The sequence below is a fragment of the Aquarana catesbeiana genome, linkage group LG02 (genome assembly GCF_042186555.1).
Source record: "Aquarana catesbeiana isolate 2022-GZ linkage group LG02, ASM4218655v1, whole genome shotgun sequence".
In the NCBI taxonomy this organism is placed as follows: domain Eukaryota; kingdom Metazoa; phylum Chordata; class Amphibia; order Anura; family Ranidae; genus Aquarana; species Aquarana catesbeiana.
Window position 1 is genome coordinate 616,862,069 of NC_133325.1, and position 288,358 is coordinate 617,150,426.

The 288,358-nt window shown below is 42.3% G+C and overlaps 1 protein-coding gene across 1 annotated transcript; it reads left to right on the top strand.

Moving 5' to 3' along the window:
- Positions 1–180,674: 180,674 nt before the first annotated feature.
- LOC141127616 (small ribosomal subunit protein uS7-like) lies at positions 180,675–181,028 on the top strand. The gene has a single exon (XM_073614241.1). The coding sequence runs from the start codon at positions 180,675–180,677 to the stop codon at positions 181,026–181,028; it is 354 nt and encodes a 117-aa protein (XP_073470342.1).
- Positions 181,029–288,358: the final 107,330 nt, after the last annotated feature.

The following is a 288,358-nucleotide window of genomic DNA, read 5'->3' on the forward strand; positions in this document are numbered from 1 at the left end:
ATTAATCAAAGGAAGTAGAACACTTTAACTAAGAAACTGAACAGATAATGACAAAAGTTCAAAAACACACAACATCAATGCGATAAAATCCTGTGTGAGCACAGCTATGCTGAACCGATCAATATAATTATCTAAAAACTTCCTCAGAAATAAAAGCGTCCATGCCTCAAGATAACATGACAATAATACTTTATCGCAAAAGATGGTTAAAATCCGATGTGAAAATTGATAAACATACCCATTATTCAAAATAAACAATAAGATATATAGCATGTATATTATAATAAAATACACAATTAAAATATAAATATATATATAAAATTCTAAATTAAATACAATTGGGTAATACCATTATTACTAAAGGAACTATATACATTTCTGAACCAGTGGATTTATGCCATAAATGACCCAACTAAGTGTCTTCCATAAGTAGCAATGTTCGCTAACAAGGTAATGTTATATCACATAACACTAAGATTAATTAATTATCATCAACTAATATTGTCCTAATTAATATAGGCAATAATAAATAGACCTAATTATATAATACCACACAAATCTATAGTTATTATAAATGTTCAATTATGATGACTAATCATGAAAATATTTTATTTTTATTTATTTATTTTTATTTTATAATATTTATGAGTTGCTGTCTGGTGGTCAGATTCAGATTCACATGGCAGTGGTTGGTAAATGAAAGGAAGATTCTGTACGGAACACAGAAAAACAGAAAAACCTATCCTGCAGATGTAGCAGTTAGAGGGATGAGACAAACCATTTAACACTGATAAAGGTGCTTACATCCCTATGTGATTGCACCCATTGATTGTGGATGAAGAGGAGGGAACACAGGGCAAAGAGTTGACTCCATTGTGAGGCTTTTCACCCCTGCAGGGGTACATCTTTTTGTTGAGTGTGGACCTGACTTATTACAGTATTTACTCAAGCACCAGCCACTTTTTTGAAGATGATCTTTTATGTGAATTTATGAACTGTGTTTTTTTTTTTTTTTTGCTGAATTTTTTATTTATTTGAATATTTTTTTCAAGAAACAGACATTACCTTTGTTTTACACTAGTAGCACTTTTAGCACTTTATATGTTTATATCCTATGTCACTAATTGATGTTATTAGACAGCAGGGTTGTGCCTGCACATTTCATACACTTATTCATCAGTGTGTCTTCGCTATTTAAAGTAACAGTACACTATTTATTCTGTTCAATTCAATTTATTTATTCCATCTTTATATCACCCAACAAGTACAAAGCAGCGCCACTTCACACCCTTATTTTCTTATTACTCTCCACTGATCCCACATCTGTGGGCTTAGCTGGGATGGGCAGAAGCTATGACATCACCTTAGTGCAGAACAGCTTACTTATTTTTAAAAATGGATGAAATGTCCAAGGAAACCCAACAATAATTGGTTTTCCAAGAGTATCCTTCTAAGATATTCAATATATTACTGGTGTCCAAATGTAAGCCATTGGTTGCAAGGAAGAGTCCACATAGTTAGACAACAGATTTTTTATGACAATATCCTTATGGACTAATTAATCACTCATGATTAGGGATGAGCTCAGTGTTCGGGTCGAACATCGGGTGTTCGCCCGTTAGCTGAACATCGAACATTATGGGGCATTCGTGGGAAATTTGAGTGCCGTGGAACGCCCCATAATGCACTGTGAGATCGCAGTGCATTGCTGTATGATGATTGGCAAAAGCATGCACCTGACCTGCATGCTTTGGCCAATCACAGTGCGCACTGCTGAGAGAGCCATAATCAGCTGAAAGCAGGGTGCCTTTGGCCAATCATGACTCAGGGGTACTAAGCCCATGCCCCACACTATATAAGGCTATTTACACGGTGGCCATGTGTAGTGTTGTTGGTGTGGACAGAGAGATAGTTTGAGTTAGATTAAGCAGGCAGGTTATTCAGTTAGTGGCAGTGTATATATATATATATATATATATATATATATATATATATATATATATATATATATATATATATATTCTGCATTTAGCATAGACTATATATTCAGTGTTTGCTCGATATTCAGTCAGTGTAGGCAGTGTATTAACCACTGCAATACAGGGCATTTATACACCTTCCTGTCCAGACCAATTTTCAGCTTTCAGTGCTGTCGCAGTTTGAATGACAATTGCGCGGTCATCCATCACTGTACCCAAAATACATTTTTATCATTTTGTTCCCAAAAATAGAGCTTTCTTTTGGTGGTATTTGATCACCTTTGCGTTTTTTATTTTTTGCTAAACCGAAAATTTTGAAAAAAATAAAAGTTTTGCTTTTGTTTCTGTTATAAAATTTTGTAAATATGTAACTTTTCTCTTTCACTGATGGGCACTGATAAGGCGGCACTGACAGGCACTGATAAGGCAGCACTGATGAGGTGGAACCAATGAGCGGGCACTGACGGGCACTGACGATGGGCACTGTTATGCTGCACTGATGGGCACTGGTAGGCGGCACTGATGGGTGGCACTGATATGCAGCACTGATGGGCATTGATATATGGGCACTCATGAGTGGCACAGGTGGGCACTGATGGGCACTGATAGGCGACACTGATGGGCACTGAAAGGCTGCAAAGATGGGTTTTTATGGGTGGCACTGATAGGAGGCACTGCTGGGTAATGATGGGCACTGATAGGCAGTATTGCTGGGCACTGATGGGCACTGATAGGTGGCACTGCTGGGTACTGATAGGCACTGATCGGCACTGATACGCAGCACTGATATGAGGCACTGATAGGCATCCCTGGTGGCACTGGCAGTGGTAGGCTGGTATGGATTTTGAGGGGGACCCCCAAGCCATTTTTCTTTTTAATTTTGGCACAGCTTTCCCCTTAATATCCATACCAGACCTGAAGACTTATGTTCGATTCGAACATTGGACTCGTCCCTAATGCCAACATGATAACGGCCCAAAACACACCTCCAAGATGACCACTGCCTTGTTAAAGAAGCTGAGAGTAAAGGTGATGGATTGGCCAGGCATGTCTCCATACCTAAACCCTATTGAGCATCTGTGGGGCATCCTCAAATGGAAGGTGGAGGAGTGCAAGGTCTCTAACATTCACCAGCTCTGTGATGTCATCATGGAGGAGTAGAAGAGGACTCCAGTGGCAAACTGTGAAGCTCTGGTGAACTCCATGCTCAAGAGGGTTAAGGCAGTTCTGGAAAATAATGGTGGCCACACAAAATATTGACACTTTGGGCCAAATTTGGACATTTTCACTTAGGGGTATACTCACTTTTGTTGCCAGCGATTTAGACATCAATGGCTGTGTGTTGAGTTATTTTGAGGGAACAGCAAATTTACACTGTTATACAAGCTGTACACTCACTACTTTACATTGTACCAAAGTGTCATTTCTTCAGTGTTGTAATATGAAAAGATATAATAAAATATTTACAAAAATGTGAGGGGTGTACTCACTTTTGTAAGATATTGTATATATATATATATATATATACACTCTGCATCCAGTGTAGCCTATATCTACAGTTCATTTGGTGGTGTACTGTTTCTAATACACTTCAGGTGGTAAACACAGTATCTAATACAGTGTGTACACTTTCTACTACACTTCTGGTGGTGTATACAGTATACAATACAGTGCAGCCATAGTAAAGTTTCTAATACAGTGCAGGAGGTGTACACAGTATCTAATACAGTGTGTACAGTTAGTTTCTACTACACTTCTGGTGGTGTACACAGTATTCAATACAGTGCAACAGTACAGTTTCTAATACAGTGCAGGCAGTGTACACAGTATTTAATACAACGTGTACCATTTCTACTACTTTTTCTGGTGGTGTACACAGTATCTAATAGAGTGTGTATAGTTTCTACTACTTTTCTGGTGGTGTACACATTATCTAATACAGTGTGTACAGTTTCTAATACACTTCAGGTGGTGTACACAGTATCTAATACAGAGTAGTGTGGTGTTGCAAAACAAAAAATACATCATGTCTGAAAGGCCACTAAAGAGAGGCAGACACTCACAGGCCACTAAAAGAGGGCAAGCAGCCTCTGTGTCTGCAGTCTACTGTGCTGGTCATGGATATGGTGCATTCTCTGCAGGTGGCCATGGGGCATGCTTGTCCTTTTTTTCTGCTGCTGGCCGTGTTATTGAGCCACAACATGCAGAAGAGTTGATGGAGTGTATAACAAAGCAGTCCTCATCCTCCTCATCCTCTGTCACCCAGGCTCAGAATAGTTTGCTTTACAATGCAGCTGCCAAATCGGCCTATTCCACCAGCTCCTTGTCCACAGCCACTCCTTCCATAGCCCTGCCATCATGCACGGAGGAGTCCTCAGAATTATTCAACCACAGTGTCGGGTACATGCTGCTGGAGGATGCGCAGCGATTTGAAGGCTCCGATGTTGGTTCCCAGGTTGAGGAAGGGAGTAACGTGAGTCTAGAGAGAGGAGGCGCCCAAAAAGGACAAGAAACTGGCAGTCATGTTCCCCCAGCTGTAGCATACAGCAAAGTTTGCTTCGGTGATGAGGAGGGAGGGGATGATGAGGTCACTGACTGTACTTGGGTGCCTGAGAGAAGAGAGGAGGAGGAGGCACAACTCCAATGAGGAAGGATGTCCTCTAAAGGGCAGCCACTCTATTGCATCACACCGCAGAGCTCCGCAGGTGCAGGGCGCTGCTCGCTCCCCACTGACTTTTAAAAGTTCCTTGGTGTGGGCCTTTTTAGACACATGTGCAGCAGATTGCACCGTTGCTGTTTGCAACCTATGTCAGAAGCGGATCAAGTGTGGCCAGAACAGCAGCCACTTGGGCGCCACATGTAGACAGACCAGACATATGATGACCTGCCATGCAGTCCGTTGGCAACTGCACTTGAAAGACCCACATCAAAGAAAAAGGTGAACTTTTTCTTGCTTCTCATCTGGGATCTCCAACCCTACTATACCTCCCGTCCTCTCAAAAACCTGCACTGAGAGGAATGAAGGTATAGCAATAGGTGTCCCAAGTACTTGCAGCCAGTCTGCTAGCAGTACACCACCAATTGATTTTAGCAGGCAAATTTCCCTAGCCCAGTTTCTGAACCATAAAAAGAAATTTGGTCCAGGCCATCCACATGCTCAGCATCTTAATGCTAGCTTGGCCAAATTGCTAGCAATACAACTGCTGCCTTTTCAGCTTACTCTGTCCCCTTTTGTGAATTTGTGGAATGAGCTGTACCTCAGTGGCAGGTTCCAAAACACCATTTCTTTTCACGGAACGCCATTCAAGCTCTGTATTGGCATGTGGAAGGCAATGTTTTGGCCTTGTTGGACAGGGCGGTCAACAGTAAGCTTCATATTACCGCTGACTCATGGTCCAGCAGGCATGGGCATGGATGTTACCTTTCCTTCACGGCACACTGGGTAACTCTGCTGGCAGCTGGGAAGGATCCCAGACAGGATTCAGTGTTGTTGTAGCTTGTTCCGCCACCACACCCCCAAAATGCTAGTAGTGATTCTGCCACAGCTCTCTCCTCTATCCCCTCCTCTTCTTCTTCCTCTATGGCCTCTTCTGTAGATTTGTCCTCTGAACCAGTGGTGCTCCGTAGGCGTTCAAAGGGGCTACACAAGCAGTCAGGCTAAAATATGCCATGCTGTGCTTGAGTTGGTCTGCCTAGGGGACAGGAGCCACACTGGGGCAGAGATTCTGTCAGCTCTGCAGGGGCAGGCTTAGAGGTGATTGACGCCATGCCAGCTTCAGCCAGGAATGATTGTATGCGACAATGGGACAAACCTTCTCTCTGCCCTCCGACAGGGACACTTGACCCATGTTCCATGTTTGAATTTGGTGGTGCAGCGGTTCTTGAGCAGGTACCCAAGCTTACAGGATCTCCTGAGGCAGGCCAGAAAAGTCTGTGGTCATTTCAGCTGGTCATACAAAGCCAGTGCTCGGCTGGCAGACCTCCAAAAGGAATTTAACCTGCCCAAGAACCACCTAATCTGTGACATGCCCACCAGGTAGAACTCAACCTTGGCCATGCTGCAGCAGCTGCACACGCAGCAGAGGACCATCAATAAGTACCTGTGCGGGTATGGCACCAGGACAGGGTCAGGGGAGCTTGGCTTCTTTTTGCCATGCCACTGGATGCATGCACTGTTGTGTCTCCATTTAAGGGGGCCACAAGGATGGTAAGCAGCAACAATGCATGCATCAATGACACTGTCCCTCATGCTGGGGCATGGACAGGGCACTTGAGGCAGAACAGCGGGAGGAAGAGGAGGACTTCCTTTCAAGGTCCCCTTTATCCAGATAGCATGCCTGAGGGTCCGCAAAAAACACACAGGAAGAAGAGGAGGAGGAGAAGGATTGTGTCAGCATGGATCTAGAGGATAACACTCAGCAGCAGTCTTCAAGTAACAGTTTTCAGTCCACCAAGAAACCCAAGGAGTTGTACGTGGCTGGGAGGAGGTAGTTGCGGATCATGTAATCCTTAGTGACCCAGAAGACTCAGAATCAAATGCCTCAGCAAACTTATGCTGCATGGCCTCACTGATTCTGCAAAGCCTGCGAAAAGACGCTAGGATACGTGGTATCAAGGAGAAGGATCATTACTGGCTGGCAACTCTTCTTGATTCTCGGTTACAAGGGTAAGGTTGCAGAACTCATCCTGCCTTTGCAGAGGGAGCAGAGAATGAAACATCTTCAGGAGGCCTTGAAGAAAGGTTTGTGCAACGCATTTCCCTATCCTGGGAGGTTACCATTTCCTGGTGCTGGACAGCGTGTTGCTGAGGCTTCGTTCATTCAGAGGAAGAGCGGTGGAGAAGGTGGCCGTCTGACCAATGCCTTTTTTTTTTCAGTTTTCAAATATTTTTTATTGAATGTTAAGTAATATTGTAACAAAAGTTCTCCCAGGCAGGGGAGTCATAGAATATAGATTAACATACAGAGAAACAGCTGTTATCAAAGAGGGTTCCTAGAGACATACACCATCTGGGCAGTTCTGCCACGAGTGTGGAGGATGGTGCTGAGGGAGTTATACTTGTAACAGTAACGTGAGGAACAGTGACAACTGATTTAAATAGCTGCCAGTTGCCCCGAGACCTTGGCACCCCATATGGGATCAGATTGTGCCAGGGTAGCGAGACTTTACAGCCTCCGGTTGTTGATTAATTCAAAGTGCACTCACAGGAGGTATTACGAAAACCATTGATAACTTGCTAGGAGTATTTCACTCAGGTACATTTATGAAGTATGCCCTAAGGACAACTGAATCTGGGTGATGTATCGGAAACTATTACCTTGTACCAAAAACAAACTAGTGCAATTGTGAGAGGAAGAGGGATTTTTGTTACAGACATATCCCAACATCCCGCCAGCAGGTGGTGATAGGAATAGTGGGAATAGGGATAGAAAAGAGGAGGAAGAGATAGAGCAATTGAAGTAGAGAAAGGAGGAAGGAGCCGGAAGTGGGGTGTGGGGGTCCAGTGCTGGATTCAAGGAGAGCTAGGAGATGTAAAAAGGCTTACTTCTGGAGGGCCGTCAGTGTGAAGGAACAGACCTGGGGTTAAAGATAAACACCATTATATCGGGCCCAAGGTTCCCAAACACGTTTAAAGTTCTCCAGTTTGTCAAAGATGGTATTAGAGGCTTTTTCCTGATACATAATCCAGGAAATTTTTTGTTTGGTTAAATGGAAGGATACCTTTGGGGACTTCCAGACCCGAGCTATTGTTAGTTTAGCTCCAATGAAAATGTAGTGGATCAGAATTTGGGTGTATTTTGGGAGTTTAGGAATTCTATGGTTAAGGAGGGCTATTGTCGAGTCTTGGGATACCGCTGTATCAGTGACTTTGTGGATTAGATTCAAAAGTTTGTTCCAATAGCCTCTGATTCTGGGACACTCCTATAAGGTATGGAGGAGAGATCCCAGGTGACCGTATCCCCTGAAGCATAGGGGTGAAGACTGTGGATAAAATTTAGCTAGGCGTGTTGGTACCAGGAATGCGCTTGTGAAGTGAGAGTGCCAAGTGTCCAAGTCCCAATCGATCTCAAGGTCTTGTTCCCAGCTCTGCATGTATGTCGCTTTCTCCGACGGTTCAGCTAAGGCTGTAAATCAGAGAGATTCACCCTCTCATATCCATGGCTGTGGAACACCACTGTTCATACGGGATAACAGTTAAGGAAAGCGAATCCTGGGAGGAGATTGAGTGTAGAAAGTGGGCTATTTGGTGGAAGTAAACATTTTCTGAGGAGGGCATTTCAAGTTTTGTGGTGCAGTGACTTAGTTTAAGGGGCCCGTTCAAGTTAAAGAAGTGCCCTATTCAATAGAGACATTTATCAAGCCACCACTGAAATGCCTTGATATCTATCCCTGGAGGGAATAGGGGGTTATGAAAAATGTGGGCTAAGGGGTGCCACCTGGACGTTATGGTGTTTAATTTATGTAGGGAGTCGCATAATGCTATTGCGTGAGAAAGGGTAGGGGATAGGATCGGGGGCCTAGATTTAGGGGGGGCACCATATAAGGAAATCAATAGTAAAATTGGGGATAGCTTGTTTTTCCATTCCTATCCAGTCAGGTTTTGGGCCTCTGGGGTATATGGCTGAGATTTGGCTCAGTTGTGCTGCCTGGTAGTACCACCAGAGATTGGGCAGTCGTAAACCCCCTTTCCGTCTGGGTCTGAAGAGGGTCTTTTTAAGGAGTCTGTAATTTGATTTGCCCCATGTAAATCAGATTATCGATGACTGTAGGTTATTGATATGGAGTTTGGGGACCGGTATGGGAAGAGAGCGGAAGAGGTATAGCAACCTTGGCAGGAGGGTCATTTTATTGGCATTGACCCTTCCTAGTCAGGACAGTTTGTGTAGTGACCATTGATCAAGATCATTCTTAAGCTTCTTGAACATGGGCAGGTAGTTGTATTTATACAGTTGGTCTATAATGGTCGTCAGGTGGATGCCCAGGATTGGGATGGGGGTGGTACTCCAAGAGAAGTGGAAATGAATCAGTAATCTATCCACTAGGGACAAGGGTGTGGAGAGGTTGCGGGCGACAGACTTAGACATATTGACTTGTGATCCAGAGACCTGTCCAAATTTGTGTAGGAGTTGCAAGACATTAGGGGTTGAGATGAGAGGGGAGGTGATGAAGAGGAGGATATCATCCACGAAGAGCACGCATTTGTGTATTGTAGAGCCACATTTGACTCCGTGGATGTCTGCTAATAGAAATAGCCAAAGTTTCAATTGCAATGGAAAAAAGGAGGGAGAAGAGTGGCCAACCCTGTCTAGTTCCTTTAGTGATGGGGAAAGGGTCCGAGAGGTGTCCTTGGAGTCTGACCTGTGCTTTGGGCAGGGAATAGAGGGCTTCAAGAAGGTTGAGAAAATTTAAGCAAAAACCCCACCTTTCTAAAGTGCCGAATAGGTAAGGCCAGGTGACTGTGTCAAAGGCCTTTTGGAGGTCAATGGACAAGAGAAAGCCTTCTTGTGGTGAATTGCCATCCCAGCCTGACTTCAGAACGGATATGATATCTACTGCCCTCCTTAACCGATCCGGGCTCTGTCTCTCTGGGATGAAACCAACCTGGTCTTTATGTACATAGGACCCTATGAAGGTTCCTAATCTGTTGGATAAAATTTTCGTCATTATTTTTAGGTCGTTGTTAATTAATGATATGGGTCTATAATTGCTCACTTGGCTCTGGTCCTTGCTAGGTTTGGGAATGACAGAGATGTATGCTAAATTAGCTGCTGAGTCTAAAGGCGAATCTTTGCTAAGGGAATTGAAAAACGGGACCAGATAAGGAGATAAGACATCAATAAAGGTCTTATAATACTGTGTTGAGAAGCCATCTGGGCCCGGGGCTGAACCTATTTACAGCTCTTTTATGACCTCTCTGACTTCCTTTTTAGAAATGGGGGCTTCCATTATAAAGCGATGTGGGTCAGAGATTTTGGGGAGTGGGATGTTGTCTAAGAAAGTGTTGAGCATATGTGTGCGTATATGAGCGTATGTGAGCGTATAGATTTGAATAGAACGAGTGGAATGCTTCAAGGATCTGTTTGGGGTTTTGGGTCAGGGTGCCGGATAGTGATTTAATTTTGGGCAGGGCATGAACCCTATGCTTAGGTGAGAGCTTCGCTGCAAGTTGGGGGCCGAATTTGTCTGAGTGGAGATAGAATCTGCCGCTCACCCATCTTAGGTGTTTTTCAGAGCTTGAGGTAAGGGCCACATTCAGGGCAATTCTAGCTGCATAAAGTTGAGCTAGCAATGCGGGTGTAGGGTTGTTTTTGTGTGTTTTACTCATGGACTGAAAGTTTTTCTATAGATTGATTATTATGTCTATTCATTTTTCTCGCTTAAGGCCTGTTGTTAGCTGGATAAAATTACCCCTCATGACCGCCTTATGGGCTCCCAATAAAGAGCTTGGAGTCATGCCTGGGGTATCGTTAATGCGGAAGTATTCCTGTAGCTCTTTTTCGAGCATAGTACAGTGTACTGGGTTGGTTAGGAGAGTCTCATTAAGGTGCCACTGAGGGGGACTTACCTGGTGCACGAAACCAGTAATTTTAAGGAGACTAAGGAGTGATCCGACCAGGGGACCTCACTTATAGAGGCCTGAGACGCTAAGTGAATATCTGAGGTGCGTAGGAAAATATGATATATGCGTGCGTATGTTCTCTGAGGTGCAGATAAATGTGTATAATCCTTTGCAGTAGGATGTAATTCTATTCAAGTGTCTATCATGCCTAGGGAATGGAAGAGCCGGACTATACGGAGGCTCTTTTTGGGGACCCGTTTCAGGTGGGTTCTGCCTTGTGTTGACTTATCTAGAAGGTGATCGAAGGCAACGTTTGAGTCACCTCCCATTATTACCTTGCCTTCAAGGTGGGGGGATAGGAGGGTTAGCATGGAAGAGAAAAAGGATAATTGGCCTTTGTTTGGGGCATAATAAGAAATGAGGGTGAATAGGGTGCCATTAATATGGCCTTTGACCAGTATGTACCGACCTTCACTGTCCCTGACGGTTTGAGAGAGAGTGAATAGGGTGTGTTTGGAGATGAGGACGGCAACCTCTCTTTTTTTATCATCTGCATTGGCTAGGAAAAAGGTTGGATAGTTTCGGTCCAGAAAGTTGGGGTTAAAGCTTTTAGGGAAGTGGGTTTCCTGGATTAGGATGATGTCTAATCCCCTAGAGTGGTAGTAATTTGAAGGCCTTATGTCTTGTAATTGGGGAATTTAAGCCTTGTGTGTTATAGGATGCTATCTTAAGGAACGCCTGTTTGGGGGTAGTGTTAGCCATGGATATGGGGGGGTGAGTGCAAGTGTATGCAAATAGTTCTTACCCAGTCCATTTGAGTAGGTGCACCCGTCCGGGGAGGTTGGAGCGAGCCTAGAATGCAAGTAGATTTGAATCGGGGAGCTCTCCTTGAAGGCACCTGGTGGGGGGAGAGAGAAGGGCAGAGGAAGTAAGGAAAGACCAGAAAGGAAGAAGAGAGAGGAAGAGAATGGGAGAAGACAGGCCCAGTGTATTAAACATCCTGGACTCTCTATAAGCAGGGTAAGCCAGCCAAGACCTACTCCGACGCCCTATAGATTGTAGGGATCGGTTTACGGGCAACCCTGATTGGGGTTGCATCCCTGGTGTCACCAGGGGAGGATTAGTCTTCAAGGTCACAACAGGTAGAGAGGCAAGTGGCCCCACTCCGGTTGCAGGGCCCCTTGGATAACAAAGTTAAAGGAGGACCCAGGGTAGGGATATACAATTAACATGTATAAGTTGCATATGTAAGAAACAAATAAACATGTATCTCCTAATCCGAGTATACATAACAAACAGTTAGTTCAGTCTTAAGGCAACAGTGACGGGGAAGGTAAGGAGGGGAAAGGGAAGGGGGAGGAGGGGGAGGGCTGGGGGGTTAATGGAATGGGGGAATGCATAAGGGTTAGGGGGAGAGGAGAAACATATTTGTGGGATGAAAACTTTACCAGTCCTTTTGGTCCCAGTCCATGGCTTAAATGAATAACTGCAGCCTTTGTGGGAAGGAGAGTAGTAGTGGATAGTGGACCTTGGGATATAATGGTAAAAAAAAGGGGGGGGGGGAGTGGAGAAAAGGGTATAGCTGAAATGGGAGGACAAGTCCAACAGATCCAAGGAAGGACTAAGTGGGTGTAGGAGTAGCCACTACACCATCGGGGTTCCAGGTAATTTGGAAGGATTGGAGTCAGACCCTTAGGGGTCAGTCAGCCTGGGCGCTCATCTTGGAGGGATAGAGTCACGGTGTCTCTTTGGTTGCTGTTTCACCCACAGCGGAGTAAGGGGGCTGTTCGGTGGAGGCCTTTTGGAGGAGCTCGGGCGGTTCTCTGTCTGGTGGGAAGGTAGTTCCTGAGAGATGAACCCGAGTTGAAGGAGTAGATGTTCACTGTTTCTGAAGTTTGTGAAGCTGTAGGATTTTTCTTTGTACTGGAAATGCAGGCAGAAGGGAAAGGCCCATCTGTACTTTATCATTTTCTGGGAGAGAATGTCAAGGAGAGGTTTGAGAGATCTCCTCTTCTGGATTGTGGCGGGGTATATATCAGCAAAAATTGTAATTTTATTGTCATGTATGTTGAGTTCCCGATTGCAAGAATTCTTCATGATTTCCTCCTTCACCCCGTAGAAATGGGGTTTTACCACAATGTCTCGTGAGGAACCATGTTGGCGGTGGGGTTGCAATACTCTGTGGGCCCTATCCACTTCGAGCCTGTGATCCTAGATATCTAGGATGATATCCTTTATAAATGATTTGACGGTGCCTTGTATGTCACTGATAGATTCGGATACTCTGATGCGGAATTGTAATGCCTGCTCCTATTCTCTAAATCATCTATCTAGGAGAGAGCAGTTTCAAGTTGTTCTTGTAGAGTCTGGATGCATGTAGTGTTCTGATTTGTGCATGCTGCAGAGTCAACTACAGACTTTTCAATTGCATCCATTCGGGCCCCCAGGCTCTGTAGGTCTGCTTCAATGGAGGATGTAATTTGCAATGCATTTTGTGAGAGACCAGCAGCCAGCATGTCAGAGAAGCTGCTTAATAGCTGGGCCATTTCAGGGGGGTGATTGTGTAGGATGGGAGAGGCCTGTAGTGAATCTGCCAGGCTGTTAGGAGTGTTAATCAGGGAAGAGTGGGAGATGCCTGCCATTAATCTGCCCAGGAGTGATTCAGTGGAGGCTGGGGAAACAAGAAAGTCCTGTTTGTTACTCACAGGGTTGGAAGCAGGCAAGGGAGGAGGCGAAGGGCCCACTATGCTGTCCTGGGTTTCTGTGTCTCCGCATGGAGGAGCTGCAGCCGCCATCTTAGGAGGCTCAGGGGTATCCAGGCCGAATTTGAGCTGACGGTTAGCGTCCTTCTTTGGATGGACCCCGACATACGGGCGGGTGCCCCACGCTGTCCGGAGATTGGAGAGGGTCATACCAAGGAATCCCACTGAATATAGCTGGTGTGGGGGCCACTGGAGGACCGGAGTGGTGCGGAGCTTCTGGCTAGCGTGGTGATCTGGAAGTCCCGCGCATGCGCACCTGACCGATGCCTTTAAACAATTTTTCAGTCCTCAGCGCCAAGGTCTTATTGGTTCTAGCAACCATCGCCAGTGTCTGCATTATATGGTGCAGGAATATCTAGAGGCAAGAGCGACCTTGAGACCTTTCCAATAGAGCATCCACTGGGTTATTGGGTCTTGGGGACGGACTACTGGCCAGAACTTGCTTCTTTCTGAACGCACATTCAGTGCTGCTGGAGGATTTGCAACGAATCAAAGAGTGTGCCTGTCCACAGACTCCATTGATAGGCTCACATTCATAAAAATGAATCAGTCTTGGATCAGCAGCTATCAAGCACCTGATGATGATGTAACTGATTGAATTTGCTATGGATGTGGGATCCCTTGAAGACTGCCCATGCTGACTATCCTATTCCTCCTCAATCTTGATGATGCTAGCTTCCAACAATATTTTTGGTTTAGGGCACCATGACCACCACTCAAGGCCCAATTTTTCTGCCCCTGTTTAACAGGGCCATGTAATTATAATTTTTGATACAATATTTCACAGCAGGGCCCATTCCTGCTCCCAACAAGAGTATCTGTGAGGGGTTACAGTTTTCTGACACCACCAGCACCACCACCCAAGGCCTGATTTTTCTACCCCTGTTTAACAGGGCCATGTAATTATAATTTTTTATCTAATATTTCACAGCAGGGCCCGTTCCTGCTCCCAACAAGAGTACACGTAAGGGGTTACAGAGTTGTGGCACCACCACCACCAGCCAAGGCCCAATTTTTCTGGCCCTGTTTAACAAGGGCATGTAATTACATTTTTTGATACAATATTTCACAGCAGGGCCCGTTCCTGCACCCAATAAGAGTAACTGTGAGGACTTACAGTGTTTTGGCGCCACCAATTTTTATGCCTCTGTTTAAGAGGGGCATGTATTTACAATTTTTGATATAATATTTCACAGCAAGGCTGTTTTTGTGCCCAACAAGAGTAACTGTGAGGGCTTACAGTGTTCTGGTACCACCAACACCTAAAGCCCTAATCTTCTGCAGAGTATATAGGGAAGGTCGTATACTATATATTCTGCTGTTCAGAGTATATAATGCCTGGGGGCCCCACACCATTTTTAAAAAACTTTTGGTGTGGGGTTCCCCTTAATATCCATACCAGACCTGAAGGGACTGGTATGTATTTGGGGGGGGACATTTGCGCCATTTTTTTTTGGTATTTTTGGTATTTTTATCTATATTGCCGGGATCCGACAATGCATTACAGCCGTGAGCAGTATTAACTTACTTTTTTCCTTTAGAAATTACATTTTGCTGTAGCACTGTTATAAACATGGTAAAGATGCGGTACTTTACATGCATACTAAGGACACCCCCAGGCACAATTTTTAACCTTCCTGGCGGTATTTCCGAGTTTGGCTCGGGGTGAATTTTCCATACCAAAAGTGGTAATCCCAAGCCACGCTTGGGATCGCATCCCAGGATCCAGGAAAAGTTACTTACCTTGTCCCCAGTATCCTGCGATGTCCTCCCACTGTGTGTGTGAGCTGTGTCCTCTGCCCGATGCCTCTGTGTGCTGGGCTCAGTTCCCTGCGAGCGTCGCAATGCATGGTGATGAAGCCCGGTGCCAAATTCAAAAAGTGAAAAACACAGAACACATACAGTATACTGTAATCCTATAGATTACATTACTGTATGAAATCATTTCACCTCCCTTTTGTCCCTAGTGCTTTGTCCAGTGCCCTGCATGTAGTTTCATATTATATATACTGTTCTTTCTGCCTGGAGACTTGAGATTGTTCATAGCAACCAAAAAGTGTCCCTTTACGTCAAAAGCAGTTTTGGACCAGATAGAAAATAGCGATAATAAATTAGAACACTTGCAAAATTGAGCGATAGTGATTTGTGGGAAAATTCGTCATCAAACACTGAATGTAATGACAGTGACAATTCTACAACTGACAATTCTGCAATTCTGCAAATTTCAGTGTTTTTGATTTGATTGCATTATTGAATACATTTTATTATTATTATATTATTATTTGTTCTAATTATTTATAGCTTTTTATTATATTATAATTTATGATTGTGTGTTTCAAACTTTATCATACCCGGAATGTCTACTAGACTCTTGTTTGGACAGATTTAAGTTAGCTATTCCTAAGAATTACAGGCCTACAATATAAAACGCCAAATTTCCATGCAAAACAATGTACCGCTTTCAGCAACAAAAATCTGACATAATAATACCGCTAGGGAGGTTAAAGAAATATTTCATTTTTATTGTTTCACTTTAAGCATTATTAAAATCACTACTCTCGAAAAAGCATCAATTTTAAAACTTTTTTTGCATTGATACATGTCCCCTGGGGCAGGACAAGGGTCCCCAAACACTTTTTATGAAAATAACTTGCATATAAGCCTTTAAAATTAGCACTTTTGATTTTTTACCTTTGCATACCATAGACTTTAATGGTGTTCACACAATTTTTTGCCTGTTTGCATGTTCTGCTGCAAACTGAACCAAGGGGTATGTAAAAGGGAGAATATTGGTGGGACTTTAAGTGAGGTATAAGGGGGCCGCTCAGGTCCCCCCCCTCCATCCCAGTTAGATGATATTAGGTAAAAAGGCAAATGGTGGGACTTTACATAAGCACAAACACAAACAACCACCCCACAAAAAACCTTAGGACAAGAGGGGTCCCCCCATGGACCCAGCCTGCCCACACACTTACATGAGGGTCCTCACAGTGATGGTGCGGCCATAAAATCCCCAGACCAAACCACAAAAGTCTCGCACGGGAGCTGAGGGGACATGCGGCAGACAGAAGACAAAAATGAACGGCGCCCCGCATGGGTGACAATGTGGAGAATGGTGATGGTCAATAGAGAAACTCTTGGGGGAAAAAATGGTTTCTGTGAAAGAATGACAAAGGACCAGAGATAGATAAATGTGAATAATGAAAAGTGGAGAAAAAAGTGTACAAAGAAAGAAAGGTAGAAATGAAAGCAAGAGAAGGAGCAGAAAGAGGAAAACATCTAAACATATTTTCCATTTTTTTATTTACAGATTACCACTATGGTTTTTTGCTCCTGATGATAGGCATAAAGGCCTTGAAACGCGTAGAGCCAACAACAACCTAGTGTATACAACTATGCATCTGTTCAGGCCGTTCCAATACATTTGTTTCTTTTTTGTATTTTATTTTAATGATTTTCTTAACCTGCATAGTTATCAATCTAATTATGTAATCATGTTCTAATCATTTTTTGTATCCCATATTATGTATTGATTCCTTCTTGGAATATTTATTTATGTATATTTTTCTGGCTTTAATGAATTGTAAAGTTATACAAATGGTTATATATAGCAAAATGCATAGAATCATTTGAATATAAAAACTTTATGATAATCTGAATTTATTAAAAGCTAATTTATTCCATCTTATTACTGCTCCCGTGTGCTTCTGTAAAGTCCCACCATGAACCAAGGGGTGTTCAGCTCAACCCTACTCATGATTCGTTTTTTTTTAATGTTTTTAACATACTGTAAATATGTATATTTCTTTATATATTTTGTATTAATTCTTTAATAGCTAAAATTTGATTGCTTTGTTGTATGTATAGTTTCTCACAAAAGTGAGTACACACCTCACATTTTTGTAATTTTTTTATATCTTTCATGTGACAACACTAAAGAAATTACACTTTGCTAAAATGTAAAGTAGTGAGTGTACATCTTGTATAACTGTGTAAATTTGCTGTCCCCTCAAAATAACTCAACACACAACCATTATAATGTCTAAACCGCTGGCAACAAAAGTGAGTACAACCCTAAGTGAAAATGTCCAAATTGGGCCTAAAGTGTCAATATTTTGTGTGACCACCATTATTTTCCACTGCTTAACCCCCTTGGGCATTTAGTTCCCCAGAGCTTCACAGGTTGCCACTGGAGTCCTCTTCCAAGCCTCCATGATGACATCATAGACCTGGTGGATGTTAGAGACCTTGCACTCCTCCACCTTCCATTTGAGGATGCCCCACAGATGCTCAGTAGGGTTTAGGTCTGGAGACATGTTTGGCCTGTCCATCACCTTTACCCTCAGCTTCTTTAGCAAGGCAGTGGTCGTCTTGGAGGTGTGTTTGGGGTCGTTATGTTGGCATACTGCCCTGCGGCCCAGTCTCCGAAGGGAGGGGATCATTCTTGGCTTTAGTATGTCACAGTACATGTTGGCATTCATGGTTCACTCAATGAACTGTAGCTCCCCAGTGCCGGCAGCACTCATGAAGCCCCAGACCATGACACTTCCACCACCATGCTTGACTGTAGGCAAGACACACTTGTCTTTGTACTCCTCACCTGTTTGCTGCCACACACGCTTGACACCATCTGAACAAAATAAATTTACCTTGGTCTCATTAGACCACAGGACATGGTTCCAGTAATCCATGTCCTTAGTCTGTTTGTCTTCAGCAAACTGTTTGCTTGTGCTTGTGCATCGTCTTCAGAAGAGGCTTTCCTCTGGAACGACAGCCATGCAGACCAATTTTATGCACTGTGTGGCGTATGGTCTGAGCACTGACAGGCTGACACCCCACCCCTTTGAACCTCGGCAGCAATGCTGACAGCACTCATATGTCTATTTCCCAAAGACAAGCTCTGGAATTGACGCTGAGCACGTGCACTCAACTTCTTTGGTCGACCATGGCAAGGCCTGTTCTGAGTGGAACCTATCCTGTTAAACCGCTGTATGATCTTGTCCACTGTGCTGCAGCTCAGTTTCAGGGTCTTGGCAGTCTTCTTATAGCCTAGGCCATCTTTATGTAGAGCAACATTTATTTTTTTTCAGATCCTCAGAGTGTCCTTTGCCATGAGGTGCCATGCTGAACTTCCAGTGACCAGTATGAGAGAGTGAGAGTGATAACACCAAATTTAACACACTCGCTCCCCATTCACATCTGAGGCTTTGTTATGCCGCGTACACACGGTCGGACTTTACGGCGGACTTTGCCCGGCGGATTTTTCGACGTACTTTCCGACGGACTTTGTGAATGAACGGACTTGCCTACACACAATCCACCAAAGTCCGTCGAATTCGTACGTGATGACGTACGACCGGACTAAAACAAGGAAGTTCATAGCCAGTAGCCAATAGCTGCCCTAGCGTGCCTTTTTGTCCGTCGAACTAGCATACAGACGAGCGGACTTTTCGACCGGACTCGATTTCAACAGATAAATTTTAAACAAGTTTAAAATCTAAGTCCGTCCAACTTTTGAGAAAACAAAGTCCGCTGGAGCCCACACACATCGAATTGTCCGACGAAATCCAGTCCGCCGGGCAAAGTCCGCCGTAAAGTCCGCTCGTGTGTACGCGGCATAACACTAACAAGTCACATGACACCAGTGAGGGAAAATGGCTAATTGGGCCTGATCTGGACATTTTCACTTAGGGGTTTACTCACTTTTGTTGCCAGCGGTTTAGACATTAATGGCTGTTATTTTTAAGGGACAGCAAAGTTTAACTGTTATACAAGCTGTACACTCACTACTTTGAGAAACTTACTACATTGTAGAAAAGTGTCATTTCTTCAGTATTCTCACATGAAAATAAAATATTTACAAAAATGTGAAGGGTGTATTCACTTTTGTGAGATACTGTATGTACAGCACTAGATAGTTACAAATGTCATGTCTTCACCACTGTAGTCTTTAAATGCTTGTGACAGCTCAGTACCGCATTGGTCTGCCCATGAGATTCCCTTCGGTCTATCATGAATGCTACTGCCAGAACTATCCACATTACCAACCATTCAGTGTTTGCCACCCCTCATTTCTAGTCACTTCACTGGGTTCTGCTCACCCAAAGACTTAAAAAGTCCAAAAGACTAACTACAACATACAAAGCCATCCACAACTCCGCCCCAAACTACATAATTATACTCCTCTTAAAATATCACCCAAACCATCCTCTTTACTCCTCCAAAAATCTCCTGCTCTCTAACACCCTTGTCACCTTCTCTCATGCTTACCTCCATGACATCTCCAGAGCCTTTGCCATCCTCTGGAACTCTGTACACCAATTTGTCTGGCTATTTCTCACTATATTTAGACACTGTTAAGCAGTTAAGTGCAGCGAAAAAAGAACTGATACAAAATAACTTTTTAGAAAAAATGTTTCAAACTAATTAAGTAAACAAATACATCATTTTAAAGTCCATAGAAAATAAAGCAAAAGAAATATCTTCTGGTAATAGCCAAGATGGTTACTTGTCTGCAGATCTAATTAATAAAAGCATGTGGATCCCCTTACCAGATTAGATGGACCCCTTAATTACAGGGGGGTCTATAAGGCATCAGTAGACAATTACTCTGTTAGATGTCATCAGCAGGAATCAAACTTCAGATGTCCCGGGATCCGAGTCGGCTGTGAGGTCCGTGCTCACACTGCTCAGCTGGATGACTTCTGCAACACACTGATGTCCCAGGATCCGAACAAACTGTGAGGTCCGTGCTCTATTAACAGCAGTGATCTTCAGCATGAAGAGATAAAGAAAGAGAGATCTAAGGGTACTCCGTATGGGATCTTTACTTTCATGGAGGATATCAAAGCATGTCTTTATCATGGAACAGGAAACAGGAGGACAACAAACAAGTGCCCACCCTTAGATCTCTCTTTCTTTATCTCTTCATGCTGGAGATCACTGCTGTTAATAGAGCACGGACCTCACAGTTTGTTCGGATCCTGGGACATCAGTGTGTTGCAGAAGTCATCCAGCTGAGCAGTGTGAGCACGGACCTCACAGCCGACTCGGATCCCGGGACATCTGAAGTTTGATTCCTGCTGATGACATCTAACAGAGTAATTGTCTACTGATGCCTTATAGACCCCCTGTAATTAAGGGGTCCATCTAATCTGGTAAGGGGATCCACATGCTTTTATTCATTAGATCTGCAGACAAGTAACCATCTTGGCTATTACCAGAAGATATTTCTTTTGCTTTATTTTCTATGGACTTTAAAATGATGTATTTGTTTACTTAATTAGTTTGAAACATTTTTTCTAAAAAGTTATTTTGTATCAGTTCTTTTTGCGCTGCACTTAACTGCTTAACAATTTCTTATAAGGTTGGTGTATCCTTTAGTGTTCAGCTTGCAATTTTTATTATTAGTTTTTGTTTGCGCTGATTGTCCTTTATTTATTGAACTGTCTATATTTAGACACTCTCTGTAAACCCATATATTCAGGGAAGCCTATCCTGCCCCCACCTATTAAACTCTACTTTCACATTTTTCCTCAGCTCATCCCACATTGTTATCGCCTTTTGTATCAGTTGGTCCTCCTAATTAGATTGTAAGCTCAAATGAGCAGGGCCTTCTGAATCCTATTGTATTAAACTGTATTTTAATTGTAATTTCTCTCTTTATTTTGTAAAGTGTTGTACAAACTGTTGGCATCTTATAAATCCCAAATAATAATAATAATAATTGCACAAAGTATTGTGCTACAATATCATCCTTTTTTTTAGGCATCATATAAATTATATTATTAAGTATTTTAACTGTTTTCTAGATCATCCTACATACAGATGCCATACCTCCTATAAGTAATTAGACAGATAAATTTAGTATTATAAGTTTTTTTTTTTTTTTTTAATGGGAAAGCATGGACAATTATACCTTTTCCAATATCCTTTCTTTTTATTTTTAGAAGATTGAATATTTTGTCTCCTACATCTCAAATTCAAAGATTATAACTTAGCAAGCAAATTATTCACTTTTTTACTTGACAATGTTTAAAAAAGTTTCCAAACAAATGGAACTGTTATACATGTCCTTATCCTGCAAAGATCAATATTGTTTTTATTTGTTTGCCTGTACATAATGATTTGACTTAGTGTCAACTTCAGGTCAACTTGATGACCCCTAAAAGCCACATCTACAATTGATTTACCTTATCACCTTTTACCCCAGATTCTGTTAATTGGTTTAGATTTTTCCTCAGTCCACAAATCGTTTGTTAAAAATAGAATGCAATACACTTTAAAAACTCTTTTTTTTTTTTTTTAAGGGCTAGCTTTGGTATTTATTACCATTACTTCCTATAAGTCAATGGTAAGAGTTATAATGTTAAAAGTATTGTGCCCAATTGTGTACAGATAATGATTGATGCAATTTATGAATTGCATTAATTAATCCACCAAACAGCTGTAAATGGGGCTCAGGGCAAATATTCAGGTGCAATACTGAAACTTCCATCTCTTGCTTTTACCTATAGGTAAACCTTAATATAGGTAGTGTAAATATCTCCTAAACAAGCACCGTTTAGGAGATATTTACTATACATGCAGCCAGTGACATCACTGGTGAATGCGCTCTGAAGGAACGGCCACCCGTGCCATTCCTTCAGAGCCCTGTGCCGTAAACGGTAGCTCCTTGTTACAGAGCCGGAGTCCACAAACTTGGAAGCAAGATGGGTGAAGATGAGAACGCATGCAGTGCTGACATCTTGATGCTGGAAGGGCTCTGTTTTAAGGTAAGTTTAACATAATGTGCTAGTATGCGATGCAAAAAAAAAAATATCCAGCGGTTTAAAACCGCTTTAACATAAGTAATATATATTCCAACTCCCAATTTAACCATTTTGGAAAAATGTTAATTTGTTAATATGAATATAAAATTATGTGACCATGCATACATTTACCAAGCAATTTATTAGTTACACTATAGTAATCTTGGGTTGGGCTCCATTTGTTTTTAAAACAGCCTCAATGATGTGGACATCACAATCCACAAATATTCCTTTGAGATTCTAGTTCATTAAAACATAATTGCATCACACAATTTCTGCACATTTGTCAGCTGCACATTTATGCTCAGAAACTCTAGTTTTACCACATCCCAAAGGTGATGTTGATAGTCTGTTTTCCATGCACCAAATTTTGTATTCCAATATATACAAAATTTGGTAAATGATAAACAGACCATCAGCTGTTAACCCTGCAGAGGAATACTCCCTTAGCTTAGTGAATATGGTGAAAACACACTTTTCAAATAATACCTAATCACAGTGGCCTGTTGGTTTGTATCTTGCAGATGCAGTGCCAAAGGACCATTTGGTGGATTTGTAATTTAGATGAGAATTGCATAGGTGACCTTGATCTCAACATCACTTATGCATGAAAGAATACCATAGTCAAAACATAAAGAAAGAAAACAATAGCAGCGCTAAGATTGAAAAAAGAATATTAAATGAATAAATAAAATTCCAAATGTTGATAATAATTGATTGATAACAATATTGATAGCAATATTGGACACTAATATATAAATCACTCAATGAAAAATTAATTAACGATATCCATAGCGTGAAAAGCCTTAATTATAAGGTATGTATTGATATAGTGTAAAAAGAAGGTGTAGAAATTGCGCCAACTCCCAGAGTAAACTGAAATGAAGCAGCCAACACAACAATCTGACCGTTGTAAGTGTAAAAATAATAATAACGTGTGGCACTAATAAAATGCTAAGCAAGAAATAGTGATCTCTGTGAAAGAGAATTCAAAACTTAGAGTGTATAACCATAGAGTGAATGTTACAACATCTCGAAAGATGTATAAAGATAAGTAATAGCAGTAAATGCTTAGGTATGTAAAAGAGTGAATGCTTAATAGCAAGCAATAGGTTAACTGAAAAACAATTATGCATAAGATACCATATTCAAAAAATATTCAAAAAATATATATACAATAATACTACAAAGTGTCCCAGTATATTGAGTATGTAGCTCAGTGGGGACGTATTGTCCGTTTGTACAAATACTGGAAGGAAAGACGTCTAAAGCCCTAGAGAAGGTGAACATATAAAGGCATTGGAAGTCTATTATTGAAAAGGTGCGGTACTTCAAGTAGACCCCACAGCCATCTGGGTATAGGCCATCTTCATATGCAGTGATATAAGGGCTGCTTTAGAAATCCTTAAATATAGGTGGATTCTTCACTCATATAGATGTTTTCAACATAGAGAGAGAAAGACAAAAGGATGCCCTTACCAGAGAAGGTGGACTCACAGGCCCTTGGCGGTGAGTCAAACAAGCTTGTACCATCAAGCGGTATGGGGTGGCACTCTGTGAGAAGATTTTGTGTGGAATCCCATCAGGAGTCCTCAGATGTTGTGCCAGTTTGGGAACAGGAACCTCCAAGAATCGGCTTCGATCGCCGGTTGATCGTTTCCTCAATGGTCCATCCCATGTGTAAGTGAATAAGGAAAAGAAAAAAACTTCCACATAGTGTAAATCCTTATTTTTCAGAAAAGCGTAATAGCACTTTATTCAGGAATACACTCCGAAAAATTACAAGCGGGGGCAGTAAAAACTCGGTTCAAAATACAAAAAGGTATAAAAATGATATAAAAAATGATATAAAAACAGCGCAGTAAGTAGTGGTGGGGTGTAGACATAGAACCCAATGTATTATGTATTATATATTATATTATATGTATTGATATAGGATCAGTGCCTACTAAATATTAACTTGAGGTGTTCAATAAAAAAGTAAATATAATATTCAATACATAATATACAAAAAATGTTCAGAAAGTGTTAAAGTTCATAAATATGATAGGAATGATTCCTTGACAAATCCACCACCGCATCTAAAAAGTGACTACCATAAGAAATGCAAGCTTACCAAACAGCAAGCAAGAAAAGTTTGTGACCTCAAACCCGATCGATGAGGGCCTTTATCCCAAATCAGGCAGGTGGCTCTGAATCCCGAGCTGGTACTAAAGATAGAGCAGGTGTCTCAGGGAGATTCAGCGTTCAGGGATGATGTGGATATTCAGGAAGCTCTCCTGAGTCAAAGACCTCTGACAAGCAGTCATGTAAAACCCGGAAAGGAAAGGCTTGCCATAGCATTAGACCATCAAAAATGTTTATTTAGAGGATAAAAAAATATTGCACTTAGAGTAGGTTAAAAACAAACAGCAGGAAAAGCTGTCCGGCTATGCGAAAACGCCTGTCCAATAGAGACACTGGTATGCAGTGACGTCAGCACGTCAACTCCTCCTCCCTTGTTTGGTAAGCTTGCATTTCTTATGGTGGTCACTTTTTGGATGCGGTGGTGGATTTGTCACGGATTCATTCTTATCATATTTATGAACTTTAACACTTTCTGAACATTTTTTGTATATTATGTATTGAATATTATATTTACTTTTTTATTGAATGCCTCAAGTTATTATTTAGTAGGCATTGATCCCATATCAGTACATACCTTATATTTAAGGTTTTTCAAGCTATGGATATCGTTAATTAATTTTTCATTGAGTGATTTATATATTAGTGTCCAATATTGCTATCAATATTGTTATCAATCAATTATTATCAACATTTGGAATTTTATTTATTCATTTAATCTTCTTTTTTCAATCTTAGCGCTGTTATTGTTTTCTTTCTTTTTATTATTGGGTGTATCTCACTTTTAGCAGCAGCTGTTTATGTACTGTTTTGTGATATAGCGTGGTATTTTACTTTTGTTTACATAATCAAAACATGCTTGCGATGTCCAGGAAAAGATTTAAGTTTGTAATGTTGTTTTTCATTCCCTAGACCAGTGATGGTGAACCTTGGCACCCCCAGATGTTTTGGAACTACATTTCCCATGATGCTCAACTACACTGCAGAGTGCAGGAGCATCATGGGAAATGTAGTTCCAAAACATCTGGGGTGCCAAGGTTCACCATCACTGCCCTAGACTGTTCCGAAAAATGCTCTTTCATGCAGTTGATAGTGAAAGTGATGCATGTTACAGCATGGACATGAAGCTGATCACTAAGACTTAAATAATTTACACAGGAAAGTGTAGGAGAAATAAATACAAAAGTATAGGGGGACAATACAACAAGGATTGCAAAGAGCCAGTAAAAAATAAGAAAAAAACACACACTACATTTCATGAAAACAAACAAAAATCAGCTTTTTTTTGTATCCAGCTGGTGTGCAGATTGTAGTTCCACAGGTGGAAGGTGGAATTACCTACAGTTGCAAAAATATAAAAGAATGTTTTTTTAGCCATATTTTCCATATATGTTAAATATTAAATATTTTGATTTGATTGCAATTGTATGCAAATGGAGGTACAAATTGAGAGAAAGAGAGCAGAGAATAAGTGGACTAGAGGCAAGGGGGCATTTTCCTCTCAGGCCAGGACGAATAATATAGGTTGGGCTGGTGACCCTGGGTGAACATATTCACCCATTTACACCACAGTAAGTACCATTTGCAGAGCATTTTAGCTATCTGCTCTTTGTTCAGACCTGTGATTACACTGTTTGAAAATGTTTTCTATCATCAACCACCTTTGTTACTCTGGCATGCCATGCAACCAATCCAGGAAGCTGCAAAGGCAGTCAATGCTGGATGTGAGCAAAACTTTGAAATGTATTATGCTAGAAATCTGAGTTTTATTTAGGTGAGTCTAAATCATAACAGAGCAATAGCTATCTTGTTCACTCATAAAGTACTTAAAGTGGAACTTTACCTATAACAAATTGATTAAAAAAATGTTCTTTAGCAAGGAATAGGGATGAGCCAAACACCCCCGGTTCGGTTCGCAGCAGAACATGCAAACAGGCAAAAAAGTTCCTGAACACGCGAACACCGTTAAAATCTATGGGACACGAACATGAAAAATCAAAAGTGCTAATTTTAAAGGCTTATATGCAAGTTATTGTCATAAAAAGTGTTTGGGGACCCGAGTCCTGCCCCAGGGGGCATGTATCAATGAAAAAAAAGTTTTAAAAACTGACGTTTTTTTCGGGAACAGTGATTTTAATAATGCTTAAAGTGAAACAAGAAAAATGAAATATTCTTTTAAAAATTGTGCCTGGTGGGTGTCTATAGTATGCCTGCAACGTGTCACAGTTTTCCTGTGTTTAGAACAATACCACAGCAAAATTACATTTCTAAAGGAAAAAAAGTCATTTAAAACTGCTTGTAGCTGTAATGTATTGTCAGGTCGCGGCAATATAGATGAAAATCATTGAAAAAAAGGGCATCCCCCAGTCCAGCCCTTTGGGCCTGGTATAGATATTAAGGGGAACCCTGCACCCAAATGTAAAAAAAAATGGCGTGGGAGTCTATAGCATGCCTGTAAAATGTCACAGTTTTCCTGTGTTTAGAACAATACCACAACAAAATTACATTCCTAAAGGAAAAAAAGTCATCTAAAACTGCTCGTAACTGTAATGTATTGTCAGGTCACGGCAATATAGATGAAAATCATTGAAAAAAATGGCATCCCCCCAGTCCAGCCCTTTGGGCCTGGTATAGATATTAGGGGGAACCCCACACCTAAATTTAAAAAAAAATGACGTGGGGGTCCCCCATGCCCCCAGGCACTATATACTCTGAACAGCAGTATATACAGTATACTATACAGCCTGCCCTATATACTCTGTAGAAAATTGGGCCTTAGGTATTGGTGGTAGCAGAACACTGTAAGCCCTCATAGTTAATCTTGTTGGGTGCAGGAACGGGCCCTGCTGTGAAATATTATATCAAGATTTGGAATGACATGCCCCTGTTAAATAGGGGCAGAAAAATTGGGCCTTGGGTGGTGGTGCCATAACACTGTAACCCCTCACAGATACTCTTGTTGGATGCAGGAACGGGCCTTTTGTTGAAATATTATATCAAAAATTGTAACTACATGCCCCTGTTAAACAGGGGCAAAAAAATTGGGCCTTGGGTGGTGGTGGTGGTGCACAACACTGTAACCCCTCACAGATACTTTTGCTGGGAGCAGGAACGGGCTTTGCTGTGAAATATTAGATCAAAAATTGTAATTACATGCCCCTGTTAAGCAGGGGCAGAAAAATTGGGCCTTGGGTGGTGGTGCCCTAAATCAAAAATATTGTTGGAAGCTAGCATCATCAAGATTGAGGAGGAATAGAATAGTCAGCATAGGCAGTCTTCAAGGAATTCTACATCCATAGAAAATTCAGTTACACTAGCATCAGGTGCTTGATAGCTGCTGATCCAAGACTGATTCATTTTTATGAATGTGAGCCTATCAATGGAGTCTGTTGACAGGCGCATTCTATGATCTGTTACAAACCCTCCAGCAGCACTGAATGTGTGTTCAGAAAGAACGCTGGATGCAGGACAGGCCAGTAGTTCAATTGCATATTGAGCAAGTTCTGGCCAGTGGTCCATCCTCAGGACCCAGTAACCCAGTGGATGCTCTATTGGAAAGGTCTCCAAGTCTGCTCTTGCCCCTAGATATTCCTGCACTATGTAATGCAGACTCTGGCGATGGTTGCTTGAACCGATCAAAGGCATCGGTCAGCCGGCCACCTTCTCCACTGCTCTTCCTCTGACTAAACGAAGCCTCAGCAACATGTCCAGCACCAGGAAATTGAAACCTCCCAGGGTCTGGAAATGCATTGCACAAACCTTTCTTCAAGGCCTCATGAAGATGTTTCATCCTCTGCCCCCTCTGCGAAGGCAGGATAAGTTCTGCAACCTTACCCTTGTAACGTGGATCAAGAAGGGTTGCCAGCCAGTAATGATACCTCTCCTTGATATCACAAATCCTAGGGTCCTTTTACAGGCTTTGCAGAATCATGGAGGCCATGCAGCCTTAGTTTGCAGAGGCATTCGATTCTGAGTCCTCTGGGTCACTAAGGATCACATGATCTGTAACTACCTACTCCCAGCCAAGTACAACTCCTTGGGTTTCTGGGGACTGAAACCAACCCTTAAAGACTGCTGCTGAGTGTTATCCTCTATATCCATGCTGACACAATCCTCCTCCTCTTCTTCCTGTGTGTTTGGCAGGCCTGCAGGAATGCTATCTGAATAAAGGGGGCCTTGAGAGGTAAGGAAGTCCTCCTCTTCCTCCCGCTGTTCTGCCTCAAGTATCCTGTCCATTATTCCATGAAGCATGTGCTCCAACAGGAGGACTAGAGGGACAGTGTCACTGATGTATGCATTGTAGCTGTTCACCATCCTTGTGGCCTCCTCATATGGTAACAAGATTGAACATGCATCCTTGATCAGTAGCCACTGGCTTGGCGAAAAGAAGCCAAGCTCCCCTGACCCTGTCCTTGTGCCATACTTGCACAGGTACTCATTGATGGCCCTCTGCTGCATGTGCGGCCACTGCAGTATTGCCAATATTGAGTTCCACCTGGTGGGCATGTCAAAAATGAGGCGGTTGGTGGGCAGGTTGCATTACCTTTGAATGTCAGCCAGCCAAGCACTGGCATTGTATGACCGGCGGAAATTACCACAGACTTTTCTGGCCTGCCTCAGGAGATCCTGTAAGCCTGGATACCTGCTCAAGAACTGCTGCACCACCAAATTCAAGATGTGTGCCAAACATGGAATATGGGTCAAGTGTCCCTGTAGAGAGATGGTTGGTGCCATTGTCGCAAACAATTGAAGCGGGCATGGCGTCAACCCCCTCTGAGCCTGTCCCTGCAGAGCTGACAGAATCTCTGCCCCAGTGTGGCTCCTGTCCCCTAAGCAGTCCAACTCAAGCACCGCATTGGCATCTTTTTGCCTGACTGCTTGTGTAGCCCCTTGAATGCTTACGGAGCACCGCTGGTTCAGAGGACAAATCTGCAGAAGAGGCCATAGAGGAAGAAGAAGAGGAGGGGTGGAGGAGAGAGCTGTGGCAGAATCACCACTAGCATTTTGGAGGTGTGGTGGTGGAACAAGCTCCAACAATACTGAACCCTGTCCTGCATCCTTCCCAGCTGCCAGCAAAGTTACCCAGTGCGCTGTGAAGGAAAGGTAACATCCCTGTCCATGCCTGCTGGACCATGAGTCAGCGGTAATATGCACCTTTCTGTTGACCACCCTGTCCAATGAGGCCAAAACATTGCCTTTCACATGCTGATACAGCGTTTTGGAACCTGCCACTGAGGTACAGCACATTCCACAAATTCATGAAAGGGGGCAAAGTCTACCAGTTGAAAAGGCACCAGTTGCAGTGCTAGCAAATTGGCCAAGCTAGCATTCAGACACTGAGCATGTGGATGGCTGGGACCTAATTTCTAATTTGGCTGCAAGTACTTGGGACACCTATTGCTATACCTTCATTCCTCTCAGTGCAGGTTTTTGAGAGGACTGGAGGTATATTGGGGTTGGAGAGCCCAGATGAGGAGCAAGGAGAAGTCCTCCTTTTTCTTTGATGTGGATCTTTCAAGTGCTGTTGCCAACGGACTGCAAGGCAGGTCGTCATATGTCTGGTCAAGCAAGTGGTGCCCAAGTGGCTGCTGTTTTGGCCACGCTTGACACACTTCAGACATAGGTTGCAATGGTGCAATCTGCTGCACATGTGTCAAAAAAGGCCCACATCAAGGAACTTTTAAAAGTCAGAGGCACCCTGCACCTGCGGAGCTCTGCGGTGTGATGCAATAGGGTGGCTGCCCTTAAGCTGCCGATTACATACTGCCTCGTTGGAGTTGTGCCTCCTTTTCCTCCTCCTCATCTCTTCTCTCAGGCACCCAAGTAGAGTGTCAGTGACCTCATCATCCCCTCCTCATCACTGGAGCAAACTTGGCAGTATGCTGCAGCTGGGGGAACATGACTGCCAGTTTCTTGTCCTTCTTGGGCACCCCCTCTCTCTAGGCTCATGTTACTCCCTTCCTCAACCTGCGAACCAACATCGGAGCCTTAAACACTTCAGCCTCGGAAGAATTTACCCCCTTCCTGACCAGTGCGTTTTTTGCGATTCGGCACTGCGTCGCTTTAACTGGCAATTGTGCAGTCGTGTGACATGGCTCCCAAACAAAATTGATGTCCTTTTTTTCCCACAAATAGAGATTTCTTTTGGTGGTATTTGATCACCTCTGTGGTTTTTATTTTTTGTGCTATAAACAAAAAATTGCGCATTATTTTTTTACTTTTTGCTATAATAAATATCCCCAAAAATATTTTTTTCCTCAGTTTAGGCCGATACGTATTCTTTGACATATTTTTGGTAAAAAAATCGCAATAAACATTTGTTGATTGGTTTGCGCAAAAGTTATAGCGTTTACAAAATAGGGGATAGTTTTATGGCATTTTTATTAATAATTTTTTTTTACTACTAATGGCGGTGATCAGCGATTTTTATTGTGACTGCGACATTATGGCGGACATGTCGGACATTTTTGACACATTTTTGGCACCATTGTCATTTATACTATTTTTATTTATTTATTTATTTATTTCAGGTACTTATATAGCGCCGTCAATTTACGCAGCGCTTTACATATACATTTTACATTCACATCAGTCCCTACCCTCAAGGAGCTTACAATCTAAGGTCCCTAACACACATTCATACATACTAGGGCCAATTTAGACAGGATCCAATTAACCTACCAGCATGTCTTTGGAGTGTGGGAGGAAACCGGAGTACCCGGAGGAAACCCACGCAGGCACAGGGAGAACATGCAAACTCCAGGCAGGTAGTGTCGCAATCAGTGCTATAAAAATGCACTGAACCTGTGTAAATGACACTGGCAGTGAAGTGGTTAACCACTAGGGGGCGGGAAGGGGTTAAGTCAGTACTAGGGATGTGTTCTAACTGTAGGGGGGATGGGCTGTGTGTGACATGTCACTGATCTCTGCTCCTGATGACAGGGAGCAGAGATCAGTGACACTGTCACTAGGCAGAACGGGGAGATGCTTGTTTACATCAGCATCTCCCCGTTCGTCCTCTCCATGAGGCGATCGCGGGTATGCCTGCGGCGATCAAGTCCACGGGACCCGCGACCCAACTCATGGAGCCTGCGGCAGGCACGCGCGCACACGGCGGCAAATTCAAAGTAACGTACGGGTACGTTACTTTGCGCAGCCGTGCCATTCTGCCGATGTATGTCTACAGGGGCCGGTCGGGAAGTGCTTAAAATCACTGCGTATCCTCCAGCAGCATGTACCCGCCACTGTGGTCGAATAGTTTTGGGGACTCCTTTGTGCACGATGGTGGATATTGAAGGAATAACTGTGGACAAGGAGCCAGTGGAATAGGCCGCTTTGGCATCTGCATTGGAAGGCAAACTACTCTAAGCCTGGGTGACAGAGGATGAGGAGGATGAGGACGGTTTTATTATCCACTCCACCAACTCCTCGGCATGTTCTGGCTGAATAACAGGGCCAGCAGCAGAAAAAAAGGGCAAGCGTGCCCCACGGCCACCATGTCCATGACCAGCACTGTTGACTCTAGACACAGAGGCTGCTTGCTCTCTTTTAGTGGCCTGTGAGCGTCTGCTTCTCCTTGGTGGCCTTCCGGACATGATATATATTTTGTTTTGCAACACCACACTACACTGTATTAGATACTGTGTACACCACCAGAAGTGTAGTAGAAACTCTACACACTCTATTAGATACTGTGTACACCGCCACTACACAGGGCCGCCGTGTAGGCAGCCTTATATAGCGTGGGGCATGGACTTAGTTCCCTTGAGCCATGATTGGCCAATGGCACCCTGCCTTTTCCAATTATGGATCTCTTAGCAGAGGGCGCTGGGATTGGCCAAAGCATGCAGGTCAGGTGCATGCTTTGGCCAATCATCATACAGCAATGCACTGCGATCTCGCAATGCATTATGTGGCATTCCGCAGCACTCGAATTTGCTGCGAACGCCCCATAATGTTTGCTCTTCGGCGAACGAGTGAACACCTGATGTTCGAGTCGAATGTATGTTCGACCTGCACATCAAGCTCATCCCTAGCAAGGAATATACATTCCACTATATTAATAATACTACAAAAATTAATGTGTGTTGTAAATTGCCTCCAGCATTGCTCCTGATTCTTCTTGCTGAAGGCTGCCATTTTGCTGAAGCCCGGATGCCCCGAACAGCAGTTAATCATAAAGCGCAGTTACAATATCTCACAAAAGTGAGTACACATCTCACATTTTTGTAAATATTTTATTCTAACTTTTCATGTGACAACACTGAAGAAATAACACTTTGCTACAATGTAAAGTAGTGAGTGTACAGCTTCTATAACAGTGTAAATTTGCTGTCCCCTCAAAATAACTCAACAAATAGCCATTAGTCTATACCACTGGCAACAAAAGTGAGTACACCCCTAAGTAAAAATGTCCAAATTGGGCCCAAATAGCCATTTTCCCTCCAGGGTGTCATGTGACTTGTTAGTGTTACAAGGTCTCGGGTGTGAATGGGGAGCAGGTGTGTTAAATTTGGTGTTATCACTCTCACTCTCTCATACTGGTCACTGGAAGTTCAACATGGCACCTCATGGCAAAGAACTCTCTGAGGATTTGGAAAAAAGAATTGCTGCTCTACATAAAGATGGCCTAGGCTATAAGAAGATTGCCAAGACCATGAAACTGAGCTGCAGCATGGTGGCCAAGACCATACAGCTGTTTAACAGGACAGGTTCCACTCAGAACAGGCCTCGCCATGGTTGACCAAAGAAGTTGAGTGCACATGCTCAGCATCATATCCAGATGTTGTCTTTGAGAAATAGAGGTATGAGTGCTGCCAGCATTGCTGCAAAGGTTGAAGGGGTGGGGGGTCAGCCTGTCAGTGCTCAGACCATACGCTGCACACTGCATCAAATTGGTCTGCATGGCTGTCATTCCAGAAGGAAGCCTCTTCTAAATATGATGCACAAGAAAGCCTGCAAACAGTTTGCTGAAGACAAGCAGACTAAGGACATGGATTACTGGAACCATGTCCTGTGGTATGATGAGACCAAGATAAACTTATTTGGTTCAGATGGTGCCAAGCGTGTGTGTCGGCAACCAGGTGAGGAGTACAAAGAAAAGTGTGTCTTGCCTTAAGCATGGTGGTGGGAGTGTTATGGTCTGGGGCTGCATGAGTGCTGCTGGCACTGGGAAGCTACAGTTTATTGAGAGAACCATGAATGCCAGTATGTACTGTGACATACAGAAGCAGAGAATGATCCCCTCCCTTTGGAGACTGGGCCGCAGGGCAGTATTCCAACATGATAAGGACCCCAACACACATCTCCAAGATGACCACTGCCTTGCTAAAGTAGTTGAGGGTAAAGGTGATGGACTGGCCAAGCATGTCTCCAGACCTAAACCCTATTGGGCATCTGTGGGGCATCCTCAAACGGAGGGTGGAGAAGCTCAAGGTCTCTAACATCCACCACCTCCATTATATCATCATGGAGGAGTGGAAGAGGACTCCAGTGGCAACCTGTGAAGCTCTGGTGAACTCCATGCCCAAGACGGTTAAGGCAGTGCTGGAAAATAATGGTGGCCACACAAAAAATTGACACTTTGGGCCCAATTTGGAAATTTTCACTTAGGGGTATACTCATTTACCTGCTCCCCATTTACACCTGAGACCATTTAACACCAATGAGTCACATGACACCGGGGAGGGAAAATGGCTAATTGGGTCCAATTTGGACATTTTCACTTATGAGTGTATTCACTTTTGTTGCCAGCAGTTTAGACATTAATAGCTGTGTGTTGGGTTATTTTGAGGGGACAGCAAATTTACACTGTTATACAAGCTGCACACTCTCTAATTTACATTGTAGCAAAGTGTAATTTCTTCAGTGTTGTGACATGAAAAGATAGAATAAAATATTTACAAAAATGTGAGGGGTGTACTCAGTTTTGTTAGATACTGTACATGCCTGGAATGCTAACTGTCACATTTGCTTGTGTTGTTCCACCAAACTATCAATAGGCTGGTGTCATTACTGATCACATGTGCAGCACCATGGGATTTGCAGTTCAAACAGAAGCAGCTTCCTTGGCTCTAAAGGATTGGATGGTTTAATTCCACTTTAATGCTGTCATCAGATTGCCCTCTACAAATTCATCAGTGCCTAAAAATGCCTCAAAATGTAGAGTAACTGAGCATGTGCAGAGCAGGGTGAGACAGTGTATTGCTAGATTATAAACAGTATAGACACTTAGTTTTAATGTTTTACATAGCGATACCTGAAAACAGGGCCAGCCTAAAGACATCTAGCAGGACCCCAGTTTCTGACTAAAGTTCCACTTTAATTGCTTGCAATCCATTTCTTACAATCCCTCTTCTTTAGCATGTATGTGAAAAGGTGTGTTATAATAAACCATATTCTCTAAGACAACAAGTGCCTTTCACTGTGGCCACCAATCACTGTGTTCAATGGCACATTTTGTGTGGTTCATCTTCCTTAGTTCCCAGCAAAGACAAGGAGAGAGGTGCCTCTAGGTGCAGATGTATAACACATTTTTAATATACACTTAATACAAGCAACTCACATTTGTGAAGTTAAATTCAGGAATGTAAAAACCCCAACAAGGGGAGGTGACATCAGTTGACAGTCCAGGCCGGCAGGAGGAGAAGCGCTGGGCTTGCTGGGGTACCGATGTTCATGAAAGAAGCTGGCCGTGGTGGAGGAACTTCAAAGTGAGGCTTGGAGCGCAGTTGGTAACAGGCGCGGATGGATGGTGTCACTGTTAATGACCATGGACTACTGTCATTTGTTTTATCCCTTGGCGCTGATTGTTGTGCTGAACTAATTTTCATGCCATTTTACACTATGGGATTGGTTGCTCTAGTTCTCTGCGCCTTCACTTGTATTACTTAGTTCCCAGCAAACTGTCCCAACTGTGAAAGGGCAAGTTGGTTGTGTTTGCCTACCAGGTCACATGATCCCAACCCTCACCTGACTTTGGATCCTGTACTTACTAATTTAAAACTGCTGATATCATATAGATGTAAAGTAAGTGGGTCATTCAACCAAAAGTGGCAGGCGTGTACACTATGAATCAGGATGCAAACATTCTACTGTGCAAAGCATGTAAATCTGGGTTTTAATTTAAATTTTCACTTGGCTATATTTTCTATATGTTGTGTGATTGTTTGTAGCAAATGTTAAACTGTCATCAAACTAAATTCATGAATTTTTTTGTAATATCATTCTTTTCTTTATTTTTATGCACATTTTTCTGTGCCAAGTCAAATTTAGGCATCACACAAAAGGATCCTCTGTTTTTATTTTTTTTTATCAACATGCAACAGATGCCATTTAAATGTAGTGTGTATTTAGTACAAAATGTGCCAAGGACAGCTGTTCACAAGTGGCTTTTAGTCAACAATAAGGGGCATTGTGATGCCAAATTGTGACTGAAAATAAATCAGAGCGTGAGGGTAGATACCAGCTGGCTTTAATCCTTACATACTTTTATCTAAGCAACTAAAGTGAGATACCAGTGCCCCAATATTAACTTGTGAAGATATGGTTTGCGTTATTCATATGAATGACGTAAATATAGAATGTATAAAATAATGTATACTTTAATATACAGTATTTTAGGGTTTGTTTATCAAATTGTCTGAAATGTCACTGACATTCAATCAAATACTGCTGGATGTGTTTATGTTGCTAATTAAGACAACTTAAAATAGATTTAAATTCTGTAAAGCATCAATTCACACTACAATTTAGTGCATTGTAATGCATGCATTTTTATGCATTGACACACACTGTGTTGGATTGTGCTGGACTGTCTTAAACAGTTCATTAAAAATAAATGCTAAAATGCACATGTGAACATAGAGCAGGCTGCACTTTCTTACAGTGTAATTCCCTGTACACACGATCGGACATTGATGGGACATTCCGACAACAAAATCCATGGATTTTTTCCGACGGATGTTGGCTCAAACTTGTCTTGCATACACACGGTCACACAAAGTTGTCGGAAAAGCCGATCGTTCTGAACGCAGTGACGTAAAACGCGTACGTAGGGACTATAAACGGGGCAGTAGCCAATAGCTTTCGTCTCTTAATTTATTCTGAGCATGCGTGGCACTTTGTGCATCGGATTTGTGTACACACGATCGGAATTTAACCGATTGGATTTTGTTGTCGGAAAATTTTATATCCTGCTCTCAAACTTTGTATGTTGGAAATTCCGATGGAAAAAGTCAGATGGAGCCCACACACGATCGGAATTTCCGACAACACAATCCGATCGCACTTTTTCCGTCGGAAAATCCGACCGTGTGTACGGGGCATAACACAACATACAATAACAATTACAACACATAACACTTGTATTTTGAAGGTATGTTGGTGTGCTATTCACAGTGAATGACACCACATTGCAATACAATATTTATTATTCATTACTGCATGCATTTCAGAAAATGTATGCTTTTAGCATGGGTTACAGCATGTGTTGTGTTGTGAAGGGATCTGCTTTATGACCACACTTTAGACCTAATTTGACTGAAGTAGAAATACTTTGGGTGATTAAAACAGTGGTAACACTGCACATGTAGGGGATGTGAGAATACCACAAAATGTAACCTGTCAGAATAGAAATATGGTAGCTGCCAATGCTCCCTTTTGACCTGTTAAATATACCATTTATAGTGTTATACTTGGTTGGTAAGTGCAAAAAAATACCTGTTGTCTATATCTGAAATCAAGTGTTGTCCTATACACTCCCCAGTGGGATCTAAACCATCCTATGACTCTTGATTGAGTTTTCTTAGTTGACTATAGAACACCTCCCCCTATGTGAATGAGAAGAGGGGTCTGTTTTTCCCATCCTAAAGTAAAAGCCCAGTTCCTCCATAGATGCAGTACAGTGATAAAGGTTTTCATCCTGGAACAGGAAGTGTGTTACTGGTTGAAAAACCAGGGGGGGCAAAGGAAGTTGAAAAAAAGGGAAATTAATCGTGGAGGTAAGCTACAGGCCCCCTACCCTGAAGGATGATGAGGTGGCAGATTGCCTTTCACAGATAGAAATGACAAGGCAGGGCAATATTATCATCATGGGGGACTTTAATTACACAGATATTGAATGGGCCTATGGAGCTGCTCACTCCTCTAATGCCCCGTACACACGGTTGGACTTTGTTCGGACATTCCGACAACAAAATCCTAGGATTTTTTCCGACGGATGTTGGCTCAAACTTGTTTTGAGTACACACGGTCGCACAAAGTTATCGGAATTTCCGATCGCCAACAACGTGGTGACGTCAAGCATGTACAACGAGACTAGAAAAGGCCAGTTCAGAACCAAGCGCGGCACCCTTTGGGCTCCTTTTGCTAATCTCGTGTTAGTAAAAGTTTGGTGAGAGACGATTCGCGCTTTTTCAGACTCGTGGCTTTCAGATCGTTTTCTGCGGTTCAGTTTGTGCTTGTGGGTTTGTATCTGCTCTTCAGTGCGTGCAAGCAAGTTCCGCGTGACTTTAATTAGTCATTGTGTTCTTGTTCGTTCAATACTGTTTTTCAGGTCGCTCTTCACAGGGTAGAGTTCGTGCTGTGCGGGGGCTTGGTGTTGGGGTCCTGACCTTGACACAAGTCCAGTCCATGAACAGGGTGGGGAGGAGTTCATGGACCAAGAATTGGTTGCTTCAGCGTGACCAGTTCTCTCATATGCCTTTGCTCCGTGAGATCCGTGAGAATAATCCTGATGATTTCAGGAACTTTCTCAGGATGACGGACCCCGTATTTCATCGTCTGCTGGCTTCGCTGACCCCCTATATCAGCAGGCAGGATACCTGCATGAGGCAAGCCATCACTCCGGAGCAGAGGCTTGTCGCTACCCTGCGGTACTTGGCGACAGGGAGAAGCCTGCAGGACCTCAAGTTCTCAACAGGCATCTCCCCCCAGGCTCTGGGGATCATACTCCCAGAGACCTGTTCTGCCATCATCCAGGTCCTGCAGAAGGGGTATATTAAGGTAAGATTTTTATCCTTTAATATCACATTTTAGTGTATTTAATGTTTGATAATATCTTGTATTTCTTTCCTCATTCCCTAATTACCATGATTGTAATATGCTGTGAATGTCCCCTTTGTCCTCATTCATGCTGGATTTTTATGTAATTATTTTTATAGTCCTTCATACATATCTGCCTTCACTTACCTCCCCAACATGCTCTCCTGCCCTATATTCCCCTTATGTAGTCACTTAACAATGTATTTTATCAGCTCCATAGTAGTGCTTTACCCCAAACACCCCCTAAAATGTTTAGAAATGTGATTTGTGCTTTAAATTCAGGCAGAGTGCCAGAGCCTTTTTTTGTGGTGTCCCCAAATCATTTTTCTAAACCCTCCCTCCCCCAACTGCTGAGTCAGCTGATACCAATTCTCTATCTATCCTCAATCATCTATCTGCTGACTTTGCCAAACCCATACACACTATACCCACCTCTTTTGTGGTCAGATGTATGGATGAATTCCCCAAAGCATGTAGTGCAAGGGCCTGCCTGTATACTTTCCAATGGTACTGTTTAAAATTTTTGTATTCTATTATTATCTTGATAGGTAATATCAGAATTTCCAAATGTCCTCAAATGTGTACAGTGTGTTTTTATATCTTTGTATTATGACACTTCTTACCTGTCCAGTGGGCTGCCAATAGTGTAACTAAGGAGGGGCTGTTTCATGTAATACCCTGTATTTAGGCAATTCATCTCTCAATGAAGTGAAGAGGGTTACCTGTCCAAGATTCCACCCCCCCTATAATGTTAGAAATCACCCATGAGAGGGGGGGTTGAATATGATAGGTGTACCTTATACTTTGGTGTTAATTTCCCCTTAATAAATGCTATCTGGAGGTTGGCAAAGAATGTTTGTGCCTAATCTGCTTGCCATGTTTATGTGCAAAAATAGTAATTTATTTTTGTTTTCCTCAACAGTTTCCTTCCACGCCACAGGAATGGCAGACTGTGGCCTCCCACTTTGCCCAGCGGTGGGACTTTCCTAACTGCGGAGGGGCAATTGATGGGAAACACGTCCACATCGTTCCACCACCCAACTCGGGGTCGTACTATTTCAACTATAAGGGGTTCAATAGTATTGTGATGTTGGCGGTGGTGTCGGCTAATTATGACTTCTTGTATGTGGACGTGGGGAAGAATGGCCGGATGTCCGATGGTGGAGTCATCACCCAGACGGAGTTCTACAGGCGTCTCCAGAATGGAAGCTTGGACTTGCCACCTCCAGAGGACAATGTGGAAGGACTCCCATTCGTCTTCGTTGCGGATGAAGCATTTGCGCTGGGGGACCATCTTATGCGGCCATTCCCAATAAGGACCCTCACCCCGGAACAGAGGGTTTTTAATTACCGGCTGGCCAGAGCCAGAAGAGTGGTGGAGAACACATTTGGAATCATGGCCAGCCGGTTCCACCTATTTCTGACACCCATCCATATGGCGGAGTATAAACTTAATCATCTAATCCTGGCGTGCTGTGTTCTACATAACTTTTTACGCAAACATTCTGCCAATTATGCTTGCTCAGTTGGGCCTGAGGCCGGAATTCTACATGATCCAACCCTGACGGCGCTTGAAAGTGGCCGTCCTGGCTTGCCCTCCCTGAGTGCCCCTGATGTCTGCTTCAGATACCTTGAGTTCTTTGCGAGTAGGGGGGCCATCAATATGCCAGACAATTTGTGAAGCATTTATCAAATAAAAAAAAAAGCTAATCTTTGTTGACATTTACTGCTTGTGTTTGTTTTAGCTGACCCTGACAGCAATGTGGGGAGTCCTGAAAATGGTGTGATTGTGTAACCTTATACAAAGCACTGTTGGGTGTTATTTACTAAAGGCGTAGACACTTTTTATACTACAAGTGCACTTGAACCTGCACTGAAACTGCACTTGTAGTGCAAAGAGGATTTGCCCTTAGGAAATAACCACCATTTTCTCAGAAAACAGCAATTACATCACCACAAAAGTGTTGTAGCTTTGAGACAATAATCCACACATTCTTGATTAACAAACTTTTTAATACCTGCACAATCACATGTGCATTTCGAAAAGGTTTTTAAAACAAACCAACATGTTTGTTGTATAACAATTTTTGGGGTGGCATTATCAAAAATAGAAATGTCCATTTACGATAAAACAGGCCTGTGTAAAACCAACAAGAAAGACAAAAATCTTGAACTTACAAAGTTCACATATGGTAAAACTTGAAGGCAATATCAGACATGAGTATTTAGGAACTGTGTTTGATATTGCGTTCAGATGGGGTGAAGTCACCCCTTGAAAAGCCAAATTTGGAAGATGCACACCAATTTACGAATGTGAACATGTGCTAGCTGTCATCACGGGGGATCAAGGGACATGTTTTGTGGGAGCAACCCCTTCCTCACCGCTACTTTATTATTGAGGAAGGGGTTGCACCCCCAAAATGCGTCCATTGATCTCCCATGATGGCAGATAGCACATGTTGGCACACTGTGTGCATCCTCCAAATCTGGCTTTTCGAAACATCGCTCAAAAATTTTAAAGATTGTAGCACACAAAAAATGAAAGTGAGTTTGTGGGGTTTTAAATTCACCACAAAACATCAATGATGTTATTATTTTTTTAGAATAACATCATTGATGTTTTTCTTGAGGTTTTCCAATTGTAAATTACACCCCATGATCTCCCCGATCAGGATCTGGGCACTTTCTGATGTGAAAGGATCTCAATACATAACATCACGATCACCTAAAAAGAGAGAAACCAAAAAAAAAACAGGTATCAAAAATCTGCCAGCATCCATCTCTTACCTGAGTCTGTGGTCGCAGACACTCACCTGTTGTGGTGCCAATTTCCACCACATCTTCTTCCTCCTCCTGCTCAGCTTGTGTTTGGGGTATTTCCCCTTCTTCCAGAGGTGGGGGGTCTCTGGTCTCCTCGGATGAGGGGTGTCCTCCGAGTCTTTTCTCCCCTATGTAAAACAAAAATGGTAAAATTAGCACACAGATATTTGATGGCAGAACTATAAATAGGAAACCTTGCTTGGAAATGGGGTACAATTGTCAATTTTAGCAGAGTTCCAAGATGTAGCTTTTTTAGTGTCCTTTGTCAACCTGCAATACTTTACCTGTTTTGTACAAGCTTCACAGATGGAGACCCCCCTATAGTATACACTGGAGCACCTGTGTGCCCCCCCTAATAAAAATGGTGTTCTTGTGTCCCATACTAGTGCTCCAGTGTCCAGATGTGAAAACAGCTGCTCAGTGTCCTCTCCTTACACAGAATCTAGTTTGCATTTCATTCTAGTAACAAAGCCATCTACACAACCAAATATTTTTCATACAAGTAGGCCCTAAAAAATGTAGGAAAATGCATATGGCCTAAACAATGGTGTTTTAGAGGCCGAAATAAAAATGTTTGATACGAACGAATAATGGTCCCATGAATATTAAAATTGCCATTTTAAACTGTACAACAATTAAGAAAAGCATATGGAGCAGCACGAACGTAATAAAGACAAAAAGAATAGGAACACAGCACAACTACTTACTTTTTTGCAGCACTCTCCAGATCTTTCTGTACTGCTCGGGCTCTCTTAATTTCAGGTCCGACCACTGCTTCCTGAGCTGATCTTTCGATCGTCTTACCCCGAAATTCCGGTGCAGACTTTTGACCACTTTCGCAATGATCTTGGCCTTTCTGATATTGGGGTTGGGGTAAGGTCCATACTTTCCATCATAGTCGGCCTTCTTCAGGATGTCCACCATCTCCAACATCTCCCCAAAGGAAATATTTGTGGCCTTAAATCGTCTCCTTCTGGATCGGGACGTGTCCGGAGTCGGGCTTTCCTCCTCCTCCTCCTCGTTTCTGTAATTAGCACACACCTGCTGTGTATCCACCATGTGCTCTTCCCCCACTGCGCAGAACGAAAAGGGGCGGGGAATAGACTAGAAAGACCGTCAGGGGTGGGCGGAGTTACAAGCATGTGCAGTGTGTATAAAGCATAACACACGTGCGTATTGCGTATGATCTGTGAGCGGAGGAATGAGCATTGGAGGAGCCGATAGTAAGAACGAAGGTAAGAGACATACTTGTGCCTATACTGCTTCTACATTGAGGCCTATATTGTAACAAGATTAGTAGAGTTTGGCCTGACATTAGGGTTTGTCTTCTGTTGTGTCTTGCAGTGAAAATGGATATCTTACAAGATAATGACTTCATGGCAATATTCATTGACATGTTCAGGGAGCTGCCCTGTCTGTGGGAGATCAATCACCCACATTACAGGAACCAAACAAAGAGGAAGGCAGCACTGGATCAATTGTTGGAAATTGTGAAGCAGGTGATCCCCACGGCAGACATCACATATTTGAAGATCCTAATTGGTGGCCTGAGGAGCATATATGTAAGGGAGCACCAGAAAGTCCAGGATTCGCAGAGATCCGGAGCAGCAGATGACATCTCTGTCCCCAGGATGTGGTACTATGACAGGCTGCATTTCTGGCAGGCCAGACTGAACCCAGGCCAGCACTCTCCAGTCTTCCTACCACGCTTCCTTCCCCTCCAGCTGAGGCTTCTGACACCCAACCTGGGCCTTCCAGGCAGCAAAATGTGGAGGAGCCCAGATTGAGCCAGGTATAGCATTCCTCTAAATATTGCTGGTTGTCCAATCAATGATGTTAACTAGATGTTAGTTTGGAGTACTAATTGCTGATTGTGATTGATGATGCAAAAACTAAAACCATGTCCCTTTTTCATACACAGGGAAGTCTAAACCAGGAGGTGGCTGGGCCGAGCCGCCTGCCTGATATGCTGGTCCCTCCCCAACACCTAGAAAGAGAAAGTGGCAGGAGGAGGAGTGCCCTAGAGGAGGCTGCCATAGGCCTCTTTTGGAAGGCTACAGAGGCCCTGGGAGCACCACACACCGTGGAGGAGGACTTTGCTGCCATCATTGCCTCTAAAATGCAGAGGATGGAGGAGGGACAACAACTCATGTGTGAGTCGTTAATATTGGAGGCTCTTAATAAGGGGATGAGGGACCAAGTTACATCTGATACACACCTTTGTGAACTCACACATGGTCCTCCTCCTCCTCCTGCAGGTCCTCCTCCTCCTCCTCCTCCTTCTCCTCCAGGTCCTCCTAGTCCTCCTCCTCCTCCAGGTCCTACTCCTCCTCCTGCCACATCTCCAACAGCAGAGCCACAGCCAGGAAGGAAGCGTGGAAGGAAGACCAGAAAGTGAGGACCCTGGATCCAGTCTGGTCGGCCAAAAGATGCAGCCTCTTGTGGTACCACAGCCTGGGGACACAGATGTCATCTGCTGCTTTCCGGATCTCTGGGACTTCTGGACCAGACTGCCCTCCCTTACATATTGACTCCTCAGGCCACTAATTTTGATGTTCAAGAATTGATGTCTGCCCTGGGGGTCCCAGGCTTCGCTAATTTCTCCTGTTTATCCAGCGTTGCCTCCCTCTTTGTTTGGTTCTGAGCCCTTAATAAAGGATTTTTGGTTTGAATTATACTTGCCTATGTGTGCTTTACTTCAAAAAGGACAGTTTGTTTGTGAGGATTCAGGTACATTTCAAAAATACAATGTGAAATTAACAAGGGACACCAACAACAAACAATCTCCTTGAGATTAAATAATAAAAAATATCAATGGTGTTGTGGTAACTTGACACACAAAACACACACAAAAATAGTCTGGAGTAAAACTAAAAATAACATTAAACAAAGATCAGCCTTTGAAAAAATACAAACATCAAATCGAAAAGAAAAATGGCTTTAAATCAAAAAAAAAATTATGTCAGATGTGACAAATAACAATATATTCAGGGAATCCCAAGAAAAAAAAAAAAGTTTGTGAAAAGTGTGTGTGAATATGAGCAGCAAAACTACTTAATTCTTGTCACATTATAAAGAAGAAGAGAGTGTGCTGTATTAAACCATTTTTAACATTGCAGCGTGACGAAAGTGCTGTATCCATTGCGAATGCTAATTTTACCAGACCGAGCTGTTCCGTGTCGGAATTTCTTCTGAGCATGCTTGGCACTTTGTGCGTCGGAACAGGCCACACACGGTCGGAATTGACGCGATCGGATTTTGTTGTCGGAAAATTTTATATCCTGCTCTCCAACTTTGTGTGTCGGAAAATCCGATGGAAAATGTCCGATGGAGCCCACACACTGTCGGAATTTCCGACAACACGCTCCGATCGGACATTTTCCATCGGAAAATCCGACCGTGTGTACGGGGCATTACACTTCTTAAATGTCTTGTGGGACAATTTTATGAATGCTCTGCTTGACCTTCTAATCACAAACAACCCAGAGCTGATAGCGGATGTGGACATAAGGGATAACTTAGGTAACAGCACAGGAAAAGCAGAAACAAGGGTAGGAAGAGCAAACATTTTAAATAATGGCATTAGCCAGTGTTTTCCAATGGGCAACAAACATAAAATAACTAAGGTTAAACCTGGGTGGCTAAATTCTTTTTTTGTAATTCCTTTATTTCTTTTACAAGTATTACAGGTTAGTTATCAAAAAGCAAATGACAACATATACAAGAATAACTGAAATGAAAACAGGTCACATATAGGGTTAGATACCATATCAGAAGGGTCAAACAACATGCCTCTCGGTTATGCGTTCTGCAGAGTGCATGTAGGGGTTAAACCGTGTGATGGAGCAGTCTATGGACTCAACCAGAGAAGCTTCCCAAGTGCCATTTTAATAACCCATTTAGATTTGTATAGCTATCAAGACCAGTTAGTGAGATTAAAATTTCTCAGCTGGCTGGGAGGAAGGCCCCCCAAGAAACCAGCTGAGTCCAGTCATGGGGGCACAGATAGGTAATGTATGACAGGATATTCTCAGTATCTGACTAAATTTTCCCAAAACTGGGGGATATTTGAGGGGAAATAGAGGGAGGGGAGTGAGAAGGGGGAAGGGAGAATGGGGCCCCCCATGGTTGAGGAAAGAGGGAGGGGGGTGGGCAGAAGGGTAGTAGGCAGCAGAGGCGAAAGAAGAGGAAGAAGAGAAAGAAAGGGGAACGGCAGTGGTGCCCCCCGGCCAGACAACAACCTGAGCCCCGGAATCATTCAGTCTGTGCCACCTCTTGGAGGTACGGTTCAGAATAGATGTAATGTTGCCATGGTCGCCAAGTCTCCCGGAAGGCCTCCTCCCTGCCATACAGTGTGGCGGTGAGATATTCCATGTTTCGTATTTCATTCACCTTGGCAAACCACTGGGATTTCTTTGGTGGGGACTCCGATCTCCAACACAAGGGTATGCATGCCTTGGCGGCATTCAATAATTGAATAGTGAGAGATGCTTTGTATTTCTTGATTGGTCGTCTGGAAAGGTGCAGCAAGCAGGCCCCAGGATCCCCCTCCAGAGCAACACCAGTCAAGTGCCCAATTGTGCGTGTCACCTCCAGCCAGTATGGTTTAATTTTAGGGCAGTCCCAAAAAATATGGAACATCGTTCCCTCTCCTACCCCACACCGCCAACACAGACTAGGAACTTGTGGGAAAAAACGGTGTAGAGTGGAAGGCACTCTGTACCAGCGAGTCACAATCTTATAACATGTCTCTTGAACTCTGGTGGCCAAGGATGATTTCTGGGCAAAATGTAGAATCTTTTCCCTCTGTGATTCATTGAAGTGAACTCCCAGTTCCTTTTCCCACTTAAAAAAGAAGGGGGGAATGAACCCTTCTGCTGGTGAGATCAGGGAGGAGTAAATCAGAGATCAGCAATGGTGGGTTGGTTCTCTGCGGTGGCAGATTTGTTCAAGCTCCGTGAGCTGGCGTGATATGCCCGGAGTCCATCCACATCGGCATAAAAGTTACGTCGTTGGAGTCCGCTCAAAAAATCCAATAGAGGATCAGAGGCCGCCATCTCGGCATCTGCCGTGAGCTGGCCAGTCTGGCCTAGGAAATCATGGAGGTGAGGCCACCTGCCCCCCCGCCGTCAAATAATGGAGAACCAGAGCCCGACAACCGGGTACAAAATCAGGGTTGCCCAGGATTGCCCAGATGAAGGTAACGGGGATACTGAAGAATGTCATAAGGTATCTCTGGCCACCTGAATTGTGCTTCCTAGTGTGGGATGAGCGGTGATGGCCTTCAGTATAGGAGTGGTGATCCATGGCCAACTCTTGGCCGTGCCGTTGGAGTCCTCCAGCTCCATTGCCACCCACTGTTTTGCCTCTGCATGGCAGTGCCAGTCGACTACTCTAGTGAGGTGTGCTGCCCTATAGTAAGCTTTCATATTGGGGAGGCCAACCCCACCTCTGTGCTTTGCCATATAGAGGAGTTGCAATTTAATTCACGGTTTGCGATGTGACCAGACAAAATCGCGAAACATCAAATTAATTTGCTTAAAGAAAGGAGGAGGGAGGCGGATGGGGAGGGCTTGTAGCAAATAGAGCACCCTGGGCAGGGCGGTCATCTTGATGGCATTACATTGACCAAACCATGTTAAGGTAAGGGAATGCCAGTGATGCAGATCCGTTTTGAGACGAAGAAGTAATGGGGCGAAATTCGCCTGGTATAGATTAGCAGGGTCAGGGGTGATATCGACTCCTAAATAAGGGATAGTATTGGTTGCCCAGTGTAGTTGGTATTCCGTGCGCAAACGACGTACTATGTCCGTGCCCACCATGATGATAAGTAAAGAGGATTTGGTTAAGTTCATTTGGAACAGGGAGAGAGCCCCATACTCCCGGAGGGAGTGGAGTAAGATAGGAAGCGAGGCGAGTGGGTCCGCTAAGAAAAAGATAAGGTCGTCCACAAAAGCGGCAACTTTATGGGCTCCAGATGATTTGTGGTAACCAATAATGCCCAAATTCGCCCTTATCCTGCAAAGGAAGGGTTCCAATGTGAGTATGAAGATTAGCGGGGACAGGGGACATCCCTGTCGGGCACCAATACGAATGGTAAAGTAGCTTGACCTTGTCTCGTTGACCTTAACCGCTGCCGTAGGATGGGAGTAAAGGGATAATATCCAACCAAGCATCGATGAGCGAAGACCAATGTGCTCTAAGGTGGCCTGTATAAAGGACCAGTCTACACGGTCGAAAGCCTTCTCCGTGTCTGTTGACAGCAGGAGAAGGGGTTGCCGTGAGGTCCTGGCTGCATGAATTAGATTCACCACCCTGATGGTGTTGTCACGAGGTTCTCGTTGTGGTACAAAGCCCGCTTGCTTCTTATGAATTAGGCTTGGTATATGTAGGATTATCCTAATGTCCAGTATCTTGGCAAATAATTTTAGATTGGTGTTCAGGAGAGCTATCGGCCGATAGCTTACACAACGCGATGGGCCCTTCCCCTCCTTGGGGATAAGGGATATATAGGCTCTTAAAGTGTCAATGGGAAAGGAATTGCCTTCTATGATCGAGTTAAGGGCAGATACCAAGGGCTTAGAGAGCGTCTCAAAAAAGGTCTTATAATATGTTGGTGTGAAACTGTCAGGGCCGGGGGCTTTCCTTGGCTTCGAATTTGCCAGTGCTACACCCAGCTCCGCCATGGTGATGGGCTCCTCCAGTTCTTCCTGAACAGCGGTCGGGAGTGAGGGCATGCCCGACGTGGCTAAATAGGATCGAGGGGTAAATCCCCCAGCGGAATTCAGGTCCTCAGACGGCGGCCTGTCTAGATTGTAGAGGCCTTCATAAAATAACCGGAACTCCGCTGCCATATCAGACGATGCGGTCATCTTCTGGCCTAATGATGACAGGATGTGAGAAATATAGGTTTTGGTACGGGGGCCTCGCAGTGCTCTGGCCAGTAGCGAACCGGGTTTATTAGAGAACTCGTACATCGTACGGTGTGCCCATGCCAATTTTTGTTTCGTTTTATGAAACAAAAGTGTGCAGAGTTCTTCGCGAGCTTTGAGGAGTTCTTGGTGGGTATAGTGGCAATACTAGCCTTATGAGCGCACTCTAGGGAACAGATTTGAGTGAAGGGTTCATCTATGTGACGTGTTCTCTCCTGCTTAAGGCAGGCTCCTATGCTAATTAAAATGCTCCTTACAACTGTCTTGTGGGCCTCCCAAACCGTTAAGGGGTTAGGAACTGAGGCTTCGTTGATGGAGAAATACTCCCACAACTTGGCCTGTATCTCTGAGAGGATCTCCTCTGATTGCAGCATAGCTTCATTTAATCTCCACGAGGGTGGGGTTCTGGTCACCGGCCCTAACTGAAGTATCAGGTGTATCGGTGCATGATCTGAAAAGGAAATGACATCTATGGAGGTAGTCACCACCCTAGCTAAATCTTTATGTGATAGCAGCAAATAGTCCAGTCTCGAATAAGAGTGATGGACTGGAGAGAAAAACAAATAGTCCCTATCCTGAGGGTGTGACAAATGCCAAGGATCTATTAAGCGCAAGGCATGAAGGTCCGATTTCATTCGCTTAAGGTGTTCGTAGGAAAGATAAGATGAGCTGCATGAGGCGTCCAGTAATGGATCCATCGTAAAGTTAAGGTCCCCCCAAAAGATGAGCATCCCCTCTGAAAACTCCAGTAGCTGAGGTAGAAGCCTCCGCAGGAATTGTGGATGGTCTACATTGGGAAAGTAAACATTGGTGAAGGTGACCTGCACATTAAACACCTTCCCCCTCAAAAGGAGAAAGTGGCCCTGTGGATCCACCCGCTGCGCCTGAAATGTCCACGGTACCGATTTTGCTACAAAGATGCTGACCCCCTTGGATTTGGAGATGGGCGATATGCTGTGGTATGCCATCAGGAATGCTCCATTAGTCAATTTGGGAATACGGTCACCATGGAAGTGCCTGGACAACTTTTTGTAATTTTTTTTTTTTTTTTGTCATTATTCAATCACTTGGGACAAAAAAAATGAATATTCAATGGGCTCAACATGCCTCTCAGCAAATTCCTTGGGGTGTCTACTTTCCAAAATGGGGTCATTTGTGGGGGTTTTGTACTGCCCTGCCATTTTAGCACCTCAAGAAACGACATAGGCAGTCATAAATTAAAGGCTGTGTAAATTCCAGAAAATGTACCCTAGTTTGTAGACGCTATAACTTTTGCGCAAACCAATAAATATACACTTATTGACATTTTTTCTACCAAAGACATGTGGCCGAATACATTTTGGCCTAAATGTATGACTAAAATTGAGTTTATTGGATTTTTTTTAGAACAAAAAGTAGAAAATATCATTTTTTTTCAAAATTTTTGGTCTTTTTCCGTGTATAGTGCAAAAAATAAAAACGGCAGAGGTGATCAAATACCATCAAAAGAAAGCTCTATTTGTGGGAAGAAAAGGACGCAAATTTCGTTTGGGTACAGCATTGCATGACCGCGCAATTAGCAGTTAAAGCGACGCAGTGCCGAATTGTAAAAAGTGCTCTGGTCAGGAAGGGGGTAAAACCTTCCGGGGCTGAAGTGGTTAACTGCAGACTTTCAGCTTTAATTTGAGGGTATTTACATCCAAATCAGGTGAATGGTGTAGGAATTACAACAGTTTGTATATGTGCCTCCCACTTTTTAAGGGACCAAAAGTAATGGGACAGATTAACAATCATCCATCAAGCTTTCACTTTTTAATACTTGGTTGAAAATCCTTTGCAGTCAATTACAGCCTGAAGTCTGGAACGCATAGACATCACCAGACATTGGGTTTCATCCCTGTGATGCTCTGCCAGGCCTCTACTGCAACTGTCTTCAGTTCCTGCTTGTTCTTGGGGCATTTTCCCTTCAGTTTTGTCTTCAGCAAGTGAAATGCATGCTCAATCGGATTCAGGTCAGGTGATTGACTTGGCCATTGCATAACATTCCACTTCTTTCCCTTAAAAAATGATTTGGTTGCTTTCGCGGGAAAGCTTCGGGTCATTGTCCATCTGCACTGTGAAGTGGCGTCCAATGAGTTCTGAAGCATTTTGCTGAATATGAGCAGATAATATTGTCCGAAACATTTCAGAATTCATCCTGCTGCTTTTGTCAGCAGTCACACCATCAATAAATACAAGAGAACCAGTTCCATTGGCAGCCATACATGCCCACGCCATGACACTACCACCACCACCATGCTTCACTGATGAGGTGGTATGCTTTGGATCATGAGCAGTTCCTTTCCTTCTCCATACTCTTCTCTTCCCATCACTCTGGTACAAGTTGATCTTGGTCTCATCTGTCCATAGGATGTTGTTCCAGAACTGTGAAGGCTTTTTTAGATGTTGTTTGGCAAACTCTAATCTGGCCTTCCTGTTTTTGAGGCTCACCAATGGTTTACATCTTGTGGTGAACCCTCTGTATTCACTCTGGTGAAGTCTTCTCTTGATTGTTGACTTTGACACACATACACCTACCTCCTGGAGAGTGTTCTTGATCTGGCCAACTGTTGTGAAGGGTGTTTTCTTTGCCAGGGAAAGAATTCTTCGGTCATCCACCACAGTTGTTTTCCGTAGTCTTCCGGGTCTTTTGGTGTTGCTGAGCTCACTGGTGCATTCTTTCTTTTTAAGGATGTTCCAAACAGTTGATTTGGCCACACCTAATGTTTTTTCTATCTCTCTGATGAGTTTGTTTTGTTTTTTCAGCCTAATGATGGCTTGCTTCACTGATAGTAACAGCTCTTTGGATCTCATATTGAGAGTTGACAGCAACAGATTCCAAATGCAAATAGCACACTTGAAATGAACTCTGGACCTTTTTATCTGCTCCTTGTAAGTGGGATAATGAGGGAATGACACACACTTGGCCATGGAACAACTGAGCAGCCAATTGTCCCATTACTTTTGGTCCCTTAAAAAGTGGAAGGCACATATACAAACTGTTGTAATTCCTACACCAGTCACCTGATTTGGATGTAAATACCCTCAAATTAAATCTGAAAGTCTGCAGTTAAAGCACATCTTGTCCGTTTCATTTTAAATCCATTGTGGTGGTGTATAGAGCCAAAAAGAATAGAATTGTGTAGATGTCCCAATATTTACGGACCTGACTGTATTTGATATTATCTCTCCACTTGTGGACCTGATAGTGAGGATAGTGGATGGTGGGGAGTTGGACTTCACCAGTTGTGCAAACATCTTTCCTATGCTTTCACCCTCTGCGATGGAGGATTACCGCTGAAGGAGTCCTCTAGTCCCAACCTTCTGCATAATTTCTAGCTTATACTCTTGTTGTTTATCTAACCAAATTTTTTCCCTCCCGGGTGTAGGATCTATTACATAATTATTTTCGGCCTCCAGCACCTCTCTTCAAATTTTTTCCTCACAGGTTCTAGCATCCTTATTATATTTGGCCACCTGTTGTATTAGGATGCCTCTAAGGTATGCTTTTAGGGTATCCCATATTGTCCCATCCGGCGCCGTGCCTTCATTGGATTCTACAAATTCTTTCAGCTTAGGGAGGACCCCGTCCATTTTTTAAATTAATTTAAACCAGTGTGGGTTTATTTTCCACTCCTGAGATCTATTCCCCCTAGGTTCACTGTAACCACTATTGGGGAATGATCTGATATCCCTCTTGGCCAATATGTAATTTTTTCTATAATCTGTACAGCTCTATCATTTTCCAGGGCCATATCTATCCTGGAGAGTGTGGAATATGAGGCTGAAAAGCAAGAGTATTGCTGGACTCCCAGATTTCGTGCTCTCCACAAATCCACTAACCCCACTTCATCCAACAATTGGCACAAGAGACTCTTTTCCGTGGACTCTGAGAGGATCCGTACGGGAAGCCTATCCAACTTTCTTTCTAGGATCTCATTTATCTAGCAAGAATTTGTTTAATTTAAGCATAACATCTAGTTAAAATGGTGGGGGGATATAAACATTTGCCACAATATACATACTATTATCAATTAAGGAGTACAAAAAGATATAACGGCCCAATTCATCTATGCTGGTCTGTCTGCAGAAAAAATTCACCCCAGCTCTCACATTAACATTTACCCCCCCTACTATAGGAAGAGTGTGCCGAATGGTACTGACATTGGTATTTCTTATTCTGTAATAGCTGGAATGTTTGTTTTGTTAGATGTGTTTCCTGCAGCCAGACCAGCTCTACTCCATATCTCTCTAACATAGTAAATACCGCCGCTTTTTTATCCGATGTTCCCAGCCCCATAACATTCCAGGAGCCCATATTAAGTGTTTTAGCTAACATATAGAGTCAGAAAGTATATACAAAGCTGTAAGGAGTATCTATTTAGAACTAAATTAGTATTTAATTCATATTTGAAATCCACTCTGATACCCATTATTTTAGGTTGTGATCCCCAGAACCCAGCTTATTTTCTATTACCTTTAGTGAATATGAACAACAAGACCAACGTGACCACTTGGAGTAGGTATACCTTCAAAAAAAAAAAAAAAAATTTAATGTGGGTTACCAACACCATTTTCTTATACCTATAATTATTAGTTTGTGCATTATTTTACATCCAACAAGTGCAATTTCCTATAATCTTCCTCTGTATTGTGACCTAATTTAATACACACTTCCCCATTGGTAATTCTCAAAAAACTCCTATGTTACCTCCTCCTCACCAAACAGTGAGACATACAACCTGGCAGCAATCTAAGAGGACGGAGCACTCCCAGATCCTTGTGTTGTTACTGTGGGAACTGCAGCCCATACAAGCTACTCTGCTTACCTACAATCACTTGTTGTGACATACATTTGGGAGGCCCCTGCTCCTGTTTGCTGTCTATCCGACTTCCTTTCAGATATATTTTTACCTTTGATCGCTGTCAGCGATGCATTGATTAAATTCACTACTGTGAGCATTTTTCTTTTCTTCATATCCATTTGAACCTCTATCTCCTGAAGAAGCGTTCCTTGTCAACGTGAAACATGTAGAGCAATTAGAGACTACACCACCTTGGAACACCAGACCTGCAGTACTCTCTTAAATTCAACTTTACAGGGGAAGTGTACCCTTTCTTTTACCCGGAACTACTGGTTAAATTGTCTGTACATAGCTATAGAGAATTATCTAGGAGACTGCAGGATTGGATTCATTATGGTGTATCTAACTGAGTTGTATGCCCATATCAGATGTGTTTTTAAACTCTCATGTCTATTCTCTGTGTTTTTGTATGCTATTAATAAAAATTAAGTTTTTTAAATTTTTTGTAGTCTATTATGGTTGTGCCCTCAAAGTCCCATTATCTAGCCCCTTGATGCCTCCTAGGTCAATATTTAATTATATACAATATGTAACCACGACCAGGTCCATAGACAGTTTCTAGAGCAGCAGTTTGGCAGCATATGACTATATGTGATACCCACACATCATCCCTTTACTCACGTATCCTTTTTGTCTTTTAGGGGATATTGGAGAAGTGTCGATATCCAGGGCTTTTACAATAAGGGTACCGTTGGGTACCGCCGGTCTGCTCTTTCCTCTAGTGGCTCTATATTTGTACCCTGCAATGAGAGCAGCTCCTGCACTCGCAGCCCCCTTTGGAGGGCCACCGCTACCTTCCTCAAGACGACCGGGCAGAGATTACTGCCCGCCATATGTAGATTCCCTCATGATCGGTGCACAGCGTCTGACGTCATTCCCAGCCGCTCTTGATGCTATCACAGCTGACTCAGAATGACTTGGGACAGCACGGGTTACTTCGGGGTTCTTCGGGATACTTCAGAGTCACTCGTACAGCTTTCACTAGGCTCCAGAATGTCACCACAGAGTCTGCCAGGCACTTCCCTCACCACCGCACAGAGAGGTAGCTTACACAGCTTGCTCAGCCTCATGACCTCAGGTCTCTCTCTCCTAAGACCTTCCACCAGCCATGGATGTGCCTTACAGGGGGGGGGTGGGGGGAGGTCACACAGCATCCTCTCACTCCCTGCCGCTACACATCGCACTCCTCACACTCCACTCTTCACATCTGGTCACGCCCTCCAAAGATAGGAGCATAAATTACACATCTCATTTCTCAACCACCTATTACAATTTTGAAGGCCCTGGAGCACCAGGACAATGGAAACACCCACAAAATGACCCCATTTTGGAAAGCTAACACCCCAACGTATAATCTATGAGGCATAATGAGTCTTTTGAACAGTTCATTTTTTTCCAGAAGTTTATGGAAAATGTGGAAAAAAAATGAAAATGCATTTTTTTTTTTACACAATGTTGTCCATTTATAAGATATTTCCAACACATAGCATGTACATAGCAAAAATGACACCCCAAAATACATTTTGCTACTCCTCCTGAGTATGGTGATACCACATGTGTGAGACTTTTACACAGCCTGGCCACATACAGAGGCCCAACATGCAAGGAACACCGTAAGGTGTTCTAGGGACACATAGCACGCACATACCAAGAATTACACCTCAAAATACATTCTGCTGAGCAAAGGGTAAACAAAAGATTACCTGTGGATTTAGTAGCGCAGTTGTCCACAGGAGGATAGCACTGGTCCAGGCAGCAGGCAGGGACTTGGTCAGCAAAAGCGAACGTAATTGTACAGGCAACAGGCAGGAATATATAGATCATGAAAGACAAATACCGCACTTAATACAAAAATCCTAATACGCAAGAAAAAAAGCTGCAGTTCTAAATTGTGAGGCATACACATATAAACAAATAGTAAATAAGTGAACATGAACTGCACTACAAATAAGATAAATAATATATCAAAAATATACAAAAAATATCCCTGAAGGACAAATATATGTAACAAAGTGATCTGATTAATAGTGAGGTAAAAAATAAAAAAAAAAACAGAAAAAAGTCCCAGTAGTGAATAAATGTCCCAAAAAAAAAAAACTAAAAAATCCAATAAGGGTGAAATAGAGCTTATCAACTCATCAGATGACACCATGTGAAGAGTCTACCACCAGAAAGATTGCATGTTTACCAGAGGGAAGCTGTAAATCAGCTTGTAAAAAAATCAGGTATCCGTTCAATGAAAACGTCCTAATCCGACTTTACCACAAGGAGAAAGGCAAACAGGATGGCTCCGTCCAGTAGGTAAATGAACAATCAGCAGGGAGGACCCAAAAATATGAGGAAACAGCTCTCCATAGTGTAAATTAGTCAATATTATGCTTTATTGGAATAAAAGTTACACTTACGTAAAAACACAGAATTAAAAACAGAGAAACTAAGGTAAAATACAGCAGCCAGCCGGCCTGCAGACACCCGTTCAGGACAAGGTACTCAGCAATGACGTCAGCGAGTCAACCGTCCGATGTACATTTCGTCTTAGAGAGACAACATCTGCGGAACATCTGGACAATGTCTTTCTAAGACGAAACGTACGTCGGATAAAGCATCAGTGGAGAGGAGACACGTTTTTCCCATATTAACTCTTACAAGAGAGAATTTCCCTTCCTAGGGGTAGATTTCATCTCACTTCCTGTTGTCTCCTTCCGTTTGCAAGTAGGAGTCGTTTGTAAGTTGGATGTTTGAAAGTATATACTCTGGCGAAATTGTGGCCTTAGGTGTTGGTGTTGCCACAACACTGTAAGCCTTCACAGTTGTTCTTGGTGGGTGCAGGAACGGGCCCTGCTGTGAAATATTAGATCAAGAATTGTAATTACATGCACCTGTTGAACAGGGGTAGAAAAATTAGGCCTTTGGTGGTGGTGGTGGTGGTGTTGCCACAACACTATAAGCCCTCACAGTTACCCTTGGTGGGCGCAGGAATGGGCCCTGCTGTGAAATATTAGAACAAGAATTGTAATTACATGTCCCTGTTGAACAGGGGCAGAAAAATTGGTCCTTGGGCACTAGTGCTGGTGCCACAACACTGCAACCCCTCACAGATACTCTAGTTGGAGAGCAGGAATGAGACCTGCTGCAAAGTATTGCATCAAAAATTGTAATTACACGCCCCTGTTAAACGGGGGCTGAAAAATTGGGCCTTAGGCACTGGTGCTGGTGCCACAACACTGCAACCCCTCACAGATTTTCTTGTTGAGTGCAGGAACAAGCCCTGCTGCAAAGTATTGCATCAAAAATTGTAATTACATTCCCTTGATAAACAGAGGCTGAAAAATTGGGCCTTAGGCACTGGTGCTGGTGCCACAACACTGCAACCCCTCACAGATACTCTAGTTGAGAGCAGCAACGAACCCTCCTGCAAAATATTGCATCAAAAATTGTAATTACACACCCCTGTTAAACAGGGGCTAAAAAATTGGGCCTTAGCCACTGGTGGCAGCGCCCAGAACCAAAAATATTCTTACAAGCTATCAGCATGATCATTGAGGAGGAAGAGGATAATCACTCAGCATAACAGCATAGTCACTCAGCATCAGCATAGGCAGTCTTGAAGGGATCTGACATTTCAAAAAAAATTATTCGGTTACATCAGCATCAGGTGCCTGGTAGCTGGTGGTGATCCAAGACTGATTCATTTTTATGAAGGTCAGTCGATCGACCAAGACGGTGGACAGGCGCACCCTGTGATCAGTTACAAAGCCTCCAGCAGCACTGAATGTGCTTCCGAAAGAACGCTGGATGCAGGACAGGACAGTAGCTCAATTGCATACATCCTCAAGACCCAGTAACCCAGAGGATTTTTGATGGGAAAGATGTCCAAGTCAGATCTTGCCCCTAGTTATTCCTGCACCATGTAAAACAGAGGCTGGTGATGGTTGCTGATACCGATCATACCTTGGGGCTGCGGACTAAAAAATTATCTGAACACATCGGTCAGACGGCCACCTTCTCCACCACTCCTTGTTTGACTGACCAAAGCCTCAGCAACACGTTGTCCAGGAACAGGAGTTTGTAACCTCCCAGTCTCTGGGAACAGTCTCTGGCACAGACCTTTCTGCAATGCTTCATCCTCTGCTCCCTCTGCGATGGCAAGATAAGGTCCGCAACCTTACCCTTGTAACGTGGATCAAGGAGGGTTGCCAGCCAGTATTGATCCCTCTCCTTGATCCCACCTCCTCCCAGATATGTACAAGTCCATGGGTTTCTTGGAACTGTAAATGATCCCTTGAAGACTGCTGCTGAAGCTGAGTGCCAGGCTCCACCTCCATGCTGACACAATCCTCCTCCTCTTCCTGTGTGATTGGCGGGCACACAGGAACACTGTCTGGATAAAGGGGACCTTGAGAGCTAAGGAAGTCCTCCTCTTCCTCTCTCTGTTCTGCCTCAAGTGCCCTGTCCATTATTCCACGCAGTGTGTGCTCCAACAGGTGGACAAGAGGTATGGTGTCACTGATGCATGCACTGTCACTGCTCACCATCCTCGTGGTCTTCTCAAATGGTGACAGGACAGTGCATGTATCCCTGATCATAGCCCACTGGCGTAGGGAAAAAAAAACAAGGTCCCCTGACCCTGTCCTGCTGCCATAGTCGCATAGGTACTCATTGATGGCTCTCTGCTGCATGTGCAGCTGCTGCAGCATGGCCAACGTTGAGTTCCACCTAGTGGGCATATCACAGATTAGGCAGTTCTTGGGTAGGTTAAATTCCTTTTGGAGGTCAGCCAGCCGAGCACTGGCATTATATGACCTGCAGAAATGCACACAGACTTTCCTGGCCTGCCTCAGGACATCCTGTAAGCCCGGGTACCTGCCTAAGAACTGCTGCACCACCAAGTTAAGGATGTGAGCCAAACAGGGCACATGGGTCAGTTGTCCCTGTCAGAGGGCAGAGAGGAGGTTGGTGCCATTATCACAAACCACCATACCTGCCTTAAGCTGGCGTGGCATCAACCAACTCTGAACCTGACCCTGCAGAGCTGACAGAATCTCTGCCCCAGTGTGGCTCCTGTCCCCCAAGCACACCAGCTCAAGCACCGCGTGGCATCTTTTTGCCTGCGTGCTTGCATAGCCCCTTGAACACCTATGGAGCACCACTGGTTCAGAGGACAAATCAGCACAGGTAGAGGCCATGGAGGAAGAAGAAGAGGAGGGGGTGGAGGAGAGAGATGTGGCAGAATCACCACTAGTAGAATTTTGGAGGCGTGGTGGCGGAACAACCTCCAACACTACTGCACCCTGTCCTGCATCCTTCCCAGCTGCCAGTAGAGTCACCCAGTGAGTGGTGAAAGATAGGTAACGTCCCTGTCCATGCCTGCTGGACCATGATTTAGCCGTAATATGCACCTTACCGCTGACTGCCCTGTCCAGCGAGGCCAAGACATTGCCTTCCACATGCCAGTAGAGAGCCGGAATCGCCTTCTGTGAGAAAAAGTGGCATTTGGGAACCTGCCACTGAGGACCCGCACATTCCACAAACTCATGGAAGGGGGCAGAGTCTACCAACTGAAAAGGCAGCAGTTGAAGTGCTAGCAATTTAGCCAAGCTAGCATTCAACCGCTGGGCATGTGGATGGCTGGGAGCGAACTTCTTTCGGCAGTGCAGCAGCTGAGGCAGGGAAATTTGCCTGGTACAATCTGATGTCGGTGTACCGATAGCAGAATGCCTGCAAGTACTTGGCTGTGAAACACCTAATTCTACACCTTCATTCCTCTCAGTGCAGGTCTGTACTGAAGGTATAGTGGGATTGGAGATCCCAGCTGATGAGGAGCAAGGAGAGGTCCTCTTTGTTCTTTGGTGAGGGTCTTTTTAGTACGCTTGCCAACGAACTGCATGGCAGGTCGACATATGTCTGCATGTGGTGCCCAAGCGGGTGATGTTTTAGCCACGCGAGATACGCTTGAGACATATGTTGCAAATAGCAGCGGTGGGATTTGATGCATTAATCTCAAAAAAGGCCCACACCAAAGAACTTTTGGAATAACGCGCAGACACAGCAGTGCCCTACACATGCTGAGCTCTGCAGTGTGATGCAGTCGTTGTGCTGCCCTTAAGCTGGCCCCTGGAGGGCATCCTGCCTCGTTGGTGATGTGCCTCCTCCTCCTCCTGTCTCCTATCAGGCACCCATGTGTAGTCAGTGACCTCATCATCCCCTCCCTCCTCATCACTGGTGCAAACCTGGCAGTATGCTGCAGCAGGGGGAACATGACTGCCAGATTGCTATCCTTCTTGGGCACCCCCTCTCTCTGGGCTCACGTTACTGCCTTCCTCTAGCTGGGTACCATCATCAGAGCCTTCAAAACGCTGGGCGTCCTCCTGGAGCATGTACCCATCACTGTGGTCAAACAGTTCGGGGTCTCCTCAGGAGGACATGGTGGGGCTAGGGAAGGAGTGACTGATGCCATTGAGCCGAGGGAAGAGGCCCGCGTTGGCAGCTGCTTTGCCAGACAAAGTACCCTGAGCATGGGTGAGAGAGGATGAGGAGGATGAGGACGGCTTGGTCATCCACTCTACCAAGTCTTCCGCATGTTGCGGCTCAACACGGCCAGCTGCCGAAAAAAAGGACAAGCATGTCCCACGGCCACGCCCACCATCTCCACGACCAGCATCCACAGTTTCCATGACCAGCACTGTTACCTCTAAACACAGAGCCTGCCTGCCCTCTTTTATTGGCTTGCGACTGTCTGCCTCTCCTTGTTGGCCTTCCAGACATATTAATGGCCTGCAGTGAGATGTAGCTGCACAAAGCTGGGATGTATATATATACTGATACTGCAGCTAGCAGAATCAACTGGCTGCCTGTAGTATTATTAGTATGAGAACACCAGCAATTGTCTTCAGGTAGCTTTGCAGAGGACACAGTACACTAACTGTAAATACTGTAGCTGCCTGCCTGTGGTATTAATAGGAGCAGAACAACAGCAATTGTCTTCAGGTAGCTTTAGGTGCACACTGTGCAGATGATGCACTACACTAACTTGTAAATACTGCAGCTGCCTACGGTACTAATAGGATCAGAAGAACACCACCAATTTTCTTCAGGTAGCTTTAGGTGCACACTGTGCAGAGGATGCAGTACACTAACTTGTAAATACTGCAGCTGCCTGCAGTACTAATAGGATCAGAAGAACAGAAAAAATAATGTTTCCGCGCAAAGGAATAAGTACCAGCTCAAGGGTTGGAACTGATTAATGGAACTGCTACCTCTACTAGTTACTACCACTAGGTGGAGTAAATGAAAAAGTGAAAGAAACCAAAGTAGATATGGCGCTGATCAGTTAATATATATGTTCCTGGTAGCAGGTGTTATTGTTTGGAGGATTAAAAATTGGTGCTAGTAGACCTGCTGCCTCTACCACTTAGTGGAAAAGGTCAGTGAGAGAAAAAATGAGAGAAACAATGATTAAATTCAGGTAATGTTACTGGTAAGTGCTATTAGTTAAACCCCAATGAAGGGTGAAAAAATGTCTACTTAAAACATCTAAATCTTCCAATTTAACCTGTGAACATGATTGTGAAAAATATGCTATAAAAAAACAAACCAATGTGATATTTATAATGTGTTGAATACAAAGTAAAGTGTATATAATACAAAACCATGAAGAGGTGATGGTTGGATATGATTAAGTACTTTACATACTGAAAACATATTCACCTTTCTCTACTTATCACCATAAAAATACAATCTAAAACAAATGATAATGTGAAAAAGAAATATATATATGAAGCTGGATAGATCCCCCAGCGTATAAAACTTCCAATTTGTCAGAAATAGCTAATCTGTCACAATGGTGCAAAGATATATGAGATCAAAAAAGTGCTAATTATGCCATTGAAAAAACACTGCTAATCTTATGCTCTTAATAAAAACGATAATCCAAAAAACATTTGAAATCAATAAAGTGCTCTTGTGCCAGTGAAAAAGTCAATTTTCGAATCTAATAAAATTATCAATGGGTGATCACACTGTGCGTGCCTTATTCGTGCTCCTATTACGGCTGTACTCACCAGATCCTTCTCTCCCTCCTGAGGTCTAAGGCATCCACAGTATGTGCCACTGTGTAGCAATATAAGGTTTAAAACCATCCTTATTGTTGGTTACGAGGAGATTCCATCATAAATTGAACATCATGAAAAGAGAGAGGGAGCCCAATAGTGTAATACAGTAGCAAACTGTTTAATTGTGCAAACACATGGAAAGGTACTCACATTCAATGGGAATAATACAAGCATATGTTGCTGACACCAGCACCTGTAGCCGGAAATGATGCAAGGACGTATGCTGCCTCTGGGGTTTAACTAATAGCACTTACCAGTAAGATTACCTGCATTTTATCATTTTTTCTCTCATTTTTTCTCTCATTTTTTCTCTCACTGACCCTTTCCACTAAGTGGTAAAGGCAATGGATCTACTAGCACCAATTTTTAATCCTCCAAACAATATCACCTGCTACCAGGAACATATATTAGGATCAGAAGAAGACCACCAATTTTCCTCAGGTAGCTTTAGGTGCACACTGTGCAGAGGACGCAGTACACTAATTTGTAAATACTGCAGCTGCCTGCGGTACTAATAGGATCAGAAGAACAACAGCAATTGTCTTCAGGTAGCTTTAGGTGCACACTGTGCAGAGGACGTACTACACTAACTGTAAATACTGCAGCTGCCTGCGGTACTAATAGGATCAGATGAACACCACCAATTTTCTTCAGGTAGCTTTAGGTGCACACTGTGCAGAGGACACACTACACTAACTTGTAAATACTGCAGCTGCCTGCGGTACTAATAGGATCAGAAGAACACCACCAATTTTCTTCAGGTAGCTTTAGGTGCACACTGTGCAGAGGATGCACTACACTAACTTTTAAATACTGCAGCTGTCTGTGGTACTAATAGGATCAGAAGAACACCACCAATTTTCTTCAGGTAGCTTTAGGTGCACACTGTGCAGAGGACGCACTACACTAACTTGTAAATACTGCAGCTGCTTGCAGTACTAATAGGATCAGAAGAACAACAGCAATTGTCTTCAGGTAGCTTTAGGTGCACACTGTGCAGAGGACTCACTACATTAACTGTAAATACTGCAGCTGCCTGCGGTACTAATAGGATCAGAAGAACACCACCAATTTTCTTCAGGTAGCTTTAGGTGCACACTGTGCAGAGGACACACTACACTAACTTGTAAATACTGCAGCTGCCTGCGGTACTAATAGGATCAGAAGAACACCACCAATTTTCTTCAGGTAGCTTTAGGTGCACACTGTGCAGAGGATGCACTACACTAACTTGTAAATACTGCAGCTGCCTGTGGTACTAATAGGATCAGAAGAACACCACCAATTTTCTTCAGGTAGCTTTAGGTGCACACTGTGCAGAGGACGCACTACACTAACTGTAAATACTGTAGCTAATAGGACTAATAGGATCAGAAGAACACCAGCAATTTTCTTAGGTAGCTGTAAATACTGTAAAAACACCTGCCTGCCTGTCAGTAGGAAGAGAATAACAGGAACGGATCTAGCTAAACTGAATACAATGTATATATATATATATATATATATATATATATATATACACAACACCTAGGATGCATATATATACACAATACACTGTAAGTGCAGCTAACTGACTCGCCTGCCTACTCTATCTAACGTAAATCAAATGACACTGTCTCTCTCTCACTCTCTATCTCTTTCTCAAAGCCGGAACACACTACACAGGCGGCCTTATATAGTGTGGGGCATGTACTGAACCCCCTGAGCCATAATTGGCCAAAGCCACCCTGGCTTTGGCCAATTACGGCTCTCTGTACAGACAGCGCTGTGATTTGCCAAGCATGTGGGTCATAGTGCATGCTTGGCCAAGCATCAGCCAGCAATGCACTGCGATGCCGCAGTGAATTATGGGCCGTGACGCGCCACTCGAATTTGGCGCGAACGGCCCATATCGTTTGTAATTCGACGAATGGTCAAACATGCGACGTTCGAATCGAACGTAAGTTCTACTCGAAAACGAAGCTCATCCCTAGTCAGTACAGGCAGCAGGCTGTCTGTCCATATGCATATACAGTTCATATACAGTCTATACTGTCCATATACAGTCCAGGGTCAGTGCAGGCATAGATTGTCAGCAGTGCCAAAATATTGGTCCTGGTAGTAGGCAGGAACATGGTCCATGTGGTGTAGTCAGTTCATGTGACAGGCAGAGGCATGATGGTATAGTTTCTACAGGCAGCAGGCAGAAGTAGGACCTCATTCAGGACAGAAGCCTCCGAGTCTCCAGACCCTAATCTAGGAATGAGAAAACAAAAAAATTGTTTTCTTCATCAAGAAAAACAATTCTGGAGCCCCTCATATATGTGAGACCCCTGTGTTGTGAATCCCACTAGTCCAGTGGCAGGGTACAAGATCAGTTCAAGAGGCAGGCAAAAAGCATGGTCAAACAGTCCATTAGTCTGGGCAATTAGGGGGATGCAGCTGGGTGTCCTTCCCTTCGTATACCATGAAGGAATATGTATACCTTGTGGCTCGGTCGCACAATTTATACAGCTTCACCCCATAGCGGGCCCTTTTGGTGGGAATAAATTGTTTGAAGCCCAGCCTGCCATTAAATTTGATAAGCGACTCATCCACGCATATGTGTTGGTCTGGGGTAAACAACTGGGGAAGATTTCAGAAAAATAATTTAGTAGTGACCGAATTTTATAAAGCATATCATAATTTGGGTATTATTTGGGGAGGGCAGGGTGTAGGAACCTCATAATCATGATATATCTGGTTCTGGGCATTACTGGTGGTGGTTGGGGTGGGTTGACCAATATGAACGTAATTCATTTTTTTTGGTTAGTCCCATACAAAATGTGAGGCCCAAAATCTTAAACCCCTCCACTCTTAGGGCTCTCCACTAGTAGGGACAGGCATAATAGGACATTGAGTTACGTGCTATGAATTGTTGTGCATACAGGTTGCATTGGGCCACAGTTGATGCTAGCATGTCCCTAATAAAAACTAAATGAAAAAATCTATCGGGGAAAAATTTTCTGTGTCCACCTGGACTCCTGGCTGGACAGTGAAAGGGGAATGTTAGCTTCTCCAGAATTAGGAGGAAGCCACAAGGGGTTCTGAAGGGAATAGGGAAGGCTGGCATGCGACCTAACCCTTTGGGACTGAGGTGACACTCCACTGGCATGTGGCCTTTCTTGCCGAGGTACTGCAGTGCTGGCAGATGGCACTGCGGTGCTGGTGGATGGCATTGTGGTGCTGGTGGATGGTACTGCTTCCTCACCAGAATGTCTTTGTCTGGGGGGCGGACTTTCATCCTCCTCTGAGGCTGTCAGTGTTCCACTGCTTAGGACAGGTTCGTAGTCAACGTCAGACTCAGAATATGAATTTGAGGAGGAATCCGATGCAGAGAGATCCCCATTGCTCTCGTTGGCCGCAAGAATATTGTACACCTCCTCGGCTGAAAATAATCTTCTAGACATTGTTGGTGGGCACTTATGGCACTGATGACAGAAGGCACTGATGACACGTGACACTGATGACTGATGACAGAAGGCACTGATGACACTTGACACTGATGACAAATGGCACTGATTACATGTTACACTGATTACAGATGACACCGATTACACGTGACACTGTTGTAGCACTGATGACAGATGGCACTAATACATAGCATTGATGGCACATGACACTGATGTGGCACTAATGACAGATGGCACTAATATGTGGCATTGATGACACGTGACACTGATGTGGCACTGATGACAGATGGCACTAATACATGGCACTGTTGACATGCGACACTGATGTGGCACTGATGACAGATAGCACTGATACGTGCCACTGAAGACACGTGACACTGATAACAGATGGCACATGACACTGACAGGTGGCACCGATGACAGATGGCACTGACAGGTGGTACTGATGACAGATGGCACTGACAGGTGACACTGATGACAGATGGCACTGACAAATGGCACTGACAGATGGCACTGATAGGTACTGTGGGCACTGTATTTACTATTTTATTCAGTGTTGGCACTCACAATCTGCAGCACAGAAGCTCTCCCTCCTCACATGCAGTCCCTGTGTGCAGAGGGAGAGCCGGAAATGAGAGATGATCTCATATGTTTACATTTGAGATCATCTCCCATTGGACACGCCGATCAAGTGCTAAATGGCCGCTGTGATTGGCCATTTAGCACAATCTGTGAATGGCTTTGTCCAAGGGACATGGCCAACACAGACTTTCCCTGATCCGCGCCCACGGTGGCATGCGGGGAACAGGTAAACAGCAAAACATCCAGGGACGCCCTCCCGGCAACTAAGCTCCGTGCTGTAGCCATCTTTCGGCTATAGCGCAGGCGGGGAGTGGTTAAAAACTACAGGATAATGGTGTTGTGGTAAGCCTTTGAAAATGTGTTTGCAATAACTCCATCAGTATCACCAGCAAAGCAACTTCATTATTATCCCATTAAAAAAGAAGAGAATTGTGCGCTGCATTTTGAGATTTCATAATTTGCCACGTCACGAATGTTAATTCTCCATTATGAACGCTAGTTTACAAGACCGACTGCTTCTGGTTCGTCCTTGCATGCGTGTTTGTACTTTGGACTTTTGTCCGACGGACTTGTGTACACACGCTCGGAAAATCCGACAACAGACATTTGTCCGTGGAAAATTTTAAAACCTGCTAGCCAACATTTGTCAGTGTAAAATCCAGCAACAAACGATGGAGCATACACATGGTCAGATTTTCCACCAACAGCCTGTCACCGAACATTTCCCATCGGAAAGTCTGATTGTGTATATGCAGCTTTAGTGTCACAGTGCTGAACATTTTTAAATGGCCTGGGCAGGAAGGGCCTGGGCAGGAAGTGGGTGAAGGTGTCTGTTATTGAGGTGGCCTGGACTTGACAGTTTTATAACGGATATTAAAGAAGGATGTGCATTGTCCGGTTATTGGGGTGTAGATGGGGTAATTCAAAATTTTGAAAGTGATATTTAGCCAAGTTTGTGGCACCTTACATCAGTGCAATCAGTGCAATCCAAAAAACAGAAAATCTATTAGATTAGGATGGTGTAGCTTCCCCACTAAGTGGAGTTAACTACTAATGAATATGTACTCCTACATTAACATAATTCTTAATGAAAACTCATAATGCTATCATGTGAAAAAAATGTGCCATAAAAATAAAATAAATCAGGTGACATTAAAAAGTCCTTTAGTGTGCAGAACCTAGCATTGTGGTATGGTCAAAAGATAACCAGTTCTTTAGCAGTTTATCCACATATCTTCACCACCTGTGCTCTAAAAAAGGCTGCAATGATCACTCACCAGAACTCTATGACCCACCTTTGACAGAGGGTAAAACAGCGCTTATGATATCCAAGAAAGGTCCGCTTTCAGGCATCACCTTGATCTTTAAATCCTAATGCTCCGTACACACGGTCGGACATTGATCGGACATTCCGACAACAAAATCCTAGGATTTTTTCCGACGGATGTTGGCTCAAACTTGTTTTACGTACACACGGTCGCACAAAGTTGTCGGAATTTCCGATCGCCAAGAACGCGGTGACGTCAACCACGTACGACGAGACTAGAAAAGGCCATTTCAGAACCGAGCGCGGCACCCTTTGGGCTCCTTTTGCTAATCTCATGTTAGTAAAAGTTTGGTGAGAGACGATTCACGCTTTTTCAGACTCGTGGCTTTCAGATCGTTTTCTGCCGTTCAGTTTGTGCTTGTGGGTTTGTATCTGCTCTTCAGTGCGTGCAAGCAAGCTACAAGTGACTTGTCATTGTGTTCTTGTTAGTTCGTTACTGTTTTTCAGGTCGCTCTTCACAGGCCTTGCTGTTCTTCCGTGCGTTCTGTTACTTTGTTCTGAGCAGCCGACCATTTTCTAGCCATGTTGCGTATACGTACTCCTTGTAGAGTTCGTGCTGTGCGGGGGCTTGGTGTTGGGGTCCTGACCTTGACACAAGTCCAGTCCATGAACAGGGTGGGGAGGAGTTCATGGACCAAGAATTGGTTGCTCCAGAGTGACCAGTTCTGTCACATGCCTTTGCTCCGTGAGATCTGTGAGAATAATCCTGATGATTTCAGGAACTTTCTCAGGATGACGGACCCCGTATTTCACCGTTTGTTGGCTTCGCTGACCCCCTATATCAGCAGGCAGGATACCTGCATGAGCGGAGGCTCGTCGCTACCCTGCGGTACTTGGCGACGGGGAGAAGTCTGCAGGACTTGAAGTTCTCGACAGGCATCTCCCCCCAGGCTCTGGGTATCATTATCCCAGAGACCTGTTCTGCCATCATCTAGGTCCTGCAGAAGGAGTATATGAAGGTAAGATTTTTATCCTTTAATATCACATTTTATTGTATATAATGTTTGCTAATATATTGTATTTCTTTCCTCATTCCCTAATTACCATGATTGGAATATGCTGTGAATGTCCCCTTTGTCCTCATTCATGCTGGAATTTTATGTAATTTTTTTTTGTCCTTCATACATATTTGCCTTCACTTACCTCCCCAGCATGCTCTCCTGGCCCTATATTCACCTCATGTAGTCACTTAACAATTTATTTTATCAGCCCCATAGTAGTGCTTTACCCCAAACAACCCCTAAAATGTTTAGAAATGTGATTTGTGCTTTAAATTCAGGCAGAGTGCCAGAGGCTTGTTTTTGTGGTGTCCCCAAATCATTTTTAACCCTCCCTCCCTAAGTCAGCTGATCCCAATTCTCTATCTATCCTCAATCGTCTATCTGCTGACTTTGCCAAACCCATACACACTATACCCATCTCTTTTGTGGTCAGATTTATTGATGAATTCCCCAAAGCATGTAGTGCAAGGGCCTGCCGGTATACTTTCAAATGGCACTGTTTCAAGTTTTTGTATCCTATTATTATCTTGATAGGTAATAGCAGAATGTCCAAATGTGCTCAAATGTGTACAGTGTGTATTTATATCTTTGTATTATGACACTTCTTACCTGTCCAGTGGGCTGCCAATAGTGTAACTAAGGAGGGGCTGTTCCAAGTAATACCCATTATTTAGGCATTCATCTCTCAATGAAGTGGAGAGGGTTACCTGTCCAAGATCCCCCCCCTATAATGTTAGAAATGGCCCATGAGAGGGGGGGGGATATGATAGGTGTACCTTATACTTTGGTGTTGTAAAATTCCCCTTAATAAATGTTATCTGGATGTTGGCCAAGAATATTTATGTCTAATCTGCTTTCCATGTTTATGTGCAAAAATACAAATTTTTTTTGTTTTCCTCAACAGTTTCCTTCCACGCCACAGGAATGGCAGACTGTGGCCTCCCACTTTGCCCAGCGGTGGGACTTTCCTAACTGCGGAGGGGCAATTGATGGGAAACAAGTCCACATCATCCCACCACCCAACTTGGGGTCGTACTATTATAATTACAAGGGGTTCAATAGTATTGTGATGTTGGCGGTGGTGTCGGCTAATTACGAGTTCCTGTATGTGGACGTGGGGAAGAATGGCCGGATGTCCGATGGTGGAGTCATCGCCCAGACGGAGTTTTACAGGCGTCTCCAGAATGGCAGCTTGGACTTGCCACCTCCAGAATACAATGTGGAAGGACTCCCATTCGTCTTCATTGCGGATGAAGCATTTGCACTGGGGGACCATCTTATGCGGCCATTCCCGATGAGGACCCTCACCCCGGAACAGAGGGTTTTTAATTACCAGCTGGTCAGAGCCAGAAGAGTGGTGGAGAACACATTTGGAATCATGGCCAGCCGGTTCCGCCTATATCTTACACCCATCCATATGGCGGAGTATAAACTGAATCATATAATCCTGGCATGCTGTGTTCTACATAACTTTTTACGGCAACATTCGGCCAACTATGCTGGCTCAGTTGGGCCTGAGGCCGGAATTGTAAATGAAACAACCTTGACGGCGCTTGAAAGTGGCCGTCCTGGCTTGCCCTCCCTGAGTGCCCGTGATGTCCGGTTAAGATACCTTGAGTTCTTTGTGGGTAGGGGGGCCATTAATATGCCAGACAATTTGTGAAACCTGTATCCAATAAAAAAAAAATTACGCAAATCTTTGGTGACATTTACTGCTTGTGTTTGTTTTAGCTGACCCTGACAGAAATGTGGTGAGTCCAGAAAATGGCGTGATTGTGTAACCTTATACAAAGCACTGTTGAGTGTTATTTACTAAAGGCAAAGACACTTTGCACTACAAGTGCACTTGAAACTGCACTTGTAGTGCAAAGAGGATTTGCCCTTAGGAAATAACCCCCATTGTCACAGAAAACAGCAATTACATCACCACAAAAGTGTTGTAGCGTTGAGACAATAATCCACACATTCTTGATTAACAATCTTTTTAATACCTGCGCAATCACATGTGCATTTAGAAAAGGTTTTTAAAACAAACCAACATGTTTGTTGTCTAACAATTTTTGGGGTGGCATTATCAAAAATGGAAATGTCCATTTAAGATAAAACAGGCATGTGTAAAACCAACAAGAAAGACACCAATCTTGAACTTACAAAGTTCACATTTGGTAGAACTTGAAGGCAATATCAGATATGAGTATTTAGGAACTGTGTTTGATATTGCGTTCAGATGGGGTGAAGTCACCCCAGGAAAAGCCAAATTTGGAAGATGCACACTGTGCGGCAATCCACAGGCTGTTTCTGGGTCACATGACGTTTTAGGCATAGGAGAAGAAAGAGGAGATTCCATAGCGTAAAACCATAAAACACTCTTTATTGAACGCAGATGACAGAATGGTACTCACATTTAAGCAGTTTATAATAGGCAACCAAATGTCATCAAAACAGGAGAGCGTCAGGTTTGAATTGGTGTTCCTCTGGGAGATGATGCAAAAGCGTCAAATAGGGCATCATCTTCCAGAGGAACACCAATTCAAACCTGACGCTCTTCTGTTTTGATGACATTTGGTTGCCTATTATAAACTGCTTAAATGTGAGTACCATTCTGTCATCTGCGTTCAATAAAAAGTGTTTTATGGTTTTACGCTATGGAATCTCCTCTTTCTTCTCCTATGCCTAAAACGTCACCGTGACCCAGAAACAGCCTGTGGATTGCCGCACAGTGGCATACACTGTGACTGCGCATTACCCCCGCAGGGGTTAATAAAGCTGGTGAGTGTCCGCATGATCACAAGACACGAGCACCTGGTCACCAAGTTTAATATAGACAGCTGCCTAGATGTTCAGAGATGTCAAGAGTTTCACCTAAGTTTCACTGAGCACCAGTCTCTATTTAATCTATACAATCTATCCAGCAATTTTATGTTTGCTAAAGACTTTTATACTGTATGGGGTCTTTATGTGGTTGGAATTATTATTTTTGCTAATATAGTCACTTTTTGATGCTTTTTCTTTTTCTTTAGATTTTACCCCCAGTTTTCTCCCCCACTCCTCCCCCATTTCAAAGGGGGTCACTTTATTGTTTTATATTGTTTTATTTTCTTGAATTTGCTATATGCGATTTTGTTTGTATTTTATATGCGACTTCATATATGGGATTTGATACACACGATTCACAAAGTATCTCTATGAACCAGGACAGCGCCATACCCACACACTAACCCTTCATTTACCTCTTGTCTTTTCCATCTTGGTGAAAATCACATCTGTGGAGGCAGCAGTCCTTTATGCGATTTTTTCCAATTTTTTATTTATCTTCTGTTCCGTTGCGCGGTTACACCACTCACATTTCACTAGTTCCACCATGTCTTCTTCCTCCTGCTCTTCTTGTGTTGGGGGGATTTCCCCTTCTTCCAGAGGGGGGGGGGCTCTGGTCTCCTCGGATGAGGGGTGTCCTCCGAGTCTTTTCTCCCCTATGTAAAACAAAAATGGTATACTTAGCACACAGATATTTATGGCAGAACTATAAATAGGAAACATTGCTTGGAACTGTGGTACAATTGTCTATTTTGGCAGAGTTCTAAAATGTAGCATTTTCAGTGTCCTTTGTCAAGCTGCAATACTTTACCTCTTTGGTACAAGCTTCACAGATGGAGACCCCCTATAATATACACTGGAGCACCTGTGTGGCCCCCCTAATAAAAATGGTGTTCTGGTGTCCCACACTAGTCCAGTGTGAAGATGTGAAAACAGCTGCTCAGTGTCCTCTCCTTACACAGAATCTAGTTTGCATTTCATTCTAGTAACAAACCCATCTACACAACCAAATTAGTTTCATACAAGTAGGGCGTAAAAAATGTGGCCAAATGCATATGGCCAAAACAATGGTGTTTTATAGGCCGAAAGAAAAATGTTTGATACGAACGAATAATGTGCCCATGAACATGAAAGTTGCCATTTTAAAATGTACAACACTTTTAAGAAAAGCACATAGAGCAGCACGAACGTAATAAAGACAAAAAGAATAGGAACACAGCACAACTACTTACTTTTTTGCAGCACTCTCCGGATCTGTACTGCTCATGTTCTCGTAATTTGAGGTCCGACCACCGCTTCCTGAGCTGATCTTTCGATTGTCGTACCCCGAAATTCCGGTGCAGACTTTTGACCACTTTCGCCATGATCTTGGACTTTCTGACATTGGGGTTGGGGTAACATACATACTTCCCGTCATAGTCGGCCTTCTTCAGGATTTTGACCATCTCCAACATCTCCCCAAAGGACATATTTGAAGCCTTAAATCTTCTCCTTCTGGATCGGGATGTCTCCGGATCCGGGCTTTCCTCCTCCTCCTCCTCGTTGCTGTAATTTGCACGCACCTGCTGTGTCTCCGCCATGTGCTCTTCCCCCACTGCGCAGAATGAAAAGGGGCGGGGAATAGACTAGAAAGAACGTCAGGGGCGGGTGGAGTTACACGCATGCGCAGTGTGTATAAAGCGTAACACGCGTGCGTATTACGTACGATCTGTGAGCGGAGGAAGGAGCATCGGAGGTGCTGATCGTGATAACGAAGGTAAGATCTAAACTTGGGCCTATACTGCTTCGAAATTGAAGCCTATAATGTAACAAGATTAGGAGAGTTTGGCCTGACCTTAGGGTTTGTCTTGTGTTGTGTCTTGTAGAGAAAATGGATGTAATGGAGAAGTAAGCCAGAAAAAATTTATTGAACTGCATCTGGACAAAACATGGTGTTTTATTGGCCGAACGAACAATGTTTCCTACGAACGAATAATGTGTCCATGAGCATGAAAGTTGCCATTTTAAACTGTACAACAGTAAAAAAAAGCACATGGAGCAGCACAAACGTAATAAAAATAAAGAATAGGAACACAGGACAACTACTTAGTTTTTTGCAGTACTCTCCTGATCCTTCTATACTGATCATGCTCCCTTAATTTGAGGACCGACCACCATTTCCTCAGTTGATCCTTGGATAGCCGTACCCCAAAATTCCGGTGCAGACTCTTCACAACTTTCGCTATGATCTTGGCCTTTCTGACATTTGGGTTTGGGTAATGTCCATACTTCCTGTCATAGTCGGCCCTCTTCAATATGTCCACCATCTCAACAAAGGCCATATTTGATGCCTTAAATCTCCTCCGTGATCGTGATGTTTCTGGCTTCGGGCTTTCCTCCTCCTGCTCGTTGCTGCTATTAGCACGCACCTGTTGTGTCTCCGCCATATGCTCTTCCCCACTGCGCCTAATGAGAAGGGGCGATTGACTAGAAAGAACGTCAGGGGCAGGCGGAGTTATGTGCATGCACAGTGTATATAAAGAGTAGCACGCGTGTGTCGTACGTACGATCTGTGAGCGGAGGAAGGAGTATCAGAAGCGCCGATCATGATAACGAAGATAACATTTAAACTTGGGCCTATACTGCTTATAGATTGAGGCCTATATTCTGACAAGATTAGGAGACTTTAGCCTGACATTAGGGTTTGTCTTGTGTATTGCGGATAAAATGGATGGCTTCAATGACCACAATTTCCTCCCCCTGTTCATAGACAAGTACAGGGAGCTGCCCTGTCTGTGGCAGGTGAGACACCCCCATTACAACAATAAACAAAAGAGGCAGGCAGCGCTGAAGAAACTGCTGGAGTTGGTGAAGCCGGTGGTCCCCGCAGCAACCATCCCTTATTTAAAAACCAAAATTGGTGGCCTGAGGAGCACTTATCTTAAGGAGCGCAAGAAGGTCACAGATTCCCAGAGATCCGGAGCTGCAGCAGATGACGTTTATGTCCCCAGACTGTGGTACTATGAGAGACTGCGATTTCTGTCAGACCACACTGAAGTCAGGGAATCCCTCTCCACTCTTCCTTCCACTCTTCCTTCCACCCCAGCTGAGGCTTCCGATGTCCAACCTGGGCCTTCCAGCTAGGAAGAAGTGGAGGAGCCCAGCTGGAGTCAGGTATAGCATTGTTCTACAGATTTCTGGTCAATAAATAAATTATGTTTACTAGATGTCATTATTGATCACTAATTGCTGATTGCAAAAAGTGTTTTACATATCAATAGACAGTAGTGGGCACCCAAAATTGGGACAAGAATGAAAAATGCTGGTCTCAGAATGATAGTCTGTTATATTTGTTAACATTCAATTTGCAACAGTCAGGATGTGAAAATTGTGTGTGATTGATGAAAAAAATACTAAAACAATGTCCCTTTTTCATACACAGGAAGACCTCAGCCAGGAGGAGGCTGTGGAATGTGGAAGCCAGGAGGAGGCGGGGCCAAGTTGCAGCCAGGAGGAGGCGGGGCTAAGTGTCAGCCAGGAGAAGCCTGGGACAAGTCCAAGCCTGACCGAATTGCAGGATCCTCCCCTCCGCCTTCCATACAAAAGAGCAAGGAAGGCGACTCACATGCAGGATTCTGCGCTCAGGCTCATTCAGGAGGCTTCTGCGTCCCTCAGAGCCTTACCCACTCCTGAAGAGGCCTTTACCTGCATGGCTGCCACAAAACTGCAGGGTATGCAGGAGAGTCAACGCAAGCTATGTGAGGACCTTCTGTATAAAGTCCTAAGTAAGGGGGTGAGTGGGGAACTAACACCCAATACCCACCTGGGTGAGTTGGCCCCTCCTCCTCCTCCTGCTGCCACAACTCCACCACCAGAGCCACAACATGGAAGGAAGCTTGGAAGGAAGACAAGAGAGTGATGGCCCTGGGTTCAGTCTGGTCTGGCAAAAGATGAAGTCTCTTGTATGACCACAGCCTGGGGGCACAGATGTCATCTGCTGCTTTCCGGATCTCTGGGACTTCTGGACCAGACTGCACTCCCTTAGATTAGGACTCCTCAGGCCACCAATTTTGCTTGAAAATAGTTGATGTGTGCCCTGGGGGTCCAAGGCTCCACCCATTTCTGCTGTTTCTCCAGCGTTGCCTCCCTCTTTGTTTAGTTGTGAGCCCTTAATAAATGAATTTTTTTTTCAATTATACTCTCCTATGTGTGTTTTCATTCAAAAAGGACAGTTTGTTGGTGACGATTCAGGTACATTTCTAAAGTACAATGTGAAATTAACAAGAGACAACAACACCAAACAATCTCCTACAGATTAAATATAACAACATATCAATGGTGTTGTGGTAACTTGACACACAAAACACACACAAAAATATTCTGGAGTAAAACTAAAAATACAATAAAACAAAGATCAGCCTTGAAAAAAATACAAACCAAAAAAAAATAATCTGCCTTAAAACAAAAAAAAACAAAAATACAACACAAAAATAATGTTGTCAGATGTGACAAATCAAAATATATTGAGGGAATCCCGATAAATAGTAAAGAAAGAAGTTTGTGAGAAGTCTGTGTGAATATGAGCAGCAAAACTACTTCATTCTTCTCACATTATAAAGATGAAGAGAGTATTAAACCATTTTTAACATTGCAGCGTGACGAAAGTGCTGTATCCATTGCGAACGCTAAATTTACCAGACCGAGCTGTTCCGTCTCGGAATTTCTTCTGAGCATGCGTGGCACTTTGTGCGTCGGAACAGGCCACACACGGTCGGAATTGACGCGATCGGATTTTGTGGTCGGAAAATTTTATAGCCTGCTCTCAAACTTTGTGTGTCGGAAAGTCAGATGGACAATGTCCGATGGAGTCCACACACGGTTGGAATTTCCGACAACACGCTCCGATCGGACATTTTCCATCGGAAAATCCGACCGTGTGTACGGGGCATAAGGGTTTCCTTGTGCTCGTATAATATCGTAAAAAATGCTAAAAGGGAATCTAATAGTGTAATATTTAATTAGAAGACAATTAAAATGTAAAGAATAAGAATAAAACCCACATGGTGCTGTCCCTCAAATACTGGCACCAGTGTAGCTTGTAGTATCTTATTCCGCCTGCTGCATCTCTCTCACAGATCGGCGTGCATTCCAAGCCTCAATTTTGACCTGGATGTGACGTCATGTAAACCCCAAAAGTGGCAGTCCTAATGTTATGAGCACAAGGAAACCCTTATGATTTAAAGATCTAGAAAACAAAGAGTGTGCAACAAATGTTCCAGCTCTGAAAGAATTAAAACCTGACAGGGGATTTCATCACAGAAGCCTCAGTGGACATTATTAGATGATCACCTATTGCCCTGCTGTCTGCAGTAACATTTAGAAAGGCCTTTTCAGTGAATCCTTGGTAGACAGACCCAGTATCAAATACCAACTGGTGCAAAAATTCATATAAGGTAACTGTGGGCTGTTCAGGTATAACAGAAATCAATAGGAAGCCTAGCTATGAAATGCAAGCCTCCAACATAAGGCACGCATCAGAGAAATGTAGGATGCAAGGTCATACCAGCCAGACAGGGACTACAGGAGTGATTAAAAAAGTAACCAAACTGGGGTGCTCGATATTCCTACTGGTTTGGAGGCCGCAGCCTTTGCTAAATCTAACTGCCTTTTACACACATACGCCCTTAATCAGAAAGTGTGGAATAAGGCTAAACAGCTCCAACAAGTCACTGGCTTTACTCGTTACAACCCTATATGGCAAAATAATCACTATTTAGAGCTGTCCAAAATACAACAAGCCCCAAGATGGCTTAATGGGGAATAACTCACCTTCATCATATTTTTAGTATTGGGTTTTTATGCTCCTTTGAGGAACTCAGTGCAAAGTTTTCCTTGTCTAGGTCTATGCTCTTCTACTACATACAGTTTAAACATGCTGTAACAGCACACAATTTAGTGGTAGAATGGCAACAGTCCCCAACATCTGTGTTTAATATGATGCAAGTTAGATATTGTTTTGGTCAAACATTTCATTTTTAATGGTCCAACATTCTGTGCAGCAAATATACAGCTAACTAAATGTTTGTCTAATGAAAGGTTTAAAATATGAGTTTGTTTATGTACAAATCTAACAATAAAAAATGCATACATTTGAATCCAGCCACCTTATTGCCTCTATTGGAGGAGGCTGGAGACAAAGGAAGACACATGTGTTAAATTAATGACGTAGGAATCAGCTGCTGTGAGCCCAGTGCAGGACACACTCCCTGAATACCCAGATATTACATTTTTTGTAGATTTGAGTATGCAGTTTATCACCCAGAAGGATACTCTGTATTCAAAGTCATTGGATCCTTTTTCCCCAGCTCAAGAAGCAGAGCTCCATGTTTTAGCAAAGCCTGTGAGCTGTAAAAAGAATGTATATTTATATAGATAGTCGAGATATAGAGAGCTTTTGGTTCCATTTGAAGGGCCAGAAGTTTGTTTTTACTTCGGCAGGTAAACCAATAAAGCATGCCAAGTTAATTTGATTGGCTGTTTTCAGCCTTCCAGGTTCTTGCTGAGGTAGCCATATTAACTTTCACACATGGAAGCAGACCAGGTGACTAAGGATTCTGCATTTACAGCCCCGGACACTTGATGGGTCTGTGCAACTCACAGATTCCACCCTAGTTCTGGCCCAGTATAGCTGGGATTAATAATTCAACTTTAAGGACCCCAGAACGAGAAGAACAAGTGGTCCACAGGGGGCAACTTCTTATGAAACAGGACTTTGGAAAAGGTGATCATTTATGTCTGCCACCCACTCTTTTCCCTCCAGCTTGACACATGGACCGTGTCATCAGTCACAAGCAGTTATGGCTGCCTTAGTATATGAGCCTGGGATAGAGCCAGGGTTCACCACAGTTGTTTTTATAATATACCACTTCTTGTTTTACCTGTTACCCAAGGTGTTACCAAAAGCTGAACATCCCTTCCAGAGGTTACAAAAAGATATATCCAGATACCCAAGTTAGGCTCTTACAAGTATGCATTTTGTCTGTATGGACATGTTTTTTGGATGTCCAGTGGCAAATGCTACTGCAAAGGCCACAGTAAAAAGTGTTATCAGAAGTAGTTTGTAAATATAAAGTGCAGAAAGTACAGAGAGTAACAGAGGAAATCATTTTTATAGGAGAGTCCTTACTAAAAGTTTTGAGGTTTTATTTTTACACCCCCTACTGTCTGTAGCGGACAAAGTAGAGTAAGAAACTAGAAATCTTTTGCCTGAATGTTTTCTTATATTTTATCAAGCCCCTAAGGGGATTTTGGACTCTCTCCCTAAGGGATTTGGTTTGGGAGTGTGTTACTCACTTGCTTATATTTTATCTCAGCAGCTGAAGTCCTCCATTCGGATCTCACAGAGAACGTTGCTGATCTTTTAAGGTTTTTGACAAACTCATTTATGTGTTTTCTCCCTATTTCAGATCCTAAAAGTTTGGAAGGATCTAAAACTAAAGCCAGGTGACTTGTGGATTGTTAAGAGACATTTATATATAAGGAAATGTTTGGAGACTCAATACAGCATCTATTTCATGAACAGTTTTTGCAAAACTTGAAGGAAAAGTCACCTGGATCCACACCAGACACGGCAAAAATGACTAAATTAAAGAAATCTCTGTGTTTGATTTGCTTCCCTCTTGTGATCACAGTCTAGGGTACTTTTTGATTCAATTACTTTAATTGTAAGGGATATATATATTTGAAAAGTAGTTTAGCCAAGTCATATTTGTCTTTTGTACGTCTTCCATTTTATGTAGAATTGTCTGTGTTTACATATGCTGATAAGTCAGCATGCCCACAATTCAGCTAGAAGGCCATTCTGGCCACAGGAGTGTACAGCCAGTACTCTGTAAATATGTCTTATAAATCATTTGTTTTTCACAATGAAAAGTCATTTTGTAATGAAAAAGTTGCTCGGCTATTATTTTCTCCACAATGGAGTTTTTTGCCTCTTTGGCCAGGACTACCTCCACCTAAGTGTGTGGAGGTTCCAGGTTAAAGGTGATAGCATTTATGGTTAGTGATCAAAATATTGATCAAAAGAGGGGAGACTGTAATGGAAATTTGTAAGTTCTGTATATAATTATATTCTATTTTGTATGTATTGCACACTGCCCTCACTGTGCACACAGCACTAATAATGTTTTCAGTACATGTTTACATTCTTTCGAGTCCTAATTAGAATTGGCCTGCCTATGTAACGCCCCTTGTTACCATAAACGTACAATTGTAATATTAATGTGATACCTTCGTAATCATATACAATATGTATAAAACCCTTCAAATGCGTCATAATAAAACAGAACAGTTATTTGGAAAGATGCTGAGCATATCTTTTGTGTCTGTTCCCTACTGCAGTAGTTATTATTAATTTGGAACCACTAATCAATATGAGGATAGGAGTTGCCTATCATCAATTTAACCGAGTCATAGATAAAAACATTTATCAACACAGGGGATGTCCCCGTAGATTTGACAAGGTATGGGGCCATGGCTGGATACCCCAGGCTTAAGTCCAGTGGAACTAGTGATGGATAGACTTCTTAAAGGCTAGGTTGAAATCATCTAACTAATGGATATACTTTTATGCTTGACAACTAGTATGAAAGGTGTTGAATACATTTTTGATGTGGTTATTGCGCTATTTTCCTTTTACTTTTTTGCTTTTGTATTATTGCTCTGCTCAATGGCTTTTATAATGTTCCTTGACGATGTTTGAGGTTTTGTGTAAGGCTGTCTTGATATTTCCATTTATGTACTGCTTATTGTTTTTTGCTTTATTTCTTAATACATTTTTTTTATTTAAAAAAAAAAAGAAAAACCAATTAACCCCCCCTAAAGTTGTTAAAACATAAGACTCCTATTCCTTTGTTGCAACAGCTGTCTTTTTAAAGGTGCTCCCATCCAGATGGATCAGGTGGGAGAAAGACTAATGCCCTGTAGACACAGTCAGACATTGATCAGACATTCCGACAGCAAAATCGATGGATTTTTTCAGACGAATGTTGGCTCAAACTTGTCTTGCATACACACGGTCACACAAAGTTGTCGGAATTTCCAAACGTCAAGAACGCGGTGATGTACACCACGTACAAAGAGACTATAAAAGGGCAGTTCAATACCAAGCATGGCACCCTTTGGGCTCCTTTTGCTAATCTCATGTTAGTAAAAGTTTGCTGAGAGACGATTTGTGCTTTTTCAGACTTGTGGTTTTCAGATCGTATTTCTGCTGTTCAGTTTGTGCTTGTGGGTTTGTATCTGGTCTTCAGTGCATGCAGCGAGTTCCCATTGATTTGTCATTGTGTTCTTGTCCATTCGTTATTGATTTTCAGGTCGCTCTTCACAGGCCTTGCTGTTCCTCAGTGCGTTCTGTTACTTCGTTCTGACCAGCCGACCGTTTTCTAGCCATGTTGCGTGTACGTACTCATCGTAGAGTTCGTGCTGTGCGGGGGCTTGGTGTTGGGGTTCTTACTTTGACATAAGCCCAGTCCATGAACTGGGTGAGGAGGAGTTCATGGACCAAGAATTGGTTGCTCCAGCGTTACCAATTCTGTCACATGCCTTTGCTCCATGAGATCCGTGAGAATAATCCTGATGATTTCAGGAACTTTCTCTGGATGATGGACCCTGTATTTCGCCGTTTGTTGGCTTTGCTGACCCCTTATATCAGCAGGCAGGATACCTGCATGAGGCAAGCCATCACTCCGGAGCAGAGGCTAGTTGCCACGTTGCGGTACTTGGCGACGGGGAGAAGCCTGCAGGACCTCAAGTTCTCGACAGGCATCTCCCCCCAGGCTCTGGGGATCATTATCCCAGAGACCTGTTCTGCCATCATCCAGGTCCTGCAGAAGGACTATATTAAGGTAAGATTTTTATCCTTTAACATCACATTTTATTGTATTTAATGTTTGCTAATGTAATGTATTTCTTTCCTTATTCCCTAACTACCATGATTGTAATATGCTGGCAATGTCCCCTTTGTCCTCATGCATGCTGGAATATTTGTTTTTGTCCTTCATACATATTTGCCTTCACTAACCTCCCCAGCATGCTCTCCTGGGCCTATATCCACCTTGCATAGTCACTTAACAAGGTATTTTGTCAGCTCCATAGTAGTGCTTTACCCCAAACACCCCCTAACATGTGTATACATGTTATTTGTGCTTTAAATTCAGGCAGAGTGCCAGAGGCTTTTTTCTTTTTGGGTCCCAAGATCATTTGGAACCCTCCCCCCCCAATTGCTAACTCAGCTGATACCAATCCTCTATCTGCTGACTTTGCCAAACCCATACACACTATACCTACCTCTTTTGTGGTCAGATTTCTGAATGAATTCACCAAAGCATGTAGTGCAAGGACCTACCTGAATACTTTCAAATGGTACTGTTTAAAGTTTTTGTATCCTATTATTATCTTGATAGGTAATATCAGAATGTAAAAATGTGCTAAAATGTGTACAGTGTGTAATTATATCTTTGTATTATGACACTTCTTACCTGTCCAGTGGGCTGCCAATAGTGTAAAGTAAGGAGGGGCTGGCCAAAGTAGCACACATTATTTAGGCATTCATCTCTCAATGAAGTGGAGAGGGTTACCTGTCCAAAACATCCCCCCCCTAAAATTTTTAAAATGGCCCATGAGAGGGGGCAGGAATCTTATAAGTAGACCTTATACCTTTTGTCTTTAAATACTCCCTAAAATAAATGTTATACTGATCTTGGCCAAGAATGTTTGTGTCTAATCTGCTTTCAATGTTTATGTGCAAAATGATTAATTTTTGGTTCTTGTTTGACTCCATGGTTTCCTTCCACGCCACAGGAATGGCAGACTGTGGTCTCCCACTTTGCCCAGAGGTGGGATTTCCTAACTGCATAGGGGCAATTGATGGGAAACACGTCCACATAGTCCCACTACCCAACTACAAGGGGTTCAATAGTATTGTGATGTTGGCAGTGGTGTCGGCTACTTACGAGTTCCTGTATGTGGACATGGGGAAGAATGGTGGAGTCATCACCCACACGGAGTTCTACAGGCGTCTCCAGAATGGCAGCTTGGGCTTGCCACCTCCAGAAGACAATGCAGAAGGATTCCCATTCGTCTTTTTTATGGATGAAGCGTTTGCGCTGGGGAACCATCTTATGCGGCCATTCCCTATGAGGACCCTCACCCCGGACCAGAGGGTTTTTAATTACCTGCTGGCCAGAGCCAGAAGAGTGGTGGAGAACATGTTTGGAATAATGGCCAGCCGGTTCTGCCTATTTCTTACACCGATACACATGGCGGAATATAAACTCAGTCACATCATCCTGGCTTGCTGTGTTCTCCACAACTTTTTAAGGAGAAATTCTTGGAACTATGCTGGCTCAGTTGGGCCTGAGGCTGGAATTAATATTAATGAACCAAACCCGACGGCGCTTGAAGGTTGCCATCCTGGCTTGCCCCCCCCCAGAGTGCCCGCGAGGTCCGTATAAGATATATGGAATACATTGCGGGTGGGAGGACCATCGATATGCCAGACAATGTCTGAGACATTTTTTAAATAAAAATATATTTTAAACTGAACAAATATTTGCTTTGATTTCCTGCTTGGCTTTCTTTTAGCTGTCTCCTCGGTTATCTTTTATTAATGGTCTAATTTTTTGGCCTTTTTCTTCAACAATGCAAACAACATTTCTTTGACACATGAGGTGAAAATCTCTTCTTTGGCTAACTATTAATTATTATGTTGTGGGTCTGCTACACACACACCTTGTTTTTTTTTTGTGAATGTATGTAATGCATTACTGACAAAAATAATAATTTTCAACACCATGCCCCAAATTTTGTGGAGTCCTGAAAATGGTGTGATTGTGTAAAATTAGAAAGCACTGTTGGGTGTTTTATTTACTAAAGGAAAATGCACTTTGCACTACAAGTGCTCTTGAGACTGTACTGAAATGGCACTTGTAGTGCAAAGTGGATTTGCCTTTAACAAATAACCCCCATTGTCACTGAAAACACCAACTTTACTCCAAAAATGCTTTTGGGCATTGAAAGAAGAAGCCACACATTGTTGATTATCAATCTTTTTAATCAAAGCACAATCACATGTGCATTTCTAAAAGGTTTTTTGAACAAAACAACATGTTTGTTGTAAAACAATTTTTTGGGTCACATTAAAATATTTAGAAATTGCCTTTTGAGGTAAAACAGGCATGTTTAAAAATCTGTCACGCCTGGAAATGCCAAATTTTGAAGATGCACACAAATTGCCTAATGTCAACATGTGCTAGCTGCCATCATGGGGATCAATGGACGTGTTTTTTACATTGATCTCCCATGATGGCAGATAGCACATGTTGACACACTGTGTGCATCTTCAAAATTTGGCTTTTCTCTATGTCAAAAAATTGTCATAAATATAACAATAATAAAGCTGCAATAATTTAGGGATTTTTGGGTGTTTTAAATTCTCCCTAAAACATCAATGATGTTCTTCATTTTGTTTTGAACATCTTTGATGTTTTGCTTGATGTTTTCCAAATCCCTATTACACCCCATTATCTCCCCGATGAGGATCTGGGCACTTTCACTGGTGAAGTGACAATCCTCTTCCACAACATCACGATCACCTAAAATATAAAAAAAAAAAACACCATGTATTATAAATATGCAGGCATCCATCTCTTACCTGAAGCTGTGGTCGCAGACACTCACCTGTTGTGGTGACAATTTCCACAATGTCTCCCTCCTCCTCCTCTGGTTGGGTTTGGGGGATTTCCCCTTCTTCCTGAGGTGGGGGTCTGTGGTCTCCTCTGATGAGTGGTGTCCTCTGAGTCTTTTCTCCCCTATGTTAAAAAAATAAGTATACTTAGCACAGATATTTGATGGCAGAAATAGAAATATGAAACATTGCTTGGAAGTGGGGTACAATTGTCTCTTTTGGCAGAGTTGCAAGATGAAGAAATATTTTTGTCCTTTGTCAAGCTTGAATACTTACCTGTTTTGTACAAGCTTCACAGATGGAGTCACCCCTATAGTATACACTGGAGCACCTGTGTGGGCCCCCTAATAAAAAGGGTGTTCTTGTGTCCCATACTAGTGCTCCAGCATCCAGATGTGTAAACAGCTGCTGAGTGTCCTCTCCTTACACAGAATCTAGTTTGCATTTCATTCTAGTTACTAACCCATCTATATAACAAACTTATTTTAAGAGAAGTAAGCCAGAAAAAATGTATTGAACTGCATCTGGACAAAACATGGTGTTTTATTGGCCGAACAAACAATGTTTCCTACGAACGAATAATGTGTCCATAAACTTGAAAGTTGCCATTTTAAACTGTACAACAGTAAAAAAAAAAGCACATGGAGCAGCACGAACGTAATAAAAATAAAGAATAGGAACACAGGACAACTACTTACTTTTTTGCAGTACTCTCCTGATCCTTCTATACTGATCATGCTCCCTTAATTTGAGGACCGACCACCATTTCCTCAGTTGATCCTTGGATAGCCGTACCCCAAAATTCCGGTGCAGACTCTTCACAACTTTCACTATGATCTTGGCCTTTCTGACATTTGGGTTTGGGTAAGGTCCATACTTCCCGTCATAGTCTGCCCTCTTCAATATGTCCACCATCTCAACAAAGGCCATATTTGATGCCTTAAATCTCCTCTGTGATCGTGATGTTTCTGGCTCCGGGCTTTCCTCCTCCTCCTCGTTGCTGCTATTAGCATGCACCTGTTGTGTCTCCGCCATATGCTCTTCCCCACTGCGCTGAATGAGAAGGGGCGATTGACTAGAAAGAATGTCAGGAGCAGGCGGAGTTACGCGCATGCACAGTGTATATAAAGAGTAACACGCGTGTGTCTTACGTACGATCTGTGAGCGGAGGAAGGAGTATCGGAAGCGCCTATCATGATAACGAAAGTAACATTTAAACTTGGGCCTATACTGCTTATAGATTGAGGCCTATATTGGGACAAGATTAGGAGACTTTAGGCTGACATTAGGGTTTGTCTTGTGTATTGCAGATAAAATGGATGGCTTCAATGACCACAATTTCCTCCCCCTGTTCATAGACAAGTACAGGGAGCTGCCCTGTTTTTTGGCAGGTGAAACACCCGTATTATAATCATAAACAAAAGAGGCAGGCAGCGCTGGAGAAACTGCTGGAGTTGGTGAAGCCGGTGGTCCCCACAGTAACCATCCCCTATTTAAAATCCAAAATTGGTGGCCTGAGGAGCACTTATCTTAGGGAGCGCAAAAATGTCCAGGATTCACAGAGATCAGGAGCTGCAGCAGATGACTTTTATGTCCCCAGGCTGTGGTACTATGAGAGACTGTGATTTCTGTCAGACCAGACTAAAGTCAGGGAATCACTCTCAAAACTTCCTTCCACTCTTCCTTCCACCCTATCTTTCACCCCAGCTGAGGCTTCCGATGTCCAACCTGGGACTTCCAGCCAGGAAGAAGTGGAGGAGCCCAGCTTGAGCCAGGTATAGCATTGTTCTACAGATTTCTGGTCAATAAATAAATGATGTTTACTAGATTTTATTATTGATCACTAATTGCTGATTTAGTAAAGTGTTTTACATATCAATAGACAGTAGTGGGCAAAAATAATTGGGACAAGAATGAAAAATGCTGGGCTCAGAATGATAGTCTGTTATATTTGTTAACATTCAATTTGCAACAGTCATGAGCTGAAAATTGTGTGTGATTGATGAAGAAAAAACTAAAACAATGTCCCTTTTTCCATACACGGGAAGACCTCAGCCAGGAGGAGGCTGTGGAATATGGCACACAGGAGGAGGCTGTGGAATGTGGCAGCCAGGAGGCAGCGGGGGTTATTGGCAGCCAGGAGGAGGCAGGGGTTAGTGTCAGCCAGGAGGTGGCGGGAGTTATTGTCAGCCAGGAGATGGCCGGGCCCAGTAGGAGCCTCACAGAATCCCAGGTCCCTCCCCACCGCCTTCCAAACAAAAGACCCAGGAAGGGGAGTAATGTGGAGGATTCAGCACTCAGGTTGATTCAGGAGGCTTTTGCGTCCCTCAGAGCCACCCCCACTCGTGAAGAGGCCTTTGCCTGCATGGCTGCCACAAAACTGCAGGACATGCAGGAGGGCCAATGCCTCATGTGTGAGGACATCCTTTATAAAACATTAACTAAGGGGGTGAGGGGCTAAATTACACCCAATACCCACCTGTGTGAGTTGCATCATCCTCCTCCTCCTCCTGCCACAACTCCAACACCACAGACACAGCGTGGAAGGAAGAGTGGAAGGAAGACAAGAAAGTGATGGCCTGGGTTCAGTCTGGTCTGACAAAAGATGCAGGCTCTTGTATGACCACAGCCTGGGGACATACATGTTATCTGCTGCTGTTCATGATCTCTTGGACTTCTGGACAAGATTGTACTCCCTTATATATGCACTCCTCAGGCAACCAATTTTGCAGTAAAATAGTTGATGTGTGCCCTGGGGGCCAAAGGCTTCACCAATTTCTGCAGTTTCTCCAGCGTTACCTCTCTCTTTCTTTGGCTATGACCCCTTAATACATTTTTGGTTTGTTTTATTATACTCGCCTATGTGTGTTTTCCTTTAAAAAGGACAGTTTGCTTGTGAGTAGGCAGGTACATTTCAAAAATACAATGTGAAATTAACAAGAGACACCAACACCAAGCAACCCCTTGAGATTAAATAATACAAGATAATAATCATGTTGTGGTAACTTGACACACAAAACACACCCAAAACTATTCTGGAGTTCAAAAAAAAAAATATACAAAAAATAACAGGAGATCAGGATTTCAAAAAATAAAAACAAAAAAAAATTCTAAAAACATCAAAAAGTGTAATTCTTTTTGGGAGATGTGACAAATAAAAATATTATATTCATGAAATCACGAGAAATAATAAAGAAAAGTTTGTGAGAAGTCTGTGTGAATATGAGCAGCAAAACAACTTCATTCTTCTAGCATTATAAAGAAGAAGAGAGTGTGCTGCATTAAACAATTTAAAACATTGCAGCGTGACAAATGTGCTATATCCATTACGAACGCTAATTTTACCAGACCGAGCAGTTCCGTCTCGGAATTTATTCTGAGCATGCGTGGCACTTTGTGCGTCAAAATTGTCCACACACGGTCGGAATTGACACAAAAGGATTTTGTTGTCGGAAAATTTTATAGCCTGCTCTCAAACTTTGTGTGTCGGAAATTCCAATGGAAAAAGTCCGATGGACCCCCCACACGGTCAGAATTTCCGACAACAAGCTCCAATCACACATTTTCCGTCGGAAAATCTGACCGTGTGTACAGGGCATAAGGCTATTCCCCAGTGTCTGGGCAATAATAGACCCCTCAGTGCATAATTCTCACCTAGGTGGTGAAAGTTTTTGAAGAGAGTGATGTTTTTACTGACCATCTCAAAAAAATTTAATCTTTAAGGTAACAAAGATATAATATTACAGCATAATTTGTTGATTAAACAGATATGCTTAATGCGCATGTGTGTTTTTCCTTGTACAGCAAAGTACCAAGTTCACTTTAATGCTAGCTCAACAGCTGTGGATATTTACCCTTCTGCTCTGTTCACCCAGGGAAGCAAAGGTAAAGTTGGTGTCTATCTGTATAATCTTTTAGATTATACTGTGATCATTTTTACCAGGGTTCCCTGAGAACCAGAAACGTGTATACTCTTTTTAATTTAATTTTCCATTCTATGTGCATCTTAATAATAGCATAAAATGGGCTGTGGCTCTGCCCCCTCAACTCCACAGGATTTGCTATATACTGTATATATATTTTTTTCCTTGTAAGTAAATAAAGGGATTTTAATGGCACTATATTATGTGAATTTCAGTATTTAAATAAAAAATAAATAAAAAAAAGCCTAACTAATTTTTTTTTATTGTTAACATAGTAATTATTATTAGATTTTCTGTAACAAACACTATATTGTATGCCCTTAATTTTAGAAACATAACTAACCCCAGAACCAAAGCATTTTGTTCTCTCCCTTTATGATTTCTAGAAAAAAGACACTGTCACCAGATGGCATCTGGCACAAACAGTTTCCTGTTTAAACAGTGAATTCTTTCCAATTTTGAGAGAGACTTTCTTTATAAAAAGAACATTTATTACATGCACAGACCATTAGTGCATCACTTTTCCATTAGCCCCTTTCCTGCAGTACCTTCCTGAACTTAATATTCAGTATTCATTTAGCGTGCAACTGGTTTATCTGATGCAGAAAAGAGCATAGTAAAATGTTTTCCTGATTAAAAAAATAGGCGAGGGAGAGAACAAAATTATAGCAGAACGGAGCGCAGGTTCAAGACTGACATTTGTATGTATTCATTAAGCACATCAACTTTAGATTTATGACATAAAGCAAATTCACATTATAATAACTTTAGATGACTCTGACATTTGCAGGAACACTTGCTGCTTGGTAAACAAGAATTGATATGTTATTAGTTGTGCTTACAGTTACATTGCCTGTTCCATCTTCAAACACTTCCTCAAAAGCCTGTTATTTCCATATACTGTTTATTTCTAGCTACAAGAAAGTTTACATAGAAGAAGTATAGTTCTTATCATGGAAACAGTCAAACACACATTGAAAGCTTAATTTCCAACCCAGCGAAACTCCTTTGAGCCAGCCATCACCTCATCAGAATGCGTTGCTTTTTTTTTTACTTAACTTCTGGCACAGTCTTTTGGCAGATCATGTGACATGCTGGGTCATATTCCTCTTTTCTCCTCATTTCTCCATCAGGCTGGGGGTAGTTGTGGGTGATGCTGAAAACCCTCTGCAATAATACACTTTAAGCAGGGCTGATCAATTACATTATTAAACTAGAAATCACATCTTGTAGCAAAGATGAGGTACTGTGGGGGGAGGGGGGCTGCTTCAGACAGTAGGTAAGTATTGCAAGCCATTGTTGCCTCTGGGGGGACATTAAAAAAAAAAAACATACTGAGCTGAGATAATATGTAGTCCTTTCCTCTATGGCCTGGCTTTCATGCAGGTCCGATGTAGTAATTTCTGTGGTTTTAACTTCACTCTGATTTATAATCTGTATGATTTTTCCAGGTCAGTGATTAAAAAAGTACTAAAGCCCAAGATGGCCAGGCAACAAGTATTCCCAAGTATGTCAGCAATGGCAACATCTTTCATTTTTTTTTTAGTTGAATAAAGATTTTGCATGCAGTAGCTTAAGATATAATTTCATTAAAACATAAAAAACAATGCTAGATAAAGGTCTCCAGTCTTACAATTCTTGGAATTTAAGAATAGAGTTTGGTTACTTTATTAAAGTAGTTGAGAATCTTCACTTAATAAATTGTGTGAATATTCACTTCAATTATCCAATCATGTAAATAGAAAATTCATATATACGTATTTCATCTGAACGTGCTTGTATGTTCAGAGTTAACACATATTTGCTTTTTTTATATATAATCAAGTTTTATTAAAATGCTAGAAAGAAAAAAAAAAACATTGTAAGGAAATATATAGAGAAATTGGCAAGGCAACCCAGTTTTGGTGCATTAGAGATTATATTGTCCCAGGCACAGGATAATTAGTTGTTAACATAAATAAATGGTCAGCCCTTTTTCATGGAAGATGGAAACAAGGACAGGAAAGAGGGATCAAGGAAAGAGAAAGAGAAAACAAAGACAAAAAGAACTCAATGGAACACATGTTAGTCAGTGGTCTAGCAATACCCTCTCTGTATTCTAAGAGCCAACGGGGGATAGATTATGGAAGGGTGGCAGGTATGTGTACCAGGGATCCTGCCACAATAGGAAGTCCATATATGTCTGAAAACATAAAAATCAAATCTACTGTATGGTGTTTTCAAACAATATCATCACTTTCTAGGGTATTATACATCCAACCAAACCAGATGTCTCTAAACTGTTCCTCTTTATTGTTAATAGTATGGACCCATCTTTTGCTTCCATGATGCTACCCACTTCCCTCTGCTAGTCTGATCCATAATGCATCCAGAATCTAGGTGTAAGACTCTTTGCTGCATTCAGGAGAAAAGGTGTAACAGTCTGCTTGTGCGATTTTAAGGAAGAGGTGGCATGAAAAAGGTAGTGTAAGGGGGATAAACTCAGTAAGCTTAAGGGTAGTATTTTGTATCAATAGGGAGATCTATCTCCAGAATTTCTGGATCTTGGGGAAGTACCATCTAAGATGTAAGTAAGTGTTCAACTCCTCCATCACCTTGGATCTGCTGCTTAGAAAATTTGAGCCAGTCACTTAGGTGTTTTGTACCATTATGAGAGAAATTTATAACAGGTTTTCTGGTTTTTAGTGATGATAGATGAGACATGAGTCAGTTTTATGATTTTTTTTGGATTTTTTAAACTCAGTTTGAATTCCAACTCCCAGTCTCTAATGAAATACAGAAGAGGATAGGAATTTTTCCCTAGTAAGAGATTGTACATTTGTGACATAAGATGTTGGGAGTCACTGCCATTGTCACAACTATTTTCAAACTCAGTAAGAGACTCTAAGGCACGTGGTTTAGGGTTTAATTTATAAACAAATTCGTGTATCTGCCTGTAATGCCAAGGGGTTTATTTACTAAAACTGGAGAGTGCAAAATCAGGCTCGCTTCTGCATAAAAACCAATCAGCTTCCAGGTTTTTTTGCCAAATCTTAATTGAACAAGCTAAGGTTAGAAGGTGATTTGTTTCTATGCAGAAGTGAGCCTGATTTTGCACTCTCCAGTAGGGATGAGCCGAACACCCCCCGGTTCGGTTCGCATCCAGAACATGCGAACAGGCAAAAAATTTGTGCGAACACCATTAAAGTCTATGGGACACGAACATGAATAATCAAAAGTGCTCATTTTCAAGGCTTATATGCAAGTTATTGTCATAAAAAGTGTTTGGGGACCTGGGTCCTGCCCCAGGGGACATGTATCAGTGCAAAAAAAAAGTTTTAAAAACGGCCATTTTTTTGGGAGCAGTGATTTTAATAGAGCTTAAAGTGAAACAATAAAAATGAAATATTCCTTTAAATTTCGTACCTGGGGGGTGTCTATAGTATGCCTGTAAAGTGGTGCTTTTTTCCCGTGTTTAGAACAGTCCGAGAGCAAAATGACATTTCTAAAGGGAAGAAAAAGTCATGAAGTAATAGTGGTGTCGACTATAGTGAATTGTCTATGGAAGAAATCAAAAGTGCTAAGGGTTAATGTGCAAGTTATTGTCATAAAAAATGTTTGGAGACCTGGGTCCTGCCCCAGGGGACATGTATCAGTGCAAAAAAAGTTTTAAAAATTGACTCTTTTTGGGAGCAGTGATTTTAATAATGCTTAAAGTGAAACAATAAAAGTGTAATATTTCTTTAAATTTCGTACCTGGGGGGTGTCTATAGTATGCCTGTAAAGGGGCGCATGTTTCCCGTATTTAGAACAGTTTGACAGCAAAATGTCATTTCTAAAGGAAAAAAGTAATTTAAAACTACTGTACGCGTGGCTATAATGAATTGTCAGTCCGACAATACACATAAAAGTTCATTGATAAAAATGGCATAGAATTTCCCCACAGGGGAACCCTGAACCAAGATTAAAAAAAAAAATGTGTGGGGCCCCCCTAAATTCCATACCAGGCCCTTCAGGTCTGGTATGGATATTAAGGGGAACCCCGCGTCAATTTTTTTTTTTAAATAGCATGGGGTCCCCCTCAAAATCCATACCAGACCCTTCAGGTCTGGTATGGATTTTAAGGGGAACCCCACGCCAAAATTAAAAAAAAAATGGTGTGGGGTCCCCCCAAAAATCCATACCAGACCCTTATCCGAGCACGCAACCTGGCAGGCCGCAGGAAAATAGGGGGGACAAGAGTGCCCCCCTGAACCGTACCAGGCCACATGCCCTCAACATTGGGTGGGTGCTTTGGGGTAGCCCCCCAAAGCACCTTGTCCCCATGTTAATGGGGAGAAGGGCCTTATCCCCACAACCCTTGCCCGGTGGTTGTGGGGGTCTGTGGGTGGGGGGCTTATCGGAATCTGGAAGCCCCCTTTAACAAGGGGACCCCCAGATCCCGGCCCCCCGTGTGAATTGGTAAGGGGGTACAAATGTACCCCTACCATTTCACAACGAAGTGTCAAAAAGGTTAAAAAAGACAAGAGATGGTTTTTGACGGCTTTTTTTGCATTGATACATGTCCCCTGGGGCAGGACCCCGGCCCCCAAACACTTTTTATGACAATACCATGCATATAAGCCTTTAAAATTGGCACTTTTGATTTCTCTGATAGACTTTTAAAGGGTGTTCTGCGGCTTTTCGAATTGTAAGGAAATATATAGAGAAATTGGCAAGGCAACCCAGTTTTGGTGCATTAGAGATTATATTGTCCCAGGCACAGGATAATTAGTTGTTAACATAAATAAATGGTCAGCCCTTTTTCATGGAAGATGGAAACAAGGACAGGAAAGAGGGATCAAGGAAAGAGAAAGAGAAAACAAAGACAAAAAGAACTCAATGGAACACATGTTAGTCAGTGGTCTAGCAATACCCTCTCTGTATTCTAAGAGCCAACGGGGGATAGATTATGGAAGGGTGGCAGGTATGTGTACCAGGGATCCTGCCACAATAGGAAGTCCATATATGTCTGAAAACATAAAAATCAAATCTACTGTATGGTGTTTTCAAACAATATCATCACTTTCTAGGGTATTATACATCCAACCAAACCAGATGTCTCTAAACTGTTCCTCTTTATTGTTAATAGTATGGACCCATCTTTTGCTTCCATGATGCTACCCACTTCCCTCTGCTAGTCTGATCCATAATGCATCCAGAATCTAGGTGTAAGACTCTTTGCTGCATTCAGGAGAAAAGGTGTAACAGTCTGCTTGTGCGATTTTAAGGAAGAGGTGGCATGAAAAAGGTAGTGTAAGGGGGATAAACTCAGTAAGCTTAAGGGTAGTATTTTGTATCAATAGGGAGATCTATCTCCAGAATTTCTGGATCTTGGGGAAGTACCATCTAAGATGTAAGTAAGTGTTCAACTCCTCCATCACCTTGGATCTGCTGCTTAGAAAATTTGAGCCAGTCACTTAGGTGTTTTGTACCATTATGAGAGAAATTTATAACAGGTTTTCTGGTTTTTAGTGATGATAGATGAGACATGAGTCAGTTTTATGATTTTTTTTGGATTTTTTAAACTCAGTTTGAATTCCAACTCCCAGTCTCTAATGAAATACAGAAGAGGATAGGAATTTTTCCCTAGTAAGAGATTGTACATTTGTGACATAAGATGTTGGGAGTCACTGCCATTGTCACAACTATTTTCAAACTCAGTAAGAGACTCTAAGGCACGTGGTTTAGGGTTTAATTTATAAACAAATTCGTGTATCTGCCTGTAATGCCAAGGGGTTTATTTACTAAAACTGGAGAGTGCAAAATCAGGCTCGCTTCTGCATAAAAACCAATCAGCTTCCAGGTTTTTTTGCCAAATCTTAATTGAACAAGCTAAGGTTAGAAGGTGATTTGTTTCTATGCAGAAGTGAGCCTGATTTTGCACTCTCCAGTAGGGATGAGCCGAACACCCCCCGGTTCGGTTCGCATCCAGAACATGCGAACAGGCAAAAAATTTGTGCGAACACCATTAAAGTCTATGGGACACGAACATGAATAATCAAAAGTGCTCATTTTCAAGGCTTATATGCAAGTTATTGTCATAAAAAGTGTTTGGGGACCTGGGTCCTGCCCCAGGGGACATGTATCAGTGCAAAAAAAAAGTTTTAAAAACGGCCATTTTTTTGGGAGCAGTGATTTTAATAGAGCTTAAAGTGAAACAATAAAAATGAAATATTCCTTTAAATTTCGTACCTGGGGGGTGTCTATAGTATGCCTGTAAAGTGGTGCTTTTTTCCCGTGTTTAGAACAGTCCGAGAGCAAAATGACATTTCTAAAGGGAAGAAAAAGTCATGAAGTAATAGTGGTGTCGACTATAGTGAATTGTCTATGGAAGAAATGAAAAGTGCTAAGGGTTAATGTGCAAGTTATTGTCATAAAAAATGTTTGGAGACCTGGGTCCTGCCCCAGGGGACATGTATCAGTGCAAAAAAAGTTTTAAAAATTGACTCTTTTTGGGAGCAGTGATTTTAATAATGCTTAAAGTGAAACAATAAAAGTGTAATATTCCTTTAAATTTCGTACCTGGGGGGTGTCTATAGTATGCCTGTAAAGGGGCGCATGTTTCCCGTATTTAGAACAGTTTGACAGCAAAATGTCATTTCTAAAGGAAAAAAGTAATTTAAAACTACTGTACGCGTGGCTATAATGAATTGTCAGTCCGACAATACACATAAAAGTTCATTGATAAAAATGGCATAGAATTTCCCCACAGGGGAACCCTGAACCAAGATTAAAAAAAAAAATGTGTGGGGCCCCCCTAAATTCCATACCAGGCCCTTCAGGTCTGGTATGGATATTAAGGGGAACCCCGCGTCAATTTTTTTTTTTAAATAGCATGGGGTCCCCCTCAAAATCCATACCAGACCCTTCAGGTCTGGTATGGATTTTAAGGGGAACCCCACGCCAAAATTAAAAAAAAAATGGTGTGGGGTCCCCCCAAAAATCCATACCAGACCCTTATCCGAGCACGCAACCTGGCAGGCCGCAGGAAAATAGGGGGGACAAGAGTGCCCCCCTGAACCGTACCAGGCCACATGCCCTCAACATTGGGTGGGTGCTTTGGGGTAGCCCCCCAAAGCACCTTGTCCCCATGTTAATGGGGAGAAGGGCCTTATCCCCACAACCCTTGCCCGGTGGTTGTGGGGGTCTGCGGGTGGGGGGCTTATCGGAATCTGGAAGCCCCCTTTAACAAGGGGACCCCCAGATCCCGGCCCCCCGTGTGAATTGGTAAGGGGGTACAAATGTACCCCTACCATTTCACAACGAAGTGTCAAAAAGGTTAAAAAAGACAAGAGATGGTTTTTGACGGCTTTTTTTGCATTGATACATGTCCCCTGGGGCAGGACCCCGGCCCCCAAACACTTTTTATGACAATACCATGCATATAAGCCTTTAAAATTGGCACTTTTGATTTCTCTGATAGACTTTTAAAGGGTGTTCTGCGGCTTTTCGAATTTGTCAATTTCATGAGGGACACACAATTTGTCTGAAGAATTATGATGCCAATTAAGGATGTGGACTAATCTTGTGGCTTTATGGTACAGATTAATGTCCAGAAGCCCCAGGCCTCCATCCTGCTTACGTCTATGCAGGATAGAGTAAGCCAATCTAGGGTGTTTACCATGTCAGATAAAGGTTGTGAACAGTTTATGCATGCATTGAAAACAGAATTTTAGCGAGAATGGTAATTTTAAGCACATTAATGTGTCCTAGCCAAGTAAGGGCAAGATTTTACAAAGACTGTAAATCTTGGGCTATATTCTGCAATATTTGCCTACAATTATGAGCATAAGTAACTGCATATCTAGGGAAATATGAATGTCCAATTAGGGCAATTAGTGTATTTGTCAAGCAAGTGATATTAAAGTCAAATTAGAAATAAATAACAAACTTGTTATATTTACTTGCTCTGTGCAATGTTTTTGCACAGGGTATCCCCAATCCTCTTCTTCTTGGGTCCCCTGTCTGCGCTCCTGGCCCCTCCCTCCCGCTGAGTGCCCCCAGCGCAAGCAGATTGCAATAGGGTTACCTGAGCAGGCATGCTCCCGAGCCGTGGCTCTGCGTGTTCATTTATACATAGAGCTGCATCTCGGCCCTGTCCCCTCTCTTTCCTTATTGGCTCACTGGTTGTGATTGACAGAACCAGGAGCCAACGTATCGGGGGGGGGCTGGAGGTGCTGCTGCACAGAGAAAGGTTTTTACCTTTCTGAAAAAAATGCACGAAGGTAAAAAAGATTCAGTCTTTACAAACATTTAACCACTTCCCGACCGGCACACGCAGATGTACGTCGGCAGAATGGCACGGCTGGGCAAATGGGCATATCTGTAAGTCCCATTTGAATTCCCCACCGTGTCATTGCGTGCGCGCTGCCGGAGGCGAACGCGCCGGCCGGGAGCTCCATGAGTCGGGTTGCAGGTCCCGCGGACTCGATCGCCGCGGGGATACCCACGATCGCCTCATGGAGAGGACAAACAGGGAGATGCTGATGTAAACAGCATCTCCCCGTTCTGCCTAGTGACAGTGTCACTGATCTCTGCTCCCTGCCTTCGGGAGCAGAGATCAGTGACGTGTCACAGCTAGCCCATCCCCCCTACAGTTAGAACACATCCCTAGTACTGACTTAACCCCTCCCCGCCCCCTAGTGGTTAACCCCTTCACTGCCAGTGTCATTTACACAGGAATCAGTGCATTTTTATAGCACTGATTGCTGTATAAATGACAATGGTCCCAAAAATGTGTCAAAAATGTCCGATGTGTCCACCATAATTGTCACAGTCACAATAAAAATTGCTGATCGCCGCCATTACTAGTAAAAAAAAATTATTAATAAAAATGCCATAAAACTATCCAATATTTTGTAAACGCTATAACTTTTGCGCAAACCAATACATAATCGCTTATTGTGATTTTTTTTAACAAAAATAAGTAGAAGAATACGTATCAGCCTAAACTGAGGGAAAAACATTTTTTTGGGGATATTTATTATAGCAAAAAGTAGAAAATAATGCGTTTTTTTCAAAATTGTCGCTATTTTTTTGTTTATAGCGCAAAAAATAAAAAACGCAGAGGTGATCAAATACCACCAAAAGAAAGCTCTATTTGTGGGAAAAAAGGACGTCAATTTTGTTTGGGAGCCACATCGCACGACCGCACAATTGTCAGTTTAAGTGACGCAGTGCCGATTCGCAAAAAGTGCTCTGGTCAGGAAGGGGGTAAATTCTTCCAGGGCTGAAGTGGTTAAAGGTGCAACATCAGATTTGGTGAGATAGTAACGAGAAGGATTTCCAATTTACTAAAACTGATACAGGAATTAGATAGTTGACTGTGCATCTCCGATATCAAAATCTGTAGTTTTTGTAATAGATTGCGAAACATAGAAAAGGAGGTCATTGGCATATGCCGAGAGTTTATGCTTTTTTGAACCCACACAGAATTTTGCCTAATCTTTTTTTTATAAATGCTTCCAAGACTAATGCAAATAACAATGGGGAGAGTAGACAACCATGTCGGATACAATTACATATTTGAATAGGATAAGTAAGAACTCTATTCACCTTCACTCTGGCTTCTGGCTGTTGGTAGAGGGTTGAGATCCAGCACCTTGCCTTTTCCCCCAGGGTGTCCTCCATTAACAGCTAATCCACCCTGCTGAAAGCCCTTTCAGTATCCATGGAGAAAATAAGATGAGAGAAGGAGGGACCATGTTTAATCCAGTGAAGGATATTGAGGGTTGTAAAAGTATTATCATGGGCCTCTCTCCCCAATATGAATCCCGTATGATCAGGGTGGATTACTGTGGGGAGGTGATCCTGCAATCTAGCGGCTAACAGTTTAGAAAAAAATGTTTGTATCTGTATTTAAGAGGGATATGGGGTGGTAGTTTTGGCATATTGTCGGGTCTTTCTCCGGCTTTGCAATGACCACTATATGGGCCAATAAAACCTCTCTAGGAAGGGGTCTGTCAACTGAAATAGTATTAAGATAGTTATATAAAAGTTCCAACAAAAGGTGGGATAATTTCTTGTAATTTTTTTGGCGATCCAGGGGAGCGAATGGGTGATCTAATTTCTGAGCAAGCTTCCTAGTAAGGTTAGGGTAGTCCATTTCTTATAAATAGGTTTTTATCAGAGCACGTCTATGTTGTGCAGCCTGTGGGTGCAGGGAACAAATTTGCTTTTCACCTAATTGTATAACCGAACCTAATGTTCACACAATTTATTAATAAATATTCTCAACTCAGTATCAACTTAAAAATTCAGCCTCATTTGGTATTTTAAAAGCTTTCAGACATATGCAATGACAAACTAGAATTTTTTTTTTAAAACATGGACACCATATGGACACTTCTAGCATCCTTTGACCTAAACTTGCTTGCTATTAAAACCAAAAACAGCTACCATAACTATATTCAAATTCAGTAGTCCTTGGGTTAGGACTTCCAAAGACCCTCCATATTTATAATAGAAAATCAAATAAAGCATAAATTAAAAAAAAGGGCTTCCAAAGTCACACACCACTAGCACCTCACATCACTATTCTTTTATTCTTCTATTCCTTTTCCCCTATTTCCCTCTACCTGCCTGTACTCTTGTTTGTTTTTTTTTTACTCTTTCTTTATTTTTCCTAATCCCCTTTTTGCACATTAATAGTAGTTTTCTTTTGTGTATTACTGGGTAATAAGATTTACCTGAAATATTTCACAGACCATAATATGCCCATAATATGTAAGTTGTAATAATTCCCAGTTATATATTCTATTAATAAATATAATGTAGTCTGTCATAAATTCTATTAAAGCCCCTTTTACATAAACCAGTTTCTGAATCTTAGTATATGTAAGTTGGGATTGGTGACCATTTAGATGCAACTATTGTACATGCTTCCATGGCCTTTAATTACTAAAGAAAAACATTTTTTTTGTTGTTTACAAACTATTTATTAACCACTTGCCAACCACCGCATGTACATATACGTCGACAGAATGTCACAAATAGGCAAATGGGTGTAAAGGTATGTCCCTTTAAATTTGCCGCCATGTGGTCGCGTGTGCGACGCCGCCGGTGCATGCGCGACACTGCCGTGAGCTCTGTGAGTGTGATCGTCTCACGGAGAGGAAGAAAGGGGAAATGCTGATGTAAACAAGCATTTCCCCCTTTCTGCCTAATGACACTGACACTGATCACCGCTCCCTGTAATCGGGAGCGGTGATCAGTGTCGTGTCACACATAACCCATCCCCCCACAGTTAGAACACATCCCTAGGACACACTTAACCCCTGCAGCGCTCCCTCCTGGTTAACCCCTTCACTGCCAGTCACATTTACATAGTAATCAATGCATTTTTAATCGCACTAATTGCTGTATATATGTGAATGGTCCCAAAATAGCGCCAAAAGTGTCCGCTCTGTCCGCCATAATGTCGCAGTCATGATAAAAATTGCTGATTGCCGCCATTACTAGTAAAAAAAAATTATTACTAAAAATGCCATAAAACTATCCCCTATTTTGTAGACGCTATAACTTTTTGCGCAAACCAATCAATAAACGCTTATTGTGATTTTTTTTTACCAAAAATATGTAGAACAATACATATCGGCCTAATATTTTTTGGGGATATTTATTATAGCAAAAAGTAAAAAATATTGCTTTTTTTTTCAAAATTGTCGCTCTTTTTTTGTTTATAGCACAAAAAATAAAAACCGCAGAGGCAATCAAATACCACCAAAAGAAAGCTCTATTTATGGGAAAAAAGGACACCAATTTTGTTTGGGAGCCACGTTGCACGACCGCGCAATTGTCAGTTAAAGTGACTCAGTGCCGAATCGCAAAAAGTGCTCTGGTCTTTGGCCAGCCAAATGGTCTGGGGCTTAAGTGGTTAAAGTATGTAAAATACATAATATCATGACAATATACAAAAGAGGGTATACAGTATGTCACAAGTGCAGATTTAAAACTTAAAACAAACAATTTAGAAGCATACAGAAAATCTCCAGAGCATTTGAATCAGTAAATTTACAGATATAGGTACATAGAAAGTTCAAAATATGCCCAATGGCACTGATCATTTAACCTATGGTAACATAAACAGGTACTATATCAGTTCAAGGAACAAGTATATGCTGGTGGGTCTTCCATGCATCCCAGAACAGGTGCATCTTATCCTGTAAGGTATATAGGATGCATTGCTTTCCATTAACATAACACCATCAACTCTATCCAGTATTGTGGATAAGAAAACTGCTGGGGACTTCCAGTGTAGAACAATGGCCCATACAGTTGACACACAAGTAGTGTGAATTAGCCAATAAGGCACATTTGCATTGTAAGATTTAAAGGAATGCCTTATATTTCTAAGGCTATAGCGGATATCTTGCTCCACACTGAAGAAAGTTGCCTGCATTCCTGGAAGGTATGTTTGAAGAAACCTATAAGTGGTGAGAAGGATGATCAGAGATCTGTTTGGTGATATCTTGCTATACCAATGCATGGGATTAGAAAAGTGTTCAATGTAAAAAACAAGGACTACAGTTTTCCCAATGGGGAACTAGGAATCTGGATCGGTAAACAGCAATAATAACATTTAAGAAAAAGGGTCTGAAAGGACAAGGCAGCAAAGCTGTCAATACCAATGGGGTTTTAAGGTATAGTGACAGGTACCACAGGCACTTGGGGAATCCTACTGAAGAAGAGAAAATAGAGTCAGTTATAGGAAGCCTCAGGTGTGCTTTGTTGATGATATCCATTGAGGCTTGATCTGCCAATCCTGGTGGACTTTATCAAGGGAAGAATTGCCCTGCGGGAGCGTCAGATGATAAGATGTGCCAGTTTTTCAGAAGGTGGAGGCCTTCCTCCAGGGAGTTGACAAGGTGGTAGGAGGCTTTGTAGGAGATGTTGAGTTTGGTCAGGTATTTTCAGCCTTGGTGAGTGTCGCCAGGTTGCGACGCTGTTGCAGTGTGTGTTGCGAGAGGTCAGGCAATACTTGCAGGTTGGTAGCTTGTTCTGGAAGGTTGTCTGCTTTGCTGAATGCATCGAGAATTTTCTCCTTAACCTGGAAAAAATTAACTCTCAGCAACATGTCTCTTGGAACCTCTGGGTGCAGGAAGGACGGTTTTGGTGCTATATGTATTCTGTCAATGGTGAGGTCTGTTGGGGACAATGAGGGAATAACTGCTTGGAAGAGGTCACTGGCAAAGTGAGGGAGTTGCTGTGCAGTAATGGATTTGGGTATCCCACAGATCTTTAAATTGTTTCTGTGGGCACAATCTTCAAGATCGACCAGTTTCAGTTGGATTTTGGAGATGGCCTCATGCTGTTCTGAGTGAAAGTCCACTTATGCATTCAAGGATGACGTGACTTTGCACATTCTGGTCTCCACTTGGTGGACCCTGTCTCCGAGGTAATGCATTCCTGCTCTGCATTGTTGAATATATGAGATCATATCTGACTATATAGAGGATCTATATCGCCGCCATTTTGTTGTAGCCTGCGGGAAGAAATCTGGCAGTTTAAGAGCCTGCGGCAGGTCTTGCAGGTGTCTCCGCATACCGGTCAGTGTCCTGGGTCACTGGGGAGCTGGGGGATTAGTGGCAGAGCGTGTGGAAGGCTTCAGTCAGTCGTACCACTGGTGATTCCCCTCGTGCAGAGCAGAGCTCTTATCTTAAGCAACCATCTTGGTGAGCAGTCGCCATGCCCTTCCGAAGGAACCTATAAGTGGACAACCATGAAAACATAGTCCTGAGTAGGGATGAGCTTCGAGTTCGAGTCGAACTCATGTTCGACTCGAACATTGGCTGTTCGCAAGTTCACCGAACAGCGAACAATTTGGGGTGTTCGCGGCAAATTCGAATGCCGCGGAACACCCTTTAAAAGTCTATGGGAGAAATCAAAAGTGCTAATTTTAAAGGCTAATATGCAAGTTATTGTCATAAAAAGTGTTTGGGGACCTGGGTCCTGCCCCAGGGGACATGGATCAATGCAAAAAAAAGTTTTAAAAACGGCCGTTTTTTCAGGAGCAGTGATTTTAATAATACTTAAAGTCAATCAATAAAAGTGTAATATCCCTTTAAATTTCGTACCTGGGGGGTGTCTATAGTGTGCCTGTAAAGGGGCGCATGTTTCCTGTGTTTAGAACAGTCTGACAGCAAAATGACATTTTGAAGGAAAAAACTCATTTAAAACTACCCGCGGCTATTGCATTGCCGACAATACACATAGAAGTTCATTGATAAAAACGGCATGGGAATTCCCCAAAGGGGAACCCCGAACCAAAATTTAAAAAAAAAAATGACGTGGGGGTCCCCCTAAATTCCATACCAGGCCCTTCAGGTCTGGTATGGATATTAAGGGGAACCCCGACCAAAATTTAAAAAAAAAAATGACGTGGGGTTCCCCCTAAATTCCATACCAGACCCTTCAGGTCTGGTATGGATTTTAAGGGGAACCCCGCGCCAAAAAAAAAAAAAAAAAACGGCGTGGGGTCCCCCCAAAAATCCATACCAGACCCTTATCCGAGCACGCAACCTGGCAGGCCGCAGGAAAAGAGGGGGGGACAAGAGTGCGGCCCCCCCTCCCTCCTGAACCGTACCAGGCCACATGCCCTCAACATTGGGAGGGTGCTTTGGTGTAGCCCCCCAAAACACCTTGTCCCCATGTTGATGAGGACAAGGGCCTCATCCCCACAACCCTGGCCGGTGGTTGTGGGGGTCTGCGGGCGGGGGGCTTATCGGAATCTGGAAGCCCCCTTTAACAAGGTGACCCCCAGATCCCGGCCCCCCCCTGTGTGAAATGGTAAGGGGGTACATAAGTACCCCTACCATTTCACGAAAAAAGTGTCAAAAATGTTAAAAATGACAAGAGACAGTTTTTGACAATTCCTTTATTTAAATGCTTCTTCTTTCTTCTATCTTGCTTCATCTTCTGGTTCTTCTGGCTCTTCTGGTTCTTCTGGTTCTTCCTCCGGCGTTCTCGTCCAGCATCTCCTCCGCGGCGTCTTCTGTCTTCTTCTCCTCGGGCCGCTCCGCACCCATGGCATGGGGGGAGGCTCCCGCTCTTCTCTTCTTCTTTTCTTCTTTTCTTCTCTTCTTCTCTTCTTCTTCATTTTCTTCTCCGGGCCGCTCCGCAATCCATGCTGGCATGGAGGGAGGCTCCCGCTGTGTGACGGCGCTCCTCGTCTGACAGTTCTTAAATAACGGGGGGCGGGGCCACCCGGTGACCCCGCCCCCCTCTGCCGCACGGTGACTTGACGGGACTTCCCTGTGGCATTCCCCGTGACGTCACAGGGAAGTCCCGTCAAGTCACCGTGCGTCAGAGGGGGGCGGGGTCACCGGGTGGCCCCGCCCCCCCGTTATTTAAGAACTGTCAGACGAGGAGCGCCGTCACACAGCGGGAGCCTCCCTCCATGCCAGCATGGATTGCGGAGCGGCCCGGAGAAGAAAATGAAGAAGAAGAGAAGAAAAGAAGAAAAGAAGAAAAGAAGAAAAGAAGAAAAGAAGAAGAGAAGAAGAGAAGAGCGGGAGCCTCCCCCCCATGCCATGGGTGCGGAGCGGCCCGAGGAGAAGAAGACAGAAGACGCCGCGGAGGAGATGCTGGACGAGAACGCCGGAGGAAGAACCAGAAGAACCAAAAGAGCCAGAAGAACCAGAAGATGAAGCAAGATAGAAGAAAGAAGAAGCATTTAAATAAAGGAATTGTCAAAAACTGTCTCTTGTCATTTTTAACATTTTTGACACTTTTTTCGTGAAATGGTAGGGGTACTTATGTACCCCCTTACCATTTCACACAGGGGGGGGCCGGGATCTGGGGGTCACCTTGTTAAAGGGGGCTTCCAGATTCCGATAAGCCCCCCGCCCGCAGACCCCCACAACCACCGGCCAGGGTTGTGGGGATGAGGCCCTTGTCCTCATCAACATGGGGACAAGGTGTTTTGGGGGGCTACCCCAAAGCACCCTCCCAATGTTGAGGGCATGTGGCCTGGTACGGTTCAGGAGGGAGGGGGGGCCGCACTCTCGTCCCCCCTCTTTTCCTGCGGCCTGCCAGGTTGCGTGCTCGGATAAGGGTCTGGTATGGATTTTTGGGGGGACCCCACGCCGTTTTTTTTTTTTTTTTTGGCGCGGGGTTCCCCTTAAAATCCATACCAGACCTGAAGGGTCTGGTATGGAATTTAGGGGGAACCCCACGTCATTTTTTTTTTTTAATTTTGGCCGGGGTTCCCCTTAATATCCATACCAGACCTGAAGGGCCTGGTATGGAATTTAGGGGGACCCCCACGTCATTTTTTTTTTTTAATTTTGGTTCGGGGTTCCCCTTTGGGGAATTCCCATGCCGTTTTTATCAATGAACTTCTATGTGTATTGTCGGCAATGCAATAGCCGCGGGTAGTTTTAAATGAGTTTTTTCCTTCAAAATGTCATTTTGCTGTCAGACTGTTCTAAACACAGGAAACATGTGCCCCTTTACAGGCACACTATAGACACCCCCCAGGTACGAAATTTAAAGGGATATTACACTTTTATTGTTTGACTTTAAGCATTATTAAAATCACTGCTCCTGAAAAAACGGCCGTTTTTAAAACTTTTTTTTGCATTGATCCATGTCCCCTGGGGCAGGACCCAGGTCCCCAAACACTTTTTATGACAATAACTTGCATATAAGCCTTGAAAATTAGCACTTTTGATTATTCATGTTCGTGTCCCATAGACTTTAACGGTGTTCGCATGTTCGAACGAACTTTTTTCCTGTTCGCATGTTCTGGTGCGAACCAAACAGGGGGGTGTTTGGCTCATCCCTAGTCCTGAGGTTCCAGGAAAGATAGCTTGGAGTTTAGAGGGGGTGTAATACCACCTGGTCAATACTTTAAAGGTGGTCTCTCTAATTGCAAGGGATTTAGTACATTTACGCAAATTATCCAGCATAATATTCCAGTCCTCCAAAGTAAATTGCGTAGCACAGTCAGTCTCCCGTTTGCTCATATAAGGGAGCGTGCTGGCAAAATTGGAAGCAACAGCTGATTGTAGAGGTCCGAGATCAGAACCTTACCTCTGGGAGAGTCACGGCGAAGCCTTTCAAAAAATGTAGTTGGGGAGGTTGGGGGAAAGGCCATAACGAGAAGTATAGAAATGCCTAATCTCTAGGTAGTGGAAGAATTCTTGAAGTGGAATTTGTTTCTGCGTGCAGAGAAGATAAAAGGTAGCAAATGCTCTTCCTATATGGAGGTCCGCTAAAGTGGTAAGGAAATTGGTATGCCACCATTAAAAGCTTTCTGGAGAGTAAAATCCAGAATAAATATGGATTCTCCTAAAAAGGATGAATTTGGGGTAACGGAGGACACCAAGCTGAGTTTGGATTTATAACGGGTCCAAAGGGTTAGTGATTGAGCAACTAAGGTGTTTAGAGAGGTGAGTCTATGGTTGGAAATGGAAGTTGACCATAAAATACCTGTGAGATATTAGGGGCGGATGGAGTTGGTTTCAAATCTAACCCAGGAGACTTTCATATTAGGGATATTCCATTGAGCTATTTGAGAAAAGTGAGTCGCTAAAAAATATAACCATAAATTGGGTAATCCCAGACCACCAGCAGATTGGGATTTATAAAGAAAATGTGTAGAAAATCTGGGGAGTTTATCTTGCCAGACGAACCTATTAACATCTGTTTGAAGGCTATCAATATAAATGATTTTGGAATAGTGATAGGGAGAGCTCTAAAAAGGTATAATGCCCCGTACACACGGTCGGACATTGATCAGACATTCCAACAAAAAATCCTAGGATTTTTTCTGACGGATGTTGGCTCAAACTTGTCTTGCATACACACGGTCACACAAAGGGTCTGGTATGGATTTTTTTGGGGGGGCTACGCCATTTTAAAAAAAAAATTGGCACAGGGTTCCCCTTAATTTCCATATCAGACCCGAACAGCCTGGTATGGATTTTAGGGGGACTCCCATGCAATTTTTAAATTTTGATTCGGGGTTCCCCTTAATATTCATACCAGACCCAAAGGGCCAGGTAATGGATGGGGGGGATCCCATGCTCTTTTTTTCAATCATCTGTATCTATATTGCCAAGACCCGACAATTAAAATGTCATTTTGCTGTGGTACTGTTCTAAATACGGGAAAAATGTGCCACGTTACAGGCGTACTATAGACACCCCCCAGGCACAATATTTAAAGGAATATTTCATTTTTATTGTTTCACTTTAAGCATTAAAAATATCACTGCTCCCGAAAAAACAGCCCTTTTTAAAGAAAAAATTGCATTGATACATGTCATCTGTGACAGGACCCAGGTCCCCAAACACTTTTTATGACAATAACTTGCATATAAGCCTTTAAAATTAGCACTTTTGATTCTTCATGTTAGTGTCCCATAGACCTTAACGGTGTTCTGACAGCTTTCGAATTTGCCCATGAACACCGCATATTGTGCGCTGTTCGGCGAACAGGCGAACACCTGATGTTCAAGTCGAACTTACATTCGACTCAAACATCGGGCTCATCCCTAATGTTGACTGAGAGACCGAATATAGAGGCAAATTTAGATAGTATATAAAATAAATTGGGTAAGGATACATGGGATTGATAAAAAAAAAAATTAAGCAAAAAGTGAAAAACATACAATTGCTTTATGATTTTCCAACATGTCACTTTGAAAGTGACTGATCTATTAAAATATGCTATTTATTTGTCTATCAATCTATCTATCTATGCTATATGGCAAAAGGTATGTAGATACCCAAATCATTGAGTTTGGTTGTTTCAGCCATACCCACATATTTTAACAGGTGCATAAAATGAGGCACAATCCGTAGCCTTACAATCACCATTGTCAACCATTGCAGAAAAAAGTGTTTTACTAAGGTGAGCCTTTTTTGTTCAGCATGTGAACAAAGCCAGGTGCATAGACTTACGCTGGCTATACATTATAAAGTGTTATTATTCAATTTCCTTTAGCTTTACCTTAAACTATGTAGTGTAAGAGCCTGCCTGATTGCATACAAATTGAAAGCGTTTAGGTATGACCTCATATTATATGGTTTTGGTAACTCTAAAGGAAAATTGTACCAGAGAATTGTATAATGTATGGCCAGCCTAATACATTGTCAAACTTGAGTGGCTTTCAAAGGCTCTGATCTCAGCCCTATTTAACATCTTTAGCATGAACTGAAATGCTAAATGCAATTTAGGTCTACTCATTCAGCATCAGTAGTGGACCTCACAAATGATCCTGGGGATGAATGAGTGTGTGCATTTCCACAGACATACTCCAAAATCTTCTGTAAAGTTTTCCCATAGGAGCGTTATTCATATAGCAGGAGTTTATTACAGACCCAAAGGTGAGGGGGGGAGGGCTCTATATTATTGCCAATGGTTTTAAAATGGAATGTCAAACAAGCTCATATGGGTGTGATGGTCAAGTATACACACATTTTAACTATAAAGTGAATGTACTGTATCTCTTTCCGACTTTGGCCTATTGCACTTTGCATGTTACTTTTTTTTTTTTACCGAATTATCCAACATGTTTAAATGCAAACTGAGACAGGTACTATATACAGTATTTTATGTTTCATTAATAATCTCTAGTATGTCAGAGTAGCATTTTCTTTCCAAAAGTGTATTATTGCCATTTAAAATGTATATCTTACAATATAGAAGCAGGAAGCAATGTCAGAGCAGATATAGAGCACGTGTGTTTTACATGTCAGGTAAACCATGGGCAATCTGGAAATGTGATGAAGGCTATTGATTTTAAGATGGAATGTGTTATTAAGTAATTACAGCTTTTCAAGCTCCATCATCTGCCATCTACTCTTAATGAAACTTCTAAAAATAACTAACTGTCATCACAGGTCATAATGCATAATCGTATTGCCTCAGAGTATTTTTAATCTTACCAGTATCATCCTGCCACACTGGTTCATCTTGGTTTCTCAGTTTAGTATTCAGCAACCTAATTCATTCTGCTGCTGGCAGCCCTGCATTAATGATCAAGCTACAAAGATGAACACAGTCTGCATAACAAATGTGCTTTTCTCAAGATGCAGTAAATACAAAGTGATTAACATGAAATAACTTCTCAGCCAAACTGCCTCTTGTGTTTTTGAAAGAATACCTGTGTTTTTATTTGTCTAGCAAGTTTTAAAATAGTTTTGAGAATTAAAAAAAAAATCCTGTAAAATAATGTTATTTTCCTTCACTATTCATTTACTTATTTTTCATGTGAAACACAAACAGCACATTTTAATTTTTTTTGTCCTTTTCCCTGTAATGAATGAACTAATAAATACAAATGAATAAGGGAAATAATGCACATTTGTCCCATTTTTGCAATAGTTGGAAGCAGGATGTTTTAGATAAATCCAATGTTATAACATTGTTTACAATGTTATCCACCAGCAGCTGACAGACTAACTTGCTGGCAGAGGTGGCTCTCTAATTAGGCAAATTAGGCGATCGCCTAAGGCCCAGCAGTCAGAGGGGCCTCGCGGTCGGCTAATCTACCTGTGATCAATCACTGATGCTGTCAAGGTCTCATCCCGGTCCGGTGGTAGCAAGTGCGGGGAGCGGGAGAGTAGAGGCCTCTAAGTGGTGACAGCGGCTGGATGATAGCACCCAGCTCCAAGGCATGCGGGCGGCATGTCGATGTGGGACCTGCAGCCGAGCTGCTCCTTCTGCCTGTGCCGCTTACCCGACCTCTCCACACCTGCCTCCTATTTGGTTCTGCAGTCGGGGCCCGGGGGTCGCTGAAGCTATCCAGCTGAGCTGCAGTGCCCCATGATTGTTTGGAGGAAGGAGCTCTTATGCTGCCTGGCTGACCGGAGAGAAGGTGAGTGTCCGTGCAGCCTCCCTGTGTGTCTGAATAGGAGGAGCGGTGGGGAGACTGCACATAGTGGAACTGATTTTTCCATATTACTCCATGCAGCCGCTGAATGTCTGCAGGAAGGAGAGGGGGAGAAGTAATCTTTCAGCGGCTGCATGGAGGAATATGGAAAAATCAATTCCACTATGTGCAGTCTCCCCACCGCTCCTCCTATCTAACTTTTTCTGCATCCCCGTGCTCTCTGGCCCCTCCGTGCACTCCCTGGCTCTGCCCCTCCTGCTCTCCAGCCCATCCTTGTCCTCCTTGGTTCCACCCCATTTCGTCATTACGCCCCTGCTCTCCACCCCAATTCTTTCTCCCCCCTCTCAAGCTCCCCCCAGCACTTTCCAGCCCCCACCCCTCCAGTGCTCTCCACCTTTCCCAGCACTCTCCGGCCCCCACCCCCAAGCACTCTCCGGCCCCCACCCCCCCAGCACTCTCCACCCCCACCCCCAGCACTCTCCGCTTCCATCCCCCAGCACTCTCCGCCCCCCACCCTCCAGCACTCTCCACCTCCACCCCCAGCACTCTCCGCCCCCAGCACTCTCCAGCTCCTCCCTGCTCTTTGCCCCCCCCAGTGCCTTCACAGACTGAGACATGGGGCACAGGAGGGGCTGCAGTTAAGGACAGGGCTAGAGATCTCTCTCACCCCTTTCCCTCACCCCCCTCTTTCTCACCTCCGCTCTCTCTCTCTCTTACCCCCTGTCACTCCCCTCACTCCCTCTCTCTCCTTCCCCCCTCTTTCTCTTACTCCCCTCTCCCCCTCTCTTTCTTACACCCTCTCCCCCTCTCTCTCTCCCTCCCCCTCTCCCTCTCTCACCACACTGCTCTCTGGCTCTCTCCCCCCTCTCACTCTCTCTCTCCCCTCTGTCTCTCTCTCTCCCTCTCTCTCCCCCTCCCTCTCTCCCCCCACTCTCCCTCTCTCCCCCTCTCACTCCCCTCTCTCTCTTTCTCTCTCTCTCTTTCTCTCTCTCTCTCCCTCCCCTCTCTCCCCCTCTCTCTCTCTCCCCCTCTCTCACCCCCCTCTCTCCCTCTCTCTCTCTCCCTCTCTCCCCCCTCTCTCTCTCCCTCCCCTCTCTCTTTCTCCCTCTCACTCTCTCTCCCCCTCTCTCCCCCTCTCTCTCCTCTCCTCCCCTCTCTCTCTCCCTCTCTCTCTCCCCCTCTCCCTCTCCCCCCTCTCTCTCCTCCTCTTTCTCTCTCCCCTCTCTCTCCCCTCTCTCTCTCCCCCCTCTCTCTCCCCCTCTCTCTCCCCCCTCTCTCCCCCTCTCTCTCCCCCTCTCTCTCACTCCCCTCTCTCTCCCCCTCTCTCTCCCCCTCTCTCCCCCCTCTCTCTCGCTCTCTCTCCCCTCTCTCCCCTCTCTCTCTCCCCCTCTCTCTCCCCCCTCTCTCTCCCCCTCTCTCTCCCCCCCTCTCTCTCCCCCCTCTCTCTCTCTCCCCCCTCTCTCTCTCTCCCCCTCTCTCTGTCTCTCCCCCCCTCTCTGTCTCGCTCCCCCCTCTCTCTCTGTCTCTCTCCCCCTCTCTCTCTCCACCTCTCTCTCTCTCTACCTCTCTCCACCTCTCTCCCCTTTTGCGCACCCTTTCTCTACCCCTCTCCCTCCACCCCCAGCACTCTCCGGCCCCCACCCCCCAGCACTCTCCGCCCCCCAGCACTCTCCAGCACTCTCCGACCCCAGCACTCTCCAGCTCCTCCCTGCTCTTTACCCCCCAGTGCCTTCACAGACTGGGACATGGGGCACAGGAGGGGCTGCAGACAGGGACAGGGCTAGAGATCTCTCTCACCCCCTTTCCTTCACCCCCCTCTTTCTCATCTCCCCTCTCTCTCTCTCTTACCCCCTGTCACTCCACTCACTCCCTCTCTCTCTCTCTCTCCTTCCCCCTCTTTCTCTTACCCCCCTCTCCCCCTCTCTCTCTTACACCCTCTCACCACTCTCTCTCTCCCTCCCCCTCTCCCTCTCTCACCACACTGATCTCCGGCTCTCTCCCCCCCTCACTCTCTCTCTTCCCTCTGTCTCTCTCTCTCCCTCTCTCTCCCCCCTCCCTCTCTCTCCCCCTCCCTCTCTCCCCCCTTTCTCTCCTCTCTCTCTCTTTCTCTCTCTCTTTCTCTCTCTCTCTCTCTCTCTCTCTCTCTCTCTCCATCTCTCCCCTCTCTCCCTCTCTCTCCCCTCTCTCTCTCTCTCCCTCTCTCCCCTCTCTCTGTCTCTCCCTCCCCCCTCTCTTTCTCCCTCTCTCTCCCTCGCTCTCTCTCCCCTCTCTCCCCCTCTCTCTCCCCCTCTCTCCCCCCTCTCTCTCGCTCTCTCTCCCCCTCTCTCCCCTCTCTCTCTCCCCCTCTCTCTCCCCCCTCTCTCTCCCCCTCTCTCTCCCCCCCTCTCTCTCCCCCCTCTCTCTCTCTCCCCCCTCTCTCTCTCTCCCCCTCTCTCTGTCTCTCCCCCCCTCTCTGTCTCGCTCCCCCCTCTCTCTCTGTCTCTCTCCCCCTCTCTCTCTCCACCTCTCTCTCTCTCTACCTCTCTCCACCTCTCTCCCCTTTTGCGCACCCTTTCTCTACCCCTCTCCCTCCACCCCCAGCACTCTCCGGCCCCCACCCCCCAGCACTCTCCGCCCCCCAGCACTCTCCAGCACTCTCCGACCCCAGCACTCTCCAGCTCCTCCCTGCTCTTTACCCCCCAGTGCCTTCACAGACTGGGACATGGGGCACAGGAGGGGCTGCAGACAGGGACAGGGCTAGAGATCTCTCTCACCCCCTTTCCTTCACCCCCCTCTTTCTCACCTCCCCTCTCTCTCTCTCTTACCCCCTGTCACTCCACTCACTCCCTCTCTCTCTATCTCTCCTTCCCCCTCTTTCTCTTACCCCCCTCTCCCCTCTCTCTCTTACACCCTCTCACCACTCTCTCTCTCCCTCCCCCTCTCCCTCTCTCACCACACTGATCTCCGGCTCTCTCCCCCCTCACTCTCTCTCTCCCCTCTGTCTCTCTCTCTCCCTCTCTCTCCCCCCTCCCTCTCTCTCCCCCTCCCTCTCTCCCCCCTTTCTCTCCTCTCTCTCTCTTTCTCTCTCTCTTTCTCTCTCTCTCTCTCTCTCTCTCTCTCTCTCTCTCCATCTCTCCCCTCTCTCCCTCTCTCTCCCCTCTCTCTCTCTCTCCCTCTCTCCCCTCTCTCTGTCTCTCCCTCCCCCCTCTCTTTCTCCCTCTCTCTCCCTCGCTCTCTCTCCCCCTCTCTCCCCCTCTCTCTCCCTCTCCTCCCCTCTCTCTCTCCCCCTCTCTCTCTCTCTCTCTCTCCCCTCTTTCTCTCTCCCCTCTCTCTCCCCTCTCTCTCCCCCCCTCTCTCCCCTCTCTCTCTCCCCCTCTCTCTCTCTCTCTCTCCCCTCTCTCTCACTCCCCTCTCTCTCCCCCTCTCACCCCCCTCTCTCCCCTCTCTCTCCCCCCTCTCTCTCTCTCCCCCTATCTCCCTCTCTCTCTCCCCCCCTCTCTCTCTCCCCCTCTCTTACCCCCCTCTCCCCCTCTTTCTCTTACACCCTCTCACCATTCTCTCTCTCCCTCCCCCTCTCCCTCTCTCACCACACTGATCTCCGGCTCTCTCCCCCCTCACTCTCTCTCTCCCCTCTGTCTCTCTCTCTCCCTCTCTCTCCCCCCTCCCTCTCTCTCCCCCTCCCTCTCTCCCCCCTTTCTCTCCCCTCTCTCTCTTTCTCTCTCTCTCTTTCTCTCTCTCTCTCTCCATCTCTCCCCTCTCTCCCTCTCTCTCCCCTCTATCTCTCTCTCTCCCTCTCTCCCCCCTCTCTCTCTCTCCCCCCTCTCTCTTTCTCCCTCTCTCTCCCTCGCTCTCTCTCCCCTCTCTCCCCCTCTCTCTCTCACTCCCCTCTCTCTCCCCCTCTCCCCTATCGTTCACAATCTCTTGCTCCCCTTCTCTTGCCCCATTTTTCTCTCTCTTCCCCTCCCTCTCTCCCCCTCCCTCTCTCCCCCTCTCTCCCTCTCTCTCTCCCCTCTCTCTTTCTCTCTCTCCCTCTCTCCCCTCTCTCTCCCTCCCCTCTCTCTTTCTCCCTCTCTCTCCCTCGCTCTCTCTCCCCCTCTCTCTCCCTCTCCTCCCCTCTCTCTCTCCCCCCCTCTCTCTCTCCCCCTCTTTCTCTCTCCCCTCTCTCTCCTCTCTCTCTCTCTCCCCTCTCTCCCCTTCTCTCTCTTTTCCCCTCTCTTTCCCCCCTCTCTCCCTCTCTCTCCCACTCTCTCCCCCCTCTCTCCCCCCCTTCTCTCTGTCTCTCCCCTCTCTCTCACTCCCCTCTCTCTCCCCCCCTCACTCCCCCTCTCTCCACCCCCTTTCTCTCTCTCCCCTCTCTCTCCCCCCTCTCTCTCTCTCTCTCTCTCTCTCTCTCTCTCTCTCTCCCCTCTCTCTCACTCCCCTCTCTCCCCTTCTCTCTCTTTTCCCCTCTCTTTCCCCCCTCTCTCCCTCTCTCTCCCACTCTCTCCCCCCTCTCTCTCCCCCCCTTCTCTCTGTCTCTCCCCCTCTCTCTCTGTCTCTCCCCCCCTCTCTCTGTCTCTCTCCCCCCTCTCTCTCCACCCCTCTCTCTCTCTCCACCTCTCTCCCCCTCTCTCTCTCCCTCTCTCTCTCTCCCCCTCTTTCTCTCTCCCCCTCTCTCTCTCTCACTCTCCCCTATCGCTCACAATCTCTTGCTCCCCTTCTCTTGCCCCATTTTTCTCTCTCTCCCCCTCCCTCTCTCTTCCCCTCTTTCTCTCTCTCTCCCCCTCCCTTTCCCTCCCCCTCTCTCTCTCCCCCTGCTTTGTGCTGAGATCCCCCCACTCTACTTCCTCTGTGAATGTGGAATGACTCAGTAACATCCCCTCCCCATTCTCCCAAGACACTGGAAATTCTTAGAGGGGTTGCCACTTTGCTGGGCCCCAGATGTTTTATTGGCTGCATATGTCTGATGGGTGCCCTGGAAGTGGTGCTGATGAACTATGTGCTAGATCTGTTCATCTTTTTGCAGCCATTTTTATTGCTTGAATTTTTTTCCCATTATGGGCATGATTGGGGCCTCACGTGTAAGTTTCGCCTAAGGCCTCACAAAGCCTAGAGCCGCCTCTGCTTGCTGGTGTGTTGCATGTTAAGCAATTGCTACATGCTGCATTTTGATAGAACACAGTTAAAATGTTGGTAAAATCATGGGAAGCTAGTGGAAGTAGTCCTGTCACATGCTGGAAAAGCATCCACTGATTTCTATGTTATTAGTCAGTGGCGCTTACTCTAGTAAGCTCCTGTTAAAAAACATTTAGGAGCAATTTTTGATAATATGGCCTCAAAAAGTAAATTTGATGTCATATTGCATTGGTCATTAAATGAATTGTGTGACAAGGAACGACCTGGAACTATTTTCATTAGATTGCAAAAAATGATTTTATGATTGTAATTACCGTATTTATCGGCGTATAACACGCACAGGTGTATAAAACGCACATTCATTTTAAGAGGGAAGTTTCAGAAAAAAAACTTAAATTTTAAATAAGGAACTTTGAAGCAAAGTAAGGGTCAGTGCCCATCTGCAGCCTCACCATTGCCATCAATGCAGCCTGATCAATGCCCATCTGCAGCCTCACAAGTGCCATCAATGCAGCAACCTCACCATTGCCATCAATGCAGCCTGATCAATGCCCATCTGCAGCCTCACAAGTGCCATCAATGAAGCAACCTCACCATTGCCATCAATGCAGCAGCCTCACCATTGCCATCAATGCAGCAGCCTTACCATTGCCATCAATGCAGCAGCCTCACCATTACCTTCAATGCAGCAGCCTCGCCAATGCCATCAGTGCAGACTGATCGATGCCCATCTGCAGCCTAGAGGGGACAGGGAGGGGGGCGGGACGAGCGCCGACAGATTACATACAGTGAGAATCTCCTATGTTAGACAGAACAGTAGTCCAATGGCGGCCCAGGAGATGGGACTTCTTATTACAGAGGCTGCCAAGTAAACAGAGGATTCTCACTGTATGTAACCTGACGGCGCTCGTCCCACCCCCTCCCTGTCCCCTTCGAGGCAGCTAAAATTGAAGTATTGGTGTATAACACGCACACGCTATTTGCACCCGATTTTCATGGTGAAAAAGTGAGTGTTATACGCCAATAAATACAGTAGTTTGCTTTTCCCTCTAATATTTTTCAAACAGTTTAAACACAGACCTCTTTACAAGCCAAGCACTGACATTTTACTTAAGGAAAACACAATCCCTGGAATTCATAAAGACTAGCACAGACAGATTTTGCGAAAGTGTCTTTCATGCACTCCAAAAGTGAGGCAGCATGTGCAAAATTCCTCTACCTGTCTAGAACTTGTATTTGGCACACTTTTTGAATACAGTACGCTCAAGACATTTTCACAAAATCTGTCTGCACCAGTTTTTTTCTCTCTGCACGCTAAAAGAGAGTTGGTCCAATAACTACCTAAACAACATATTCAGAATATTGGCCCTTGATGTTCTTAAATGGGCAGTATAGCATTCAGTGGGTTATATTTTTATGACCGCTCTAGTAGCTGTATGTTCTATACACTAGCCTTAACTATGGAACACTTTAGGATATTTAAGGATTAGGTTTTATTGATGTTTCCATGTTGCTATGCCTATGGCCCTGAGATATATATCCACATTTTTGGGTAGCCACCTCTAGCTATTTACTAGGGTAGTTCTAGGTGGATCCAATGGGGATATATTGCTTTGCATATATCGATATATGCACTGGTTAACTTATTGCCCGCCCCCTAATTATCTCCCCTCCTCTTCTTTTTCTTCTTCTTCGTCCTCTTTATGCTCCCTCTTTCCCTTTTCTATTTTCTTTTTTCCTTCTCTCTCCTTCTTCTCTCTCTTCTTTCTTTTTATTCTTTCCCCTTTTCCTTGCCCCCCCCTTTTCCTCTTCTTTCTTTCCACTTTTCCCTTTCTGTTTCTTCTTTCTTCCCTTCCTTCTCTTTCCCCCTGTAACTCAGTATCTAGTGCGGATATAGTCTATTTTATATATGTCCCTACATATATGATGATGTAAAGGATTTTGCATCTGAATATATATGTTTGGTTCTGTAGATAATTATTGGTTTAAAACCATCTTGCCTTGGATATGATCCGATGCCCACCAGACCAGTTCGGTGATTCTGACTTCACTGGATGAGGGTCCGTTCATTCTCTTTTTTGATGCTGCAGTCAGTACAGAGTTAATGTCAGAGAATCTGGTGAGCACTTATATTAACCACTTCAGCCCCGGAAGAATTTACCCCCTTCCTGACCAGAGCACTTTTTGCGATACGGCACTGCGTCGCTTTTACTGACAATTGCGCAGTCGTGCGATGTTGCACCCAAACAAAATTTACGTCGTTTTATTCTCACAAATTGAGCTTTCTTTTGGTGATATTTGATCACCTCTGCGGTTTTTATTTTTTGCGCTATAAACAAAAAAAGAGCGACAATTATTTTAAAAAAAGCAATATTTTTTACTTTTTGCTATAATAGATATAACCAAAAAAAAAAACATATTTTTTTTCTCAGCTTAGGCAGATATGTATTCTCCTACATATTTTTGTTAAAAAAAAAATCACAATAAGCATATATTGATTGGTTTGTGCAAAAGTTATAGAGTCTACAAAATAGGGGATAGATTTATGGCATCTTTATTATTATTTTTTTTATTAGTAATCTTGGCAATCTGTGATTTTTATCATGACTGCGACATTATGGCAGACACATCGGATACTTTTGACACTATTTTGGGACCATTGTCATTTATACAGCGATTAGTGCTATAAAAATGCACTGATTACTGTATAAATGACACTGGCAGGGAAGGGGTTAAACACTAGGGGGTGATCAAGGGGTTAAATGTGTTCTAGGGAGTGATTCTAACTGTAGGGGGGTGGGCTACCTAGGACATGACAGCGATCACTGCTCCCGATGACAGGGAGCAGTAGATCTCTGTCATGTCACTTGGCAGAACGGGGAAATGTTTACATAGGCATCTCCCTGTTCTGCTGCTCCGTGACACGATCATGGGACATCGAGTCCACAGGACCCGCGAGCACGGTCACGGAGCATGTGGTGGGCGTGCATGCACCCACAATGCCGCGTTTTAAAGGTGACGTACCTGTATGCCCATTTGCGCAGCCGTGCCATTGTGCCGACGTATATCATCGTGCACTGGTCGGCAACCGGTTAATGTTAACAAGTTTTTTATATGATAAATTAATTAATTGTAATTTATACTAATGTTATCTTTTTGTAACTTTAATAATGATATAGATGCATGTTGAGCTGCCCAGAAGAAGCAGATAAGAAGTCTGTGAAACGGGTGGGCTTACTGCACATACAAGCATGCATCTTTCAAGTTTTATGGGTTGAGTATCATGTTTGCTCAATTCTGTATATGGCCTAATGTTACCATCAAACAAGGTTTATATTGTGTATACTTTGTAATAAATTCATATTTCATTATCATCCACTGTGTATGTGCTTACCTCAGAGACAGTGACATATCTGGGAAAGTACCATCACCTTATGGGAGAGTGGTACTCTCTCTAATCTTGTTTTAATCCATTGTAATAGCAAAGTTTTAAATTGTCATTAATGGTTTACACTAGTGATCTGTAATTGGCTACAGCTAATCACCTGGTACAGGGTGCTGTGATTGACCCAGGAACCATGTGATAGCTGTGGGCCAATCACAGAATAGGAAACACAGCTGTTATGAATAAATTCATTCATAACAGCTTTGTTGAGATTGTGATCATGTGATCACATAGAGAAAATGCATATGTGTTTTTACTGTATTTTTTGCAGCAGAGAAGTGTGAAAGTAGCCTTAGACCCCTGATATTTCCTCTGCTATTATTTCAAGCAGACTGGGGGAAGAGAGTCCCCAAACTGTTTGTACAACCAGCAGATGTGTCAGCATTTTTAAATCTCTGAATGCAAAAGTGCTAAGAATTAAGTACTTCTGGTTTTAATCTCAGTGTGAAAGATGGGGAATGGATGTTCCTTAATCTATTTCACCTGCTCAGTCCTCTGGAAATCTGATCTCCATTCTGAAGCCCCCTGTACTAGTACTGGATTAACAGAGGAGAAAGGTGAGTGCTGGGATCAAAGGGAAAGCTCTGCTCAAAGGTCTATAGATAAAAGTGATTGGGTGGCTGTGCATCCATCTGGATCACTTCTGCATAAAGATCTGAAGGAGTCTTATTGACAGAAAACAAAGCAATAGTGGGTGTGGATTTGTTTGTGATACTTTTCTATGCTCCACTATAACACAACTACATGTTAACCATGCCAGAGTGGTTACTGATCAAATCTTCCAGACTCAAAACATATTTTCATGTAGGGGGTAACTACCTTGAGGGAGTATAACAGGGTATGTGAAGTAAACTTTTACCCAGGACATTGAAAAATAGAGTAACACACTAAGGTTGTTTAGTTCCCTTTTAAAAGCATTAAAGCAATTTAAAAGAAAGTGTAACTTATAATTCAAATCTTATATAGTGGAAGATTAAGCAAAGCGTGTCTTCCCTAAGCTTTGAAGTGTATTGATTTCTCTTGCAGAGGAAATCTTCACAATCACTGAATAGTTCTTCAGACAAAACGCTATGCAGACAATACTTCCCTTCTGGCAGCTAGGCTTCTGAAAGTTTCTAGGTTTTCAGCCTTTTCTCAGCTGAAGAGGCAAAACCTTTCCCAGAGCTGATCTGTCCCTGTGCAGTGTGGTCCCTAAATAATGCAAAGGAGACTCACCAAATTACATACAAGACCATTGTCAAGGAGGATGAGGCTCTGGTATGTTTTTTGGGGGTCCCTATTGTATTATTTACAAAATAAAGAAAACTTGCAGGGAAAAGTGAACTAATGGATTTTTTTTTCTAAATGTCACTGTTGCTATACATGTTAAAAAAAATGGCATGGAGTCCCACCTAAAATCAATACTAGACCCTTTGGTCCTGGTCTTCACCCTAGTGGTGCCAGTTTACTTCACTGCAAACTGTCACCAGGTCATGGCCCTCAGCATCACCCCACCAAGGAGGTGCTTGGAATGGAGAGGCTAAGGTGCAGAGACTGTTTACAGGGCTGCAGATGTGATAGTCGTAATATCCACAGGTAAGAGTCTAGGCAGGTAGCAAATTAAAGCATAGTCAGGTACAAGCAGAGGTCAAGGCAAGCAGCAAGCAAGAGAGTAGTTAGGCTAATCTGAGTCAGCAATAGTCAGGCAATCTCACAGTCCAGTATTATAGCGCCTTGTACAATGGTAGCTGGTGATAAGATACGGCACTTACCACTGCAAAGGGATGCATCAACCATCATTACTGGAAACTCTATAAGTCCCAGATGGTATTTTAAAGTAATTTTTTTTTTTTAAATAACATGTTATACTACTTGCTCTGTGCAGTGGTTTTGCACAGAGCAGCCCAGATCTTCCTCTTTGTGGGTTCCTTGCCAGTGCTACTGGCCCCTCCCTCCTGCTGAAAGCCCCCACAGCAAGCAGCTTGCTTTGGGGCACCTGAGCCCAGCCGCTGCTCTGTGTGTCCATTCAGACACAGAGCCCCTTCTTGGCCTCTCTGTCCTCATTGGCTCACTGACTTTGAATGAAAGCAGCAGGAGCCAATGGCACCTGCTGTGTGTCTCAGCCAATCAGTTGGGAGAGTCCCGGATAGCCTAGTCTCTCGTGCAATGGGGCTCAAGTAAGTATTGGGGGCTGAGGGGGGCTGAGGGGGGTGCTGCATGGAATGCATTAAGATTAAAAAAACCTTCTGCCTTTATAATCACTTTAAGAGTACCATCTGAAGTCCTAGCAGGTATCCTGTGAGCGCATATGGAAGTCCTGGCAGAGATTCTGTGAGTACATTTGGAAGTCGTGGCAGGGATTCTGAGAAGAAATAATGGAAAACCTGGCAGGTATTTTAAGAGTACCGTAAAAGCATCAAAGTAGGGGGCGTGGCTTGAAGGCTCGTGCGGATGGCTGCCTAGGCTCACAGCTCCGCAGTATAACCGGCCACAGCGACTTCTCCAGCGGCTCCAGAGAAGGAGAAATTACCCCACAATCAGCCATAACACTCCCACACAGTGAGTGGCCATGCTGAAACGAAGGAAACCCTCCAAACTCCCCAGGAAACTGACGGATTACTATCCCTCGTCAGACCTGGCAAGCGGCCAAAATGGCGCCGGCAGCGGCCGAGAAACAACGGCGCGGCTCTCCTCCTCACATTCCAGTCAGAGCCCTGCGCTGTCTCCACGGCTCCACCACTCATCTGACAAACAGGGTGAGTGCTCTCCCCCCAACTCGCCCACTACGTCCAGCCCTGCTAAGACTAGGCTCAGAACGGATGAGCCTCAGCAATCCCTGCATGTCACAGCTCCCTGCCTGTTCTCTCTCCCCCCACCGCAGCCATCATCTGTATTAGATGCCTTCCCTGCCTCTGACCAGCCACTCTCTGAAAGCACCATGAAGAATATGCTGCTGTCACTGAGGCAAACTCTATATACTGACCTATCCTCTGCTGTCTCCTCATTATCCATGACTGTAAATCAGCATGATCAAATTATTACACACATGGAAACTAAAATGGGAGACTTACTCTCTGCTCATAATGAACTGGTAGATGGATTTGCGGATCATGACGATGAACTCCAATTAATTAATCTGAAAATCGCAGACCTGGAAGATCGCTCCAGACGAAATAATATTAAATTCCGTAATATCCCTGAGTCGATCCAACAATCTGATATCGTTCAATTTCTGCAATCCCTGATGCGGGCCCTTTCGCCTGACCTAACAACCCGTGACATGGAAATTGACAGGGCACACAGGCTCCCCAAACCATCTCACCTCCCTGCCTCCACTCCCAGGGATGTTTTAGCCCGCATTCATTTTTTCACTACAAAGGAAAAAGTCATGTACGCAGCCAAACGTGCAACAAGGCTCCCTGACCCTTTCACCAACATCGCACTGTATGCTGACTTATCCAAAGCAACAATGGAAAATTGCAGGCAACTGGCGACTATAACTAAAGCGCTTCAAAACCATAAAATCCCTTACAAATGGGGCTTCCCCACTAAATTACTCATTACGCACCAAAACAAAACTCACACAGTGCGCACCCTCCCTATGGGTCTCACGCTCTTGAGAAACTGGCATATCATACCAGAGGAAGCACCGTGCCCTTCCGCTCACCTTCCAACCCTCATGGAGACAGGAGGAGAACCTCCAGATGCCTGATGGCTGCAATATATATCCTTCTCTGCACAAGCCAAACGGCTGGGATACTGCAGTGGCTTTATCCAGTACTGCCTGCTAAGAGATCCCTGTCCCACGTTGTGGACATAAGTTCTCTTTACCCCACCATCTGTTTGCAGTATTTTCTGCACATTAAGTCCAGGGCCCCTTTGTTACTGGACTCTCCCTTTTTAATCAAAGACCTTTTACCCTAACCCAGCACCAGCAAATCCCCACTAACCTTTCCGCCAAACTGCACCCAAGTCTCTATCTCTTTACACAAGTGACAAATCACCTTGTTCACACCAATTAGAGCAAGGCTAGCAATTTGATCCACACTAACCAATTGCCACCTCCACCTGGGATCAATCCACCCTAACTTTAATCCCCCAGAATGGCTTTCAAAATAGTTTCTATCAACGCCAGGGGCTTAAACTCTCCACAGAAAAGATCTGCACTTCTCAAAGAAGCCAACACTCAAAAAGCCGATATCCTCTTAGTGCAAGAAACCCATTTTGCCTCTGCTAAAACTCCCAGATTTATCCTGAAAAACTACGATCAAGTTTTCTCAGCTTCAGGCCTGAAGAAGAAAAACGGGGTCCTTACTGCCATACGGAATTCACTACAATTTAAACTACATCAATCCATTGCAGACCCCCACGGCCGTTTCCTGATCCTCCTATGCGACATTAATCAAATCACCTACACTCTGGTCAACGTCTATGGACCAAACAAACAGCAAATATGATTCCACAAACGACTCTACAAAAAAATACTACGGCTCCGAAAGGGGAGACTTCTTTTTGGAGGTGACTTCAACGTAATTGGAGATTCCACATTGGATACTACTTCCGCGACTAGAAACCATCGAACTGTTCTGAACCCCTTCCTCCAAGCAAACGATCTCTACGATCCGTGGAGATGCCACCACAGCAATGAGCGTGACTTTTCCTACTTCTCCTCTTCTCAACTTTCCTACTCCCGTATTGACTTCTTCCTTGTTGACAAACTCACCCTCCAGGATGTGACGAACTCTGACATTGGAACCATAACATGGTCGGACCATGCACCCATCTCCCTTACTGTGGGAAACTGCAGACCAAGACCACACCGAATTTGGAGACTTGACGCCTCACTCATCTCTGATCCTAGCATAGTTCATAAACTCAATATCGAACACCACTCCTATTTCCAAACGAATAATCAACCGGACATTGATAGGTTTGTACTTTGGTCGGCATATAAAGCCTACATGTGTGGCGTCCTAATTAAACTTCATAGTAATGTTAAAAACCAGAGGTCTAAGCAAGTTGACGGGGTCATTTCCCAAATTACCCTTCTGGAAAACCAAAACAAACTGAATCCCTCCCACCAACAAGCCAGTGAGCTCTTAGAACAGCGACAAAAACTCAGCTCACTTTTACTCTTTAAATTTGAAAACAACCTTAAATTTACTAAAGCCAAATACTATGCCTTAGGCAATAAAGCTGGAGCCTTACTAGCCTCAACGCTTTAAACATAAAATATCTTCCCTTCACCATCCCACCACCAAACGACTCCTGACAAATCCACAGGATATCGCTAACGCCTTTAGCGACTATTACTCTTCTCTCTACAACCTTTCAACTGACACAACTACTCTCCAACCAACTGACCACTGCATACAAAACTTCCTATCCACTATTGATCTTCCGCTTATAACTCATCCACAACTAGAAGGCCTTTCCCAACCATTCTCGGACGAAGAAGTCCTAGCAGCCATCAAAACACTCCCTCTCCATAAGTCACCTGGGGAAGATGGCTACACTAACGAATTCTACAAAACATTTGACAAACTCGTCACCCCTCACCTCACTGACCTCTTCAACTCTGCTGCCACCTCTGGTTCTATACCGCTTGACATGCTGCGCTCAATCGTCACCACCATCCCTAAACCAGAGAAAGACCCTACCTTCACTACCAATTACAGACCCATTTCGCTCCTCAACACAGACGTGAAAATATTTGCTAAGGTGATTGCTTCTAGATTGTCAAAATGTCTCCCCTCTCTGGTCCACACGGACCAAGTTGGCTTTATGCCGGACAGGCAGGCCCCGGATGCAACTAGAAGAGTCATTAATTTGATTCACCAGATCACCCACACATGAACGCCTTCTCTGCTTCTGTCTCTGGACGCAGAGAAGGCGTTCGACAGGGTCCACTGGGGATTTCTGAGGGCAGTGCTATCCAAATTTGGAATCACTGGGTGGTTCCAAAAGGCCATACTCTCACTTTACTCAAACCCCACGGCTAGGGTATTGACTGATGGAACCCTGTCTAAACCATTCGAGATCTCCAACGGCACTCGCCAAGGCTGTCCGCTCTCCCCTCTCATTTTTGCTCTAATTATGGAGCCCCTTGCAGCGAAGATTAGAGGGGACAAGCACATCTCAGGCATTAAACACAATGACGTTGAACACAAAATAAGCCTCTTTGCCGATGATGTCATACTTTTGATCACAAACCCAGCCCAATCCATGCCTGCACTTCAAGACATCATTACTCAATTTAGCTCTGCCTCCTTCTACAAAATCAATTCCTCTAAATCTCTGATCCTCCCGCTCAATCTAACACACACACAACAGTCCCTCATGGAAGGATCTCTTCCTTATTCTTGGACGAAGAACTCAATCCCATACTTGGGAATAAAATTAGCCCCCTCACTACCTCAACCCTATGACCTTAACTACCGTGCCTTCCAAAAAATGCTTCCCCAACTATTAAATCAGCTGCGCACAACAGGCCTATCTAAACTAGGAAGGATCGCCTCCTTTAAAATGCTAATTCTCCCCAAGCTACTCTACCTATTTCGCACAGTAATCCTACCTGTTCCCCATTCCTTCTTTACTTCCATACAAAAACAACTTTCCAGATATATATGGGAAACTAAACCACCCAGATGTGCTCATTACATCTTAACTAGACATCACAAAAAAGGAGGGGTAGGCCTTCCCCACATAAAAACCTACTACTATGCTTCCATCCTGGACCAGCTCTACTACTGGTGGCACCCGAATCCCAATAAATCCTGGTCAATTATAGAATCATCGACTTTCAAACCAAATACACTGTGTGATATGCTCCTTGTCACCTCGGCAGGCCTTCCTCCTCACACACTGCCTACTCCCCCGTCAATTGCGGCCTCTCTGACAGTCTGGAAAAAACTCACCCAGACGGCCACCTTAGACCACCCATGTCATATAATACAAATCCCTCTCAGAACACTAATGTTGCAATTACCAAATCTAAACCTGTTAAAATGGCAGAAACAAAAGATAACTAATATCTCAGACCTCTACAACACAAATAACACTCTAAAAACCTTTACGAACCTCCAAACTGAATACAACCTCCCCCACACGGAAGCCTATACATACCTGAGGATCTCCCACTTTCTTCAACGGTCTAAAATCTCTATTACGGCAAAGATTCCTGAACCAATCCACAACTTCTACGCACACACAACATACCCAAAACATGGCATCTCTACAATGTACTCTGCACTTAACGACAACCGGCCCTACTCCCAAATACCATCTCTCTCAAAATGGGCAGAAGAATTAAACATTACTGTCACCCCCAACATGTGGACACGTGCCTTTAAACAAACCTTTACGGCCTCCCACTGCTCTAATCACTGGGAATCATACCAAAAAACAATACACAGATGGTATCTCACACCCTACCGTCTCTCTAAATTCTTTCCTGGTCATCCTCCTACCTGCTGGAGGTCATGTGGAAGTGCAGGTACTATAGCTCACGTCCTATGGTTCTGCAGATCCCTGAGCTCATTCTGGAAACAAATATTTGCCCTAATCTCCATCATATCGCAGGTCCCTACGACCCCTGATCCATCGCTAGCATTATTACACCTTGGAATAGAAAAATTCTCACCCAAGACACGAGTAGTAATAGTCCATTTACTACTCGCGGCAAAAATAAACATCACCAAACTCTGGAAAACCACAGATTCCCCATCCATTACCAACACACTTACAGATTTAAACCTTCAATGTGAAATGGAGAGATTAGTTGCTAGGAAAAATCTAAGAATGGAAAAGTTTCTGTATGAATGGCATGCCTGGCTCACGCATCCAAAATGTACTGTAACCACATGATGTACTATCCCTGTTGTAACTTCCTCCCATTCTTGTATTTCCTATTTATTCTCCTATTCACTCCCATCTACTGATGTAAGTAAGTTACCTAACTAGCTGGTGCTTCCTCACCCTCACCACCACCCCTTCCCCCCGTCTGGAGTTGAGTTATGTTAAAATGTTAAAATACTGAGCTTGATTCCCCACTGTCTAGTTTAACTTGTAGGAATATCTCTACATTACCTAACTCTACTTTGTTGGTTTCAGTTTTACTTGCTCCAGTCGGAACATCCGACTTATTGTAACAAACGTATAACTTGTTCACTATGCTGAAAAAGAAATAAAGAAATATTGAAATTAAAAAGCATCAAAGTAGTCATCTGACCACTCTGTTGATGCTAAGGAAAATGGAAAGAGATTTAATGATCACATTATCACTTCATAGCCCCCTCAACACCATCAGTCAAATAGAGAATTCACTGAGGGAAAGACCAGCCCTACTTCACTCTCCATTGCAATAGCACAGGCTGCCACCCAACCATTTACCTACATGCAGCTCCCTCTTTGAAATCAGAGTGATCTTAAGAAGGCACTGCAGCTGCAAAAACAGCAAACCAAGGATGAAAAGGGGGGGTCAAGAAGGGGTTAATGAAAATGCTACCTTCAAAACATATGCAGATAACTTTTCTAAAAGGATAAATAACTTCTGAGTAATGTTTTTTTAAATTATAGTTTTTATTGAATTTTCAAAGAAGAAATTGTTACAGAGTGTACAAATATCTGAACTGTAACAAAAGATATAAAGGTACAAATAAAAATGTCCATGTATATAGAGCACAAGGGTGGACTTATGTAGGTCAAGCATAAAAACAAAAGCAATTTTATGGTATAGAAATAGAAGCAGAACACTCAAAAGGGTACCAATCTGTATGTAGAATACAGACCACAGGAAAACAGTTTATGGTGTACTGGTTGGCAAAGGTGTTCCATAATCCGATTGATCCCAAGGTTCCCAGATTTTATTAAATTGGAGAATGCTATCATGCACAGAGGCCGTCAAGTATTCCAACCTCTGAATCTCAGCTATCAATTGTAAAAATCTAGACCACGGAGGGGGCGTGTTGGATAGCCAACACAATGGAATGAGCCTTTTGGCAGCTAGGAGGGTGTTTGAAACCAGCCTATTGCCTTTTTTGGTGATACCCGAAAAAGGAAGGCCTAAAGGATAATTTAGGGGATCACTATATGTGTTGACAGAATTCTGTGCTACTAACACTATCTGTGAAAATCATACTGTTTCCTGAACATAACATACAGCTTAAAGGGAAATCTAAAGTTCAGTATATAATTTAAAGGTTAGTGTTTTATCCATGCCCCCTTGATTTCACATTAAAAGGACTCTCTTCCTACTGTATGGTATCTTTTTAATTGTCCGCTTTGGTAAATGCCCCAGGTCTCAAGGTCCCCATGCTCTTTTATTGACAAAAGTTTGCCTGTTAGCCCCAAAGGGAAGAATAGAAAAATATAATTGAGGTACTCTTCTAAAACATTTTTAGCAAGTTTTTTCCAGGTCTGTGGCTCAAAAAACATTGATGTCAGACATAGCTAGGCAACAAGCACATTTAAGGAGGAGGTCAGCAATGACAGTTTCGATACTTCACTTATGACAGACTCACCTTAAAACAATGCTTACTTGCAAAGTAAACCACTCTAAAAGATAAATAGATTTCTGGGCAAATCTGTGTTTTACATTGTAGGCATGTAAGTGAATGCCTGGAAAGCAATCACAAGGTGACTTAGAACACCTATACATTGACAGTGCATTTCAAACTAATGGGACTTATACAACTAATCAGTGAGCTGGTGGTTAAAGATGAGTTGTTATTTCAGTCTGAATCCATGTTTGTAATTGTTTTGCTTGTTTGCAGATTTGGCAAACAGGAAATTACTATAAACATAATGTGAGTGGGAATTTAAAGCACCACAACCCTGAATTCTAGATAAAAAAATATGGGACTTTAATGGTGCTTATTCATCTCATGAATAAACAGACATTGTTTTTATTGTGTACAAAATAGTAAAAAATGTTTTTAGAACTATGATTAAAATATACCAGACATTCTTAAATTGTTTGCTTTGCAAACATTTACAATAGTTTTTTTTTTTCCATGCTCATTGTTAACGCCTTTTGGAACCACAGCTCACAAAGTTCCCAACTGATATTCTATTATATCACAATATCATATTCATTGATTCAGTTTGTTAACTCACCTCTGCTTGATAATGTTTAATTATCTGTACTTATTTTAAGGATTTTACTACTTTTGTTACCAATGTACAAATTTTCTTGTACCTTGTAAAACTCAATAAAAAACATGTTGAAAAGACACTCCCAGTCTTTAGTCCAGTTCATCAGTAAATATATAATTGAATTTAATAAAGAAAAGATATAGCGATATCAGCTTTGTAAAGTGGAACTTCCAAAGCTGTGAAATCCTAATGCATTTTGCTGCTTTTTGCTTTTTCAGTAGACATGCTGAAAAAGCTGGTTTTACCAAACCAGGGGAGACCCACATATAACCAGGAGGAAGGACAAAAAGTGGGAAAGGAGGAGGGAGATAAATTAGATGGTAAAATACCCCACTCTGTAGTCCATCCCGAATGTAGTGTACATATGGTTTGAAGGAAGGGCTCAATATCCAGGACCAGAGATCCCTATCTTGACACAGGGCAGAATAAAGGAACTCATAATGGCAAAATCCCATTCACTGCACATAAATCATAATGGGTAAACTGTGCATACACTGCACCAATATCCCCACCAGCAAGACACCAGGTTTGGTGAACATTTTAACTAAACAGGTGTTTGGACAGCTGCAGTGGAAAGTGGAACATTTACCAGCATAATTACTACCACTGCAAAATGTGACAACTTCCTGCTCAGAGTGCCAGGTTTTTATGGACCCCTTGGACATAAAGTATATGTGTGGTGGCTGGGCTTTAAGACCCACTGACCCTGCCACTGCATATATGCATTATGCGGTCAACAAAATGTTAATAAGAGATTTAGGTATCTGGTATGTGTTTTAAGGAGGAACTCCACACCATTTGTTCTCCTTGTGTATTGGACAATATTAACATCTATACCAGAAAATAAAAAAAATATAGATGGTGTGCTGTTCCTTTAAATACCTCTAATGGGTTAAAATATAAACATATTAAAATAAATATTACCTTACTAAAATATGTTACAATATAAGCTTAGTGATATTTTCATAAGAAAATTTGCACTGCAAAATTCATTAAACAAATATGATTCTCCCAAATAAATAATCAAGTGTCCAAATAATCTGTGCTCCAGTAAAAAGTCCACACTTCAACTTTAAAACAAAGGAGTGCATTTTTTAATGTTCTTCCAATTTATCAACCACCAGGTTTAAAGCTCGCTCACCTTAAAGTGTTACTAAATCCACACCAGTAAAATCTGTCTGTATATACAGCATAGCATGCTTGTTATACTCACTGAGGAACTTAAGGGTTAATCCTTTGCATTATGTTAAAAGGCTGTTTTATCCTGTATGCACAGATCCTTCCCTCCTGCACTGTCTATCTGCGGAAAGCCAGCTAACACAGGCAGAGCAGCCAACCTGAACATGCTAAGTTGTTTCTTTTATGCCAGAAAGAATCCTTACTTGTTCTCAGAGCTAGCCAGGTCACATGATATTGGCATTACACATGTGGACGTGTATACAGGCTGAAGTGGAAATCTCCTCCTACCTGAACTCTCAGCACTGGAGAAACTGCAGTTTATCACTGACCGTGGTATACACATCAGCCAAAACGGTATATAGTGGCAATATTTTAATGTAAAAAGAAGATTTATAAGCTGTGGGCAAGGGGGGGGGGGGTCAGATGAACTATTTTCATATTACTGGGTTTAGTAACACTTTAAGTATTTGACCATAAAGGTCAATAAACGCAGATAAAAATGCTGGCTGCGGTATTCCACCATACTATTCATAATGTTACCTTCATACCATGTTGTCCTCTTTAAACCACAAATTTGGACAAGAACAACTTACAAAACATGACTCCTGTTTCAAACCTTGTGGTCGATGCTTGTATTGTAACATGTTTTAGTAAGGTGATATTTATTTTATATTTTAACCTATTAGAGGTATTTAAAGGAACAGTGCATCATCTATATTTTTTCTTTTTTGTTCATTCAAGTGATTGAGTACACCTTGGGGGTGGTTTGTGGCAGTTCCATGCTCAGCTAATAACACGTTTTTTGAGTTTATTATTGTAACATCTATACCAGGCCCTCATCTAGGATAAGGATCTGATATAGATGAAGGGAATGCCAGGCTGCTTTGTTTACAAACAGAGCAAAGCAATGGCCAGCTATCATTTACCAGAAACTTAACTACTTGCCTCCTCAATTGCCGGGAGGGGATCCATGGACAACGTCCTCCCCTGCATGAGCAGCCTGCGCATCCTTGCGGGTCATGCACAGCATGCTCTGTGATCACCGAGTCTAAGAGACTCGGCTGATCACAGATCAGAGTAAGGGGCTCCTTACCACGTGATCATCTGTCAGCCAATGACAGCTGATCATGTGATCTATACAGAAGATCAGTAATCAGTTTATTTTTCCCCTCGTGCTGTCAGCATGAAAGGAAAAAAGCCGATCATCAGTCCCTCACACAGAGAGCTGCGGCTACCTCACCAGTGCCCAACAGTGCCACCTGCCAGTGCCACCTATCAGTAGCCACCAGTACCACCTACCAGTGCCCACAGTGCCGCCTACCAGTACCCACAGTGCCACCCATCAATGCCCACCAGTACTGCCAATCAATGTTCATTAGTGCCTCATCATCAGTGCCACCGATCAGTGCTGCCTATCAGTGTTACCTACCAGTGCCTACCAGTGCCCATCAGTGCCACCATCAGTGCCTCTTATCAGTGCCACCGATAGGTACCCTTCAGTGCCACCTATCAGTGTCCTTCAGTGCCAACCATCAGTGCCACCCATCAGTGCTACCTATCAGTGCCATCTCATCAGTGCTTATCAGTTCCCATTAGTGCCACCTTATCAGTGCTTATCAGTTCCCATTAGTGCCACCTTATCAGTGCCTATCAGTGCAGCCTATCAGTGCCCATCAGTGCAGCCTATCAGTGCCCATTAGTGCAGCCTCATCAGTGCACATCAATGAAGGAGAAAAATTACCTGTTTTCAAAACTTTATAACAAACTATGAAACAGTTTTTTTTTTCTTCTAAATTTTCTGTCTTTTTTTAATTTTATTTTAGCAAAAAATAAAAAAACCCAGCAGTGATTAAATACCACCAAAAGAAATTTGTTTGAAAAAAAAAAAAATGAAATTTGGGCATAATATTGCACGATCGCGTTATTGTCATTCAAATCGTGACAGCGCTAAAAGCTGAAAATTGGTCTGGGCAGGAAGGGGGTTTAAGTGTCTAGTAAGCAAGTGGTTAAACAACAACAAAACATTTTTTTTTCTCAATGTGATAGGTTGCATAGATTATAAAAATGTGCCACTCCACAAGTACTTTAAGGGAATCCCCGAAGCATGTAATTTAAATGAATTTTGCATTGTTAATGTTGATTTTAACCACTTCAGCCCCGGAAGGATTTACCTACTGCCTGACCAGGCCATTTTTTGCGATACGGCACTGCGTTGCTTTAACTGACAACTATGCGGTCATATAACGTTATACCCAAACAAAATGTATGTCCTTTTTTCCTCACAAATAGAGTTTTCTTTTAGTGGTATTTGATCACCTCTTTGTTTTTAATTTTTGGTATTTATGGTATTTTTATTATTAATATTTTTTTTTTACTAGTAATGGCGGTGATCTGCGATTTTTTTTAGCGGGACTACGACATTGCGGCGGACAGATCGGACACCTTTTACACTTTTTTGGGACCAGTGACATTTATACAGCAATCAGTGCTATAAAAATCCACTGATTACTGTATAAATGACACTGGCAGGAAAGGGGTTATCACCAGGGGCAATCAAAGGGTTAAATGTTCTCTAGGGAGGTGCTTTATAACTGTGGGGGGAGTGGACTGACAGGGAGTAGAGAGAAATCGCTGTTCCTAATCACTAGGAGCAGACAATCTCACTTGACTCCTTTGACAGAGCAAGGATTTGACTTGCTTACACTGGCAGATCCTCGTTCTACCTCTCTGTGGAGCGATTATGTGTGGCTGGCAGACATCCAGTCTACCGGACCCGCTGATTGGCTCTCTTACTAGTGAATGGGCATGCCGCCGGAAGTACAATGATGCGGCGGCTGGTCGGGAACCGGTTAAAGCATTATTAAATGTTTCTCTCTGCTAAATTTTTGATAATTTGTTTCTGCCTTGGTACATGTTGCCCAGGGTAATGCCCAGTCCCCATGTTATGTGTTTGACAATCCCTTACCTATTAGCCTAGAAAGAGGCCATTACTGGGTTTTTTACATTTGGCTTACATTGACTTGAAAGGGTTATGGACTGGGCACTGGAACTTAAGCAAAGTTAGACTAACCCACCTACAACCAAATCCATGCAAATTCGGCTCATCACCATTGGTGGTTCTGGATAGAACATTTCAAAAAGGCTTCACTAAAATATATTGAACCAATAATTAAGCTAATGCTCCTTTGTAGTCTTTTCTGGTCAGTGAAACATCTCAGATACATACATTTTGACAAAAATATACAGTATGTGTTCGGTAATCTCAGTGGATTTGTTGCATGCTTGTTCTCGTTTTGGCTATCCTAGAGATACTGTATACAGAATAATTTAATTTGAAAGGAAATATTTTTGTGCTGGGATTCTTGTGTCCTCTTGCTAACTACATTTACATTTCAAAAGTGATTGCAACAATAATATTGTTTATGACTTTTGATTACAGTACTCTGGAACAAAAACTCATAAAATATATACAGTATATACAACATATAACTCATTCATACAAAAAATACACACCACATGTATCATCACATAGAATATATATTACAAATGCTTGGTACATAGAACTAAGTATAAAGAATATATGCTATCAAAACCATCGCTCACAGTATCAGCAACATATATAGTACTATTTTACCAGCTATAACATGGTCAGCATAGTTCACACATATTTATGCTTCCTCAGGACCTGGGATTAAGTAGCTTATGTATAGTATGTATAGTCTTAAACAGATGTTCAGGCGGCAAGAATTTATGGTCTGAAACAATAAACTTCCTGTACATAAAAATAGTATATTGCTTCCAAAATGCGAATGGAAAACATACAGGCAGCAGTACAAAGAAGGCACCAATTATAAGACAGAGAACCCTCTAAGTTAATTGAAAGATAAACCAAATAAAGTACCGTAACTCCAAAATATTTATCTTTTTATACTTACTAAAAAGTACCTTGCATATCAGGAGACTATTAAAAAAGACCCCAGTAGAATAAAAGCCATAGGTCCCACACATGACAGCACTCTAGCAAATTAGTGTCTATAACTACCCCAATACTTAAGAGTGATACATTTCTAAGTGTCATTTAGTGAGTGGTAATGGGAAATATTTACAAAATGCTTAAAGTGGTTGTAAACCCCTACAGACCACCTTTTACTACAGGTAAGCCTATAATAAGGCTTACCTGTAGCTACCCCAGATATATCCTAAACCTGCACGGTTTAGGACCCCGCAATACCCAGAAGTAACTCCGGGAGCAATGTCGCCGGCCAAAGCGGTGTATGGGGACCGCTTCGGGGGCTTCGATCTAAGGTGAGTATTTCATCATGGGCTAGTATGCTATGTATACTAGCCCATTATGCCTTTGTCTTGCAGGTTTTTTTTTTCTTTATTGTGGGTTTACAACCACTGTAATTACACTCAAGGACTATTGAAATGTATACATATAAAGATAATTTAAATTCCCTTTACTTTTTTGGGTACCAGGTTTACTGATCAACTAATTACTGAATTAGTATATACTGTAGCGCTGTAAATGTCGATCTTGCAAGTTAGCTCCCTTTATTTACTTGTCTCATGTTTAAGCATATTTTGTAGAATAAATTAAATTAGGTATTGTATTGCATACACTTTGAGAACATCCTCTTTTGAAGATCAGCCTTTAGCACATCAAATGTAGATAATTATTAATAGTGTTTTCTTTACATTTGACATTTTCTAAGGCAAAAGCATCAAACAGATCCCAATAGTATCATGCTCCTCCGAGCTAGCCTAATACTGCCATCTTTTCCAGACTAATGAAAATAAGGTCTAAGCAGGTTAATGTTGTAGCTATTAATATCTTTAATTTTGTTCAGAGTATCCATTAGTGTTCATTTATTTTAGAGATATTACTATAGGAAAATTGTGAGCATTTGGTATTTTTAAAAGTATTTTTAAGCCCCTTTGAGGGGAAATTATCCTAGTCTTTAAAAAACTGTACAGAGTGCAAGAGACAAAACTGTTTCATTCTTCCATTCAGCTAAATCTAGAAAAAAAAAAGCACAGTTGAACGCATAATGGAAAAGCCAGAGGAAGAAAAAAGACTTCCATCCGAGTCATCTGAAATGCATCTAGTTTATAAAGTTCCCAAAAATATATGCCCCAGCACTGGGCTACTGAAATCTTTCTTGTCAGATTGTCTTATTGTGAAATGTCAATAATATGACCTTTTTGTTAAAGAATAACTTTTTAAAATTTTTTATTAGAAACAGAGTTTACACTGCACATTCAGTAAACTTTTATCACTTCAAAGCGTTTGATCTAACTTTCTCATGTTATAAAAACAATCTCACAATATGCTAAAATTAAAAATGTACAGTACTTACCACATAAAATTCTAAACATCAAATAACTACAATACACCCACCCCCCCTCATTAGCAACATCTATGTGTGTCAGTGTCCTTTGGGACAATAGTGTAATTGAAATTAAAGTATATTCCCAGTAAAAACATTTTTTTTAAATTTTAGCTGAAGTGGGCATGAATTAGAACGCATCATAAAGTGATTGTAAAGTCTTGTTTTTTTTAAAATTAAAAATAACAAACATGTTATACTCACCTCCTCTGTGCAGTGGATTTGCACAGAGCAGCCTGGATCCTCCTCTTCTCGGGTCCCTCTTTGGCTCTCCTGGCCCCTCACTCCTGTTGGGTGCCCCCCACAGCAAGCAGCTTGCTATGGGGGCACCCGAGTCGAGTCACAGCTCCCTGTGTCTCTGCAGACATGGAGCTGCAGCCTGGCCCCGCCCCCTTACTATTCTCATTGGCTGACTGACTTTGATTGACAGCAGCGGGAGCCAATGGCACCATGCTACTGTTTCAGCTAATGAGTAGGGGAGTCCCAGACAGCCAAGACATTCCTACAACATTGCTGGAGGTAGAGGGACCTCAGGTAAGTATTAGGGGTGCTGGGGAGGCTGCTGCTCACATAAGGCTTTTAATTTTAATGGGTAGAATGCATTAAGATAAACAACCTTCTGCCTTTAGAACCACTTTAAACATGTTTGAATTGAATGTGCTTGACTCGAACATTGGGTCTTCGTTTGTCCGCAAACAAACTGAACATATGGGGCGTTCGCAGCAAATTCAAGTGGCGCAGAGCGCCAGATCGCAGTGCATTGACGGCTGCCACCTGACCTGCATGCTTTGGCCAATCTCAGTGCGATCTGCTGGGAGAGCCATGATTGGCCAAAGGCAGGGTGCTTTTGGCCAAACATGGCTCAGGGGGCTAAGTCCACTCCCCACACTATATAAGGCTGCTTAAACAGTGGCCATATGTAGTGTGATACGTGGAGGAGATTGAGAGAGCTTGAGCTAGATTAGGGTGGCGTGCAGGCAGTTTAATATATATATATATATATATATACAGTGCAGGCAGTGCAGAGTATATAATACAGTGCATTGAAGTGGTTAAGGGGAACCCTATGACAGAATTAAAAAAAAATGACACGAGGTCCCCCCCAAAAAAAAACATACCAGGCCCTTTGGGTCTGGTATAGATTGTAAGGGGAACTTCACTCCAAAATCTTCAATGAGAGGCCTCCCGGCAACTGCTGTCTCTAGGCTGTGACAGCTGTTATATAAGCAAAGGGCGGGGCCACCTGATGATGTGACCCCACCCCATCTGACATCATGTGACATCAAAGCACCCTCCCCATGTTGAGGGCAAGCGTCCTGGTATGGTTCAGGAAGGGGGGCGCTCGATCTTCCCCACCTTTCCTGGATTGCCAGGCTGCTTGCTCGAATAAGGGTCTGGTATGGATTTTGGGGGGAACCCATGCCAATTTTTTTTTAATTTTGGTGTGGCGTTCCCCTTAAAATCCATGGCAGACCCAAAGGGCCTGGTAAATATTTTGGGGGGGGGGACCCTACGCTGTTTTTTTTTTCAATTTTGGCATGGAGTTTCCCTTAAAATCCATACCAGATCCGGTGGCCTGGTATGGACTGGAGGGAACCCATGCCAATTTTTTCTGTGATTTTCCATCTATATTGCCGGGAGACATTTTTTCCTTTAGAAATGTCATTTTGCTGTGGCACTATTCTTCACATTGCACAGATATGCCACTTTACAGGAAGACTAGGGGGACACCCAGGCACGATATTTAAAGGAGTATTTCATTGTTATTGTTTCCCTTTAAGAATTATTAAAATCACTGTTCCTGAAAAAATGGTCATTGTAAAAACCTTTTTTTTGCATTGATACATATCCCCTAGGGCAGTACCTGGGTCCCCATACACTTTTTATGGCAATAACTTGCATAAAAGCCTTTAAAATTATCACTTTTGATTTTTCATGTTCGTGTCCCATAGACTTTAATAGGGTTCGCATGTTCGCTTAAACTTTTTGCCTTTTTGCATGTTCCGGTGCGAACCAAATTGCGGGGTGTTTGGCTCGTTTCTAATGGACATACAGAGCAGTGGCTCGGCTAAGGTGCCCCCATAGCACATTGCTTGCTGTGGGGACACTCGGCAGGAGGGAGGGGTCAGGAGAACCGTTTAGGGACCCAAGAAGAGGAGGATCTGGGCTGCTCTGTGCAAAACCACTGCACAGAGCAGGTAAGTATAACATGTTTGTTAATTAAAAACAAATAAAAAAACAAGACTTTAGTATGACTTTAGGCTCCAATAGAGAGATTCCCTCACTGCATGTCCTACATTTTACCAGACAGTAAGCAAGGGGAATTTCCAACAGCAACACAGACAGAAAGAAAAAAAGCTTTACTAAACCGAGTAAGAAAAGGCTAGAAGCCCTGTAAAGTTTTTAGTTCTGTGTGTGATCCCATTTTATAACTCTCTCTAACAAAGCGCTTTAGAGACCAGACATAAGCTCTACTCCTTCCCCACCCTTACGCACTCTATCCAAAACTAAAAAGAAAAAAAATGTTTTGGTTTGACATATACTTTAACATACTGTAAAGTATGGTTAAATCAATGACAGGTAACATCATCATCATCATGACACTATCAGAAACAGGGGCTGTTGCTAGAAATTGCCAAGGAAGAGCAGCAGCTCAGAGAAATAGCATTTAGTTAGTGGATCACCAGCATTCTTTAACATCAACTGATCTTTACTGAAGTATAAGATCTGAGAGCTTACGTATAAGTTCAAAGAGCACTTCCACCTCCCCAGCCTGTAAGTGCTGAACATTGAGGTTTAGTCAGGAAAAATATATCATTGTTATTGCTTCCATGCACAATTAATATATCACTTTATTTCAAACTGTTTTTGATTGGCTTGTTTTGCAGAATTACACCGCTCAAATTACTTTTTAGCTTGGGAGATAGTCTGGGATTTTTTTAGCCCGGGGAGGCTGAGTTATAATAAACTAGCTAGCCAGAATGACCGAAAGCTCTGAAGGCAATAAATCTATCAACAGAAAGGGAGAAGAAAGGAGATTTGTACTGGCAGATGGCACAATCCCAAAGACGTGTCATATCTTCTAGAATGAAGACTTCAGAAGAGTTAATAATACCAGATCTGTGTCATACTTACACAAACAATGATTTTTAAATAGCAAAGAGAGAAGCCACTGCACACTGGATGTATCACAAATGTCTTCATTTATTGTATTAATCATCCACAAGCATGGCAATGACAGTCCCCACCCTAGCATCCCCCAATGTGTTTCATCCAATCATGGCTTTATCATAGAGATAGGGGAGAGCCAAGAGGAGGGTTCTTATATATACATTGATATAAATGCAGTCAAAACACCTGAATCATCTCAAGGTGCCAAACATTCTTTAAAGTGGAACTACACTGAATCTGAGCACCGCAAACCAAAATCGCAAATTAATTTTGGTTCAATATTCAAAGCAAGCCCACTGATACATCCATGTCTCCATGCTTTATTTTGCTGGGAAATCTACTTGAAAGGCACCCCTAGCATTTCTGGCTATGGCCATCTTGAGCAAGGGCAGATGATTTATATAGCATTTACTTCCTGGAATCCATCTGCCCTTAGCTCATGCATGCAATCTCCTTACATATTGTTTGTGACAAATTATGCAGGATATAACATGCACTATACATCTGGTGTGGCAATACTTTTGACAATATAGTGTATATTACCAAAAGTATTTGGACGCCTGCCTTTACATGCACATGAACTTTAATGCCATCCCAGTCTTAGTCCGTAGGGTTCAGTATTGAGTTGGCCCACCCTTTGCAGTTATAACAGCTTTGACTTTTCTGTGAAGGCTGTCAACAAGGTTTAGGAGTGTGTCTATGGGAACGTTTGACCATTCTTCCAGAAGTGCATTTGTGAGGTCAGGAACTGATGTTGGATGAGAATTCCTGGCTCGCAGTCTCTGCTCTAATTCACTCCAAAGGTGTTCTATCGGGTTGAGGTCAGTCAAGTTCCTCCACCCCAAACTCTCTTATTCATGTTTTTATGGACCTTGCTTTGTGCACTGATCCAAATCATTTGGTAGAGGGGGAATTATGGTGTGTGGTTGTTTTTCAGGGGTTGGGCTTGTCCCTTAGTTCCAGTGAAGGGAACTCTTAAGGCATCAGCATACCATTTTGGATAATTTCATGCTTCCAACTTCATGGTAACAGTTTGGGGATGGCCCCTTCCTGTTCCAACATGACTGTGCACCAGTTTCCAGATTTCAATAAGCCCCCCGCCTGCAGACTTCCACAACTCACCTGTAATTGCTTCTACCTTGCTACCCTTCTTGTGGATAGGTACAACATGAATGAATGAATGAATGATTTGTATAGCGCTGCAAATGCGAACTGAATCGCCTCAAGGCTCTAGATCTGTCCTGTGTTGTCCAGCTTCTTAGAAGAGGTAGGTCTTGAGTTTCTTCCTGAAGGCCTGATGATTTTCTTCCATGCGAATGTGAGTAGGTAGAGCGTTCCATAGCCGTGGTCATTGGACTGCGAATCTTCTTTCTCCCTTTGTTTTGTAGCGGGTTTTTGGAATAAGGAGGAGGTTTTGGTTAGAAGATCGAAGACTGCGATTGGGTGCATAGTGCTTTATTTTCTCGCATAGGTATTGAGGAGCGTTTCCTTGTATACATTTGTGGGTGAGACAGAGGGTCTTGAAAGTGATTTGATTCTTTACGGTCAGCCAATGTAGGCTCCTCTAAGAAGGGGAGATGGATTCCCAGGGTTTTTTTCCTGTTAACAGTCTTGCTGCCGTTTTTTGGATGAGTTGCAAGCGCGCAAGCTGATATTGGGGTAGTCCTATGTAGAGGGAGTTTGCGTAGTCGAGTCTGGCATTGATGATTGTTCCTACTACTGCTGCTTTGTCCTCTTCTGGGACAAAGGGGATGAGTCTACGTAGCAGGCAGAGGAGATGGTGAGATCCGCTTACTACTGATCCTATTTGTGCATCCATTGACATTTCTGAGTCAAAAATGACTCCAAGACTCTTGGCTTTGGTGCTTGGAGAGATGGTCTGACCAAAGATGGTGGGCGGTGTCCATGGGGTCTTAGTTTTGGAATTTTGGTTTGCGTGTAGGAGAAGAAGCTCTGTTTTTGATCCGTTGAGTTTAGAGAGCTAGTGGTCATCCAGTTGTCTATCAAGGTGAGGCATTTTTCTAGTTGCTGATGATGGTCTTTTTCTCCAGTGATGCGAAGGTAGAGTTGGGTATCATCAGCGTATGAGTAGAAGCAGAGGTCCGATTTTCTGATGATTTTGAGGAGTGGGCGGATGTAGATGTTGAAGAGCACTGGTGACAAGGGTGAACCTTGAGGCACTCCACAAGAGATTGCGCGGGTTTCAGAGGTGAAAGCTCCTAGTTTCACTGTCTGAGAGCAATTTCCTAAGAAGGATGCGAACCATTGTAGATCTGAATCTGTGACTCCTGCTACTTCTGTGAGGCGGATGAGTAGAGTATTGTGGTCCACTGTATCGAACGCTGCACTGAGGTCCAACAGTACCGGGAAACATGATTCTCCATCATCAGTTGCTTCGAAGGCGTCGTCTCATATTTTGAGAAGTGCCATTTCTGTGCCATGACCTGGGTGGAAGCCTGATTGCAGGGGGTCCAGGAGTTTGTGTGTGTCCAGGTGGTGTTGTAGCTGTTGTACTACTGCTTTCTCGATAATCTTGGAGATGGTGTTAAGGCTTGTTATCGGTCTGCGATAGTTAGGGTCCTTAGGGTCGGGATTGGGTTTCTTTGGGAGGGGTTTGACGATGCCATGTTTGAGGGCGATTGGTCCTTTCTTTCTTTGAACGACTGGTTGATGAGGTGTGTTATAATGGGAGCCAAGATGTCGGAACATTCTTTCAGGAATTTTGTGGGAATGATGTCGTTCGGTGATGTACTGTCTCTGAGGCTTCTTATGATGTTTTTGGTGGTGTCAGTAGTGATTTGGATCAGCGAAAATTTTGGTGCTTGTGTGATGATCGTATCGATTTTTTCTTTTTGCTTTGGTTGAATGAGGTTGGTTGTTTTTTTCTGTTGAATTGTCTTCTGGATGTTGTCGATTTTGTCAAAAAAAAAATCCGATAACTCATTGCAGAATTATTGGGTTTCGTTTCCTGGGGGCTCTAGGCAGGTAGGGTTCATAATCTTGGTGACTATTTTGAAGAGTTCCCGAGGGCAGTTTAAGGCTGTTGAGATGGTGTTTGAGAAATGTTTTTTTTTGCTTTGAAGATTGCTTTGTGATATTTCTCCGTGAGTGCTTTGTAGTTTGTGTGTTTTTCCCTTGTGGAGTTTCTTCTCCAGGCTCTTTCAGCTCATCTGCGTTCCTGCTTTAATAAAGTAAGAGTGCCATTAAACCATCCAGAGTTTATTATGTGGATGTGTGTTCTACGTTTTGGAGCCACTGAGTCCGCTGTTTGTAGTAATGCCTTGTTTAAGGAGTTGAGTGTTTGTTCCGTTGAGTGGTTTAAGTTTAGCATTGCTATTTTGTTTGATAATGTGGTTTTGAAGAGTTTGGAGTGTATTTGTGTAGTTTCCTCTGAGATCTTGGCCAGTGTGTTGTAATTGCCTTTTTCCGTTTTTGGAGGGTGGTGTTGGTAGCGATATTAAATTTGATAGCGTGGTGATCCGTCCATGTGTCCTGAACCATGTGTGGGAGCATTTATCAGTTGCTGAAGACCTAATTCTTTCAGTTGGTTAATGCAGGCGGTGGCGATAGGGTCTTTGGTGGAGTTTGCCTAGAGGTTGAAATCTCCCAGTGCCAAAAAGTTTTTGGTTTTCAGGGTGTGAATTGACATGAATTCTGTGAAGGGTGTCAAGAGATTGGTCTTCGGTCCTGGTGGTCTGTAACATAGAAGTATGTGGATAGTGTCTTGGGGTGTTGTTTGCAGATGTAGGGTGAGTGTCTCCATGAAAGGCACTGAGTTCTGTAAAGTTGGTTTGGTGAGCGCGAGGTGAGATTTGAAGATCACTGCTAGGCCTCCTCCTTTTTTTTCTGTTCTGTGCTCCATTAGGATCCTGTAGTTCTCAGGTACTAATTCGGTTAGGATGGCGTTGCAGTTGGGTGTTATCCAGGTTTCGGTAATGAAGAGGCAATCTATGTTGTTTTGGGTGATGAAGTCATGTACTTCCAGTCTGTGCTTGACTGCAGATCTGGTGTTGATCAGAGCGCATGCTAGTTGTTGTGGTTGAATTGTTGTCTTCCTATATTTGATGGTTGATTGTAGGTTGGTCCTTAGTATTTGTTCTTTCTGTAGTATTTTATGAACGGAAGTTGTTCATGTTGAGGTGGTATTTCTTAGCCTGTGGAGAGCTTCTGTTGAGTATTTGAAGTTGCACATGGCGAGAAAATTACTGAAGGTAGGGTGATGCGGTGATGATACTGATGTAGCGATGGTGAACTTGCTATGTAGATGGTGGTCCTGAAGTGTGCCATTGCTTCTGTTGCTGAGAAGATGATGGTCTGAAGAAAGTCGCTGCTTCAGGTGGCGTTGATGACGGTGTGATGGGACTTGGGTGGTGATGGTGGGGGGGCACGCAGGCCTAACCGCCCTCCTATTGATCCAAAGGAAGGCGAAAGCCCCTAGTTGAGCTGGCCAATTCCTACAGCAGAGAAAAAAATTCCTTCCTGACCCTGGAGGCAATCGGACTGAGGTCCCTGGATCAACTGCTAGAGGGTGGGCCCCGTGTACTTACCTGACCCCGGTTGGTCGGTGTTGAGTAGAGGGGTAGGGGTCAGACCAAGGAGAGGGCACTAAGGTTGACCTAGGCTACTACTTACTGGTACTGAGCCACGTCTGGAGGGATCAAGATGAATGCCGGTGCAAGCCCTGAGCCGAGGATTGTCCTGCTCTCAGTATCAGCCTGTGCCCTTGTGGTGAGACGGCGGTGGTATTTAGGGGTGAAAGGGCACTGCCCATGGAGAGAGAGGGGTGAGCTGGAGGTGGGCTGGAGCTAGGCTGCAGCCGCGGTCTGTCCCACGAGTCTAGCGGCTAGGGACGAGGTGACCAGACTGCGGCTGTGGAGTTGCACTGGTGGGCAAGGGGCTAGTGGGTCCCTGTAGAGTACCGCTGAGGAGTCCAGGATGAGCTCCGGGTGGTCTGTAGGGGGCTAGGGCCACAACTGGGAGTACCAAGATGGCCGCCGGACTAGGCCTGAGCCGCTGTATGAGAGAATGCTGTGGAGGAGCACTGGGGGCAGGGGTCTGGGTGGGGTAGGGGGACCGGGGTCCCGGTAGGACCCGCTGTGGAGTCCGAGGATGCACTCCGGGAGGCTGGGGGAGTGCTGCTGCCGTGTCTGGGTGTCCCAAGATGACCGCGAGACTAGGCCCAAGTCGCGGTCTGTCCTGAGGTAAGGATCCCTGGTGTGAACGATCGCGTCGCAGCTAGTGGGAGGGGTGAGGGAGGAAGGGGTGCGGGTCTGCCGATCGGGTGTAGAGGCAGGGGAGGAAGTGGCAGGCTGGGCCAGGCCGGGCTAGGGCGGAGTGCTGGCCGGAGCAGTGTGTCCTGGGAGGCTGTCCTATGAGGCTGCTGGCTGGAACTGGGCGTCCAGAGGCTGCAACAGCGTGATGAGACTGGGGCAGAGGTGCTTGCTTACGTTCCTAGATGTTGCTAGGGGGTGCTGGGGGACCTGGTCAGTCCTCTGGATCCACTGGGGAGCCTAGGGGTATCCTGGATGGCCGGATGGCCGGTGCTTCTCGCACACACGAGTGTACGTCTGCTCTGCTCTGCTCTGCTCTGAAACACTAACAACACATTAGCTGTCCTCCAATCAAGGGAAACTTCTCCTGTTAGAAGAGATTGATTAAAAAGATCTGTTAATGGCCCCACAATCATACCTCAAAAATATCTTAGAACTCTGGAATGAACACCATCAGGGCCCATTGTTTTTTTAGATTTAACCAACCCAGTTCCTCTGCTACCTCTGTCTCCAGAAATCCTAAAAATGAACTGTCATTGCTGGAACCAATATGATTCCCCAACTTGTTATTGGTAGTACAATTAATTTCTGAGAAGACTGAACAGAAGTACTGGTATTTGTTTAAACGGTTTGCTACAGCCAAGTCTCCCTCAACATAAGTATTGTGCCCAATTTTAATTTTAGTGATCCCATTGTATTTTTTATTTCTTTCACTAATGTACCTAAAAGGTTTTATCTCCTTAATAGATTTAGACATTTCCTCCTCTTTCTGTGCTTTGGCAGCACTGATAATGTATTTGGCCTAATTTTGTCTATTTTTATACTCTTCTCTGTTAGCTACACCTTGTGTTTCCTTGAATCTTCTATATGCTGTTTTTTTCCCTTTATAATCGTACTTACCTCTTTAGTGAACCATATTGGTTTTGCCTTCCATTTATTCTTACTATCTTGCCGGAAATATAATCTAGTTGCCTCTAGGATAGTAGACTTTAACCGTGGCCACTGAGTACTTACTCCTGTTGTTTTACTCCAGCCTTTCACATCATTTTGTAGAAACTTGTCCTTTTAAAATATGAAAATTTTGTTTTGGTATATGATTTTTCAGTTCTTGTCAAACCAAAGACATTGGTGATCACTAGAACCCATATTTTCTCCCACCTAAACATCAGACAGTTGATCCCCATTTGTCAGTAGTAGGGCTAGAATGTGGTCACCTCGGCTTGGGCTTTTTACTAATTGTGCTTCCATTACATCCTTAAAACAAAAAAGAGAGAATAAAGTTCTCCCAAGAGGGCCAAATCTAGGACACTATTACTGATTCAAAAAGTTTTATTGAATAGAAAGAACACACAACAATTTAATGAAAAAAAAGACTGGTAATTTACCTCACAGGTAGTTTAAAAATAAGACAACGTTGTCATATATTAAAAGGGGATCGCAGCTGCGCATACCACAAATACACACACTCAATACCCACATTTGAGCAATCACTTTGGTCAAACTAATAGCTCCTGTAATTTCAATCTTATATGTAAAGCGCTCAGTTCTCAGAGACCAGGAATTAAACACTATTGCAATTATGGTACATCTTTGGTTGCTGATTAGAACAGTGGATCAAATGGCCCATTTAGATATGGGTGATGTTGAGCCGGTTGGTGAGTTTGTTACTGTCATGGAATCAAAAAACAGAAGGTAACATTTGGCTATCCACAGATGGATGATTATAAGTCCCTTTTGAAATGTGATAACTAAACAGATTCCACCTAGTGAAGATTGAGGGTGATTTCACTGATGTTAGAATAATCAATGGAACAGGCTTAAAAATAAAGTCACTTAGTAGAACGGATACATATGCAAAGGCTGTCAGATGGGGAGGCAAACCAGGGGCAGGAACACCACAGCTGTGTTAATACACTTAGTTAAAGACACTCTCACCATGTCACATGTATCGGTCACTTCCCTGTACCTCTACCCATCGGTCCGGTTTGAGCCACGCTCGAAATGAGTGGGTATCCTGACAACTGGAGGTTTTCTTACTGTATGTGAAGTGTCAGTCATGCAGGCTGTTAATTCCAGCCAATAGATTAGAAGCCGCCGTTCCTCCATCGTCTCAATGCTTTGCATGTGCAGCAAGCAAACGGTACCCCGTTCGTTGTGCTGACTCCACTCTGGCGCGTTTCACTAGCCAATCAATGCTAGTTTCCTTGGAGCTGGGAGGGGTTTAGGGAGCTGGGCTTAAATAGCCACATAGTCCTGGTTGTAGTACCTGTGTTTGACCAATGGATGTCATCCACACAACCTCCCATACTTAACATTCAGCATAGAAATCATTGAGTGCACTGGCCTATATATTCCATCCAGAAGAGGGGGGCCTTTTGTAAGAGATAGTGTTTGAACACGAAGAGCAAGAAACAGATTGACTATCGCTCTTCACTGGTCATTTTAAATGCATTATTTTTCTAAAAAAGGCTGTAAACTGCACTCAATATTTAAACCTAGCGGCGTCATAGAATTTAAATAATAAATCCACATTTTCTCCTTTTCTAGAATAGTGTCAAAGTCGCCTCTCCTTGGGGGTAAGTTTAATACATAAATCCCTTTCACTTTTAACCCCCTAGGATAACCACCATGAAATTGGGCAAAATGCAAAGAAATAGGGTGGTCATCATCCTTCTTTTTTATGCTACAAATGTGTTCGCCAATTCTAATGTGGAGTTGTCGCTTAGTTTTACCGACATAGATTTTGTTACACGGTCATGTAAGCATGTAAATGACTCTAGTTGGGCAGTTCACAAACTTTTTACTCTATACCTCTACATGAATTGGCGAACACATCGGTTTTATGTATATATTTACAAATAATTACAAATGTTGCAATGCCCGCAGGTATGCATACCAGCTGGCGGTTTAGAACTTGTAAGCCAGTTGTTATTTTGAGTCCTTTTATATTCGGCATGGACCAATACATCATTTAAATTCTGCGCTCTTCTTGCCGTCAGCAGAGGCCTAGGGCCCACTATATCAGCAATCAGGGGGGCGGACATCAAAACATGCCAATGACTCTCCAGAAAATGTTTTAACTTGGGTCCATTGAGTCCCAAATTTAGTAATAATTCCCGGAAAAGTTTCTTCAGTTTTTTGTACTCTTTTTTGATATTTCAAGAGACATTTTCGTTTTCATCTCAAGGCTTTTAATTTGGCTTTTTTAAGGGGCTGATGTGAATAACCCCTTTCCCTGAAGCGTTGGTACATGTCCTCCGCTTCTTCCAGAAATTGTTTGTCTTCAGAGCAGTTCCTCCTGATCCTTAGGAACTGCCCAGTTGGTATTCCATCAATAAGTGATTTGGGTGATTTAGTCACTGCCGTTTCTTTATGGTAAGTTTGCGTCACTATTAGGGATGAGCCCGATGTTCAAGACTTAGTTATGAGCCCTTATGAGCTTACGACTTCACAAACCCCTTGGCCCTGTCATGCCCGACAGACACCCGAGGAATTTTCCCCCACCCCAAGCTTGCTACCCATCTCATACCTCACCACACACCTCCAAAAACAATCTTGGAAAGAAAAAGCACAAATATAGCTAAGACAAGAAAGGCGAATTAATCCTTGCCCTCAATCGATTCTACAACAGACATGGCCCAGCATCAGTTCTCGCCTCTACCTCTTCTGTTTCTGGATGCCATAACAACCCTCCTGCTATGACCTCAGGGCCTTCAGACCACACCGTTACTCACACAGCTACCACTCCATCTAATTGCTGCAACAGTCTCCACCAGCCCATCTCCACCTCAGATGCCAACATGGCTAACATCTCACTGGCACCCTGCACAGGTCCCCCCGACCCACCGCTCAGTGATCCAGGATAAAATAACTCCACCAGCTGCGCATCATGCTCCATCTGTCATCCAGGGGCTTTTTTAGCACCCAGTCCTCCTCCAGCCACAGCACCACAAAAAAGAAAGCTCACAGAAGAGGCTGCAGAGGAGGGCGAACTACACAATCAAAATGCCCAAAAACTCCCAAAACTGTAAAAATCTTCAACTTGTCCAACCACACTTTATCCTCCGCAAATACTTCTTTGCTCAGTCGCGGCCTGAATTTTGCCCCTGCCAATAGACCCAATCCCTTCCTGCTGTTCAAAGATCTCAACAGCTACATAAGAAGCCTAACCCTCAAGAGACACTTCCACATAAAACATGAAAAAGAAAAAAACAATATCCCTGCTGATAATGTCCGGCAACTACGTGCCTTCCTGGGGTTAGTGGGATATTGTAGGGACTGGATTCCAAATGCATCAGAACTTATGTCTCCTCTATATGAGGCTACCACTAGAAACCCTTTCAAACTCACATGGGACAATGAATTGCAGATGAAGGAGCTTATTAAAATTTTGTCTGAAGCTCCTGCCATTGGACTTCCTGACTATACTAAGACTTTCTCGTTGTTCTGTCATGAAGTCAATGAATTTGCTGCAGGTGTACTCACCCAGCTACATGGAGACAAACAGAGGCCTGTGATGTATGTATCAGCCTCATTAGACCCTGTCATCAAAGGCTCCCCCAGTTGTATGCGAGCCATAGCAGCCTGCATTTTGCTGCTAGACAAAGTAACAGAGCTTGTACTAGATTCTGCTCTGATCCTGTATGTGCCACATGCAGTACAGGAAATCATGAATTAAGTAAATACTAGACATGTGTCTGCCAGTAGATTTGACAAGTACCAGTCTGCTCTTTTTGCTCCATCGAATTTAACAATCAAACGATGTGTTACTTTAAATCCGGCTACTCTTCTTCCTATAATTGATGAGGAAGATGCAACAAATGGTACTGATGTAGAACCTGAGAGTTTTTCTCATGATTGTATGGCTCTTATGGAGGTAGAAAGGGCCTCTGTCACACCAGCAAAAGATGAGCCCTTATCAGATTGTGACACACACTTATTCGTAGATGGTTCCAGATTTTACACTGATGATGGTCAGCCACACAAAGGGTTTGCTGTAACCACTACAGACACCATTTTACATCGGGAAGCATTGAAACCCCAGATGTCAGCACAGGAAGCGGAGTTGTATGCTGTAGTCAAAGCATGTCATCTCCTAGAGAATCAAAGGGGAAATGTTTACACTGACAGCAGATATGCATTTGGAATAGCCCACGATTTTGGGCCTATCTGGAAAGCACGGCACTTTCTGACTAGTGCAGGGAAGCCAGTGAGACATGCAAAACTCATAGAGCGGCTATTTGAGGCCTTTCAGAAACCAGCAGAAGTTGCCATCTTGAAGGTAAAAGGGCATGCAAGGGGAAGTGACATGACAGCCAGAGGAAATGCTTTAGCGGACCAAGCGGCAAAGGATGCTGCCCTTATGGCATTTGGAGTCACACCCACTGTAGGGGTCGCCCAGGTAGCGGGGACAGTTTCCCCTCATCAAGAGCAGTGGGATGTAGAAACTCTAATTCAGTTGCAGAACCAGGCCCCTGATGAAGAGAAGGATAAGTGGATCAAACGTAATGCTACCCAAAATCAGCAGGGCCTGTGGAGCGCTGACAACAGGTAGTGTCTACCCAGGAGTTTGTACCCAGTTTTAGCACAGCTGGCACATGGCGTCAGTCATCTTGCTAAGGGCGCGATGGTGGCACTTACTGACTGCTATTGGATAGCACCTGGATTTAGTGCATTTGCAGTCAGGTTTTGTGCTTCATGTCTCACTTGTGCTCTGTACAATGCAGGGAGGCCTGTTCATGTTCCCCAAAGGCATTCTCCAAAGCCAGATTTCCTTTTCCAAAGAATTCAAATAGACTACATTCAGATGCCCAGAATAGGCACCTATGAGTTTGCTTTAGTGTGTGTTGACATGTTTTCAGGTTGGCCCGAGAGCTGGCCAGTAGCCAAAGCAAATGCAAAAACAACAGCAAAGAAAATTTTGAATGAAATAGTTTGTAGATATGGAGTTCCTGAAACTATTGAGAGTGACAGAGGAACCCATTTTACTGGGGAAGTAATGAAAGAGGTAATGGAAGCACTTCACATACAGCAAGCTTTCCATACACCTTATCATCCACAAAGTAGTGTTAAAGTTGAGAGACTTAATGGAATTTTGAAAAACAGATGTGCAAAAATTAAAGCAGATACAGGAAAAGGATGGGTGGAAGCTTTGCCATTAGCCCTATATTCTGTACGAACTACCCCTAAACAACCACATGGGCTGTCCCCCTATGAGATTTTATTTGGAGGGCCACCCAAAACAGGGCTATATTTTCCCCAACAGTTGCAGGCTTCTCACTCTAATCTGTTAGAATATGTTCAGATTTTGCAAAGAACATTGAATAAAATACATGAAGGTGTTTATAAATCTATCCCCGACCCAGATTCTGTTTCAGGTATTCACAGAATCCAACCAGGTGACTGGGTGGTGGTCAAGCGACACGTCAGAAAGCCACTAGAACCAAAATTTGACGGACCACATTTGGTGCTTTTGACAACCGGTTCTGCTGTCAAGTTGGAAGGAAAGCCCACCTGGATTCACGCCAGTCACTGCAAGAAAATCCTGAAGTGATGATATCCTTTGAAAAAAAGATGATAATGTTTCTTTTCTTTTTGTTGTTTGTGAGAACTGAGACATGGAAAAATAACCCTTTCATCCAAATGTTAAAATTGTATGCAACCGATAGCAACGCTAGTAACTGCTGGGTGTGTTCTCACTTACATCCCCAAACAGGAACAATACCCATGATAGCAATGCCTCTCAATTTCACTGATCTAAACAGGACCAGAATAAATGGCTCATACATAGTCTCCACAGCTAATGAGCACAGATCAGTAACTTTGATGGTTTCGAAACAGATAAACACTCCACAGATTTGTTTAAACATTACATGCCCGTCTAACACTAAATGTAGACGGTTGGGCAATTCAGATTGCAGCGGAGCAAAAATTACAGTTTAATGAGGAAACTATGGTCAATATTATTATATCCCAGATCCAGAACTAAATAGAACCCTTTATAGTACAAATTGCTCACAGTTTCCAATATGTGAAAATATCGGTTTCCTGAGATTCCATGTTATTGCTTCCAGTTTTTTAGGAGCAGGCATACCGTCCATACGTAGAGGGTTATATTATATATGTGGAAATAAAGCTTACGCCTGGCTTCCTACTAATGTTACAGGTACATGTTATATTGGGAAGTTAGTACCTGCTTTGGCTGTTCGCAAAGATACAGTGCGACCAGATCAAAGTCCAGAATACCCTTTAGTGTTCAAAAGAGAGCTGTTCACTGAAGGTGACATGGCATGGTCATGGTTCCCTTCCTGGACAGGATGGGGAATTGAAGCAATGAAAAGACTAAATAATTACACTAGAATTGTAGATGAGATTATTAACCTTACTACCACTGATATAGGTTTATTAAATGAAGAAATGGCTCAGCTTAAAAAAGTAGTATTAGAGCACAGATTAACGCTAAATTATCTCACTGCAGCTCAAGGTGGGATGTGTAAGATATTTCGCACTGACTGTTGTATATACATTTCTGATAATGAGGACATTATTAAAGGGCATCTTGCTAAGATAAGAGAACTACAGAATAAGGCCAGAGATATTGCTAAAGATGGATGGAACCCCTTTCAGGGTTTAGGAGGTTTTGGTGATTTTTTATACGGCATAGCAACATGGTTACAGAAACTAGGCGCTTACATTGTGATGTTCCTATTTCTCATGTTTGTTATTTACTTCCTCATCAGGCTATCCCTCTGTGTGACTACCCGCTGTACCAACAAATGTACCACCAGCCCTGATGAACCCATTATTGTGAGAAAGCTAGGAGAGAGCTGAACAGGACGCCGTCTCTCTGCGCCAATGTAACAGGAGTTACCAGCAATCGGCTGAACGTAACGCGGAGAAGAATGGTGTCAAATAAACAAAAGGGGGGAAATGACATGGACATTCATTGTACTGTTCATTTAAGCACAAGAGAATCCATTTTGTTCTCACTGTTGAAATGTGTTCTGTAACCTTCACCTAACACACAGACACTTCTCCTACTAAACGCTCTCTACTCCCCCCTCCCTTTTCAAGGTTTTACTTTTGCAATTGTTCTATTCGCCAGTTTTTAATAATATATTTCTATTTGTTAGCTTTTAATAACATATTGCTATTTGTTAGTTTTTAATAACATCTCACACCACCCCTTTCTTATCTATGTATAAAATAACATGTAATAATAAATTTTTCTCTGAACGGACATTTTAAACACAGTGATTGAGTCCTGTGAATCTGTTCCTGCAGCTGCAGTATTAACTTTGTTTTAGAGTCCCAATCAGAAATCAGTCATATCAAACCATAACCAACTCTCCACTCGCTTCTCCATTGAATGAACCTGAATGTATCTCAGAAATCTTTGACTGTGACAACCTGGATATAATCTCTTCAGATGAGGACACTTTAAGATCACTTACACAACATTTAGTCACTTCCCCTCCCATCATCCACTCTACTCTGAAACCTAAATCTGTATTTTTTCCCACCAATTCCAAAGGGCCATACCTTGAAAGCTTTTACAGAGTGGTTTTTGCAGACTTAATTTATTTATTGCAGTTACTTATATAGCGCCGTCAACTTATGCAGCGCTTTTACATATACATTGTACATTCACATCAGTCCCTACCCTCAAGGAGCTTACAATCTAAGGTCCCTAACTCATATTCATACATGCTAGGGACAATTTAGACAGGATCCAATTAACCTACCAGCATGTCTTTGGAGTGTGGGAGGAAATTGGAGTAACCGGAATAAGGTGGATTACATCCAGGAAGCAGATAGACTTCTGTCAGACCAAGCCACTTACACCAAGATAAAGAAAGACCCCACCTCTGAATTCGCTAAAGAAGCTGATACTCTTATCTCAACTGCCCTAACATATGGTATTATCACCAAAACAGAGAGCTTCTTTTTACGTAAACCCTTTTATTCTGTACCTTACTTCTACCATTTGCCCAAGATTCACAAAAACCCTTCACACCCCCCCGGCAGACCCATCGTGGCCTCCCTGGACAGTGTCACCTTAGGCTTCAGCCTATATGTAGACCAATTCCTACAGCCAATTGTCCTCCAACTTCAGTCTTATATCCGCGATGGAACGCACTTACTGGAACTCCTTTCACCCTACAAATGGGAGCCCACATACGTTTGGCTATCACTGGACGTTAGCTCCTTATTTACTTTATGGCTTTAGAACAATTCTTGGCCAAGGATCCCCTCATCAACACTCGTCAAGCAGCCTTTATCGTAGATGCCACAAAATTTTGCCTAACACACAACTACTTCATCTTCAATGGAGATTTCTACCTACAGCTACAAGGCACCGCCAAGGGCGCCAACTTCGCCCCTCCTATGCTAACCTGGCCATGGGCTTTTGGGAAAACCTATACATCCATAACAACAACCCATTTTCAGCCCATATTGTATTTTTTGGAAGGCATATAGATGACCTTATCATCATCTGGGATGGCACACCTGACCTCATCACTTCATTTGTCAAGTATTGCAACAACAATCCATACGGACTGTCATTTACACATGAACGTAATCCAACAGCATTAGCCTTTCTGGATCTGGAGCTCGGACATAATGGTCATGACATATATGCCAAAAATTATACAAAATCCACAGAGGGCAACTGATACCTACATTTTAACAGCTGCCACTACCCAAAATGGATCCGCAACATTCCTAAGGGCCAATTCTGCCGCCTCAGACAAAATTGTACAAGGGACACCGACTATATCCAACTCAGTACCAATCTGAAAAACAAATTCTTGGAGAAACAATACCCTGAGAATTTGGTGGAAATAGCATATCAACTATACCTCCGTGGAAAACCAACCAAAACCAACCTACCACCCAGAGACTGTTCAAGCAGGTTCATCACCACGTATCACTCCATGTACAAAAAGATGGAGAAAATTTTTTCCAAACACTGGGGCATCCTACAGCAAGATCCTCATTTAAAAACCATCCTTCCCTCACACCCTCGTGTCACATACCGCAGGCTCCCAACCTTAAAAATAAAATTGCTCCTAGCAAAATGAAAACAACTCCGGTTCCCTCTCCAGTACCCACCCTCATTCCCATCATAGGGATGTACGAGTGCCGAAAAAAACTCTGCAAAACATGCAAATTTGTAGAGCATGGCCAGAAATCTTTCTGTACAAAAGAAAACACTTATCCCCTAAAGGAATTGTATAACTGTTCATCTGATTATGTCGTGTACGGCCTCACCTGCCCATGCGGCCTAATCTATGTTGGCCAAACTATTCAAGCCCTCAGACAGTGATTCAGAGAACACAAAAGGCTCATCGAGGGGGGAACAGATCCCCACAGCGTCCCCAGACACTTTGCTGTGGCCCACCACGGATCTACTACTGGTCTAAAGGTGTGGGTCATAGAACAAATCCCCAGATCCCTGTCGATAGCCGAGTGCTTCAAAAAACTCTGTGCTAGAGAGACCTATTGGATTTACAATCTAGATGCCCTCTCGCCCGGGGGTATCAATGAATGTATAGAACTGGCCACCATTCTCTAACCACCATCATGTACCTCTGCACTTTTATAATTTGTTTATTCTGTTCATTTTTGATGTACTAAATTTCATGCCCACCAGTTACTCTTATATCATCATTTGCTCATCCTGTTGCCTACACCTCCATATTCACCCCTATATACTTCACCTTCCTTATAATAATTACTTCATATTTATTCCCCTTTTTTTCCCACATGACATCTGACCAACTTTTCCATATATTCTTCTGGTTGGCTCATCCTCTTCTCTTTCATGGGGGTGGTGGGTACTTGTAAGTATGACCTACACCCCTCCCTCCCTCACCCTCCCCCCTTTTTCCTCCCCCCCACACCTCCCTCCCCCCCTTATTCTCCCCATCCCTCCCCTACCCCTTCCTCATCCTCCCCATCCGTCCCCTTCCCCCTTTCCCCCCCTCTGCCCTCCCCCCCTTCCCCCTTTTTGCCATACTCCACATATCACACATCCTCCCCACTACCTAGACCACCCATTACCTATATACATACATACATACATAAATACACTCACGTGTAGCACGTATGTAACCTCCCTGTGTTTGTAGGTCTATATGTATGTATATATATATATATATATAGCTCTACAAACACAGGGAGGTTACATACGTGCTACACGTGAGTGTATTTATGTATGTATGCATGTGTGTGTATAGGTAACGGGTGGTCTAGGTAGTGGGGGGTATGTGTGATATGTGGAGCATGGCATAAAGGGGGAAGGGGGGAAGGGCAGAGGGGGGAAAGGGGGAAGGGGGATGGATGGGGAGGATGAGGAAAGGGTAGGGGAGGGATGGGAAGAATAAGAGGGTGTGGTGGGGAAGAGGGAGGTGTGTATATGTGTGTATATGTGTATACCTTAGTACACCTGCATCATCCTAGGTGTACTGCTCATAAGTCCATTCCCACAGTACAAATTGCTTTCTGCCCCTCTTGTCCTTTATTTGGTCCCATCACAAATTCCTCCTCCCCCACCCCCCAAAATATAACCCCCCTTTCCCTCTCTGTTCCGGTTCCATCTCCCCCTTTTTTTCTGCCCCCCCTTCTAACTAAGATCAATCTACTATCTTTTCATTTTACCACATTTAATTTTATTAATCCTCCCCCTCTCCCAACCATTCTACTAATCATCACATAATCTTAACCTTTTTAACATACACTACACACACCACTACACATCCCATGTCACCTATCACACATTGTACACATGACAGTGACCAGTACTATCTCTATCTCCCTTTGCCTTATCACACATATGGTTACCTATCATCCTCCATTTAATGCAGCATTCATCCTTGCCCTTTGTTGTTGTTTTTCATTATACACCTCTGGCCTGTGATTTTCTCTTTTTTATTTTTATTTTTTATTTTTAATTCTCAATCATTATATACATTTTTTTATATTTTTTATGTATTTTTCTTTTTGATATTTATTTTTATTTTATTTATTTTTTATCTGCTTTGCTATGTGGCTTTATTCTTGCTACTATTAACACGATCCGGCTGTGTTCATGCGATGCATACCAGAACATTACTTTCCGTGACTAGCTACTTCCCCTTCCTCCCCATTATCTACCACCTTACTCAGTCCCTGTCAATCTGCTTTGAAGAAGGAGCGCAGCCGTCACGTCATTCATGACCTGCAAGCTTAGGAAACGCGTCGCACTCCAGTGACGTCATCCCCCTTCGCCTGGATACCAGCTTGTGCTCCAGACCTCATGTTGGCACACACTGCACCTCGGCCGACAGAGTGCCATTCAGCGGTGTCTGAGAAGATGTCACAGGAAATGTCACAGCGCTCCTCCCTCGGTACATAGAGGGACAGACTGCACTGAGGATTCCCCTATTGCTGGGACTACATTTATGCCCATTTTACACTTCCTAAATGTGAGTTGCCATTTGTCTATCAATGTTTATTAAATGTTTTTAAGAAAAATCTGCACCCAGAGGCACCTCTCCTTTCCTTCTTGTTGTCATAAAAAGTGTTTGGGGACCTTGGTCCTGCCCATGGGGACATGTATCAGTGCAAAAAAAGTTTTAAAAATGGCAGTTTTTTCGGGAGCAGTATTTTAATAATGCTTACAGTGAAACAAAAAAAGTAAAATATTCCTTTAAATTTCGTACCTGTTGATGGGGACCAGGGCCTCATCCCCACCACCCTTGCCCGGTGGTTGTGAGGGTCTGCAGGCGGGGGGCTTATTGGAATCTGGAAGCCCCCTTTAACAAGGGGACCCCAGATCCTACCCCCTCGTGTGAAATGGTAACGGGGGTACAAATCAGTGTTAAATTTAGTCTTAGGACTAAAATGTCATTTTAGTTTTAGTCCCATTTTAGTCTTCTGCAATTGTTTTAGTTTTAGTCATATTTAGTCGACTAAATCTCCAGTACATTTTAGTCGACTAAAATGTCCTACGTTTTAGTCGACTAAAATCTCCAGTACATTTCAGTAATTGCAATTTAGTTTTAGTCATAGTCTTTTGACTTAAATGGCATTTTAGTTTTAGTCTCATTTTAGTCTTAGGACTCAAATGGCATTTTAGTTTTAGTCTTATTTTAGTCTTTTGACTAAAATGACTTTTAGTTTTAATAGAGAGAAGGGGGAGAATGTACAAGGGCTACTCCAAACAATGCCCTAAATCATCAGGGAGGGTTTGGACTATCACGGTACCCAAATATACGATAAGACATAAGTAAAAAATCCAATTTATTATATAATTGCAAAAAGTACAAATTACAACAACAACAGCATAGTAGTTGTTGCACAGAATACATATACACAGTATCATTTAAAATTAACAATTGAAAACCCCCCCACGGATGTGTAGAGGCATGTTGTCCAACCATAACATCTAAAAACATATAATCAGAATTACAGTAACACAAACTTATAAAGTATAATCATATTGCCAAAGGCATAATAGTGTTGGAATATTTAACCAACATGCAGCATAACTTACCAATAAATGCCCAGGTGGGCAACAGACGGCAATTTTGAGACACCCAAAAATGGGTGTTCCCCCTGGGGGCGGACACGGGGGGCTATTGGGACAGACTATAAATAAACAAGGATTTAGATATAATTAGTATAACATGGGTCTGGACATCAGGCTAGTGCACTGTGATACAAAACCAGGGAACTGTGAGCAAGAGACAAAGAAAAGGAAAGTAAAGATATAGTAGGGGGAAGGTGGAGGAGGGAGAAGGGGAAAGGGGGAGAAAAAGGGGGGAAGGGAAAGGAAAGGGGAGGGAATGGAGGGGGGAAGAAGGAAGGGAAACAAAGGGGGGGGGAGAGGGGGGAGGAGAAAGAAAACGAGAGGGAGAGGGGAGGAGGAGAAAAAGGGAGGGAAAAAGAAGAGGGGAAAAGGGGGGATAGAAAGAGAGAAGAAGAGGGAGGAGGGGAGAAAAGGGGGGGGCTGGGACTGACAGGGAAGGAGAGAGGTGGGGAAAGAAAGGATAGGGGAGAAAAATGGGGGAGGGGAGGGAAGAGGGTAAAGGAAGGGAAGGAAGAGCCAGGAAAAAAAGGTAGAGAGGATGTGTGTGTCAAGAATGGAAGGGAAGAAACCGGCACCCAGAAAAAAACACCACTTACAAAGTGCGCAAGCATGATTGATAAAAACCCACCCAACAACAAAAGAAGAAGAATAAGACACCCGGGATTAAGCTAACAATACTCTGTAGCTGAAGGATCAATGTGGAAGAATCTGAAAGTAGATTAAAATGACAAAGGGATTAATTGAATTGTGGGATAGTTGAAAAAAACCTTCTCAGATCCAGCCAGGTGTATGGGGTCAAACAAGGCTCACTCCTGTAAGGAGTAATGGTAATAGACCAAGCATCACAGGGCCGGAGGGAGGAGTGGAACATATAACAAGCCATAAATCAAGTCCCTAGATGATAAATAGAGCTTACCTTTGGAAAACTATAATTTTGAACATCCCGGGTGTCTGCCATCAAATTGGAGGCAGCAGTTTGGTCGCCTTAAATAACCCCCAACTCGGATGTACATGGGGCGCCGCAATTGCATTGAGCGCCAATGTCACTGGGTCCGACTCTCCCTACTGCGCATGCGCCATGGCCAGAGTGTGCACGTGCAGAGCCCTACAGTAATGGACGCAGGTCAGCATCACCAAAGGGAAGCAAGGGGAAGAGCCAACCTCAAGGGAGGGCTCGCCCCTTGCTGGAGAGGCGCATGCCCACCACCAGGGGGAGAATGAACTGCTCAAGCTGCTGTAGATATTGGAAGATCATGCTGATAAACTAGACATACATACAGCAATAATGAATCAAACGATTGATGTGCCAAGAGGGGGGGAGAGCAAGGAATTATCCAACCCTCGTGATGGGACACAAACAAAAGATTATTGGATTAATAATTAAGCAGAAATACATAAATACAAATAACTGTTCTTACAAAGCACAGAATCTCTCCAAAATTGGGTCTGTCAGCAATTGGATTGATCTGAAAGACAGGAACATGCACAATGCAGATATACCCTAATAGAAAGCTGAAGTAAACTGGTACACCACAGGGGTATATGTCAAGACTAAAGGGCTAGGAGAGTAATAATAGTAAGGTATAGATACCCACAGAAGAAGACATTCAGGAAAAAAACCCTTAGGAAAAGAATTAGCTAGAGCAAAAAAGGGGATAATGTTAGGGAGGAAAATTGGAAAGATTATAGAAAATATTTATAAGAATGCGCCTCATTGAGGCCAGGAGGTGTGAGAGCGTTGAGCCGTTCGATCCAAATAGACTGGCGTCTTAGGATTTTACGATCCCAATTAACTCCTCTGGGGTCTTCTGGGATCACTTCCAGGACAAAAAATCTTACACATTCAGAATTTAACCTATGGTGGATCCCTATATGACGGCCCACCGTGGTGAGTTTGCCATTGGTGGACGCATATAGGTGATCACCCAACCTCTGTCGTAATTCCCTGATGGTCTTGCCTGCATAAAAGGCCTTGCAGGCACAGACCATCAGGTATACAACCCCTCTGGTGCCACAATTAGCATGTTATCGAGGGAAAAGTATCTCTCCATTTGGGAGGGTAAAATTGTGTCCTTCCTGTATCCACGGACATTGTGGACAATCGCCACATTTAAAAGTGCCACGAGGACCCTCCAATGATTGTGGATGAGCCATGTAATGGCTGCTGGTAAATTTGTCCCTGAGGAAAGTGGCTCTTCTGAAGACCAGTTCCGGAGAGGGCCTCACATATTTTTTTAAAACGTGGTGCTCAGTAAGTAGATGCCAGTGTTGTGACAAAAGATTACGAAGATGATTATGATGAATCGAGAATTTGGTAATAATTTTAACTGTAGAAGGTCGCTTGGTACAAGGGGGGCATATAACAGGGATTGTCATCTATGAGCGAAGGCCCTGTTGAAGGCCTACCTTAAATTAGTGCGGCTATACCCCGAGCCAACAGACGTTGACACAGGGCATCCACTTGTGAGCGAAAATCCCCGTCCTCTGTGCAGTTCTGTCTCAATCTTAAATAATGAGCATACGGAATACTGCGTATCAGAGGATGGGGATGGGAACTAGAAGCGTGTTGCCCGCTGTGGGCTTACTATAGAGGTCAGTGATTAATTTACCAGAGGGATTTTTAATGATTTTCACATCCAAGAAGGAGGTACTAAAGTCATCATAAGTGAAAGTAAAGTGGAGACCAAATTGACTGGTATGCAGACGTCCAACAAAGTCTATAAGAAGTTGTTCAGTACCCATCCAGATGACCAATAGGTCATCTATGAACCTGTGCCAACAAAGCACATGGTTCAAGAAAGGTTGTAAAGATTCATCTGTAAAAATCGACCTTTCCCACCCTCCTAAATATAAATTTGCATAGGAGGGGGCACAAGAAGTGCCCATGGCCACGCCTTGGGTTTGTAAATAGAGCTGGTCCATGTAAATAAAGTAGTTTTTGGTAAGTATGAAATCCAAAAGCTTCAAAATAAACTTGTTCAAAGGCCAAGTATTGCGATCTTGTTCCATAAGGAAGGTGGCAGCCATCCGGACGCCCTGCTGGTGGGGGATGCTCGAGTACAATGCCTCAACGCCTCGACATCAATAGCCATCAATATCCACGAGGAGGATCTGGACCCCCTCACTATGTCTGAGTAAATATGTGGTGTCCCTAATGTATGAGGGCAAACTTAGAACGTGTGACATAAGGAAAGTATCTGGTCCGGCCACACCTGGCGTATGCTGTCCAGTTCTGGGCACCAATCCTCAGGAAGGATGTACTGGAAATGGAGCGAGTACAAAGATGGGCAACAAAGCTAATAAAGGGTCTGGAGGATATTAGTTATGAAGAAAGGTTGCGAGCACTGAACTTATTCTCTCTGGAGAAGAGACACTTGAGAGGGGATATGATTTCAATATACAAATACCATACTGGTGACCCCACAATAGGAATAAAACTTTTTTGCGGAAGGGAGTTTAACAAGACATGTGGCCACTCATTAAAATTAGAAGAAAAGAGGTTTAACCTTAAACTACATAGAGGGTTCTTTACTGTAAGAGCGGCAAGGATGTGGAATTCCGTTCCACAGGCGGTGGTCTCAGCGGGGAGCATCCATGGTTTTAAGAAACTATTAGATAAGCACCTGAATGACCGCAACATACAGAGATATACAATGTAATACTGACATATAATCACATACATAGGTTGGACTTGATGGACTTGTGTCTTTTTTCAACCTCACCTACTATGTAACTATGTAACTATGTAACTAGTTTACTGGCATTCTCAGTCAATGGCCCTATGCCAGAAACTATAGGTCGACCAGGTGGTGACTTGAGGTTTTTGTGGGTCTTAGGCAAGGTGTAAAAGGTTGGCGTTCGTGGCATCTGAGTGTTGATAAATCTAAATGTGTCCTCATCAATGAGGCCCTCCCAGAATGCCCTAACAATTAATCTCCAGAACTCGGCAATGAAGGATTGTATGAGAGTGGAGCTGATCGGAGAATACCAGGTAACATTTTGTAATACATTCATACACATGGTTTGGTATTGCTGCTGCGTCATGAGCACCAGATTACCTCCCTTGTCTGATTGTTTGATTATCGGGTCTGAGTTTTTTTGTAGTTTGCTAACAGCCCTGCTTTGTTTTTTAGTTAGATTAGAAGGCAGTGCTGACCAGTGTTGTTTTTTATGGGATTTAATGGACTCATATAGAAAAGCCCACACAGAGGGGCATGTCATGAGGTGAGGAAATGATCGCGATCTGAGTTTGAATTTGTTTGTAGTCTTGGTTTGTTTAAGTCGAGATGAATCAGGAACAGAAGTGCCCGAAGTCAACTCGAGTTGATCAATATTGACACCGGGGTCTGGTGAATCGACCACTCCCTCATCATAAAGGAGCATCAAGTCACGTAGAGCCCTGAATTCAGCCATGGTAAAATGCTTAGTCCTCTCTGCTAATTCTTTCTCAAGGTTGATTTTTTTTCTATCCTGATCGAAAATGTAACTATATGTAAGATTTTGAGTGAAGAGATATAGATCCTTAATAGTTTCATAGATGTCAATAGATCCGGAAGGGCAAAAGCTCAAACCCAAATGGAGGACCTGTTCCTTCTCGGGGGGTCAAAATGTAAGATGTAAGGTTAATGATGTTAAGTGTACGTGGGTTATCAGTTGGATCTACATTAGTAGATTCGGAGAAGTGGCGGGCATGGGGGTTTTTAGTAAAAACGCATCCAGGCTCCCCTGCCGGGTGGGCTCTGGAGTCATCTGCACTAAAAAAACAGAATGAGGAAGCAGTGTTTTGGTGTTAGGTTGAAGTAACTTTGGGATTATCTTGTGTAGGGTGGGTTGCAGGGCCCCATCCTGAGGGGTCTTCACCCCTGATCGTGGTGGCTGTTGTGCTTTTGAAATTTTACCATGTTTTTTGCCTTTTTTAGGGTCCTTAGAAGGATGTCCTTCACCCGTGGGAGACCTTTTGTGAGGGATACCCGGTGTGCATGAATTCAGAGGTCTTGATGTGGCCTGTGAAGAGAGTGAAGGAATAGAGGAGTCAGATTCGGTGAGGTCTGTTACAGTGGTAGTTTCTTGTGGTCTTCGGTTTCGTACAGTATTCCTTTTAGGATGTTGTCTACCTGTCCATTTGTAAGCATAGCCTTCAGAGAAGGCTAGCTTATCCTGGATGAATTTGCCTTGTTTTTTAACAATAATGTCTTTATTTAGGGCCTCTAGGCATTCTCCCACTTCCTTCCATCTATCAGTAAAGGAGGTGGAATCTTTGATGTTAGGGAATTGCCCAATTAGTCAATCAATCTCCCCATCCAATACTGCCATATCCGCTCGGTATTGGGTGGTTAGTTGTGTCATCAGATCAACGCTGCATTGAGTCAGCGTGTCTTCCCATTACTTCTTGAAGTCTAGGGAAGGATCTTTTATAGTTGGAAAGACCTGTATTCGAAGGCCTAGAGGGCATACTTTTTCCTTAATATAGGACTCAAAGTATTGAGTATGCCAATTAATGTGTGACTTTCTTTTAAGTAGGTTAAACATCCTATCAAGAACTTTCGTTTCATCTTCTGTTTTTTGGTTACTCAGGCAGCCAGCCTGAATGGTGGACATAAAGTCCACCCATGCTGGACCCAAAACATCCATGACCCCAAGTGGTGTAAATCAGAAAGGGTTCCTAAAGGCTTGAAAATGCAAGGATTTGTGCAGTAATAGGAGAGAAACACCAGACAAATGCAAATTGAGGAACAGTCAAAAAAATTTTTTTCAAAAAAGTCAAAAAATATTTTTAAAAGGTAAATAAGTGGCAAAGACGAAAAAAAGGATTTTTTGATCCGAAGATCAGGGTGTGTTATCCACCCATTTGATGAATTAAGGGATGTTGCCACAAAGCAATAACAAAATATATCATCATCATCATCCTATATTGATGTAATAGAGAGAAGTGGGAGAATGTACAAGGGCTACTCCAAACAATGCCCTAAATCACCAGGGAGGGTTTGGACTATCACAGTACCCAAATATATGATAAGGCATAAGTAAAAAATACAATTTATTATATAATTACAAAAAGTACAAATTACAACAACAGCATAGTAGTTGTTGCACAGAATACATATAAACAGTATCATTTAAAATTAACAATTAAAAAGCCCCCATGGATGTGTAGAGGCATGTTGATGTGGGTATAGACATTGACCTCAACAGTTTTGCGGTCAATGCCGCTTCCTCAGGAGGCATCCAACCATAACATCTATAAAACATATAATCAGAATTTCAGTAACACAAACTTATGAAGAATAACCATATTGCCAAAAGCATAATAGTGTTGGAGTATTTAACCAAAATGCAGCATAACTTACCAATAAATGCCCAGGCGGGCAACAGATGGCAATTTTGAGACACCCAAAATTGCGTGTTCCCCCTGGGGGTGGACACGGGGGGCTATTGGGATGGACTACAAATAAACAAGGATTAAGATATAATTAGTATAACATGGGTCTGGACATCAGGCTAGTGCACTGTGATACAAAACCAGGGAACTGTGAGCAAGAGACAAAGAAAAGGGAAGTAAAGAGATAGTAGGGGGAAGGTGGAAGAGGGAGGAGGGGAAAGGGGGAGAAAAAGGGGGGGAGTTTAGTTTTAGTTGTATTTTAGTCATCTAAATTGTTTTAGCTTTAGTCGTATTTTAGTTGACTAAAATAGTATTCATTTAGTCGACTAAAATGTTTTAGTCGTTTTAGTCGACTAAATTAACACTGGTACAAATGTACCCTTACCATTTCACAAAAAAAGTGTCAAAATGGTACAAATGACAAGACACGGCTTGGGATAAGTCCTTTATTAAGGACCCGGTTATGTAAACCGGTGGCCCCACCCCCCTTTGCCACCCTGGGAAAGCCATAGGGAAGTCCCCGTGCATCAGAGGGGGGGGTAACCCAGGAATGTCACCATGTGGCCCCGCCCTCACTTATAAAAGAACTGTCAAAGCAAATATGCGTCATACGACAGGTGCCTCCCATGGAGGCGGGTCAGTCGTGGCTTTGTTTTTTTTTGTTTTTTCGGTCCATCTGCGGAGCCGGAGAAGATGAATGGACTTCGTGTGATTTTTTTTATTTTTTACTCTTTCATTCCTGTCTAGTGTGTACCTGGTATAGTTATTTCCCAGTCATTTGAATCCTTGAACCATGTCTCTGTAATTGCAACAAGGTCCAAGTTGTCCCTAAACATAAGAGCTGTCAGCTCACAAAGCTTGTTGCCTAAACTATGAGCATTAGTACACATAACATGACAAATACTGCTATCTACTGCTTTATTTTTACCACCAGAAAAAAACAGAGACAGCAGGCTTCCAATCCTAATTCATGTGGAATCACTGTATATAAACTAGATATGTCCAAAGTGACCAGAAAAAAAGCCAGCAGTCACACCAATATCACCAATCTTGTTTAGAAAATTAAGAGTCCTGTATATATGCCAGACTATTGTTCCTAATTTTTATGAACAGTCTACTGACTGGAATGGTACCAGCTGAATGGAGAAAAGCCAAAGTAGCACCAATATTTAAAAAAGGGCCAAGATACATCCCTGGGAATTACAGACCAGTTAGCCTAACATCAATTGTATGCAAGCTCTTGGAGGGGATGATAAGGGACTATATACAAGATTTTAGTAATGACAATGGTATCATTAGCAGTAATCAGCATGGATTCATGAACAATCATTCTTGCAAAACCAATCTATTAACCTTCTATGAGGAGGTGAGCTGCCATCTAGATAAAGGAAGGCCTGTAGACGTGGTGTATCTGGATTTTGCAAAAGCATTTGATACAGTTCACCATAAACATTTACTCTACAAAGTAAGGTCCACTGGCATGGACCATAGGCCATAGGGTGAGTACATGGATTGAAAAGTGGCGACAGGGGTGAGTTTAGAGGGTAATGATAAATGAGGAGAACTTGCAATGGCCCGGGGTGGAAAGTGGGGTCTTTCCTGGGACCAATCCTATTTAATTCATTCATAAACGACCTGGAGGATAGGATGAACAGCTCAATCTCTGTATTTGCGGACGATACTAAGCTAAGCAGGGCAATAACTTCTCCGCAGTAGGTGGGAACCTTGCAAGAAGATCTGAATAAATTAATGGGGTGGGCAACTACATGGCAAATGTTTAATGTAGAAAAATATTTAAAAAATGCATTTGGGTGGCAAAAATATGAATGCAATCTACTTACTAGGGGGAGAACCTCTGGGGGAATCTAGGATGGAAAAGGATCTGGGGGTCCTAGTAGATGACAGGCTCAGCAATGACATGCAATGCCAAGCTGCTGCAATCAAAGCAAACAGAATATTGGCATGCATTAAAAAGGGGTTTAACTCCAGAGATAAAATGATAAAACGATAACTCTACAAGACTCTTGGGTATGCTGCCAGTTCTGGGCACCAGTCCTCAGGAAGGATGTGCTGGAACTGGAGAGAGTCCAGAGAAGGGCAACAAAATGAATAAAGGGACTGGAAGACCTTAGTTATGAGGAAAGGTTACGAGCACTGAACTTGTTCTCTCTGGAGAGGAGACAATTGAGAGGGGATATGAGAAATTTCAATGTACAAATAGTGTACCGGTGACCCCACAATAGGGATAAAGCTTTTCTGTGAAAGGGAATTTAATAAGACACGCAGCCATTCACTAAAATTAGAAGAAAAGCAGTTTAACCTTAAACTGTGTAGAGGTTCTTTGCTGTAGGAGCGGTTAGGATGTGGATTTCTCTTCTACAGGCAGTGGTTTCAGCGGGGATCATCGATCATTTCAAAAAACTATTAGATAGGCACCTGAATGACCACAACATACAGGGATATACAATACTGACATAAAATCACACACACAGGTTGGACTTGATGGACTTGTGTCTTTTTCAACCTCACCTGCTACAGTATGTAACTATGTAACTATATATATATATGATCCATTTTTTTAAATGAATGGTGTTATACATCTATCCAAATATTTGGCTAAAGGTGCTGTGACTGATTTAGTGCCTGACACAATGGGGCGATCTGATATGACTGGAGTAATCAGAAATTCAGCATTTAAAGCAGAGTTACACCCAAAAGTGGAATATCTGCCTCCTCCCCACCTCTGGTTCCACAATTGGCCCTTTCGGGGGGGAGTGGGTACCTGTTTTGGACAGGTACCCATCACCCTCTTCTGAGAGACTGCGCCGCAGCGACCTGGGCCCCTCTCCTCCTTCCTCCGCGGCTGGGCCAGCTAGAAAGCGCAGCACGCTTTGCGCATGCGCAGTAGGGAACCGGCTGTGAAGCTGAAAGGCTTTACTGCCAGTTTCCCTTACCACAAATGGTAGTGGCAGCACCTGAGAGCCAATCAGAAAATCAGCTGGGGTGCCGACATTGCACCACGTCCTTATATTAAAAGTCAGCAGCTACAGTATTTGTAGCTGCTGACTTTTAATTTTTTGTTGGGGGGGCAAAACTCCTTTTTAAATGGGACTATGGGGGTTATTTACTAAAGGTAAATCCACTTTGCACTACAAGTGGACTGCAAGTGCACTTTGAAGTGCACTGCAAAAGCACTTGGAAGTGCAGTTGCTGTAGATCTGAGGGGGACATGCATGGAAAATAAAAAACAGCATTTTTGCTTGGACATGATTGGATGATAAAATCAGCAGAGCTTCACCTCATTTCAGAGCTTCCCCTCAAATCTACAGTGATCTACAGCGACTGCACTTACAAGTGCACTTCCAAGTGCAGTTTCAGTGCACTTCTAGTGCAAAGTGGATTTGCCTTTAGTAAATCAACCCCTGTGTCACCATCTATGATTTTATTTCAACACATCCTTAATCCTGGTTTGTATACAAAAAAACAGGATTATTATCCAAATGAACATAGGTTTTACTATCTGACAACTGTCTTGTGATCTCTCTTTCATAATTATCCGTGTCCACAACTACAATGGAACGTCCCTTGTTGGCTGGTCTGATTGTTATATAATGCCACAACAACAATAAGGTTAGTGCTTCAATCTCATCTTTGTTCAAATTATTAGGTATGTGGTCGACTATAGACTGATTTTGCAAAAAATACTTAATATCCTGATCAACCTTTTTTTATAAATAATTCCACTGCATGAGAAGAAGTAGGGGTGTCATATGAATTTTATTGATAATGGAAAAGGGTTGGAATTGTACATAATTGGTGGTGAGGAGAAAAAGGCTTTGAATCAAATCTGCCACTAAAATCTATACAGATCCTGTTTCACAGTAAATCTATTCATACGTTCTTTTGGGCAAAAACCCAATCCCTTATTCAACACTTGTAATTCAGTCTCTGTTAATGTAGTAGAAGAAATGTTATGTACCATACAGTATTCTCTTTTTCAGTCTCCTCTAATTCATCCTCCTGGTGGTCACTCCTCCTTGTCGCTTGTTTCCTATGCTGCTTGCTTCCCCTCCTCTTGCGAGGGGGGGGTTTGAAGACATTGTTTGAAAAAAAGTAGGATTAGATCCATTGTTAAAGGATCCAGTGGAAGCCATCGACGATGTTGAAGTAAAAAGTTGTTTATGCCGATGTCCCTGTTTGAAAGATCTAAAGTGGTGATAGTTCGGGTCAGGCCAATTGTATACTCTATTATGAGCATAATCATCTAGATCTGATTCCAATTTGGTTTGTTTATGAGTTTCAACATTCTTCCTAAAGGATACCAATTTATCTGCACACTTTTTTCGTTTTCAGTAACTCTTCCTGACCAATATTACTGTCTAATTGAGTCTCCACATCAAACATATGGTCAAAGAGATCCGTTCTTGTTGCAAAAATTGTACAGTCAATGTCATTAAATAAAACGAGCATTTGTTAATGATTTTAATAAACTTAGTTTTAAAATCCATATCATGTGCAAAGAGGGTAAGAACCAGACGTATGTGCAAACCCCTTGGAATAAGTTTGAAGTATTCCACCAAGGTAACTTCATGGTATTCCATAGTAATTGATCTCTGTGTTAATATTCAAGTTTGTGTATATTGTACCGATGAAACTTGTGTTAAAAAGTCCCTTGATCCAACTGTACCTGTGAAAATTCGGGAAGCATCTTCCTCTGTGTGTAGGAAAATGACCCACTCACAGCCATCTCTCTGAGAGTTCTCAGAAGTACTGATGCTCATTCACATAGGTATATAAAGATCCACAGGTGAAGCGAACATTACTGCAGCAACCTTCTGCAGAAAAACATAATTTCATATACATTTTAAGTGCAGCAATCCCAGATTTGTTTTTTTATATGTGGCCTTTAGGAGGGCCTGATTGCATGCACTAAGAATATTGCTGCAGTGCTGTTTGCCTAAATATTGTTCCTTTAATTTTTTTGTGCAGTGTATTTATATACACTGCTCAAAAAAATTAAAGGAACACTGAAAACACATCAGATTTCAATGAGGAAAAATATCATGCTGGATATCTATACTGATATGGACTGGGTAATGTGCTAGGAATGAAACAATGCCACATCGTTTGATGGAAATGAATATTTTGAACCTACAGAGGGTTGAATTCAAAGACACCCTGAAAATTAAAGTGAAAAAATGATGCCATAGGCTAGTCCATTTTGCTGAAATCTCATTGCAGCAACTCAGAATGGTACTCAGTAGTTTGTATGGCCCCCATATGCTGGTATGCATGCCTGACAATGTGAAGGCATGCTCCTAATAAGATGAAGGATGGTGTCCTGGGGTATTTCCTCCCAGATTTGGACCAGGGAATCACTGAGCTTCTAAAAATCCTGAGGTGCAACCTGGCGGCATTGGATGGACCGACACACAGTGGCATATCATTCATGGGTGCAGGGTGTTCACTGCACGCGGGCCCCAAGAGTGGGGGGGGCACTGTGACCCACACTGCACAAATGGATGATCCCCTGGTTGACAGTCAGGGATGATCAGTTCAGCGGGAGGGACAGCTTCAAGCACTGATCAGTGAAGGCGCTGACAGCCGCTTCTCCTCCTCTCCCTCCCGCGACTATCAGCTGAAATGCCATGCAGGGATATCAGTGCTTGCAGATGCCTCTCCCACTGCACTGATCATCCTGACTGTTCCCTGCATCCTCTTCTTCCTCTGCCCCCTCCGTATTCTCCTCCTCCTCTGGCCCCATGTCATGCTCTTCCTCCAACTCCCCATCTCCCCTCCGCTCCTCTTCCACCGGCTGCAGGGGATGTGTCAGGTTGGAGAACGGAGAAAGGGGCCAGTAAATATGTAAGCCCCTTCCTTTTCTGAATTGGACATATTGAGTGATATCTAATGATCACTCCTGTGCCCTATGATAACTGAGCAGAGTAACCTGTGTTTACTCTGCTTCAGTTTGTGAATGGACAGGAGCCTCTGTCTCCTATCTATTCATCTTCAATGCTGAGGCTGCTGAGAAAGAGACTGGGGAATCTCTGTTCTCAGTCACTTTCTTTGTCTCAAAGGGGTTATATCAGAAGTCTGTTTAGACCCCTGGTATCTCACCAAAGCCCCCCAACAGGGTTGTTAAAAAACAATAGATGTTAAACAATTAAACTGAAAATAAATTAGCATTGTAAAAAAAGTTATTGTAAAAAAATATATACATGCAAATAAAAACTACTGACACCATCCACTACCCTACTGACACCGTCCAGTGCCCCATACCCCCCACTCCTGTTCCCAGAAGCACTGTGAATCTAGGGATGAGCAGAACACCCCCCCCCCCCAGTTCGGTTTGCAGCCGAACATGCGAACAGGCAAAAGATTTGTGTGGGACACAGACATGAAAAATTTAAAATGCTAATTTTTAAGGCTTATATGCAAGTTATTGCCATAAAAAGTGTTTGGGGACCCGGGTCCTGCCCCAGGGGACATGTATCAATGCAAAAAAAAGTTTTAAAAACGGCCTTTTTTAGGGAGCAGTGATTTTGATAATGCTTAAAGTGGAACAATAAAATGAAATATTCCTTTAAATATTGTGCCTAGGCAGGTGTCCTTAGTATGCCTGTAAAATAGCACATATTTCCCATGTTTATAACAGTGCCACAGCAAAATTACATTTCTAAAGGAAAAAATGTCATTTAAAACTGCTCGTGGCTGTAATATATTGTCGGATCCCGGCAATATACTGTAGATAAAAATACCACAAAAAAATGGCTTGGATGTCAGCCCCAAAATCCATACCAGGCCCTTCAAGGGAAGGGGAACTCTGCACCCAAATTTTTAAAAAAATGGCGAGGGGGTCCCCCAGGCCCCCAGGCAGTATATACTCTGAAAAGCAGCATATATACTATATGACCTGCCCTATATACTCTGCAGAAAATCGGGCCTTAGGTGTTCATGGTACCAGAAATCTGTTATAGGGCGTACACACGGTCGGACTTTGTTCGGACATTCCGACAACAAAATCCTAGGATTTTTTCCGACGGATGTTGGCTCAAACTTGCTTTGTCTACACACGGTCGCACAAAGTTGTCGGAAAATCCGATCATTCTAAACGCGGTGACGTAAAACACGTACGTCGGGACTATAAACGGGGCAGTGGCCAATAGCTTTCATCTCTTTATTTATTCTGAGCATGCGTGGCACTTTGTCCGTCGGATTTGTGTACACACGATCGGAATTTCCGACAACGGATTTTGTTGTCGGAAAATTTTATCTACTGCTCTCCAACTTTGTGTGTTGGAAAATCCGATGGAAAATGTCCGATGGAGCCCACACACGGTCGGAATTTCCGACAACATGCTCCGATCGGACATTTTCCATCGGAAAATCCGACCGTGTGTACGGGGCATTACTCTTGTTGGGTGCAGGAACGGGCCCTGCTGTGAAATATTATATCAAAAACTGTAATTACATGCCCCTGTTAAACAGGTGCAGAAAAATTTGGCCTTGGGCCGTGATGGTGGTACCACAACACTGTATCCCATCACAGATACTGTTGTTGGGTGCAGTAATGGGCTCTGCTGTAAAATATTATATCAAAAATTGTAATTACATGCCCCTGTTAAACAGGGGCAGAAAAATTGGGCCTTGGGTGATGGTGGTGGTGCCACAACACTGTAACCCCTCACAGATACTCTTGTTGGGTGCAGGAATGGGCCCTGCTGTAAAATACTATATCAAAAATTGTAATTACATGCAGGGGCAGAAAAATTGGGCCTTGGGCGGTGGTGGTGGTGCCCCAACACTGTAACCCCTCACAGATACTCTTGTTGGGTGCAGGAACAGGCCCTGTTGTGAAATATTAGATAAAAAATGTAATTACATGCACCTGTTAAACAGGGGCAGAAAAATTGGGCCTTGGGTGGTGGTGGTGGTGGTGCCCTAAACCAAAAATATTGTTGGAAGCTAGTATCATCAAGATTGAGGAGGAAAAAGATAGTCAGCATAGGCAGTCTTTAAGGGATCCCACATCCATAGAAAATTCAGTCAGTTACATCAGCATCAGGTGCTTGATAGCTGCTGATCCAAGACTGATTCATTTTTATGAATGTGAGCCTATCAACCGAGTCTGTGGACAGGAGTAGGGATGAGCTTCGAGTTCGAGTCGAACTCATGTTCGACTCGAACATTAGCTGTTCGCAAGTTCGCCGAACACCGAACAATTTGGGGTGTTCGCGGCAAATTCGAATGCCGCGGAACACCCTTTAAAAGTCTATGGGAGAAATCAAAAGTGCTAATTTTAAAGGCTTATATGCAAGTTATTGTCATAAAAAGTGTTTGGGGACCCGGGTCCTGCCCCAGGGGACATGTATCAATGCAAAAAAAAGTTTTAAAAACGGACGTTTTTTCAGGAGCAGTGATTTTAATAATGCTTAAAGTCAAACAATAAAAGTGTAATATCCCTTTAAATTTCGTACCTGGGGGGTGTCTATAGTATGCCTGTAAAGGGGCGCATGTTTCCCGTGTTTAGAACAGTCTGACAGCAAAATGACATTTGGAAGGAAAAAACACATTTAAAACTACCCGCGGCTATTGCATTGCCGACAATACACATAGAAGTTCATTGATAAAAACGGCATGGGAATTCCCCCCAGGGAAACCCCGAACCAAAATTAAAAAAAAAAAAATGACGTGGGGGGGTCCCCCTAAATTCCATACCAGGCCCTTCAGGTCTGGTATGGATATTAAGGGGAACCCCGGCCAAAATTTAAAAAAAAAAATGACGTGGGGTTCCCCCTAAATTCCATACCAGACCCTTCAGGTCTGGTATGGATTTTAAGGGGAACCCCGCGCCAAAAAAAAAAAAAAAAACGGCGTGGGGTTCCCCCAAAAATCCATACCAGACCCTTATCCGAGCACGCAACCTGGCAGGCCGCAGGAAAAGAGGGGGGGACGAGAGTGCGGCCCCCCCCCCTCCTGAACCGTACCAGGCCACATGCCCTCAACATTGGGAGGGTGCTTTGGGGTAGCCCCCAAAACACCTTGTCCCCATGTTGATGAGGACAAGGGCCTCATCCCCACAACCGTGGCCGGTGGTTGTGGGGGTCTGCGGGCGGGGGGCTTATCGGAATCTGGAAGCCCCCTTTAACAAGGGGACCCCCAGATCCCGGCCCCCCCCCCTGTGTGAAATGGTAAGGGGGTACTTACCCCTACCATTTCACTAAAAAACTGTCAAAATAGTTAAAAATGACAAGAGACAGTTTTTGACAATTCCTTTATTTAAATGCTTCTTCTATCTTCCTTCATCTTCTTCTGGTTCTTCTGGCTCTTCTGGTTCTTCCTCCGGCGTTCTCGTCCAGCATCTTCTCCGCGGCGTCTTCTATCTTCTTCTCCTCGGGCCGCTCCGCACCCATGGCATTGGGGGGGAGGCTCCCGCTCTTCTCTTCATCTTCTTCTTCATCCTCTTCTCTTCTTCATCTTCTTCATCTTCATCTTCTCTTCTTTTCTTCTGCGGGCCGCTCCGCATCCATGCATGGAGGGAGGCTCCCGCTGTGTGACGGCGTCTCCTCATCTGACGGTTCTTAAATAACGGGGGGCGGGGCCACCCGGTGACCCCGCCCCCCTCTGACGCACGGGACATGACGGGACTTCCCTGTGGCATTCCCCGTGACGTCACAGGGAAGTCCCGTCAAGTCACCGTGCGTCAGAGGGGGGCGGGGTCACCGGGTGGCCCCGCCCCCCGTTATTTAAGAACCGTCAGACGAGGAGACGCCGTCACACAGCGGGAGCCTCCCTCCATGCATGGATGCGGAGCGGCCCGCAGAAGAAAAGAAGAGAAGATGAAGATGAAGAAGATGAAGAAGAGAAGAGGATGAAGAAGAAGATGAAGAGAAGAGCGGGAGCCTCCCCCCCCCAGCGGAGAAGATGCTGGACGAGAACGCCGGAGGAAGAACCAGAAGAGTCAGAAGAACCAGAAGAAGAAGAAGATGAAGGAAGATAGAAGAAGCATTTAAATAAAGGAATTGTCAAAAACTGTCTCTTGTCATTTTTAACTATTTTGACAGTTTTTTAGTGAAATGGTAGGGGTAAGTACCCCCTTACCATTTCACACAGGGGGGGGGCCGGGATCTGGGGGTCCCCTTGTTAAAGGGGGCTTCCAGATTCCGATAAGCCCCCCACCCGCAGACCCCCACAACCACCGGCCACGGTTGTGGGGATGAGGCCCTTGTCCTCATCAACATGGGGACAAGGTGTTTTGGGGGGCTACCCCAAAGCACCCTCCCAATGTTGAGGGCATGTGGCCTGGTACGGTTCAGGAGGGGGGGGGGCCGCACTCTCGTCCCCCCCTCTTTTCCTGCGGCCTGCCAGGTTGCGTGCTCGGATAAGGGTCTGGTATGGATTTTTGGGGGGACCCCACGCCGTTTTTTTTTTTTTTTTTTGGCGCGGGGTTCCCCTTAAAATCCATACCAGACCTGAAGGGTCTGGTATGGAATTTAGGGGGAACCCCACGTCATTTTTTTTTTTAATTTTGGCCGGGGTTCCCCTTAATATCCATACCAGACCTGAAGGGCCTGGTATGGAATTTAGGGGGACCCCCCCACGTCATTTTTTTTTTTTTTAATTTTGGTTCGGGGTTTCCCTGGGGGGAATTCCCATGCCGTTTTTATCAATGAACTTCTATGTGTATTGTCGGCAATGCAATAGCCGCGAGTAGTTTTAAATGAGTTTTTTCCTTCCAAATGTCATTTTGCTGTCAGACTGTTCTAAACACAGGAAACATGCGCCCCTTTACAGGCATACTATAGACACCCCCCAGGTACGAAATTTAAAGGGATATTACACTTTTATTGTTTGACTTTAAGCATTATTAAAATCACTGCTCCTGAAAAAACGGCCGTTTTTAAAACTTTTTTTTGCATTGATCCATGTCCCCTGGGGCAGGACCCAGGTCCCCAAACACTTTTTATGACAATAACTTGCATATAAGCCTTTAAAATTAGCACTTTTGATTATTCATGTTCGTGTCCCATAGACTTTAACGGTGTTCGCGTGTTCGAGCGAACTTTTTTCCTGTTCGCATGTTCTGGTGCGAACCGAACAGGGGGGTGTTCGGCTCATCCCTAGACAGGAGTACTCTTTGATCCGTTACAAACCTTCCAGCAGCACTGAATGTGCATTCAGAAAGGACGCTGGATGGAGGACAGGCCAGTAGCTCAATTGCATATTGAGTAAGTTCTGGCCAATGGTCCATCCTTAAGACCCAGTAACTCAGTGGATGCTCTGTTGGAAAGGTCTCCAAGTCTGCTTTTGGTTGCTTGAACCAATTAGACCTTGGCACCGAAGACTGAAAAATAGTTTAAAGGCACTGAACAAAGCCTCAGCAACACGTTGTTCAGCACCAGGAAATGGTAGCCTCCCAGGGCCTGGAAATGCATTGCACAAACCCTTCTTCAAGGCCTCGTGAAGATGTTTCACCTCTGTGAAGGCAGGAGAGGATCGGCAATCTTACCCTTGTAATGTGGATCAAGAAGGGTTGCCAGCCGGTAATGATCCCTCTCCTTGATACCACAAATCCTAGAGTCCTTTCGCAGGCTTTTCAGAAACAGGGAGGCCATGCAGCGTAAGTTTGCAGAGGCATTTGGTTCTGAGTCCTCTTTGTCACTAATTATCACATGATCCATAACTACCTCCTCCCAGCCACGCACAACTCCTTGGGTTTCTGGGGACTGAAAACCATCCCTTGAAGACTGCTGCTGAGTGTTATCCTCTACATCCATGCTGACACAATCCTCCTCCTCTTTCTCTTCTTCCTGTGTGCTTTCTGGAATGCTATCTGGATAAAGGGATGCTTGAGAGATAAGGAAGTCCTCCTCTTCCTCCCGTTGTTCTGCCTCAAGTGCCCTGTCCATGATTCCACAAAGCGTGTGCTCCAACAGGAAGACTAGAGGGACAGTGTCACTGATGCATGCATTGTCTCTGCTCACCATCCTTGTGACCTTCTCAAATGGTGACAGGACAGTTCATGCATCCTTGATCAGTAGCCATTGGCATACTGAAACAAAGCCAAGCTCCCCTGACCCTGTTCTGGTGCCTCATTGATGGCCCTCTGCTGTGTGTGCAGCCGTTGCAGCATTGTCAACGTTAAGTTCCACCTGGTGGGCATGTCACAAATGAGGAGGTTAGTGGGCAGGTTGCATTCCCTTTGAATGTCAGCCAGCCGAGCACTGGCATTGTATGACAAGTGGAAACCAACAGACATTCCCGGCCTGCCTCAGGAGATCCTGTAAGTAGGATACCTGCTCAAGAACTGCTGTACCACCAAATTCAGGAAGTGTGCCAAACATGGAACATGGTTCAAGAGTCCCTGTCGGAGGGCAGAGAGAAGGTTGGTGCCATTGTAGCATACAACCATTCCTGGCTGAAGCTGACATAGCATCAACTAGACATGTGCAGGATGAAAAAATTCGTTTAGTTTAGTTTCGTTTCGATTCGTTATTTAACTTAATTCGTTTAGTTAAATTCGTTGCATTCATTACATTCGTTTTCGGAATTCGTTTCGTTTCGTATTCGAATTCGAAAAAATTCGACCGCATTCGAAAAAATTCGACCGCATTCGAAAAAATTCGATCAAATTCGAAAAAATTCTAACACATTCGAAAAAAACTGTCAAATTCGAAAAAATTCCACCACATTCGAAAAAAACTATCAAATTCGAAAAAATTCTACCACATTCGAAAAAAACTGTCAAATTCGAAAAAATTCTACCACATTCGGAAAAAACTATCAAATTCGAAAAAATTCCACCACATTCGAAAAAAACTATCAAATTCGAAAAAATTCTACCACATTCGAAAAAAACTGTCAAATTCGAAAAATTTCTACCACATTCGAAAAAAACTATCAAATTCGAAAAAATTCTTACTACATTTGAAAAAACTATCAAATTCGAAAAAATTCTACCACATTCGAAAAAAATTGTCAAATTCGAAAAAATTCTTACTACATTTGAAAAAACTATCAAATTCGAAAAAATTCTACCACATTCGAAAAAAACTGTCAAATTCGAAAAAATTCTACCACATTCGAAAAAACTGTCAAATTCGAAAAATTTCTACCACATTCGAAAAAAACTATCAAATTCGAAAAAAACAATAACTGAATTTGAAAAAGTAAACTATATATAACCATTTTGCGAAATTTGAAATTCGTATAGAATGAAATCGAATTCCAATAGAAAAGATTAGGATAGAATAGAAAGTATAAAAGAATAGCATAGAAAAACAATAGATCAGAATAGAAAAAAATATATAATTTATTGTATTCTAAGCTTTTCTATTTGAATTCAAATTCATTCTGTACCAAATTCCAATTTTGGAAGATGGTTAAATATATATATTATATTTTTTTTCTATTCTGTTCCATTGTTTTTCTATGCTATTCTTTTCTATTCTATTCTAAACTTTTCTATTCGAATTTGAATTAATTCTATGCGAAATTCGAATTTCGGAAGATGGCTTCTAAAATTAGAATTTCGTATAGAATGAATTCGAATTTGAATAGAAAAGATTAGAATAGAAATAGAATAGACTAGAAAAACAATAGAACAGAAGAGAATAAAATATAATATATATATTTTTTTCTATGCTATTCTTTTTTATTCTATTCTAAACATTTCTATTCGAATTTGAATTCATTCTATACGAAATTCGAATTTCGGAAGATGGCTTCTGAAATTCGAATTTCGTATAGAATGAATTTGAATTTGAATAGAAAAGAATAGACTAGAAAAACAATAGAACAGAACAGAATAAAATATAATATATATATATTATATCTTATTCTATTCTGTTCTATTGTTTTTCTAGTCTATTCTTTCTACTCTATTTTAATCTTTTCTATTCAAATTAATTTTATACGAAATTCGAATTTTGGAAGATGGTTTTATATATATATATATATATATATATATATATATATATATATATATATATAATATTTTTTCTATTCTGTTCTATTGTTTTTCTATTATTTTCTATTATATTCTGATCTTTTCTATTTGAATTCAAATTCATTCTATACAAAATTCGAATTTCAGAAAATAGTTATATAGAAATAGAATGAAATCAAATTCTAATAGAAAAGAATAGAATAGAAAAACAAGAGAACAGAATAGAAAGAAATATTTTATATATATATAAAAATAAATAAAACCATCTTCCGAAATTGGAATTTGGTACAGAATGAATTCGAATAGAAAAGATTAGAATAGAATATTTAATATTTTTTTCTATTCTGTTCTATTGTTTTTCTATGCTATTCTTTTATATTATTTTCTGTTCTATTCTAATCTTTTCTATTTGAATTCATTCTGTACCAAATTCCAATTTCGGAAGATGTGTGTGTATATGTGTATATATATATATATATATATATATATATATATATATATATATATATATATATATATATATATATATATATATATATATATTTTTTTTTTCTATTCTGTTCTATTGTTTTTCTGTTCTAGTCTTTTCTATTAGAATTCGATTTCATTCTATTTCATTCTGTTTCTGTATAACCATTTTCGGAAATTCAAATTTCGTATAGAATGATTTTGCATTCAAATAGAAAAGATTAGAATAAAATAGAAAAGAATAGAAAAGAATAGAAAAACAATAGACCAGCATAGAAAAAAAATAAAAATAAAAAAAAATATATAAATATGTATACCGTATTTATCGGCATATAACACGCACTTTTTTCCCCTTAAAATCAGGGGAAAATCATGGGTGCGTGTTATACGCCGATCCCTTGCGATCCTGAGCTGACAGATCTTCAAAATCGCCGACCGCGATTTGAAAATGGCGCCGAAATACACAGAGCCGGTCCTCGGCTCTTCTCGGCCACTTTCGGCTTCACTCGAGTGCCGCCCGAACCTAGCCGAGTGTACTCGGCTAGGATCAGATAGCTCCGCTCACAGTCACGCCCATCCCGGGCGGGACTACAAGTGGAGCCAAAAGTGAACGAGAGCCGCCGAGAAGAGCCGAGGACCGGCTCTGTGTATTTTGGCGCCGGCGGCACCATTTTCAAATCGCGGTCGGCGATTTTGAAGCTCAGGATCGCAGGGGATCACAGGATTTTCAAACTGCGAGCTGCAAGGCTGCACTGGGGCAAGGCTGCACTGGGGCAAGGCTGCCCTGGGATAAGGCTGCAATGGACACTGGGAAGGCTGCACTGACAAGGCTGCACTGACATGGCTGCACTGGGGCAAGGCTGCACTGAGAAGGCTGCAATGATGGGCATTTAAATGTAAGTTTTTTTCCCTTAAACTTCCCTCCTAAAAGTTTTTTTTTCCTTAAAATTCCCTCCTAAACTTGGGGTGCGTGTTATACGCCGATAAATACGGTCCTTTTTTTGTATTATTCTCTTCTATTGTTTTTTTATGCTTTTCTTTTCTATTATTTTATATTCTATAATAGTCTTTTCAATTCAAATTCATTCTATACGAAATTCGAATTTCGGAACATGGCTTCTGAAGTTTGAATTTCTTATAGAATGAATTCGAATTAGAACAGAAAATAATAGAAAAAAATAGACTAGAAAAACAATAGAACAGAATAGAAGAAAATATAATATACATATATATATTATATATTATATTTTCTTCTATTCTGTTTCATTGTTTTTCTATGCTATTCTTTTCTATTCTATTCTAAACTTTTCTATTCGAATTTGAATTCATTCTATACGAAATTCAAATTTCGGAAGATGGCTTCTGAAAGTGGAATTTCGTATAGAATGAATTCGAATTTGAATAGAAAAGATTAGAATAGAAAATAATAGACTAGACAAACAATAGAACAGAATAAAATATAATATATATAATTTTTTGTATTCCGTTTTATTGTTTTTCTAGTCTTTTCTCTTCTACTCTGTTCTAATCTTTTCTATTCAAATTCGAATTCATTTTATAAGAAATTCAAATTTTGGAAGATGGTTTTATATATATATATATATATATATATATATATATATATATATATTATACATATATATATATATATATATATATATATATATATATATATATATATATATATATATATTATACATATACACACACATATATTATATATATATATATATATATATATATATATATATATATATATATATAAAACCATCTTCCGAAATTTGAATTTCTTATAATATGAATTCGAATTTGAATAGAAAAGATTAGAATAGAGTAGAAGAGAAAAGACTAGAAAAACAATAGAACAGAATAGAATAAATTATATATATTATATTTTATTCTGTTCTGTTCTATTGTTTGTCTAGTCTATTATTTTCTATTCTAATCTTTTCTATTCAAATTCGAATTCATTCTATACGAAATTCCACTTTCAGAAGCCATCTTCCGAAATTCGAATTTCGTATAGAATGAATTTAAATTCGAATAGAAAAGTTTAGAATAGAATAGAAAAGAATAGCATAGAAAAACAATGAAATAGAATAGAAAATTATATATATATATATATATATATATATATATATATATATATATATATATATAACATCTTCCAAAATTCGAATTTCATATAGACCGAAATCAAATTTGAATGTAAAAGATTAGAATAGAATAGAAAATAATAGAAAAGAATAGACTAGAAAAACAATAGAACAGAATAGAAGAAAATATAATATATATATTTTCTTCTATTCTGTTCTATTGTTTTTATAGTCTATACTTTTCTATTATTTTCTGTTCTAATCATTTCTATTCAAATTCATTCTATACGAAATTCAAACTTCAGAAGCCATGTTCCGAAATTCGAATTTCGTATAGAATAAATTTGAATTTGAATTGAAAATACTATTATAGAATATAAAATAATAGAAAAGAAAAGCATAAAAAAACATATATATATATATATATACATATTCTATTGCTTTATTATTTTATATTCTACCTTATTGTTTTTTTTAGAAAAACGTTTTCTATTTTTTTTTAATTTGATTATGTTTTCGAATTCGATTCGAATATGTTTTCGAATTCGATTCGAATATGTTTTCGAATTCGATTCGAATATGTTTTCGAATTCGATTCGAATATGTTTTCGAATTCGATTCAAATATGTTTTCGAATTCGATTCGAATTCGTTCGTTTTTTTTCGGATTCGTTTAAATTCTTTACTTTTGTCATTCGGAAATTCGGATGCATCCGAATTTCCGAATAATGAAAAATTCGTCCGAATTTCGATTTGGAACGAAACGAAATGCACATGCCTAGCATCAACCACCTCTGAGCCTGCCCCTGCAGAGTTGACAGAAACCTCTGCCCCAGTGTGGCTCCTGTCCCCTAGGCAGACCAACTCAAGCACCGCATGGCATCTTTTAGCCTGACTGCTTGCGTAGCCCCTTGAACACTTACAGAGCACCGCTGGTTCAGAGGACAAATCTGCAGAAGAGGCCATAGAGGAAGAAGAAGAGGAGGGAGTGGAGGAGAGAGCTGTAGCAGAATCACCACTAGCATTTTGGAGGCATGGTGGCAGAACAAGCTCCAACAACACTAAACCCTGTCCTGTATCCTTCCCAGCTGCCAGCAGAGTTACCCAGTGCACCGTGAAGGAAAGGTAACGTCCCTGCCCATGCCTGCTGGACCATGAGTCAGCAGTAATATGCACATTTCTGTTGACCGCCCTGTCCAACGAGGCCAAAACATTGCCTTCCACATGCCAGGAGAGAGCCAGAATGGCCTTCCATGAAAAGAAATGCCGTTTTGGAACCTGCCACTGAGGTACAGCACATTCCACAAATTCACAAAAGGGGGCCGAGTTTACCAGCTGAAAAGCCAGCAGTTGCAGTGCTAGCAATTTGGAAAAGCTAGCATTTAGATGCTGAGAATGTGGATTGCTGGGACCAAATTTTTTTTACGAGTCAGCAACTGGGGTAGGGAAATTTGCCTGCTAAAATCAGATAGGGGTGTACTGATAGCAGATTGGCTGCAAGTACTTGAGACACCTATTGCTATACCTTCATTCCTCTCAGTGCAGGTTTCTGAGAGGACTGGAGGTATAGTAGGGTTGGAGATCCCAGATGAGGAGCAAGGAGAAGTCCGCCTTTTTCTTTGATGTGGGTCTTTCAAGTGCTGTTACCAACGGACTGCATGGCATGTCGTCATATGTCTGGTCAAGTATGTGGTGCCCAAGTGGCTGCTGTTCTGGCCACGCTTGATCTGCTTCAGACATACGTGACAAAAAAACAACAACAGTGTTATCTGCTGCACATGTGTTGAAAAAAAGGCCCTCTTAACTCTTAAAAGTCAGCTGGGGGTCAGCAGCACCCTGCAACTGTGGAGCGCTGCGGTGTGATTCAATAGGGTGGCTGCCCTTAAGCTGCCCTTAGAAGACACCCTGCCTCATTGGAGTTGTGCCTCCTCCTCCTCCTCTCTTCTCTCAGGCACCCAAGTACAGTCAATGACCTCATCATCCTCTCCCTCCTCGTCACTGGAGCAAACTTGGCAGTATGCTGCAGCTGGGGGAACATGACTGACAGTTTCTTGACCTTCTTGGGCACCCCCTCTCGCTAGGCTCATGTTACTCCCTTCCTCAACCTAGGAACCAACATCAGAGCCTTCAAATTGCTGCTCATTCTCCAGTAGCATGTACCCGATACTATGGTTGAATAATTCTGAGGACTCCTCTGTGCATGATGGTGTGGCTACGGAAGGAGTGACTGTGGACAAGGAGCCGGTGGAATGGGCCACTTTAGCAGCTGCTTTGGAAGGCAAACTACTCTGAGCCTGGGTGACAGAGGATGAGGAGGATGAGGATGGCTTTTTTATCCACTCCACCAACTCTTCTGCATGTTCTATCTCAATAACACGGCCAGCAGCAGAAAAAAAGGACAAATGTGCCCCACGGCCATCTGCACTATATCCACGACCAACACTGTTGACTGTAGACACAGAGACTGCTTGCCCTCTTGTAGTGGCTGTGAGCATCTGCTTCTCCTTGGTGGCCTTCCAGACATGATGTATTTTTTGTACTGTACACACTGTACAGTAGATACTGTGTACACCGCCTGAAGTGTATTAGAAACAGTACACCACAGAATGCACTGTAGATATAAGCTACACTGGATGCAGAGTATATATATATATATATATATATATATATATATATATATATATATATATATATATATATACAAGACTGTATATATGCTCTTTCTGCTCTAAACTCCGACCGGCTAGGATGTAGGCCAGCAGACACAATGGCAGACTGGGAATCTGTTCCTGTTGGGGCCGAGCCCCCTGAAATTAAACTGTAAAAGAAGCTGATGACAGTCAGGATTACAAAGCACGCCTTTGAGATCATCCACCTGCTGACCGGTGAGAACCCCCTGCAAGTGTTGGTGAACGCCATCATTAACAGTGGCCTTTGTGAAGACTCCACCCGTACTGGTAGAGCCGGAACAGTAAGAAGACAGGCCGTGGATGTGTCCCCACTGAGAAGAGTCAATCAGGCTATCTGGCTCATGTTCACCGGAGCTTGTGAAGCTGCCTTCAGAAACATTAAGACCATTGCTGAATGTGTCGCCGATGAGCTCATCAATGCAGCAAAGGGCTCCTCTAACTCCTACGCAATCAAGAAGAAAGAGGAATTGGAGAGAGTTGCCAAGCCCAACCGTTAAAGTTGTCAAAAACCTCCTGTTGCTAATCTTGCAATAAAATCAAAAAATTAAAAAAAACAAATATATATTAATACACCGCCTTAAGTGTATTAGAAACAGTACACCACAGAATGCACTACACACTACACAAGGCTACACTGGATGCAGTGCAGAGTATATATATATATATATATATATATATATATATATATATATATATATATAAATAAATAAAAGAAGGCCAATATGGTGGCCTGAATTTATGGGAGGAGTCCGGGGGGTATTTAAGCAGCCCACTCATCTGTGGTCTTTGTCGGTTCCTGTGCGCGATTCGTTACGTCACTAAGCCGACTCTTCCAACTCATTCGGTGTTCATGAGTTGTATGTCCGAACTTCCAGAAGCTTTTTGGTCCTCCATTCGTGGTTTTCATAGATCGTGTCTTGCTCAACAGTCGCAGGTAGGGTTTGTATATCATTTCTTCACTTCACGCATCATTGTTTGCCAGATACCCAATGTCTCCGAACCCCCGCTACGGAACTTATGAGTCATTCATCTCATTAAGTCTCTGTATGCAGCCTTATTTAAGCCTCGTGCAAACCACAAACTTGTCGCTCAGTTTGTGAGCACAAACACCGAGCCATTTTTCATCATTTTTATTCATACATTCCCATATCTTGTTGTTTCATGCCACATAGTAGGCTCGTTATACTTAAGAAACACACTGTTGGGGCACATGCACGGCGCAATTTGAAGAGGAGACCTGTAGAGAGAGCTCCATAAGCAACGGAGGCTTCTATCACTTCCCTGGGGCTATCATGAGCTGAAATTCACCATAAACTGCCCACACCGCTAGGGGACACAGAGGTGCATGCTGACACATAAAGCTAGCCATGGAAAGCCATTGCAGAAGTCCCTAACTAATTACCTCCTCTGGGTCCGGGAGCAGAGCGGGATGTCACAAAATGGTGCTCAGCCACCACGCACTCAGGCAACAGCACACAGCCAGGAACCCTCTCCAGCCAGCACATCCAGAGACTGTGAGTATCCAGTTCATCTCACAAAAGCAAAGCTGGATGCTAGCCTCTCTGCCATGTATGAGAAGCTTGCTGACAAGTTCCAAGTGGAACTTCATAAATCCACTAACACGTTGTCTCAGGAACTAGCAGTGCTGGGGGGGAGGATGGACCTGTTGGAGACAAAACATGATGAACTCCAGCTAGCATATTCTGACCTCTGCAGGGATCATGAATCTCATACAGACACAGTCACTCAGCTGCAATCTACTTTAGAAGATTTGGACAATTGTAATAGGCGTAATAATCTGAGAATAAGGGGGGTCCCAGAACAGATCGCAGACCTACTTCCAGCAATAAAAAGACTGTTCCTGTCCCTGTTACCAAATGCTTCAGATGCCTCTTTTGCCTGTGACAGGATTCACAGAGCCCTGCACCCCAAACCTCCAGATGACAAACCACCAAGCGACATAGTGCTGTGTCTTAAGGACTTAAGGAAATCTTATTAAAGAGGATATCCTAAGAGCTTCCCGCAATACCCCCAACATTCAACTGGACGGAACCAGGGTCCAGATCTATCCAGACCTCTCTCCTTCCACGTTGGAGAGACACAGGAACCTAAAAGAAGTCACCACGGTACTGCAGTCAGCAAGCTTCCCCTTTAAGCTTCAGGTTCCCCACAATGGCACTACCTATACAGTCACCACGCTACAAAATGGCAAAGAGTTGCTTGTTAAATTGGGTCTCTTAGCACCTGAGCACCGGCCCAGACAGCCTTCTATACCTCACTCCTCACGGATCTGGGCTACCCCTTCTCCCCAATGGGACTGCAGATGACAATGCCAGGAGCTTCAAGAGCTACAGATATGAGCCACATTTTTGATAACAAGATGCTTCAGTTACAGTTCTTCAGTTACAGTCTACAGTTTGCCACTGACTTTCCCATCCCTCACTTTTTTACTCTTCAACAAACTGTGTCACAAGATGGTTTCAAAGTCTCGTTGCACCCACATGTTCTACTCCCTGCTCTACATTTTCATAGGCCTGGTCTGAAGGTCTTACCTACAAGAGACTGGTCATCCTGAACTCTGAAGGTTCATTTGGTTTATTTAGAGCATTGGACTATACAGTCCTTCAAGAAGATTTTTTTTCTGTCAGTCGGCGGGGAAGTATTGTCTTTATTGGTTCTTATTTCCCCCCAATGTCATTCAAACATAGACCTTATGTTTACCCCCTTTTGGTTCACAGGTTCCCACACCCTTCATTTTTTCCCCTTTTTATTTTTTCTATTTGTATTTTGTGATTGCATTTGCTCTGACAAGAAATTTTATGGTTGGGGGAAGGTACCTATGCTGTCTAGGTGGAAGTGGAGGCCTACAGTATGCCACCTTTGCTGTGCACCTCTGGGTCTCCTGCTTCCCAAGGGGGTCTTACTAATTTATGAACGCATTTCTTTGCCTGACATCAATCCGATCCTCAACCCTTTAGGATGTAACCATGGGGATTAAGATTATTTTGCATAATGTAGAAGGTTTTAATTCCCCAAAAAAGAAGAAGAAGGCCTTTAGATCTTATAGACATCTGGGAGCGGACATATTGCTTCTTCAAGAGACCCATTTTTCTGCCTCTGACCACCTTAGCTACTTTGATCACCAATATATATATATATATATAAAACTTTTTCACCATTTTTTTTTTGTTTTAATAATTTTTATTGAGCATTTATAAAAAGTGTTTTACAAACAGTAACATATTCAATATTGCTGTCATGTCAAGTTTAATATGCATATTAAACTACAGCAATCTATATAGTATAATAATTGTTCCAATTTTCTTTATTAATCAACATTTTCTGGATACTTCTAAATGTTACAATAATGAATATATGAACAGAGAGGAGTCTCCCTCCTGGGCACCCCCATGGGACCTAGCTGTGCCCTCATAGGGAAACCCCCTCCTCCCTTGTCATATTTGTAACTCTATATGTGGTCAATTACTTTGAAAAGTAACAGCATATAGTGAATACATGTCGTTAGAATCACCTTAAAGATAAAAAAACAAAGAATGAATTTCAGGAAAGCTTTAATTACTACTTAGGTAGCTGGGGTGTGAAAAGAAGAAGAAATGGCTTTCCATGGGGACCAGTTAGTTTCAAACTTGAGTGATCAAACTTGAGTGATTTGCCATCTCTATACGCTAATATCCGTTCATATTCAGCTATTGTGTCTATTTTGGCTGTGATGTCCCTTAAGTTAGGGCTATCCATAGATTTTCATATATACACTATTGCTGAACGAGCTGCGGTAGTTGGGTATTGATTCATATTTATACTGAGGATGGCTTGTTTTATGTTCGGTTTCACCTGGCTTCCTGTTATCTTTGATAATAAGTTGTAATTTTCAAGCCAGGAACTTTGGAGATTAGGACATGACCACAGCATGTGTATCAGGGTCCCCACCTGTCCACATCCCCTCCAACACAGGTTTGAGTTCTCCTTTGAGAATTTAGCCATTATGTATGGTGTAAAATACAACCTCAACAAAAGTTTGTGTGTTAATTCTTCATAATTTGAGCATCAAAAAATGTATTGAATTTTTCCACTGGAGATCTGAGAATTCTTTACCAAGTTCTTTTTCCCAATTCACTAAGGGTTTGTGCTTAGTGAATGCGTCTTTTGATTTCAGTGAGTTGTAAATTAGTGTTATGCCCTTCAGTTTGGGGTTACATGACTGCATATAAGTCCGTACTTTTTCTATAATCGAGATATGAGTGGACTTCGTCTTTTGATAGTAGAAGGAAATCTGGGTATAAGTCAAGAATTCTGAGTTTGGAATGCTGAATTTCTGTTGTATGGTTGTAAAAGGCAGCAGTGTATCTCCTATAGTGATATCTGCTAAATTTGGGATGTTGTTTTCTAACCATTTGTGGAGCCGTATGTTGGGGATTATCCACTGGAGTGATTCTAGAGGGATGGGGATGTTAGCTGTTGCGTAGAATTCGTTACCTTTTAATCTAAGTTCAGACCAGGCCTGAACTGTTGCTTGTATAGTGGGGTGGTTTGATATTTTGCTATTTTTAGCTAGAATGGAAGCCATAAGAAGTGATAGTGGAGATTTATTGTTTAACCATGCTAGTTCTATTTGACACCAGGGTTTTATGGTTGGGTTGGAAAACCAATTTTTGAGTTGGTCTAAGACAGCTGCCGTGTGATAGTCTTTTAATAACGGTAAACCCATACCTCCCACGGATTTGTTTTTGCTTTGTAAGTTAGATGAGCATCTTGCCCTCTTCCCCACCCACACAAAATTCAAAATTTGTTTTTGCAATGTGGTGAAAAATGAGGAAGGTATTTGAATTGGCAAAGCTCTGAAGAAGTATATTAATTTTGTATTAACATTTTGTACACTGCTAAATGACCAGACCAGGTTAGGAAAAAGTTTTGGATTCTAGAGAGTTCTTGCTGGAAGGTATTTATTAGTGGGGTATAGTTGATATTATATGTATTTGCAATTGGAGAGGTGAGTTTAATTCCTAAATATGTAATGGATTCTTTGGTCCAGGGATATGGAAGTTTATTTTTGAGAGACATTTCTAGTTTTTTATCTATATGTATTCCTAATATATTTGATTTAGTGGCGTTAACCTTGTAATAGGGTACTGTGCTGAACAGGTTTAATATATCATGTGCTGCAGGTAATGATACGGCCGGATTTGACAAGGAGAGAATAACGTCATCTGCAAATAGTGAAATTTTATATTGGCGTTCCTGAGCTATGATGCCCTGTATGTTCAGGTTAGCTCTTATTTTCTCCGCTAAGGGCTCCATAAGTAGTGTACAAATAATAGGGGACAGGGGGCACCCCTGTCTGGTCCCATTCGTGATTTGGAATGTTTTGGAAAACATTCCTTCTGTGAAAACAAATGCTGATGGTGAGGAATACAGTGCTAATATTGATCTTTGTATTGGGCCAGTCATTCTGAATTTCTCCAGTACTCTGCCTAGGTACCCCCAGTGCACTCTGTCAAAAGCCTTCTCTGCGTCTAATGTGAGAAACAGAGAAGGCTCCCTTTTTTTTCAACCAAGTGCAGGAGATTCAGCATTCTCCTGGTGGTGTCCATGATCTGACGGCCCAAGACAACCCACTTGATCGTAATTTATCAGTTTAGGTAACAAGGTTGTTAGTCTATTTGCTATCAATTTGGCATGTAGTTTCACATCTATGTTTAATAAAGATATTGGTCTAAAATTTTGCGGTAAGTTAGGTTCTTTGCCTGGTTTGAGAAGAGTAATTATTGTGGCTGTAAGCATTTCTGAGGGAAATTTTGCCATAGTCGTAGCTGCTTCAAAGACTCGGTATAAGTGCGGTGATAGGATGGGGCTAAATAATTGGTAATATTCAGGAGAATATCCCGGGGCTTTGTTGCGGGGGAGGTTTTTAATAGAGGTTTCTATTCCTTGTGTTGTAAAGGGTTGGTTCAGGTGGGATAAGTCCGTTTGAGAAATTTTAGGCAGGTTCGCTGAGGCTAAGAAGTCAGATATTATGGTTTCATTTGGTTGGAAGGTATCCAGGTCTTTTTTAAGATTGTAAAGCGTTTCGTAGTAGTCGCTAAAGGCGTCTGCAATTTCTTTGGGATTTGTGACTTTTAGTTTGGATTTAGGATTTGTGATGTAGGGAATTTTTTTTTTGATTGTTTTTTCTTTGAGTTGAGTAGCGAGAAGTTTCCCCTCCTTGTTCCCATATCTGTATGAGTGGGCTTTTAATGAACGCATCTGGTAGTCGTGTTGCGCTATCAGGTGGGTTTGTAACTCCTGTCTAGTATTGAACAGTGAGTCCCTGATTTTTTGTGTGGATTTTTGCTTATTGAGATTTTCTAAATGATGGATTGTCAATAGTAACTCACTTAGATGTTCTGACCTTTGCTTCTTTATTTTTGGGCTCATCTGTATGAGCAAGCCTCTAATATAGACCTTGTTGGTGTTCCACAATATGAAGGGATCATTGACTGAGGGGGAGTTAATGGCAAAGAATTCTTTAAGTGCTTTCTCAATTTGTTCTGAATTGTGAGGTTGAGATAGGGTGTAGATGTCATTACGCCACCTGTTAGCTCTGGTCTCGGTACAATGATCCCCCACACCAATGAATATCGGAGCATGGTCCGACCACGTAATACAATGTAGTTCTGACTTTACAACTTGTTGTAGAATAAATTTGTCTACCAAAAACAGGTCTATGCGAGAGTATGTGTGATGTACATTGGAATAGAACGTAAATTCCTTTTTTGATGAGTGTTGGCTTCTCCACACGTCATAAATACCTGATGAGGAGATAAAGCGATCTAGAGTTGCTCTGCACTGTTGGTTTCTTGTATCACTGGATAAGTCTAGATCTTTGTCAGGGATTGTATTAAAGTCTCCACACATGATAACATGTCCTTGTCTCATTGCTGAGAATTTTTTCCAAATCTTATTCACAAAAGAAAATTGTTTAGTATTGGGTAGGTACACATTAACCAATGTAAATTTGGTTGAGTTCACAAACAAGGATTATATATCTTCCGGATTCGTCCAAATGAATGTCTAAGCTTTGGAATTGGATGGAGTCTTTGATGGCTATTGCCACTCCCCTCTTTTTTGAAGCACAGTTCGCTTGAAAAATGTGGGGAAATTTTCAGTGTTGGAAGGTAGGTGGTTTGTGGGAAGCAAAGTGAGTTTCTTGGAAACATATTACACCACTGTGGAGTTTTTTGGCTTCCTTCCATGCCATTTGCCACTTATGAGGGCTGTTCAGTCCTTTAACATTGAAGGATGTAATTTTGATTGGCATGTTGAGCTGATTTGAGAGTCAGTGTATGGTTGAGTGGTGGGTACAGATGTCGTGTCAAATTACCTGGTTCTGGGTGAGAGCAGATGGTCGTTTGACAATGAGAAGCAGTCCTCTGTAATAGTGCATAAGGATGGTTGGGTCCTTAGGAAAAACCTTTAGAAAAGACAGTTATGTAAGGTTCAAAGAAAGGTAACAGTATAACAATTTGCAATCCTGGGGAGAATCTGTGCGGTAGTAACAACCACTCAACTTGTGGGGGTAACTGAAAAAAAACAGAGAATGTGGCAATCCCCTGGGCCATCAGGAAACAGTTAGGAGTACGGGACTCATGCAAAGTAATTCAGCTTGTTTCGGCGACATACTTGTTGCTGGTTGAAACTGGTGGGCTGAGGTTGGTTTCATCTGTGGTGTCAGAAGCAATAATTTGCCATTCCTGCATGAGGCGGAGGTCTTCTTTCATATTGGAGATTACATGTGTGGTGCCATCTTTTGTTACCAGCAGCTTCACTGGATATAGCCTGCAATAGGTGATAAGGTGTTTGTTCAGGGGCTTTGTAATGGTGGCCAGTTGTCTACATTGCTGCATGGTGAAGGCCGAGAAGTCTGCAAAGAAGATAAGATCTTGCAGGTCTGGTGGTAGTGAATCTCGGCATCTAGTTGCTGCCATAAAGTGGTCTTTAGTATGGTAAAAGTGGATTCTGACAATAGTATCTCTGGGCAGGTGTGCGGCAATGTGCTTGGGCTTTGGTAACCTGAGGATGCGGTCTATAATGAATTTCTCCTGGGGTGCATCGGGGAGAACTGTTTTCATAATTTGGATGAAAGAATCCTTCAAATCTGGAGGTTTAACTGTCCTTGGGATCCCCCTTATTTTAACATTGTTCCTCCTAGATCTGTCCTCTAAATTTGCCAGTTTGAGTTTCATCTGCAGCATGTCATCTTCCCTGTCATTGTGTGCATCCATCAATCCTGGGGAGAATCTGTGCGGTAGTAACAACCACTCAACTTGTGGGGGTAACTGAAAAAAAAACAGAGAATGTGGCAATCCCCTGGGCCATCAGGAAACAGTTAGGAGTACGGGACTCATGCAAAGTAATTCAGCTTGTTTCGGCGACATACTTGTTGCTGGTTGAAACTGGTGAGCTGAGGTTGGTTTCATCTGTGGTGTCAGAAGCAATAATTTGCCATTCCTGCATGAGACGGAGGTCTTCTTTCATATTGGAGATTACATGTGTGGTGCCATCTTTTGTTACCAGCAGCTTCACTGGATATAGCCTGCAATAGGTGATAAGGTGTTTGTTCAGGGGCTTTGTAATGGTGGCCAGTTGTCTACATTGCTGCATGGTGAAGGCCGAGAAGTCTGCAAAGAAGATAAGATCTTGCAGGTCTGGTGGTAGTGAATCTCGGCATCTAGTTGCTGCCATAAAGTGGTCTTTAGTATGGTAAAAGTGGATTCTGACAATAGTATCTCTGGGCAGGTGTGCGGCAATGTGCTTGGGCTTTGGTAACCTGAGGATGCGGTCTATAATGAATTTCTCCTGGGGTGCATCGGGGAGAACTGTTTTCATAATTTGGATGAAAGAATCCTTCAAATCTGGAGGTTTAACTGTCCTTGGGATCCCCCTTATTTTAACATTGTTCCTCCTAGATCTGTCCTCTAAATTTGCCAGTTTGAGTTTCATCTGCAGCATGTCATCTTCCCTGTCATTGTGTGCATCCATTAAATCATTAAAGGTGGAGGCAAATTCACCCATTTTTGCTTCCACATGCGATACTCTCTTATTCACTGTGGAAATTTCTGACTTTCTGAATTTCTGAAATTGCCGGATCAATGCTAAAATATCTGCATGCAAAGTGGATCTCAGGGACACTAACATATTTAGAGTGGTATCCATTACTGGGGTATTAGCAGTGGCAAAGTCAGTTATAGAATCCTGTAGTTCCCTGGTATCATCTAGTGATGAATCCAGGCTTACCTCCTCATCTTTCCCCTCAGTACAATCCAACATTTGCCTACTTTTGCCGGGCTAGATGAAGCTGATGGAGGTGGAGAGTAGACCTCCTTTCCTGGCTTGTTCATTACTAGCGCCGTGCTGCTCTGCGTGTGAGAGCCGCGTGTGTGCTCTCCCTGCTTGCCGCCGCCATCTTGATCTGTATAACGGCGCGGCAGCATGAAGTAGTCTAGGAGTTTACTCGGTTGTGTGTCCTCTTTTCTCTTTCTGGATGGCATCCTGGGGTGCCCAAGTATCTTGTGGTGCTGTCGGTGCCTTGAAACCAGGCTCCTAGTTGGTGTTATAGTCCCCGCTGCCCCGTGGCAGAGAGGAGCTCTCTCAGTGAGCGTCCATTCACTCCGCCAGCTAGCCACGCCCCCCACCACTTTTATCTCTAGGTCCAAGGGGGTGGCCATTTTTATAAAAAATTCAGTGTTATTGGATGTGCAGCATGTCATCATTTTTTGCTTCCTTTTTTCAGGTTCTGGACAGGTATCTCTCCCCGCACCTAGTGATCGGAGGAGATTTCAATATGGTGGCTCATTCTAAACTAGACAGAAGTTGAGTTGTATGTAATGCTAACGCTTTCCCAAAAACCCTCACCCGTTTACTCAGCTCCCACCAACTGATAGACTCTTGGCGGGCCCACAATGTAGGTGCCCGTGACTACACTTTCTACTCCCACCCCCATGACTGCTATTCTAGGCTGGACTATATTTTTAGTACTCCAATCCTGCTAGCCAACTCAACAGCAGCAAACATACATCCGTGCCCATGGTCGGATTATCACATGGTATGGCTAGATATCACACATATTGGCATCTCACCAAGCAATGCCACCTGGCACCTCAATGACTCCCTCCTTACAGACCCTGAACTGGTTGCTAAAGTCACGGACCGCCTAGATGAATACTTCCATTGCTGTGGACTGCCCATAAGACAGTTATTTGGGGATATTTGATATCGCTAGCTTCGGCTTAGAAAAAATGTAAATTAGCAGATATCACCAGACTCTTCCATGAGTTGACCAAACTGTATCATATACGTAATCAGTCTCACTCCCCCGACACCCTCAGACAGATTAACACCAAGAGAATCGAGTTGGATACGATCCTCTCTGAGCAAACCAAAAAGACACTGAGATGGTCGAAAGCTAAGTTCTTACTGCACAGCAGCTCAGGTTCAGCAATGTTTGCTAGAAAACTAAACTCCACTATCCAACCTCCACACTCGTATAAACTTAGAAATGATGGGGGGGATATGGCCACCCTTCCCTCAGAGGTACTCAAGATCTTCTCCAAATTTTATCAGGACCTACTAGCTACCCCTTCCTCCCTGCCTGGTCCCTCAACTAATTTGTGGTTGGACGCACTGACCCTCCCTTCTCTAACAGAAGAACAAACCAATGCCCTGAATGCCCTTTGCACTGCAGAGGATATCTAGGTAATAATTACCTCCCTGAGACCCTCTAAAGCCCCAGGATTTTCTTCCACTTACTATACAAAAATGTTTTGGGTCAGTTGGTCTCACACTTAGTGAAGCTTTTTAACCACATTTTAGAAGGCCATACCTTCCCAGAGGACATGTTGATGGCGAACATGTCCCTGATACCCAAACCGAACAAAGATCACTCCCTCCCTCAAAATTACCGACCCATTTCAGTCATAAACAATGACCTGAAGCTATTTGGCCGCCTCCTAGCTGATAGGCTGTCGGCCATAATCCCCACGTTGATCTACCCGGATCAAACAGGCTTTATCCCCACTAGGCAAATTACGGATAATATTCATTTGGCCACTAATATAATACAAGATGCAGACCTGTTCTCCAAAAAATTCCTTCTGTTGAGCCTAGTCGTACATAATGCATTTGATAGTGTGACTTGGCCTTATCTAGAATCCGCCCTGTCCAAATTTGGGTTTCAGGGGGAGTTTGTGCATGGTTTCAGGGCCCTATGCCATCCCCCTCGTACCTGCATCAAGGTAGGCAGAACCTCAGAGTATTTCACACTGGACCAGGGGACCAGGCAGGGATGTCCCCTATCCCCTTTGCTTTTCACTTTGGTGATTGAACCTCTAGCCAGATCGATTTGCCTGAATCCCAACATTAAGGGCTATGTGAAAGCTGAACAGGAATTCAAGCAAAGTATGTACATGGACGAAATATTCCTTTTTTTATCTGACCCTGTGGTCGCTTTGCCAAACGTGATCCCCATCTTAAACACCTTCCATAACTTATCGGGCCTGGGGGTCAACTTGTCGAAATGTGCTGCACTTCCAATCAATATCCCGCAACACTACACTATTAGGGAATCCAATCTAGTTTTGGTTTCACATTATGTAGGGAAATATTACCATACCTGGGGATTAGGCTTGCCACTTCCCTCTGCAACCTATACTTTGCAAATTACCCCCAGGTATTTACTCGTATCAAACAACTGCTACGCCTATGGTCTGCCTACCATATTTCATTCTTGGGTAGGATTCAGGCCATCAGTTCCCTACCTCTATATGTTTCCCGTCAGACCATAGAGCTGATACAGAAGGAGGTAAATGCCTTTGTATGGCTATCCAAAAAATTCTGGCTGAATAAAAGACTACTATAATGACCAACGACCCTGGGTTGTCTAGGGCTACCACACCTGTGGCTGTATTATGCTTCCACCAGACTGATACAGATGGCACAATGGCACTCCCCCCCAGCGGGTGTCCCATGGCTCCAGTTTGAGTGGTCCTCAGTGGGCCCATATTACCTTCCAGGCCTTCTTTAGTTGGACAGAGTTAGGCCTAAAGGCCTGACACCATTTATCAGAGTAGTTGGCCAATCATTACAGCTGTGGTCTTTATATAAAACTACATATGCCCTGGTACCCCACAGCCCTTGCTTAGCCTCATTCCTAGGCGATCCTGGATTTCCAGCAGCTCTCAAAACACCCATGAATGTTTCTCACTGGACATAGAAGGGCCTACCCTCCCTTGACCCAAGAACCCCCCTTTAGCTCTTTCGCCTTCCTACAGTAGCGACATGAACTACCTAGGATGAAATTTTAAAAATATTTGCAGATCAGGCACTTCTACTCTACTCACTTCCAGAGGGAGGGGTCTACTACATCAAATACTTTTGAACACCTATGTAAGTTCTCCTCCAGGGATAAGGGCACTATTTCCACTCTGTATCAATACCTAAATGAATGTGACCTCCCCTCAAAATTGCAAGCAATGCTCAGCTGGGAAGCTGAAACTGGTCTAGAAATAGCCCCAGAAAGTTGGACAGATAAGGTATCAAATATGAGAAAATGTACAAAATCAATGGCGATTAGGGAAACAGTAATGAAACTACACACAAGATGGTATTATACTCCCTCAAGATTGAATAGATTTAGTCCCTTGGTCCCGTGGAACTGCTTCCGAGGTTGCCCAGATAGGGGTAGAAACCTCCACATATTTTGGTACTGCAGGGTCCTTCAACCCCTATGGCTAAAAATAACTAATAAGGTAGCCCAGATCACTGGAACACACTATACTCTGACCTTCCAGATGGGCCTACTATTTGCGGACCTCCCAGAGGCTACCCCCCTGGCTCAAAAACTAGTCCACATGATCTTCAGTGCGGTGCACTGGGCTATAGCCCTGCACTGGAGATCGCCGGCAGTTCCCTGGGACCAAGTATTACGTTGCATGGAGGCGATGCGTTTTATGGAAAGAGTCCACCACACCTTGATGGACACTATGCCGGTATTTGAAAAAAAATGGGCCCCCTGGTCATCCGACGATCTATAAGGTTGATGGAAGGTGGATTTACTTATGCATGGTACCTCACAGCCAATAGGTCAGGGCCCCCCCTTCCTTTTTATTTTTTATTTTTTCTTCCCTCCTTATGATTTTATGCATGTTGTGCCCTTAAGATTTTTCCTACATACAAAAAGTATAGTTTGGGATACCGGAAATGGCAGAGACATGTTCTCGTTAAGATTTTCTATGCCACTTGTAATCATTTTCCTTTGGATTGAGTATATCACCTGATTATCATTTAATTGATTACAAGTATTATTATGTATGTGATGATAATTTGTAAGTTGAATGTATGTTTTTTCTTTTCAACAAAAATAAAAATCGTTGGTAATAAAAAAAAACACACTGTTTATCACTTCAGTTATTTTAATTCGCATTTCCCTCCGGTCCGAATCTAGTCGCATCATCGACTCACCGGTTCGTCCCAGCTAGTTTTTTGTCATCTCATTTCATTCCATGCTCCACAGTCCGGTTCATTGTCAGTTGCAATCGCGGTGCACCGATTCATGCCTCTGCTATGACAAATCATTTCATTTGTTACATTTTACATATCCTTCAAATCCAGTCGCATCTGCGATGCACCGATTCGTACCGGCTCGTTCTAGTCATTTCATCTCATTTCATTCCATGCTCCACAGTCCGGTTCATTGTCAGTCGCAATCGCAGCACACCGATTAGTGCCACTGTCATGGCAAACATTTAATTTGTTCATTTCACATACCCTTCACTATGATTCGAATTCAGACGCATCTGCGACGCATCAATCTACATCGACTCATGTTAGCCATTATTTCCTGTTCTATAGACAGGTTCGTTGTCAGTCGCGACACACCGATTCATGCCTCTGTCATGGCAATCATTTCACTCATTTAATTTCATATACCCCACACGCCGATCTGAGTCCAGTCGCTCTGATTTGTGTCAGTTTCATTTTGCTCATTTCATTTGCCCTCATTTCATCCCATATTTCACAGTTCACTTCACTGTTAGTCACAGTTACGGCACCCTGATTCGTGGCACCATCACGGTAAAATTAATTATTGCAGAGTTTGCGTTGACCTTTGGGATGGTGAGGGATGTCCTGTGTTCAGCCAGTCCCAGCAGGAGGGAAGAGCTGGACTTATATCTCCACACCGTGGTGGACCTGGGCTATAAATATGGGGGGGTTTCTTTTATCATTATTACTATTGTTCATTCTCGGCCAAAGCGGCAGCCAGGCTCACACAGTTCCAAGCAGGCACAGATTGGAGCCTCATGGACACAGAAATGTTCTGCCGCCACTTTTCCGGTCTACGCTCACCACTCTGTGCTATCTGCCAGTCCTTCACCCACACCGCTACCTGGTGCACCAACGTAAGAGCTAGACGCCCTCTCAATCTTCCCTCCACCTCAGGTACAGCTCAGAGCTTGTCGGCCCCAGTTCAGGTGCCCCAGGTGGACAAGTTTGGATGTCCCGTTCTGTCAGTAGGGGGTGCATCCATCTGTAATAACTTTAATTTTGGATCGTGCAACTACAGCCAATGCCGGCTGCTCCATGTCTGCATCGTATGTCATAGAGCACATCCTAAAGCCCTATGCCAGATCCAGCAGCAGAAAACGTCCTAACTAGGCCAAGTAGACGTCCTATGGCTGAGGTTTTACCTTACCTCACACCCCACTCCCTCACTTAACCACCTTCCTTTTCCAATGATTTACAGCAGGATTCCACACTGGCCTCATCACACTGCCCCAGACGACTCACAAGTGCAGGAACCTCCACTCAGCGCCACCAACGAACAGGACATAGACCAGCTGTTACAGGCTGAACTTGACCAAGCATTCATCATGGGCCCGTTCGCTCAGCCCCCTTTCAACACCTAGAGAGTTAGCCCTATTGGGCTTGTCAAGGGCAAGTTTTCTAATAAAATTTGCTTGGTGTATGACCTGTCTGCACCTCATTCATCCCACATCCCGAATTTGAATTCCCTAATTCCTTCAGAGGAAATCTCCCTGAAATATGCTTCAGTAGACATGGCGATTCAGGCCATTATCAAAGTAGGCACAGGCGCCTGGCTCTCTAAAGCCAACATATCAGACGCATTTAAGCTTCTACCCATCCAACTGTCCCTCTGGTGCTGGCACGGCATTAAATGGAAAGAGCAATATTACTTCACCACCAAGCTGATCTTTGGCTCTAAAAGTAGCCCATTGCTCTTTGACACCTTTGCACAATCCCTCATCTGAATCCTGTCGCACCAAGCCCAGTGCCAGACTGTCATCCATTACCTGGATGACTTCTTGCTAATCGAACAGCCCAGTGTGCCCTCAGTAGACCTTGATAGGTTAAGAGTGGTTTTTGTGAATCTTAATGTGCCCATTGAAGAACACAAAGTAGAAGGCCCAGCACACTCCATCACCTTCCTCGGGGTCAACCTGGGCACTCGCACTATGCAGGCCAGCCTTCCCCCCCCCTACAAATTGACCCGCATCAGGTCGGTTCTTCATGACTTTACCCAAGCACAGGGGTGTACTAAGAAGCAGCTTCAATCCCTCTAAGGGATGCTCAACCTTGCAAAGAGAATAATTCCCCAGGGATGATCTTTCGTTTCACGCTTCTTGGTCTTCCTTTCTCAGACACAGAGCCTCAATCAAATCCTTAGATTAGACACAGCAGCAGTAGTGGATTTGTCTATGTGGGATGAGTTTCTTACTAGTTTGAATGGCACATCCATGTTCATACCATCAGCATCTCCTCTATCACTGCAATTCATTGAAATTTTTGGCCACCATTGGTTTGCAGGACCATGGCCTCCAGAGACAGGGGCATAGATAAGGGGGGGGGGTCAGGGGTGTTCAACCCCCCCCAGAGAATCCTGGCAAAATGCCCAGGCAGTGTCCCTGCTGTTTAACCTCAGCATCAGCACAGTAGAAGCAATCAGAGTTTCAGAGTGCAGCAGCCAGCCCCCCTTCTATTGTGCCTCATCCCTTTAGTTTAATAACTCTGGGGGGGTTTGAACACGCCTGACCCCCCTTATCTGCGCCCGTCTTTGAAAAGCATGAAATTACTGTGAGGTCTCAGATGCTGGTGTCTTGCCGAGAAAGTTCCCTCAGCGGATAAGGACCCCCCTGTACAGCACAAGCACTGAGCTTGCGCAGTACGAATGACTAGGAGCCACCGAAAATAGCCAAAGATGAAAATCTTCAATCAGCTGTACACGGCGCCTGCACCCTGGGTCCAGGCTGAAGCCCCACCATCCAAGTGGACCTAGAGGGGGAATTAAAAAGTGGCGAGCGCAGCGAGGCCATGCCCGAAGTGTGGCGATCGAAGCGTGCTCACGAGGGGCCCTCTTACAGGCGCCGTGTACAGCTGATTTCTTCTCTATTTCGCTTCGGCTATTTCCGCCGGGTCCTACTGCGCAGGCGCTGCACCTGCGCAGTAGAGGGGGGTCCTTATCCGTCGAGAGGAACTTTCTCAGCAGAACACCGGCAAATGACAGTGCACAGTTGAGGAAACTCCTAGACTCCTCCTCGAGGTATCATATGACACAGCCAAAGGGAGACTGGGGATGCAGAAGTTTTCCTACTTCTGTGCCATGCTGAATATGGTAAGGTCTGGTAAGTGGGGAGGCATTCATTTTCTGTTTTGGGAAGGATGAAGTGAGAATTTCAGCCTGGGGGAGTTTCTTTTGGTGAGGGGTTAAGAAAAAGGTGTGGGTTTGCTTTTGGAGAAGGGGGAGTTTCTTGTAGAGAAGTTTACAGGGGGTGGTTAATGGCAGGGATTTTCTTCTGGGAGGAAGTTTGATTGGATGAAGTGAGATTTTCTTCATAATTAGGAGTTATCAGCCTTCAGTGAGCAAAGAGTGGTGACTGTCAGTCCCTGGCTCTGCCCCCCCCCTCCCCAGGCTCACTGGAATGCAAGGCCTGCTGAACGATGTCAGCTGACAGCGAGCTATAGCTGGCTGTCGGCTAAAAATGGGTCACAGAACAAACTGCACTCCTCCCCAGAAGAAGTACAACTACGCGGCATGCCATCCCTTCAGAGCGCATGCACCAGTGACATCACCGGCTGCTTTTCATGTGAATATCTCCTAAACACCACATGTTTACAAGTTTAAAAGCTGGGTTTACCACATTAAGACTGAATAAAAGCCAACCATATTGACCAGGTTCAAAGGGCACCATCCTGTGGTAGGCAGTGCACAATATTGTTTTTTTCCATCTCTTAAAACATTTCATAAAATTTCTTAGGACACAGTTTTTTAAGGTTTAAAAAAATCACTGAATTTACTGCCTACCACAATATGTTGCAACTTGCATAGTAAGGTTAGCTAAAATTCAGTCTTGGGTCTCATTCATACATCCTACATGACCATGGTGCAGCAAGTATACTGCAAATACAGGCTGCACTTAGAGGGCGCCGTCCTTCTTTCTTTTTTATTGTTCCAGAGCTCTTCTAGCTTGTATAGACTGGCTGCCTTCCATTTATTCAGCATCATTTTATCCTTACATGGACTAATACCTGAACTTGTTGTGAAACATTAACTACCACCACCAAGTTCCCCCTCTCAGGAAGTCCCAAACCCACCCCCTTCCCCACACCTTTTTTAACTATATGTACTCGGCTACATCTATTGTGCGCCATATAAACCCCTTGACTGCAAATACTTGCACCTGGGATCTCAGATGTTCCAATATCTGCTTAGCCTGTACACCTGAGTGATGGGCTGAAAAAGAGCCAAGGCTGTCTGCTGCTGTAAACATGTATCCACATGTATCTGCACATCCAGTGGTTACCTGCAGGTAGGGATACATTTTTGCCCTTGGATAAAATCTCTCTGCATCCAGGGTCAGAAATTTGTCCCTAACAGCAGGTTACCAATGTGACCCATGGTTTGTTAGTGTGTCACTCAGGCTCGATCGATGTGGGGGGTAATGTAGATGATACCGAATGTGCTGCAGGAGTGCCAGCAAGGGATGGATCTCATCCCAGCTCCTGTAGTCACTGAAGAGAAGAGAGGAAAAAAATCCCTGGTGCATCACATCCACAGAGTCCTATGGTAATGTAGTAGCGATGGGAAAGACTACCTCAGCCCGGGTTCCAGCCAGGCCACACCCCAATGTGTTTTGCTTTGTCCCCCAAAGCTTAAACATGGGGACCACTGGATATGCAGATACATGTTAACAGCAGTGGCTCTTTTCAGCCCATCACTCAGGTGAACAGGCTGAGCAGCTGACAAAAATTGGAACAACTTGAATATTGGCTGTAGGTATTCATGGTAGATTTGCCATTCCATGGCCATTTAGAACATATGAATGATGAATGAGATCTAAAGCCTGGTTCACACGGTCATTTTTTTTTTAGTTCAACCCAGCAGGCTAAACGAAAAAAAAAATGAGGGAGCTTAGGAGGAGCTTGCTGTACTAATGAGTACACTACCGCACCACAACTGCGTGCATTGCGTTCTATTCAATTGATTGGGGATCATTTTTGCTGCACTGCATTGCAAAGCCTCATGGCCCCACTCTGCTGTCACATGTTTTTACCGTACCTCCCCCAACATAAAAGTGTAAATGATGCCTTTAAGTTTGAAAGACCTGAACCCCCCCAGGAAAAAAATTATCTACGGCCCTGTCCAGAGATACTCCTAATCCCTGGGTTTATCCGGGCTTCCTCATTGTTCGAACTATACCCGATCATGGCAGCCGCTCAGGTTTGGGCCATACCTGGACCTGACAAGCGGTGGCCTTCACCACCAACAACCAGGCCACGGCCGATATCATTAATAAAGGCAGGTCCAAGTCGCTCCCTATTATGTCCTTCCTATGCAGGCTGGTACAATTATCCCTGCAGCATCCGTTCAATGTCCACTGCATATTTATTCTGGGCAAGTGCAACACTGCAGCAGATGCACTGTCCCATTTTAACTTAATTTAATTTTTCAGCAGATACCCGGAGCTGACCCAACATCATCTCTTATCCCACCTTGGTTTCAGCTGACATTGGATTAAAGCAGCACCTTTACAGCGTGACCCAGCTCATCAATCAATACTTATCCCATAACACACTCAAGGCCTACCACACAGCTTGGAACACCTTCTGCAATTTTCTGACATCCCGCCCCGCAGAAATGTCAACAGACATTAAGCACATACTAGCTTTCATTTCATATTGCCACAATCAATTGGCTCTATCACACAACACCATCAGACTATACTTAGCCAGCATCCAACACTTCCTGACATTACAGGATCCAATAAAGTCATCCTTGTTTGTAACCCATGCGATCCAAGCCATCCTGCGTGGCATTCGCAAGCAACAGCCCCCAACTAACTCCAAACGCTTGCCCATCACGAGTACCATATTCAGTGACATGTCCACCATCCTCTATCATTCCCCATTTGGCTTTCTTCCCAGCTTGATCATTCAAGCGGCCATCTACCTGGCCTACTATGTTTTATTTGTGGCCTAGCAAGTTTACCTGTAATAGCCCTGATGGCCAGGTACTGTGTCATTTTGCTGTGGTACTGTTCTAAACACGGGAAAAATGCGCCACTCTACAGGCATACTATAGACACCCCCCAGGCACAGTATTTAAAGGAATATTTCATGTTTATTGTTTCACTTTAAGCATTAAAAAAATCACTGCTCCCGAAAAAACATCCATTTAAAAAAAATACATTTTTGCATTGACACATGTCCCCTGGGACAGGTCCCCAAACACTTTTTATGACAATAACTTGCATATAAGCCTTTAAAATTAGCACTTTTGATTTTTCATGTGTGTCCCATAGACTTTAAAGCTTTTCCGGCAGCTTTCGAATTTGCTGCGAACACCACATATTGTTTGCTGTTCAACTTACGTTCAACTCGAACATCGGGCTCATCCCTATTCTCCACCATGCAGTATCCAAAACCCAGAAATCAGGCCCTGGGGTCGACATCTATCTTTTCAAGACAAACAACATCTGGTGCCCAGTAGTGATACTCGACCACCTACTGTCACTCCTACCAAGGCAATCGAACTCTAGTCCCCTACTACCTTTCCCGACCAACCCCTTGAGTGGCTGCCAGTTCATTAGGCACGTCAGAATCCCCCTGCACAACCTAGACCACTACCCCAGTCAGTACTCTAGTCACTCGTTCCGAATTGGAGCTGCACGGGGTTCCAGACCACATCATCAAGAGATTAGGTAGGTGGAAATCTCCCTGCTTTGCCTGGTACATCCCGAATCCTCAGGTAAAAATGTCACAAGCATTTACCAAACTTGCTCAGTGAATAACACTAAACCAATAAAGAGCTTTCACCCCTACCTGAATGTTTTTGCCCCCTTTTTTGGTATACAGACCATCAGACCAGGGTCCACTTCAGGTCCATTTCATGTTGTAACTCTTATGGCCTGTTTAGGAGTCCAGGGGGTATTTAAGCAGCCCACTCATTTGTGGTCTTTGTCGGTTCCTGTACGCGATACTCACCCTTCCATCCCCTTTTTCAGGGCATTTCTCAAATTAATTTCTCTCCACAAACATCTATTACTTTTCCTGGGTATGGCTCCTTTATATATATATATATATATATATATATATATATATATATATATATATATGAGAATGTATATATACACTGAATACACTGCCTGAAGTGTATTAGAAACAGTACACCACAGAATGCACTGTAGATTTGGGCTACACTGGATGCAGAGTATAAATATATATGCAAGACTGTATATATATATATATTAATACACCGCCTGAAGTGTATTAGAATATTAGAAACAGTACACCATAGAATGCAATGTAGATATAGGCTACACTGGATGCAGAGTATATATATATATATATATATATATATATATATATATATATATATATATATATATATATATATATAAAATACACTGCCTGCACTGAGCAAACACTGAATATATAGTCTATGCTAAATGCAGAGTATATATATATATATATATATATATTAGACTGACTGTATGTGTATATATATATATATATATATATATATATATATATATATATATATATATATATATATATATATATATATATATATATATGTATATATATATATATATATATATATATATATATATATATATATATATATATATATATATATATATATATATATATATATATGTATATATATATATATATATATATATATATATATATATGTATATATATATATATATGTATATATATATATATATACATATATATATATGAAATACACTGCCACTAACTGAGTAACCTGCCTGCTTAACTCAAGCTATCTCCACGCCAACATCACTAGGCACGGCCACCATGTAGGCAGCCTTATATTGTGTGGGGCGTGGACTTAGTCCCCCTGAGCCAAAGGCACCCTGCCTTTGGCCAATCATGGCTCTCTCAGCTGTGATTGGCCAAAGCATGCAGGTCAGGTGCATGCTTTGGCCAATCATCATACAGCAATGCACTGCGATCTCTGCATTATGGGGCGTTCCACGATGCTCAAATTTACTGCGAACTTACCATAATGTTTGCTGTTTGGCGAACGGGCGAACACTCGATGTTCGAGTCGAACATTGACCTCATCCCTATGTGGAACAAATTAAAAAAATTATTTGAAAAAAATAATTAAAAGACAAAATAGTAAAAAATAATAGATAATAAAATAATAACAACAAAAAACTACTGATATTGTCCACTACCTTCCAATCATTGTGAAAAAATTAATACAAAAATAAATTGTTAAAAAATAATTAAAAAAATAAAAATTGTAAAAAAATTTAAAAAAAATTCTGATACCGTCCACTGGCCCCTAAAAAGCATTTAGAAAAAAAATAAAAATAAAAAAAAAGAATTTGTAAAAAATAAAAAAAAGTAAAAATAAAAAACTACTGACACTGTCCACTGCCCTACTGACACCATTCTGCACATACTACCAACTGCTGTACACTCTGCACTCCTCACCTGCGAATTCTACCCACCTCTATATACTCCGCACTCTTCTCCTGCACAAACTACCCACCGCGATACACTCCGCACTCTTCTTCTGCACATGCTACCTACCTCCTTACACCCTGCACTCCTCACCTGCACATACTACCCACCACCATTCACTTCGTACTCCTTTCCTGCACATACTACCCACCTCTATACACTCCGCAATTCTCACCTGCACATACTACCCACCTCTATACACTCCGCACTTCTTACCTGCACATACTACCCTCCTGCATACACTCTGCACTCCTCTCCTGCACATAGTACCCACCTCAATGCACTCCGCACTCCTTCGTACACTCTGCACTGTACATTTCCTATTTAACATTACCGCATTCTGCACTATATGCAGTAAGTCATCTGAGACTCTATTAAATCACACCCCATTTAAGCCGCACCCAATGTTTAGTGCAATTTAATTCACGCCCACAGTTTGCTGTATTTTTTTTTTATCAATCACTGGGGCCTACTTTTTATTTTGCACATAGGCCCACTGATTTCATGACACGCCCCTGCTGACAAATAATGTCCCAGAGGTGTTCTATTGGATTTAGGTCAGGTGCATGTGGGGCCATTCATTGGTATCAATTCCTTCACCCTCCAGGAACTGGCTGCATACCCTCACCACATGAGGCAGGGCATTGTCGTGCACCAGAATAAACTCAGTACCCACTGCACCAGCGTAGGGTCTGACAATGGATCCATGGATTTCAATCCTGATACCTAATGGCAGTCAGGGTGCCATTATCTAGCCTGCAGAGGTCTGTGCATCCCTCCATGGATATGCCTCCCCAGACCATTACTGACCCACCACCAAACCGGTCATGCTGAATGATGTTACAGGCAGCATAACATTCTCCAGGGCTTCCCCAGACCCTTTCATGTCTGTCACAAGTGCTCAGGGTGAACCTGCACTCATCTGTGAAAAGCACAGGACACCAGTGGCTGACCTGCCATTTCTGGTGTTCAATGGCAAATGCCAATCAAGCTCCACGGTGCCGGGCAGTGAGCACAGGGCCCACTAGAGGACGTCAGGCCCTCAGTCCACCCTCATGAAGTCTGTTTCTGATTGTTTGGTCAGAGACATTCACACCAGTGGCCTGCTGGAGGTCATTTTATATGGCTCTGGCAGTGTTCTTTCTGTTCCTCATTGCACAAAGAAGCAGATACCAGTCTTTCTAATGGGTTAAGGTTCTTCTACAGCCCTATCCAGCTCTCCAAGAGTAACTGCCTGTCTCCTGGAATCTCCTCCATGCTCTTAAGACTGTACTGGGTGACACAGCAAACCTTCTGGCAATGGCACGTATTGATGTGCCATCCTGAAGGCGTTGGACTGCCTGTGCAACTTCTATAGGGTTCACGTATTGCCTCATGCTACTAGTAGTGACACTGACCCTAGCCAAATGCAAAACTAGTGAAAAAACAGTCAGAACAGATGAGTAGGGAAAAAACATTTCAGTGGCCTCCACCTGTAAAACCATTCCTGTTTTGGAGGTCGTCTCATTGTTGCCCATCTAGTGCACTTGTTAATTTCATTAACACTAAAGCAGCTGAAACTGATTAACAACCTCCTCTGCTACTTAACTGATCAGATCAATATCCCAGGAGTTTAATTGACTTGATGCTATACTCTGATTAAAAAGTGTTCCTTTACATATTTTTAGCAGTGTATATATTTACAATATATACGCTTTCTGACTGCAAAATATAGACAACACATAACATAATATTTAGTGATTATTTAGTAATTGCCTATCAATCAACAGCTGTTTATATTAACATTTTTATCAGGATTCTTTAAGGCATAATATAGCATATAGTGTGCAGTAGTCAGGAGTAAGCAATGTACAGCTCAGCCTAAAGTGTGCAGTGGTTCGTATATAACATACAGCACAACTTACATTTGTGGTTAATCAAATAATGTCACATTTCTGCTTATGATTTCTTCTTACATTGGCCAGTATAGCACCCTTAATATTGGTGATATTTGCAGATACATATTTACATTGATGCCTAATGTGTATGATGATAGCAGTGGACCGACCAAGGTAAAACTTGGTTCTAACAGATAAACAGTGAAGCACATTTTCCTTCAAAAAAACAGATGTATTATGCAAGCATACTGCATGTGGCCTTGTTCTGGCCCTAGACTGCAAGCTCTCTGATCATGATAAAGGGATTGCTCACTAGACATTAAACACTTGGATGTGTACTGAAGAGTGCCTAGTACAAAAGTACATATTACTTGAAGGATTCTTTGAAACGTTATTTGGGTGAGAGCATTAAATACAGCCAACGTATTTTGGGGAAAAGCCTCCCCCTTCTTCAGGTCAAAGAAAAAAAAAAAAAAAACATTATATAAATACCTTAATCTTTATCTACTACTATATATAAAAAATGTTTAATCCCTATAACGATATAGTATGTAATATGCATAATGTATCTATGTAAATTATATGGTGGGGAATTCAACTAGTCTGATGATCAAGGTGACTTAATGTTCATATAAAATATAATTAAATTAATAGAATCATTATTTATGTCTGGCTTATGGTTATATCATTAGACTTAACTGCTTTAGTATTCAATCAATAACTAATTGAAGAGTGTTAAAATTCAATAAAATATTAAAGGAACTACATTGTAGCAGAAACTTAAGTAATCAAGTGGATCTGACCTAAAGACCTGCAGAGTTGGTTCACCAAAGTTCTATAATGTACAGTATATCTAATCAGCGCAAAAAAAAAAAAAATCTCATATGAATGGAAATGAATGAGGGGGCAGGTGTGGAATCAATCCTGAACAGTAAAATTACTATTATTAGAATCACAATCTGATTCACTAGATGATCTATGTTAAGGCTTGATAAAGACTGTGGGTGATAAAATTAGAATGATAAAATTAGACAAAATAGAGGGATAAGAAAAAAATGAATAGGTGAAAATAGGTGAGAGAGGTGAGGTTGTGGGAGTACAGATTGATAAAGAGCAGAGTGAAGTGCTCTAGAGAATGTGCTGAGCTGTATGATGATGAGAGGACATTGGAAGATATAAAAAGTATACTGTGAAGGAAAGGGTGTACCAACAGATGAGATTGGCAGACTCATGAATACATTAGGTTGAGGCAAGATGCTGTGGGTAATGAGTGAAGAAAGACTGAGAGTAAAAATCTATGAGCTTAAAGTGGTTGTAAAGGTTCAAGTTTTTTTACCTTCATGTTTTTTTACCTCTATGCATGAAGGTAAAAAACCTTCTGTGTGCAGCAGCCCTCCCAGCCCCCTAATACCTGAGCCCCATCTCGATCCAGTGATGTGCACGGGAGCAGAAGCTCTCTGGGGTCTCTGCTTCCTCATTGGCTGAGACACCAGTGGAATTCATTGAATGAAAGCGAGCCTGCTCAGGTGCTCCCATAGTGCCCCCAGATATTTCAAAATATGGAACATGGGGAAAGATACAGAGTATCACAAAGTAACAAGCTGATAATTAAGGAGAATAGTTTTGTAACACTAGTACAGATTTGTGTAGCAGTTGCATAAGAGAAAATAAACTAATTAACTAGTAAAGGCAGTGGCCACGATGTGAAATGAGTGCACAGATGGATTGGAAAGTTATTTGCAGAGCGAGGCTCCATGCAAACTAGCTTATTTTGAAGCTCCTAACAGCTACCTTGAGTGTTTTTTTATTCCCCTAGAAGCAATTAGTGTTATCCATGCACAATGTTGTAAGCTAGAAGTGTTTGTCAAGCATCAGCTTCTGGGAGCAGAAAAAAATGCTCTTTTTGCATTTTTGGGAGTGATTTGCCAGCAGAAAAAAGTCTGACAGCTCCCAGGAGCTCCTAAACGCTGTTAACCACGGCTAAGCACCGGAATTTTTTTCTTTCTCAGCCAGCATCCCACAAGTATCCTTAACAACCAGCATATATTGTAGCAGGTTGTTAAAGAGCAGGCTAGAAGCTGGCCAAGAGGTCCTTAACAATGAAGAGTTTATCAGCTATCAGCAGGGATCCCCGCTGACAGCTGAATGTAAACAATTGCTGGCAATCAATATTGAGAAAAAAAAGCATTGGGGTCCCCCCTATCCATACCAGGCCTTTTTGGGTCAGGTCCGGAATTTAGGGGCAACCCCATCGCAATTTTTTTTGTTAAATGGCGAGGGGTCCCAACCCAAAATCCATACCAGACCCTTACTTGAGCATGCATCGTGGAAGGCCAGGAAAGGGGGGGGGAATGAGCCCGTGTCCCCTCCTGAACCATACCAGACCCCATGCCCCATCATTTCCCACACCCCATGGGTGTGGGAAATGATGTCACAGGTGGGTATGGTACCTGGTGACATCACCAGGTGGCCCCACCCCTTAGTTAATTTAGTGATGGGAGGCAGCAGAGCTGTCGAATGGCGGGATGTGGCGGAGCTGTATGACGGGGAGAGCCTTTGTTGATGCAGACCATTTTTTGGGGGGTCGGCTGCCAGCGTTTATCGTGATTGACAATGGATCTATACCGGGGGACATTTTTTTTTTTTTTTTTTAAATAAAGCGATTGTCAAAATATGTGTGTGCATTTTTATTTACTTTCTGACACTTGTTTGGTGAATGAGTAGGGGTACAATGTATCCCTACTCATTCACATAGGGGGAGCTGAAATCTCCAATAAGTCACCCCCGCACCCCCAAAACTACCGGGTCAGGGTATGGTATAGACAGCATCACACTGACTAACATAATTTTGATGGGAAGATAGAGTGATGTTCAGATGGAAACTCAAAGCAACTGAATTGAGACAGAGGTGGAATGACTCGGTGGGGAAAGCAAGTCAACAGGAGTGAAAAGAGCTGGTGAAGGGGAGTGATGAGCCACACTTCCCTATGTTCTATGCAAACAGAGTTTGGCAAACTTAAAAGAAGTTTGGATGCCAAACCCCACTGAAATCAATGGGAGCTGAATATGTCAAATTACCCATTCTCTGGGCTAATAGGCAAGGGGGTATAAAAACAAATGTGAAAGTGTGTGTGTTTTTTTTTTTTTTTGGGGGGGGGGAGAGGGGAGGTGGTCATTGCCCTGGGAAACATGAACCAGTGCTAAGAAAAATGTAAAAAAAAAATTCTGCCAGGAGCAGTGAATGCTTCGATGGTTAAAGTTAAACAAAAATGCCAAATTCCTTTCCCTTCCCTGGCCTGGACCCCCTGGCTGAGCACACATCTCCGCTGCCCCCACACAGCCGGCAACCCCCAATCTGCCCCCCCTCCTGGGGCACCTGAACCTGTATGGAGTTTGGGTGGCACCCAATCCGGGGCACCACATAGGATCACTGCATCTGCTCACCGGGCCAGACCCTTCCAAGACCTACAGTCTCCTGCCTGCATAGGCCTTTCGGCCCCCTCCAGGTATACCACCATTTTTGCATACTTACTCCACATATTATGTATATACTTGTTCTGTCCCATACCTGGGGTACGCACATAACCCACCCCTCCCTGGGACATACCCCTTACCTGGTTCTAATACTCCCCTCCTCACCTTTTGGCCCCCTATAGATTGGAGCTTACCCAGGACCACTCTACTCTACGGTGGTTTTTTGGCGCCCTTTGCTGGGGAGTTTTCCTTTAGGCCGCTCCGCTGGGTCTGGGTACTACAGGCCGGGCGTGGACTGGGAACGAGCAATCTACTGAAGTCCAGTGGTGTGTTTTTATCCCCTCAAACAACCCCCCCCACTAGAATGCTTTCATGGATACAATACAGTAACACATGCCTTCCAAGCAACACGATATGGTCAGTATCTCACTGTTTCTTACCATGTATGCATAGTACACATCTGTACCATTACAGCTATACTTCTTCATGTTGCCACTGATCTTTAATATATATTACTGTACAATTGGTTTATTACTGTCTTTTTGATTTATAGACATACATCTTTGTTTGCTGATTCCAATCAGACACCCCTGAGGAAGAGTTTATCTGGAAACGCGTCGGGTACTCTCCGTGTGTGTGTTCCATATATACCGGAGTTCTATGATTGTGGATCTTTTGCATATTGTATAGCTATTTTTCATGTTTGTATCATGTATCCTGTACCCTATGCAAGCTTATCTGTTGTACCCTAGACCTACTCGAACCTATACCTCAATAAATACCTGAACCTTTGCAACCAAACTCACACTATCTATACTCTTTTTATACTAAGGCATATCCTGGATGAAAACCTTCTTCAGAGTGCTCAGGACCTCAGACTGGGCCGAAGGTTTACCTTCCAATAAGACAATGACCCTAAGCACACAGCTAAAATAACAAAGGAGTGGCTTCACAACAACTCCGTGACTGTTCTTGAATGGCCCAGCCAGAGCCCTGACTGAAACTTAATTGAGCATCTCTGGAGAGAACTAATAATGGCTGTCCACCGACATTTACCATCCAACCTGACAGGATCTGCAAGGAGGAATGGCAAAGGATCCCCAAATCCAGGTGTAAAAAACTTGTTGCATCTTTCCCAAAAAGACTCATGGCTGTATTAGATAAAAAGGGTGCTTCTACTAAATACTGAGCAAAGAGCCTGAATACTTAGGACCATGTGATATTTCAGTTTTTCTTTTTTAATAAATCTCCAAAAATGTCAACAATTCTGTGTTTTTCTGTCAATATGGGGTGCTGTGTGTACATTAATGAGGAAAAAAAAATAACTTAAATGATTTTAGCAAATGGCTGCAATATAACAAAGAGTGAAAAATGTAAGGGGGTCAGAATACTTTCTGTCCCCACTGTATACATATTGTATCACCAGCCAGCCATGTTGGGAAAAGCAAACAGTCTCTATTTGCCAAAAGGTAAAATAAAACAGCTTGACCTCAGTGAAAAATAAACAGTTCACATTTCTGGTACACAAAATAATACTCCGGCTCATTGCCAGCATAAGCCTTTGCCATCACAGGGTTTTTAAAGTTCCCGCCTACTTCAGGAATCCAAAAAATGTCACAAGAGCTAAACAGCAGCATCTCAGTGACAAGACACTCCATAGAAATGTACAACTGTGTCCTGCTCCACTGAATACTTTATAGATACCTGCTGGCTTCTTCTTGCCCTTTTCAGGCCTCTCTTGCAGATGAGTAACCTTTTCAGGACCATAGTCTGTCTATTGAGACAAATAGTATGGCTTGGTCCCACCTCTTAGATTTGATTGCCAAAATCTAGAGTCCAGTGAGGAAAGAGAGAGCATCACAGCTGGTCTTGGGCAACACTGGATAGAGATTGGGCTCAGGTAAGTATTTAAGGAGGGGGGGAGCTGCACCTAAAAGTTTTTTTCACCTTAATGCAGAGAAGGCATTACGGTAAAAAAACATTTAGCCTTTACAACCCCCTTAAGCGAATAAACAATAGAATTATTATTAAAATAAAATTTAAGGAGGGGGGGAGCTGCACCTAAAAGTTTTTTTCACCTTAATGCAGAGAAGGCATTACGGTAAAAAAACATTTAGCCTTTACAACCCCCTTAAGCGAATAAACAATAGAATTATTATTAAAATGCATACTGCAGGATGTTTCTCCAATACATAAAAACAAAGAATCATCTGGAAACAATACACACTCCAATTGAAGTGAGTGGCGGCCATCTTGGATGAGGGCAACTTTTGAGTTTTTATGGGCTTATGATAGTATTTATACATGTAATTGCAATTCTATTTGTTATTAAAAAAAAAAATTACATACTTCTCCATGGGGGCTCCCTTCTCTTATATATGTAATGCAGAGAACAAGTGGTCTTAAGGAAATCCAAGGGGTGAAGTGGTATTACAAAATTATCTGGTGAGTGAGGTGTGAAGTCTATGTGGCCTGTCTCTCTTGGAGAATTAGACACTTTGGAGCACTTTTCTGTTTGAAGCACTATTGTATGTCACTGTTTTACCTATTGGAGTGATCACGAAGCATGAACAGTTCACAGTGGACTTTAGTTACGTTTTATTATGTGTCACGTGTAGGAAGTTCTGTTATCTTTTGTTTTTTTGCTTTATTTTGGTTGCTGTTGATTGCAAGCATGTTTTTTGTGAACTTAAAAGGGGGAAAACTTACTTACAACTTTCCCAGGATTGTTAAGTCCTGCATGGGACCCAGAATTCAGAGGCTGTGAGAAATTTTGGGTGGGGAAAAAGCATCTAACCCTGACATGGCTTGCTGGGGGGGTGGGTACTTTGAAAGCAGAAGGAGCCAAGAGTGCTGGCAGGGGACACCAGAAGAGGTAGATCAGGGCCACTTTGTGCAGCCCCTCCTCGTCTCCCCCTCCTCTCTGCAGCGCCAGCATTGTCACTGTGGGCGCCCGGCTGTGGTTTTACAGATGGGCACACACTGAGCATGCGCGAGTTGCACGGCACACTGTGACTGGCCGGGCAATCATCTGGGACCTGTGATGTGTCCCAGATGATTGCCAAGAGGAAGGGGAGAGAGGTGATCTTCTTTCCGGTGCCGTGGAGCCCTGGGAGAAAGTGGGAGCTGGAACCCTCTAAAAAGAGGGTTTCCGCCCCCCCCCCTCAAAAAATGACATGCCAAATGTGGCATGTCAGGGGGTCATCTTCCCTTAAAGCGGAAGTTCTATTTTTGGGTGGATCTCCTCTTTAAAAAAAAATCCTTCATAATCACTTTAAATACTGTCAGATATGGTTCCCCATTCTTATTGCTTGTTTTTTTTTCCTTTTTATGCAGTGTCTTGGGTAGTTTTGGCTATTCAAGTGAGCATTTGTAGCCATGTGACCTTTCTAATGTGTATCATTTTCTGAAAGAGACTAGCACTGCTTTTATAGGTGGTTCCTTATAGTACTAGCTGGTTTGTGTTACAGTATTAGGGTTCACTACCTCACTTGAGTTGGACTATTACATGATTTAAAGTGTTCTATGTACATGGGATCTATTTTTCCCTTTCCCAGAGGGCCCCCAGTACGCGTACACTACCACAATTGTCCTGGGCTTGTTGCAGACTATTGATAATGACTTTGATACTGTTTTATACCACATTGATACTTCCTGTTTCATTATTGTTGATAATGTACTTATTCAAATGTTTTGTTATCTCTGATATCTCTGATATTGTTTTGTTATCTCTGATATCTCTGTCCTCCTAAAGAAGCAACATTCGTGAGATACATGTCAAGGAATTGAGAAACTTTTGGACTTCCCCCACAGCCATCAAGTTAGCGCTTGCAGTGCTGGTTGTCTGCACTTCCTGAGCGATATATTGTGTTGAGGGGAGTCCATTTACTGTTAAACAGTGGATAACCTACTTTTAACTATAGATGTCTTCATTTTAATTTATATTGCTTACATTGTTTAATAAAAATTTGTTGTAGAGTTCTCGGGGTACCAATAAAGTTCATTAAATATATATTTTTTTAGGGATTAGCTCTAAATAGGTCATATAATAGCCTTTATATTCCTATATTCAATTTTTAGTTTATGTTTTTACTGCTGTCCTTTCTTTTCTAGTCAGATTTAAAATTCTGGGCCCCAAGTTGCTGGGTGGTTGATTGAGGTCCTCTGTAACTTTTTGGAAAGTGAATGCAAAGTCCCCTTTCTTGTACAGGGTATGATTTGGACTTTGGTTTAAAAATCTATGATTATGCATTGTAATTAAACAGAATTGTTCTGGTGGACTATTATCAAGTAATAGTTATTTTGATTATTATACTATTATACATAATATATATATATATATATATATATATATATATATATATATATATATATATATATATACTATACATAGTTGGAAAGGAGTTCAACATAATTGTGTGTGTGTGCATATGTGTGTGTGTGCTCATATGTGTGTATGTGTTTGCTTATGTAACTACCATTCTCATTCATTATCCCTGTATGGTACATTGTGTTCTCTAAGAAACACATCTAAAAGATTTTTTAATTATTCCTAACAACTTGCTGACACCACCAACTGTATAAGTAAGTTCTGAATCCTTACCACTCTTATAGTAAAGAAAGCCTTCAAGTTTAAGATGCAACTGCTTCTCATCCAACTTCATTTTATGGCCCTGTGTATTTGTATATTGAGATTATATCCCTCTCTTAAATGCCTATTCTCCAGGAAGAATAAAGCTGGCCACACCTTATACAATGTTCTTGTTCAATTTCATTTAGATTTACCTTCAACTATGTAGCACAAGGGCCTAGCTGATTGCATACAAAATTAAAGTGTGTAGGTTTGACCTCATATTATATGGTTTTGGTAATCCTAAAGGAACATTGTACAAGAAATGTGTTCAATTTTTCAAAGTCATTTGTCTTTATTTTTATATATATATATATAGATATATATATATATCTATATATATAGATATATATATATATCTATATATATATAGATATATATAGATATATATATTTACACCTTTACATCCCAGGCAAATGGTATTTCTTGTTTGCCAAAAGTGAAGTTACCTCGTAAGGTCACTTTAAAAGTATGGATATAATTGTTCTAAAGTGAACTAAATACAGAATGATCCTATGTATACACAAATTACATATATTGTATCATGTCCATTTCAGCAAACTCTCTTTTGTTAAGTTTTATCTAAAAACAAGGTTATGTAAACATTTCTGGATTGATGATCATTACACAGACAGCTGCATTACAGTATGTGTCTGTACATGATTGCCTTTCTTTTTCACTTAGACTTATTAATTCATTTATATGGTTCTGTGATATTAAAAAATAAATAAATCAATTACCACATCAATTAAAAAGATTACATAAATGCAAAACAGAAAACAAATCAAATTAATAAATAATTCATAGGAAATCTCAGAAAATAAACATGCCATTTCCCAATGACTTGGTTAGCTCACAATGCTTACTATAAAATAGGTCATTTAAATATTCTGAAACCAGGCTAATTCACCTTTTTAAAATTTTGAAGCTATTGTATCAATCTTTAACTGATATTTATGCACCAATTTGGTCTTTGCCAACAGAAATGTGAAATATCAGAAGTCCCAATTTTTTTTTGGTTAACTTCTTTGTTTTTCATCAAATAGGGGACAAAAAGTCTTCTATCTGATGATTTTTGGGTGACAGGTTGTCTTTAATGAAAGACCCTGCATGTCTCCTCTGGGCTCCACTGAATGTATTGCAATGCACATCGCATTGCAACACATCCCTTACCGGATATGCTACCCAGGGAAAGTGACGGGTTGACCCGGAAGTGACATCATACAATTCTGAGAGGTTATAAGTTAGCAAGTTTTGCCATGTGGGTCACGCCTATTGATAAAGATGGATTCACGAAACGCATCTAGGTGTATCACACAGCTTGCTACACAGGTCTTTGGCTCTGGTTTCTCCCCGGGAACCACCATGGACGATCACAGCTTTTCGATAGGTGGTGGGAATAACAGAACTGAATGCACCATGCTATCATTTATTGGATGCTCTATTTTTAACTTTTGTTTGTAAGTTTAATGTATTAAACTTTTAGACGATCCCTGAAAACTCTTCTCTTCAGAGAAGCCTACCCTACCCACACTTAACAACTGTATTTTCATTTTTTCCATCAGCTCATCCCCCACAGTTATTACCTTTTTGTTTCCACTTGACCCTCCCTTCTAGATTGTAAGCTCTAACAAGCAGAGCCCTCTGATCCCTCCTGTATTGATTTGTATTGTAAGTGTACTGTCTGCCCTCATGTTGTAAAGCGCTGCGCAAACTGTTGGCGCTATATAAATCCTGTATAATAATAATAATATTAAGGGAAGGGGGTTTTCTGGATAATAAAAAGCTTTACAGTTTTACACTATGAGGCTTCCTATTCCTTTTATTTGCCCGACTATTATGGAAAACTCCTAGCTGATAGAATCCTGTTGAATCAGAGGACATTGAGCATCTGTCTGCATACAGCCTGTTCACTAAGGGTCGAAGGGATGTTCACTTGACAGTGATCGAACCACCACCACATACATACTAGGAGGCTTCAATTGATCGTGGATCTGGTGAGTGCAATTCCTATAGGGAGTACAAGCACTAGATACATTAATGGTTGATCGCTCAAAACACCTGATGAATCATTTATGGACAGCTATATGCAAAAGACTGGTTTTGAACCTCGAGTTCATTGGGATTCATAGACTATTAATCTTTTATGCATTAAGTGAAAACCTTTAGCACTGCTGAAGTTTGAAAGACTATTTTTTACATTTTATTAGAAGTATAGTTTTGATTGCTTCCTTTTTAGCAATGTTTGTTTATATTATAGCAGCTGCTTTTTTACCATAATAGCACATTTCCTTAAGCACCGGATAAGTGATCTTTTAAGAACTTCTTGTCGTTATAATCATAACTTATCACAGCAACAACTGGAGACAACTTAACAGCAGTAGGATGTCCAGAGCTTAGGAGAAACCTACAGATCAGAGAAATTATAAACAAGCTCAAAACAGCATGAAATGTAACTAGGGACCCTCTAGTTTAATGCAAAGTCCCTATGCAAATTTTCTCAAATTACTTTGAACTGACATTGATGCTATATATAGTGTTGTCATATAGAGATGAGGAGTGATAATTATTGTTATAATTATTGTTGTTGAGGCAAGAGTGTGCTAGCTGATATGGGATGCAAACTTCTCTAATCCAAAAAATGAATTTTCTGCAACAACTTGTTTTCCCAAAGAGGTTTGCATTTATTGGATCCCAGCACAGAACAGAGTCAGGGCAGATGACAAGAGAAAACAAGACAGGTGACAGGGTACTTAGAAACATTCAGAGAACCCAATCATAGCACAGCCGAAATAACCTTCTCTAATATACACATTCTCCCCATTCACTAAAATATCAAGCAATCTGGTTGATCAGTTTAGTAATCCCTTTGATCTTCTGAGTAACAGGTCATGCCTCTTGGTCTTGGACAGCTGTAATCATAAATTAATAAAAGTTGTCTGGATGTTTCCTTATTTGTTTCCTTATTGTCTAAGGCTAAATTGCATTATTTTGAAGAATGCTATTTACCATAAACAAGTACTCCATAAGTATTTAAGACCCTTTTTGATTTTCGATTATCATCATTAAATACTTCTTGTATTGTTTATGGCCAAATTGCATTCTTATTAATTGAAAAAAGGATTTATCACACATAAAGACATACAAATTTAACTCACCCTCTGGATCTTTGTAACCATTTTCATGCCTAACCAGACAATTATTAATTTTACAATACCTTGTAGGTAACTTTGCAAATAACCTCCTAATTGGATAAACCAAACCATAAACAGGCCAGTCCACACATTTCAAGATAAGGAATTTGCCCCTTGCATACAATTAACATAGCAGAGAGCTATTACTCTCTTATTTGATATGTAAAATGCAGCTGACCTGTGTCAATATGTCAGCTCCTAGCATATGGTCTGTACAAGAATATATATGTATATACTTGTATACTGTATAAATAAATATACAGTATATGCTCCACAGCGCTGTGGTAGTTGTTTGAAAACTACAAGCCGACAGCCACAAAGGCTGCTGGACCTTGTCGTTTTCCCTTCACAGAGTACTGTGAATGAGTGATGCAGCCAGGCAGAGCCCCGCTCGGCCACATTTTTTTTTTAATTGTGACGGCTAGCGGGGGGTTGGGGGCCAGCCCTGAATATAGGTGAACTTATACTTTAAATTCAGTACAGCCTTACCTTATCCACTAAGCAAAGGTAAAAATTCAATTTCTAAATGAACTGTTACTAGATTGTTTACTACATTAGAATTGTATAAGCCTTCCCTCAGTGTGCTTCAAATAATTTATGCACAAAAATGTAAGCTTTTTATGCCTCTCTAAATAATGATTTCACATCTGCATTATGACCAAAAATTTGAAAAAGGTTAAAAAAAATATACTGTAGTTTTATGTTAAAATTTTTTAGGGTGACACAAGAAAGATAAAGTTTAATAGGATCATGCTGATTAGAAGCGTGGAATATTTAGTGCTATGATAAACTGCTGGCAATTAGTAGTAAATATGTTTCAAAGCTGCCTGTGATGTGAGTCAGGTATTGGTCATAGATCCCTAGCATTTACCCCTGTGGATTAATGAAGGGTGAGAAAGAAATTGCAAATCTGCCAGGCTGAATGACCTTACCTGATAAGACTTTTCTATCTTTCTTGGAGCAGGTGAGAAGGGCAGGCTGTGCACAGCGGGTTGTTTTGTCAGCACCTTAATGAGAAAAATTGACCTGTTTATCCACCAGCTGTCTCCTTTACTTCTTAGCAAAGTCATTCCTGCATCTTATTGTACCTACAGTTTTATACTAATTTCGACAAAGGAAATCAACTGTTTTTCAAATCATGTTACCTGTGCTACAATCTCAGTTTTGTTAAATAGAGAACATATTTACAAAATATTCTATTGTTTTCTCAAAATATTTGATGTTATTTTTTCTTGTTAGAGGCATGAAATGAGAAGTGACTTCTGCTACAAGTAAATGATCGAAACTCTGATATTTATTTAACTACGTACTTGTTTGTTCTTAATATGCCGCCCAGCATGGTTAAAAAAAAAACACAAAAAGCAACTTTTGTTGCAACAATTACATCTTCTTTAGTTTTGTCCACCACAGACCCACTGCCTTGAGGTCCAGAGCAGTTTCTTTTCCAAGCGGAATGACAGCGAGCATCATTCAACTGGTTTAATATGAGCCTAGGTTGTTGTGGACTCACCTCCTGGGGATGCATCACCACATAAGCCTAGGCCCACAGTACAATACTGCAGAGAGCATCGCTGATGTAAATATATCAGTGAAACTCTCTGCAGTTTTGAAGATTCCTCACTGCCTGTATTGGAAGAATAGTTAGAAGACCCAAAGACTTCATTGGACCAGCTGTTAGACTCCTGAATTAATGGGATGCATAAGCAATATTTTAAAAAGAACTCTGGGGGCAGGTGGAGAGTGAGGGTTACTGTACTGGGTTTCTGATTTAAGTCAATAAAAATTATAGTTTACTGCTTTGGGACTCATCAATCTTTCTAAATGGCACATTAAAAGGACTTTATTATTCAGCACTTTTATAAGTGTGATATGCAGGAAGCAGCCATTCCAAAGCTCACTCCACTTTGTGCCATATCTTTTTAAAAACTATTGAAATATATAAATACACACCTATACAATATATATATATATATATATATATATATATATATATATATATATCTCACAAAAGTGAGTACACCCCTCACATTTTTGTAAATATTTTATTATATCTTTTCATGTGACAAATGAAGAAATACCTAACACTTTGTTACAATATAAAGTAGTGAGTGTACAGCCTGTATAACAGTGTAAATTTGCTGTCCCCTCAAAATAACTCAACACATAGCCATTAATGTCTAAACTGGTGGCAACAAAAGTGAGTACACCCCTAAGAGAAAATGACCAAATTGGGCCCAATTAGCTATTTTCCCTCCCCGATGTTGTGTGATATGTTAGTGTTACAAGGTCTCAGGTGTGAATGGAGAGCAGGTATGTTAAATTTGGTGTTATCGCCCTCACTCTCTCATACTGGTCACTGGAAGTTCAACATGGCACCTCATGGCAAAGAACTCTCTGAGGATCTGAAAAAAAGAATTGTTGCTTTACATAAAGATGGCCTGGACTATAAGAAGATTGCCAAGACCCTGAAACTGAGCTGCAGCACCGTGGCCATTTAACAGGACAGGTTCCACTCAGAACAGGCCTCGCCATGGTCTATCAAAGAAGTTGAGTGCACGTGCTCAACGTCATATCCAGAGGTTGTCTTTGGGATATAGACATATAAGTGCTGCTGGAATTGCTGCAGAGGTTGAAGGGATGGGGGGTCAACCTGTCAGTGCTCAGACCATACGCTGCACACTGCATCAAAATGGTCTGCATGGCTGTTGTCCCAGAACAAAACTTCTTCTAAAGAAAGCCTGCAAACAGTTTGCTGAAGACAATCAGACTAAGGACTTGGATTAATGGAACCATGTCCTGTGTTGTGATGAGACCAAGTATATGGTTTTAGATGGCGTCAAGCGTGTGTGGCAGCAACCAGGTAAGGAGTACAAAGCCAAGTGTGACTTGCCTACAGTCAAGCATGGTGGTGATAGTGTCATGGTCTGGAGCTGCATGAGAGCTGACGGCACTAGGGAGCTACAGTTAATTGAGGGAACCATGAATGCCAACATGTACTGTCACATACTGAAGCAGAGCATGATCCCCTCCCTTCAGAGACTGGGGTGCAGGGCAGTATTCCAACATGATAAAGACCCCAAACACACCTCCAAGACGACCACTGCCTTGCTGAAGAAGCTGAGGGTAAAAGTGCTGGACTGGCCAAGCATGTCTCCTGAAATTAACCCTGTTGAGCATCTGTGGGGCATCCTCAAATGGAAGGTGGAGGAGTGCAAGGTCTCTAACATCCACCAGCTCCATGATGTCATCGTGGAGGAGTGGAAGAGGACTCCGGTGACAACCTGTGAAGCTCTGGTGAACTCCATGCCCAAGAGGGTTAAGGAAGTGCTGGAAAATAATGGTGGCCACACAAAATATTGACACTTTGGGCCCAATTTGGACATTTTCACTTAAGGGTGCACTCACTTTTGTTGCCAGCTGTTTAGACATTAATGGCTGTGTAGTCAGTTATTTTGAGGGGACAACAAATTTACACTGTTATACAAGCTATGCACTCACTACTTTACATAGTAGCAAGGTGTCATTTCTTCAGTGTTGTCACATGAAAAGATATAATAAAATATTTACAAAAATGTGAGGGGTGTACTCACTTTTGTGAGATACATATATATATATATATATATATATATATATATATATATATATCAAAGGACAGTGGCAGATGTGTTTTGCTAGGGCAGCTATCAAAATATCATAGAGGTATTTTAATGAGCCAAAGCAAAAAAGGACAGACATATCATGAGAAGGAATTACTTTGGAATGAAAGAATGAAAGCATGCATTGAAGACTGAATAGATATATTACTTCTCAAGTACTAACACTATTTGTCAGATAATTTTACTGGAAAACTAGCATAAACGGTGCTTCTGTAGATTACATTTTGCACAAAATCAAGTAAGTATAATACTGTTGTTTCATTGTGTATAGACATAATGTGGCAGGCATCTAGTGCTTTCATCAAATCAATTTAGTTCTTGTAGAAGTTTCTGGCTTTGATAATAAAAAATCTAATTTTACAAGTTGGTTAAGAGTTGGTTAAGCTTAGTGTTCCCCTAACATATTTTTTTACCAGCATTTCTATAATGTAAGGATACCTGTTATTGTTGGGTGAAACCACCCAGAACAAATATTCAACTTATCGGTGGCTGGCTTAAGTTTTTTAATTGCTCCCTGGCCTAGTATCATTGAAGCTTCTCCATTGTCTGTCAGCCTACTACAGACTTTAAAGCTGAATTCCAGGAAAACTAAACATCTTCCCTTGCTGTGCCCAAACGGCAAGGGTAACTTGTTTGTTTATGTCTAGGGGGCTGGGGATAGAAGTTTTACTTACCCAATCCACCTTTCCCACAGGTTCTTCTTCGCTAGATTGGTCCCTGCAGCTATTTCTCATCTACACTCTGGCAGTCTAATGGTGGCTTCACACTGATCCTCTGCGCTTTGGCTGCAGCTCAGTGTACCCGCAGTTTTCATGGGGGTTAGCAGTGCTTTCCCATAGAGTTATAATATGTCCTGCAGTTTTGGTGCACTTTCGGAAAGTGCGTAAAAACTGTGGGATATAACAGAACTCTATGGTAAAGCACAGCTAACCCACACAAAAACAGCAGGTACACTGCGCTTTCACCCATGCTGCAGCCAATGCACAGCAAGGGCAGTGTGAAAGTGCCTTAAAGTGGCTTAAAGGCACAAGGTTTTTTACCTTCCTGCATTGCATGCAGGAAGGTAAAAAAAACCTTCTGTGTGCAGCAGCCCCCCAAAGTGCATAAAAACCGTGGGATATAATAGTAATCTATGGTAAAACACAGCTAACCCGCCCAAAAACAGCAGGTACACTGCACTGCAAACAACAAAAAAACTATGGTTCTAGGAAACTGGGACATTTGTAGCATTGGGAATAATATCAAAGTCCTACTTGTGCCCAATAAGCAGCTGTTTGGATGAGCACACTGGGAGAGGTGTGAGTACAAATGCAAACAGTCAATGGCAACCACAAAAAAAGCGCTAGTTGGGACAGTCTTGTACAGACAGATAATCAGACAAATTCAATGAGATGAACCATATGTTGATTTATTGCTACCATACGGTGAATTAAAAACAGTTAAAAAACTCCTTGCATGGATAGATGACAATTAACTTGCACACTACTGTGGTGGTACTTTATGGTGGCGGACAGAGATGGACTGGTTTGTTGAGGAATTGCTGTGGTGGTAGAACCCTCATGCACCTTTATGAAATCCACAGAGGCAGGGAAGGGGGAACCAAGTTCATGTGGGAATGGGAGACAATGTAGAGTCTCGACCGAATCCCCGGTGGTGGATGGCAGCATGGCTAGCCAGCCGTAGGTGGAGAGGGGCCAGGAAACAGCCGGAACAACATCCAATAGGAACCAGTGGACGAAAGACTCCTGGGTGTGACGTCACGTGCTAGGGGAGACCGGATCCAAAGTGAGGCTTGGAGCACAGAGTGGTGGAGAGCAAGCCGAGGAGAACAAGGAGAGAACGTGGCTGTTGTCTTGATAACATGCTTTGGGGCATGGCCCTTTCTCAAGTCATGTGACATGACCAGTCAATGGTGATTAAATAGGAGTTAGCCATGGTGAGATTAATATTTTTAAAGGAACCATGGCTGGTTACTCCACCACAGCAAAACCTCTGTCATTAAGAAACCTAGTAGAACTAATTCATTTTACAGGTACTAGAAAAACGCTAGGACGACATTCAGATAAAAACAAGCAGGGAAACAAATGGCTAATACAATATATAAACTGATAATAAATGATGATTAAAAAAATATTAAAAATATGTATATATAAAAAAATATATATATAATAATAACATATATTTCTCTCCACAAACATCTATTACTTTTCTTGGGTATGGCTCCTTTATATATATATATATATATATATATATATATATATATATATATATATATATATATATATATATATATATATATATATATATATATATATATATATATACATATATATATATATATATATACATATATATATACATATATATATATATATATATATATATATATATATATATATATATATATATATATATATATATATATATATACAGTGGGAACGGACAGTCATATTGACAGAAAAACACAGAATTGTTGACATTTTTGCAGATTTATTAAAAAAGAAAAACTGAAGTATCACATGGTCATAAATATTCAGACCCTTTGCTGTGACACTCATATATTTTACTCAGGTGCTGTCCATTTCTTCTGATCATCCTTGAGATGGTTCTACACCTTCATTTGAGTCCAGCTGTGTTTTATTATACTGATTGGACTTGATTAGGAAAGCCACACACCTGTCTTTATAAGACCTTACAGCTCACAGTGCATGTCAGAGCAAATGGGAATCATGAGGTCAAAGGAACTGCCTGAAGAGCTCAGAGGCAGAATTGTGGCAAGGCACAGATCTGGTCAAGGTTACAAAAAAAATTCTGCTGCTCTTACGGTTCCTAAGAGCACAGTGGCCTCCAAAATTCTTAAATGGAAGATGTTTGGGACGACCAGAACCCTTCCTAGAGCTGGCCGTCCGGCCAAACTGAGCTATCGGGGGAGAAGAGCCTTGGAGAGAGACATAAAGAAGAACCCAAAGATCACTGTGGCTGAGCTCCAGAGATGCAGTCGGGAGATGGGAGAAAGTTGTAGAAAGTCAACCATCACTGCAGCCCTCCACCAGTCAGGGCTTTACGGAAGCCTCTCCCCAGTGCAAGACACATGAAAGCCTGCATGGAGTTTGCTAAAAAACACCTGAAGGACTCCAAGATGGTGAGAAATAAGATTCTTTGGTATGATTAGACCAAGATAGAACTTTTTGGCCTTAATTCTAAGCGGTATGTGTGGAGAAAACCAGCACTGCTCATCCCCTGTCCAATACAGTCCCAACAGTGAAGCATGGTGGTGGCAGCATCATGCTGTGGGGGTGTTTTTCAGCTGCAGGGACAGGATGACTGGTTGCAATCAAGGGAAAGATGAATGCGGCCAAGTACAGGGATATCCTTGACGAAAACCTTCTCCAGAGTGCTCAGGACCTCAGACTGGGCCGAAGATTTACCTTCCAACAAGACAATGACCCTAAGCACACAGCTAAAATAACAAAGGAGTGGCTTCACAACAACTCTGTGACTGTTCTTGAATGGCCCAGCCAGAGCCCTGACTTAAACCCAATTGAGCATCTCTGGAGAGACCTAAAAATGGCTGTCCACAGACGATTACCATCCAACCTGACAGAACTGGAGAGGATCTGCAAGGAGGAATGGCAGAGGATCCCCAAATCCAGGTGTGAAAAACTTGTTGCTTCTTTCCCAAAAAGACTCATGGCTGTATTAGATCAAAGGGGTGCTTCTTCTAAATACTGAGCAAAGGGTCTGAATACTTAGGACCATGTGATATTTCAGTTTTTATTTTCTAATAAATCTGCAAAAATGTCAACAATTCTGTGTTTTTCTGTCAATATGGGGTGCTGTGTGTACATTAATGAGGAAAAAAATGAACTTAAATGATTTTAGCAAATGGCTGCAATATAACAAAGAGTGAAAAATTTAAGGGGGTCTGAATACTTTCAGTCTCCACTGTATATATAAAGGAGAGGATAAATAATAAAAGAGAAATATAGAATATATTATGTAAACTATACTGCACATTGTACACTGTATACAATAAACAACTTGCACATATGTACACACACAAAGAAAAATTAATAATACATATAATTAATAAGATGACTGCCATGGAATAAAAGAAAAGGGGAGGAGAAAAAGTATATATATATATATGTGCAACCTGATGGGTGTATAGTGACACTGTGTAAACCGAAAAGATTATTGCATATAACCAGACAAAACATAGGTAATCATGGTACAGCAAAAAACACAGGACCAATGGAATGGGATCTAGATAATGCTATGGATCTTGAGATCCTCATTTAACCCTTACTTAACCCATTGGGGACAAAGCGAACAATTTATAGATCCAGAATGATTCCCGTTTGCACAATAAAGAGAACTTCTCATTGTCGGTTAGAGAACCACTTGGAATATATTCGATAGCTACAACCTGTAGACAATGGATGTTTTTGGCATGGGGAGTTTTAAAGTGGCAGGAAACACTGTTCCTGGAGGCCCTTCTGTATGAACCGTCAATGGTCCCCCACTCGTTTCCGTAGAGTTCGCATCACATACAAAACATGGCAAGGGCATATTACCATATACCACATACTCAATGGAGCAGGTGATAAATTTCTTTATATCACATGCATTACCAGACTTATCAGAGAAGGAGGATTGACCATGTTGGATAAACTGACAGGTCAAACATACTCTTTTATTACACCGAAAAATACCAGTTCTATTATCAAAGTAGGGCTCTCTGCCTTCGGGGATTTTTTAATTTGCTTGAGGCTACAATGTTCTGAAGAGTGCGGGTTCTTTTAAATGTGACCTGGGGAGCTGGAGGTAGAATGGGTGCCAGTTTCGGATCCATATTCAGAATATGCCAATGTTTTTTGACAATATTCTGGATGGATCTATATTTATATTTACTGTTAAACTCAGTTACAGATCTGATGGTTTTAAGCTTCTGGTTTTTCACGGATCTTAGGTGGTAAGCTATCCAGGGATTTATCATGACCTGTTTGTATTAATTCTGCTGGGTATCCTTTTTGCAGAAACTTATTTTTGAGGGACACACTTTGTGACTGACCTGTATGTGCATTGCCGGCTAGATCTACTGATGGGTCAGGATGACTCTTATTGGGCGTGATGTGTGTGATACTAGGAGGTGAACCAACATTGACATTGATAGGTTCAGCTGATGGGTAATGGTTAGGGGCTATCTCACAGGACAAACTGACCTCTTGCTTGGTGATAGGAAGGATATTAATAGATGAATTGTTGGAGAGTTGGTAATCGCCAACAATAGTACTATTGGCCTGCTCAGCAGCATTGTGCTTGTGAATCTTTTTGGTGGGGTTATTGTTCTGCTTGCTGTTTGTCAAGACAACAGCCACATTCTATCCTCGGCTTGCTCTTCACCACCCTGTGCTCCAAGCCTCGCTTTGGATTCGCCCCCCCCCTATCATTTGTTTCGGCTGTCTCCCGGCCCCCTCTCCACCTATGGCTGGCTAGCCGTGCTGCCTTCCACCACGCTCGAGGCTCTACATTATCCCCCCGTCCCACACAATCTGGGTTCCCCCTCCCCCTTCCCCGCTTCTGTGGCTCTGTGGATTTCATAAGGGTGCATGAGGGTTCTACCACTGCAGCAATTCCTCAACAAGTCAGTCCATCTCTGGCTTCCACTATAAAGTACCACCACAGTAGTGAGCAAGTTGATTGTCCATGTGAGGAGTTTTCTAACTGTTTTTAATTCACTATATGACAACATTAAATCAACATATGGTTCAACTTATTGATTTTGTCTGGTAATCTGTCCGCACAAGACTGACTGTTTACATTGCGCTGCACCTGTGCTGCAGCCAAAGCACAGCAGGGGCAGTGTGAAAGTGCCTTAAAGTGGTTGTAAAGGCACAAGGTTTTTTATCTTCCTGCATTTGATGCAGGAAGGTAAAAAACCTTCTGTGTGCCGCAGCCCCCAAAGTGCATAAAAACTGTGGGACATTATAGAAATCTATGGTAAAGCACAGCTAAAACGCACAAAAACAGCAGGTACTATGCTGCAGCCGAAGCAAAGCAGGGGCAGTGTGAAAGTGCCTTTAAGTGGTTGTAAAGGCACAAGGTTTTTTTACCTTTGTACATTTTATGCATGAAGGTAAAAAACCTTCTGTGTGCAGCAGCCCCCCAGACCCTCTCAATCCAGCCATGTCCATGAGAGCCTTGCCTCTCCGGGGACTCACACTCCTGTATTTGGGTAACTGATAAATAATGCAGCTATAACTAATACTCAAATATTAGGTAGATAAAGGTGGTGTAAGATAATGTAACATTCTCCTGATGTATTCATTAAATTTAAATATTTTGGGAACTGCATACTGACTATATGCACAATTGGGTCCTGAAAAAATGTTTTTGTTTTTTTTTTTAATAAATGTTAGTTGCAGATATACAGTCTCTCACAAAAGTGAGTACACCTCTCATATTTTTGTAAATATTTTATTATATATTTTCATGTGACAACACTGAAGAAATGACACTTTGCTACAATCTAAAGTAGTGAGTGTACAGCTTGTATAACAGTGTACATTTGCTGTCCCCTCAAAACAACTCAACATACAGCCATTAATGTCTAAACTGCTTGCAACAAAAGTGAGTGTCCAAACTGGGCACAAAGTACCAATATTTTGTGTGTCCACCATTATTTACCAGCACTGCCTTAACCCTCTTGGGCATGGAGTTCACCAAAGCTTCACAAGTTGCCACTGGAGTCCTCTTTCACTCCTCCATGATGACATCATGGAGCTGGTGGATGTTAGAGACCTTGCACTCCTCCACCTTCCGTTTGAGGATGCCCCACAGATGCTCAACAGGTTAATTTCTGGAGACATGCTTGGCCACTCCAGCACTTTTACTCTCAGCTTCTTCAGCAAGGCAGTGGTCGTCTTGGAGGTGTGTTTGGGTCTTTATCATGTTGGAATACTGCCCTGCACCCCAGTCTCTGAAGGAAGGGGATCATGGTCTGCTTCAGTATGTCACAGTACATGTTGGCATTTATGGTTCCCTCAATGAACTGTAGCTCCCTAGTGCTGTCAGCACTCATGCAGCTCCAGACCATGACACTATCACCACCATGCTTGACTGTAGGCAAGTCACACTTGGCTTTGTACTCCTTACCTGGTTGCTGCCACACACGCTTGACGCCATCTGAACCATATACTTAGTCTCATCACAACACAGGACATGGTTCCAGTAATCCATGTCCTTAGTCTGCTTGTCTTCCGAAAACTGATTGCGGGCTTTCTTGTGCATCATCATTAGAAGAAGTTTCGTTCAGGGACGACAGCCATGCAGACCAATTTGATGCAGCGTGCAGCGTATGGTCTGAGCACTGACAGGTTGACCCAAATCCCTTCAACCTCTGCAGCAATGCCGGCAGCACTTATATGTCTATATCCCAAAGACAACCTCTGGATATGACGCTAAGCACGTGTACTCAACTTGTTTGATTGACCATGGCGAGGCCTGTTCTGAGTGGAACCTGTCCTGTTAAATGGCCACGGTGCTGCAGCTCAATTTCAGGGTCTTGGCAATCTTCTTATAGCCTAGGCCATCTTTATGTAGAGCAACAATTCTTTTTCTCAGATCCTCAGAGAGTTGTTTGCCACGAGGTGCCATCTTGAACTTCCAGTGACCAGTATGAGAGAGTGAGAGCGATAACACCAAAATTAACACACCTGCTCCCCATTCACACCTGAGACCTTGTAACACTAACCAGTCACATGTCACCGGGAAGGTAAAATGGCTAAATGGGCCCAATTTGGACATTTTCACTTAGGGGTGTACTCACTTTTGTTGCCAAAGGTTTAGACATTAATGGCTGTGTGTTGAGTTATTTTGAGGGGACAGCAAATTTACATTGTTTTACAAGCTGTACACTCACTACTTTACTTGTAGCAAAGTGTCATTTCTTCAGTGTTGTCACATGAAAAGTTATAAAAAAATATTTACAAAATTGTGAGGGGTGTACTCATTTTTGTGAGATACTGTACGTCATATAAATTTTCTTCAGTTTTCAGTTATTTCCTAATCTGTCTGTTATTTTCTAATTTTAAACTTTACATTTTGGCTAGTTTCCCAGACCAAAATGTTGCTTGTTATAATATTTAGACCAAAATAGAATGCATTGGGAATTTTAGGTGTTGAAACACTAGAATTATATTCATTTAAAAATCACAATTTTATTAATAATTAATAAAAAAAAACACCAAAAATATATAAAGCATCACAGTGTGGCATACAGCAAAGGTTATGAGATATACCCCATATATTTACCCTCAACCTCTCCCCTGCATAACTTCTTTATTTTGTAAAGAATAAAAAACCTTCCAATGGTATGAGGGTGGTTTTTGACACATTTCACAGAGCTGAGTCTGCGTCTTTAGAAGAATGCAGAAAGATATATAGTATACCCCACATTGACACATCTTGTTTTCACTGCATGCAATCTCCCATAGGATATGGATCTGTCCCCACCAATATATGGATCTAAAGCCCTCCAATATATCCATCATATTTATGAATACTATTGTATTTTTTTTATAAATTCTTATGTTTCAACCTTCCGCCTTCAAAGTGCAATGCATTTTTTTGTGGTCTGGTTTTGTACTGTTTAGAGATGTGGTATTTTTTGTAGGGAGAGTACATATTATTAATTACATATTAAAAATGTACTTTCATTTATTGATGCATTATGCTATATTATTATTTGGTAGAGTGTCCTTTATCTTCCTGTGTGAAGCTGCTTGGAAATCAGCAACAGGTGTGCAAAGGTGGAGCAGATAAAACATAAAATTGATCAATACAAATATATTGTATTATCCTTTTAAAAATGTATTTTTATGTGTATATTTTGAAATTACATATGTAGATGAGGAAGTCATCTTTGCTCTCTAGATGTGCAAGTTCTACTTACTGCTTTGCAGTGCTTCACAATAGCTCAGCTTCAGTGTACCTTCTCATAATGAACATCAATATAAGTCATTTGATTCATTAAAAACAATGCACTCCTTGTTTGGCTGATATCTTGTTTGGCTGATATCTTTAACAGCTGTTAAAGTGGAACTTACTGTACCTTACAAAAATGCCTGCTATCACACCACAACCTCACCTAACCATGCCTCAAAGCAGATAATTTCCTCTACATCACTATCCCTTTAAGAACTTTCCACTAGAAAACAAAAACCTTTCATGGACATTTATTGAGAATTCTTTAACACTTTAGAAACAAAAGACTGTGGGGGTTATTTACGAAAGGCAAATCCACTTTGCACTGCAAGTGCACTTGAAAGTGCACTGAGATTTTCAGAATCGAGTATGAGACAGAAGCACTCGGTCTGGTAAAACTAGCGTTCATAATGGAGATAGCACATTCGTCATGCTGCAAATTTTTTAATATTTCAATGCAGCAAATTCTCTTCTTCTTTATAATGCTAGAATAATGAAGTTGTTTTGCTGCTGATATTCACACAGAGTTCTGACAAACTGATTTCTTTATTATTTCTCGTGATCTCCTGAATAATCTTTATTTTTTTGCCAGATATCCAGAATAATGTTTATAGTGATCTATTTTTTTTTTAATCAAGATCTCCTGTTTTTTTTTTCTTGTTAAATATATTTATTGAGTTTTCACAGAAGAAGAAATAAAATGATACAATACATGGATACATATCAATCATCAGAAGATCTTTGCAGTATGATAAAAAAGATAAATAAATAAGTTACATAGTAGGTACATAGTAGGTGAGGTTGAAAAAAGACACAAGTCCATCAAGTCCAACCTATGTGTGTGATTATGTGTCAGTATTGCATTGTATATCCCTGTATGTTGTGGTCATTCAGGTGCTTATCTAATAGTTTCTTGAAGCTATCAATGCTCCCCGCTTAATAAAATAAAGTAATTTTAGAGATATCTTACAACCATATTTACTATACACTAGTTGGGATTCTAGATGTAAGATTAGAGAAATAAATCAAGTTATTAGACTAAGTATCCATAGGAATATTTTAGGAAATAATAAAAGAAAAGGAGAGGGAGGAGAGATAAAGATGGAAAGAAGGAAAGAAGAGAAAAAAAAAAAGAGAGTTTCCGGGGATGATGATCCAGCTCTCATTAGGTATACAAATATAATATATATTTCAGTAATAATATGATATATATCCTAGTGTGGTAACAACAGAGATTGGTCAAAATCTGTAGGGAGGTAGTTTTTAACCCATGGTTGCCAAATTTTGCGAAATTTATTTATTTTATTTTCTTCAATAGCTGTCATCTTGGCGTATAAAAATGCTCTGTTCATTCTGTGTTTAGCTTCAGCAAGAATTAGATTTTGGGACTTCCACGCCTTGGCAATCGTTTGTTTAGCTGCAGTGCTGAGTTGGATAAACAATTGGAATTGAGTATGGGTGAGTATTGTGGGTTTAAGGTTTAGGAGTGCCGTTGCAGGATCTGGAGGAATTGTGATTTCCAGGGCTTTAGAAGCCATAAGAAATATATTCTTCCAGAATTCTTCAACTACGGGGCATTGCTACCATATGTGAAAATGTGTTCCTGCTGTGTCACATCCTCTAAAGCAATTAGGTGAATATGTGGGGACAAATTTAGCTATTCTAGCTGGTACAAGGTACCAGCGTGCTAGAACCTTGTAATTAGTTTCTACAGCAAAACAATTTGGAGAGGAAGTTTTGGTGGCTGACCATATATTCGACCAATCTTGTTTATTAAACACTCGATTCTGATCTTGTGCCCATTTAGTTGTGTATGAGGGTAGAAACTCACTAGATATCATATTAAGTTGGAAATATAATATTGAGATAAGTCCTCTAATGTGTGGATCACTTATACAAATCCGCTCAAATTGAGTCATTTGATTAAGAGTTGAGCCTGTACTAAGAAGTGGTTCATAAAAATTTTTAATTTGTAAATATCGAAATATTTCAGTTTTAGGTAACCCAAAGGTTTCACATAGTACAGGAGATGTATAAATAGCTTTAGTCGAGGAAAGATTGTATAAACGAGTCAGGTTCGTAGAGGTCCATGCAGAGAATGATTTTGGGAAATTCCAGGCAGGATAAAAGGCTGGATTATTAAGAAATGAAAGCAAGGGATTATGTGTTGATTGAAGATTATGTGCAAATTTACATTTATCCCATACTGCCAGGGTCTGTTTCGTGATAGGATTAGAAAGATGTATTCCATCAGCAGGACAGAGCCAAAACATATTTGCCACCGAGATAGGGTCACTTTCCACTGATTCAATAGCTACCCATAGGGGAGCTTCTACAGAAGTATGATACTTGGGTATAAGTGCTAGCTGTGCAGCGTAGAAATAGGAGGAAAAGTTGGGCAATCCCAAACCACCACTCAATTTATTAAGGTAAAGCGTAGATTTAGGTATACAAGGTTTGGTGGTACCCCAAATGAAGGACATAACTCTACGTTGAGTAAGTCTAAGAAAGTAAGATGGTAAAGAAATAGGGAGTACCCTAAATAAATACAAGAATTTCGGCAGGATTGACATCTTTACCGCATTAATCCTTCCCAACCATGACAATGATAGAAGAGCCCATTGTTTCAGGAAGCCGGAAGTTTGTTTAAGGAGGGGTAAGTAATTTGCCGCAAAAAGGTCTTTGAGAGAGATTGTGAGTTTTATTCCTAGGTATGGAAGCAACTTTGGAACCCAAGTAAAGGGTAAGGAAGTTTGTGCCTGCTGCAGTTCTAATTGAGATAAGGAAATATTTAATGCATTTGATTTTGTTGGATTAACACGTAGTCCTGATATTTGGGCAAAATTATCTAGTGTTTTTAGTAGATTAGGGGTGGATATATGGGGGTGAGACAAAAATATGAGGATGTCATCCGCAAAGAGACATAGTTTATGGTGATAACCACCTAGCTCAATACCTTTAATGTCAGGATTGGTTCTAATAAGGTGTGTCAGGGTTTCTATTATTAGGGTAAAAAGTAGAGGGGAAAGAGGGCATCCTTGTCTAGTGCCACTTTTGATATCAATCATTGTTGACTTATAGCCTGCATATTTGATATATGCTCTAGGATTATTGTATAAGGATGAGACCCAGGTTAAAAAATTGTTTCCAAATCCCCATTTACCAAGGACATATTCCATATAAGGCCACGTAACCAAATCGAATGCTTTCCTTATGTCTAAGGATACAAGGCAAGCTGGGATTCGTCTAGTTTTAGCTGCATTAATAAGTAAGAGTGCTCTCCTGATATTATCTCCAGCTTGGCGTTTAGGCATAAAGCCTGTTTGGTCTTTATGGATTAGTAGGCCAATAATATTATTCAGTCTAGTGGCCAAAATTTTTGCAATTAATTTTATATCGAGATTTAGGAGGGATATAGGACGATAATTAGTCCAGGAGGTGGAGTCAGAATGTGGTTTGGGGATCATTGCTATTATAGAGGTGAGAGTCTCTGTTCTAAATGAGTTACCTTTAAGGATCGAATTGAAGGCTTTAGTTAAGACAGGTGTTAAGATTGATGCAAATTGTCTATAATATGTTGCCGAAAATCCATCTGGGCCTGGTCTTTTACGTAATTTTAAAGATTTTATTGCGTTAAGGACTTCAGTATCTGTAATTGGACATTCAAGAAGATCTTTCTGTTGTTGATCAAGGTTTGGAAGCGTGATATTGGAGAACAGTGTGTCTGCTTTAGTTTTATCAAAATTTGAGGCAGAAGAATATAGTTTAGAAAAAATTTCAAGTATTTTCACTGGGTTACTAGTGTAAGATTCCCGGGATACTTTCAATCTGATAGGCGTATGTATATGTTGTGAATTTTTTAAAATTCTGGCCATAGGTGTATCAGGTTTATTTGCCCTGCGATATTGAACATGCTGGCGTTTACTTATAAGTTTATCTGCGGTATCAGTAAGAAAAAGATCTAGATCCAGGCGGGCTTTTTCTAGTTTGGTACTGTTGGTAGCATTCGGGGAGGTTTGAAAAGTTTGATGACAGTCATTAAAGGTAGATTCAAATTTTGCAAACAACAGTTTGCGTTCTCTTTTAAGGTTAGTTGCTTGTTGTATCAGTCTACCCCTAATGACTACCTTGTGCGCCTCCCATAATGTAATAGCAGAGACATTGTCTGTATCATTGGATTTTAGGTGATCAGAAAGTGCTTTTTCAAACTCAACACGATGAGAAGGGTGGGTCAGAATTGAATCGTTTATACACCAAGTGGTATCGTGTGATCTAGGAATTGTGGAAGCAATGGTAATGAATACTGCGCAGTGGTCTGTCCATGGAAAAGGAATGATTTTGGATGATATGATTTCTGGTAGCATACTTGACGGGATTAGAATATGATCTATTCATGAAAAAGAGTTATGCGGATAAGAATAATGAGTGAAGCTCCTACTAATAGGGTTCATCTCTCGCCAAGTATCTACCAGGCTATGAGTGGTGAGTAGATGTTGAAAAGTTAGGTTTATTGAGTTTGTGGTAGGTCCAGGGGGAGATTTATCTAAGAACGGGAAAATAGTAGCATTAGAATCCCCACAAATAACATCAGTACCAAACTTATGTACTTCTATAAGTTGAAAAAGGTGGGATAAGAAAGCATTTGGGCGTTTGTTAGGGGCATAATAAGACACAATAGTAATAGGATTATCAGAAATAAATCCTGTTAGGAGAACATATCGTCCTTCAGGGTCTGTTATTTTGGATACAAGGTTAAACAGAGTGGAACGGTGAAAACCAATGAGAGTTCCGCACTGTTTAACCGTAGCTGAAGCAGTATAGAATTGTGGATATGATGATGAAAGAAATTTGGGATAAACTTTGTCAGTAAAATGCGTTTCCTGCAAACATATAATATTAGCTTTTTTCATAGCAAAAGAGCGTAAAGTCTTGGTTCGCTTATGTGGAGTATTAAACCCCTGTACATTTAATGACAAGATATTTATAGGAGCCATAAAACAACAAATGCGAATATTATAGCATAACAAGCAGAGTACTCCCTGAGAACCAGGATCACCAACCCGAGAGTCAGGAGGGAATAGCAAAGATTAAAGAAAGAAGCAATAGAATAGAAAAAGAAAAAAGGAGAGGAGAATCGAACAAACCCAATATGAAGACAATTTAGCAGTATATAAAGGCTAAATAATAGGGTGTAGGAGCATCTCAGGAGAGTTTTTAGAACTCTCTGAGAGGGTCCGGGACCACCAATAGAGACCCCCATAACAATGGTAGGAGTCCTTAGGTGGAATAAAGGGCAACAAGAAATTCCTAAGGGATGTATAACATTGGAGGACCACAGGAACTATTCCATTACTATCATGGAAAAATTTTGCTTAAATTGTTACAAAAAAAGAAAAAATAAAGTTCAAAAACTTGAGAGGAAAAAAAAACAGAAAAAAGTTAATATAAAAAAAATAAAAAAAAAATATTAAAAAAAAAAATATTTTTGTAACATAACAGTAGTATGTAGCCATAACTCATTTTAGTCATGAATATGGCCAGTTAATTCACTCTGTCAGCATACTGTGCTGGAAAAAAGTAGCAAGGACAAATAACTAGTCTGGCTTAGATTGTCAGTCCATTGAATCCTCATTGTTTGGTGGTGAATGTTCATATCGACCTCGCTTGTTAAGATTTTGATGGGAAGATGTGGAATAGCTGGGTTTTGGGTCTTTGTTTTGCTGTGTAGAACGAAAAGCTGAGCGCCTATGAGACTGGTCATTTGGTAAGATTGCTTCGGCTAGGCCCATATCAAATAGGGCTGACTTCAAGTCCTCTGAACAGCAACAAACATATTTTTTTCCAAATGAGTAAATCTGAGACAAAAAGGAAATCCCCATTGATAGATAGGAAATTTGATTTCTCTGGAGTACCTGGAGTTGAGGTTTAAGTGCACGTCTTTTTGCAACCGTTAGTGGAGACAAATCCGTGAAGAGTTGATAGGTATTGCCCTGGAAGCTAAGAGATTCTCTCCCTCTGGCAGCTGTTAGTATCTGTTCTTTGGTTCTGTAAAAGTGCAATTTAGCTATAATATCCCTCGGGGGACCATTTATTTTGCGTGGGGCTAACGCTCTATGCACTCTATCCATTTAGAACCTGTCAATAGGGGTTCCAGGTAATAATTCTTGAAAGAGCGCCGTGATATTAGCCTGCAGGTCTAGAACAGATTCAGGGATTCCCCTGATTCGCAGATTCGATCAACGATCTCTGTTCTCTTGGTCCTCTAAACAATTTTGTAATATAAGGTTTTCCTCTTTTAGTACCTTCATCTCAGACATGTAGTTCTGTGTAAAATTATCAATTTCATCAACCCTCAGTTCTAAGTCAGCTGTTCTCTGACCTAGTTCTCTAATTTCTTCGCTCACACTTCTCGGCCTCTCACATTCCATCGGCAGATGGGTGTTGACGGCGCCTTGGGACCGCCCTCTCCACGGCTCCTCGTCCTCTCATTGGCCATGTGATGGCCGCAGTGTTTGAGCGTGCGCGCGCGGTGCACGCCGGAACGTGTAGTTCCCGGAGCGCTTCCCTGTGCGCATGCGCGGACGCCTTCTATTCGCGTCCGCACACCTGATCATTATCTGATCAGGTGTGGGGGGTACTTTAGTAACCGGCCAGTCCCTCGCTAAACATGCTGGACGAGGGATGTGCCTGTTTGTGCTCCTACACACAACAACTGGGTAATCTTGGATGGCTATTACATTCATTACTCTTAACCAACCGCTTCTTTATACGTTTTTCCTTATTCAGCTTTCACCTATTCTTTTTAGGATGTACCAACTTGGGGTTACTACCTGACCTCCTTGGCAGCCTCTAATACTGATCCTCTAACAGTCATATATTCAGCTAATTGGCTTACCAGGTAAACTACCCCCTGCTATGTATGCAATCCTCCATCCCCAAACACACTGTTTTTTCATTTTTAAATATAGTCCTTTTTCACTTATCCCTTTCTAGGATTCAGTGATTTGTCACCACCCCTAATGTTCACACTAATCATGTGAGTATTGGGGCTTGAAGTCAGTCACCTGCCCCATAACATAGCTTATTTGGTAAGTCTTTTCTTTGCGGTTTTCCTTGTATTCCCTTAAGATTATTGCCAAGCCTATCTATAAAGATAACTTACTTATATCCTTCCATATAGGTCATTTATTAATCAATTGCCAAATTTGCCAACTGCCCCAGTGTGTCTTCGAATCTATCTACAGGCGCTTCTCCCCTCCACCAATCAACTTTCTTTTAACAAATAGTGTGAGTTTTACAGTAGCTTCTCTGCCCTATTGAATTGATGTATAATACATCACTTTTCGTGCCCTCTTAATGTAATGTTCAAAACATACCCAATATCCACTCACTCATTATTTGTAATATATTCCTTTGCCGGGTCTACTGCGTGCCCCCTGCAAGCATAATACACGGTGCAGCCTGCCCTTCCTCCTTGGGTGACATTTCTCGTGCCTCCCCTGGGTGTCGGTTTTTCAGGTACGTCTGCGATACCGGGGTCATTGGGGCCACCTCTCTGTGGGATTGTCCAGTCACAACATTCCAATATTCAGTTATGTGCTAAACATTTCATTGTTAGACATTTCCGCTTGTTCATATCATGTCCTTTGTATCCCTATGTACAGATTTCTTTATATTGAATTTGAGCTCTTGTTCCCTGAGGAAGCCAATGCCTTGGCGAAACATGTAGGAAACCGAGCCTTTACTTTGATGGCCGTCTCCATCTGGCCCACCCTACTGTATTTGGGTCGCACGCAATATATATGTCTGTTTGGGTGTTAACCATTTTATTGCTCTCTTTATGTATGTAATATTGTCAAATAAAATTTTGTAATTTTGTAATTTTATATCTTCTTTTCCTTTTTACATTATGCTACCTTAGCACCGCTATAATCCCCTGTCCCTTCACCTACTAGTTATTTAATTACTTTGGGATGAGGTGCTGTATCCAATTGAACCACCTAGCCACAACCATATTTCTCTAATTTCTTTAGTCAGTTTGTCAGTTATATGATCAGAAGTCTGTTTGAGGGCTTTCTGAAGCATACATTCAAATTTTTTGAAGATGTCAGACTGTGTAGCAGCTTGTAATTCACAGTATTCATATTCAGACTCAGACTCACCGTTAGCAGCCTGTGTCTTCTGACTGTGAGGTAAAGATTTTTCAGTGTATTCACAGCTGTGCTGACTGTGAGGTAAAGATTTTCCAGTGTATTCACCGCTGTGCTGACTGTGAGGTAAAGATTTTCCAGTGTATTCACTGCTGTGCTGACTGTGAGGTAAAGATTTTCCAGTGTATTCACCGCTGTGCTGACTGTGAGGTAAAGATTTTCCAGTGTATTCACCACTGTGCTGACTGTGAGGTAAAGATTTTCCAGTGTATTCACCGCTGTGCTGACTGTGAGGTAAAGATTTTTTAGTGTATTCACTGCTGTGCTGTGGGGGAGAGGATGCCGCCGCCATTCCAGCTGCCAGCCTGTGTGCCGTTTCCTTCGTTTTTCCTGCTTTAATTTTCGTTTTAGGAGCTCTCAAGACCATTGTCAGTGAAGCTGACAGTATTAGGTAGGATTTTCTGCAGTTTTGGGATACTTGCTGGTTCACTGGGACCTGTAGTCCTCCGATGAAAACTCCAGAGGAGCGGAGCTCTAAGGTAACATTACCTTCACCTCAGGCTGCCGCACATGCGCCCCCGTCTGCCCTGTTTTTTTTTTTCGAATGATCTCCATAATATTTTTTGTTGTTTTGTGTCACATTACCACAACACTATTATTATCTTGTATTTTTTGAAACAAACTAGCACCTCAAAGGTTTGGGATTTTAAAGGCAATGTAAACAGGTACATTTTATATAAAAAAAAATATATTTTATTAATACACAAATTCCTAAAAACAGTGATCATATAGATCCAAACAAGGTAATTGAAATTCATACATAGAAACACATATAGTGACACATGATGGTGACAGAAAGTGGCAGAATTCAACTACTGTTCAACAAAGAGATAAATGTCATAGCTCTAGGTGATACGTATTTGCAGAGTCCTACGCGTTTCAAGAGAGTACATAAAAATTCTTCATCAGGGACATATAGCCACTTTCTGAAAATACAAAATTAATATAAATACATGAGAAAAATGGGGGAAATTAGGGGAAAAGGGGAATTTGGGACTTTATATGAAACACAACACTAGGGCAAGCTGAGTCATCAGATGTAGAAAAAGTTTTGAATTTATTGATACCACATGAAAAACAGAGTGCAATAGATGATACCCACATATAATCAGTAAATATGGTACAGAATAGGTCAAACATGACAATAAGACATAATATAGTAACAAGGTAGCATGTTAAACACTGTAAACAGCAGGTAGGTTGCAGTATCATCGACATTACACCCAACATGTGTATATATATATTCAATATCGTATTATATTAAAACTGGTGACTAAAACAATAAAAATGCCCATGGTAGATGCGTATTTGCTGTGACATGTCAAAAAGTAGAAAATGCTCAGTTGTAAATGCTCGACGCGTTTCGTGGAAGTTTGTCCACTCATCAGGAGCAGCTATCTGGAAATATCTAGAATATAATGTAGGGTAGTAATTAATAATATTTAATTACAACAGGAAGAGGGGGAGCATAAACGCTGGTCCTAGCACTCTTACCTGTGGGTATATGATATAATGATGGTAGAGCATATATGGTGACATTCGGTGGTAGGAAAATATTAAGGGGTGAATGTGGCATCCCCCCGGGAGCTGAGGAGGCAACCAAGCAGCGTCATGACGAGGCAACACAGGGTGCCGTGTAGAAATAAGTAGTAAGAAGATTCCCCCTTGGTTTCCAGATTGATAGTATAGAATAAGGCATAAACCCAAATTATCTGTAATATATTAGAAATAGGTAGGTAATAGTAAGCAAAATTGGGTATTGTTGGATAACCAAAAAATGGAAGGTATAGTGTAGGATAAAAGTGAGGCAATAGTGGAGGGGCTGAGGGAAACCAACCAAGTGAAACCAAAGGAACCGGTGAATAAGGAGAAAAGAGTAAAAACCCACCATGCATACTGGGTGTGCAGAGTGGGGGAACAGTGCATAAAAGTAAATGTGAACAGTGGCCAGTGAATGGGAATTTAACAAACAAAGTGCATAAGAGTAGAAGTGAAAGTCCATGGTTACCTGAGATGACATATAGAAAAAGCCGCCAGCCAGCCAGCAAGGTGCCCCCAACGTCACGCTAGGACGTGCTGTGAGGGAGGGAAGAGAAGCCCATCAAGGTGACTAGCGCCTAAATAGGCAGCCTCCACCTCCATCAATTGGCATGCCAGGTGGAAACGGCGTCACGTCAGCACGTGGCGTCAGATGACGTCATACGTGCCGGCGTGCGGGGCGTGGCGTCGACGCACAGCGGGAACTCGCCCCCAATCCCGTGACCAATAGATCAGGGGGATCGGGGGATAGCAATGGTGTGCATCGCAGCTCCCGGGGATGGAAGAGATCCACCCCCCGGGTATAGCCTAAGGGAATGTAGGAAATAAAATAAAACAAAGATATTCCAAAATAACAAGTAGATATATTGTATAATTAGGCACTAGACACAAGATCACAGCAATGGTAATTACGTTAATTAGTGTGCGTTTCCATCCCTATTAGCATTTGAAACAGCAAGTTAGGTTGGGACTTTATATGAGACCATGACCATCCAGTAACAGGTCTCCATCCCTAATATATGAGAAAAATGGAGGAAATTAGGGGAAAAGGGGAATTTGGGACTTTATATGAAACACAACACTAGGGCAAGCTGAATCATCAGATGTAGAAAAAGATTTGAATTTATTGATACCACATGAAAAACAGAGTGCAATAGATGATACTCACATATAATAAGTAAATATGGTACAGAATAGGTCAAACATGACAATAAGACATAATATAGTAACAAGGTAGCATGTTAAACACTGTAAACAGCAGGTAGGTTGCAGTATCATCGACATTACACCCAACATGTGTATATATATTCAATATCGTATTATATTAAAACTGGTGACTAAAACAATAAAAATGCCCATGGTAGATGCGTATTTGCTGTGACATGTCAAAAAGTAGAAAATGCTCAGTTGTAAATGCTTGACGCGTTTTGTGGAAGTTTGTCATCAGGAGCAGCTATCTGGAAATATCTAGAATATAATGTAGGGTAGTAATTAATAATATTAATTACAACAGGAAGAGGGGGAGCATAAACGCTGGTCCTAGCACTCTTACCTGTGGGTATATGATATAATGATGGTAGAGCATATATGGTGACATTCGGTGGTAGGAAAATATTAAGGGGTGAATGTGGCATCCCCCCAGGAGCTGAGGAGGCAACCAAGCAGCGGCATGACGAGGCAACACAGGGTGCCGTGTAGAAATAAGTAGTAAGAAGATTCCCCCTTGGATTCCAGATTGATAGTATAGAATAAGGCATAAACCCAAATTATCTGTAATATATTAGAAATAGGTAGGTAATAGTAAGCAAAATTGGGTATTGTTGGATAACCAAAAAATGGAAGGTATAGTGTAGGATAAAAGTGAGGCAATAGTGGAGGGGCTGAGGGAAACCAACCAAGTGAAACCAAAGGAACCGGTGAATAAGGAGAAAAGAGAAAAAACCCACCATGCATACTGGGTGTGCAGAGTGGGGGAACAGTGCATAAAAGTAAATGTGAACAGTGGCCAGTGAATGGGAATTTAACAAACAAAGTGCATAAGAGTAGAAGTGAAAGTCCATGGTTACCTGAGATGACATATAGAAAAAGCCGCCAGCCAGCCAGCAAGGTGCCCCCAACGTCACGCTAGAACGTGCTGTGAGGGAGGGAAGAGAAGCCCACAAAGGTGACTAGCTCCTAAACAGGCAGCCTCCACCTCCATCAATTGGCACGCCAGGTGGAAACGGCGTCACGTCAGCACGTGGCTTCAGATGATGTCATACGTGCCGGCGTGCGGGGCGTGGCGTCGACGCACAGCGGGAACTCGCCCCCAATCCCGTGACCAATAGATCAGGGGGATCGGGGGATAGCAACGGTGTGCGTCGCAGCTCCCGGGGATGGAAGAGATCCACCCCCCGGGTATAGCCTAAGGGAATGTAGGAAATAAAATAAAACAAAGATATTCCAAAATAACAAGTAGATATATTGTATAATTAGGCACTAGACACAAGATCACAGCAATGGTAATTACGTTAATTAGTGTGCGTTTCCATCCCTATTAGCATTTGAAACAGCAAGTTAGGTTGGGACTTTATATGAGACCATGACCATCCAGTACACAGGTCTCCATCCCTAATATATGAGAAAAATGGGGGAAATTAGGGGAAAAGGGGAATTTGGGACTTTATATGAAACACAACACTAGGGCAAGCTGAGTCATCAGATGTAGAAAAAGTTTTGAATTTATTGATACCACATGAAAAACAGAGTGCAATAGATGATACTCACATATAATCAGTAAATATGGTACAGAATAGGTCAAACATGACAATAAGACATAATATAGTAACAAGGTAGCATGTTAAACACTGTAAACAGCAGGTAGGTTGCAGTATCATCGACATTACACCCAACATGTGTATATATATATTCAATATCGTATTATATTAAAACTGGTGACTAAAACAATAAAAATGCCCATGGTAGATGCGTATTTGCTGTGACATGTCAAAAAGTAGAAAATGCGCAGTTGTAAATGCGCGACGCGTTTCGTGGAAGTTTGTCCACTCATCAGGAGCAGCTATCTGGAAATATCTAGAATATAATGTAGGGTAGTAATTAATAATATTTAATTACAACAGGAAGAGGGGGAGCATAAACGCTGGTCCTAGCACTCTTACCTGTGGGTATATGATATAATGATGGTAGAGCATATATGGTGACATTCGGTGGTAGGAAAATATTAAGGGGTGAATGTGGCATCCCCCCGGGAGCTGAGGAGGCAACCAAGCAGCGGCATGACGAGGCAACACAGGGTGCCGTGTAGAAATAAGTAGTAAGAAGATTCCCCCTTGGTTTCCAGATTGATAGTATAGAATAAGGCATAAACCCAAATTATCTGTAATATATTAGAAATAGGTAGGTAATAGTAAGCAAAATTGGGTATTGTTGGATAACCAAAAAATGGAAGGTATAGTGTAGGATAAAAGTGAGGCAATAGTGGAGGGGCTGAGGGAAACCAACCAAGTGAAACCAAAGGAACCGGTGAATAAGGAGAAAAGAGAAAAAACCCACCATGCATACTGGGTGTGCAGAGTGGGGGAACAGTGCATAAAAGTAAATGTGAACAGTGGCCAGTGAATGGGAATTTAACAAACAAAGTGCATAAGAGTAGAAGTGAAAGTCCATGGTTACCTGAGATGACATATAGAAAAAGCCGCCAGCCAGCCAGCAAGGTGCCCCCAACGTCACGCTAGGACGTGCTGTGAGGGAGAGAAGAGAAGCCCACCAAGGTGACTAGCGCCTAAATAGGCAGCCTCCACCTCCATCAATTGGCACGCCAGGTGGAAACGGCGTCACGTCAGCACGTGGCGTCAGATGATGTCATACGCGCCGGCGTGCGGGGCGTGGCGTCGACGCACAGCGGGAACTCGCCCCCAATCCCGTGACCAATAGATCAAGGGGATCGGGGGATAGCAACGGTGTGCGTCGCAGCTCCCGGGGATGGAAGAGATCCACCCCCCGGGTATAGCCTAAGGGAATGTAGGAAATAAAATAAAACAAAGATATTCCAAAATAACAAGTAGATATATTGTATAATTAGGCACTAGACACAAGATCACAGCAATGGTAATTACGTTAATTAGTGTGCGTTTCCATCCCTATTAGCATTTGAAACAGCAAGTTAGGTTGGGACTTTATATGAGACCATGACCATCCAGTACACAGGTCTCCATCCCTAATATATGAGAAAAATGGGGGAAATTAGGGGAAAAGGGGAATTTGGGACTTTATATGAAACACAACACTAGGGCAAGCTGAGTCATCAGATGTAGAAAAAGTTTTGAATTTATTGATACCACATGAAAAACAGAGTGCAATAGATGATACTCACATATAATCAGTAAATATGGTACAGAATAGGTCAAACATGACAATAAGACATAATATAGTAACAAGGTAGCATGTTAAACACTGTAAACAGCAGGTAGGTTGCAGTATCATCGACATTACACCCAACATGTGTATATGTATTCAATATCGTATTATATTAAAACTGGTGACTAAAACAATAAAAATGCCCATGGTAGATGCGTATTTGCTGTGACATGTCAAAAAGTAGAAAATGCTCAGTTGTAAATGCTCAACGCGTTTCGTGGAAGTTTGTCCACTCATCAGGAGCAGCTATCTGGAAATATCTAGAATATAATGTAGGGTAGTAATTAATAATATTTAATTACAACAGGAAGAGGGGGAGCATAAACGCTGGTCCTAGCACTCTTACCTGTGGGTATATGATATAATGATGGTAGAGCATATATGGTGACATTCGGTGGTAGGAAAATATTAAGGGGTGAATGTGGCATCCCCCCGGTAGCTGAGGAGGCAACCAAGCAGCGGCATGACGAGGCAACACAGGGTGCCGTGTAGAAATAAGTAGTAAGAAGATTCCCCCTTGGTTTCCAGATTGATAGTATAGAATAAGGCATAAACCCAAATTATCTGTAATATATTAGAAATAGGTAGGTAATAGTAAGCAAAATTGGGTATTGTTGGATAACCAAAAAATGGAAGGTATAGTGTAGGATAAAAGTGAGGCAATAGTGGAGGGGCTGAGGGAAACCAACCAAGTGAAACCAAAGGAACCGGGGGGTGGATCTCTTCCATCCCCGGGAGCTGCGACGCACACCGTTGCTATCCCCCGATCCCCCTGATCTATTGGTCATGGGATTGGGGGCGAGTTCCCGCTGTGCGTCGACGCCACGCCCCGCACGCCGGCACGTATGACGTCATCTGACGCCACGTGCTGACGTGACGCCGTTTCCACCTGGCGTGCCAATTGATGGAGGTGGAGGCTGCCTATTTAGGCGCTAGTCACCTTGGTGGGCTTCTCTTCCCTCCCTCACAGCACGTCCTAGCGTGACGTTGTGGGCACCTTGCTGGCTGGCTGGCGGCTTTTTCTATATGTCATCTCAGGTAACCATGGACTTTCACTTCTACTCTTATGCACTTTGTTTGTTAAATTCCCATTCACTGGCCACTGTTCACATTTACTTTTATGCACTGTTCCCCCACTCTGCACACCCAGTATGCATGGTGGGTTTTTTCTCTTTTCTCCTTATTCACCGGTTCCTTTGGTTTCACTTGGTTGGTTTCCCTCAGCCCCTCCACTATTGCCTCACTTTTATCCTACACTATACCTTCCATTTTTTGGTTATCCAACAATACCCAATTTTGCTTACTATTACCTACCTATTTCTAATATATTACAGATAATTTGGGTTTATGCCTTATTCTATACTATCAATCTGGAAACCAAGGGGGAATCTTCTTACTACTTATTTCTAAACGGCACCCTGTGTTGCCTCGTCATGCCGCTGCTTGGTTGCCTCCTCAGCTCCCGGGGGGATGCCACATTCACCCCTTAATATTTTCCTACCACCGAATGTCACCATATATGCTCTACCATCATTATATCATATACCCACAGGTAAGAGTGCTAGGACCAGCGTTTATGCTCCCCCTCTTCCTGTTGTAATTAAATATTATTAATTACTACCCTACATTATATTCTAGATATTTCCAGATAGCTGCTCCTGATGAGTGGACAAACTTCCACGAAACGCGTTGAGCATTTACAACTGAGCATTTTCTACTTTTTGACATGTCACAGCAAATACGCATCTACCATGGGCATTTTTATTGTTTTAGTCACCAGTTTTAATATAATACGATATTGAATATATATACACATGTTGGGTGTAATGTCGATGATACTGCAACCTACCTGCTGTTTACAGTGTTTAACATGCTACCTTGTTACTATATTATGTCTTATTGTCATGTTTGACCTATTCTGTACCATATTTACTGATTATATGTGAGTATCATCTATTGCACTCTGTTTTTCATGTGGTATCAATAAATTCAAAACTTTTTCTACATCTGATCACTCAGCTTGCCCTAGTGTTGTGTTTCATATAAAGTCCCAAATTCCCCTTTTCCCCTAATTTCCCCCATTTTTCTCATATATTAGGGATGGAGACCTGTGTACTGGATGGTCATGGTCTCATATAAAGTCCCAACCTAACTTGCTGTTTCAAATGCTAATAGGGATGGAAACGCACACTAATTAACGTAATTACCATTGCTGTGATCTTGTGTCTAGTGCCTAATTATACAATATATCTACTTGTTATTTTGGAATATCTTTGTTTTATTTTATTTCCTACATTCCCTTAGGCTATACCCGGGGGGTGGATCTCTTCCATCCCCGGGAGCTGCGACGCACACCGTTGCTATCCCCTGATCCCCCTGATCTATTGGTCACGGGATTGGGGGCGAGTTCCCGCTGTGCGTCGACGCCACGCCCCGCACGCCGGCACGTATGACGTCATCTGATGCCACGTGCTGACGTGACGCCGTTTCCACCTGGCGTGCCAATTGATGGAGGTGGAGGCTGCCTATTTAGGCGCTAGTCACCTTGGTGGGCTTCTCTTCCCTCCCTCACAGCACGTCCTAGCGTGACGTTGTGGGCACCTTGCTGGCTGGCTGGCGGCTTTTTCTATATGTCATCTCAGGTAACCATGGACTTTCACTTCTACTCTTATGCACTTTGTTTGTTAAATTCCCATTCACTGGCCACTGTTCACATTTACTTTTATGCACTGTTCCCCCACTCTGCACACCCAGTATGCATGGTGGGTTTTTTCTCTTTTCTCCTTATTCACCGGTTCCTTTGGTTTCACTTGGTTGGTTTCCCTCAGCCCCTCCACTATTGCCTCACTTTTATCCTACACTATACCTTCCATTTTTTGGTTATCCAACAATACCCAATTTTGCTTACTATTACCTACCTATTTCTAATATATTACAGATAATTTGGGTTTATGCCTTATTCTATACTATCAATCTGGAAACCAAGGGGGAATCTTCTTACTACTTATTTCTAAACGGCACCCTGTGTTGCCTCGTCATGCCGCTGCTTGGTTGCCTCCTCAGCTCCCGGGGGGATGCCACATTCACCCCTTAATATTTTCCTACCACCGAATGTCACCATATATGCTCTACCATCATTATATCATATACCCACAGGTAAGAGTGCTAGGACCAGCGTTTATGCTCCCCCTCTTCCTGTTGTAATTAAATATTATTAATTACTACCCTACATTATATTCTAGATATTTCCAGATAGCTGCTCCTGATGAGTGGACAAACTTCCACGAAACGCATCGAGCATTTACAACTGAGCATTTTCTACTTTTTGACATGTCACAGCAAATACGCATCTACCATGGGCATTTTTATTGTTTTAGTCACCAGTTTTAATATAATACGATATTGAATATATATATACACATGTTGGGTGTAATGTCGATGATACTGCAACCTACCTGCTGTTTACAGTGTTTAACATGCTACCTTGTTACTATATTATGTCTTATTGTCATGTTTGACCTATTCTGTACCATATTTACTGATTATATGTGAGTATCATCTATTGCACTCTGTTTTTCATGTGGTATCAATAAATTCAAAACTTTTTCTACATCTGATGACTCAGCTTGCCCTAGTGTTGTGTTTCATATAAAGTCCCAAATTCCCCTTTTCCCCTAATTTCCCCCATTTTTCTCATATATTAGGGATGGAGACCTGTGTACTGGATGGTCATGGTCTCATATAAAGTCCCAACCTAACTTGCTGTTTCTAATATAAATACATGTTTTCCAAGCATTATTTGGCATATCTGAGATGCCTATTGAGAAACACTTACATATCCAGATATTGATCCTAAAATCAGGGAAACGCTCATCCAAACTAGGCACTCCACCACCAACAGTATTGGCCTTCCACTGCATTAAGGGGCCCAAGAGTGGGACACTCAAAAAGGACATCAAATCCCAAAGGGCTCCATAAATATGTATAAAGCAAGCCCCCAAATTCTAGGGAAAAGGGAAGGACCTAAAACAAAAATATAAAAAAAAGGGCTTATAAAATGTATGTCGAGCAATAGGTTAAACTGAGAAAAAAAAACTTACAAGGAGCAAAAATGTGAATGTACTCCAGCAAGGATATACAAGTTGCAGCAAGATGAACGGTCCCCCCCAGAGTACAGTTTGAGATCACCTTGTGATTAAAGAAAAAATCATCAATACACACAGTTGGAGCTGACATCCTCTTGTCTCCTGACATCTTCCTTATATATCCCCAGAAATCGAAAGGGCGCCAAGACATGATGTCACGCAGACCTGGCCGCTGCGTCAATGATAGGGTGGACAGCTGGAGAGCAAAGGGATGGGCCGCCGGCGTACAACCGCACACCGGCCTGATGACTCGGAGAGTGAACTCCACGCCCGAGGGGATGCCACGGCGCCGGCAGGGAGAGCCCGCACCCGACATGGATGATGACGATGCCCAAGGATCACTGCCGTGGGGGGGGGGCTAATCCACAATCATCTGACAAACTAAGTAGGATGTCTGCCTATGTTGCGGATAAACAAGCTCAACATGTAATGCCAAACACTACCCACCAAAGTTTTTCCAGAGCTGAACCCTTCGAGAAAGGGCCTAAAACTTTCTGTTTCATTTAGGCCAGGAGGGGTGGTGGCATCTAAATACCTAATCCAGTGCATTTCGCACTGAAGAAGTATTTTGTTCCAATCCCCCCCCCTCATTGGTATGTGTACACGGTCAAGGACCGTGAAGTTGACCATCGGCATTTTGTATCCATGTCTTTTGGCTACATGTCTCCCAAGTTGGAGGTATAAGTTACAGATCCTCATGCTAAATAGATGTTTACTGACACGTTGTCCTAATTCCTGTCTAGTCTTCCCAACATAAAAAGCCCCACACTGACATTGGAGAAGATAGACAACTCCTTTGGTTTTGCAGTTGGTGAAGTGTTTCATCTGAAATCTTTCCCTGTTGGGTAGCATGAAGGATGTTCTCTGGCCTATGACCTCACAAAAGGAGCATGACCTGCATGGGTAAGTGCCCCAAGTTTTGCAGGGATCGTGTCTTTGGCTTCCTTTGTACTCACTCTGAGTGAGGAGACCCCCAATGGAGCCCGCCCTTCGAAAGGTGATCTGTGGCTTGGTAGTGACCAAACCTGAAAGAATGGGATCATCTGTGAGTATAGACCAATGCTTAGTGAGTAGGGATGAGCCGAACACCCCCCTGTTCGGTTCGCACCAGAACATGCGAACAGGAAAAAAGTTCGTTCGAACATGCGAACACCGTTAAAGTCTATGGGACACGAACATGAATAATCAAAAGTGCTAATTTTAAAGGCTTATATGCAAGTTATTGTCATAAAAAGTGTTTGGGGACCTGGGTCCTGCCCCAGGGGACATGGATCAATGCAAAAAAAAGTTTTAAAAACGGCCGTTTTTTCAGGAGCAGTGATTTTAATAATGCTTAAAGTCAAACAATAAAAGTGTAATATCCCTTTAAATTTCGTACCTGGGGGGTGTCTATAGTATGCCTGTAAAGGGGCGCATGTTTCCTGTGTTTAGAACAGTCTGACAGCAAAATGACATTTTGAAGGAAAAAACTCATTTAAAACTACCCGCGGCTATTGCATTGCCGACAATACACATAGAAGTTCATTGATAAAAACGGCATGGGAATTCCCCAAAGGGGAACCCCGAACCAAAATTAAAAAAAAAATATGACTTGGGAGTCCTCCTAAATTCCATACCAGGCCCTTCAGGTCTGGTATGGATATTAAGGGGAACCCCGGCCAAAATTTTAAAAAAAAAATGACGTGGGGTTCCCCCTAAATTCCATACCAGACCCTTCAGGTCTGGTATGGATTTTAAGGGGAACCCCGCGCCAAAAAAAAAAAAAAAAACGGCGTGGGGTCCCCCCAAAAATCCATACCAGACCCTTATCCGAGCATGCAACCTGGCAGGCCGCAGGAAAAGAGGGGGGGACGAGAGTGTGGCCCCCCCTCCCTCCTGAACCGTACCAGGCCACATGCCCTCAACATTGGGAGGGTGCTTTGGGGTAGCCCCCCAAAACACCTTGTCCCCATGTTGATGAGGACAAGGGCCTCATCCCCACAACCCTGGCCGGTGGTTGTGGGGGTCTGCGGGCGGGGGGCTTATCGGAATCTGGAAGCCCCCTTTAACAAGGTGACCCCCAGATCCCGCCCCCCCTGTGTGAAATGGTAAGGGGGTACATAAGTACCCCTACCATTTCACGAAAAAAGTGTCAAAAATGTTAAAAATGACAAGAGACAGTTTTTTGACAATTCCTTTATTTAAATGCTTCTTCTTTCTTCTATCTTCCTTCATCTTCTGGTTCTTCTGGTTCTTCTGGCTCTTCTGGTTCTTCCTCCGGCGTTCTCGTCCAGCATCTCCTCCGCGGCGTCTTCTATCTTCTTCTCCTCGGGCCGCTCCGCACCCATGGCATAGGGGGGAGGCTCCCGCTCTTCTCTTCTTCTTTTCTTCTCTTCTGTTCTTCTTCATTTTCTTCTCCGGGCCGCTCCGCAATCCATGCTGGCATGGAGGGAGGCTCCCGCTGTGTGACGGCGCTCCTCGTCTGACAGTTCTTAAATAACCGGGTGGGCGGGGCCACCCGGTGAACCCCGCCCCCTCTGACGCACGGTGACTTGACGGGACTTCCCTTTTAAGCTCTCTCTCCCATCTTTGGTTGACCGGGTAGGCTTTGTGGTCGGTCTCACCAAACAGAATAGAATATACCGTCGAGATTAAGTGGCTTTGAGGACTAGTATTGGAACATAGTGCTTCAAAAGGATTTTGATCCCTACACCATTGAGAGATGTGATTGGCGCTGTTTAGGAAGTGTCTAATTTGTAGGAATTTGAAAAATGGTAAGTTACCATCTGGGAATCTAGAGGGCAGGTCAGTGAATGGGATGATTGAGCCATTGTGAAAAAAGTGATGCGCTCTCAGTGTAGATTCTGTGTTAGCTAAAAGCGTATTGTTGTCTAGAAGGCTAGGGGGGAAGTCAGGATTGCCAATTAGAGGAGTCATTGGTCCCGGTGAGGGAATCATTTTAAGAGAGTGACAAGTATTTCTGAAGCTATTCAACGTAGGTCCTGTTAGTGAATGCGTGGAGTATTCCTTAGGGGTGGCCTTAGCGCCAATCCATGGCACGTGGAATAGAGGAATCTGGGTACATGAATCCTCCAATGTGATCCAGTCCTTAGAGTGTGCATGTATGTGCCAATCAATTAGTCTGGTGATGTGGCACGCAGTATGATATTTATGTATATCTGGTAGGCCTAACCCACCTTTAAGTTTGGGGAGAATCATTCCATCCCAGCCGATTCTCAGAGGTTTATGGGCCCAAATAAAGTTTCTGCACAGTCTTTTGTAAGTTTTAAAAAACGTTGGCGGTAGTTTGATCGGTATTGTTTGTAAAATGTATAATATACGTGGTAGGACGTTCATTTTTAGAATAGAAATTCACTCAAACCAAGAGAACTGTCCTGAGGACCATTTGGTGAAATCATTTTTTATATTTTGGAGTATGGGAGAGTAATTTCTGTCGTAGAGTTCAGTAAGTTTGGAGGGTATTTGAATACCTAAGTATGTGAGGGTGTGTGGTTCCCAACTAAATGGAAAATTAGCTTGGCATTGAGACACTATTGATGAAGGGAGGGTTATGTTAAGGGCTTTGGATTTCGTAAAGTTTATCTTCAAATTGGATAATTTGTGGAAGAGGATTAAATCCTGCAGTAGGTTAGGTATAGAGATTAACGGGTTAGAGAGGAAAAGAAGAATGTCGTCTGTGTATGCCGCTAGTTTGTAATGTTTTTGTCTGATATCAACACCCGTTATATTTGGGTTGGCCCTAAATTTGTGTAATAAAGGTTCCAATGGGAGAACAAAGATGAGGGGGGATAGTGGGCATCCTTGTCGGGTGCCATTCGAGACGGAGAAGGCGTCCGACAGGCGGCCATTGACCCTTATTCTGGCCGTGGGGGAGGCATATAATTCTAGAATCAATTTGAGGAAGTGTGCCGGAAACCCCATCGTCTGCAGCACCATGTAGTCCCATGCCACCCTGTCGAACACCTTTTTCGCGTCCAGGGACAGAAAAAACCCTTGTTTGGAGGATGTTGAAAGCCAATGGTGGATGTTGATAGCCTTTATAGTGTTATCCCTGGCCTCCCTGCCAGGGATAAAGCCGACCTGATCCAATGAGATCAGTTTGGGGAGGAAAGGGAGCATACGATTTGCTAGAATTTTGGCATAAATTTTCATGTCGACATTAAGGAGAGATATAGGTCTGTAGTTAGATACCAGCGTCTCATCTTTGCCAGGTTTGGGTATGAGTGTAATGTGGGCTTCTAGTAGGTCTTTATTGACTTGGGATGAAGAAGAGAGAGCATTAAATGTCTTAGCAAGGTGGGGGGTGAGTACGTCGTGGAAAGTCTTATAGTAACTTACTGTCAGCCTATCCGGGCCTGGGCTTTTACTCGTTTTAAGTTGTGTTAACACTGCTTTAATTTCTTCTGTACTAATGGGAAGGTCAAGACTTGCCGCAATCTTCTGGTGCAATAGAAGAAGGGCAGTATTGTGTTAAAAAATCTCTAATTACCGCTTGTCTTTCCGGGGTATTACCCATCTCGTGGGAGGAGGGTAGGTTGTAAAGATCGGAAAAATAATGTACAAATTGGTTGGCAATATCTTCTGAAGAGACAAAAGGAGTGCCTGACGGGTCTTTGATTGTGTGTATGGTATTTGTTGCTTTCCTAGATTGTAGTGCTCTGGCTAGTAGTTTTCCGGATTTATTTCCGAACTCATAGAACAATTTTTGTGTTAAGACGTATTTGCGTTTCAGGGATTTGCCTAATTCTTCAAGAAGTTCCTCCCTAGCTTTGATCAATTCAACAAGGGATTTGGTGGCTAGTGATAATATGTGATAATATGGATTTTCTCTGACAGGGCAGCGATGCAATTCCTTTTAAGTTTGGCAGTTGGCAGTCAGGGAGATGATTTCTCCACATATTACGCATTTATGTGCAGCCCATATGCTGGATTGTTTTGAGTCCTCAGGAGTGTTTTCTGTAAAATACTGCATGAGTCGTGTGTTGAGTTTGTGAGTGATGTCAATGTCTGTAAGGATTGAGTTATCTAGGCGCCAGATCATGCTTTTGGATCTAATTGTCGGTATGTCTAGAGTAATGGATACGGGGTTATGGTCTGATAGAACCATAGGGTCAATGGAAGCCTTCGAAAGGAGTGATAAGTCTGACTGAGATATTAAAAAGTGATCAATTCTTGTGTATTTATTGTGGGGTGAGGAGTAGAATGTAAAATCCCTCTCATTCGGGTGTAGCGTTCGCCAAGCGTCGTGCAAGGTCAGTTCTCATAGGTGTTTTTTTATGGCCCTGAGGGCTTTGTACGGCATGGAGGACGCCCCTGTGGATGAGTTTTGTGAAGGTGAGAGTGCTACGTTGAAGTCTCCGCCAGCAATGAGGAGGCCAGAACAAAACTCAGTCAGCAGTTGGAGAGTTTCACGGAAGAATAGAACTTGTTTTGTATTAGGTGCGTACATGTTTGCTAATGTTATGGGTTTGTTATGAAGAGTCCCCTTGAGGAAAAGATATCGACCGTTGACGTCTCTTTTGACCTCTAATACTTGTAAGGGGCAGTTTTTTGCTATCAGAATGGCTACACCCTTTGTTTTAGATTCATCATTGGATGCATGATAGACCGTAGGGTAGTGGAGATTGTAGAGTTTTGGAATGTTGTTGGAGCGGAAGTGTGTTTCTTGGATGAATGCTTTCTGAGTTTTGCTCTGCCTCAAGCTGTGTAGCAGCTGAGATCTTTTCTCGGGTATGTGAAGCCCGCGCATGTTCAAGGAGCAGAATTTCACTTGGGAGGTGGGCGATCTTCTAAGGTGACCTTTCATGTCATGGGCAGGAGTGTCCGCCACCAACGGAGGGGAAGAGGTGCTCATTTGGAGCTGTTGATATAAAATTGGTTAAAAACCGATGTTAGAGAAAGCGAGTAGTGAGCTATTTGTCTGTGTAAAAATGGCAAAGTGGGGGAAAAGGAGGAGGGGGAGTATTTAAGTAACCTCTGCTAGCAGAGGGAAAATATGTACAGTGTGTCGTCAGAGGAATTTGGCCCGAACTCAGACCCAAACCGTTCCACTGCACCGTGTGGGGGTTGGCTAGAACCTAGCACAAAAGATTTTTCCAAAAGCGAGCAAGCCCGCCGTTACCAGTCCTAGATGTAAATAAATGGAGGATAGTGATTGTCAAAAAGTATGAGAGAATGTAGCAATTATGAGGGGTATGGTATGAGTTGTTTTAACAGTGGAGGTGACGGTCAATAATGTATGGGATATTTATAGAAGACGCAAGGATATGTGTCCAGAGTACAGGTGTCTAGGAAAGTAACCACGCTCTTACAGATTAACTACAGCATATATGAGTAAATAGCATTACACTCAGCGTGTATATGTGTGTAGTGAGATGTTGAGCCTATGGGAGTAGTGTGTATGAGCAGTATGAGCATCCGGTTCTTAAAATACTGAAGTAAGTTAAAAACAGAAAAAAAAAAAAAACGTTAAAGAATACAACAAAACAGATTATGAAATGAACCTTAAACCTTAAACTGTATGAGAACATTGCTGAGGTAAGAGAATCTGTAATCAGAAAGTTTCAGCAGTTCCTACAGAGTCCTGGAGGATGCTGTGAATGACAATATAGTTGATCTTGTCCACATTCCGCCCACTTTGCTGTCTCCACCCCCCCGCTATGTGCCTGAAGTGATAAGTGTATTACTGCACATTCGTAGCACTGTATATACACTGTCGGCTCAGTTAACTGACAGACAAGTGGGGGTGTATGTATATAAATAGTTGTCTTATCTCGAGATCCGTGAGCTTCATAGAGTAGCTGAGTGCCTGGAAGGAAGTAGTCATCACCATCCCCTAGCATATGTAGTTCATACCTGTTGGTAGCCCATGGTAGGAGGATAGTTGAGGATTACCAGCTAGCCTGAGTATCTAACTGTCATGTGCTCTACAGTCTAATACCCCGCAGCAGTATTTCCCAGATCTATGTGGATTTGTGTCTGGCAGGCTGATCCTGCGGAGGTGCATGTTCGTAACGGGCTGCAATTATATCAGGATATCATGTTTCTTAACACTTAGAGCATGTGGGGAGTTTGAGAGGAACTTAGCTCCTCCTGTATCCTCCTATCAAGAGGCCAGAGCCTTGGGATTTGTGCTATCATGAGTCATGTTATGATAAGGGCGGTAGTGGCAGCTAGTGAAGGAAGGAGAGGATTGTAGACGCGAGTCAAAATAATCATTAGATAGGCCATCTATATCAGCTAAATAAAGAGATATCAAATCCCCATTGCTACGAGTGAATGATAATTGCTGGAAACCTAGAATGTGGAGGTTCACCGTATACTGGGACATATATGCCAGGGTAGTATTGAAGCCATAGTTATTAGTCAGCATTTAAGTTAAACTAGACCATGCACTGCAGCCCATTCACATTTAATCCTGTCATACATTACCCGTTTTGAGACTTGTTTGTACTGCTATAATTACTGAAGACAAATAAAGACAATTAGGAGTATAGCAAAGGTCAGGAGGAGGAGACGTCTGTCGATGCAGGCACAAGATTGTCCCCATAGAAGAAGCAGAAAATCGACGAGGGTGATGAGTAGGGGCCGTGTGAGCATTGTGAGGACAATCGGAGACAGTATATAAACAGGCCAGTTCATCGTTAGTCAGCTGAGATGTGACGTCCGTGGCAGGGCAATAGAAGAGGGGTGGGGAGCTGGCTGCATGTACATTCTTCTCGGCGGTGTCTCAGTGTTTTTTCTTTCTTTTGGAGGAAGGTTTTACCATACTCTTTCAGATGTTCTCTTAGTTTGATTTCTAGAGCATTATAATTCTCATGTGTTTTTAGAGGGATTAAACGAGCATAAAGGGCACCAATTTCTATATCCAAAATACTAAGCTGTTGTTTATATTAATTTTGCAATAAAATCATTACATTTTTTCAACAATCATTGAGGTGTGTTTCCCAATTTTTCTTTAAATCGTTGGATATATGATCCAGGATCGTGAAAATCTGAATTCTCAATCCAACTGGATTGATATTTTCCCGGATGTATCTTTCCAATGAATGTATGTGCCAGTGTAAGACTGATTTTTTTCTCAAGAACTTTAGTGAGGCTGTAAAAAAGTGAGTTTAGATCTGAAGTAACCTGTTCCTTTGCTTCATAGCTGGTTTGGATAGTGGCCATGAACTCCTCCCAGTTGCCCCCCAAAAGATCCCCCATCTTAGATACAAAGAGATGGTAGAGATGAGACAAGCATCAGAGAAAGAACAAAAAGGTTTTTATATAGACTCTTGACCTAAGAAATAAATCTGCGTCAAAAGTAACAGAGACTGCAACCTCCTAAAGTAGGAAAAGAAACAATTGCTGAAAATCAGTTACAGAAATGTATCTAAATGTGGGGTCCGTGCCAGGCCTCATGAGTCCAGGATGAGGTTTTTAGGTGTATTATCCACCCATTATAGTTATAGATTAATTAGGCTCATGTGGGTTGGCATGTAATTGCCAACATCCCTCAGTATACAAAACAAACTAGCACCTTAAAGGTTTGGGATTTTAAAGGCAATGTAAACAGGTAAATTTATATAAAAAAATATATTTTATTAATAAAGAAATTCATAAAAACAGTGATCCTAATGATCCAAACAAGGTAATTGAAATTCATACATAGAAATACATATAGTGACACATGATGGTGACAGAAAGTGGCAGAATTCAACTACAGTTCAACAAAGAGATACATGTCATAGCTCTAGGTGATATGTAGTTGCAGAGTCCGACGTGTTTCGAGAGTACATAAAAATTCTTCATCAGGGACATATAGCCACTTTCTGAAAATACAGAATTAATATAAATACATGTTTTCCAAGCATTATTTGGAGTATCCGAGACGCCTATTGAGAAACACTTACATATCCAGATGTTGATCCTAAAACCAGGGAAAAGCTCATCCAAACTAGGCACTCCACCACCAACAATATTGGCCTTCCACCGCATTAAGGGGCCCAAGAGTGGGACACTCAACAAGGACATCAAATCCCAAAGGGCTCCATAAATATGTATAAAGCAAGCCCTCAAATTCTAGGACAAAGGGAAGGACCTAAAACAAAAATATTAAAAATATTAAAATATTAAAAAAAGGGCTTATAAAATGTATGTCCAGCAGTAGGTTAAACTGAGAAAAAAAAACAATGTCAGTGAGGGAAAATTACATATCATTAACTTATCATCACATTCACTCACATCCGCTGAGAGCCAAGTGCTCTCCTTAGGGCTGTCTTTTTGCCCAAACAAAACTCTTGATAATTTTAACACAGTTAAGGACATTTATTTATTTGCTAGGAAATGATTGTTTAAAAGAAACAATCTACACAGCAAGAGGCCATCGCTCCCAATCTTACAGCAGCGGATTTCAGGGCCTTGCGTGACCTGAATCTGCTGTTGCAAGAACATGAATCATGTCTTTGAAGACAATCTAGACAGCGATGAGAGTGAAGAGGATTTATCACGGGATAGCCCAGCACCCTCAAAAATCTTCAAGAGGAAATCCATCACCTGAGACCCCATGTTCTGGAATTGGCACCCTATACTAAGGATACAATTAATTTATTACAAATATTGCAAAACATGGAAATCCCTGACTCGACGATATTGGTCACAATAGACGTCAAGTCGTTATACAATAGTATTCCACACGATTTGGGTATAGCCACCATTGGATGAACATTGCAATAGAGAATAACCACGGAATGGAAATTCAATAAATTTATACTCCAGATGCTAGATTTTATACTGAGACACAATGTCTTTCTGTTTAAAGGTCCCCACTACCTCCAGGTGCAAGGTGTTGCTATTAGGACGTGCTGTGCACCCTCATATGCTAACTTGTACCTGGGGGAGTGGGAAAAGACTTTCTTATCTAATGACTCTTTGGCCATGTACACAAGGCACATCGTGCTATGGCAACGTTACATAAACAATGTGTTTCTTGTGTGGGATGACCCGATGGAGACTCTCAAACAATGCTTGGGAGAAATGAATCGTAATTAATTCAATTTATTCTTCACTATGTCATATGATCATTATAAGATTAACTTCTTGGATGTTTGTATTACCAAAAACCAATCAGGAAAATTGACAAGTAGGCTATACAGAAAAGAGACTGCCGACAACACCGTGTTGCACGGCGACAGCTTCCACCCTGAGCCTTTGAAAAAAATCTATACCTTATAGTCAATTTCTCCAGATTAAACGCAATTGCATGACTTCAGAAGCCTTCCAGTTGGAGGTGGATGAATTAAGCAAGAGATTATTGACTAGGGGCTATACCAAGTCATGCCTGAAAAAAGCCTTCAACCGTGTCAAGAATAAAGATAGACATGACTTGATATTCAAGAAAAAGACAAGGAAAAGTGATGATACAATAAGAATCATACTACGCTATTTGAATGAACATGACAAAGTGAGAAGAATTCTCACTAAGCATTGGTCTATACTCACAGATGATCCCATTCTTTCAGGTTTGGTCACTACCAAGCCACAGATCACCTTTCGAAGGGCAGGCTCCATTGGGGGGTCTGCTCACTCAGCGTGAGTACAAAGGAAGCCAAAGGCACGATCCTTGCAAAACTTGGGGCACTTACCCATGTGGGTTATGCTCCTTTTGTGAGGGCATAGGCCAGAGAACATCCTTCATGCTACCCAACAGGGAAAGATTTCAGATGAAACACTTCACCAACTGCAAAATCAAAGGAGTTGTCTATCTTCTCCAATGTCAGTGTGGGGCTTTTTATGTTGGGAAGACTAGACAGGAATTGGGACAACATGTCAGTAAACATCTATTTAGCATGCAGATCTGTAACCTATACCTCTAACTCGGGAGACATGTAGCCAAAAGACATGGATACAAAATGCCGATGGTCAACTTCACGGTCCTTGACCATGTACACATACCAATGAGAGGGGGGATTGGAACAAAATACTTCTACTGCGTGAAATGCGCTAGATTAGGTATTTAGATGCCACCACCCCTCCTGGCCTAAATGAAACAGAAAGTTTTAGGCCCTTTCTCAAAGGGTTCAGCTCTGGAAAAACTGATTAAGTGAGGATTTTTTCTGATAATTTATTCTGTTCTTGTTCTCAGCCTCAGGACCAGGCCATTGTCTATTTGTGTTGTTTATTATGTTCTTTTTCCTGGGACTGGGATTTTTTCTCCATTGAATTTTGATGGGGGCTGTCTCCGCATTAACCTGGGTAGTGGCATTGATGCCGCTCCTCCGGGTTTTACTCAGGAGGTTTTTTTGAGTGTGTCAGGGGTTTTAGTCTCTCCGGAGATACAGGAGCTTCATCAGATAGGTACATTCTGTTTTTTTGTGAGGCACCTGTCCCTCGATGGCCCATTTTAGGCTTTTGGGTCTTCCCCGTTTTTTTCTTTTAGGTCGCCAGACACTTTTTTATATCTGTGGTGTCTGCTTTTGCTGGCTCCAGTGTGCATGATAACCTATCTGCTTTGGCAGGTAGTGTTTGACACTACATGTTGAGCTTGTTTATCTGAAGCTTAGACAGACATCCACGGTGTGGGGGGAGGGATCTACTTCATTTGTCAGAAGATTGCAGATTAGCTCCTCCCCCTACGGCGGTGATCCTTGGGTGGGAAGATGTCAGCTCCAACTGTGTGTATTGATGATTTTTTGTTCAATCACAAGGTGATCTCATACTCTGGGGGGGACCATTTATCTTGCTGCATCTTGGCCGATGGCAACTTGTATATCCTGGCTTGAGCACATTCACATTTTTGCTCCTTGCAAGTTTTTTTTTCTCAGTTTAACCTACTGCTGGACATACATTTTATAAGCCCTTTTTTTTAATATTTTTGTTTTAGGTCCTTCCACTTTCCCTAGAATTTGGGGGCTTGCTTTATACATATTTATGGAGCCCTTTGGGATTTGATGTCCTTGTTGAGTGTCCCACTCTTGGGCCCCTAATGCGGTGGAAGGCCAATACTGTGGGTGGTGGAGTGCCTAGTTTGGATGAGCTTTTCCCTGGTTTTAGGATCAACATCTGGGTATGTAAGTGTTTCTCAATAGCCGTCTCGGATATGCTGAATAATGCTTGGAAAACATGTACCGTATTTATCGGCGTATAACACACACCCCGAGTTTAGGAGAGAATTTTAAGGAAAAAAACTTTTAGGAAGGAAGTTTAAGGAAAAAAACTTACATTTAAATGCCCATCAATGCAGCCTTATCAGTGTCCATCTGCAGCCTTGTCAGTGTCAGTGTAGCCTTGTCAGTGCCCATCTGTAGCCTTGTCCATCTGTAGCCTTATCAGTGTCCTGCTGTAGCCTTGTCAGTGTCCAGCTGTAGCCTTGTCCATCATTGCAGCCTTGTCAGTGTCCATTTGCAGCCTTGCCCCTGTGTCATTTACTTGTCAGTCCCGTTTAAAAATGGCGCCGCCATTCTCAGCGGCTCTCGGTGCCTTTCGGCCACTCTCTGCGGCTTTTGGCCACTCTCGGTGGCTCTCGGTGGCTCTCGGTGCCTTTCTTGGTGGCTTTCGCCGGCTCACGCAGGACTGCGAGAGCTGCAGAGAGTGGCAGAAAGTAGCCAAGAGTGGGCAAAAGCCGCACGAACGGCTGAGAGCCGCTGAGAATGGCCGAAAGCCGCCGAGAGGCTCACAATCGGCGGGGGAATGGCGTATCACACGCACCTACAATTTTCCCCTGATTTTAGGGGAAAAAAGTGTGTGTTATACGCCAATAAATACAGTATTTATATTCATTTTCTATTTTCAGAAAGCGGCTATATGTCCCTGATGAAGAATTTTTATGTACTCTCTCGAAATACGTCAGACTCTGCAACTACGTATCACCTAGAGCTATGACATTTATCTCTTTGTTGAACTGTAGTTGAATTCTGCCACTTTCTGTCAACATCATGTGTCACTGTATGTATTTCTATGTATGAATTTCAATTACCTTGTTTGGATCTATAGGATCACTGTTTTTAGGAATTTGTGTATTAATAAAATATTTTTTTTTATATAAAATGTACCTGTTTACATTGCCTTTAAAATCCCAAACCTTTGAGGTGCTAGTTTGTTCTGTATACTGAGGGATGTTGGTAATTACATGCCAGCCCACATGAGCCTAATTAATCTTGTTTTTTTAACCTCAAAGAGGTTGGTTGGTGTCCCTTGTTAATTTGACATTGTTTTTTTTAATGTACCTGCCTACTCACAAACTGTCCTTTTTGAAGTAAAACACATAGCCAAGGATTTAAAAAAAAAATAGAAATTTATTAGGGGTCATAACAAAGTAAAGAGGCAACTCTGGACTGTTGAAATTGGTGAAGCCTTTGTACCCCAGGGCAGACATCATTTATTTGACAGGCAAAATTGATATCCTGAGGAGTCCATTTAAAAGGGAGCACAATCTGGTCCAGGTCTCCGAGAGATCGGGAGCAGCAGCAGATGACATATATATCCCGAGTCTGTGGTCTTACAACAGCCTGCGTCTTTTGCCAGACCAGACCGAACCCAGTCCATCACTCTCAAGACTTCCTTGCACACTTACTTCCAGGCTGTGGCTGTGGTGTTGGAGTTGTGGCAGGAGGTGAAGGAGGAGTATGGTCCAACTCACATACGTGATTTTTTTTGGTGAGTTTGCCTCTCACCCCCTTATTTAGGACCTGAAATATGAGCTCTTCACTGATGAGGCGTTGGCCCACCTCCATTTTCTACACCTTACTGGCTGTCATACACGCAAAGACCTCCTGGACATTAGGGGGGTTTGTGAGGACCGCTGTAGTCTGCCGAATCAAACCGAGCGCTGACTCATCCACATTCCTCCCCTTCCTGGGCCTTTTTGTTGAAAGGCGGAGGGGAGGAACCTGCGATTCGGTCACTCTACTGGGCCTGGCCACCTCCTGGCTGCCACTTTCCCTGGCCACTTCCTGGCTGCCACTTTCCCTGGCCACCTCCTGGCTGCCACTTTCCCCCGCCACCTCCTGGCTGCCACTTTCCATGGCCTCCTCCTGGCTGAGACCTGTGTATGAAAATAGGACATAGTTTTAGTTTTTTGGTCATTGATCACACACAATTTTGAGCTCATGACTGTTGCAAATTGAATGTTAACAAACAGAAAAGACTATCATTCTGACAAAAAACACAGACTGTCATAGTATCAGAGCCTGAGGACATAAATGCCATCTGCTGCTGCTCCTGATCTCATGGAATCCTGGACCTTTTTGCGCTCCCTATTATATGTGCTCCTCAGGCCACCAATTTTGCACTTCAAAAAGGTGATGTCTGCCATGGGAATCGCCGGCTTCATCAATTCCAACAGTTGATCCAGCGCTGCCTTCCTCTTTATTTTGTTATTATAAAACGGGTGTTTCATTTGCCACAGACAGGGCAGCTCTCTGTATTTATAAATAAAGTTGGGGAGGAAGTCATGGTCTTTAAATTTATCCATTTTCAATGCAAGACACAACACAAGACAAACCCTAATGTCAGGCTAAACTCTCCTAATCTTGTCCCAATATAGGCCTCAATCAATAAGCAGTATAGGCCACTAACCACTGATGCTCCAAGTTAAAATGGTACCTTCATTTGCATGATCGGCGCTTGCGCTACTCCATCCTCCGCTCACAGATCGTACGTACGACGCACGCGTGTTATGCTTTATCTACACTGCGCATGCGTGAACCTCCACCCCTGACCTTCTTTCTAGTATATTCCCCACCCCTTCTCTTTCAGTGCAGTGGGAGAGCACATGGCGGAGAGACAACAGGTGCATGATATTATCAGCAACAAGGAGGATGAGGAAAGCCTGGAGCCACAAACATCCCGATCCAGGAGGAGATTTAAGGCGTCAAATATGTCCTTTGTAGAGATGGTGGACATCTTGAAGAGGGCCGACTATGATGGAAAATATGGACAGTACAGCAACCCAAATGTGAGAAAGGCCAAAATCATGACTAAAGTTGTGAAAAGTCTGCAGAAGAATTTTGGGGTACGACGATTCAAGGAGCAATTGAAACGCTGATCAGACCTCAAATTGAGGGAGCAGGATCAGTACAGAAGGATCAAGAAAGTGCTGCAAAAAAGTATTTTGTCGTGTGTTCCAATTATTATTACTTGCATGCTGCTACATGTGCTTTTCTTTACTGTTGTACATTTTAAAATGGCGTGGGGACAGTAATCGTCATCGTTCACAGTAAACATTGTTCATTCACACTAAATATCATTCGACCCTTAATACAATATGTTTTGCAGATGCAGGTTAACTACATTTGTTCAGTTGTATCTGCATGCTCCAGTGGATACTAGGGGTCTCTCCATCTGTGATACTTTAATAACAAAAAAGGTAAGTATTCCCACTTTAGAAAGGGAAAAAAGGAAAAAAAAACATGTTTTCAGCTTGGAACTCTGCCAAAACAGACAATTGTACGTCACTTCCAAGCAATGTTTTATATTCCTATTTCTTGCCTCAAATATTTGTGTGCTTAAGTATACCTTATTTTTTCTTCACGTAGGGGAGAAAAGACTTGTGCATCTGAGGACACCAAGAACACCACACCTCCTAAGGAAGGGGAAATCCACACACACCCTGAAGAAGATGTGGAGGGAGAGGTTCAGGAATTGGGCGAAATAGTGACCACAACAGGTCAGTGTCTGAGACCACAGCTTCAGGTAATAGATGTATGCATGAATATTTATAATACATGGTGTGTTTTTTTTATTTTTAGGTGATGTGGTGGATGTTGTGGAAGAAGAAATTCATTTCACCTGTGCAAGTGCACACATTCTCATTGGGGAGATCATGGTGTGCAATCAGGAATTAGAGAAGATAAAGGAAAACATCAATGATATTGAAAAAAGACTCAACAAAATCCATGATGTTTTAGGCAGAATATAAAACACCCAAAAATGTTTACATTTTGTCATTATATTTTTTTTATTTTCAAAAAGTTTTAAAGTAATTTGAAAGCCAAATTTTGAAGATGCACACAGTGTGTCAACATGTAATATCAATGTATGCATTTTGTGGGTGCAACCCCTTCCTCGCAACTCAAGTAGATGAAAGGAAGGGGTTGCACCCCCGAAACACATCCATTGATCCCCCATGATGGGAGCTAGCACATGTTGACATTAGGCATGGAATCAGGAGGAAAATCCACATTTTCACTCCCAATTTGTGTGCATCTTCAAAATTTGGCTTTTACAGGGGTGACATCACCCCATTCGATGAAGGCAAAATCAACACAGTTATGACATACTAATGTCACATATTGCCTTCAATTTATCAAAGTTGAACTTTGTAAGTTCCTGAGTTGTGTATGTTATGGTTTTAAACATGCCTGTTTAACCCAAAAAGGATATTTCTACTGTCAAACATAAAAATGTTATACACCAAAGATGTTGGTTTGTTAAAAAACCCTTTTCTAATGCACATGTGAATGTGCTTTGAGTAAAATGTTTTATACTCAACAGTGCGTGGCTTCTTCTTTCAATGCTCAATACCAGTTTTTGTAGTAAGTTGGTGTAGTTTACAATGACAATGTGGGTATTTACTAAAAGCAAATCCACTTTGCACTACACGTGCACTTGTAGTGCAAAGTGGATTTGCCTTTAGTAAATAACCCCCATAGTGCTCAAAAATTTGCCACAATCACACCACTTTAGGGAATCAAAGCAATTAATTCATGGAGCTGAAAAGGATGATTATTTTTTATCATTAATGCATTACATACATTAACAAAAGCAATGTGTGTGTGTAGCAGACCCACAACATAATAATAGTTAGCTGAAGAAAAGATTGTCACCTCATGTATTAAAGAAATTACGTTTGCACTATTGAAGAAAAGTACCCGCAAAGTACTCCACATACTTCTTCTTCACGGGCACTTTGGGGGGGCAAGCCAGGATGGCCAGGTTCAGGTGCCATCAGAGTTGTATTTTGAAATCCGGCCTCAGCCCCAACTGAGGCCACATAGTTTGTTGCATTTTTTCTGAGGTAATTGTGGAGAATGCAGCAGGCAAGTACAATATGGTTCAGTTCATATTCATGTGGATTGCTGTCAGAAATAGGCGGAACCGACTGGCCATTATTCCAAATGCATTCTCCACGACTCTTCTGGCTCTGACCAGCCTATAGTTAAAAACCCTCTGGTCCGGGGTGAGGGTTCTCATGGGGAACGGCCACATCAGATGGTCTCCCACCCCAAATGCTTCATCAGCGACAAACACAAAAGAAAGACCAGTCACATTGTCTGCTGCAGGTGGCAAGCCCAAGCTGCCATTCTGGAGCCGTCTGTAGAACTCCGTCTGGGCGATGACTCCACCATCTGACATCCGGCCATTCTTCTACAAAAACTTGTATGTCGCCGACACCACCGCCAACAGAACAATACTATTAAACCCCTTATAATTATAATAGTATAACCCCGAGTTGGGGGGTGGGACGATGTGGATGTGCTTCCCATCTATTGCCCTTCCACAGTTAGGGAAGTCCCACTGCTGAGCAAACTGGGATGCCACAGTCTGCCTTTCCTGTGGGTTTGCAGGAAACTGTGGAGTCAAACAAGAAAAAAAATGGGTACTTTTGCACATAACATTGCAAGCAGATTAGACACAAACATTCTTGGCCAACATAAGTAGAACATTTATTGAAATGAGTATTTAAAGACAAAAGTATAAGGTCCACTTATCAGATTCCTCACCCCCTCTGATGGCCCATTGTAGAAATTTTAGAGGGGGAATGTCATACTACAAATTATGAATACACACTGTACAAATTGAAGCACATTTTACATTCTGCAATTATCTATCAAGATAATAGGAGAACAAAACTTTAAACAGTACCATTTGAAAGTATTCAGGCAGGCCTTTGGTGAATGTATCCATAAATCTGACCAAAAAAGAGGTAGGTATAGTGTGTATGGGTTTGGCAAAGTAAGCAGATAAAAGAAAATTGGTATTAGTTGACTTAGCGGTTGGGGGGAGGGAGGGTTCCAAATGAGTTTTGCCCCCCCCCCAAAAAAAGCCTCTTGCACTCTGCCTGAATTTAAGGACAACAATAACATTTGTACATATTTTAGGGGCTGTTTATGGTAAGCACTTCAATGGAGCTGACAAAATACATTGTTAAGTGACAAGGTTAGGTGTGTATGGGGCCAGGATAGCATGCTGGGGAGGTTAGTGAAGGTAAATATGCATGAAGGACAAAAAAGGGCCTTTAAAAGCTTCCAGCATGCATGAGAATAAAGAGGACATTCACAGCATATTACAATCATGGTAATTGGGGAATGATGAAATAAATACAATACATTAGCAAACATTAAATATATAGAATATGATGTTAAAAGAGAAAACTTACCTAATATATTCCTTCTGCAGGACCTGAATGATGGCAGAATAGATCTCTGGAATAATTATTCCCAGAGCCTGGGGGAGATGCCTGTCGAGAACTTGATGTCCTGCAGACTTCTCCCCGTCGCCAAGTACCACAAGGTGGCGACATGCCTCTGCTTGGGAGTGATGGCTTGCCGCATGCAGGTGTCCTGCTTGGTAATATAAGGGTACAGCAAAGCCAACAGATAGTGAAAAACGGGGTCCGTCATCCATCAGGATTATTCTCCTGGATCTCCCGCAGCAAAGCCATGTGAGAGAATTGGTCATGCTGGAGCAACCAATTCTTCATCCATGAACTCCTCCTTGCCCTGTTCATGGACTGGACTTGGGTCAAAGAAAGAACTCCAAAACCAAGCCCCTGCACAGCATGAACTCTTTGACGAGTACGTACCCGCAACATGGCTAGAAAATGGTTGGCTGGTCAGAACAAACTAATAGAATGCACTGAAAATCAGAAAGAACCTGAGAAGAATGATCTGAAAATCAGAAATGAGTGGACAAGAATGCACTGAAAAACAGATACGAACTGACAACACTCACTGAAAGACAGGAACGAACCCACAAGCACAAACTGAATAACAGATACGAACTGAAAAGCACGTGGCTAAAAAGCGTGAATCGTCTCTCACCAAACTTCTACTAACACAAAATTAGCAGAAGGAGCCCAAAGGGTGGCGCACTGGCTATTGAAATTCCTTTTTATAGTGCCATTGTACGTGTTGTACGTCAGCGCGTTCTTGTCGATCGGAATTTCCGACAATATTTGTGCGACCGTGTGTATGCAAGACAAGTTTGAGCCAACAGTCGTCGTAAAAAAATCCATGCTTTTGTTGTCGGAATGTCCGATCGTGTGTACATAGCATTAGTGTTAAAACATGCTGCATTGTTTTCTAGAGTATCTCACCAAAACTAAATTTCCTATTGCAGGGGATGCCTAAAGTTTGACTTGTGCCAAATAAGTACACACTTCTGGGAAAATCAGTGGGGCAACCACAAAGCAGTAGATGAAATTTCTGGAGGTGTTCTGTACACAACAAAACAGTGTAAGCAACAGTGTACAGAATGCCTCCAATTTGCCATATTCCATTGTATTTTACTGAATTATAGTGGCTACATGTGTATTGAAAAGGAAAAGTAATTTTAATAACATTAAATTACACTATGGCTTGTTTGGCAATTGTATATGCTATAATATTATTATTATTATTTATTTTATTTTTTTTTTCTACTATTTTTTCACTGTAGTGGAGTTATCCTTTAAGTAATAAAGCTGAATACAATTATTTAAATGAGATTCAATTCTTTAAAGTCCACTCTTCTTGCCTTAAGTGATGAGAGCTCCCTTTCCTGTGCTTCCATATTCACCCTTTCTTCTTTGGCATCTTGATTTGCAGTCTGGGATAATACCACAACACAACATCTCCTGTACATACACATGAAGGTAAATGTATGCCAGCACCAAGTTATGCTTAGAATGTAGTTGGATCTGAGTATATACATTCAAAAGAAACATTGCTGACAGGTAGAATAGGAGTTTTTTATTCCAAAATCGGCATGCAGAGTCTATTCTGCAATAAAACCCTACCTGCCAACAATGTTTCACCAGTGTATAGTTCTACTTTAAAAATTAAGTCTTTATTTTGGTGATATACATAGTCAATAGTCAATGATATGCAGCATATACATAGTCAATGTTACAAACATTCCATAGACAAGGGAAAAAATAAGTTGTTAAAGCAAATGGACCATGGGCATTCGCCCCAAGTGTGTATCCACTTATTAAAACAGATATTTCAGTTGCATAATGTTACAACAAAATAATATATATTGGAACTACAATATAGAAAGGGGGGGAGATATACCGCGTTGACAGCTTCTCCGACCAGGGATAAGAAAATGAAAATTGTTGTCTCTGGAGGGGTCTTCTACAGTAGTGCTGTTAAAGTCTTAATTCAACTCTGGCCAATGATAGAAGAAGGGCATAACCGCGGTTAGAGAGGCTCTCAAACTGAGGATTAGGGACCCGGATGAAAGGGAAAAAGAGCAAAAAAAGGAGGGAGGGGAGCGATAATCCTGTAGGAGGATAATCCAGTGGGAAGGAGAGACATAAAGTGGTGTTTAGATGACCCAGAGGGTATGAGAAAAGATGGAAAGATCTCCCAGAGAGTTGCTCAACAGCGTCTTTTCCTATATTGCCAGTATGTCTTTTAGCCCTTCGAGTGTTATTTAATATCTATAAAATCTCAAGGACAAGGTAATATATGGGAAAGAGAGTGCAATCTGATTCAGAAGATGTGAAAGCGAGTGATTTCTTTTTTGAAACAAAGTTTGTTTCAGGCAAGTGTTTGTATTGTTTGCATGGTTCTGTGATTGGTAAACAATGTTCATTATGTGCTTGTATGTGTCTGTTGTTCAAAAGTGGAGCCAGCAGGTTCATGTTGAGTTATATTTGGCTGGGGATTCTTTAGCTAGTTTCCCTGCAAACGTTGTTTTGCTTGTACAAAAACTAAACGTCCGAATGAAAAGATATTTGATTTCACATCCACTAGCACAGAAAACGCCTATGAGGTGAAAGATACTGAGGGGGCAGTCTATACTTTGGAATGTAGCTGTGGGCTACAGTACATTGGACGTACAAATAGACCTCTTAAAGTACAAATTAAAGAACACGTACAGAATATTCTGAAGGGTTTTGACAAACATAATGTCTCAAAATATTTTGCTGTATGTCACAACAAGTAGCCTACCCATTTGAAGTTCTGGGGGATTGAACCATACAAAAGACACTGTCAGGGTAGCCACAAAGCAAAGACCCTCAACCAACTGGAATCCAAATGGATTTTTATACTAGATACTTTTTCACCTCGAGGGTTAAATATCGAGTTTGATCATTAATCTTTATTAATGACTTCTAACATTCTTATGCCCCGTACAAACGGTCGGACATTGATCGGACATTCCGACAACAAAATCCATGCATTTTTTCCGACGGATGTTGGCTCAAACTTGTCTTGCATACACATGGTCACACAAAGTTGTCAGAAAATCCAATCGTTCTGAACGCGGTGACGTAAAACACGTATGTCGGGAATATAAACAGGGCAGTAGACAATAGCTTTTGTCTCTTAATTTATTCTGAGCATGCGTGGCACTTTGTGCGTCTGATTTGTGTACACACAATCGGAATTTCTGACAACGGATTTTGTTGTCAGAAAATTTTATAGCAAGCTCTCAAACTTTGTGTGTCGGAAATTCCAATGGAAAATGTGTGATGTAGCCTACACACGGTCGGAATTTCCGACAACAAGCTCCGATCGCACATTTTCCATCGGAAAGTCCGACCATGTGTACAGGGCATTAGCCTGAACCCCCCTCTTTTTTCCATTTACCTTGATGGTACCCTCTTCTCTTTTATTATATTCTCTAGTGATTATATTTTCCCTTTAGACATGTAGTTGTTTTTTTTATACATTTCTAATCGCTGGTTTCATTTACTATTTAGCTTAGTTTTATTTGCATTTACCCACTCTGATATGTCTCCTTCTATTATTTTTAATTCATATATTTATATTTGCTCTCTATTTATGTAATATGTTGCTGCCATTACTTCCGGTGTCCCCATCTATTCACTTGCAGGGCATTTACTATTATTCATATATCTAGAGCGATATATACACATTCCTTTTTTAGTCACTATGTGTAGAGTTTTTAATTTTAGCAGTCTGTGTTTACATATTGTTTTTATATATCTTTCAATGAATTTGGTTTTAGATTCGTTACTACTTGTCATCCCTAGGTAGTTGCTTTGCCTAAGATCACTGATTTAATGTCTATCATTATGTTGCACGAATGGTAGACTACAAGAAAATGGCCGCATGATTGGGCTGTAAGAAATATCCACTGGAAAATGGCTGTGTGACCATTCGTTTAACATTAGACTACAAGAAAATGGCCGCCTATGACTAGACCTTAACAAACATCTACAGGAAAATGTCCGCCACACTATTTAACATTAGACTACAAGAAAATGACTGTTCATTGAATTACATACTAAGGCTATTTAAAAAAAAAATTCCACTGCCTGCCTTTATTCCCTGATGAAGTCATGTGATTGTGACACTACGCATCAGAACAGACAGACACCAGAAGTGACATCAGTGTGCAAGCTCGCCGCTCATGCATGGTGACTGCAATGTACCTTGTTTTTAAATGTGAGTACCACAGTTTTGCTTAATAAAATCACCCATATTTTTACATACTACACTAACTGGGACCCCCTTTTTTCTTTCTCTATATGATTCATGCACCTATCTGGGAGAATTTCCACGCTATCTATTTGCATCTGAGACACACATATATATATATATCAACATAAACCACTGATCAGGACACAGGTTGTATAGATGAGCTCCACACTACGCCATTGATAGGAAGCCACCAGTGAGATCCACTGCAGGACCCTGGATCTATATTTGCTTCATATACACGCTGTTACCTTACAGGCAAGGGGCCATTTCCTGTTTGTCATTTTCTATGAAGAAATTTTGTAGAGATTCACGAATGTTGGAGGTATGCATAGTGAAGGGTCAAGTCTCCATATTTTTGTATAAGGAAGTTGGTCAGGGAACCGGAGGGTCAGTGTGATCAGGTGATGGTCCAGCACTACCATTGGTTCAATCGTTGCGTTATGCAAGTGATCGGTGCTCTAAGAATGCATTACTTACTGTGTAAATGTCACTGGCAGGTAAGGGGTTAACACTAGGGGGCGATCAAGGGGTTAAATGTGTTCCCTAGTTAGTGTTTCTAACTGTGGGGGATGGGACAGACTGGGGAGGAGACATATCGCTGCTTGAAATTACTCCAAACAGCATATCTGTCTCTACTCCCCTGTCAGAATGAGGATTTGCATGTTTACACACACAAATCCCCATTCTGGCTCTCGTGCCCGTGATCACGGGTGCCTGGCAGTGATTGTGCCCACCGGCCATGCATCGGGTGCCTCGGGTTGCAACGGGTGCTCACGTGCCTGCTATGGCTCTTAAAGGTGCCATTGTACAGATACGGCGATTTGTGCAGGAGAGTCATCCTGCCGCCATATATGTACAGGAGCTGTTCGGCAAGTGGTTAAGCACCAGGGGTGTTTAGGCTGGAATAGCTAATATGGGGTGAAGCAGAAATAACCTGGATGGGTCTCAATCCTAACAGGCTCTGAGGTGAGAGAAATTGGTTGGCTCCCTCCTTGTGGTGAATGTTGGTTAGCTGGAGCTGGATAGGCAGGTTGTGGAGTTTTTGGATGTCTAGGGGTGAAAGGTTTTCCTTGCATCTGCAGTTCTATGGGTTCTCCTTCAGATAGAGGAGGCAGGTGCAATCCACTGTACTAATCAGGGAGTTCCACTAGAGGCAGATCTAGATTCTCAGAAAAAGATAGTAGGTCTTCTGGCCCTCTCAGGTTGACTGTGCATCCCATGTGAGTGGCTGACAGGCAAAATAGGAATTTCCATTTGTAGGATATGTTTCTGGCTCTAAGATGTTCAAGCAGGGGACGGAGGTCTTTCCTTTGTTGCAATTTGATATGGGAAAGATCTTGATATAGCTCAATTTCAGCTTCATGAAACACGTATGTCGGGACTATAAACAGGGCAGTAGACAATAGCTTTTGTCTCTTAATTTATTCTGAGCATGCGTGGCACTTTGTGCGTCTGATTTGTGTACACACGATCAGAATTTCTGACAACGGATTTTGTTGTCAGAAAATTTTATAGCAAGCTCTCAAACTTTGTGTGTCGGAAATTCCAATGAAAAATGTGTGATGTAGCCTACACACGGTCGGAATTTCCGACAACAAGCTCCGATCGCACATTTTCCATCGGAAAGTCCGACCATGTGTACAGGGCATTAGCCTGAACCCCCCTCTTTTTTCCATTTACCTTGATGGTACCCTCTTCTCTTTTATTATATTCTCTAGTGATTATATTTTCCCTTTAGACATGTAGTTGTTTTTTTTATACATTTCTAATCGCTGGTTTCATTTACTATTTAGCTTAGTTTTATTTGCATTTACCCACTCTGATATGTCTCCTTCTATTATTTTTAATTCATATATTTATATTTGCTCTCTATTTATGTAATATGTTGCTGCCATTACTTCCGGTGTCCCCATCTATTCACTTGCAGGGCATTTACTATTATTCATATATCTAGAGCGATATATACACATTCCTTTTTTAGTCACTATGTGTAGAGTTTTTAATTTTAGCAGTCTGTGTTTACATGTTGTTTTTATATATCTTTCAATGAATTTGGTTTTAGATTCGTTACTACTTGTCATCCCTAGGTAGTTGCTTTGCCTAAGATCACTGATTTAATGTCTATCATTATGTTGCACGAATGGTAGACTACAAGAAAATGGCCGCATGATTAGGCTGTAAGAAATATCCACTAGAAAATGGCTGTGTGACCATTCGTTTAACATTAGACTACAAGAAAATGGCCGCCTATGACTAGACTTTAACAAACATCTACAGGAAAATGTCCGCCACACTATTTAACATTAGACTACAAGAAAATGGCTGTTCATTGAATTACATACTAAGGCTATTTAAAAACACTTCCACTGCCTGCCTTTATTCCCTGATGAAGTCACGTGATTGTGACACTACGCATCAGAACAGACAGACACTAGAAGTGACATCAGTGTGCAAAGCTCGCCGCTCATGCATGGTGACTGCAATGTACCTTGTTTTTAAATGTGAGTACCACAGTTTTGCTTAATAAAATCACCCATATTTTTACATACTACACTAACTGGGACCCCCTTTTTTCTTTCTCTATATGATTCATGCACCTATCTGGGAGAATTTCCACGCTATCTATTTGCATCTGAGACACATATATATATATCAACATAAACCACTGATCAGGACACAGGTTGTATAGATGAGCTCCATGCTACGCCATTGGTAGGAAGCCACCAGTGAGATCCACTGCAGGACCCTGGATCTATATTTGCTTCATATACACGCTGTTACCTTACAGGCAAGGGGTCATTTCACATTGGGATGTTACTGCACTGAAGAAAAGTCACTGTTTACATGTACTGTATTGTATTTGCACAGAATATCAGAGGGATTGCAGCACTTGTTTATTGACTGTCTTCTACTATTAATTAAGGGCTTTCAACCTCCTGGGACTATTACCTAGTACCTTTATTATTATTTTTTGGCACTATTTTTCAGCACTTTCTTCCTAGTTTTTGTATACATTTTTGGATTTCATCATGTTTATATGAATTTAAGCCCTTAGTTTTTTAAGCATGTGGCAAATTACATTGTTTATACATCATATTACTCATATTGTATATTGTATATTTTAGCACGCAGCACTTTATATTAGGTATACAGGAGAGAGTCTCTGGATGTGTTGACCAAAGCGAAGGCAGAGAGGGACTGAACTGAACAGCTTAATTAATCAGCAGGACTGACAAACAGGATATCATCATCAGGTGAGTCACTGTGGAAAAGATTGGAGCTGGCAATTAACCGACAGCTGAGTGGCCTGCTCTGAGAAGGAAGGGCTGAGCCCAGCTCTGACAAGGACATCGTCAATGTACCTGCCATAAAAGACAATGTGCTTGGCAAAGGGATTGTTGGTCCAGATGTGCCCCTCCTCCCAGTAGCCCATAGTGAGGTTGGTGTATACTCGGGTGAAATTCGCCCCCATAGCCGTACCTTTGCATTGTAAATAAAATTGATCCAGAAAGGAAAACACATAATTACTTTACCTTCCTGGATCAATTTTATTTACAGCGCAAAGGTATGGCTATGGGGGCAAATTTTGCCCCCATAGCCTTATGAGTTTCTGACAGAGTATCAAAGAGTATGAATTTACATTTAGTCTTGCAATTTAATTCATCTGCAAGCCTGGAATGGGTCTGGAGCAGCTCTGTGTGTACATGTTGGATCAGAGTGATTTTCTGAGTCTCTTTGAGTTTCCTTACTATCTCTAATAAAGAGGTTAAGTGGGCCTGAGCAGCTTTTTTTATGCAGCTGACAGTGAAAGGAATATCCCACGTAATACACACTTGTGTGCTTCCCATTGAGTAAGTGGGTTTACTTCAGGGGTGTCATTTTCTATGAAGAAATTTTGTAGAGATTCACGAATGTTGGAGGTATGCATACTGAAGGGTCAAGTCTCCATATCTTTGTATAAGGAAGTTGGTCAGGGAACCGGAGGGTCAGTGTGATCAGGTGATGGTCCAGCACTACCATTGGTTCAATCGTTGCGTTATGCAAGTGATCGGTGCTCTAAGAATGCATTACTTACTGTGTAAATGTCACTGGCAGGTAAGGGGTTAACACTAGGGGGCGATCAAGGGGTTAAATGTGTTCCCTAGTTAGTGTTTCTAACTGTGGGGGATGGGACAGACTGGGAAGGAGACATATCGCTGCTTGAAATTACTCCAAACAGCATATCTGTCTCTACTCCCCTGTCAGAATGAGGATTTGCATGTTTACACACACAAATCCCCATTCTGGCTCTCGTGCCCGTGATCACGGGTGCCTGGCAGTGATTGTGCCCACCGGCCATGCATCGGGTGCCTCGGGTTGCAACGGGTGCTCACGTGCCTGCTATAGCTCTTAAAGGTGCCATTGTACAAATACGGCGATTTGTGCAGGAGAGTCATCCTGCCGCCATATATGTACAGGAGCTGTTCGGCAAGTGGTTAAGCACCAGGGGTGTTTAGGCTGGAATAGCTAATATGGGGTGAAGCAGAAATAACCTGGATGGGTCTCAATCCTAACAGGCTCTGAGGTGAGAGAAATTGGTTGGCTCCCTCCTTGTGGTGAATGTTGGTTAGCTGGAGCTGGATAGGCAGGTTGTGGAGTTTTTGGATGTCTAGGGGTGAAAGGTTTTCCTTGCATCTGCAGTTCTATGGGTTCTCCTTCAGACAGAGGAGGCAGGTGCAATCCACTGTACCAATCAGGGAGTTCCACTAGAGGCAGATCTAGATTCTCAGAAAAAGATAGTAGGTCTTCTGGCCCTCTCAGGTTGACTGTGCATCCCATGTGAGTGGCTGACAGGCAAAATAGGAATTTCCATCTGTAGGATATGTTTCTGGCTCTAAGATGTTCAAGCAGGGGATGGGGGTCTTTCCTTTGTTGCAATTTGATATGGGAAAGATCTTGATATAGCTTAATTTCAGCTTAATGATATAAGATGTGATTCCTGTTTTTTGCCTTTCAGAGGATCTCTTCTTTAAGCTGAAAGTTAGCTAGACTATACAGACTATATCGCTGAGGGGTTCTGTGTCTCTGCTCCTGGGTTGTAGAGCCCAATGCATTCTTTCCATTCCAATTGGTGTCTCCAGAGGCCTTTCTATAAGCTTATTAAAGATCACAAGAACCGCCTGGGTCAATTGTCATTCAGGTGTGATGCAACTCCTTGAATATCAAGCCTCAAGTATGAGATGGCCGCCGACAGGGTTTATTTAATGTCTGTAGCCACAGCTCGCAGATCATCTAGGCTGGGTGATCTGTTAGGGATCGGGGCCATGGCATCAGGCTGAGAAGGGAGAGAGGGTGTAGGGCTCTGGCTGGCTCGTGGTGTGCCCCGTTGGCTGTGTGGAGGCCATCGCTTCCTTGTGCTGAGTCCAGAAGAGCTCCAGGATATTGCAGCTCAGCTGCATGCCTGTGACCCTGGGTGATTGGGAATGCGATGTAGAATCGTTCCAGTCGGGTTTCCCCATGATTGTGGTCAGGAATCTCCTTCAGCAGGTATGTAGAGGGTCTCGATGTGCCGGAGCAAGGAGCTTAAGCAGCCATCTTAGTCAGCATCCAAACCACGCCCCCTCATTTTTTATCGAACAAGTGAAATGGAATGTGCTTTTCGCATGATTGGATAATGAATCATATGATGCATTAAACATATTTAAAAGAACCTGTCACCAAATCATTTATTTTACCAAAAAATTTTCACATAACATTATATGCGCAGTTACCATGTTTTATGCATGGTACTTACCTGTAATGTCCCTCATGTGTAGACATTCAAAAGCCATGAGATTTTTGGCAGGCATTTTGGATGTGATTTCAGCAGCCCCAGCAGACAGAGCTGTGACACTCTATAGATTTTCCCTTTGCTTTTCTTCCAGCTATTACTTACAAGGTTATGTAGGAAGATGAAGGGAAGGGCAAACAAGCTGGCCCAGCACAAAGAGTAATTATATACTCCCAGAAAAGGAAAGATGATGTACAAGGAGGTATGAGATTGTGCTAAGAAGTCAACTCTTCCTGGAGTATTTTAAAAATGTTTAGCAAGTTCAAGGGCACACGAGTGAATAACAAATGATTTATGAAAATTAAAAAAAATAATTGACTTATGGAAAGGAAACACACTGGAAATAAACATGTAAAGTACTTATTACTTAACATCAATCTGTGTTTTTACCTGCATTTTTTAAATTTTTACATGATCTCTTTAAATAATAAAAAGCAATCTATATATTTTTTCTCTACAGAAAACATGTAGTTTCCAAAAGTAATGCAATTAGAACTAGATGCCAATTAAGTTAAACTACTAGAGAAAGCTTCCAATAATAGCTTGAATACTGATAATCTAATTCAACCATGCTAATTTAGTACATGGTGTAAAATGTGTAAAAAATATTTCAAGTAAAACATAAGCTGAATTTCTTGGTAAAATTAAGCATAAAGTAGAAAACTAGTTTGATTTTAGTAATAAGGTGACAGAAATAACTTCTACTTATGATGTGAGACAAATCTTAATTATTAATAGGATACCATGCTAATGCTAGACCTTTCATAAAATATTTCTAAAGTAATTAGATGTACCATCTTGTAAGTCAGTGTGGTGTGCATTTACATATTGCTGATGCACACAGTGCAACTAGAGAGGGAACAAAATATTTCTTTCAATTTATCACCAGTACGTTATGCACCAAAAAATATCTGCATCAAAATATATTGGTGGCTGACCTTGTTACTACATCTAAAGTTAGATATAATTCTTTACAAACACAAGAACTGGACTTTATTGGTACACCCATTATCCAATAATATGGGTAAAACTTGATATTTATTGATTACTACAATAACTTTAAAATCATACAGTTTTCACAGTAAAAGAAAGCATATCTTGACAAAATTTATCACATCCTATCTTGTATTCAGACCTACATATGCTTCTCCTTTGTTGATGTAAACAAAGCATACCACTGATCTGTCAGGGAGGAAAAGTGAGAGATCATGTTTCAGCTAAGCTAAATCACAATCTCTCTCTTCCTCCAGTAAATCCATTCCCTCCACAGTTAGAAACACCTCCCAGGGAACACATTTAACCCCTTGATCACCCCTAGTGTTAACCCCTTCCCTGCCAGTGTATTTATACAGTGATGAGTGCATTTTTATAGCACTGATCACTGTATTGGTGTCACTGGTCCCCAAAAAAGTGTCATTTAGGGTCAGATTTGTTGCAGTCCCACTAAAAATCGCAGATCGCCACCAATACCAGTAAAAGAAATGGAAAAAATAAAAGTCCCTAAATCTTTCCATAAAAATATCCATAGTTTGTAGACACTATAACTTTTGCACAAACCAATCAATATACGCTTATTGGGATTATTTTGATCAAAAATATATAGCAGAATACATATTGGCCTAAATTGCTGAAGAATTTTTTTTTTTTTTTACTTTATTGTTTCACTTTTCAAAATTGTCAGCCTTTTTTTGTTAGGGGGACCCATTGCGCCTGGTCGGTGGGAACGATCGCAGGCATGAGAGCCCGAATGGGGATTTGTGTGTGCAAACACACAAATCCTCGTTCTGACAGGGGAGTAGAGACAGATCTGCTGTTTGCAGTAATTGCGAACAGCGATATGTCCGCTCTCCCAGTCAGTCCCATCCCCCCACAGTTAGAAACACTAACTAGTGAACACATTTAACCCCTTGATCACCCCCTAGTGTTAACCCCTTACCTGCCAGCGACATTTACACAGTAATCAATGCATTTTTATAGCACCAATCGCTGTATAAATGTCAATGGTCCCAAATATGTGTCAAAAGTGTTTGATCTGTCTGCTGCAATGTCGCAGTCCCGATAAAAATTGCAGATAACTGACATTACTAGTAAAAAATAAATTAAAAAAAAGCCATAAATCTATCCCTTATTTTGTAGACACTATAACTTTTGTGCAAACCAATCAATATACGCTTATTGGGATTTTTTTACCAAAAATATGTAATAGAATACATATTGGCCTAAACTAATGAAGAAATTTGTTTTTTGGGGGATATTTATTATAGCAAAAGAGTAAAAAATATTGTTTTTTTCAAAATTGTTGCTTTTTTTGGTTTATAGCGCAAAAAATAAAACCTGTAGAGGTGATCAAATACCACCAAAAGAAAGCTCTATTTGTAGGGAAAAAGGGACATCAATTTTGCTTGGGTACAATGTTGCATGACCATGCAATTGTCAGTTAAAGCGATGCAGTGCCGTATCGCAAAAAATGGCCTGGTCAGGAAGTAGGTAAAACCTTCCGGAGCTGAAGTGGTTAAAGCGGGGGTCCACCTATCTATCGTTTTTTTTTTTTGGAGTTCATTCACAAACTTTTCTTCTCATGATTATCTACTCACATGTTCTGTGTAATAAGTCCGCCTGTGTCCGATTTCGTTGTAAAGAATAACTTATAAAATTCACTGAAGGCGGTTTCCATCTTCATTGTGGGCATTTGAAGCCCACAAGCATGTATTTCCTGGATGCCGTGAATGCTGGGAGCAGAGATGTTGTGATGACGCTGTTGCACAATGCATCCTGGGAAGCCTGAGACTAGCTCCCAGGGACTGTGGGAGGTCTGGGAGAGGCTAGAAACACGCCTACTCCCATGGGAGGAAAACCAGGAAGTGCTAAGAAGATTAGAAAAAAAAGGTAATTACGGCGATTTAAATTTTTTTACACAGCATGTCAGCATCTAGGCAAGGAAGAGAATGCATAGAGATAATGTTCAAAATGTGGGTGGAACCCCGCTTTAAGTAAGATTTGCACACTCCAGTTTTAGTAAATCAACCCCATGGGACATAAAGCTGAACATATCTGAACACCTTACTATGCACTTAAAGGTTACCATACACCTGCTGTACCCAAGACATTTCCCACTGCCCTTTTACCTGTAATGTGTGTTAAATAATGCTGCCATAGGCTCTTCATACTGAGAAGTTGCCACTTGACAACTAAAACTCATTTTGTGATCCATGCTCCTGACTTCTAAATGGTGATTTCTGCCATTTATTAAGACATTTATTAAGACATTGGTGTCAGTTTCACATGTGACATTCATATTTGTTAGATGAATACAGTGTCTAAAAGAAAGCTTAAGGACAAGTGAACAACAAGTGAAGATCTGACACACATCATATCTACAAATTGGCATAACTGAGGTAGTATTATTCACGTTACTATGTTTTTGCTGTCATTTTAACTAGTTCAATGTTTTGGATGTACTACATACGTCCAAAGAGTTAACTCCTAGCCACAAGATAATAGCTGCAGTAGCAGCCATCAGCTTGTGCAGGTTTTCTTCAGCCACCTCCTGGCTTAAAAGTGAAAATGATGCGACAAGTGAAAGTGATGCAGCAATTCAACATTTCCCCCTCCACAGGTGCCCCCCCTCCATCTGTGGTTCCTGGACTCTCCCACTCTTAACAGGAGCCCAGGACCACAACTGTTGCCTTGAGGGGGGGAGAGTGATGTGGGACAGAAGCAAATACATGCCTTGATCTCACATGTAAACAATTAAACCGGAAGCAATTATTTCAGATCCACCATTACCTGGCTGGTACAACCAGGGGACACATTTAACCAAGCTGATCTGTAGTTGGTTAGATGGTGTGAAGGGCAGTGGAGACATTGCTATCACATGGGGGTTTATTAACCTTTTGTAATAACAATCAAGTGAACATAAATAAATAAATAAAAGAATAACAAAAAAAATTGTAAGAAAATGTACATTTTTTTTTTTTTTAGATTGTCATAATCCTTATTGCCCCACACACATGAGTAAATGCAAACTCAGCCCAGTGTGTGTAAGTATATGTAAACTGTGGTCGTACCACACATGTAATGTATAGCCATGAACATCAGAGTGAGAGCAACAATTCATGCACAATTGCTCCAGGTTAACTCTAAACTGATGAGCTGTAAAAGCTTTTTTTTTTCTTTTTACATAATAAAATGTTTTATTAAATTTTACAGGAAGTACAAGTACAAAAAAAAGGTATAAGTATTGAGATTAGAGCCGAGGCAGGATCATCCCATGAATGTGTAAACAAGTTCAATTATTATTAAGGTCATCTGTTAGTAACAAATACAACTAGTTCAAAGCAAAGATCTCAAGTGGATGACATAGACAAGAAGCGTCTAATGGAGGTGTGCATCGGTGTCCCGCCTGACCCCATACCATCGTCAACATGGGCGTGACAAGGCAGGTGCAGAGCAACCAAGGCACAGCACCTGCAAAGGACGCACACATGCACCTACACCCGCCTGAGATATGTAAAGTATAAACACTGTACAAACAGATCTCACATTGATCATAGATGATGATGTAGAAAAACAAGAGAACAGGGGAAAGAGCAACCCCAGGAAAGAGAAGTGGGGAAACCAAAAAGGGGAAAATCAGGACCAAATAACAGATAACGGGTGCATCTGTGAGGAGAGTGTGTGGCAATGCAAGCTAGAGTGGGGTGGAGGAAAGTGGTAATAGCATTTAGTCTGTAGAGATCTCTGAAAAATAGTACATACAACCTGCCCATATCTTGTCTTGTTGGTCTTTGGCCATATGAACCCACCGTTCAGCAGCTATAAAAGCTTTTAAAGCGTCATCTATGGAGATTTTTGAGCACTGTTGTTTTTTTGTAATATCATGGGTGTATCCAATTTAAAGCGGGGTTCCACCCAAATTTTGAACAATATCTGTATGTATTCTCTTCCTTGCCTAGATGCTGACATGCCATTTAAAAAAATTTAAATCGCCGTAATTACCTTTTATTTTTCTATTCTTCTTTGCACTTCCTGGTTCTCCTCCCGTGGGAGTAGGCGTGTTTCTAGCCTCTCCCTGACTCCTGGGAGCTAGTCTCAGGCTTCCCAGGATGCCACTGAGCATGTGCGGGAATGAGCGGTGAATGCTGGGAGCACAGCATTCACCACATCCAGGAAATAAATGCTTGGGGGCTTCAAATGCCCACAATGAAGATGGAAACCGCCTGCAGTGAATAATATAAGTTATTCTTTCCGATGAAATCTGAGACAGGTGGACATATTACACACAATATGTGAGTATGTAATGCTGAGAAGAAAAGTTTGTGAATGAACTCAAAAAAAAAAAAACGATAGATAGGTGGACCCCCGCTTTAAGACTCAGCAAGTTGGTTATCTCTTTCCTCGACACAACCTAATCTTTTATATTTTACCAAAAGATGAGTATTCTATTGTGTGTGTCTGCACTTAAATTAATTTAATTATATTTTTCCTGAACATTTTAGTTTAATAGAAAGTTGCACAAATATTATCTAACATAAAAGTTTGCAACTCTATAACTATCATTTTATTCTACAGGACCTTTGCTTTCAGAAAATATATAACGTTCTGGGGTTTAGGTAATTTTATTGTCAAATATTAAGAGTTTTACATTTGTGCAAAAATGAAAAAAATAGCTCTAGACCTGAACTGGTTAAAGGCTTCTTCATTTATGCTACAGCTAGTTGCGGTGCAATTCATTTTTAATTATTACAGTGGTAGACTAAGAACCTGCACTACACTGGATAGGGGTGACTCCCCTCCCAAACCCTCAAAACCTTTTTACTTTATAACATTATATTCTTTCCTATGTACAGAACGATGGCTGTTTCTCCATAAGCAAGTATTAGAGGTTAACATTTAGACATGTTTTACCATATATGTGTATCTTTTAGTGAAAAATAACAACAGATAACCACTTTGATTTTGAGTACAACAGATCCCCTTATTTGGGTAAGTACAGTAGTAGTCCAGCTGTTAAAATCCACAAATGTGCAAAACTCATTTTATCTATATTGCAGAAAGTCTACAAATATACTGTAGAGATGCTTTGTTTGTACAACCTATTTTCTCAAGTTGTAAATCTTGTAAATCTTTTGACTGGGCCTCATTTGTCAATTTTATAATTGTGATAGCTGGATTATTTGTTTGCCTGTCATAGAGGTTTCCAGCATTGTAAACTATCTGGAACTTTGAGTGGATTTATATGTATTTCAGTAACTCTTGGTGAGTCTGGCAGTTGCCTTTGTCTTCTCATTTATCTACAAGAAGCCCAGCTCTGGGATCAGAAATCCTGCTAGCTGGAGGCAATGCAGTAGCGTGGTGACAGCTTACCAAAATTCCTCCTGGTAAAAATGCTCTTTTATAAGGATAGAGTAACTATATTACAGAAGGCCAGGGAAATGGGTAATATTCTCTATGAAGGTAAAAGGGTATCCATCTATTCAGATTTCTCACCGGAACTACAAAAATGGGGGGCTAAGTTTCTGGAAATTAAACATAAACTACAACAAATGAAAGTATCCTATGCCCTGTTATATTCAGTGAGACCGCAGGTGACTGCCTTGGGGGAGACTCTGTTTTTTGATTCCCCGTAGTTTGTTGGCATCCCATGAGGGAAGACTATAGAAAAAATGCAAAATAATGTTTCAAAGATAGAAGTATAATAACTGCATGGGTGATTTAAGGGCACAGCTGATCATTTATTTGGCACATTAACCACTTCAGCCCCAGAAGGATTTACTCCCTTCCTGACCAGAGCACTTTTTACAATTTGGCACTGCATTGTTTTAACTGCTAATTGCGCGGTCATGCAATGCTGTACCCAAACAAAATTTGCGTCCTTTTCTTCCCACAAATAGAGTTTTCTTTTGATGGTATTTGATCACCTCTGCCGTTTTTATTTTATGCGCTATATATGGAAAAAGACTGAAAATTTTGAAAAAAAATGATATTTTCTACTTTTTGTTATAAAAAGAATCCAATAAACTCAATTTTAGTCATACATTTAGGCCAAAATGTATTCGGCCACATGTCTTTGGTAAAAAAAAATGTCAATAAGCGTATATTTATTGGTTTGCGCAAAAGTTATAGTGTCTACAAACTACGGTACATTTTCTGGAATTTACACAGCTTTTAGTTTATGAGTGCCTATGTCATTTCTTGAGGTGCTAAAATAGCAGGGCAGTACAAAACCCCCCAAAATGACCCCATTTTGGAAAGTAGACACCCCAAGGAAATTGCTGAGAGGCACGTTGAGCCCATTGAATATTAATTTTTTTGTCCCAAGTGATTGAATAATGACAAAAAAAAAAAAAAAAATTACAAAAAGTTGTTACTACATGATATATTGCTCACACACGCCATGGGCATAAGTGGAATTGCACCCCAAAATACATTTAGCTGCTTCTCCTGAGTATGAGGATACCACATGTGTGGGACTTTTTGGGAGCCTAGCCACGTACAGGGCGGCCCCGAAAACCAAGCATCGCCTTCAGGATTTCTAAGGGCGTAAATTTTTGATTTCACTCCTCACTACCTATCACAGTTTTGAAGGCCATAAAATGCCAAGATGGCACAAACCCCCCCCCCCAAATGACCCCATTTTGGAAAGTAGACACCCCAAGCTATTTGCTGAGAGGCATGTTGAGTCCATGGAATATTTAATATTTTGATACAAGTTGCGGGAAAGTGACAATTTTTTTTTGTACAAAGTTGTCACTAAATGATATATTGCTCAAACATGCAATGGGCATATGTGGAATTACACCCCAAAATACATTTTGCTGCTTCTCCTGAGTATGGGAATACCACATGTGTGGAACTTTTTGGGAGCCTAGCCACGTACGGGGCCCCGAAACCAAGCATCGCCTTCAGGATTTCTAAGGGCGTAAATTTTTGATTTCACTCCTCACTACCTATCAAAGTTTTGAAGGCCATAAAATGCCAAGATGGCACAAAACCCACCCAAATGACCCCATTTTGCAAAGTAGAAACCCAAGCTATTTGCTGAGAGGCATGTTGAGTCCATGGAATATTTAATATTTTGACACAAGTTGCGGGAAAGTGACCAATTTTTTTTTTGCACAAAGTTGTCACTAAATGATATATTGCTCACACAGGCCATGGGCATATGTGGAATTGTACCCCAAAATACATTCTGCTGATTCTCCTGAGTACGGGGATACCACATGTGTGGGACTTTTTGGGAGCCTAGCCGCGCACGGGGCCCCGAAAACAAAGCACCGCCTTCAGGATTTCTAAGGGCGTAAAGTTTTGATTTCACTCCTCACTACCTATTACAGATTTGAGGGCCATAAAATGCCCAGATGGCACAACCCCCCCCCAAATGACCCCATTTTGAAAGTAGACACCCCAAGCTATTTGCTGAGAGGCATGTTGAGTCCATGGAATATTTTATATTTTGACACAAGTTGCGGGAAAGTGACAATTTTTTTTTTTTTTGCACAAAGTTGTCACTAAATGATATATTGCTCAAACATGCCATGGGCATATGTGGAATTACACCCCAAAATACATTTTGCTGCTTCTCCTGAGTACGGGGATACCACATGTGTGGGACTTTTTGGGAGCCTAGCCGCGCACGGGACCCCGAAAACAAAGCACCGCCTTCAGGATTTCTAAGGGCGTAAAGTTTTGATTTCACTCCTCACTACCTATCACAGTTTCGAAGGCCATAAAATGCCAAGATAGCACAACCCCCCCAAATGACCCCATTTTGGAAAGTAGACACCCCAAGCTATTTGCTGAGAGGCATGGTGAGTATTTTGCAGCACTCATTTGTTTTTGAAAATAAAGAAAGACAAGAAAATTTTTTTTTTTTCTTTTTTCAATTTTCAAAACTTTCTGACAAAAAGCGAGGTCTGCAAAATACTCACTATACCTCTCAGCAAATAGCTTGGGCTGTCTACTTTCCAAAATAGGGTCATTTGGGGGGGTTTTGTGCCACCTGGGCATTCCATGGCCTCCAAAACTGTGATAGGCAGTGAAGAGTGAAATCAAAAATTTACGCCCTTAGAAAGCCTGAAGGTGGTGCTTGGTTTTCGGGGTCCCGTACGCGGCCAAAAAGTCTCACACATGTGGTATCCCCGTACTCAGGAGAAGCAACAGAATGTATTTTAGGGTGTAATTTCACATATCCCCATGGCATGTTTGAGCAATGTATCATTTAGTGACAACTTTGTGCAAAAAAAAAAAAAAATTGTCTTTTTCCCGCAACTTGTGTCACAATATAAAATATTCCATGGACTCGACATGCCTCTCAGCAAATAGCTTGGGGTGTCTACTTTCTAAAATGGGGTCATTTGGGGGGGTTGAACTGTCCTGGCATTTTATGCACAACATTTGGAAGCTTATGTCACACATCACCCACTCTTCTAACCACTTGAAGACAAAGCCCTTTCTGATACTTTTTGTTTACATGAAAAAATTTTTTTTTTTGCAAGAAAATTACTTTGAACCCCCAAACATTATATATTTTTTTAAAGCAAATGCCCCACAGATTAAAATGGTGGGTGTTTATTTATTTTTTTCACACAGTATTTGCGCAGCGATTTTTCAAACGTATTTTTTTGGGAAAAAACACACTTTTTTAAATTTGAATGCACTAAAACACACTATATTGCCTAATATTTGACATTTGAAATAAAAAAGATGATCTTAGGCCGAGTACATGGATACCAAATATGACATGCTTTAAAATTGCGCACAAACGTGCAGTGGCGACAAACTAAATACATTATTAAAAGCTTTTAAAACCCTTTACAGGTTACCACTTTAGATTTACAGAGGAGGTCTACTGCTAAAATTACTGCCCTCGATCTGACCTTCATGGTGATACCTCACATGCATAGTGCAATTGCTGTTTACATTTGACGTCAGACCGACGCTTGCAGGGGGGGACAGGGGTGCTTTTGTTTTTTTCTTTATAATTTTTTTGCTTTTTTACCTTATTTTAAAACTGTTCCTTTAATTTTAATTTTTTTTAATCATTTTTATTGTTATCTCAGGGAATGTAAATATCCCCTATGATAGCAATAGGTAGTGACAGGTACTCTTTTTTGAAAAAACTGGGGTCTGTTAGACCCTAGATCTCTCTTCTGCCCTCAAAGCATCTGACCACACCAAGATCGGTGTGATAAAATGCTTTCCCAATTTCCCAATGGTGCTGTTTACATCCGGCGAAATCTAAGTCATGAAATGCTTGTAGCTTCCGGTTTCTTAGGCCATAGAGATGTTTGGAGCCACTCTGGTCTCTGATCACCTCTATGGTCAGCTGGCTGAATCACTGGCTGCATTCTCAGGTTCCCTGTTGGGACAGGAGAGCCAGAGAAAAACACGGAAGATGGTGGGGGGATTTCCCTCCCACTGCTTGTAAAAGCAGTCTAGAGGCTAATTAGTCGCTAGGATTGCTTTTACATGAAAGCCGACCGCTGGCTGAAAAGAATGATACCAAGATGATACCTAAACCTGCAGGCATCATTCTGGTATAACCACTCAAAGTGCAGCAACATACCAGTACGTTGCTGGTCCTTGTTGGGCATATATTGTAAACTTTTTTTTCATGCAGCCTGTGGGCTGAACGAAAAAAATAGATTGATCGGTGGGTATGCCCACCATTAGAATACCTCCCTTCATCCACCCACTTCTAATGATGGGCATACATGCACCGTATATATATGCCGAAGCATGGGGGCATCCTCCCGCAAAAGCTAGGAGCAAATCGCTCCTCCACCCCCTGCTGCCCCCACGCTTCGGCATATATGCTGAAGTATGTAACTGTGGTGGTGAAATCACCTCCGACAGCGCTGGAGTCACAGCTTTATGTATCGTGGGAGCAAATGCTGTTGCTGTCAAGATAAATAAATCTGCGCTGCAACTGAATGGCGTACCTGCTAAGCAAATGATGGTTAACAATAAAACAAAGTAGCGTTACAGTATAACAGTAAGACTTACTATACCTGCAAAGCAAATACTAAAAAAACATAGTAAAAAATAAAACTTTTAACGCAACCTGTGCCTAAAATATATATATGCCGAAGCATGGGGGCATCCTCCCACAAAAGGCAGGAGCAAATCGCTCCTCCACCCACTGCTGCCCCCACGCTTCGGCATATATGCTGAAGTATGTAACTGTGTTGGTGAAATCACCTCCGACAGCGCTGGTGTCACGGCTTTATATATCGTGGGAGCAAACGCTGTTGCTCTCCAGATGAATAAATCTGCGCTGCAACTGAATGGCGTACCTGCTAAGCAAATGATGGTTAACAATAAAACAAAGTAACGTTACAGTATAACAGTAAGACTTACCATACCTGCAAAGCAAATACAAAAAAAACAGTAAAAAATAAAACATTTAACGCAACCTGTGCCTAAAATATATATATGCCGAAGCATGGGGGCATCCTCCCACAAAAGGCAGGAGCAAATCGCTCCTCCACCCACTGCTGCCCCCACGCTTCGGCATATATGCTGAAGTATGTAACTGTGGTGGTGAAATCACCTCCAACAGCGCTGGAGCCACGGCTTTATGTATCATGGGAGCAAATGCTGTTGCTGTCAAGATAAATAAATCCGCTCTGCAGCTGAATGGCGTACCTGAAAACAAAAAAAATGGTTACCAACAAAACACATATCTGAAAAGCAAACATGTTAAAACATAATAACAATAAAACATTGCAGAATAGAATACAGTAAAAAAGAGCAGAACAATGGAGAGAGAATAGAGAGAGAGAGAACAATAAAACAACAACTATTTTTGTTTTTTTTATTTTATATTTTTTTGTGTTTTTTTTTTCTTTTCTTTTTTTTTTTTTACACTTTTTTTAGTAACTTTAACTTTTGTAACTGGTACCAGGTTTGGGTCTCTCAAAATGCGATGGCATCTTGGGAGACCCTGTGAAAGTGTGTCCTAGTCTGTGCAATGCTGTACCCTACGCTAATACTCAACTAGTGTATGGTAGCATTCAAAACATTCACCAATGCATAGACCAGAATTGTCAGGACAGGAGGGACAATAATACCGAGTGTCACGCCTAAGTGCGTGCTTGCTACAGACACAACATCTTCTTTGGGGGGCTCGTTGGGTAGGGGTACTCGAGAGGACATAAGGAAAATGCCTCTCATGCAGCCAGCTTACTGCATTTGGTTGGGGAAGGTGAGGTGGAGCACCGTCTGGAAACAGAAGGGCTCTGACGATCTCTTCCTGAAATTTAAGGAAGGATCCAGTCTGTCCTGAAGCTCTGTATAGCACATGAGCATTCAGCAAAGCCAATTGAAATAAATAAACAGACACTTTTTTGTACCAGCGTCTGGCCTTATGGGCAACTAGGTACGGCGCCAACAACTGGTCGTTGAGGTCCACCCCTCCCATATTTTGTTTATATTCATGAACACAGAGGGGTTTCTCCACAACACCAGTCGCCGTAGTAATTTGGACTGTCGTGTCTGCATGAAGGGAGGTAAGAACGAAAACATTCTTATTGTCCCTCCACTTCATAGCGAGCAAATTATTACACTGCAAGCAGGCTCTCTTCCCCAGCCTAATACGGGAATCTACAAGCCACTGGGGAAAGCTCCGGTGATTAGGTCGCACGGTGTCACATGCTCCAATCTGTTGATCAAAAAGGTGACTGAAAAGTGGCACGCTCATGTAATAATTGTCCACGTACATGTGGTACCCCTTTCCGAATAAGGGTGACACCAAGTCCCACACTATCTTGCCAGCGCTTCCTATGTACTCAGGGCAGTTTGTCGGCTCTACGTGACTATCTTTGCCCTCGTAAACCATAAATCTACATGTATAGCCTGTGGCCCTGTCACAGAGCTTATACATCTTGACCCCGTATCTGGCACGCTTGCTGGGAAGGTACCGTTTGAATGACAAGCGGCCAAAAAACTTAATCAGGGACTCATTAATGCAGACAACTTGATGGGGAGTAAACAAGTCTGCAAAACGTTGGTTGAAGTGGTTTACGAGGGGCCGAATTTTGTAGAGCCGATCGTATCCAGGGTCTCCACGAGGAAGACAGAGTTCATTGTCATTGAAGTGCATGAACTGCAAAATCTGCTCGTATCGTGCCCTGGCCATGGAAGCAGAGAATATGGGCATATGGTAAATTGGGTCA

Bases quoted from the DNA above. Each gene is read 5' to 3' on its own strand.
- LOC141127616 (XM_073614241.1), top strand. From the start codon at position 180,675: ATGACAGTCAGGATTACAAAGCACGCCTTTGAGATCATCCACCTGCTG.